The sequence below is a fragment of the Dendrobates tinctorius genome, unplaced genomic scaffold (assembly GCF_039654945.1).
Source record: "Dendrobates tinctorius isolate UK_male_01 unplaced genomic scaffold, ASM3965494v1 ptg000178l, whole genome shotgun sequence".
Classification (NCBI taxonomy): Eukaryota; Metazoa; Chordata; class Amphibia; order Anura; family Dendrobatidae; genus Dendrobates; species Dendrobates tinctorius.
The window spans coordinates 2,625,289-2,895,447 of NW_027361845.1; the positions used below are offsets into that span (position 1 = coordinate 2,625,289).

The 270,159-nt window shown below is 47.5% G+C and overlaps 3 protein-coding genes, 1 long non-coding RNA gene and 1 pseudogene across 11 annotated transcripts; 3 read left to right on the plus strand and 2 right to left on the minus strand.

Annotated features, from left to right (window-relative positions):
• Positions 1-2,870: 2,870 nt before the first annotated feature.
• Positions 2,871-13,182, minus strand: MCM7 (minichromosome maintenance complex component 7). Its single transcript, XM_073551653.1, has 16 exons — positions 13,033-13,182; positions 6,829-6,908; positions 6,578-6,742; positions 6,378-6,502; positions 5,971-6,151; positions 5,754-5,891; positions 5,490-5,639; positions 5,294-5,408; positions 5,075-5,206; positions 4,916-4,999; positions 4,621-4,832; positions 4,329-4,510; positions 4,169-4,252; positions 3,911-4,079; positions 3,392-3,501; positions 2,871-3,304 (listed from the first exon to the last, which is right to left on the minus strand). Exons 1-16 carry the CDS (start codon positions 13,058-13,060, stop codon positions 3,097-3,099), a joined length of 2,163 nt encoding a protein of 720 aa, XP_073407754.1. The 5' UTR covers positions 13,061-13,182; the 3' UTR covers positions 2,871-3,096.
• On the plus strand, positions 12,683-60,990 carry AP4M1 (adaptor related protein complex 4 subunit mu 1). Of its 5 annotated transcripts, XM_073551656.1 has the most exons (17): positions 14,824-14,919; positions 15,452-15,525; positions 17,630-17,702; positions 24,105-24,193; positions 24,316-24,422; positions 24,968-25,064; positions 27,037-27,147; positions 27,276-27,356; positions 27,429-27,491; positions 48,886-48,952; positions 49,023-49,076; positions 49,471-49,577; positions 51,696-51,787; positions 59,822-59,869; positions 60,144-60,194; positions 60,268-60,385; positions 60,501-60,990. In XM_073551656.1, exons 3-17 carry the CDS (start codon positions 17,645-17,647, stop codon positions 60,696-60,698), a joined length of 1,341 nt encoding a protein of 446 aa, XP_073407757.1. In that variant the 5' UTR covers positions 14,824-14,919; positions 15,452-15,525; positions 17,630-17,644; the 3' UTR covers positions 60,699-60,990. The 5 variants fall into 5 exon arrangements, with proteins under 5 accessions (XP_073407756.1, XP_073407755.1, XP_073407759.1 ...); XM_073551655.1 differs by lacking the exons at positions 14,824-14,919; positions 15,452-15,525 and adding an exon at positions 12,683-12,838; XM_073551654.1 differs by lacking the exons at positions 14,824-14,919; positions 15,452-15,525 and adding an exon at positions 13,338-13,527.
• Positions 60,991-61,886: 896 nt separating this feature from the next.
• On the minus strand, positions 61,887-225,427 carry STAG3 (STAG3 cohesin complex component). 4 transcript variants are annotated; one of them, XM_073551650.1, is made up of 33 exons: positions 224,975-225,418; positions 198,177-198,349; positions 197,990-198,101; positions 188,571-188,651; positions 188,381-188,477; positions 169,113-169,189; positions 149,488-149,692; positions 141,540-141,691; positions 140,643-140,716; positions 133,012-133,135; positions 132,840-132,938; positions 132,690-132,769; positions 132,358-132,465; positions 132,064-132,169; positions 131,834-131,939; positions 120,162-120,265; positions 118,323-118,415; positions 118,016-118,105; positions 117,732-117,932; positions 117,406-117,476; positions 114,133-114,220; positions 113,980-114,060; positions 110,340-110,432; positions 99,104-99,272; positions 98,622-98,749; positions 88,643-88,744; positions 82,609-82,757; positions 82,249-82,371; positions 69,188-69,417; positions 66,519-66,654; positions 66,312-66,398; positions 65,865-65,958; positions 61,887-62,105 (listed from the first exon to the last, which is right to left on the minus strand). In XM_073551650.1, exons 1-33 carry the CDS (start codon positions 225,257-225,259, stop codon positions 62,061-62,063), a joined length of 3,963 nt encoding a protein of 1,320 aa, XP_073407751.1. In that variant the 5' UTR covers positions 225,260-225,418; the 3' UTR covers positions 61,887-62,060. The 4 variants fall into 4 exon arrangements, 3 of the variants coding, with proteins under 3 accessions (XP_073407751.1, XP_073407752.1, XP_073407753.1); XM_073551651.1 differs by lacking the exon at positions 224,975-225,418 and adding an exon at positions 224,926-224,956; XM_073551652.1 differs by lacking the exons at positions 132,690-132,769; positions 132,840-132,938; positions 133,012-133,135.
• Positions 201,330-209,543, plus strand: LOC141054336 (uncharacterized). Its single transcript, XR_012221408.1, has 2 exons — positions 201,330-201,490; positions 208,417-209,543. It is a non-coding gene; the product is annotated as an uncharacterized lncRNA (long non-coding RNA).
• Positions 225,428-237,968: 12,541 nt separating the features above from the next.
• LOC141054341 (E3 ubiquitin-protein ligase pellino homolog 2 pseudogene) lies at positions 237,969-238,893 on the plus strand (annotated as a pseudogene).
• The last annotated feature ends 31,266 nt before the right edge of the window (positions 238,894-270,159 follow it).

The following is a 270,159-nucleotide window of genomic DNA, read 5'->3' on the forward strand; positions in this document are numbered from 1 at the left end:
CACAATTCTGACCACTGTTATTTTATTAGATAACTGTGGAACGCTTCAACGTATCCCAACGTAATTATACGCAAATCATGATGAACCAAACTTTACCACAAAATGTCATTGGAAGAAAAAAAGTAAAAAAAAAAAAGTCATAGAAGTGTTCCAGGAGCGACTACCTCATAAATTTACACTGACTGGTCAGACTTCAAACATTTGGCCTGCTCATGAAAGTGAAAATTAGTTCAGTCCCTAAGGGGTTAAGTTGAAACGTGTACATGTTTTGGAGTGGCCGAATCTGTACCCAGACCTTTATCCAATTGAGAATCTGTGATAGATATGAAGATTGCTGTTCACCAGAGAAAACCATCTAAACATGAAGGAGCTGGAGAAGTTGTGCCTTGACTATTGCGCAAAAATCCCAGTGGCAAAACATGGAACTCTCAAGACTTCTCCAAAGTGACTGCAGCTGTAATTGCCACAAAAGGAGGCTCTAACAAGTACTGACTGTAGGAAGGTGAATAGTGTAAGACCGACATTTTCAGGTAATTTTTCCCATTTGTTTACTTCACAAAATTAAAAAAAAAAAAAAAAATGTTCAGTCGTAACCACATTTAAAAAAAAAAAAAGGAAATTCCAGGTTGTGAGGTAGCAAAACAAATATACTGTAAAAATACATATTTCATTACTTGCTGGTAATTAGCTTTTTCCATAGCACATACCAGCAACAAGAACGAAGATCACCCAGCCAGGACGACTAAAAAGGTTTGAAAAGAAGAACCTGACACGGATGACAGAGAGCAACTAATACATTTTACCAAGTGACGGAAACATCAGTTCTTCCAGAATAAAGGAAAGGGGGGGGGGGATGTGAAGCATGGGGTAAATTGGCTCTGGAAAATCAAATTACCGGTAAATCATTAATTTTTCCTCCTAATCCATTACTGGTGCAAAGGGTTGAGGGGGGAAAAAAAATAAAAAAAAAAAAAAAATAAAATACAGGCTGTAAGATTCTTCAAGCCCTTACAAGACAGGTCAGGAGAATGTAGCAGCTTGAAAAAGCTCAAGTGAAGTGTCCACACTCTCAGCAAAGGATGTAGAGAGCTCGGGTAGGATGGGTACTAAAATTTTAAGTTGTCTTGCCCTGTGGATTCAGAGGCTAGAATAGTATGTTCAATCAGATGGGCAATAATCCTACTAGCAGGACAAGCCTTGGAGACCTCCTGAAACTGAACAGCGCTCAGATGGCAGCAGAGCGCTCTGATTTTTCTTTCATGAACCCATACTTTCATTGGCAAGTTTCATCATTGGACTAGTCACTGCGATTTTGCACGGGCTACTCGGACCGCTTGTGATATGCGCAGTGTTATGGAAAACTTCTAATACGCCATTTCCTGGAAAGCTTTGTTTTGTAATAAGGGTTTCTATACAATCCGCAGAGACCCTTACTCAGACCCCCTACCTCTGGAAGGAGCCGTCGCAGGCAGAATCCCAAGCCAGGCCCTCTTTGAGCATAAGGGTAGTTACACCTAGCGATGCACCAGCGATCCGACGCAGTCAGGATCGCTGGTACATCGCTAGGTGGTTGCTAGTGAGCTGCCACACAGGCAGATCTCACCAGCGACATCGCAGGGGACGGGGATCGCTACTTACCTGTCAGACGCGGTGATCCTGCATCCTCCCGCCCGGCTCCACTCGTCGCTGCCACAGGAAGCACCGCAGGAAGTGGCCGACAAGGAATGGTCCAGGAGCTCAGCGGGGGAGCCGGTTGGAGGTATCACATGCAGCAATATCGCTGCAACGTCACAAAATCTGTGACTTTACAGCGATATCGCAGTGTGTAACGAGGGCTTAAGATTATTACTGCCTGCCACCACCTTTGATAAGGCATAAAGACAACATTGACTCCAGGGCTGATAAAAAGGCATCCAAGGATAGAAGAGAGCCTTCAAAACTAGGAGATAAAGATCTCCTGACCAGCCTTGTAGAGGAGAGATCTAGCTTTTGAGAAAAACGCAGAATACAATGTGTGCACATAACTTAACCAAAACCTTTATTTTTTAAGAGGACTTGCATGGACAGAGCCACAATTTTAAGAGTTATTCAAGTCCTCCAGGAAGTAAAGATGGTCATCCAGACCTAACCAAAATCTCCTGATTCTGCTTGGACATTATCTGCAGCAGACAGCGCTCACTGAACCACAAGACAAGAGTTTAGGGAACGTAGGATGGACATTGCTTTGTAGCCTCCTTGATACAACCCTCAGGTCTCAGGATACAAGGAAATTTCCTCTTGACAAGAACAAACACTTCCAGGACCAATACAATTCCCAGAATGGTTCCTAGAATCTGCTGCTGGGCCAGTCTGACTTATGACCACACTCAAAAGGATGGTGAATATTTGAGAACAAAGAGGCATCTTTCCTTTGACTCAGCCACAATTTTTTTTAAATCATCCAAGTTGAGAAGAAACAATATCCGTCACATCAGCTGCAATTTTGGAACCCATTTTTTTACATGAAGAGTGTTAGCACCTGGAACTGAGAATATGAGAGCTGGTTCTTTACAAAGATGGCACCTTCAGATATACGATAATCTGGATGTATAGGTTGGTACACATAGTAGGCATCCTTTCGATCAACATTTGTTTCCCCCAAAGTCAGACGAGTCCATTTTGTATGTGGCAAGTACATAATAGCCTTATGATTAGGCTTAGCGCCGCAGATCTCAATGGAGACTCTCTCCCAGACATGATCTGCCCTAGTGTGGACCGCCGGTTTCCTGTGACAGTCTCAAGGTGCTAGAGCCCTTCCAACACACAAGTCTGCTCCATGTGAGCAGTGAGGCATACACACGCTCTTCCACTACAAAAGCGAAAGATGCCACTTTAGTAAAAAGTCTTTATTGTACTTCCGCCGGAGACTGCAATTCCCATCAGATACAGCCTCCGCGGTGGAGAACAAAAGTGGCAGCTATAGGAGAAGTAATTCTGTAACATACACAGCTCACTCACTCCTGGAAATGTGAGGGTTAAAACATATACAATAATATACCAGTCATGTCATTGACTCGATTGTAAGCGTAATAGCAGTCTGATGTAGGCAGAGTCCAATCACACAAAGGTGATTTTGGTCCGGGCATGGTTGACCAGCCAGACGTTCAGCTCCTCGTACTCCTCTAGAGCCGCCTCGATCTGTGCAGGGGTGAAGCCTTTAGATACGCAGCGCTGCTCGGCCTCAGAGTACTTGACACTTCGTGGTCCCTTCTCAGGAACCATCTCACGAATGGTGGCAAAGATGACGTCAGCGGGTCTCTGGGTCCTGGAGAAAATACAGAGAAACGATTGCCGACCGTATCTATAAACAGGGCTCAGGAGTCTCGGCGGTACGGAGATCGCAGCCTCTTACCTCGCCGTCTGCCCCTTGTCGCCCAGCAAGGAGTCTTTAGACATTTCCATTAACCTCATGGCTTCATTCACGTCCTCCTTCTCGACAACTTGCTCCAGACGTAGGCGAGCCTGGGGGGGTAGGAGTAAGGTGACAACCAGGAAACCAAGATCATCACATTCCATGAACCAAAGCGACATGGAAATAGTGATAGACTACAAGTCTCCTTAAAATGATGGCGTCAGGCAACTTTACATACCGGAGTGCTTCGCCAACACTGTCAGACCGAGACAAGTGCAATGCTCCCAGGATTCACCAGCAGTTGCTCCTGTCTCTGCCTGTCAACATCGGCCTGTCAGGGGGCAGAACGGCGGTGTAGAGCCGTGTCACAGCGAGCGGCGGAAGTGCTGTCCCTACAGTAGATCAGTATGCAGCTACCTGCACGAACAGCACTTTGGAGCTCAGTGGACAGAAGACACTAGAAGGAGGAAAAAAAAAAAAAAGTCCAAACCACAAAATCCCCCGAGGAGACCCCCTTACCAGAGCGGTGGAGAGACGCAGGATGGAGAGCAGGGTCCGGGCAGAGGTGAACGTAGTGTCCTTGTTGGTTCGCGCCTCTTTCCTCATCTCAACGTAAGCTGCGGTCAGGTAATCAGCAAGGGATTCTGGGATTGCGGGCTGTTTGCTTTTGCACATTGTAATATAACGTCTACGGGGGGGGGGGGGGGGGGAGGAAAAAAGTAAGACGAGGATCCCGACAGGAGGGACGAGGCGCGAGGACTTAGGTGAGGGACTAACCTCATCAGCTTCATATCCAGGGCCTGGAACTGAGAGGGTGGCTGCTTGCTGTGCTGATGGACATAAGTGATGTGCTGGGCGAGCCTGGTGGGAAAGGACAGAGGTGAGGGCACAGTGGGGGCATCAGGAGGCACGAGGACGGTAACGGCAATTGTGATACCTGAGATCATTGTCTCGGTCAGGCTTGTCCTGTATGAGCCAGAGCAGATCGAATCTAGACAGCAGGGCGGCCGGCAGCTGGATGTTCTGCTCCACCGTCTTCTTTGGGTTGTATCTTCCGTACGCCGGGTTGGCAGCAGCGAGGATTGAGCAGCGGGCATTCAGGGTGGTCATTATACCTGCCTAGTCAGTAAACACAATGTAATTAACCCTTTCCTGCCACATCCTATAACAGAAGTGTTAATGTCTGGCCATTGCTTCCTGCAGTCATGATTGGCTCATGAGTTTCTTACTTTAGCAATGGAGATTGTTTGCTGCTCCATGACCTCGTGAATAGCGGTTCGATCAGTATCCATCATCTTGTCAAACTCGTCAATACAACAAACCCCCTGATCTGCCAGCACCAGGGCGCCCCCTTCCAGGGTCATCTCTCCGGTCACCGAATCCTTCATGACAGCAGCCGTGAGACCGACCCCTGATGAGCCTCTTCCTGTGGTGTACTGACCTAGGAGACAGGAGGATCGGTCACAGGATATTCCACAGACAGGGAGAACAGACCAGCAACAACCCAGCCAGGGATGCACTCACTGCGAGGGGCCAGGCGGTCAATGTAGGACAAGAGCTGAGACTTGGCCACTCCAGGATCTCCCATTAGGCAGATATTAATATTCCCTGCAAAAGAAGAAAGTCAGTGAAATGCAAGATAACAAGTCAGGACCACCATGAGGACACTAGGCAAGCACAGACCTCTGATCTTCATGCCACGGGGTGAGTGGTCCACACCGCCCACAAGGAGCAGCAACAGGGCCTTCTTCACATCCTCATGCCCATAGATCTCAGGGGCAATGGAGGCAGCAAGTTTCTCATAGAAGTCATCCTCTAGAAATAAGCAGTTCCGGGGTCAACAAACGTTTCGTATGCTCTGCCCCAGTAGTAGCCGCGCACACCAGTAACCTCCCACCTCACCCGTTATCTGCCGCAGCTCCTCCTCGCTCAGCTCCTCCGTTCCCAGCTCATCATCCTCAGTCTTGTTCATTTTCACCATCCGATGAGCCTCCAGGTAGGTCTCCGACAGCAGCCCCTGCAGGGGTGGTAAGCATTAGTTGTGTAGCAAGAACACACACACACACACGGGAGAGCGCTGGGCCACCATCATCCTCACCTGGACTACTTGCCGGAAACCAGTTCTAAGCATAGGCAGAAACACTCCAGTGATACCGACATGGTCGCCAGGCTGGACCAACCGCGTGTTCTCCCCTCGAACGTAGACTGTCATACAGCGAGGGATGTTACCGACGGGGACTTGGTCACTCTAAAATAACAGAACTGATCAGATGGTTGTAATACAGGTGCCTATCAGCATCCGTATCAAGGCTGCAAGTCCTGAACTGGACAACCAACGCCCGGATGCCCTCTCCGCACTCACATGCTCCTGGATCTTCAGCTCCTGGAACTTTATGAACTTGGACCCTCTGGTCTGCAGGTAAAGACGCCCGCCTGAGCGGTTGGTCTGGCATTCCTTACTCGGGCACATTATCAGCGGCATGAAGGTCGGCGACTGGATCTGTAACAGGAGATTAAGATGGTTACATGGAGTAGAAGGAAGAAGGGATGGAGACATCTCCACACAGGTCACCACTTACAGGCTGGTAGGTTTCCGCCCCGCACTGGTCACAGGTGTATGTGGCCACCACCATCATGGGCTTCACCTCCGTCACTCTGGTGACAATTCCTCGCACAGTCACCAATTTTCCAATGGAGTCGGCCTTCACATCGCGGACGACTTGGGCTTTGGAAGTGGAGGGAGCCTTGAAGTACAACTCACTGGAAGAGAAGTCAGAGTAAAGCCAAGACGTTGCCCACATGAATTCTTCAGTAGAGATTGATGATGCAGTCTGTACTAAGAGCTTGTGGCTGAGCATTCCCCGCTCCCCCCAAAAAAAATTAAAACGGAAAGCGTTTCAGCTCCTACGATAGGGAAAAGTAGGAGCGGCTCCTAGATTTAGAACATACGGGGAACCCCAAAGCTTTTCTCCATGTCAGGACTTACAATCTGCGCATGAGATCTGCGGGATACTGATTGTGGGAGTCCCGGATCTCTGTGGGGTCTCTGCCTCTCTGCTCCATCATCAGACGGTGCTCGATGTAGACATCCAGGGAGTCCTTGTTCACCACCTAGAGTAGACAGACCCGGATGAGAGCAGTCCTGCCCACAGAGGCAGTCTGCTACTTGTAAGGGGCAACGCTCACCTCCTTCTCCTTGTACTGGGGCAGCAGCTCCTGCACTGCGTCCGCAAACAGATTGGTGTATCTGCGGGTGTTCTCACAGACGGCATCCACCAGCTCGGGGTCTTCTTCTGCCAGGTCATCGAGGTCAATGTACAGACCCACCTGTTCTCTGTGTGCTATGTTAGCCTGAGGAAGAAAATAGCGTCAACCACGTCAGCAGGCGAGAGACAGGTGAGCTGTATAAAGAGCCGCACACAGTATATGGCGCTCACCAGCTGGGTGCCGTACTTAAAGTGCTTCTTCCCCAACTCATCATCCTTGTAGAATTCCTGTAGGAAAGTCTTGAATTTTTCTGAAAAGAAATCATGACATGATAGTTTACACAGTGACTCCACCAGCAGAATAGTGAGTGCAGCTCTGGAGTATAATACAGAATATAACTCAGGATCAGTAATGTAATGTAACGCCACCCTCACATCAGCCATAGACTCAGTCGCGCCTCTCATGCATTGCAAAGTGCGACAAATCAATAGGCAACCCTGGCACAACAACCTCACCAAAAAACTTCAACAAGCATCCAGAGTTGTGGAGCGGCATTGGAAGAAAACACGCCTGCCTTCAAATCAGCCCTCACCTCTGCTAAACAGACCTATTTCACAAACCTTGTACCTTCATTACCCCACAACCCAAACAACTGTTCAGCACATTCAACTCTCTCCTCCGCCCACCACTGCCACCTCCAACTTCCCTCATCTCTGCCAAGGACTTTGCCACCTACTTCAAGAACAAGATCGACCAAACAAGGCAAACCTTTACAGTTCCACCACCCCAACCACTCCACATACCAGACCTCTGCCCTTCCCTAATAACCTGCCTCTCCAACACCACTGGAGAGCTTACTCATCTCCTTTCCAAATCACGCCTCACCACCTGTGCACTTGACCCCATCCCTTCCCACCTGCTCCCCAACCTCACTAACATGCTCATCCTAGCCCTAACCAATCTCTTCAACCTAGCACTATCTTCTGGTACCTTCCCCTCTGCCTTTAAACATGCCACCATAACACTAATCCTAAAAAAAAAAAAAAACCCTTGACCCAACTGCCATGCCCAGCTATCGCCCCATATCACTGCTCCCGTTTGCTTCCAAACTCCTTGAACAGCATGTCCATGCTCAACTTTGCTCCCACCTCTCTAACTCCCTCCAATCTGGCTTCCTCCCCCACCACTCCACTGAGACTGCCCTGACCAAAATTACTAATGACTTACTCACAGCCAAAACTAACAGAAAGTTCTCCATCCTCCTCCTTCTCGACCTGTCCTCTGCCTTCGACACAGTCGACCACTGCCTACTGCTACAGATTCTTTCCTCCCTTGGCATCAAAGACCTTGCCCTGTCCTGGATTTCCTCATACCTTTCTGACCGCACATTCAGCCTTTCCCACTCCCACCTCATCCCGCCCCCCTTGGCTCTGTCCTGGAACCCCTACTTTTTTCCATCTATACCCTTGGCCAACTCAAAGTCCCATGGCTTCTAGTACCACCTGTATGCAGGTGACACTCAGATCTACCTCTCTGGCCCAGATGTCACCTCTCTGCTGTCCAGAATCCCGGAGTGTCTATCAGCTATATCCTCCTTTTTCACCTCTCGCTTCCTAAAACTCAGTGTAGACAAAACTGAACTTATCTTTCCTCCTTCTCATGTATCTTTCCTACCCGATCTATCTATTATGGTAAACGACAATACGCTCTCCCCCGCACCTGAAATCCACTGCCTCGGAGTAAAGGCCCTTTTACATTTAACGATGCACCAGCGATCCGACCCGGTCAGGATTGCTGGTGCATCGCTAAATGATCGCTAGTGAGCTGCCACACAGGCAGATCTCACAGCGATGCAGCAGCGACGCAGCGCACGATACTCACCTTTCACACTCAGCGATCCTGACGTCCTCCCGCCCGCGTCCAGCGTCGCTCGTCGTCACAGCAGGAAGCTGACGACGAGAAATGGAGCTGCCCAATCTCGCGCGATCAGCGATGGACAGCGGGGGAGCGGGTCGTTGGTAAGTATCACACATAGCGATATCGCTAGCAATATCGCTATAACGTCACAAAACCGGTGACGTTTTAGCGATATTGCTAGCGATATCGCTTAGTGTAAAACCCCTTTAACTCGCGACTCTGCCCTGTCCGTCAAACCACACGTCCAATCTCTTGCCACCTCCAACTCAAAAATATTTCCAGAATCCGTCCCTTCCTCAGCCCTCAATCTACTAAAACTCTTCTACATTCCCTTTATCATCTCGTGCAACATTCTCCTCTGTGGCCTCCTTGCTAACTATCTTCCACCACTCCAGTCTATCCTAAATTCTGCTGCCCGACTAATCCACCTCTCTCCTCCCCTGTCTCTCCCCTCTCCCCTCTGCAAATCCATCCACTGGCTGCCAATTCCCCAACGAATCCAGTTCAAACTACTAACACTGACCTACAAAGCCATCCACAACCTTTCCCCTCCCTATATCTCTGAACTAATCTTCCAATATCTTCCCTCACGTAATCTTCGATCCTCTCAAGACCTCCTTCTCTCCTCCACACTTATTCGTTCCTCACACAACCGCCTCCAAGATTTCTCCTGAATATCCCCTATCCTCTGGAATGCCATGCCTCAACACGTCCGATTATCCACCACCCTCGGATCCTTCAAGCGGAACCTGAAAACCCATCTCTTCAGGAAAGCTTACAGCCTGCAATGGCCATTCTGCTGCCTCATCACCACCAGAGCTGCTGCACCCCCGACCTTCTGTCTCTTCCCCACTATCCCGTAGAATGTAAGTCCGCAAGGATAGGGTCCTCTCCCCTCTGTACCAGTCCGTCATTGTAAATCTGTTTACTGTTAACGATATCTATAACTCTGTATGTAACCCCCCCCTTCTCATGTACAGCACCATGGAATTAATGGCGCTATATAAATAATAATGTATGTACACAGTGACTGCACCAGCAGAATAGTGAGTGCAGCTCTGGAGTATAATACAGGATGTAACTCAGGATCAGTAATGTAATGTATGTACACAGTGACTGCACCAGCAGAATAGTGAGTGCAGCTCTGGGGTATAATACAGGATGTAACTCAGGATCAGTAATGAAATGTATGTACACAGTGACTGCACCAAGAGAATAGTGAGTGCAGCTCTGGAGTATAATACAGGATGCAACTCAGGATCAGTAATGTCATACATGTACACAGTGACTGCACCAGCAGAAGAGTGCAGCTCTGGAGTATAATACAGGATGTACAGCACTTAAAAGATGTTACAAAAAGTAGAATGGTTTAAAAAAAAATAGAAGTGACAAAAGTTTATTTCTATCATTAACAAAACGCAAAGTGAACAAAAGAAAAGTAACTCCCAACAGTGTCTGGTGACCGCCCATCGCCTTCATAAGGCTACGTTCACACGTGGCGTTTTTTTCCGCGTGATTTTGCCGCAAAAAAAAAAAAAACAGCATCCCATGCAATCCTATGGGATTCCGCAATGCTGTGCTAATACTGTGGATTTTCCCGCAGCGGAATCACATCGCGGAAAAATACACAGCATGCTCATTTTGCGGAATCGCGGCAATTCCGCCCACATAGGAATGCCTTGTTCTGCATGTGGCTGTGCTCACCATGCGAAAAGTAAGCAGAACATTTGCGGATGGTACCCACGGTCCGGAGGAGAGGAGATTGTCCTCCGGGTACCATATCCCCGTAAAAAATAGAATTAAAAAAATACATATATGTAAAAAAATAAAAATCTGGTTATATTCACCTTCCGATGTCCCTCGCAGCGTCCCCAGGCTTCAGCAATACACACGGCAGGTCCCGTTCCCAGTGATGCATTGCGATAATGACCTTTGATGACGTCGCTGTCTCGCGATACTGTAACGATCTTGCAAGACCGCGACATCATCAATGGTCATTGCTGGGAACGGGACCTGCCAGAGCATCGCGGAGGCCTGGAGATGCTGTGCGGGGTATTGAAAGGAGAACACGATTTTTTATTATTTATAACATTAGACCTTTTTACTACTGATGCCGCATAGGCAGCCTCAATAGTAAAAAGTTGGTCAGACTCGTCAAACACTATGTTTGACAAGTGAGACCAACCTGTCAATCAGTTCTCCAAGCGATGCTACAGATCGCTTACAAAACACGCTAGCATTCTGCAAGCCAATTACGCTTGCACATCACTAGTTTTTCCACGGGAAAATCGCAGGAATTTAAAATGCGATATTCCCGCGGAATGGAATCCGGAATTCTCACGGTAACTTACGCGGGAGGTCCGCAACGTGTGCACATAGCCTCAGTTGTTCTTGAAATGTGTGTTTTTTTGTTTTTAAAAGGGGCAAGAGGGTAATCTGAAGCGGATATTTTTTTTTTTTTTTTTAATAACGTTCATCACTTTTTCCTGTATCCATAAGTCCAGCTTGAGGCTTTGCTACTTGTCCTATATACAGATCAGGGCAGCAGCACCAGTCACTGTCTGCTATGAACCCCAGGGGGCGGGTGTAATGCAGGCACAGGGGTCATCAGCAGCCCATCAGGCTGGGTTCACACGTAGCGGAACTCTCACGGAAATTACCGCGAGAAAATAGCATTTTAAATTCCCGCGGAAAAACTAGCATTTTACAAGCGTAATTAGCTTGCAGAATGCTAGCGTTTTCCAAGCGATCTGTAGCATCGCTTGGAGAACTGATTGACAGGTTGGTCACACTCGTCAAACATAGTGTTTGACGAGTGTGACCAACTTTTTACTATTGAGGCCGCCTATGCTGCCTCAATAGTAAAAGATAGAATGTAAAAATAATGAAAAAAAATAGTTATTCTCACATTCCGACGTCCCGCCTCTCTCCAAGCTCCCGGTCCCAGTAAGCCTTTGCGACAATTACCGCGATGACGTCCAGCGAATGACCGCGAGACTTTGCGATCCCACGAGAATGGATGTCATCGCTCGCAAAGGACTACTGGGATCGGGAGCGTGGAGAGAGGCGGGAAGGCTGCGTGGGACGCCGAAAGATGAGAACAACAATATTTTTTATTTTAAATTCTATTTTTTACAGGGATATGGTACCCAGAGCCCGGAGGACAGTCTCCTCTCCTCCGGACCGTGGGTACCATCCGCAATTGTTCTGCTTACTTTTCGCATGGTGTGCACAGCCACATGCGGGAAGTAAGCGGAACAATGCATTCCTATGTGTGCGGGATCGCCGCGATTCCGCGAAATTAATGAGCATGCTGCATTTTTCACCGTGAAGCGATTCCGCCGCGGTAAAAACCGCAGCATTAGCACAGCATTGCGGAATCCCATAGGAATGCATGGGATGCTTATTTTTCGCGCTTTCGCGGTTAAAACCGCCACGGAAACGCAGAAAAAACGCCACGTGTGAACTCAGCCTTAGGCTACTTTCACACATCAGTTTTTTGCCGTCAGGCAGGATCCGGCTATTTTTAGAAAAAACGGATCCGGCATAAATTTTGGAGAACTGTAGAAACGGATCCGTTTTTTTTGCTGGATCCGTCTAGCAGGTTATATCTGTTTCCTGGGGGCTGGCCAATTGGATCTGAGCATGCGCAGACTTAAAAAAACCGGATCCGGTGGCTGGATCCGTCTTTTTCTGGATCCGGCGCCCATAGACTTTCATTGTAGCAAAAAGCTGGAAGCTCCGGATCCGGCGCTTCCGGCTTTTTCGCCGGAGACAAAAAAACGTTACCGTAGCCGTTTTTTCCAGACGCCGGAATGAGACAAGTTGCCGGATCCGGCAAAAAACGGATGAAACGCAATGCCATCCGGCACGATCCGGCGCTAATGCAAGTCAATGGGGAAAAACTGGATCCGGCATTGCATTTTGCCGGATCCGGTTTTACAAAAAAAAGCCGGATCGCGCCTGAAGGCAAAAACTGATGTGTGAAAGAGGCCTTAGTCCCCACGATCGCATCTCATGAGGCCAATGGGCTCCCGGACACCATCGCTCCTTGCATTTAAATGGTTAACAGCTGCAGACATCGCTTGTAGGAAGGGGTTAACGACAATCTATAACGCCTACATTAGCGCCCGCACAGCGCTGTGTATGCGGGGAGTGGGGCTCTGGAGCAGACTAAGATCACATGCGGCCGCCAGGTCTCCTCCCTGCAGACCTCTCCCGTCACATGACCGGCGTGACCCGGACACGGAAGCCCCGCGCCCCGGCCGCCCTGATCTCCGCGGCCCGCAGGCCGCCGCCTTTAGGACGAGGATTCCCGGCCTGGTGAGTTACAGGTGCCGCCGCCACACGCTCGGGATCAAGAGGCAGCCCGCGGAGAGGCCGGGGATACCGGCGCGCCCTCTGCTGGTGGAGGACTGGAACAGCAGGCGCCTGTATCAGTCACAGTGCCCTGCGCCAGTCACTCATCCCGATCCCGCTGCCGTCACACGCTTGTCCGCTGCTCCCGGGCTCCTCACCTTTGTCGGCCTGGTAATCCCGCGGCATGGTGTCACTTCTGCTGCTGCGCCGCTCTCCGCTGTTGTGACTGACGCGCTCTCTTTTTCCCGGGCTTTCTTTTCGCGGGCTTTCTCATCTAGTAGTGTTCTAATTGGCTGTAAGATTTCGCGCCGCCCGCTTAGCAACAAAGCCGCTTGTCACGTGACCTAGCGCTAAGCCAATGAACGGCTGAGCTGTAAGCCTTTGACGGACACGACGTCGCCCCGCCTCTCTCAGACGAGTGACAGCGGGCTCAGCCAATAACTTAGCGAGGATGTTTTCCCGCGCTTTTGTGTCTTTTTGTCATGAGGTGACTGTAGGGAGATACAGTTCAGTGTGGCGCCCTGTCACGATTATATCGGCTGCTAGTCAATAATACGATATGAAACAAAATATAACCATTTATTCACTAAAAAAAATTACCTCATAAAAATCGCATCCAAGTGTCTCCGGCTGCATTCTGCCATTGATTTGAGGTAAAATGAATGTTTCTACAGATCGGTGTGTTGATGGCGACGTCGGAGGTGCCGTTTGTTTTTTTTGTTTTTTTTCATATTTTAGTGATTAAGAAAAATTTCACATTTTGTGAAAAAGTTTTAATTTTCCGACCTCAGCACCATTTTTATCTTTCCCTTCTTTTGCTCAGTGAACGGATGGAATTATTTCCACAATTTTTGGGGTTAATCCAACGTTTTGGGCGTTTTTTTATGGCGGCAAGTTAAAAATGGTAATTCTGACATTGTGATTTGTTTTTTTTTTTTTCTTTACCGTACTGTTAAATAGTTATATTTTCATAGATCAGACTTTTTACGAATGTGGCGATAAGAAATATTTATTTTTATATGATATATCTGTAAGGGGGACGAGAGCACAGCGGGTACCTGCGTGCCGGGTCCGGAACTAGAGAGGCTGAATCCCCTGTTCCCCGGGGGAAGCTTTAGTGAGGTGGACCTTCCCCTGTTGCCTGGGGAAAGCCCAAGCGAGGTGGAGCTTCCTGCCGACCGAGGGGGGTGGGCAAATTAAAGAAGAAAGCGCGCGCAGCAGAGCAGTTTGGCGCGAATGGAGGGCAGCGCGCAGTCAGGTGAGTGGCGCACTCCGCTTCCCCTCCCCAGACAGAGCACTGGCGCTGCGCCAGGCCGCATAGGGAGCACCCGTCGCCTGCAGAGGGACCTCTGCAGAACAGAGCAGAGCCGTGCACACCGTGCAGAACAGGACAGGGGCCGCTGTGCTGAGGGGAGCTGTGTGTCCAGCAGCAGCCAGGGAGGAGAATGCTCCATCCAGGGAGCGCCAGCATCCGTCATCTTCCGCCGCCAGCAGCGGTACCCAGAGTGGCAGAGGAATGTGCAGCGTGCCGGTGACCATCAGAGAGAAGCTGAGCGCCAGTGGTTGTCGGCGCTTGAGTCTTGGCACAAACAGGCAGCGCTCATCATGAAGAAGAAAGTGCTGCGTGCACATTAGCGACCAGAGAACAAGGTGCCGTATGCTCCATGCACACGTGCCACATAAGAGTGACCATATACGGAACTGACCCTTGCGCCCTGATGTTGCCAGAGAATATTTACCTGCACCCTGTGTTGTGAGTTCATTTTCCCCTTCACTGCTGAGGCCCGAGGAAGTCCCTCTTCTGGTGAAGAAAGGTAGTGAGCCTGATTGTCAAACACCTGGGGCTGATGATGATGACTGGCTGAGTGGAGTTAATGACTGGATATAAGGCTGCCGACGCCCTTCTGGCCTGCGGGTGATTTCTCTGTGGACTTCTAGGAAACCAGTCTGATTCCTGCTCATCTAAAGCTAAGATTTCTGCTTTGCCTTTTTGCATTAGTGTTTTGTTTTCCTTGCTTTTCTGGATTCTGCCATTCCCTGCTGGGGTGAGCTGAATCTCCTTTTGCCTGTTGCTCTGTCTTCAGAATATTCCTGAGTACTGACATAGCCTTTTTTGAAGCCTAGCGTCTTCAGGGCCTTTTTTACTGTCAGCTTGTTGGCTCTTATTTTCATAGGGTTTTTCACGGATTGCAGACAGCAGCCTTCCTGTCCTTTCCTATCTAAGCTAGCTTGGGTCCCATCTTTGCTCAGTCTATCTTTCTGTCTGTGTTTTGTTCTTTCTTCTTGCTTCACCATCATTATATGTGGGGGGCTGCCTTTTGCTTTGGGGTCTGCTCTGGGGCAGTTTAGATTTCCCTTTCTGTCTTTAGGCTATGTAGTCCTCTGGCTGTGATCGAGGGGCCTAGGGCATCGTAGCAGCCCCCCACGGCTACTGCTAGTTGTGTTGATAGGTTCAGGGGTCTGCAATCCGATAGCTGCCAACTTCTCTGGTTTTCTGGACTTAGCTAGCATTTCTATTTTTGCCTCCTACGGTGACTCAATCATAACAGCCCTGACTTCATTAGTGTCTATTTTCAGAGCCACGTTGGGCTCGTACAGGACTGTGACCCTCACCCTCGCCAGCCACCTCAACCTATGGACTAGGCTTAGCGGTAGGTACCGGAGACCGAATGCTGCCGCCAGAAGACAGGACATTAAGGCCCACAGGACCACGCCAGCGGTTGCCATTGAGTTGTCAGCAGGAGTTACAGTTGGCGGAACTCCTGACACAAGTGCTTCACAAGAACTGCCGTTATCTGGACCCTCATTCTTCTTACAATATCCTCTGCCATCTAATCTGTTGAATCCCCTGCTTAACCCTTTACATTACAGCATCCTTTTCCATTTATACTGTTTAACCCTTTACCTCCCTGCGTGGAGTATTCCCGTTTTTAAACTTCCTAACCCTTGCTCTTGCTCCTGTCCGTCGCTGCATCCCGCGTTCCTGCAATTTCTACACATATATTTTATATATTTTTTTTCTCTAAGTATAATAAATATGGTTCCCAATCAGTATCCTAGTGAATCTGTTTCTCCCTCGCCCAGCAATATATGTCATTTACATTAAATCTTGTTTCCATTCTTGATAGCTATAAGTATAGTCCCCAGTAAGTCCATTTCCCTCTCTGGCAGATGTCATACTTCCCATTCAGTGTCCTAGTAAGTTCCAAATAATACTACAGTATTTCTCTCTCATATTCACCAAATTTCCCAAACAATTAGCAACATCCCTATACTGGGAAATGTGGCACAAATTAACTATTAATACCTTTTATGGTGACCTATATTCCTTATATCAAAGAAGGTCCCACACAATGGCACATAAAAATTAATCTTTATTAACAATGCAATTCAATAATTAAAAGAAGGTGCTAGACCATTAGAGAGACAAAACAGTCATAGAAGCATCACTTTACAGAACATTTCATTATGCAAATACATTCTCATATGTTGAGTATCGCTGGAAGGGATTAACATGATTTTGCTTTCTTTTATGTTCATCAGCTGACTATCCTCAGATATGTCCCGCTATATGGGGGTATCACACCCTCCTAAATTCCCTCAGTTAAATACCCATACTTAGCCCAGCATAACCCAATACCATACAATAAACATAAGTGTGAATATAGTAGCATACCATGAGCTGATGATGCTTCCTGGAACGTCTCTCATGCCCCGACGTGCGTTTCGCCTCCTTGATGAAGCACAGCGAAACGCGCGTCGGGGTATGAGGGACGTTCCAGGAAGCATCATCAGCTCATGGTATGCTACTATATTCACACTTACGTTTATTGTATGGTATTGGGTTATGCTGGGCTAAGTATGGGTATTTAACTGAGGGAATTTAGGAGGGTGTGATACCCCCATATAGCGGGACATATCTGAGGATAGTCAGCTGATGAACATAAAAGAAAGCAAAATCATGTTAATCCCTTCCAGCGATACTCAACATATGAGAATGTATTTGCATAATGAAATATTCTGTAAAGTGATGCTTCTATGACTGTTTTGTCTCTCTAATGGTCTAGCACCTTCTTTTTAATTATTGAATTGCATTGTTAATAAATAAAGATTACTTTTTATGTGCCATTGTGTGGGACCTTCTTTGATATAAGGAATATAGGTCACCACAAAAGGTATTTATAGTATTTCTCTCTCACAGAGAAATAAATCTGGTTCCAGTAAGTCTCCTTCCTCTTCTGGCAGCAATAAATATAATCCCCAGTGAATTCCGGTTAAGCTCCATCTGCCATGGCAATGGATCGGCATCTTGTGATCTTGACTGACGGGTATTTAAAGGGTTAAACATCAGTGATCGGAGCTAGCTCTGGTCACTGTTGTTAAGAGGTAGGTTCTGGCAGTATGAAGCAGACACCACCTGCCCGATATGCCTGAGCACACACTCACACTCAGTGTCATATTGACTGAAAACAAAATATTCTATGGGTTTAAAAATAAAATTCTAAAAATCCAAACTTGGCCTTGACGTGAAGAGAATAAAAAAAAATTACCTCAGAAAAATAATAAAAGGGACTTTATAACCATCGAGCACCAGTATGGGATGCGATGTAATACCCCTGCTTTCCTGCGGGAGTGCCGTAACACGCACTTAACACTTATTGGCAGCATTTTCTTGAAGATGTTTTCCTTGAAAAAGCACATGGTGTCCATCGAGCTTCTCTTGTAATTCTTTTCTTTCTTTTTTTTTATTTTTAGGGTTGATGTGGAATCATGATCTCACAGCTTTTCATTCTTTCCTCCAAAGGCGACCTCCTCATCTACAAGGATTGTATCCTCTGTTCCTCGCAAGTTAAAGGGGTTGTCTTTTTAATGTCAGATAAAAAGGTCCAAACAAGTTATTATCCACCACTGTGTACTGTATATAGGTAGAGACCTGTCATTCAGAAGGATTGTGATGGGGAGACGTCAGACAGGAACCTTCCATGGACTAGTCAGTCAAGACATCTAGTCCCCGGACGGCCCTTTAAAGTATGTTTTCTCTGAGATGTTGCAGTTTAACATAACTAGCAGCAGTCGTGTAGCCAGTGTCGTATTCATGCTGTCCGTGATTCAGGCAGCACAAATCTGATGACTGGGTCCCTTTAAGTAGATCGTCAATTCTACTTCACCTCTAGAAGCTGTAAATATAGCCTCCAGTTATTTAGAAAGTCAGTCTTCATCCCAAATAAGTCTACTTCCCCCTCTGGCAGATGTAAAAGTATAGTTCCCAGGCAGTGTCCTAGCAAATACCAAATAATTCTATTCTCCTTCATTTGTTCTTGGATGGTAGCACTGATTCAAAAAGGTCTTTCTGAGGCCAAGGGGAGCTGCACAGAAAGTCGGAAACTACAACCTTTACTACAGAAAGGTGGCCGATTACAATCCACATTTACAGACCACCACACCTGTGTTTTAGGCAGCCCCCCATATCTAAGAAGCATCATTGTCAGAACCTCCCTGTCCTCTCCAACAGTTACAGGAAACTTTCCCTGCAAACACAAAAAATGTAAAAACTGTCCATTTATAATGACCACGGATGAGATAAAGATCCCCAACTCGCATCAGGACTACAAGATCCCAGGTACTTCCAGCTGCATTACATCTAATGTGGTGTACTTAGTTATATGTGCCAAACTAGCTGAAGAGCCCGGCGTTGCCCGGGCAAAGTAACTAACTGTGGTTAGTTATAACAAATTATAATGGTTATATTGCACATAAAAACATTTCACATCGTATATTCAACACTACAGATTTGCAACACAAATTAACTAAATGATTACCCAAGTATTGATGCACCTCATGCTTCTGCTTTTAAGGGTATGTGCACATGCTGCGGATTACTCTGCGGATTTTTTCGCACAGATTTGGCTAAATCCGCAGGTAAATCCGCAGATCAAATGACATGCGTTTTACCTGCAGATTTGGTGCAGTTTATGTGTGGGTTTTCCCCTGCATTTTTATAACTGCGTTTTCCTATAGTGGAGTAGGTGTAAAAACGTTGCGGAGATGCAAAAAGAATTGACATACTGCGGATTTGAACCCGCAGCTAATCTGCGCGGAAAAATCCGCAGCATGTGCACAGCGTTTTTGAAAATAGGTTGACTTGAATGGAACTCTAAACGTAGGAGATTCTGCTGCAGACCCACAGGGCCAAATCCGCTGCGGATCCGCAGCAGTATCCGCAACGTGTGCACATACCCTTACACGGCCTCCTCCTGCACCTCACCCTACTCCTTTTAGAATCAGCCCCAGGGGATATATAGTATAAGCCACAGGGGAAATATACCGTCCCGCTCTCTCCTTCCGCAGCCCCGCTCTCCACTGGCCATCCTGCTCTCTCCCTCCGCAGTCCCGCTCTCTACTGGCCATCCTGCTCTCCCTCTGCAGCCCCGCTCTCCATCCCGCTTTCTCGTTTCGCAGCCCCTGTCTCCACTGGCTGTCCCGCTCTCTCCCTCAGTAGCCCAGCTCTCCACCTGCGTCCCTCTCTCCTTCCGCAGCCCCGCTCTCCACTCGCCATCCCGCTCTCTCCCTCTGCAGCCCCGCTCTCCATGCGCCATCCCGCTCTCCCTCCACAGCCCCGCTCTCTCCCTCCACAGCCCTGCTTCCTTCCTCCACAGCCCTGCTCTCCACGCGCCATCCCACTCTATCCCTCCGCAGCCCTGCTCTCCATCCGTGTTCCGCTCTCTCCCTCGCATCCCCGCTCTCCACCCGCGTCCCGCACTTTTCCTCTGCAACCCCGCTCTCCAGCTGCCAGTGGGCAGGGCTATGTGAAGTGGGCGGGGCTTGATACATACACACACACTGAGCTATATATATATATATATATATATATATATATATATATATATATATATATATAATGTCCAGCTGGGGGTCTGTATGGAGGGGAGACAGGGCAAAAGCTTAGAACAAGGATGAATTCTTATGACCACACAATAAAAGAAAAAAGAATAGATCTACCTGTGGCCAAACAGTTTTGTCTCCCTGATCACAGCTGTATGAAATTACTTGTATTAAAATGAAACTTCAAATCTCAGAGAGACAGAAAAATTTGGGAGTATAAACTTATGACTACCTTGGACACTCCGTGCAGGAATGAATGTGTGGCATGGATATATGTCTTTCCATATCAACTAAGCAATGTGCTCCCCAGACTATTTGGGGGCGCCACAGCCCAACCAGACCTCAATCACAGAACAGTAAAACTTTCACACTCCTTATCTATGAACTGTTCCAATATTTATGGCCACAACTGTTTTGTCCCACATTGATAGTTCTGCTTCCTGTCACTTGTCTTATCTATTGCATTCTTCCAGTGCCTTTTTGTGCATAAATATGCAACTCTTCAGATTTAGTGTTGTTCTATGCCTGATGAAGGGACCTGAGTAGTCTGGAAATCTTGTAATTTTTTACCATCTTTTCAGTTAGGCTGGAGTCAGACACAACGTATAAAAATACAGACCGTGTTTTACGGTCGTAATACGCAGAAATGTTCTCTGAACAGTGATCCGTATGTCATCTGTTGTCAAGGTGTGGCTGCGTTTTTTGCGCATGTAAGCATCCGTATTGCATCCGTATGCCGAGATTTTCTCGCCGGTTTGCAAAATGGACATATAATGGAACCCAATGACAAGTTAAAACACAAAGGAAAGAATAGATATAGACATATATACACACAGTACATATAGTAAACCATTTCATTTAATTAAGTTTTTTCTATGTCTTGGACTAATAATTAGATTTAGGGTATGTGCGGAAAATTTGTGACATCTAGGTGTTAAATTAAGGGGTTAATTCGTTAAAAAAATGCGTGGGCTCCCGCAGTAATTTTGCAACCAGAGAGGGAAAGCCAGTCAGTGAGGGCAGATATTAATAGCCTAGAGAGGGGCCATTGTTTTTGCCCCCCCCCCCCCCCTGGCTACAAAAATTTGCCCCCAGAAAAGGCGCATCTATAAGATGCACTTAGCCTCTCTATTCCCATTGCCCTGTAGCGGTGGCTAATGGGCTAATGTCACCTTGCTATTGGAAGGTGACTTTAAGCCGTATTAATAATGGAGAGGTGTCAATAGGACACCTATCCATTATTAACCCTAGAATAGTAAAGGGTTAAAAAAAACGCACACAGACATTAATTAAAAATTATTTTAATGAAATAAACACAAGTTTTTGACCAAATTTATTCATCTGCTATTCCAAAAAAAAAAAAGCCATGGATCTGTAAAAAAATAAAAAAGCAACTTACCTCTCCGCTGTGCAGTCAGGTTCCCCGCTGCAATCCATCAGAAGGGTTTAACTGGTTTGCAACGGGACTGGTGCTAATGCGGCCGGTCCGCTGTAAACCACTGCCAGAATGAATTAGTTTATCTCTGCACAGCCTCCCTGGCTAACCAGAGATGAACTAATGAGCGTGGGAAAGATTCTGAGCTTTTTCCCACGCTCATCAGTTCACCTCAGGTCAGCCTCACTGATGTCAGCACATCTGGGACATCATGTATCGCTCCATCCACCAACGTCACGTTGCACCACAGACTGTCCAGGAGTTGGCGTCTGCTTTAGTCTAGGTTTGGGAGGAGATCCCTCAGAAGACCATCCGCCGCCTCATCAGGAGTATGCCCAGGCGTTGTACAGCAGGGAGGTCATACAGGCACTTGGAGGCCACACACAATACTGAGCATCTTTTGCTTGTCATGAGAAATTTCCACTGAAGTTGGATCAGCCTGTAATTTGCTTTTCCACTTTGATTTTGAGTATCATTCCAAATCCAGACCTCCATGGGATACAGGAGGATGAGCTGGGAAAAGCAGATCTGGTCTTCGTAGGCGTGGTGCAAAGTGGCCAGAGTTAGACGTGGACGTAAAAGAATGGATCATACGCCACAGAAATAATGGCCTTTCGGTCTCAACAAAAATGATTATATTCGAAGCCAAGCGGATTGCTGCTGAGAAAGGCATCAATGACTTCACTGGATCATCTTCATGGTGCTTCAGATTTGAGATGTGGCCTTGCTATGCGCACCAAAACTGGAATTGCGCAAAAAATGCCACAAGAATATGAAGCAAAGATTCTGTCTTTCCACAAATTTGTAATTGACAGCAGAAAGAAAAATGGATATGAATTAGGCCAGATTGGGAATATGGATGAAGTCCCTCTAACCTTTGACGTGCCATCCAACAGGACTGTTGATGCAAAGGGTGCCAAAACCGTAACGGTAAAAACTTCAGGACATGAAAAAAACCACTACACAGTTGTGTTGTCCTGCTGTGCCGATGGCACAAAACTGCCACCAATGTTAATTTTTAAAACAAAGAACATGCCCAAAGAAGCTATCCCACGAGGAGTTATGCACGTTCACGAGAAAGGATGAATGCACGAGAACGGAATGAGATTCTGGGTTGATAAAGTGTGGTCCAAACGTCCTGGAGGTTTCAGAAGAAAACATCCCTGTTAGTGCTAGACCAGTTCAGGGCACATATTAGTGAAAACACAAAAAAAAGTGTTTAAAGAAGTGAAGTCCCATCTTGCGGTAATTCCAGGGGGGCTTACTAGCCAGCTGCAACCTCTCGATGTTTCTATAAACAAGCCGTTTAAAGTCTACATGTGAGAAGAGTGGAATCAATGGATGGCTGCTGGCAATCATGACCTGATACCAACTGGACGGATGAAGAGGCCCACCATTACTCAAGTTTGTGAGTGGGTGAAAACATCATGGGAATCAGTAAAGGATGAAACGGTTATATGGTCATTCAAAAAATGTGGAATTAGCAATGCCTTAGATGCCACCGAAGATGGTTTTCTTTGAGGACAGTGAGGAAAGTGATACTAATGACTGTGAGGACTTGAGCTTCCTAGACTGACAGCAGTGATGAGGAGTTCCTGGGATTCTCTGACTAGAAGATTGCAGTGTCTGACGATTAATGTTTCTCCTCACTTGTTAGCCAGAACATGGCTCTTGCTGTTACTTACAGTACATGGGACTGTTCTTACATGTTACCAACAATGTTGCTGTTGAGTCTACTTACTATGTTAAAATAATATTTTGTTATTTACCGGTAATTAAAACTTTTTACACACTATTTGGCAGTGATGAGGAATTCCTGGGATTCCCTGATTAGAAGATTGCGGTGCCTGAAGAATAAAGTTTCTCCTCACTTGTTAGCCAGAACATGGTTCCTGCTGTTACTTACGGTACATGGGACTGTTCTTACGTTACCTACAATGCTGCTGTTGAGTCTACTATATTAAAATAATATTTTATTTAAAGTTTTTTGCACACTATTTGGCTCAAAATATTTTTTTTCTTATATTCCTCTAAAATCTAGGTGCGTCTTATAATCAGGTGTGTCTTATAAAGCGAAAAAATACGGTATTCATTTTGATTTACATTGATAATTGTTGTTTTATTGTTCTAAACACATTCCACTATGCAATGAATAAAAATTTGCAACTGGAATATTGCGTTCAGAGATATCTAGGATGTGGTATTTTTGTGTTCCCTTTATTTTTTTGAGCAGTGTATATACTGTGTGTGTAATACATAAATATATGTATGTGTGTATATATATATATACACACTCTGTCAGAAAGATGCAGAAAGAAATATGGTTCCCAGTAAGTCTCTTTCCTCTTCAGGATTAAATATGATCCCAGTAAATTCCCAGTCAGTCTACTCTCCACGCTGACAGATGTAAATATAGTTCCCTGGCAGTGTTCTAGTAAATCTATTCCTCCCTCACCCAGCAGTATACTGTATATAATTTCCAGTAAGTCTCATTTCCACTCTGGAAGCTATAAATCCTGTCCCCAGTTAGTCTACTTCACCTTCTGGTAGCTGTCAGTATAGTTCCAAGTAATTATGTTTTTGTTTCTCATATAGAAATATAGTGCTTAGTAAGGTAAATTGAAATTTTACTTATATAGTGAGATAAGATAATCTCTTTAAACTTCAATTTCAGTCTCCTTCCCCCTCTGGCAGTTGCAAGTATAGTCCTCAGTCTCCTTAACTCTCTAGCAGCTCTAAGCATAATCCCAAGTAAGTTTTTAGGCTGTGCCAGGTCATGTAAGGGAATATGTGATACTTAGGGATGAGCTAATAGATTCGGATGTTCCAGGCCTAGCAGCCACGTCAGTCGTCCGTGGCTAAGCAGTACAGACGTCTCTATTTTTCTTGTTACTTTCCTTACAGTCATCTCAGATCACGGCCTCTCCACAAATTCTGCTTCTGCTGATGGCCTGTACCTGAAGCTGTCGTCTCTTCCATCAGACCAAGCTCCTGTGGTCATGGTGAGAAGCCTCGATTTCCTTCATCTCATCTGCATCTGGGAGCGATGGGTGAAAAGTAATATGGCCGATATTACTAGAGTTACTGTCCCCGTCACTCACCACCCTATGGCTCTGTCTTCTAGGAACACAAGGGCGGTCACTTCCTGCACACCCGACACCGGGGTCTGTATTTTGTCATCAGCATTCGCCCGGATGATTCTCCGTTCATGTATCTGGATCTTCTGAACCGGTGAGTATAAGTCAAGGATCACACGGCAGTTTCTTGTATATAAAAAAAAAAATCCTCAAGATAATGGAAAATTCTGCAACTTTTTGTTGCGTGAATAAACCTCGGCCTACTGACAGTAAATAAGGATATTCACCTTCATTTTTTTCAAGAGGTTTGCTCACTGTTAGCAATTCTAAACACAAAAAATTACCTTTACTGGCCAGAGGCTGAAAACCCATCCACCTGAGGCAAGAGATGGTGGGGTGGTTCAGCCACAATCAGAGACAACTAGAGATGGGCGGACTGATTAGTGGGACTCATATCAGTAGTCTCTGGATGGAAGTCTCACAAACCTCTCACCTTCCAGGATCCACTCATGGCTTTTGTTTAGCTGGGGTGTGCGCGCGAGGTTATCATTGCGTTGTGCGCGCAACGTCATCATTGCGGCATGGCACGAGGTCATCATTGCAGCATGGCGCGATGTCAACATTGCAGCGTGGTGTGAGGTCATCATTGCGGCATGGTGCTCCCTTTTTTCACTGTCCTCATGAACACATTTGTCCTAGACTGGCCGCCCTGATCTGTGACTACTGCGGAGACCTCAGTGAGGACGTCGTACGGCTCAACTTTGCTTTGATCTATGAGCTGCTGGACGAAGTCCTGGTAGGTGATGACGCAAGGACTAGCTAGCATTATAGTAACTATAACACTTTGCCTTCAAAACAGCTTCACGTCTTCTCGGTACTTGCGCACAGTTTTTGAAGGATCTTGACAGGAGGTTGTTCCAAACATCTTGGAGAATTGGAGAACTGACCCCAGATCTCCTATGGCTGTTGCTTTTGCGGATCCATACACACACACACACACACGTGTATATATACAGTGAAGGAAATAAGTATTTGATCCCTTGCTGATTTTGTAAGTTTGCCCACTGACAAAGACATGAACAGTCTATAATTTATGGGTAGGTTAATTTTAACATTGAGAGATAAAATATCAAAAATAAAGTCCAGAAAATCACATTGTATAAAGTATATAAATTTATTTGCGTTTTGCAGTGAGAAATAAGTATTTGATCCCTCTGGCAAACAAGACTTAATACTTGGTGGCAAAACCCTTGTTGGCAAGCACAGCAGTCAGATGTTTTTTGTAGTTGATGATGAGGTTTGCGCAAATGTCAGGAGGAATTTTGGTCCACTCCTCTTTGCAGATCATCTCTAAATCAGTAAGATTTTGAGACTGTCGCTTGGCAACTCGGAGCTTCAACTCCCTCCATAAGTTTTCTATGGGATTAAGGTCTGGAGACTGGCTAGGCCACTCCATGACCTTAATGTGCTTCTTTTTGAGCCACTCCTTTGTTGCCTTGGCTGCATGTTTTGGGTCATTGTCTTTCTGGAAGACTCAGCCTCACCCCATTTTTAATGTCCTGGTGGAGGGAAGGAGGTTACGGTACATGGCTCCATCCATTCTGCCATTGATGCGGTGAAGTAGTCCTATGCCCTTAACACCCCCAAAACAATGTTTTTACCTCCATGCTTGATAGTGGGGACAGTGTTCTTTAGGTCATAGGCAGCATTTCTCTTCCTTCCAACATGGCGAGTGGCGTTAATACCAAAGACTTCAATTTTTGCCTTATCTGACCACAGCACGTTCTCCCAATCACTCACAGAATCATCCAGGTGTTCACTGGCAAATTTCAGATGGGCCTGCACATGTGCCTGCTTGAGCAGGGGGACCTTGCGGGCACTGCAGGATATGTTTATGGCGTAATGTTACCAATGGTTTTCTTGGTTACTGTGGTCCCAGCTGCCTTGAGATCATTAAAAAGTCACCCCTGTGTAGTTTTCGGCTGATCTCTCACCTTCCTCATACAAGGATCTCTCACGAGGTGAGATTTTCCATGGTGCCCCAGATCGATATCGATTGACAGTAATTTTGTATTACTTCCGTTTTCTTACTATTCCACCAACAGTTGTCGCCTTCTCATCCAGCGTCTAACTTATGGTTTTGTAGCCCATTCCAGCTTTGTGCAGGTCTATGATCTTGTCCCTGACACCCTTAGAAAGCTCTTTGGTCTTGTCCATGTTGTAGAGGATAGAGTCTGACTGATTAATTGAGTCTGTGGACAGGAGTCTTTTATAAAGTTAACGAGTTGATTAGGAGCATCTAACTGGTCTGTAGGAGCCAGAACTCTTAATGGTTGGTAGGGGATCAAATACTTATTTCTCACTGCAAAATGCAAATAAATTTATATAATTTATACAATCTGATTTTCTGGATTTTATTTTTGATATTCTATCTCTCAATGTTAAAATTAACTTGCCCTTAAAATTATAGACTGTTCACGTCTTGGTCAGTGGGCAAACTTACAAAATCAGCAAGGGATCAAATACTTATTTTCTTCACTGTATAGAGGAAAATATGGAATAGCACTGTATAGATGAATTCAGGGTGCAAAGCCGTCCATACAAATATCCATTTTTATAAATAACAGAAGAAAAAAGGAGGCAGCACTCTGTGTGTGTGTGTGTGTGTGTGTGTGTGTGTGTGTATGTGTATATATATATATATATATATATATATATATATATATATATATACTTGTATACATATGCAATACCCTGCTCCTTCACAGGACTATGGATTCATCCAGACGACCTCCACAGACGTGCTGAAGAACTTCATCCAATCAGATCCAGTTGTCACAAAGCCGTTTAGTCTCCTGGACCTGAGCAGTGTGGGGCTGGTGAGAGCCTAATATATGCGATATATGAACTCCAACTTCTGCATGTATAAACATATCACCTCCAGCTATATACCACCATTCTTCACTAACTTGTCTCCCCCACTCGTGTGCTTTTTTTTAATCTGCAGTTTGGAGCGGAGACTCAACAGAACAAGGTCGCACCAAGTTCTGCCGCCAGTCGGCCGGTGTTGTCCGCACGTCATCAACAAGTGAGCGCCGTTTCTCAACTTAATTTATCTGTGCAGAGAAGGGGGCACATATTAATTTTTTCTCTCTTCTAGGGTGATCAGAACGAGATCTTCCTGGATGTCATCGAGCGCATGACCGTGGCCATTGGGGCTAATGTGAGTGACTATATAGTGCCTGATTGTAGGAAAGATGGGTGATAGCCACTATGGCTGCTCCCACTGAAACTGTTGGATGGCTGATATGCGCTGCTAGCAGAAAAATGCTCTTCACGACATAGGTTACATTCATACATTGCAGTCTTGGCAAAAAACTAAGCGGTTTTATGGCAATCCAAAAACTAAAGTGTGTGGAGAGCACCTATGCAGCATCTAATTATTAACACAGGCTTCTCCTCTTCTCTGTTGTCTGCCCAAGGATAAGTACCTGCAATTGAGCCGGTCCGGTCCCCGGATGCCTGACACAACCGGGAGCCCTTGGGAGAAGACAGAAGTGCTTTATTACCACTTCTGTCTTCTCTTTTGCTGGTTACATAGCACACAGTATGAGGTGTGCAGCAAACAGCAACATCAGCACTGCCAACGCTTTGGTAGGTCCTGGCAGTAACATGATTGTTGGGACTTTGCTGGAACAGAATAGTTGCTGGGTCCTAGCAGACTCAGATATGCTTTGGCAGTGACTCCTGGCACAGCGAGGGGCATCTGTTTTCCCCTGTAACTTGGGTCTCTATGAGGGCCCCAGTTACAGTAGAGAAAAAAAAGAGCAATGAAAGGAAAATAAATGTTCTCCAAAAATCTTTTATGATCTCTTGAGGACCAAATTAAGTTAAAAATAAACAGTATAAAAAAATTGAAATAATAATAAAATATAACAAATGTCCACAACAAAAATAAAAAAAGTTTTGTTTTTTTTCTTTTAAATATGAAATGCATAAATACACTTTATTACATACAAAAAATAAAATATAAAAAAAACTTAATTAAACGGGTACTTTGAGGTAAAACCTGAAGAGTAAAAATATATATATTTGTCACAATTATATAAAATTATGAAAATGGCGCTAAAAAAACCCAGTTCACACCTCCTACAAAAAAAAAAGCATAAATAAACCCTTAACGACCACCAATATGCATTAAAACGGCGGCTGATAAAGGACGCTATTCCCTCATTGTCGTTTTAAAACTGCAATCGTTAATAAGGGTATAGCGCCCCCCAGAGTCCGAAAATCTCTGGCGTCTCAGCTGCTGGGGGAAGCTGAGAGATGGGAGAACACGATCAGGGCCGGATTTTCCAGTCCCCGATCACGTGATCGCTGTTATTCAATGAATAACTGCGATCACGTAAAAAAAAATTGTGCCCACTATTAAAATAATTTTTCTCTTTTCTAGCATGATATACATGTCAGAGGAGAGAGAAATGATGTCCCTAAGCCCTCATTCCGGTACCTCAGACATCCCCTGGGCCATCCTGCTCCATCCCCTCCGCGTCCTCTTCCTGAGAAAAAAAATGCTCCCACCAAGATCTGTATGCTGGCACCCCGTAACAGCAGGGAATTTTCCTATTGGTCACTGACTTGATCACTGTGATAGACACTATCATAGTGATCAAAAGCCAATAATTAGTAAGTCCCCTCCCCTTTGTCATCATCTTAGGGCTCTTTCACACGTCCTGCTATTTCCGGTACTGGATAAAATAGTACTGGAGATTATCAGTGTACGTGTGTGTAATACTTGTGGCAACTGTGTGATGTACAGGTGCCGCATCAGTAGCACACATACCAGCGCCTGGGAAGCAGCAGTACTGTTCATGCTGTTCCCCAATGTCGGGTGCTGAAGACAGCTCTCATCATTCTCTCCTGCTTGTGTTGCGATCAGCGCTAGCAGGGAAGAATGTTGAGAGTTGAATTCAACTGATAACAGCGAGAGTATTCATCAGCTGCCGCCTGCAGTATAAATAAATTAGAAAAAGGTTGTGGGTTCCCCTGTATTTTTGATAACCAGCCAGGCAAAACTCACAGCTGGGGGCTGCAACCCTCAGCTGTCAGCTTCAGCAAGGCTGGTTATTAAGAATAGAGTGGTTCCCACACTCTTTATTTTTTAATGAATTAAAATAGACCTGGGCAAAGTGCGAACAAGACAGCCGTGGGGATGGAAACCAGAGGTCCACGGGCCGCACCGTGCCCCCCCGCTCGCTGTCTCCATTTGCGCTGACTGTGTTCGTGGAGGAGAGGCCTATGGGGGGTGTCATGCAGAACATGGGGAGGCTATTGGGGTGTCGTGAAGAACATGGGGAGGCTATGGGAGTGTTGTACAGCACACGGGGAGGCTATGGAGGTGTCGTGCAGAACATGGGGAGGCTATGAGGGTGACATGCATGCACATGAGGAGGCTATGAGAGTGACATGCTGCTCATGGGGAGGCTATGGGGGTGACATGCTGCACATGGGGAGGCTATGAGGGTGACATGCTGCACATGGAGAGGCTATGAGGGTGACATGCTGCACATATAGAGGCTATGGGGTGACATGCTGCGCATGGGGAAGCCATGGGGGTGTCATGCTTGACATGGGGATGCTATGGGGGTGACATGCTACACCTGAGGATGTTGTGAGGGTGACATGCTGCGTATGTGGAGGCTATGGGGGTGACATGCTGCTCATGGGGAGGCTATGGGGGTGACATGCTGCACATGGGGAGGCTATGGGGGTGTCATGCTGCACATGGGGAGGCTATGAGGGTGTTGTGCAGAACATGGGGAGGCTATGAGGGTGACATGCATGCACATGAGGAGGCTATGAGGGTGACATGCTGCGCATGGGGAAGCTATGGGGGTGTCATGCTTGACATGGGGATGCTATGGGGTGACGTGCTACACATGAGGATGCTGTGAGGGTGACCTGCTGCATATGAGAAGGCTGAGGGTGACCTGCTGCTCATGGGGAGGCTATGGGGGTGACATGCTGCACATGGAGAGGCTATGGGGGTGTCATGCTGCACATGGGGAGGCTATGAGGGTGACATGCTGCACATATAGAGGCTATGGGGTGACATGCTGCACATGGGGAAGCTATTGGGGTGTCATGCTTGACATGGGGGTGTCATGCTTGACATGGGGATGCTATGGGGGTGACATGCTACACAGGAGGATGCTGTGAGGGTGACATGCTGCTCATGGGGAGGCTATGGGGGTGACATGCTGCACATGGAGAGACTATGGGGGTGTCATGCTGCACATGGGGAGGCTATGAGGGTGACATGCTGCACATGGAGAGGCTATGGGGGTGTCATGCTGCACATGGAGAGGCTATGAGGGTGACATGCTGCACATATAGAGGCTATGGGGTGACATGAGCACATGGGGAGGATATGGGGGTGTTGTGCTGCACATGGGGAGGCTATGGCAGTGTCATGCAGAATATGGAGAGGCTATGGGGGTGATACGTTGAACATGGGAAGCCTGTGGGGGTGACATGCAGTATATGGGGAGGCTGTGGGGGCCTCATCCAGTATATAGGGAAACTGTGTGGGGCCTCATGCTATATAGAGTGAGGCTGTAGGGGCCTCATGCAGTGTATATAGGTAGACTGTTTGTTGATCATGCAGCATATATAGGGAGGCTGTGTGGGGCTCATGCAGTGTAAATAAGGAGGCTGTGTGGGGCTCATGCAGTGTATATGGGGAGGATGTGTGGGGCTCATGCTGTATAGGGGAGGCTGTGTGGGGCTCGTGCTGTATATATAGGGAGGCTGTGTGGGGCGATGCAGTATATATAGGGATGCTGTGTGAGGTTCATGCAGTGTATATGGGGAGGCTGTGTGGAGCTCATGCAGTGTATATGGGGAGGCTGTGTGAAGCTCATGCAGTGTATATGGGGAGGCTGTATGGGGCTCATGCTGTATATGGGGAGAATGTGTGGGGTTCATGCTGTATATATAGGGAGGCTGTGTGGGGCTCATGCAGTATATATAGGGAGGCTGTGTGAGGTTCATGCAGTGTATATGGGGAGGCTGTGTGGAGCTCATGCAATGTATATGGGGAGAATGTGTGGGGCTCATGCAGTGTATATGGGGAGGCTGTGTGGGGCTCATGCAGTGTATATGGGGAGGCTGTGTGGGGCGAATGCTGTATATGGAGGAGGCTGTGTGGGGCTCATGCTGTATATGGGGGAGGCTGCGTGGGGCTCATGCAGTGTATATGGGGAGGCTGTGTGGGGCTCATGCAGTATATATATGGAGGCTGCGTGGGGCTCATGCAGTGTATATAGGAAGGCTGTGTGGGGCTCATGCAGTGTATATGAGGAGGCTGTGGGGCTCATGCTGCATATGGGGAAGGCTGTGAGAGGCTCATGCAGTATACAGTGGGGAAAAAAAGTATTTAGTCAGTCAGCAATAGTGCAAGTTCCACCACTTAAAAAGATGAGAGGCGTCTGTAATTTACATCATAGGTAGACCTCAACTATGGGAGACAAACTGAGAAAAAAAAATCCAGAAAATCACATTCTGTTTTTTTTTCATTTTATTTGCATATTATGGTGGAAAATAAGTATTTGGTCAGAAACAAAATTTCATCTCAATACTTTGTGATATATCCTTTGTTGGCAATGACAGAGGTCAAACGTTTTCTGTAAGTCTTCACAAGGTTGCCACACACTGTTGTTGGTATGTTGGCCCATGCCTCCATGCAGATCTCCTCTAGAGCAGTGATGTTTTTGGCTTTTCGCTTAGCAAAACGGACTTTCAACTCCCTCCAAAGGTTTTCTATAGGGTTGAGATCTGGAGACTGGCTAGGCCACTCCAGGACCTTGAAATGCTTCTTACGAAGCCACTCCTTCGTTGCCCTGGTGGTGTGCTTTGGATCATTGTCATGTTGAAAGACCCAGCCACGTTTCATCTTCAATGCCCTTGCTGATGGAAGGAGGTTTGCACTCAAAATCTCTCGAAAATGGCCCCATTCATTCATTCATTCATGTACCCGGATCAGTCGTCCTGGCCCCTTTGCAGAGAAACAGCCCCAAAGCATGATGTTTCCACCACCATGCTTTACAGTAGGTATGGTGTTTGATGGATGCAACTCAGTATTCTTTTTCCTCCAAACACGACAAGTTGTGTTTCTACCAAACAGTTCCAGTTTGGTTTCATCAGACCATAGGACATTCTCCCAAAACTCCTCTGGATCATCCAAATGCTCTCTAGCAAACTTCAGACGGGCCCGGACATGTACAGGCTTAAGCAGTGGGACACGTCTGGCACTGCAGGATCTGAGTCCATGGTGGCGTAGTGTGTTACTTATGGTAGGCCTTGTTACATTGGTCCCAGCTCTCTGCAGTTCATTCACTAGGTCCCCCCGCGTGGTTCTGGGATTTTTGCTCACCGTTCTTGTGATCATTCTGACCCCACGGGGTGGGATTTTGCGTGGAGCACCAGATCGAGGGAGATTATCAGTGGTCTTGTATGTCTTCCATTTTCTAATTATTGCTCCCACAGTTGATTTCTTCACTCCAAGCTGGTTGGCTATTGCAGATTCAGTCTTCCCAGCCTGGTGCAGGGCTACAATTTTGTTTCTGGTGTCCTTTGACAGCTCTTTGGTCTTCACCATAGTGGAGTTTGGAGTCAGACTGTTTGAGGGTGTGCACAGGTGTCTTTTTATACTGATAACAAGTTTAAACAGGTGCCATTACTACAGGTAATGAGTGGAGGAAAGAGGAGACTCTTAAAGAAGAAGTTACAGGTCTGTGAGAGCCAGAAATCTTGATTGCTTGTTTCTGACCAAATACTTATTTTCCACCATAATATGCAAATAAAATGAAAAAAAAACAGACAATGTGATTTTCTGGAATTTTTTTTCTCAGTCTGTCTCCCATAGTTGAGGTCTACCTATGATGTAAATTACAGACGCCTCTCATCTTTTTAAGTGGTGGAACTTGCACTATTGCTGACAGACTAAATACTTTTTTTCCCCACTGTATATAGAGAGGCTGTGTGGGGCTCATGCAGTGTATATAGGTAGACTGTGTGGGGCTCATGGAGGGTAAATAAGGAGGCTGTGTGGGGCTCATGCAGTGTATATGGGGGAGGCTATGTGGGGCTCATGCTGTATATATAGGGAGGCTGTGTGGGGCCCATGCTGTATATAGGGGAGACTGTCTGGGGCTCATGCTGTGTATGGGGGAGGTTGTGTGGGGCTCATGCAGTATATGGGGGAGGTTGTGTGGGGCTCATGCTGTGTATGGGGGAGGCTGTGTGGGGCTCATGCAGTATATATAGGGAGGTTGTGTGGGGCTCATGCTGTATATGGGGGAGGCAGAGTGGGGCTCATGCAGTGTATATGGGGAGGCTGTGTGGGGCTCATGCTGTATATATATATGGTGGCTGTGTGGGGCTCATGCAGTATATATATGGAGGCTGCGTGGGGCTCATGCAGTGTATATATAGGCAGACTGTGTGGGGCTCATGCAGTGTATATAGGAAGGCTGTGTGGGGCTCATGCAGTGTATATGAGGAGGCTGTGGGGCTCATGCTGTATATGGGGGAGGCTGTGAGGGGCTCATGCAGTATATATAGGGAGGCTGTGTGGCGCTCATGCAGTGTATATATAGGGAGGCTGTGTGAGGCTCATGCAGTGTATATGGGGAGGATGTGTGGGGCTCATGCTGTATATGGGGGAGGCTGTGTGGGTTCATGCTGTGTATATAGAGGGAGGATGTGTGGGGCCTATGCTGTATATACGGGAGACTGGGGCTCGTGCTGTGTATGGGGGAGGCTGTGTGGGGCAAATGCAGTATATATAGGGAGTGTTACACCGCTCCGCCATACTCACCCGGCCTCCGCTTCCACGCCGCAGTCGCCCTCCGCTCCCACGCCGCAGCCTCTCTCCACCCGACGGCCGCGGCGGTCACCTGAGACAGACCCGCGACCGATGCCTTCCCTGCATGCTATGCGCATGCGCCATAGGCCGCGGCCGCGCCTCCTTCCTGCTTCTTATGCTCCGGCTGTGCCCTGACCCGGAAGCACATTTGGACCAATGGCTGACCAGACGGGGCCATATCAGGCCGCTTCCCCCTGAGGGAGGCGCCTGATCGTTGTGTTTCCTGACACTCTGGCCTCGCTCCATCGTGCACACTCTGCTCCTGCAGTTCCTGTCTCGGCTGCTCCTCACAGCAGCTTCTCAGTCCTGCTACCCGTGTTCCTGTCGTCCTACTCCAGTCCTGCCTTGTGTTCCTGCCGTCCTACTCCAGTCCTGCCTTCACTGTTCCTGCCGTCCTACTCCAGTCCTGCCTTGTGTTCCTGCCGTCCTACTCCAGTCCTGTCTTCAGTGCTCCTGCCGTCCTACTCCAGTCTCAGTCTTACTCCGGTCCATCCTGAGCCGCCCCTCTCGGTACCGGCTACCGTGGTACTCGAACCCCTGGGCCTGCTCCTAACGGTCCCTGTATAGGGGTCGGTTCCACCTGGCAGCTCGCCCGGGGTCCCTCGGTGCCACGGTCCAGAGGGTCCACTCTCGGAGCTCCCGCTCCTGACCACCCACGCTAACAGTACGATCAGGCCATGGACTCCGCCGGTACTACGGCTGCTACCCAGAAAGAGTTGCTATTCCTACGGGAGAATCAGGGGCGCATTATGTCAATCATGAAGTCGATGGACACCCGTTTGTCGGCCTTACAGGTGGCCGATCCTGGAAATGCCACTCAGCTGGCCAGTCTCCAACAGGAGCTGGGCCAGCAGCAAGATACTCAAACCCACATTTTGTCCTACATGGCCTCCTTTGATAGTCGCTTGTCGGCCCTCCAGGCTGCCGCTGCAGTGCCGACTCCTCCCCCTGCGTCTGCTGCTCATCCGACGCCCCGCCTCGCCAAGCCGCCTCGTTTCACCGGGGATCCCAAGCTCTGTAGGGGGTTCTTAAATCAGTGTAGTCTCCACTTTGAATGGCTGCCGCAGCAATATCCCTCGGACCGGGCCAAAGTGGCCTTCATCATGTCCCATCTGGAGGGAGAGGCCCTTTCTTGGGTAAACCCGCTCTGGGAACGTGACGACCCGGTCGTTTCGAGTCTCCCGGTTTTCCTGGATATGTTTCGTAAGGTTTTCGATGAGCCGGGCCGGTTAGCCTCTCTCACTGAGTCACTCTTTAACTTACACCAGGGCTCTCTCACGGTCGGACAGTACGCTATTCGCTTTCGCACTATTTCCTCTGAGCTCGGCTGGAATAACGCAGCTTTGGTGGGGGCATTCTGGCGCGGTCTTTCTAGTAAAATAAAGGATGAACTAGCTGGTCGAGATACCCCGTCCACCTTAGAGGACCTTATCTCGCTGGCTACCCGCATTGACCTGCGCTTCCTGGAGCGCGCTCGGGAGTCAGTGAGAGACAGGCGCTCCTCCAGGTCAGTTCCTCCTTTCACTCAGTCGGCCAGCTCACGTTCAGTCGGATCTTCTTCCTTCTCTTCGGGTGAGTCCATGCAGATAGATCATCTCAGGTTGGCCGAGTTACGTCAGAGAGAGAGACGGGCACAAGGTCTGTGCCTCTATTGCGGTCATTCGTCACACTATATCCGCACCTGTCCTAAGAGACAGGGAAACGACTCCACCTAGGTCAGGTAAGAGAGGCCTTCCTAGGTGATGATGATGATTCCTCTCAACCCCTTACGATTTCTGTGCTTTTGGTTTCAGGAGGGAGGCGTGGTTCCGAGGTGGCCTACGTGGATTCGGGCTCAGCGGGTAACTTCATTCGGCCGGAAGAGGTAGACAAATACCAAATTCCTGTAGTCACTCTATCTAACCCAATTCAGATTGCCACCGTGGATGGCAAACCGCTACAGGTGACCGTCACCTTGGTCACTGAAGAGGTGGAATTGCAAATCGGAGCCTTACATCGAGAGAAGATAGCCTTTTACGTTTTACCTAAGCTCTCTCACGCCATTCTACTCGGTCTTCCATGGTTAAGGACTCATCAGCCTGTTCTCGACTGGTCTTCTGGGGAGATACTCCGCTGGGGGCACCCGTGCCAAGCTCGCTGTCTGACTCCTGTCCGCCTGGCGGCCGCTCCACGGTCACCTCCAGACCTCCCGGGTCTTCCTCCAGCTTACAGCTCCTACGCCGATGTTTTTGATAAGAAGGAAGCAGAGGTCCTCCCTCCACACCGGCCGTTTGACTGCCCAATTGAACTTGTTTCTGGTTCAACCCCCCCAAGGGGCAGAATCTACCCTCTGTCTCCCGTGGAGACCACCGCCATGTCCGAGTACGTCCGAGAGAACCTCGCCAAAGGCTTTATACGGAAATCCTCTTCGCCCGCGGGAGCCGGGTTCTTCTTCGTCAAAAAGAAGGACGGGACTCTACGGCCATGCATTGACTATAGGGGCTTGAATGAGATTACCATCAAGAACAGGTACCCTCTTCCACTCATTCCGGAACTGTTTGACCGTCTCAGAGGGGCTCGGGTCTTTACCAAGCTGGACCTCAGAGGAGCCTACAATCTGGTCCTTATCCGTGCAGGTGACGAGTGGAAGACCGCTTTCAACACTCGAGATGGCCATTACGAGTACCTGGTCATGCCCTTCGGTCTTTGCAATGCTCCTGCAGTCTTTCAAGAGTTCGTCAACGAGATCTTCCGGGATCTCTTGTACTCCTGTGTGGTCGTGTACTTAGACGACATCCTCGTCTTCTCGCCGGACCTCTCGTCCCACAGAAAGAGTGTCCGCCTGGTGCTTCAGCGTCTTCGGGAGAACCGTCTGTATGCAAAGATCGAGAAATGTCTCTTCGAACAGACCTCTCTGCCATTTCTGGGATACATTATCTCCGACGCTGGTCTAAGGATGGATCCCGAGAAGTTGTCTGCCATCCTCAAATGGCCTCGCCCCGTCGGATTAAAGGCGATACAACGATTCCTCGGGTTCGCCAACTATTACCGGCAATTTGTCTCCCACTTCTCCGCGATCACAAGACCCATTTCTGTGCTCACCCGTAAAGGGTCTACTTCCAAGGATTGGTCTCCTGAGGCAGAGGAGGCCTTTCTGTCCCTAAAACGGGCTTTCTCCACGGCTCCGGTCCTGCATCGCCCTGAGAGCGATCGACCTTTTGTACTCGAGGTGGACGCTTCCTCGACTGGTGCCGGGGCGGTGCTGTCCCAGAGAACCGCCTCCGGTCGCCTGCACCCTTGTGGCTTCTTCTCGAAGGCCTTTTCTCCATCCGAGTGTAACTACTCGATCGGTGACCGGGAACTTTTGGCCATCAAGTTGGCCTTGGAGGAATGGCGCCACCTCCTGGAAGGAGCTGTCCATCCTTTTGTCATCTTCTCGGACCACAAGAATCTGGCCTATCTCCAGTCTGCCCAGAGACTAAACCCTCGCCAGGCCAGATGGTCTTTATTTTTTGCCCGATTTGATTTCGAGCTCCGATTCCGTCCCGGCAGCAAGAATTCCAAAGCCGACGCCCTGTCCAGGGTCTTCCAACCACACGAATCCACGGAGGAACCGTCACATATCATTGATCCCACTAGGATCATCACCGTGGCTCCAGTGAACTGGCTTACTCCTCCGCCTGGCAAGACGCTTGTGCCAGAGAATCTCAAGCGAAAGGTTCTTCTATGGGGGCACTCCTCCAAACTGGCCGGCCATGCCGGAACTAAGAAGACCCTTGATCTTATCAAACGTCACTACTGGTGGCCCTCACTTCGCCAAGATGTACTCGATTTTGTGGCTTCTTGTCCATCCTGTGCAAAGAACAAGGTACCACGGAGATCTCCGTCTGGCTTGTTGCTTCCGTTGCCTGTCCCTACGGTTCCTTGGGAGAACATCGCCATGGATTTCATCACCGACCTACCCTGCTCTGCGGGCTGCTCAGTCATTCTGGTGGTGGTGGATCGTTTTTCCAAGATGGCTCACTTCATCCCTCTGCCCGGTCTTCCCTCAGCGCCGGAGCTGGCCGAGATCTTCATTCATCAAGTCTTCAGGCTTCATGGACTACCTCGACGCATTGTGTCTGACCGAGGGGTTCAGTTTACCTCCAAGTTCTGGCGTTCGCTTTGTAAGCTTATGAACGTTTCCCTCGACTTCTCCTCGGCCTACCATCCACAGTCCAACGGACAAGTAGAGCGTACCAACCAGACGCTTACGGGATACTTACGCCACTTCTCTAACGCCCACCAGAACGATTGGGTCAGCTTACTCCCCTGGGCAGAGTTCGCTTATAACAACCATGCTGGTGAGTCTTCGGCCAAGTCTCCGTTTTTCATTGTTTTTGGCAGACATCCTGGTGTCCCTCTTCCGATAACCCCTGCCTCGGAGGTACCCGCGGCCAATGCCTTGTCCTCGGAATTTTCTAAGATTTGGGCTGAGACCAACACATCACTCAAGAGATCCGCTGATCAGATGAAGAACTATGCAGACAAAAAGAGGTTGGATTCTCCTCCGTATCGTGTTGGCGATAAGGTCTGGTCTTTCGTCCGACTAAAACTGCCCTCCTACAAGTTGGGTCCACGCTACATCGGTCCGTTTGAAATTCTGGGACGTATTAACGAAGTTGCCTACAAATTGAGGTTGCCTGCTTCGCTCCGGATCCCGAACACCTTTCACGTCTCTCTCCTGAAGCCTGTGGTGCTGAATCGTTTCCATTCCTCGCTTGATCTTGGTCCTCAGCCGGTGGGTGCCGACAACGTTTTTGAAGTGCAGGACATCCTCGCTGTGAAAAGGGTTAGAGGTAGGACTTTCTTTCTCGTTGATTGGAAGGGCTTTGGTCCTGAGGAGAGATCCTGGGAGCCTCGGGAGAATATTAATGCTCCCCGTATCCTCAAGAGGTTTCTTGTTAATCTCCGGGGGGGGCGGCTTAGGGGAGGGGGTACTGTTACACCGCTCCGCCATACTCACCCGGCCTCCGCTTCCACGCCGCAGTCGCCCTCCGCTCCCACGCCGCAGCCTCTCTCCACCCGACGGCCGCGGCGGTCATCTGAGACAGACCCGCGACCGATGCCTTCCCTGCATGCTATGCGCATGCGCCATAGGCCGCGGCCGCGCCTCCTTCCTGCTTCTTATGCTCCGGCTGTGCCCTGACCCGGAAGCACATTTGGACCAATGGCTGACCAGACGGGGCCATATCAGGCCGCTTCCCCCTGAGGGAGGCGCCTGATCGTTGTGTTTCCTGACACTCTGGCCTCGCTCCATCGTGCACACTCTGCTCCTGCAGTTCCTGTCTCGGCTGCTCCTCACAGCAGCTTCTCAGTCCTGCTACCCGTGTTCCTGTCGTCCTACTCCAGTCCTGCCTTGTGTTCCTGCCGTCCTACTCCAGTCCTGCCTTCACTGTTCCTGCCGTCCTACTCCAGTCCTGCCTTGTGTTCCTGCCGTCCTACTCCAGTCCTGTCTTCAGTGCTCCTGCCGTCCTACTCCAGTCTCAGTCTTACTCCGGTCCATCCTGAGCCGCCCCTCTCGGTACCGGCTACCGTGGTACTCGAACCCCTGGGCCTGCTCCTAACGGTCCCTGTATAGGGGTCGGTTCCACCTGGCAGCTCGCCCGGGGTCCCTCGGTGCCACGGTCCAGAGGGTCCACTCTCGGAGCTCCCGCTCCTGACCACCCACGCTAACAGGGAGGTTGTGTGGGGCTCATGCAGTGTATATATAGGGAGGCTGTGTGAGGTTCATGCAGTGTATATGGGGAGGCTGTGTGGAGCTCATGCAGTGTATATGGGGAGGCTGCGTGGGGCTCATGCAATGTATATGGGAGGCTGTGTGGGGCTCATGCTGTATATGGGGAGGATGTGTGGGGCTCATGCATTGTATATGGGGGAGGCTGTGTGGGGCTCATGCTGTATATGGGGAGGATGTGTGGGGCTCATGCAGTGTATATGGGGAGGCTGCGTGGGGCTCATGCAATGTATATGGTGGAGGCTGTGTGGGGCTCATGCTGTATATGGGGGAGGCTGTGTGGGGCTCATGCAGTGTATATGGGGAGGCTGCGTGGGGCTCATGCAGTATATGGAGGCTGCGTGGGGCTCATGCAGTATATATACATAGACTGTGTGGGGCTCATGCAGTATATATACATAGACTGTGTGGGGCTCATGCAGTATATATAGGGAGGCTGTGTGGGGCTCATGCAGTATATATAGGGAGGCTGTGTGGGGCTCATGCAGTGTATATGAGGAGGCTGTGGGGCTCCTGCTGTATATGGGGGAGGCTGTGAGGGACTCATGCAGTATATATAGGGAGGTTGTGTGAGGCTCATGCAGTGTATATGCGGAGGCTGTGTGGGGCTCATGCAGTGTATATGCGGAGGCTGCGTGGGGCTCATGCAGTATATATAGGGAGGCTGTGTGGGGCTCATGCAGTATATATAGGGAGGCTGTGTGGAGCTCATGCAGTGTATATGGGGAGGTTGTGTGGGGCTCATGCACTGTATATGGGGAGGCTGTGTGAGGCTCATGCTGTATATGGGGAGGCTATGGGGCTCATGGTGTATACGGGGGAGCCTGCTCATGCAGTATTATAGGGAGGCTGTGTGGGTTCATGCTGTATATAGGGGGCTGTGTGGGGCTCATGCTGTATATGGGGAGGCTGCGTGGGGCTCATGCAGTGTCTATGGGGAGGCTGCGTGGGGCTCATGCAGTGTGTGTGTATATATATATATATATATATATATATACTCACTGGCCACTTTATTAGGTACACCATGCTAGTAAGGGGTTGGACCCCCTTTTGCCTTCAGAACTGCCTCAATTCTTCGTGGCAGAGATTCAACAAGGTGCTGGAAGCATTCCTCAGAGATTTTGGACCATATTGACATGATGGCATCACACAGTTGGCGCAGATTTGTCGGCTGCACATCCCTGATGCGAATCTCCCGTTCCACCACATCCCAAAGATGCTCTATTGGATTGAGATCTGGTGACTGAGGAGGCCATTTGAGTACAGTAAACTCATTCTCATGTTCAAGAAACCAATCTGAGATGATTCGAGCTTTATGACATGGCGCATTATCCTGCTGAAAGTAGCCATCAGATGTTGGGTACATTGTGGTCATAAAGGGATGGACATGGTCAGCAACAATACTCAGGTAGGCTGTGGCGTTGCAACGATGCTCAATTGGTACCAAGGGGCCCAAAGAGTGCCCAGAAAAAATTCCCCACACCATGACACCACCACCACCAGCCTGAACCGTTGATACAAGGCAGGATGGATCCATGCTTTCATGTTGTTTACGCCAAATTCTGACCCTACCATCCGAATGTCGCAGCAGAAATCGAGACTCATCAGACCAGGCAACGTTTTTCCAATCTTCTACTGTCCAATTTCGATGAGCTTGTGCAAATTGTAGCCTCAGTTTCCTGTTCTTAGCTGAGAGGAGTGGTACCCAGTGTGGTCTTCTGCTGCTGTAGCCCATCTGCCTCAAAGTTCGACGCACTGTGCGTTCAGAGATGCTCTTCTGCCTACCTTGGTTGTAACGGGTGGCAATTTGAGTCACTGTTGCCTTTCTATCAGCTCGAACCAGTCTGCCCATTCTCCTCTGACCTCTGGCATCAACATGGCATTTCCGGCCACAGAACTGCCGCTCACTGGATTTTTTTTCTTTTTCGGAACATTCTCTGTAAACCCTAGAGATGGTTGTGCGTGAAAATCCCAGTAGATCAGCAGTTTCTGAAATTCTCAGACCAGCCCTTCTGGCACCAACAATCATGCCACGTTCAAAGGCACTCAAATCACCTTTCTTCCCCATACTGATGCTCGGTTTGAACTGCAGGAGATTGTCTTGACCATGTCTACATGCCTAAATGCAGTGAGTTGCCGCCATGTGATTGGCTGATTAGAAATTAAGTCTTAACACACAGTTGGACAGGTGTACCTAATAAAGTGGCCAGTGAGTGTGTATGTATATGTGTGTATGTGTATATATATATATATATATATATATATATATATATATATATATATATATATATATATATATATATAGGTAGACTGTGTGGGGCTCATACAGTGTATATAGGAAGGCTGTGTGGGGCTCATGCAGTGTATATGAGGAGGCTGTGGGGCTCATGCTGTATATGGGGGAGGCTGTGAGGGGCTTATGCAGTATACAGTACAGTTGCCAAAAGTATTGACACCCCTGCAATTCTGTCAGATAATGCTCAGTTTCTTCCTGAAAATGATTGCAATCACAAATTCTTTGGTATTATCTTCATTTAATTTGTTTTAAATGAAAAAACACAAAAGAGAATGAAGCAAAAAGCAAAACATTGATCATTTCACACAAAACTCCAAAAATGGGCCAGGCAAAAGTATTGGCACCCTCAGCCTAATACTTGGTTGCACAACCTTTAGCCAAAATAACTGCGACCAACCGCTTCCGGTAACCATCAATGAGTTTCTTACAATGCTCTGCTGGAATTTTAGACCATTCTTCTTTGGCAAACTGCTCCAGGTCCCTGATATTTGAAGGGTGCCTTCTCCAAACTGCCATTTTTAGATCTCTCCACAGGTGTTCTATGGGATTCAGGTCTGGACTCATTGCTGGCCACCTTAGAAGTCTCCAGTGCTTTCTCTCAAACCATTTTCTAGTGCTTTTTGAAGTGTGTTTTGGGTCATTGTCCTGCTGGAAGACCCATGACCTCTGAGGGAGACCCAGCTTTCTCACACTGGGCCCTACATTATGCTGCAAAATTTGTTGATAGTCTTCTGACTTCATAATGCCATGCACACGGTCAAGCAGTCCAGTGCCAGAGGCAGCAAAGCAACCCCAAAACATCAGGGAACCTCCGCCATGTTTGATTGTAGGGACCGTGTTTTTTTTCTTTGAATGCCTCTTTTTTTCTCCTGTAAACTCTATGTTGATGCCTTTGCCCAAAAAGCTCTACTTTTGTCTCATCTGACCAGAGAACATTCTTCCAAAACGTTTTAGGATTTTTCAGGTAAGTTTTGGCAAATTCCAGCCTGGCTTTTTTATGTCTCGGGGTAAGAAGTGGGGTCTTCCTGGGTCTCCTACCATACAATCTCTTTTCATTCAGACGCTGACGGATAGTACGGGTTGACACTGTTGTACCCTCGGACTGCAGGGCAGCATGAACTTCTTTGGATCTTAGTCGAGGTTCTTTATCCAACATCCGCACAATCTTGCGTTGAAATCTTGTCAATTTTTCTTTTCCGTCCACATCTAGGGAGGTTAGCCAGTGCCATGGGCTTCAAACTTCTTGATGACACTGCGCACGGTAGACACAGGAACATTCAGGTCTTTGGAGATAGACTTGTAGCCTTGAGATTGCTCATGCTTCCTCACAATTTGGTTCCTCAATTCCTCAGACAGTTCTTTGGTCTTCTTTCTTTTCTCCATGCTCGATGTGGTACACACAAGGACACCGGACAGAGGTTGAGTCAACTTTAATCCATGTCAACTGGCTGCAAGTGTGATTTAGTTATTGCCAACACCTGTTAGGTGCCACAGGTAAGTTACAGGTGCTGTTAATTACACAAATTAGAGAAGCATCACATGATTTTTCGAACAGTGCCAATACTTTTGTCCACCCTCTTTTTTATGTTTGGTGTGGAATTATATCCAATTTAGCTTTAGGACAATTCTTTTTGTGTTTTTTAATTTAAGACAAATTAAATGAAGATAATAATACCAAAGAATTTGTGTTTGCAATCATTTTCAGGAAGAAACTGAGTATTATCTGACAGAATTGCAGGGGTGTCAATACTTTTGGCCACAACTGTATATAGGGAGGCTGTGTGGGGCTCATGCAGTATATATAGGGAGGCTGTGTGAGGCTCATGCAGTGTTTATGGGGAGGCTGTGTGGGGCTCATGCAGTGTATATAGGAAGGCTGTGTGGGGCTCATGCAGTGTTTATGAGGAGGCTGTGGGGCTCATGCTGTATGTGGGGGAGGCTGTGAGGGGTTCATGCAGTATATATAGGGAGGCTGTGTGGGGCTCATGCAGTATATATAGGGAGGCTGTGTGGGGCTCATGCAGTATATATAGGGATGCTGTGTGAGGCTCATGCAGTGTATATGGGGAGGCTGTGTGGGGCTCATGCAGTGTATATAGGAAGACTATGTGGGGCTCATGCATTGTATATGGGGAGGCTGTGTGGGTCTCATGCAGTATTATAGGGAGGCTGTGTGGGTTCATGCTGTATATGGGGGAGGCTGTGTGGGGTTCATACTGTATATGGGGGAGGCTGTGTGGGGTTCATACTGTATATGGGGGAGGCTGTGTGGGGCTCATGCAGTATATATAGGGAAGTTGTGTGAGGCTCATGCAGTGTATTTGGGGAGGCTGTGTGGGGCTCATGCAGTGTATATAGGAAGGCTATGTGGGGCTCATGCAGTGTATATGGGGAGGCTGTGTGGGGCTCATGCTGTATTTAGGGAGGCTGTGTGGGGCTCATGCAGTATTATAGGGAGGCTGTGGGGCTCATGCTGAATATAGGGAGGCTGTGTGGGGCTCATGCAGTATATGGGGGAGGCTGTGTGGGGCTAATGCAGTATTATAGGGAGGCTGTGTGAGGCTCATGCAGTATATGGAGAAACTGGGGCTCATGCAGTACATGGGGAGGCTGTGTGAGGCTCATGCAGTATATGGGGAAACAGGCTTATGCAGTACATGAAGAAGCTGTGTGGGACTCATGCAGTTTATATAGGGAGGCTGTGTGGCTTATGCTATATATGGGGGAGACTGTGTGGGGCTCATGCAGTGTATATAGGGAGGCTGTGTGGGGCTCATGCAGTATATATAGGGGAGACTGTGTGGGGCTCATGCAGAATTATAGGTGGGCTGTGTGGGACTGTATATATAGGGAGGCTGTGTGAGGCTCCTGCAGTGTATATGGGGAGTCTGTGGCGCTCATGCAGTGTATATGGGGAGGCTGTGTGGGGCTCATGCAGTGTATATGGGGAGGCTGTGTGGGGCTCATGCAGTGTATATAGGGAGGCTGTGTGAGGCTCATGCAGTGTATATGGGGAGGCTGTGTGGGGCTCATGCTGTGTATATAGGAGGGCTGTGTGGGGCTCATGCAGTGTATATAGGGGAGACTGCGTGGGGCTCATGCTGTATATAGGGGAGGCTGTGTGGAGCTCATGGTGTATATGGGGGAGGCTGTGTGGGGCTCATGCAGTATTATAGGGAGGCTGTGTGGGTTCATGCTGTATATAGGGAGGCTGTGTGGGGCTCATGCAATATTATAGGGAGGCTGTGTGGGGCTCAAGCTTTATATGTGGGAGGCTGTGTGGGGCTCATGCAGTATATATAGGGAGGCTGTGTGGGGCTCATGCAGTGTATATAGGGAGGCTGTGTGGGGCTCATGCAGTATTATAGGGAGGCTGTGGGGCTCTTGCTGTATATGGGGGAGGCTGTGTGAGGCTCATGCAGTATTATAGGGAGGCTGTGTGGGGCTCATGCAGTATTATAGGGAGGCTGTGGGGCTCAAGCTGTATATGGTGAAGGCTGTGTGGGGCTCATGCAGTATATGGGGAGGCTGTGTGGGGCTCATGCAGTATATGGGGAGGCTGTGTGGGGCTCATGCAGTATATGGGGAGGCTGTGTGGGACTCATGCTGTATATGGGGAGGCTGTGTGGGGCTCATGCAGTATATGGGGAGGCTGTGTGGGACTCATGCAGTATATGGGGAGGCTGTGTGGGACTCATGCAGTATATGGGGAGGCTGTGTGGGACTCATGCAGTATATGGGGAGGCTGTGTGGGGCTCATGCAGTATATGGGGAGGCTGTGTGGGGCTCATGCTGAATATAGGGAGGCTGTGTGGGGCTAATGCAGTATTATAGGGAGGCTGTGTGAGGCTCATGCAGTATATGGGGAAACTGGGGCTCATGCAGTACATGGGGAGGCTGTGTGGGGCTCATGCAGTGTATATAGGGAGGCTGTGTGTGGCTTATGCTGTATATGGGGGAGACTGTGTGGGGCTTATGCAGTGTACAGTGGGGCAAAAAAGTATTTAGTCAGTCAGCAATAGTGCAAGTTCCACCACTTAAAAAGATGAGGGGCGTCTGTAATTTACATCATAGGTAGACCTCAACTATGGGAGACAAACTGAGAAAAAAAAATCCAGAAAATCACATTGTCTGTTTTTTTTTTTCATTTTATTTGCATATTATGGTGGAAAATAAGTATTTGGTCAGAAACAAGCAATCAAGATTTCTGGCTCTCACAGACCTGTAACTTCTTCTTTAAGAGTCTCCTCTTTCCTCCACTCATTACCTGTAGTAATGGCACCTGTTTAAACTTGTTATCAGTATAAAAAGACACCTGTGCACACCCTCAAACAGTCTGACTCCAAACTCCACTATGGTGAAGACCAAAGAGCTGTCAAAGGACACCAGAAACAAAATTGTAGCCCTGCACCAGGCTGGGAAGACTGAATCTGCAATAGCCAACCAGCTTGGAGTGAAGAAATCAACTGTGGGAGCAATAATTAGAAAATGGAAGACATACAAGACCACTGATAATCTCCCTCGATCTGGTGCTCCACGCAAAATCCCACCCCGTGGGGTCAGAATAATCACAAGAACGGTGAGCAAAAATCCCAGAACCACGTGGGGGGACCTAGTGAATGAACTGCAGAGAGCTGGGACCAATGTAACAAGGCCTACCATAAGTAACACACTACGCCACCATGGACTCAGATCCTGCAGTGCCAGACGTGTCCCACTGCTTAAGCCTGTACATGTCCGGGCCCGTCTGAAGTTTGCTAGAGAGCATTTGGATGATCCAGAGGAGTTTTGGGAGAATGTCCTATGGTCTGATGAAACCAAACTGGAACTGTTTGGTAGAAACACAACTTGTCGTGTTTGGAGGAAAAAGAATACTGAGTTGCATCCATCAAACACCATACCTACTGTAAAGCATGGTGGTGGAAACATCATGCTTTGGGGCTGTTTCTCTGCAAAGGGGCCAGGACGACTGATCCGGGTACATGAAAGAATGAATGGGGCCATGTATCGTGAGATTTTGAGTGCAAACCTCCTTCCATCAGCAAGGGCATTGAAGATGAAACGTGGCTGGGTCTTTCAACATGAAAATGATCCAAAGCACACCGCCAGGGCAACGAAGGAGTGGCTTTGTAAGAAGCATTTCAAGGTCCTGGAGTGGCCTAGCCAGTCTCCAGATCTCAACCCTATAGAAAACCTTTGGAGGGAGTTGAAAGTCCGTGTTGCCAAGCGAAAAGCCAAAAACATCACTGCTCTAGAGGAGATCTGCATGGAGGAATGGGCCAACATACCAACAACAGTGTGTGGCAACCTTGTGAAGATTTACAGAAAACGTTTGACCTCTGTCATTGCCAACAAAGGATATATCACAAAGTATTGAGATGAAATTTTGTTTCTGACCAAATACTTATTTTCCACCATAATATGCAAATAAAATGAAAAAAAAACAGAATGTGATTTTCTGGATTTTTTTTTCTCAGTTTGTCTCCCATAGTTGAGGTCTACCTATGATGTAAATTACAGACGCCTCTCATCTTTTTAAGTGGTGGAACTTGCACTATTGCTGACTGACTAAATACTTTTTTGCCCCACTGTATATAGGGGAAGGGCTGTACTCGGGTTCATATGATATATAGCGGAATGTCAGCATACTTAATTCTGCTCAACATTAAGTGATACAATTAATATTATCAATAATACAGTATAATTATAATATATCAATATTAGTATTGAGTAGAATTGATTTCAGCCTATTGGTTCAGCCTCCACATGTTGGGTATCACACTGCGCTTGAACGAAGGTGGGTAACAAACTGTGGGTCCACTTCTTAGTGTAACCTCTTGCAAAAATGAAAAAAGTTGGGGCTGAAGGAACATTTTAGAGGTAAAATTTAAATGTATTTTTTTTTTTCATTCCATTTTGCATTAATTCCTGTGAAGCTCCTGAAGGGTTAAAAAAAAATTCCTGACAAAAATTTTGCAGTATTTGAGGGGTGCAGTTTTTAAAATGGTATCACTTTTGGGGAGTTTCCAATATATCGGCCCCTTAAAGTTGGAATCTGAATAGGTCCCTAAAGAAACAGATTTTGTAAATTTGCTGAAAAAATTAGAAGTTGCTGCTAAACTTTTAACCCTTTTAACATCCTGACAATATAAAATGATGCAGATGTAAAGTAGACTTATAGACTGTTTTTTTTAAAGTGTTTCACCAAAATTGTGATTTTTTCCCCCCCCCCCCCCCCCACACACACACGTGAATGCAGGTCAAATCGAATAAATTTTACCCCTATCATGAAGTGCAATATGTCACGAAAAAACAGTCTCAGAATCCGTGTGATCCATTGAAGCGTTCCAGAGTTATAACCACATAAAATTACAGTGGTCAGACTTCTTAAATTCGGCCTGGTCATGAAGGTGAAAATTAGCTCGGTCAATAAGGGGTTTAAAAAAAAGTACCAGGCAAAAAAATGAAAAACATACAAATAAATAAATAAAACCTGAGCTGGTCATTAAGAGGTTGACTGAAGATTATACACCATGTGGTGCCCTGACGACCCATCTGAGAGTCGCTCCGAGCCTAGTCGCCGGTTAGCGGTGTATATAACCCGCCTTTCTTGCCGTAACTTTCTCTTTATTTCTCAGGGGTCTTTGCTAAAAGCCGATGTTCAGGGGGAATTGCGACTAAAAAGCTTTTACCAAAACTGTCCAGGTTAGTAAGCAAAAGCCGTCCGGAGAAGCTCGAGTGGGATGGACGTTACCCCGGTGTTTTTTCTTTTCAGAGCTGAGAATTGGACTTAGTGAAGAGTTCTGTGTCGGGAGCTCAGAGCTGAGAGGTCAGTAATAGGTCTTCTCCCCAACACTTACCTTAATTACCTCCTCGCCCCCATTAACTCCACTGATAAATAACACCCCCCCTTAGGCCGGGATCACACATGCGAGTAACATGGCCGAGTCTTGCATCTTAATACCCTGCACTGCCGCCAGCACTCGGATCGGAGCGTGCGGCCGTATAGCAATACATGCAGCCGCACGCATTAAGATGCGAGACTCGGCCATGTTTCTCGCATGTGTAATCCCGGCCTCAAGTGCATTCCAAAGACATACTGATAGGAAACTTAGATTGTGAGCCCCATTTGGGACAGTGCCAATAATGTCTGTAAAGCGCTGTGGAATTAATGGCGCTATGTAAATCAGTACAATGAATAAATATTTTATTGCCCCCTACAGGTTACGGCTCTGCAGTGCGGGTGGACAGCTGTCAGTTCCACGAGTCGGTAAAACTGGATGAGTTTGAGATCAGCCGGATTTTAAAAGTGCTCCCCCCTCAGGGCGAGGTGAGAAATGCAGAGCGCCATTGTTCAGACTGATTAGTATTAGGGTATATGCGCACGATGCGTATTTGTTGCGGATTTTCTGCGCGGAATTGCACCAGATCTGCAAATGGTTGTTCAAGCAAGGTTATTCAATGGGAATCCAGAATTGTTGTGCACATGCTGCGGAAAATTCCATCCTGATTCGCAGCATTTTATTTCCCGCAGCATGTCATTTCTTTTTGCGGATCTGCAGCGTTTTTCCCCCATTGACTTTCATTGAGGCACTCAAATGCGCAACAAATCCACAGGGGTAAAAATGTTTGTGGATTTCATGCAGATTTGGTGGAAAAAAACGCAGCAGGTTTTTAAAATTCAAATATATCAGGAGGAAGAGCGTGTGGGTGGAGAATCAGAAATGGAAACACATCAACAATGGAGGTAGGACTTGAAAAAGACAAATTTGTTTTTCTTTTACAGTAGTACATCTTTATTGAGCTAACAAATCCGCAGACAAAGCCACATTCAAATCCGCACAAAAAAATGTGCGGAATTTCCACTGCGTTTTCTGCCAAGAGATGCAGAAACCGCACAGAAAATTCCACAGGCAAATCCGCAACGTGCGCACATACCCTTAGTGTAAAAGGGATTTACCATCTTCAATTTTTTTTTAACATATGAACTTACACTTACATCATGTAATGATTCTAAAATCAGCTGTACTCGCCTTTCCCTGCTTCAGCGTTGGCTCTCATCAGTGACATTTATTTATTTTTTTTTTTTAAAGACTATTGTCACACCATGTGATCGCTCTGAGTTTTTGCCGTGATTTTCTAAAACTGTTCAACATAAGCAACAATTTTGCAGCAATTTTGTAAAACTGCGGCAAAAAAAAAGCATGATTGCATTGTGTGAACATGGCCGTAGGTACGTTCACACATTTTATTAAATTTTTTAATATACATTTTAAAAGCGAATTGTGCTCCAAAATCCATATGAAATACCACTCTGAATACTCTTTGACTAAGCTTTCGGTTTATTTTGAGGGGAAATCACAATTGGGAAGCCGTTTTTCCCACATGGAAATAGAAGTAACATGAAGAGAACAGTAATATATTTTTTTGTATAGAATTCACCTTCATAATTTTATAGCTTTGGTCATAGGCTTTCACGGATAATAAAAAAAATAAAGTTATCACCACTGATGACAGATTTATACACCAGCAAAGTTTGAAGGGGTTACATTAATAAGTTTGCTTTGTTCAACAAACTGCATTGGTCTATGGGTTGTAGCTCGGCTATATGGTTGTTTCGGCTCCAGTGTGAATGTAGCTCGGCTCCAGTGTGAATGTAGCTCGGCTCCAGTGTGAATGTAGCTCGGCTCCAGTGTGATCGTAGCTCGGCTCCAGTGTGAATGTAGCTAGGGCGAATATAGCTCGGCTCCGGTGTGCATGTAGCTAGGACGAATGTAGCTCGGCTCCGGTGTGCATGTAGCTAGGACGAATGTAGCTCGGCTCCGGTGTGAATGTAGCTAGGGCGAATATAGCTCGGCTCCGGTGTGCATGTAGCTAGGGCGAATGTAGCTCGGTTCCGGTGTGAATATAGCTAGGGTGAATGTAGCTAGGACGAATGTAGCTCGGCTCCGGTGTGAATGTAGCTAGGGCGAATATAGCTCGGCTCCGGTGTGAATGTAGCTAGGACGAATATAGCTCGGCTCCGGTGTGAATGTAGCTAGGGCGAATATAGCTCGGCTCCAGTGTGAATGTAGCTAGGGCGAATATAGCTCGGCTCCAGTGTGAATGTAGCTAGGGCGAATGTAGCTCGGCTCCGGTGTGAATGTAGCTAGGGCGAATGTAGCTAATCTCCGGTGTGAATGTAGCTAGGGCGAATGTAGCTCGGCTCCGGTGTGAATATAGCTAGGGTGAATGTAGCTCGGATACGGTGTGAATGTAGCTAGGGCGAATGTAGCTTGGCTCTGGTGCAAATGTGGCTCAGCTTCTGTGAGAATGTAGGCTGGCTGCAGTATAAATGTTGCCGGCCTCCAGTACCACTCATCCTGTGGACAGGAGTCACTTTTTTTTGGTTCCTCTAATGCTGAACATCCCCCTAAGCGTTCACAGCCCAACGGTGTTGTCTCTTCAGCTGACAGTGATGCAGTACCAGATATCTGACAGCCTGTGCACCAGCCTGCCCTTCCACCTATTGCCCAGCATGGAGAGAGACCCTGGCAGCAGGTAAGGAAAATATGCCTCCATGACCAAGATTAATTTTTTTTCCCTTTAACTGTTTTCCATTGACATCGTCTTCGCTGATATCGCCGTACGAAGGCTTGCATTTTGCGGCATGAGTTGTACTTTTGAATGACACCATTCACCATTACATTACACCATTACATACTGAAAAAATTTAGTCATCATGATTCTCCAGGTCAGTAATTAAAATGTTCAGATTTTGTAAACAATGGAAAAAAAAATAGGTTTATGTCACCATTTTGTTGGACTCAGATTTGAAAGGAGTGAGGGGTTGGATTGTTGGTGTAGTGAGTTCTAGAATTTAATGATATTAATTTGGGGTAGATACGATGTTTCGATTACTTTTTATTGCACGTTTTGGGAGAGCAAAAGAAGGTAACTTTGGTGTTTAGATCCTTAGTATTTGTTCATGGCATGAATGAATTCTATAGGTTGATGTGTCAACATAGCTTTTATTCTTAATTAAGCCAGACGTATTTTTCAGTAGGTCAGTGGACATAGACCATTGTTCATATGAGCCTGAATGTTGATTCTTGAATTGATGTTTAGTCTTGAGAGACAGGGACACAAAGTAACTGAACATTTGATGTTTGTGAAAATGTTGATTACCCATTGTATCAGTACAGGTAGCTTGTCGACTTGCAAACACTGCCTCACAAACTATGCAGATTGATTGAATACTCAAACAATGAGAGTTGTCCTCATCTCGCCTTCCAAATGACCTGAAGGACAGATCTGGGTATAAAAAGAACTGGTATCCTTCTGCAGAGAGCCTCTACAGAACAGCAGCCAGAGAACCATGGCTCCAAGCGGAGAAATACAGATTTAAGACAATCTACAGGATGCCAGCTTAAGGGACCACAGCCCCAGCTGGAGGAATACAGATCTGATCCATTGACCATCACTGAACCCATGGAGACACACCCACTGACCTTCGAGTCTCCATAGTTGATAGAGAGCAATTTTGCTGATGAGATATATACAACCCCTGGCAAAAATTATGGAATCACCGGCCTTGGAGGATGTTCATTCAGTTGTTTAATTTTGTAGAAAAAAAGCAGATCACAGACATGGCACAAGACTAAAGTCAATTCAAATGGCAACTTTCTCGCTTTAAGAATCACTAAAATTAATCAAGAACAAAAAATGTGGTGGTCAGTAATGGTTAGTTTTTTAAACCAAGCATAGAGAAAAAATTATGGAATCATTAAAAACAAACAAAAAAAACACTCCAACACATCACTAGTATTTTGTTGCACCACCTCTGGCTTTTCTAACAGCTTGCAGTCTCTGAGGCATGGACTTAATGAGTGTCACACAGTACTCTTCATCAATCTGGCTCCAACTTTCTCTGATTGCTGTTGCCAGATCAGCTTTGCAGGTTGGAGCCTTGTCATGGACCAGTTTCTTCCACTTCCACCAAAGATTTACAATTGGATTGAAATCCGGACTATTTGCAGGCCATGACATTGACCTTATGTGTCTTTTTTTCAAGGAATGTTTTCACAGTTTTTGCTCTATGGCAGGATGCATTATCATCTTGAAAAATGATTTCATCATCCCCAAACATCCTTTCAACTGATGGGATAACAAAAGTGTCCAAAATATCAACATAAACTTGTGCATTTATTGAAGATGTAATGACAGCCATCTCCTCAGTGCCTTTACCTGACATGCAGCCCCATATCATCAATGACTGTGGAAATTTGCATGTTCTCTTCAGGCAGTCATCTTTATAAATCTCATTGGAACGGCACCAAACAAAAGTTCCAGCATCATCACCTTGCCCAATGCAGATTCGCGATTCATCACTGAATATGAATTTCATCCACAGTCCACGATTGCCTTTCCTTAGCCCATTGTAACCTTGTTTTTTTCTGTTTAGGTGTTAATGATGGCTTTCATTTAGCTTTTCTGTATGTAAATCCCATTTCCTTTAGGCGGTTTCTTACAGTTCGGTCACAGACGTTGACTCCAGTTTCCTTCCATTCGTTCCTCATTTGTTTTGTTGTGCATTTCCTGTTTTGGAGGCGTTGTGGACAGTGTGATCTCTGGGTAATTATATGTGATTGTATATTGCATGTTTTTTCTTTCATCTGAACAGCACGAGAGTAAAACTTTGGCATTATGGATTAACCCTATACACTCGAATGGGGAGAATTCCCTTACTATTAGCTGACAGTATTTTTCAGCTTTGATATATTGCCAACTTTTTTTTTTTTTGTGAGTGCGCCTATTATCTGGGTATTATGGATTAACTCCATTTAGTCCAATAGGGAGCACTCCATTACTAGCTGTTAGTACTTTTCAGCATTGATATACCGTATATACTCGAGTATAAGTCGATCCAAGTATAAGTCGACCCCCCTAAATTTTCCTCAAAAACCTGGGAAAAATTATTGACTCGAGTATAAGTCTAGGGTGGGAATTGCCGAAGATGCTGGTAAATTTAATGCTGCACAACATACAGTATGCCCCCAAAATGCTGCACAGTGAATGCTGGCCCAAATAATGCTTTACAACATATGCCCCCATAAATGCTGCACATTGAATAGTGGCCCAAATACCGTAATGCTGCCCCCAAAGTGATAGGATTACTGGTAATCCTATCATGCCGCTGCCCCTGCTAGAATTAAAAAAAAAAAAAAAAACTATATACTCACCTATGTTGATGACAGCTGCTCCTGAGCGTCGCCGGCTCTTCAGTGACTCAGGCAGAGGGCGCGTGCTTTCCACGTCATCGCGCCCCCTGCACGTCACTGCCGGAGGACGGGAGAGAGCGGCGCGCAGAGATTTTGAATGCCGCCGCGGCCCTATCATCACCCGCCGCCAGGACGCTGCAGGGGACCGCAGACGAACACCGGGGACCGCGGAGACGACTGGGACCGCGGAAATGACGGGGACCAGGTTGGCACCGTGACCCGAATATAAGTCGAGGGGGGTCTTTTTCAGCCCCAAAAGGGGGCTGAAAAACTCGACTTATACTCGAGTATATACGGTATTGCCATTTTTTTGGCTATTATCTCGGAATTATGGATTAACCCTATTTTATCTAATAAGGATCACTCCTTCATTATTAGCTGCTAGTACTATTCAGCTCTGATACATTTCTATCTTTGTGAGTGCGCCCATTGCACATGTTTTCCTCTCCTGCTGAGTAGTGATTTATCACTTTCACGTATTACCCTTTATTCATTTGAACATAAATTTGCATTTCATCATGATAATGTATCCACTAGTCTGCATGTCTTTTCACTTGTTTTTAATTATGTTTCATTGTGCACATTTGCCTGTTTGGTATATGTATGTCTAATAAAAGCCTTTTTTGATACTGACTCACGCTGTGAGTGCACGTTTTTCTGTACTTCTTTTCTACTTTTGTTTTTGAGACATATTGCTTTAAGTTTCCGGTCTTGACGCTTTGATGTCTTCCTTGGTCCAGCAGTATGTTTGCCTTTAACAACCTTCCCATGTTGTTTGTATTTGGTCCAGATTTTAGAGACAGCTGACTGTGAACAACCAACATCTTTTTCAACATTGCGTGATGATTTACCCTCTTTTAAGAGTTTGATAATCCTCTCCTTTGTTTCAATTGACATTTCTCGTGTTGGAGCCATGATCCATGTCAGTCCACTTGGTGCAACAGCTCTCCAAGGTGTGATCACTCCTTTTTAGATGCAGACTAACGAGCAGATCTAATTTGATGCAGGTGTTAGTTTTGGAAATGAAAATTTACAGGGTGATTCCATAATTTTCCCCTATGCTTGGTTAAAAAATTAATCATTACTAACTACCAGTTTTTGTTCTTGATTTCTTTTAATGTTTCTTAAAGCCAGAAAGTTGCCATTTGAAATGACTTTAGTTTTCTGCCATGTCTGTGATCTGCTTTTTTTTTTCTACAAAATTAAACTGAACATCCTCCAAGGCCGCTGATTCCATAACTTTTGACAGTGGTTGTATATATACACAGCTCTGGCCTAAGAGACCACTGCACAGTTTTATAAAAATCAGTCTCTCTACATGTCTGACAGCCATTCCATTGCAGTGTCAGGTGAATTCCAAACAGACTACACCTCATTCTACTTAATGTGCTTGTGATTAGGTGATCACCTGAACCAAATCTTATTTAACGAAGGAAAGTACAGAAAACCCTGCTGTGGTGTTCACAATCCTCTTACAATAGGACAAGCTGGATGGCAAAACAAGTGCTAGTAATATCCCAAAAGTAATAGGGATGAAAAAATAACTTTTAACCATGCCAAAGGAGTTGAAAAGAAAAGTCTTGAGTGAGGAAAAGAAGGGCTCAATTCTGGCTTTACTAGCAGAGAGATACAGTGAGCATCATGTTGCCTCCATCCTTAAAATTTCTAAGACGGCAGTCCATTACAACAAGGTCAAGCAGCAGACATTGGGGACAACAAAGCTACAGACCGGCAGAGAGCGAAAACTACTCTTCACTGACTGGGATGACTGTCATCTTATTTGAATGTCACTCAGCAACCGCAGGATGACATCAAGTGACCTACAAAAGGAATGGCAAATGGCAGCTGGGGTGAAGTGCACGGCAAGAACAGTTCGTAACAGGCTCTTAGAGGCAGGCCTCAAGTCATGTAAAGCTATAAAAAAGCCTTTTATCAATGAGAAGCAAAAGAGCGCCTGGCTGAAGTTTGCCAAAGACCATAAGGATTGGACCATAGAGGACTGGAGTAAGGTAATTAGATTAAGGTAATCTTCTCTGATGAGTCTAATTTTCAGCTTTGCCCAACACCTGGTCGTCTAATGGTTAGACGGAGACCTGGGAGGCGTACAAGCCAGTGTCTTGCACCTACTGTGAAATTTGGTGGAGGATCGGTGATGATCTAGGGATGCTGCAGCAAGGCTGGAATTGAGCAGGTTAATCTTTGCAAAGGACATATGAATCAAACTGCATACAAGGTTATCCTGGAAAAACAGTTGATTCCTTCTGCTGATGACCTGAGGTTAGCATCCTCAATAATCAGAACCTCCCACTCCCGTCTCCAAGACTTTACACGTGCTGTGCCAATTCTTTGGAATGCACTTCCCAGGTGAATACGATTAGTCCCCAATCCCCACAATTTTAAGCGTTCCCTGAAAACGCATTTATTCAGACTGACCTACCGCCTCAAAACATTAACCTAATCTATCCCTGTGTGGCACAGCCAAAAGTTTTACCATAACCAGGTTCCCCGTATCATGTTCCCACATGCTTTATGCATCCATTAGCCCTATGTGTCTGTACTGTTACACACTTAACATTATGGCTGGTCCATACAATCAGGGCAACTGTTACCACCCACCTTTCGTGTCTACCTCTTTCCTCATAGACTGTAAGCTTGCGAGCAGGGCTCTCATTCCTCTTGGTATGTTATAATCTATGTGATTATTGTTATGCTGTAATGTCTATCGTCTGTACAAATCCCCTCTAAATGTAAAGTTCTGCGGAATATGTCGGCGCTATAGAAATAAAATTTATTATTATATTATTCTGCTCAGGCAATGTTCCCCAACTCTGAGGACTGTTTTTTCCAGCAGGACAATGCACCATGCCACACAGCTAGGTCAATCAATGTGTGGATGAAGGAGCACCACATCAAATCCCTGTCATGGCCAGCCCAATCTCTAGACCTGAGCCCCATTGAAAACCTCTGGAATGTAATCAAGAGGAAGATGGATAGTCACAAGCCATCAAACATAGAAGAACTGCTTACATTTTTGTACCAGGAATGGCATAAGGTCACCCAAAAGCAGTGTGACAGACTGGTGGAAAGCAGCCAAGACGCATGAAAGCTGTGATTAACAATCATGGTTATTCCACAAAATATTGATTTCTGAACTCTTCCCGAGTTAAAACATTAGTATTGTTGATTCTAAATGATTAAGATCTTGTTTTCTTAGCATTATTTGAGGTCTGCAAGCACTGCATTTTTTTGACCATTTCTCATTTTATGAAAATAAATACAAAATTTAGTGCTTGGAAATTCGAAGACATGTTGTCAGTAGTTTAACAAACAATTTACATTTTTACTCAAAAATATAAAGAGAATAATCATACAAACTGAAAATTTTGCAGTGGTCTCTTAAATTTTGCCAGAGCTGTATGTATATGTGTATATATATCTCCACACACAGGTGCATCTCGCAAAATTAGAATATCATCAATAAGTGAATTTATTTCAGTTCTTCAATACAAAAAGTGAATCTCATATTCTATAGAGTCATTACACACAGAGTGATCTATTTCACGTGTTTATTTCTGTTAATGTTGATGGTTATGGCTTACAGCCAATGAAAACCCAAAAGTCATTATCTCAGTAAATTAGAATACTTTATAACACCAGCTTGAAATAATGATTTTAAAATTTGAAATGTTGGCCTACTGAAATGTATGTTCTGTAAACTGTAAAGCACTGTGGAATATGTTGGCGCTATATAAATAAACATTATTATTATTATTCTGTAAATGCACTCAATCCATGGTCGGGGCTCCTTTTCCATCAATTACTGCATCAATGCGGCGTGGCATGGAGGCGATCAGCCTGTGGAACTGCTAAGGGGTTATGAAAGCCCAGGTCGCTTTGATAGCAGCCTTCAGCTCGTCTGCATTGTTGGGTCTGGTGTCTCTCATCTTACTCTTGACAATACTCCATAGATTAATCCTCTATGGGGTTAAGGTCAGGAGAGTTTGCTGCCAATCAAGCACAGTCATACTGATGTTTGTACACCAGGTGTTGGTACTTTTGGCAGTGTGGACAGGTGCCAAGTCCTGCGGGAGAATGACATTTGCATATCCAAAAAGCTTGTCGGCAGATCCAAAAAGCTTGTCGGCAGAGGGAAGCATGAAGTGCTCTAAAATGTCCTAGTAGACAGCTGCGCTGACATTGGTCTTGGTAAAACACAATGGACCTACACCAGCAGATGACATGGCTCCCCAAACCATCACTGATTGTGGAGACTTCATACTAGACCTCCAGCAGCTTGGATTGTGGCCTCTCCACTCTTCCTCCAGACTCTGGGACCTTGATTTCCAAGGTCTAGTGTGAAGTTTCCACAACTAATGATGGTTTCGGGAGCCATGACATCTGCTGGTGCAGGTCCACTATGTTTTATCAAGACCAAAGTCAGCGCAGATGTCTACACACTTTTGGGTTTTCATTGGCTGTAAGCCATAATCATCAACATCAACAAAAATAAACACGTGAAATAGATGACCGTGTATAATGACTCAATATAATGTACGAGTTTCACTTTTTGTATTGAAGAACTGAAATTAATTATCTTTTTGATATTCTAATTTTGTGAGAAGCCCGTGTTTGTGTATATATCAATGTTGACAACCACTTACATGTTGTTGACGATATCACACTTTAATGACTTTATTCCTTTCCTTCTGCTAGTCCCTAGGGTACTTGTGCAATATACTGCATGTATTGCATTACATCGTGAAAATCACAGTCTCCTGTGATACCCAATTGGCAGGTTGTTTTTATGGCAGCAACAGGGACCTTCAGCAGGTTCTGGGCTACATAACAAACCAATGGCACACCGAGAACAAGTTGCATTGGGGGAAAGAAAGGGCACGTCTGAACAAACACCCCACCAAGACTACCCTACTTAAATGCCAATTTCAAAGATGACAGCATGTAAGTGGTTGACAGAAGCAGCTATGTAAGTAGTTGACAGCAGTGATCATTTATATCTCTGAATATACAGCCAACACCTGCTTTGTATGGGCCCTCAACCTCAGCATGTCCCATGTTGGAAAGTGTTTACAGGGGGAAATCTGCTATAATAGCATGAAATCGCGCTGATACATAATCTGTAATCATCCTGGGTGCAGTCTGTGGCATGTAGTGTTGTATAGTCCACTGCCTGTCATCCACGCAGTTCAAACACATACTAATGCATTAAAGCTGCAATAAAAGTGTAACTCCGTGCTTCCGTATCTTTCCTTTTCTATGGCGATTGTCTGCAGTGACTGCTCGCTTTCTCTTACAGCCGCCTGCGGATCTACGTGAAACTGCGCTGTGACTTAAGCCCAAAAAGGTGAGCAGATAAACAAAATAAATCCCATATGGCTTGGATTATTGTGGTGACAGATGTTGGGGATTTTTTTTACCTGCATTTTGGTCAGGTACACAGTACCAGGAATGGATAATATGGAGAAGGTAGGGTGACAAGACTCCTCTTGCAGCGGGTGTAACGTCCGCCATACTTCTCGTCAACCCGATTTCCATGATCCTGCATAATATCTTAATGGATACTGTATATTGATGTGGGAGACTAATGATCTCCCTGTATATTTGTCTCCTCCGCGCAGCCAGGCCATCAATGTTTGTGTCCAGATTCCTGTGCCAAAGGGAACCAGCAGGTGGGTTTATCACATAGCTGATCATGTTGGATATTATCAGACGTGTAACCCTTTTAAACTCTTGGTTTGCCAGTGTCTCCCAGGACCTGAGCAGCCCGGATCAGAGTGTAACTCTGATGCTGAACACTCAGTCACTATCCTGGAATATTCCCCGGATCCGTGGAGGAAGCCAACTGTCTGCACTCTTCAAGGTAAAGCACTGACAAGATCTAAAAAGCTGAACAAAGTAGATCCCCAAGAATCAGAAATGCCCTTTAAGGATTGTCTCTAGCCATCCCAGGATTTCTCACTCTGGTCCTTTCACAGGTGGACGTCTCTGGATGCATCTCCCTTCCCTCCGTCTTGGATCTTCCACCTCTTAACCTTTCCTTTGAGGTCCCGTCCCTCACATGCTCCGGGCTGCAGATCAGATTTCTCAGATTACGCAGTGAACGTCCGGCACCGATTCACACGTGGGTCCGATATCTCACCCAGAGCGACTCGTATAGTGTCCGGCTCGGCTAGCTGCGGTCAGCGGACGTTTATTTATATATATGATGTACAGAAGATGCGATCCCAGGAGACACTGGGGGAAAGACATCAGAGGTCAGAAAGTGGGAGGAGGCGCTCATAGTGACCGTCACATCGCTGCTCAAACTTCATCATATGCACTACAATATTGGATTTTGTTATGAACTGTGACTTCCCCAAAGTTGTTACACTGCTCCACTTCCACGTACATGCAACATGAGCAGCGTCGGTAGCCTTGTCTGGATGACATCTGAGGTGTGTATGGATTAAATATCTACAGAAAATATCAAGTTACATCCTGTATTATGCCCCAGAGCTGCACTCACTATTCTGCTGGTGCAGTCACTGTGTACATACATTACATTACTGATCCTGAGTTACATCCTGTATTATACTCCAGAGCTGCACTCACTATTCTGCTGGTGCAGTCACTGTGTACATACATTACATTACTGATCTTGAGTGACATCCTGTATTATACCCCAGAGCTGCACTCACTATTCTGCTGGTGCAGTCACTGTGTACATACATTACTGATCCTGAGTAACATCCTGTATTATACCCCAGAGCTGCACTCACTATTCTGCTGGTGCAGTTACTGTGTACATACATTACATTACTGATCTTGAGTGACATCCTGTATTATACCCCAGAGCTGCACTCACTATTCTGCTGGTGCAGTCACTGTGTACATACATTACATTACTGATCCTGAGTAACATCCTGTATTATACCCCAGAGCTGCACTCACTATTCTGCTGGTATACAGTGCGTACATACAGAGTTACGTGCTGTCGCTATGGAGCAGACGATTCCCCGTAGTCCTTTGCTTCCTCCCTCGCTGTGTTGGGCACCTGTGAAGCTTTACTTTCTCTGAGTAGGATGAGATACAGGGTGGATGAGGAAGAGGTCAGAGGAGAGATCACAGAATTAGGAACCTCAGGCTGAATGTTTCCGCCCCACTGCTTGGTATATTATGGCCCCTACTATGCTTCATGTAGTAACCCCCATGTAAGAGCTGCTGGCAGACCCATGTAAGGGGGCAGCACAATATTTTTTCATTTAGGTCTGAGTAAGTGTGTATTGTTAGTCAGAACCCTATTCAGATGTTGGCTACACTGCAATATTATGAATATATGGCAGCACGTCCCTCTCTCCCAGTGATGTGACGACACGTCGAGCCTTTCTGCACATGTGTAACTTTAATGAAAGTGCCAGAAGTACAATAAACATATAAAACTTGCACCCCAGCCGAAACTACAAACCGTCATGTGAGAAAACAAAACTTGTGAATACATATAACTGTGCAACATCTGAAGGAATCCCCTAATGAGGACAGCGTCCGGCGGAGGGGGCTCATTCTTCACTGTCTAGAATTGCAGAATCCAGGAGATCCAGCCGCTGCGGGGAAGAGAGCGGATACAGACACTAAGGGTGTGTTCACATTGGTGCAGAAAGTTTTGCAAATGGAACGGCGGAACAGTTTATATTCAGGTAGGTACATACATACAGATAAACCCGAACTCATATATGCAGAGCGCTTCCCCCCGTGGTGCACATCTCTCTGCAGAGAACCCCCCCTAGTGGTGCACATCTCAATTCAGAGAGCTCCCCCTAATGGTGCACATCTCTACACAGAGAGTTCCCCCTAGTGGTGCACATCTATATGCAGTGAACTCCCCCTAGTGGTGCACATCTATATTAGAGAGCTCGAACTAGTGGTGCCCATCTATTTGCAGAGAGCTCTCCCTAGTGGTGCACATCTCTATGCAGAAAACTCCCCCTCCCTAATGGTGCACATCTATATGCTGAGAGCTCCCCCTAGTGGTGTACAGCTCTATGCAGAGAACTCCCCCTAGTGGTGCACATCTCTCTGCAGAGAGCTGCCCTAGTGGTTCACATCTCTCTGCAGAGAGCTCCTCATAGTGGTGCACATCTCTATGCTGAGAGCTCCTCATAGTGGTGCACATCTCTATGCTGAGATCTCCCCAAAGTGGTGCACATCTCTATACAGAGATATCCCCATAGTGGTGCACATCTCTCTGCAGAGAGCTCCCCTAGTGGTGCACATCTATCTGCAGAGCGCTCCCCATAGTGGTGCACATCTCTATGCTGAGATCTCCCCAAAGTGGTGCACATCTCTATACAGAGATCTCCCCATAGTGGTGCACATCTCTCTGCAGAGAGCTCCCCTAGTGGTGCACATCTATCTGCAGAGCGCTCCCCATAGTGGTGCACATCTCTATGCTGAGATCTCCCCAAAGTGGTGCACATCTCTAAACAGAGATCTCCCCATAGTGGTGCACATCTCTCTGCAGAGAGCTCCCCTAGTGGTGCACATCTCTCTGCAGAGCGCTCCCCATAGTGGTGCACATCTCTATGCTGAGAGCTCCCCCTAGTGGTGGACATTTCTATGTACAGAACTCCCTGTAGGGTGCACATCTACACTACCGTTCAAAAGTTTAGGGTCACTTAGACATTTCCTCATTTTTGAAAGAAAAGCAGTTTTTTCCAATGAAGCTAACAAATGATTTAGAAATACACTCCATACATTGTTAATGTGGTAAATGACTATTCTAGCTGATAACATCAGGTTTGTAATGCAATATCTTCATAAGTCTATAGAGGGCCATTTCCAACAACCATCACTCCAGTGTTCTTATGGTACTTTGTGTTTGCTAACGGTGTAAGAAGGCTAATGGATGGTTAGAATACCCTTGAAAACCCTTGTGCAAGTATGTTAGCACAGCTGAAAACAGTTTGGCTGTTTAGAGAAGCTATAAACCTGAGCTTCCTTTCAGCTTGTTGAGAATCTGGAGCATTACATTTGTTGGTTCCATTAAACTCTCAAAATGGCCAGAAAAATAGAACTTTCATGTGAAACTCGACAGTCTATCCTTATTCTTAGAAATGAAGGCTATTCCATGCGAGAAATTGCCAAGAAACTGAAGATTTCCTACAACTGTGTGTACTACTCCCTTCAGAGGAGAGCACAAACAGGCTCTAACCCGAGTAGAAACAGAAGTGGGAGGCCCCGCTGCACAACTGAGCAACAAGACAAGTACATTAGAGTCTGTAGTTTGAGAAATCGACGCCTCACAGGTCGTCAACTGGCAGCTTCATTAAATAGTACACGCAAAATGCCGGTGTCAACGTCTACACAGAAGAGGCGACTCGAGGATGCTGGCCTTCAGGGCAGAGTGGCAATGAAAAAGCCATATCTGAGACTGGCTAATAAAAGGAAACGATTAATATGGGCAAAAGAACACAGACATTGGACAGAGGAAGATTGGAAAAGTGTTCTGGACAGACTAATCCAAGTTTGAGGTGTTTGGGTCACTCAGAAGAAAATTTGTGAGACGCACAACAACTGAAAAGATGCTGGAAGAGTGCCTGACGCCATCTGTCAAGCATGGTGGAGGTAATGTGATGGTCTGGGGTTGCTTTTGTGCTGGTAAATTGGGAGATTTGTAAACAGGACAACGACCCAAAGCACACCTCCAAATTATGCAAGAAATATTTAGGGAAGAAGCCGGCAGCTGGTATTTTATCTGTAATGGAGTGGCCAGCGCAGTCACCAGATCTCAACCCCATTGAGCTGTTGTGGGAGCAGCTTGACCGTATGGTGCAAAAAGTGCCCATCAAGCTATCCAACTTGTGGGAGGGGCTTCAGGAAGTATGGGGTGGAATTTCTCCAGATTACCACAGCAAGTTAACTGCTAGAATGCCAAAGGTCTGCAATGTTGTAATTGCTGCAAATGAGCATTCTTTGACGAAAGCAAAGCTTAAAGGAGAAAATTATTATTTCAAATAAAAATCTTTTTTTTACCTTGTCAATGTCTGGACTAGATTTTAAATTCATTTGGCAACTCATTTGATTAATAAAAGTATGAGTTTTCATGGAAAACACAAAATTGTCTGGGTGACCCCAAACTTTTTACTAGTGGCGTGCATCTATATTGAGAGAGCTCACCCTATTGATGCCCATCTATTTGCAGAGAGTTCTCCCTAGTGGTGCACATCTATATGCAGAGAGCTCCCCCTAGTGGTGCACATCTATATGCAGAGAGCTCCCCCTAGTGGTGCACGTGTAAATGCAGAGAGCTCCCCCTAGTGGTGCAAATCTATATGCAGAGAGCTCCCCCTAGTGGTGCACATCTATATGCAGAGAGCTCCCCCTAATGATGCCCATCTATTTGCAGAGAGCTCCCCCTAGTGGTGCACATCTATATGCAGAGAGCTCCCCCTAGTGGTGCACATCTGTATGCAGAGAGCTCCCCCTTAGTGGTGCACATCTGTATGCAGAGAGCTCCCCCTAGTGGTGCACGTGTAAATGCAGAGAGCTCCCCCTAGTGGTGCACATCTGTATGCAGAGAGCTCCCTCTAGTGGTGCACATCTGTATGCAGAGAGCGCCCCCTTAGTGGTGCACATCTGTATGCAGAGAGCTCCCCCTAGTGGTGCACATCTATATGCAGAGAGCTCCCCCTAGTGGTGCACATCTGTATGTAGAGAGCTCCCTCTAGTGGTGTGCATCTGTATACAGAAAGCTCCCCCCTTAGGCCTCTTTCACACTTCAGTTTTTTGCATCAGTCAAAACCCACCAAAAGGATGGATGGCGGATCCGTTTTAGTACTGATGACAACGGATGCCACATGTCCGTTTTTTTGACGGATCCGACAAATGTAAAATTTTAAAGGAGAGGGAGAGGGAGAGAGAGAATTTTTTTTTTGTCCGGCACCCAGAAAGAATTTAGGGTTAAATGAGTGTCTGGAGGATCCGCCAGAGGAAAAAAACGTTGCAAGCTCCGTTTTCAAATCTTTGAGGATGGTGACGGACAGCAACTTTTGGCGGATCCTCAAAAAAAACGGATGCAACGGACGGCAATCCGTCACAATCCGCCATTAATGGAAGTCAATGGGGAAAAAAACGGATCCTCAAAAAAAAATTGAGGATCCGTTTTTTTCAAAACCTGGCGGATTGTGACTGATTGTAAAAATCTGAAGTGTGAAAGAGGCCTTAGTGGTGCACATCTGTATGCAGAGCTCCCCCTAGTGGTGCACGTGTAAATGCAGAGAGCTCCCCCTAGTGGTGCAAATCTATAATCAGAAAATGCAAAAAAGAAGGTAGTTTTACAGATGGCTGTCCACATGCTCCCTCACCTCTTCTTCTGTGGATGTTGCGCTGGTCTCCCTGTCATCGATTACCATTTCTTCATCATCATCATCTTCCTCCTCCTCCTCCATTAAGCTCAATCTGTAACATGAGCATCCATTGATGAGAACAGATGGGGAATAAATCCAGATGTTATACAACAGCCTGGTACCTCCGGGCAGCCGCTCTCTTCAGTGAGGAGAGCCGAGGAGGCAGCCATGACAACTGCTAATCAGAACTCTAGCCTCACATAAGGCTATGGGAGCGTTCAGACATAGCAGAGATTTTCCCCAGTCTGAGGCGACATCTGCACGTGTTACACAGGGATTTCGCACAGGATAGTCAAAGTTTTTGAAAGAAAAAATCCAGAACAATTCCACCACATGTGAGCACGTCCTAATGGACAAACATACGGCACACACAGTGGTACGTCAAGTAAGAGAAGACGATCTCACCGATGCAGGCTGCTGGGCAAGGTGGATGGAGTTTCTCTTCGAGTCCTCGGAGGTAATGTCAAGGGGCGGCGAACAGTGAAGGGCTGGCTATAACAAGAATACATGCATGACAGCAGACATTGCATTTTATGGTCTTTTTATTTTTTTTATGCTAAATTACAATTTCTAGAATTTGAATTATCAGATGATTGTACTTGAGTTTCTAACCTGGTATCAAAATCAGAATCAGACCCTCCTCTGTCATCCGTGGGGCTTTCTGTGGCCTTCGCTTCACTTCGCAGCATGGTAGAGGACATTAATGGCAACATCCCGTCTTCACCGGCCACGATGCTGCTGGAGTCGTCTGAAATAAAATTCAAGGATGAATCCAAGATGGGAAATCAGCTCAGGAAAAGAGCAGCAGGAAACACAGGAACTCGTATGATGTACTCACATGTCCATATGTACGGCTCACACGTTTCACATTTACCGTCCAAGTACGGATCGCGGTGTCCAGAGTGACTGTCCTGAACAGCCTCACAGCCACTGTGTCACTGATGAGTTCTGGTCTGGACACTGCAATTCATACTTTGACCATGAATGTTGGGGGTGTAAAACCGGCCTTGGCAGCAATCGAAGCCAGCAATGTATGGAGTGGCCTCAGCAGAGATCGTAGCTAGCAACATCTGGAGTGGCCTCAGCAGAGATCGCAGCTAGCAACATATGGCGTGGCCTCAGCAGATATTGCAGCTAGCAACATATAGAGTGGCCTCAGCAGAGATTGGACCTAGCAACATATGGAGTGGCCTCAGCAGAGATTGCAGCTAGCAACATATGGAGTGGCCTCAGCAGAGATCGCAGCTAGCAACATATGGAGTGGCCTCAGCAGAGATCGGACCTAGCAACATATGGCGTGGCCTCAGCAGAGATTGCAGCTAGCAACATATGGAGTGGCCTCAGCAGAGATCGCAGCTAGCAACATATGGCGTAGCCTCAGCAGAGATCGGACCTAGCAACAAATGGTGTGGCCTCAGCAGAGATTGCAGCTAGCAACATATGGAGTGGCCTCAGCAGAGATCGCAGCTAGCAACATGGCGTGGCCTCAGCAGAGATCGCAGCACATATGGAGTGGCCTCAGCAGAGATCGGACCTAGCAACATATGGTGTGGCCTCAGCAGAGATCGCAGCTAGCAACATATGGAGTGGCCACAGCAGCGATCGCAGCTAGCAACATACGGAGTGGCCTCAGCAGAGATCGCAGCTAGCAACATATGGAGTGGCCACAGCAGCGATCGCAGCTAGCAACATACGGAGTGGCCTCAGCAGAGATCGCAGCTAGCAACATATGGAATGGCCTCAAAAGATCAAAGCCAGCAACATCTGGAGTGGCCTCAGCAGAGATCGCAGATAGCAACATATGGCGTGGCCTCAGCAGAGATCGCAGCTAGCAACATATGGAGTGGCCACAGCAGCGATCGCAGCTAGCAACATACGGAGTGGCCTCTGCAGCAATCGGACCTAGCAACATATGGAGTGGCCTCAGCAGAGATCGAAGCTAGCAACATATGGAGTGGCCTCAGCAGAGATCGTAGCTAGCAACATATGGAGTGGCCACAGCAGCGATCACAGCTAGCAACATACGGAGTGGCCTCAGCAGAGATCGCAGTTAGCAACATATGGAGTGGCCTCAGCAGCGATCGGACCTAGCAACATATGAAGTGGCCTCAGCAGAGATCGCAGCTAGCAACATACGGAGTGGCCTCAGCAGCAATCGGACCTAGCAACATATGGAGTGGCCTCAGCAGAGATCAGACCTAGCAACATATGGCGTGGCCTCAGCAGAGATCGAAGCTAGCAACATATGGAGTGGCCACAGCAGAGATCGAAGCTAGCAACATGGAGTGGCCTCAGCAGAGATCGGAGCTAGCAATATATGGAGTGGCCTCAGCAGCAATCTGTGCCAGTATCGTATGGAGTGGCCTCAGCAGAGATCGGAGCTAGCAATATACTGTATGGAGTGGCCTCAGCAGCAATCGGAGCCAGCAACATATGGAATGGCCTCAGTAGGAATCGGAGCCAGCAACGTATGGAGTGGCCTCAGTAGCAATCGGAGCTAGCAATATATGGAGTGGCCTCAGCAGCAATCGAAGCCAGCAACGTATGGAGTGGCCTCAGCAGCAATCGGAGCTAGCAATATATGGAGTGGCCTCAGCAGTGAATTAAGCTAGCAACGTATGGAATGGCCTCAGCAGTGATTGGACCTAGCAACGTATGGAGTGGCCTCATCATCGATCTGACCCAGGAACGTAGGGAGTGATCTCCGCAGCAATTGGAGCCAGCAACATAGGGACTGGCCTCAACAGTGATCGGAGCTAGCAATGTATGGAGTGGCCTCAGTAGCAATTGGAGCCAGCAACGTAGGGAGTGGCCTCAGCCCCGAAGTCAGAGCTGTACACATTTATTTTACTCACTTATATAGAGCCATTAATTCCACAGCGCTTTACAGACATTACTGGCACTGTCCCCAATGGGGCTCACAATCTAAATTCCCTATCAGTATGTCTTTGGAGTGTGGGAGGAAATCGGAGGAAACCCACACAAACACAGGGAGAACATACAAACTCCTTGCAGATGTTGTCCTTGGTGGGATTTGAACCCAGGACTCCAGCGCTGCAAGGCTGCAGTGCCAACTACTGAGCCACCGTGCCGCCCCGCATTCACATGGTATGTGATCAATATCATTTATGTCTGAGGGTGGGCACACAACAAACGAGGGAGTTGCTGCATTTGTTTTTCTCAAGTTGAGGAGCTGAAAAGAGAAAAAGCCAAAAGGGGCCGAGCATCTCAGTCTAAGGCATCATAGGGGGTCTCAGACAAAAAGTGAATGTGGCACTCACCCTTGTTAAACCTCCTTTTCTTACTCAGTGGAGAGACCCTGGGTGAGGGTGCCTGTCTCCGCTCCTTTGCCCCACGTGTGCTCGGTGTGGTAGGTCTGGACTCCGGATCTGTATCCAGTGATCTTTTATACACAATCAGCGGTGCCCAGATGTCGTCACCTTCCTTAGGTGCACCAGGCGCCATCATTGAGGGAACGCACTGCTGACACATCTCCTCCAAGTAATGTAAGCTGGAAAAGATTAGGGAAGAAGGTAAAATACTGCACACTGGACACCTCCGATTAAGAGGGGTGCACACAGTGGGGACCTCCGATCAGAGGGGTGCGCACAGTGGAGACCTCCAATCAGAGGGGTGCGCACAGTGGAGACCTCCAATCAGAGGGGTGCGCACAGTGGGGACCTCCGAGCAGAGGGGTGCGCAGAGTGGAAACCTTCGATCAGAGGGATGCGCACAGTGGGGACCTCTAATCAGAGGGGTGCGCACAGTGAGGACCTCCAATCAGAGGGGTGCGCACAGTAAGGACCTCCAATCAGAGGGGTGGGCACAGTGGAGACCTCCAATCAGAAGGGTGCACACAGTGGGGACCTCTAATCAGAGGGGTGCGCACAGTGAGGACCTCCAATCAGAGGGGTGCGCACAGTAAGGACCTCCAATCAGAGGGGTGCGCACAGTGGGGACCTCCAATCAGAAGGGTGCACACAGTGGGGACCTCTAATCAGAGGGGTGCAGAGTGGGGACCTACGATCAGAGGGGTGCACACAATGGGGACCTCCGATCAGAGGGGTGCACATAGTGGAGACCTCTGATCAGAGGGGTGAGCACATTGGGAGACCTCCGATCAGAGGAGTGCGCACAGTGGAAACCTCCGATCAGAGGGATGCACACAGTGAGGACCTCCAATCAGAGGGGTGCGCAGAGTGGAGACCTCTGATCAGAGGGGTGCGCACAGTGAGGACCTCCGATCAGAGGGGTGTGCACAGTGGAGACCTCCAATCAGAGGGGTGTGCAGTGGAGACCTCCAATCAGAGGGGTGCGCACAGTGAGGACCTCCAATCAGAGGGGTGCGCACAGTGGGGACCTCCGATCAGGAGTGCGCACAGTGGGGACCTCCGATCAGGAGTGCGCACAGTGGAGACCTCTAATCAGAGGGGTGTGCACAGTGGAGACCTCCAATCAGAGGGGTGCGCAGAGTGGAGACCTCTGATCAGAGTGGTGCGCACATTGGAGACCTCCAATCAGAGGGGTGAGCAGAGTGGAGACCTCCACTCAGAGGGGTGCGCACAGTAAGGACCTCCGATCAGAGGGGTGCGCACAGTGAGGACCTCCAATCAGAGGGAGACCTCTGATTGTGAAGTACAGTATTCAGATGTACGGGACATCTTGTTCTCCGGGATCCATTTTTGTGCTTGCGACGCCATTTTGCTGTTTACGAGTTAAATTTTGTAACTTAACTAGATGAAAGTTCACGGTTGTTATGAAACCAGACTGGTCCAGCTTGTACAAGATGAGATATGAGATGAGACCCTAAAAGAATGTGCTATTGTTCTATAGGCTACGTCACGCAGCTAGGGACATATTCCGATTTTCTTGCATGTAAATGTAATACGATTCTATTGGTAGTTGAGAACCTTGCATAATTAAACAAAAGATTATAAAAGATGTGACCAAAATAAAGGGGCTTAGTGATCTGCCTGGATCCTCCCGTACAGAGACCCCCGTCTCCGTGTGGTCATTCCCAGTTGCTAGCAATGCCCTATGAACTAATTTTGAAATCACTGGATCAACCGTGAAGAGTTAATTTAGCCCTCCCTAAATAGCTCCCCCGACAGCTTGGCGCCCAAATTGGGGCCCCCGAATAGGGACCCTCTGCCCCCCGGAGGACAAGACAAAGGGCCCTCGGAGCGGACACGGGTGCTGGAAAATTGGGACTGATCACCCCCCACGACAACCACGGTAAGTTGGCAGTTATACTGTTCAGACTGACCGTTGGTGTGGTTTTCCTGTGCTTGTTGCTGCAAAGAGGATCTGAGGTTTGTCCCCGTGGTGGGGTGATTCATGGGTGGAATCATATAGAGGTGCAGTCCCGTTGGGGGCCCAGTGCTCGAACCGTACCTCATAAGGGACGGACACCCCGGATTGACCAGTGATTGTGGCTCTCTTTATAGTCAAAATATCCTGAATTCCTGATCATTTTAGTAATCAGGCGTGGTCATGTGATCGAAGACTGGGTAGGATACGTAACTCAGGTATATATATATATATATATATATATATATAACCAGAGGTGTCCGGAGGGATAGTCTGAGACGCCCTCCTCCTTTCACTGAGTACCGCAAATATTGGGCTTCCCAGAGGGGGTTGACCCGGTGGAACAAACGGAGATGGCTGCTCCAGTATTGTGCACAATTTAAGTAAGGGTATTTAGCTCTAAAGGAGAGAATTATGTTTCTATGGAAGAAAAAGAAAAGTTTGGAATTGTGTGAAGGATCAGATACTGTTAGTCTTATGATTCAAAGACGAGGAAAGAAATCTGTCAGGAATGCAGGAAAAATATTTTCGATTCTGGGATTTCCTAAGGGCGGGAGGTTGCAGCCTATGCTATGGGATGAAGGAGTTAAAAAAGAATAAAGGAAGGTTGACTGATGATGGATTACTTGAAGGCACTGAGGAATTCTGTGGCTTGGCACATGAATTGTATAATGAAGGTTATGTGGACATTGAACAGCAAGTGAATTCTGATTGTTTCTGTTACTGCTATGTTGAACAAGGAAAATTGTCTAATATTATGACAGGGACGGGATGTATTGTGGTTCAAGCAAGTGACTGTGGTGTGAGGAAGTGATTGATTAAGAAGGAACTAAGATCGAGACTAATGTGTTAGGCAGACGAATAGTTAAAAGTGATGATTTGAAAGAAGAGGTCTCCCTGCTAGATGACAATTGTACAAGGAGACCGAGAGTCGCAGCCCCCACCTTTGCTGACGGCACCTATTATCATCCGCCGCCAGCCTCAATCCCCGTTCACCCGATCCAGAGAAAAAATAAAAAAACGTTTTCAGAAGAATTTAACCCGCTCTGTTCAGCAGAGAGAGAAAAAAAAGCAAGCTAGCAGCCAGCAACTGCTCCAACCCCCACCATTGTGCCCAGTGCGGCTGCAAGTACACAGTCCCTTATCAGTATCCGTGTGCCCTTCAGCACACACAGCAAACTCTCACCCCCCCTCAGACTTCAGCTACTGGGAACCTTGCTCCTCAGCCCCTCCCTGCCAATGCTGGCGCTGTACCAGACTCAGACACTTTCAGAGAAATTGTTATACTCCCGCTGTTTTAATCGGGGTAGATGGCAGACCCAATTAATATACTTTTATAAACCCCATAAAACCATTCACCGAGGTTACTATTCAGTTTGTAATCTCTCCCACATGTCCTGTAAATTTACTAGGGGCAGATTTATTATCACAGTTCCGCTCCAGAATACAATTCCAAGATGATGGTCAGATGGCTCTTACGTTATATAATCAATATGTAGATGAAGACAGTGAGGAAATCTGTATTTTGCATGCCTTTCCCACAGATGCCACAATGGGCCCAAAACAGTCCCAACCAGTTTGCAAAAAATATGAGCGAGTGTCTTTTGCCATTGTTGCCATTGTTAGCCTCCTCAAGCATCTGGCAGCACTGAACTGTCGGGTTTCGGCCTCGGGACTTCGGTTCTGCCTTGGTCAAGTGATATTCTTGGGTCACTGTCTCCTTCAGGGTGCCAGACACCTCGCAGAAGATAGAAAAATAGCTGTCAGCTCCCTTCCTTTCCCAAAAGATTAAACTGAACTCCAGCGTTTTCTTGGATTATGTACTTATTGTTGTCAGTGGATACCGGATGAATCCCGCATAATGCAACCCCTTTACAATGCCTTGAAAGACGGTATAATGAACTATAAGGGAAGATGGCAGTGATGAGGATTACCTCCATTATGACTGTTCCCAACTTCTGACTGAAGAAACAGCTACTCCACCAAATGCCAGTGAGAATCCACTCCCAAATCCCGATCTGGTGTTATACACGGATGGTTCAAGATATGCTGACGAGTTTGGTAGATTCCACACGGGATATGCTGTTACCACAGAGGACACTGTAGTGCACGCAGCTGTGCTCCCGCCCTCACAGTCAACACAAGAAGCAGAACTCCAGGCTCTGTCTACTGCATGTACTTTGGCCAAGAACAGACGGGCTAATATATACACGGACTCACGGTATGCATTTGGTATTGCTCACAATTTTGGGGCTCTATGGGCCAATCGAGGGTTTATTACTACTGCCGGAACCCCAGTGAAAAATGCTGAAGCTGTTAAAACCCTCATGGACTCGATCAAATTACATACTCAGGAGGCCATTATCAAAGTTAAGGCGCACGGTCCTAGGACCAGCCCACAGACTTGTTGGGAACACATTTGCGGATATGCAAGCAAAAGCCGCCGCTCTTTTACCCGTTGAACCAACCATACCAACTATGGTGACCACACGATCTCAGCGTAAACAGTTACAAGAAGCACTGACCCTACAAGAACCTGAGGATCTACAACAGACTGAAGTTTTCTGTCGGACCCCGCGAGACCGCTTAATGACGATGCAGAGAATGTCTCCAAAGGAGGAGGTGAAGCAATGGAAGACTGATGGGGCACGAATGGATAATGGTCTCTGGAAAAAGGACCAACTTGTGTGTCTCCCTAAGCGGATGTACCCTGCTATTGCCACATGGGCCTACACATCGAGGAAAGAATCAGGCCCTCGCACTGGTGCAAAAATTCTACTGGGCCCCGGTTCTCCAGTTGGCCGGAAGCATTCCCTGTTACCAACATGACTGCAAAGACCACAGTGAAGAAACTGGTGATGGAAGTTATATGCAGATATGGGGTTCCAGAAGTGGTTGAAAGTGATCAAGGTCCGGCCTTTTCTTCTCATGTGTACCAAGTTCTGACAATGCTTGGATCCACTGTAGCCCTCCATACTCCGTACCACCCACAATCCAGTGGGAAAGTTGAAAGGTTGAATGGCACACTGAGGGACATTTGACCAAAATGATGCAGGAGACTACGGCTCCATGGCCAGAGCGCCTACCCATTGTACTATACCACATCCGTACTACCCCTATTGCAAAACCTGGCCTGTCCCTATATGAGATATTGTTTGGTGCTAGGCCCCCAGTTGCAAATTTCCAGCCCCAGCAGTTATCAGAAGAAACTGACCGTGCTGTTCAATGTGTTATTTAGCTAAGCAAGATTTTTTTACTAACACCTATGTTCTAGTTTCCTTTTCTTCTCCAGATTCAGCAGAAACCGACACCTGTCATAACCTGAAGCCTGGTGATTTGGTAGTCGTGAAGAGGCATGTCAGGAAGCACGGACAAGAACCCTTGTTGACGGTCCCTATCAAGTCCTCCTCATCACCCAACAAGCCAATAGCAAATAATGGGGGCATAATGTTTTGGTTTTTCGCATTTTCTATATTATTGGTAGAAGTTAAAAGTTAGAAGACATTCAAAGACTCAGATTAATACGATAAACACAATGATCGTCATAAGGACAGTTGGTGGTCAGACACCTTCTCCTTTCTCAATCCAGCCAATTGATTTAAGGGAATTGGGGGCTGGGTAGCTGGGATCTTACAAAGCTTGTTACACATTGCTGCCTGTATCCTTGTTGTATATGTGATACTAAAACTTGTTCTTTGGTGTATTTCTGTATGTATTAGTGTGAAGTACAGTATTCAGATGTACGGGACATCTTGTTCTTTAGACTCCATTTTTGTGCTTGCGACGCCATTTTGTTGTTTGAGTTAAATTTTGTAACTTAACTAGATGAAAGTTCACGGCTGTTATGAAACCAGACTGTTCCAGCTTGTACAAGATATGAGATGAGACCCTAAAAGAATGTGCTATTTTTCTATATTCTACGTCATGCAGCTGGGGACATATTCCGATTTTCTTGCAATACTATTGGCTTAAATGTATTACGATTCTATTGGTAGCTGTATACTTTGCATAATTAAACAGAATGCTATGTAATGTGAGATTCAGTAAAGGGGCTCAGTGATCTGCCTCGATCCTCCCATACAGAGACCCCCGTCTCCGTGTGGTCATTCCCAGTTGCTAGCAACGCTCTGTGAACTAATTTGGAAATCACTGGATCAACCGTGAAGGGTTAATTTAGCCCTACCTCAACAGCTTGGCGCCCAAACGTGGGGCCCCCGAGTAGGGACGCCTCTGCCCCCCGGAGGACAACAAGACAAAGGACCCTCGGAGCGGACACAGGTGCTGGAAAATTGGGACTGATCACCCCCCCACGACAACCACGGTAAGTTGGCAGTTATACTGTTCAGACTGACCGTTGGTGTGGTTTTCCTGTGCTTGTTGCTGCAAAGAGGATCTGAGGTTTGTCCCCGTGGTGGGGTGATTCATGGGTGGAATCATATAGAGGTGTAGTCCCGTTGGGGGCCCAGTGTTCGAACCGTACCTCATAAGGGAAGGACACCCCGGATTGACCAGTGATTGTGACTCTCTTTATAGTCAAAATATCCTGAATTCACTGTTAGTAGTCAGGCGTGGTGAGTGATCGAAGATGGGTAGGATACGTAACTCAGGTATATATATATATATATATATATATATATATATATATATATATATATATATATATAACCAGAGGTGTCCGGAGGGATAGTCTGAGACGCCCTCCTCCTTTCACTGAGTACCGTGAATTTTGGGCAATCCCAGAGGGGGATTATTGACCCAGTGGAACAATCTGTACGGCCGCTCCAGTATTGTGCACAATTGAAGTCAGGATATTTAGCTCTAAATGAGAGAATCCGTGGAAGGAAAAGAAGAATTTTGTGGCTTGGCACATGAATTGTGTGACGAAGGTGTTAGGAAGAACCGAGAAAGTGAATTCTGATTGTTTCTGTTACTGCTATGTTGAAGAAGGAAAAATTGTCTATTATTATGGAAAAGACGGATTGTTTGTGGTTCAAGCAAGTGACTGTGGTGTGAGGAAGTGATTAAAAGAAGGAACTGAGATTAATGATACTAATGTGTCAGGCAGTCGAATAGTTAAAAGAATGATTGAGGTCTCCCTGCTAGATGACAATTGTACAACGAGACCGAGAGCCGCAGCCCCCACCTTTGCTGCCAGCCTCAATCCCCGTTCACCCGATCCAGAGGAAAAAGAAAGTTTTCAGAAGAATTTAACCCATCTGTTCAGCGTACAGAAAAAAAACAAAAAAAAAAACAAAAGCAAACAGCAGCCTCCAGCCCCCACTGCAGCTGCGAGCACACAGTGTGCCCTTCAGCCCACACAGCAAACTCTTGCCCCCCCCCAGACTTCAGCTACTGGTAACCCTGCTCCTCAGCCCCTCCCTGCTAATTATGGCGCTGTGCCAGACTCGAACACATTCAGAGATTGTCATTCTCCTGCTGTTTTGATCGGAGTAGATGGTAGACCCAATTAATATTCTTTCATAATCCCTATTTCTGTGGGACCTTTTCCCAAGGTTACTGTTCAGTTCGTAATCTCTCCCACATGTCCAGTAAATTTACTAGGGGCAGATTTATTATCACAGTTCCGCTCCGGAATACAATTCCAAGATGATGGCCCTGATAAGCCCAGATCCACCCCCAATATTGCCTGAGGATCAATGACTCACCCCATACCTCTCAGAGATACTATCTAAACTCTGGTCAGAAGGGCCAAATGATATAGGGAAAATGCCTGTAGAACCAGTAAAAGTGTTTCTCAAACCTGGTGCCTAATCCTCATACTCTTTTGTCCCAAATACCCCAGGATGCAGCTTGGATTACAGTTATTGATCTTACCAATGCCTTCTTTAGCATTCCGTTACACCCAGACTGCCAGTTTCTATTTGCCTTCATTTATCAGGGACAACAGTTAACATGGACAGTTATGCCACAAGGGGCCCAAAACAGTCCCAACCAGTTTGCAAAAAAATATGAGCCGATGTCTTTTGCCATTTCTGCCATTGTTAGCCTCCTTAAGTATCTAGCAGCACTGAACTGTCAGGTTTCGGCCTCGAAACTTCAGTTCTGCCTTGGTCAAGTGATCTTCTTGGGTCACTGTCTCCTTCTGGGTGCCAGACACCTCGCAGAGGAAAGAAAAATAGCTGTCAGCTCCCTTCCTTTCCCAAAAGATGAAACTGAACTCCAGCGTTTTCTTGGACTATGCACTTATTGTTGTCAGTGGATACCGGATGCATCCCGCATAATGCAACCCCTTTACAACGCCTTGAAAGACGGTATAATGAACTAGAAGGAAATATGGCAGTGATGAGGATTACCTCCAATATGATTGTTCCCAACTTCTGACTGATGAAACAGCTACTCCATCAAATGTCAGTGAGAACCCACTCCCAAATCCTGATCTGGTGTTATACACGGATGGTTCAAGATATGCTGACGAGTTTGGTAGATTCCACACGGGATACGCTGTTACCACAGAGGACACTGTAGTGCACGCAGCTGCGCTCCCGCCCTCACAGTCAGCACAAGAAGCAGAACTCCAGGCTCTGTCTACTGCATGTACTTTGGCCAAGAACAGATGGGCTAATATATACACGGACTCACGGTATGCATTTGGTATTGCTCACGATTCTGGGGCTCTATGGGCCAATCGAGGGTTTATTACTACTGCCGGAACCCCAGTGAAAAATGCTGAAGCTGTTAAAACCCTCATGGACTCGATCAAATTACATACTCAGGTGGCTATTATCAAAGTTAAGGCGCACGGTCCTAGGACCAGTCCACAGACTGTTGGCAACACATTTGCGGATATGCAAGCAAAAGCCGCCGCTCTCTTACCCGTTGAACCAACCATACTAACTGTGGTGACCACACGCTCTTAGAGTAAACAATTACAAGAAGCACTGACCCTACAAGAACCAGATGATCTACAACAGACTGAAGTTCTCTGTCGGACCCCGCGAGACCGCTTAATGACGATGCAGAGAATGTCTCCAAAGGAAGAGGTGAAGCAATGGAAGACTGATGGGGCACGTATGGATAATGGTCTCTGGAAAAAGGACCAACTAGTGTGTCTCCCTAAGCGGATGTACCCTGCTATTGCCATATGGGCACATGGGCCTACACATCGAGGAAAGAATCAGGCCCTCGCACTGGTGCAAAAATTCTACTGGGCCCCGGTTCTCCAGTTGGCCGGAAGCATTCCCTGTTACCAATATGAATGCAAAGACCACAGCGAAGAAACTGGTGATGGAAGTTATATGCAGATATGGGGTTCCAGAAGTTGTTTAAAGTGACCAAGGTCCGGCCTTTTCTTCTCATGTGTACCAAGAAGTTTTGACAATGCTTGGATCCACTGTAGCCCTACATACTCCGTACCACCCACAATCCAGTGGGAAAGTTGAGAGGTTGAATGGCACACTGAAGGGACAATTGACCAAAATGATGCAAAATGGCCAGAGCTCCTACCCATTGTACTATACCATATTCGTACTACCCCTATTGTAAAATATGGCCTGTCCCCATATGAGATATTGTTTGGTGCTAGGCCCCCAGTTGCAAATTTCCAGCCTCAGCAGTTATCAGAAGAAACTGACCGTGCTGTTCAATGTGTTATTCAGCTTAGCAAGATTTTTTTACTAACACCCATGTTCTAGTTTCCTATTCTTTTCCAGATTCAGCAGAAACCGACACCTGTCATAACCTGAAGCCTGGTGATTTGGTAGTTGTGAAAAGGCATGTCAGGAAGCACGGACTAGAACCCTTGTATGACGGTCCCTATGAAGTCCTCCTCATCACCCAACAAGCCAATAGCAAATAAGGGGGCATAATGTTTTGTTTTTTTGCATTTTTCATATTATTATTGGTAACTGCATGGGACAGCCTAAATTCCCCAACGTCCTTGAATAATAAGTTTACACAACATCATGAAAAATTACTGAGAGATTTGTTGGACAATTCCCAGTCTCTGGCAGACTGTTGGATCTGCACGTATTCACCAGTGTCAGCCACAAGCATCCCCTTTTTGGCTATCCCTGTTCCACCCGAGGAGTTATTTGCTTGGACTGACTGTTCTGACACACTCGCTAATAATGCCACACATAATGCTAAATTATGGAATTTAACTGTTGGTATACCTATTGTAGGGGTAAGAGGTACTTGTACTCTGGGTCGCTTGACCCCGGCCACCTTTGTTATTCTGAACAAACAGTTGGATACACAGGCTATACCCAAACATACATTATACAAAAGAGCTGCGGACAATTCACCCCGCAGGGTGCAGATGAGTGTGGCCAATAAAATTGTCAGTTCTATTTTCATTTACCCTATGATTACGCAAATGTGGGATAAATTGGTTAGGGCCACAGACTATCTAGATGATCAAATTTGGGATATATTGGATATACTTAACACTACTGTTGCTGTCCAAAATCAACTTATTATAGTCCCTAATCAACATCCTATAGTGCTGGACTACTTAACAGCAGCACAAGGTGGTATGTGTCAGGTCATTGGACCCGCTTGCTGTCATTATATAGATCCTAACAGTACTATGAAGTTAAAGTTAGAAGATATTCAAAGACTCAGAGATCAATATGATAAAGACTGATCGTACTAAGGACACTTGGTGGTCACACACCTTCTCCTTTCTCAATCCAGCCAATTGATTTAAGGGAATTGGGGGCTGGATAGCTGGGATCTTACAAAGCTTGTTACACATTGCTGCCTGTATCTTTGTTGTATATGTGATACTAAAACTTGTTCTTTGGTGCATTTCTGTATGTATTAGGAAATTCTACACTAAGACAGCTAATGATGATACCAAAGGCGTCATTGTCCCTGCTCTTCTCTACACCGATCTCAAAAGGCTACTTGATGAAGATGTTGAAGCCAAGCGCATGGCTACTTACAAAAGATCCCTACCACTGTCATCAAAAATTGTTATTCGTAAATTGTAGTATACAGGGGGGAAGGGTGCGCCGCGACAGCCATGACTGGTAACACGGCATTAGTCATGTGAAGACCAGTACCCCCTCGAGCTTATGGCTTGGGATAGCACCTCTGATGCTGCATGTGTTATCAAAATTTATCTAGGGGGGAATTGTGAAGTACAGTATTCAGATGTGCGGGACATCTTGTTCTTTAGACGCCATTTTGTTGTTTATGAGTTAAATTTTGTAACTTAACTAGATGAAAGTTCACGGCTGTTATGAAACCAGACTGTTCCAGCTTGTACAAGATATGAGATATGAGATGAGACCCTAAAAGAATGCGCTATTGTTCTATATTCTACGTCACGCAGCTGGGGACATATTCCGATTTTCTTGCAATACTATTGGCTTAAATGTATTACGATTCTATTGGTAGCTGTATACTTTGCATAATTAAACAGAATGCTATGTAATGTGAGATTCAGTAAAGGGGCTCAGTGATCTGCCTGGATCCTCCCGTACAGAGACCCCCGTCTCCGTGTGGTCATTCCCTGTTGCTAGCAACGCCCTGTGAATTAATTTGGAAATCACTGGATCAACCGTGAAGGGTTAATTTAGCCCTACCTCAACATTAGGAAATTCTACACTAAGCCAGCTAATGATGATACCAAAGGCGTTGTTAACCCTGCTCTTCTCTGCACCGATCTCAAAAGGCTACTTGATGAAGATGTTGAAGCCAAGCGCATGGCTGCTTTGAAAATATCCCCACCACCGTTATCAAAAATTGTTATTCGTGAACTGCAGTATACAGGGGGGACGGGTGCGCCGTGACAGCCATGACTGGTAACACGGCATCAGTCATGTGAAGACCAGTACCCCTCAAGCTGTTAGCTTGGGATAGCACCTCTGATGCTGCATAAGTGTTATCAAAATTTATCTAGGGGGGAATTGTGAAGTACAGTATTCAGATGTACGGGGCATCTTGTTCTTTAGACTCCATTTTTGTGCTTGCGACGTCATTTTGCTGTTTCCGAGTTAAATTTTGTAATTTAACTAGATGAAAGTTCACGGTTGTTATGAAACCAGACTGTTCCAGCTTGTACAAGATATGAGATGAGACCCTAAAAGAATGTGCTATTCTATATTCACGCAGCTAGGGACATATTCCGATTTTCCTGCAATACTATTGGCTTAAATGTATTACGATTCTATTGGTAGTTGAGAACCTTGCATAATTAAGCAAAAGATTATAAAAGATGTGACTAAAATAAAGGGGCTTAGTGATCTGCCTGGATCCTCCCGTACAGAGACCCCCGTCTCCGTGTGGTCATTCCCAGTTGCTAGCAACGCCCTATGAACTAATTTGGAAATCACTGGATCAACCGTGAAGGGTTAATTTAGCCCTCCCTAAATAGCTCCCCTGACATGATCAGAGCGGTGCGCACAGTGGAGACCTCCAATCAGAGGGGTGCGCATAGTGGAGACCTCCAATCAGAGGGGTGCACACAGTAAGGACCTACGATCAGAGGGGTGCGCACAGTGAGGACCTCCAATCAGAGGGGTGCGCACAGCGGAGACCTCCAATCAGAAGAGTGCGCACAGTGAGGGCCTCCGATCAGAGGGGTGCGTACAGTGGAGACCTCTGATCAGAGGGGTGCACACAGTGAGGACCTCCAATCAGAGGAGTGCGCACAGTGGAGACCTCTGATCAGAGGGGTGAGCACATTGGGAGACCTCGGATCAGAGGGGTGTGCACAGTGGAGACCTCCAATCAGAGGGATGCACACAGTGAGGACCTCCAATCAGAGGGGTGCGCACAGTGGAGACCTCCAATCAGAGGGGTGCGCAGTGAGGACCTCCGATCAGAGGGGTGCGCACAGTGAGGACCTCCGATCAGAGGGGTGTGCACAGTGGAGACCTCCAGAGGGGTGCGTACAGTGGAGACCTCTGATCAGAGGGGTGTGCACAGTGAGGACCTCCGATCAGAGGGATGCGCACAGTGGAGACCTCTGATCAGAGGGGCGCTGCACGGAGGCTCCACTTCATGTGGTTTCCATGCAAACCTCTTGTGAAGGATGAAATGCTGATGGCGGCGGTGTACTCACAGCACAGCTTTGTCCTGTGCGAGGAGTTTAGGAGAGAATTCACATAACACGTCCAGGAAGAGGAGACTCTGTGGCGACCACTGAGCACCAGGAGCGGCTTGCAGACAAAACTGTATCCCTTCTCTGGAAGAAAAACACAAGTGTAAGAGGTGGGAGAAGCAATGGCTGCCAGTCAGTGACTGTGAGGGGCCTTCAGGTTATGATCTAGGGGAATCAGGGTGTTCCACTTTTTCTAGTGGCGCTTCAACAGATGTGCATAAAAATGTGTCAGTCCTGGGACTATGTACCGCTACGCTGATGTATGTTGTGCCCCTCCTCCATGTATGAGCCCTGATAATATCGGGGGAGCGGGACACTCACTTGTGCAGGAGGACAATGTCCTGGCGGTTTCTAATTTGGTCTGGCCCCAGGAGAAGTGCGAAGCGCCTTGCCAGATCCCGGATTTCCATGAAAGTGGCTGAGAACCGCCGATCAGAAGAGTCGTCCTCCAGGCTGAAGGCGGTGTACGCCTGCGGAGAGGGCGGTGGCGTCATTCATCACATATCGAATGGCTTCGCCATCCGCAGCACTAAGGCGCTGCAGTGTAGACAACGCTCTGTGAGCGTCTCGTCAGTCTGTTTAGCTCACATAGCGTTGTTCACACCTCTGCTACGTACGGCTTTACTGACACTAGAGCGTTTTCAGCGTTTATTGCGTTTCAGCCCAACATTTTGTTAATGATTAAAGTAAATTCATGAACATTTTCTCAGCCACTTTTTATTTTTTTTAGTGTCGATGGCCAAATCTTAAAAGTGTATTTGTCATTTTCATTCCATAAATGAATAATACGCAAAAAATAAACCATTTTATCATTATAAATCAGAAATCTGCTTCTTTCTCCTCCTGGCCTGATCATTCACTCTGAAGTCACAGGTAAACTGCATTCAGTCAGAGGAGGAGGGGCTAGGGGCAGACACAGGGGGATGAGATAGGGAAGGCACATGTACAGGGGGAGGAGCTAGAGGCAGACATAAGGGGAGGAGCTAGGGGCAGGCACAAACATAAGGGGAGGAGCTAGGGGCAGGCATACATAGGGGAGGAGCTAGAGGCAGACACATGCATAGAGGGAGGAGCTAGGGGCAGACACAGGCATAGGGGGAGGAGTTAGTGACAGGCATAGCGGAGGAGCTAGAGGCAGACATGCAGAGGGAGGAGCTAGGGGGAGGGGCTAGAGGCAGACATAGGCATAGGGGAGGAGCTAGAGGCAGACAGGCATAGGGGGAGGAGCTAGAGGCAGACACAGGCATAGGGGGAGGAGCTGGGGCAGACACATGCATAGAGGGAGGAGCTAGGGGCAGACAGGCATAGGGGGAGGAGCTAGGGGCAGGCACATGCATAGGGGGAGGAGCTAGGGGCAGGCAAAAGCATAGTGCCTGGATTCAGACACATACATAGGGGAGGATCTAGAGGCAGATATAGGCATGGGGGAGGGGCTAGAGGCAGACATAGGCATAGGGGGAGGAGCTAGAGGCAGACATAGGCATAGGGGTGAGAAGCTAGGGACAGACACAGGCCCAGGGGGGAGGAGCTAGAGGCAGACATAGGCATAGGGGGAGGAGCTAAAGGTACAGGCCCAGGGGGAGGAGCTAGGGGCAGACAGATGGAGTGGAGCTAGAGGCAAACACAGACATAGGGGGAGGAGCTAGAGGCAGATACAGAGGGGAAGGAGCTAGAGGCAGACACATACATGGGGAGGAATAGAGGCAGATATAGACATAGTGGGAGGAGCTAGGGGCAGACATAGGGGAGGACCTAGAAGCTGATACAGAGGGGGAGGAGCTGGAGGCAAAGACATTCTACTGCAAGTGCTCATGAAACTCAGTTTAAATATTGTAAGAAACAAGGGGGCGTGGTTAACCTTGATGTGAAATATGACACATCAGACCTTGCATCTTTAAGCTCCATATTCCTGACAGGTCACAGCAGCATTATAAATCAAGAAGAGATTAGTTTATTTGCCAACCTTAATAATGAGCGTGCAGAAAATATTAAACATTTTTTGAAATTTTTGCAAAATTCAACATTAACGTTTGACATTTGACACACTGTCAAGGCCCCACGAAGTGCTTAGCTTGGGGGACACAGGCACATTCATTATAGTATTGATATCTGTTATGTTTATGCAGGAAGATGGGGCTGCTGGTTTCAGCGGGCAGAATCCTTTGATTTGATTGTAGGAGGACTGAAAAGAGCGGGAGGTCAAAGATTGATAAGGCCCGTCTTCCATGCACCCCGGAAGCAGCAAGTCAGGAAAGTCGGCTCCTCCCAAAATGTTTCCGTTGCGATATTTGGTATCGTCACTCCGCTAATGCCTTTTAGGAGAATTAAAAATGTAGCAGCAATTTTTATTTTTTTCAAGGAAATTTACAAAATTTATTTTTTGAGGCACCAATCCAGGTTTGAAGTGACTTTGGGGGTCCTATATATGGGAATACCTCCAAAAGTGATACCATTTTAAAAACACCACCCCTCGACATTTTGAAAATTGTTTTAACGTACTTTGTTAACCCTTGAACAGATGTTAAGAAATGAAGGCAAAGTGACATGGCAGGAATGAAAAAGTGTATTTTTACCACCTAAAGGCCGCTATTTGCTTGTGAATTGCCATGGCAAACATCAGGACCACACGATCATGATCTCAGGGTGCTGATGGGGATAAAGACGAAGACCCCACACTCTGTTAACCATTTATATGATATAGTCATTATTGACAGCAGAATCTAAAGGGTTACACAGATATGGACGGTGACAACACTGATTGTGGCTGATGCAGAAAGTTGTCAGCTATAGTGGACAGCCGACAGCTGCTGGATTGTCACCCATGGGGGGATGCTAGTCTCTTACATCTCAGGTTAGTAAAAAGGCGTATTGGTGGTCATTACAGAGTTAAAGGGAACCTGTCAGGAGTAATCTTAATGTGCCACAAAAAACAATCTGAAAATCACTGGGATTTGAGTAACCTACGGACAGTGTCAGGTCGGCGCCGTTATGCTGATTACAATGATATCTGGTGATGAAATCCATCTTGTGCTTGTTGTGCAATCTTTAGTTGTAATTTTCAGTTTTTATTTTACATACTGCGTAGAATTACGGTTTGAAAAAAAAAATTCACATTAATCAGAAAGGCGGCACCATTTTGATTAAGATTTTTTTTTACAATTATATCTCTAAATAGCATGAAAACAGCCATATTATCCACCTTATCATGCTACAGCGCAGGCGCCTCAAAACTACAGGGCTGAGCTGCATGAGATGATGAGGTCACCGCAGTTTAATTCAATTGGTTCACAGCAGATCACCGTGAGAATTTCACACGGCGATCTGCGGTGAAGTCACTGAGCTTGAACTGTTGTGACCACATCACTGGCTTTTCCCATGGTGCTGAGGTCACCACAGTTCAGCCGGGCTGAAAACGCAGACTCAGTAACCGGAGGTAAGCTCAATGATGTCACCGCCGGTCACTGACGCTGCGCTTGCAGCAGCTCATTCATCAGTGATTCTCACCTTTGACGGTCACATCTTGGCACCGTCCAGGTTGAAAATTATTTATCCCACAGACATGGATTAGGGCGTGAGACAGAATGACAGACAGGTATGGTATATTGTTGTTTTTTTATTTTTGGGAAAATGGGGGTGCGTCTTATGGTCGCAATATGCTTACAAATCATGTGGCTGCGACGGTCCCGATTCAGCCTCCCTTCCCAGGCTGGTGCGGCGGTGGCTATGCTCTGTGGTGCATTTCCTGGCGGCCATCTTTCTGGAAACCTACGCATCGCAGCAACAGAGGTACGGGGGCTTCCGGGCTTTGATCAAATGCAGACGGAGCCCCCCATGCAGCACAGAGAGCTGCTGCCGCCCCAGGACAGAGCTCTACCGCCCCAGGACAGAGCCCAAGCCACCCCACAGAGCCCTGCCACCCCATGTAGCCCAGCCACCCAAGAGAGCCCCGCCGCCCCACAGAGCCCAAGCCACCCCACAGAGCCCCGCCACCCCACAGAGCCCAAGCCACCCCACAGAGCCCAAGCCACCCCACAGAGCCCAAGCCACCGCACAGAGCCCAAGCCACCCCACAGAGCCCAAGCCACCCCACAGAGCCCAAGCCACCCCACAGAGCTGAAGCCACCCCACAAGAGCCCACCCAGCCATCCCACAGAGCACCACCACCACCGCACCAGCCTGGGATGGGATTTCCCGGAGGCCACCGCACCTGCCTGGACCACCGAAAGACCCCTGTGCCGATCCCTTCCCTGGTAAGCTGAATTCGGACTGTAAGACGGACCCCCATTTGACACATTATTTTTTTCCCCCTATTTTTCTTCTGAAAATTTGGGGTGCGTCTTATAGTCCGAAAAATACGGTATCTGGTCTTCAATTTGTAGAGGGTCATTTCCATCCGTTTTTGCATTCGGTTCTGGGCAGGATGGTCTCAATTTATTAGATGATGCAGTTTCCCCACTTTCACGGCCAGCTGCTACAGCGTACAGACCTATCTCTGTAACAAGTCAGTGAGCCCCCTGACGCATCTGTCTGTGGAAAACTTTGCTTGTAGGCACTTTTACTACCCGAGGATGATTCAGCACAACAGACCGTCTGGGTATTGGAGCCTCTGATTTCATGGCACGGTTACTAGCAGAATAATGTGCCGCTCTGTCTGCGGTGGATAGGATGGTGATGGTAAGGTGTGATGTCCGTCGTGTACAGTGCGCACTCGCTCAGCCAGCACTGATCACTCTCGGCTCATGTCAGCTTTTCCGACTCATCAGCTCTGACTTTGGTTGGGCAGATGGATTGCTGCAGGTGGCGGATGTCGTACTCCTCTCCATGCGTTTCGCAGGACAGACAGCGTTTTCTCTCTCGTCTCTAGCAGTGATTGTAGAGAGCAGGTAAGTAACAGTGAGATGGGTAATATCCAGGAAGTCTACAGTGCCCACATTCCCTCTGTACACAAGCACGGCTCAGAGGTCCTCATACCACACAGGTAAAACTGCATTTGGTGCATATACCAGTCTAATGTGTCCTGGAACTCTCTCAATTCTCAGTTTTTTTTTTAATGAGCGGTTCCCCTTCATGAGCGTTCTGCCAGCTCTATAGGTGCTGGGACTCTCTCTTCTCATTCTCCAGGATGCATTACACCTGTCATTGCCAAGTGCACTAAAAGCGACCTCTGTGCGATGCCTGTGCATAGTTTCGCAGACAGTAGACCTGTTCCCAATAACTGTTCAGAGATAAAAAGACCCTGCCTCACTTTGCTGTCTAAAGACAGATTATGCTCGACATCAGCCCTAGTGGCCGGGGCTATTACAACATGGCCCACGGACAACTGATTTATCACATTATCCATCTCATAAGATCAAGTTGTCTGATAGCACAGTGACCATTTAACATAACGCCGCCTGAACGTGCACCCAACTATGCGAGAACCACTGGTGCCTCCTCCTCCGGGTAACAGAAGGAATGTGTATGAAGGATCTCAACAGATCTATGGAAAGAATCCCATAACAATGACATTTATCTCGATTTATGCTTGCCGCAGGTGCAAGGGGCAAAACCCGTGATCCCAGCGAAGTGTCACTTACTGGGCTTCTTACTGTAGTTTTCATTAATAAAAATTATGACATTAGCAAACAATTTTTTTTTTATTTTATTTTATTTGGTCACCATTTTCTTAGACCTGTAAGTTTTTTTATTTTTCCCTCGTTTTATGCTTGCTGGCCCTGTAGTTTTCATTGATATATCAATTGCTTTTTTATTGCATTTTTGGGGGGAGAACGGCAGTGATAGAAAAACTGCAAATCTGACATTTCAGTTATTTTACTTTTTGGCGTATGATTTAAATAATTTTATATTTTGGCTTGAATTTTATGGATGTGGCACCACCAAATGCGTGATTATTATATTTTTATTTTTAAAACTGGAAAAAGGGGAAGGAGGGAAATTTAAATTTTTATATATTCTTTTATTTTAACTTTTTTTTTTTTAAACATTTTGATTTTTTTCTGAATCCACTTGGGGGGACTTCAACTTGCGACATTTTGAGTGCTTATAAGATGTGCTACAATAGCACAGTATCGTGGCATACGGTATAAACTGCTGTTTCCTGGAAGCTCCGCCAATCACTGATCTTCAGAGAGTGATGGAGACCTTTATCATGACCTCCAACCACTAGAATACCTCACTGATATCATGCGATTGTAGTGTGGGGCGGCGTTGAGCGTGTGCACCGGCAATGGCCGCTGTCAGTGATTGACAGTGCCAATTAATTAAACAGCAGTGATCAGGGCTAGCTCTGATCACTGCTGGTGATATGTATTACAGTCGGTAAAAGAAAGCTGCTGGTCCTCCTTACCAGCCTTACCTGGGTTAGACACAGCAGTATGGCTCTGGTGCTTTCTTCTTTGCTTATTTTTCGGATTCTGTGCAGGGTTTCTTTTATGATATCACCATAATCTGTATAATACTGGGGGAAAAAATAAGAAATGTCATCATTTACAACAGGAAACATCATAAGGGTTCGGAGAATGAAGAAACGTCGTAGTACCAAGATGGCAAGTTGTGCCTGTTACCCAGCATGACCATAGTGCTGGGATGTGTGATATCTAGGATAAAGGTCCTGTGCGCCAGGGCATTTGTGCTGGGATGTGTCATATCTAGGATAAAGGTTCTGTGCACCTAGGCATTTGTGCTGGGATGTGTGATATCTAGGATAAAGGTCCTGTGCGCCAAGGCATTTGTGCTGGGATGTGTGATATCTAGGATAAAGGTCCTGTGTGCCAGGGCATTTGTGCTGGAATGTGTGATATCTAGGATAGAGGTCCTATGCGCCAGGGTATTTGTGCTGGGATGTGTGATATCTAGGATAAAGGTCCTGTGCGCCAGGGCATTTGTGTTGGGATGTGTGATATCTAGGATAAAGGTCCTGTGCGCCAGGGCATTTGTGCTGGGATGTGTGATATCTAGGATAAAGGTCCTGTGCGCCAGGGCATTTGTGCTGGGATGTGTGATATCTAGAGATGAGCGAGCACGAACATGCTCAGGTGCTCGTTGCTTGAACCGAGCAATTTCTAATAATAGCATGTTCGTTTCGAGTAACGGGTATAATGGAATTGTTTTTTTTTTTTCATGTTTACCACCTAAATGTCGCTGGCTTCTGAACAGGGCGCTGTAGCCGGCAGACTCTAAGGCCATTATTTGCTTGTGAATTGCCATCGCAAACATCACGACCACACGATCAAGATCTCAGGGGGCTGATGAGGTTAAAGAGGAGGCCCCCACACTCTGTTAACCATCTAGATGCTGCAGTCACTATTTACATCAGTATTTAAGGGGTTAAACGGCCATGGTCGATGCCAACACTGATCGTGGCTGATGCAGCAAGTTGTCAGCTATAGTGTACAGCCGACAGCTGCTGGATTGTCACCCGTCGGAGGATGCTAGTCTCTTACATCGCAGGTCAGTTTTTAAGTCGTATTGGTGGTCATTAAGGGGTTATGTAAAACAAAATGTATTTTTTTTTATTAAAAAACAGGAAATTTTAGTTTCATTTATAAAGGAAGCAAGAATTGCCAAATATAAGGGACTCAGATACACCCTGTATTAGACATAGAGGAGGCCTCATACACATCTGGTCACATTGTCATGTATTGGTCTCCTAGACTCATAAGACGGTGCACTATTGAGGGTCATATATCAAAGAGATGTCCTCCTGAACACGGAATAGTCTATGGGCGAGCAATATAATAAGGGGATGTGCACACGTGGAGTAAAGTTTCTGCACCATTTCTGCATCTCTTGGCAGGAAAAATGCAGCTGCAAAAACACGGAATTTTTGTTTGCGTGAAGTGAATGGTGAGAATCGCAGGGCGAAAATGCACAGAGAACTGACATGCAGTAGATAATTTTTCGCACCAAATCTGAAAGTCGAAAAAACTCAAACGGGTGCATGACACTTTAGGTTTCTCATTCACTTTTCTGGCATCAGGTTGTATGACAAATCCGCACCGAAAAAAATGAGACAAAAACGCACCAAATCAGCAAAGTGCGCACACAGCCTAAATTTTGAACAATTTTTTTCAGGCTTCATATAGCAACGAAACGTGTAAAAATCTATGGGTGAGCAATATGATACCGATAATTTTCTGAACAAGTTTCTTGAAGGTTATATACCAATGTACCCAGAAACTCATAATACTGTATTGCTGAGAAATATAACCCAGCCAAATTTTTAAACTTTTTTTAGTGTTATATATCACAAAACGCCAGAACCCGTAATAGTGTATGGGTAAGAAATGTGAACAAACAAGCAAATTTTCAAACATTTTATTTTACTGTTATATACCACCAAAATGTGACCGAAGACATGTCATACTCCATGGATGAGTAATCTAATCCTGAAATATCTTTCTACACTTCTTCTAAGTTTTAAATACCACCATACTGCAAGAATAACCGTGTTAAACTGTATGGATGACACATTGAATCCATAAAAAAAGTGTAGTTGATGTGCTTATACAATTATCAAGGCTTTGCAGAAAGTGCAAAGCCAAACAGAACTTATGAGGAGGGTCATCCATAGACCCCTTAAAGGCAACAACTGATGGGCCTCATTAAAATATTGACTATTAAAACAATTTATGTGTTTCTGTCATCTGGTGGTGTGGAAAAGTGTGGACTAATCCAGATTATTCATCTTTAGTGAGCCTGTCAACGTTCTCTCTACAGGTGAAAGCACCTGTCTTTAGTGTTGTCTGATGGCAACTTTTTCAACATATTTTCTACAATGGCCTTCTGGTATAGCACTATTTGTGCAGTGTGGAGTTCCAGAGTGTGGAGATGTCACACACCGGTTGGTGAGCTGGCATTTGAATGCGCTGCCGCTGCACTGCCAGAGTGGCAGCAGCTATAGATGACTTGCAGAAATGGCTGCTCGCGCGGCGTACCTTCACCAGAAGGTCTGGCAAATCTTGGTATGTTTTTAGAAACTGCTGAACTACCAAGTTGAACACTTCTACCAAGTATGGTACATGTGTGAGCTTGACAAGCTTCATAGCCACCTCCAGGTTACAGCTATTATCACCGACCACCTGTTCACACTGCTCCTGCGTCAGAAGAGGTATACTTTGCCTCCCTGCTAAGCGGAACAGGAACTTGCGTGCCATGGATGGGTGTGTTTCTTGTGCTCCAGCAACAAGCGTAGTCGCACCTCCCCAACGTCCTCGGCATCTGCGTGCACCATCATCAGCACTTCTACTTCCCCGTCCCTTAAAGCACACCTTACACATTTTGTAATTGCTAGGTCTCTTGAAACTAAGTAAATTTTTAATAACAGAAAAAATTGGGTTACCTGCAGCAATCAAAGTGGCATTTGTGAGTATACTCCACCGAAATGTAACAGAAATAACGCAAAAGTGTATGGATGACAATCAAATTCAATCCATAAAATGTTTCAATGCTTTTTCTCAGTTTTGGCGATCACAAAAATGTTCACAGACCACATAACACTTTATGGCTGAGAAATCGAGATCCTCAACATTTTTAAAAGCTTCTTCTCAGTTTTAGAGATAACAAAAATGTACTCCACACTACAGAATAGCGTATGGCTGACAACTGTAGCCCAGGAAAATATTTCAATGATTTTTAGGTGTGTTATAGAAGACTAAAAACGAGCTCAAATCACGTAATACTTGATGGATCAAAATATACAGTTGAAACCAGAAATTTACATATACTCTATATAAAGACACATGTTCTTCTCAATATCTGACATGAAATCAGAATAAACCTTTCCCGTTTTAGGTCAATTAGGATTACCATAGTTATTAATATTTGCTTAATGCCAGAATATTATCATAGAATCCTAGAGTTGGAAGGGACCTCCTGGGCCATAGAGTCCAACCCCCTGCTCAAAGCAGGATTCGCTAAATCATCCCATTCAGATGTCTGTCCAGCCTCTGTTTGAAGACATCCATTGAAGAACTCATCACCTCTCGTGGCAGTCTGTTTCACTCATTGATCAATCTGTCAAAATGTTTTTTCTAATATCTAATCTGTGTCTCCTCCCATTCAGTTTCATCCCATTGCTTCTAGTCTTTCCTTGTGCAAATGAGAATAAAGTTGATCCTTCTACAATGTGACAGCCCTTGAGATATTTGTAGACAGCTATTAAGTCTCCTCTCAGTCTTCTCTTTTGCAAACTAAACATTCCCAAATCCTGCAATCTTTCCTCATAAGACAGGGTTTGCAGACCGATCACCATTCTGGTCGCTCTTTTCTGAACTTGCTCCAGTTTGTTGATGTCTTTTTTAAAATGTGGTGCCCAAAACTGGACACTCTTGAGAGAGAGAGAATGTTTTAAGGCATTTTTATTACTGCAAAGTCAAAAGTTTACATACATTTCATTAGTATTTGGTACCATTGCCTTTAAACTGAATGACTTGAGTCACACGTTTGGGATCTCCTTCCACAAGCTTCTCACAATAGTTGGTCAGAATTTGGTCCTGTTCCTCCTGACAAAACTGGTGTAACTGACCCAGGTTTGTAGGTCGCCTTGCTTGCACCGGCCTTTTCAGCTTTCCCCATAAATTTTCAATAGGATTGAGATCACGGCTTTGTGATGGCCGCTCCAAAACATTGACTTTGTTATCCTGAAGCCACTTTGTTACCATTTTGGCAGTATGCTTTGGGTCATTGTCCATTTGAAAGACCCATTTCTGCCCAAGCTTAGCTTCCTGGCTGATATCTTGCTTCAGTATTGAGAAATAATCATGATGCCATATATTTTGCAAAGTGCACCAGTCTCTCCTGCTGCAAAACAACCCCACAACATGATGCTGCCACCACCATGCTTCACAGTTGGGATGGTGTTCTTAGGCTTCTAAGCTTCTCCCTTTTTCCTCCAAACATAATGATGGTCATTATGCCCAAAAAGTTCAGTTTTAGCTTCCTCAGACCACAGGATGTCTCCAAAAATTAAGGTCTTTGTTCCTGTGTTCATTTTTAAAGATTAATCTGGCTTTTTATGTTTCTTTTGGAGTAATGGCTTCCTCCTGGCAGAGTGGACTTTCAGCAGATGTTGATACAGTACTCGTATCACTGTGGATACTGACACAATCTTACCAGCTCCCGCCATCATTTTCCCAAGGGGTTTTCTTTTGTCCTTGGACTGATTTGCACATGTCAAACAAAAGTGATTTAATATCTGGACACAGAACCGGTCTCATTCCTGAGCGGTATGATGGCTGGACATTCCCATCTTGTTTATACTTGTGTATACTTCTGTATAATTGTTTGTACAGATGAATGAGGCACCTTCATGTATCTTGAAATTGTATCCAAGGATGAGCCAGACTTGTGCAAGTCCACAATTCTCTTCCTGATATCTTGGGATGTTTCTTGAGACTTTCCATTGATGCTAAACAAAGAAGCAGTGTGTTTCAGGTGTGCATTAAAATACATCCACCGGTATGTCTCCAACTCAGACGTTGCCAAAAACCCTATCAGAAGCTTCCAAACACATGACATCATCACATGGGCCGTCCAGAATTGTTTAAATGCATCGTAATCTTAGTGTATGGAAACTTTTGACTTTGCATTAAGTGATAAAAATGCCTTAAAACATTCTCCCTCTCTCTCATTCTGGCATTTGAAAAATATTAATAATTGTGGTAATCGTAAGTGACCTAAAACGGGAAAGGTTTATCCTGATTTCATGTCAGATGTTGAGAAAAAAATGCAGATGTGTCTTTTTATATAGTGGATGGAAACTTCTGGTTTCAATTGTATTGTATTCAATATTTTCATCCCCCACAAAAAAAAAACAAAGCAGAAACGCAGCTACATACAGTTAGGTCCATATATATTTGGACAGAGACAGCATTTTTCTAATTTTGGTTCTAGACATTACCACAATGAATTTTAAACAAAACCATTCAGATGCAGTTGAAGTTCAGACTTTCAGCTTTCATTTGAGGGTATCCACATTAACATTGGATGAAGGGTTTAGGAGTTTCAGCTCCTTAACATGTGCCGCCCTGTTTTTAAAGGGACCAAAAGTAATTGGACAATTGACTCCAAGGCTATTTCATGGACAGGTGTGGGCAATCCCTTCGTTATGTCATTCTCAATTAAGCAGATAAAAGGCCTGGAGTTGATTTGAGGTGTGGTACTTGCATTTGGAAGGTTTTGCTGTGAAGGAAACAGGCGGTCAAAGGAGCTCTCCATGCAGGTGAAACAAGACATCCTTAAGCTGCAAAAACAGAAAAAACCCATCCGAGAAATTGCTACAACATTAGGAGTGGACAAATCTACAGTTTGGTACATCCTGAGAAAGAAAGAAAGCACTGGTGAACTCATCAATGCAAAAAGACCTGGGCGCCCACAGAAGACAACAGTGGTGGATGATCGCAGAATAATCTCCATGGTGAAGAGAAACCCCTTCACAACAGCCAACCAAGTGACCAACACTCTCCAGGAGGTAGGCGTATCAATATCCAAATCTGCCATAAAGAGAAGACTGCATGAAAGTAAATACAGAGGGTTCACTGCACGGTGCAAGCCACTCATAAGCATCAAGAGTCAAAAGGCTAGACTGGACTTTGCTAAAAAACATCTAAAAATGCCAGCACAGTTCTGGAAGAACATTCTTTGGACAGATGAAACCAAGATCAACCTCTACCAGAATGATGGAAAGAGAAAAGTATGGTGAAGGCGTGGTACAGCTCATGATCCAAAGCATACCACATCATCTGTAAAACATGGCGGAGGCAGTGTGATGGCTTGGGCATGCATGGCTGCCAGTGGCACTGGGTCACTAGTGTTTATTGATGATGTGACGTAGGACAGAAGCAGCCGAATGAATTCTGAGGTATTCAGAGCCATACTGTGTGCTCAGATCCAGCCAAATGCAGCCAGACTGATTGGTCGTCGTTTCCTACTACAGATGGACAATGACCCAAAACATAAAGCCAAAGCAACCCAGGAGTTTATTAAAGCCAAGAAGTGGAATATTCTTGAATGGCCAAGTCAGTCACCTGATCTCAACCCAATTGAGCATGCATTTCACTTGTTAAAGACTAAACTTCAGACAGAAAGGCCCACAAACAAACAGCAACTGAAAACCACCGCAGTGAAGGCCTGGCAGAGCATCAAAAAGGAGGAAACACAGCGTCTGGTGATGTCCATGAGTTCAAGACTTCAGGCAGTCATTGCCAACAAAGGGTTTTCAACCAAGTACTAGAAATGAACATTTTATTTACAATTATTTAATCTGTCCAATTACTTTTGGTCCCTTTTAAAAACAGGGCGGCACATGTTAAGGAGCTGAAACTCCTAAACTCTTCATCCAATGTTAATGTGGATCCCCTCAAATGAAAGCTGAAAGTCTGAACTTCAACTGCATCTGAATTGTTTTGTTTAAAATTCATTGTGGTAATGTCTAGAACCAAAATTAGAAAAATGTTGTCTCTGTCCAAATATATATGGACCTAACTGTATTTGAAAACAGACAGCACAGGCCTAATCCCTGTCTACAGACTGGATTCTGTCTCTCTCCCTGCTCCTGCGAGTCTCTCTCCCTCCCTAGGCTAATCATATATTGTATGTGATACAAACGATTAGCCCTTAGAAGGGCTGTTAGTATGATGGCTCAGCTCCAGTATCTACACTACAGGCCTGACTCGTTATACTGTGCACGCACAGGCCGGGCACTCTCTCCCTCCAATACGAAGTGTCACAATGTGTAAGGGTGTCATTGTGCCGAGCCGGTGGCGCCTGTCCTTTTATAACTAGAAAGAACACCGTGAGCACAACTCAAGATGGTGCTAAGGTTAGGTTCCCAAACCGTTTAAAGCAACAAATATGAACCTAGCACTCAACTTAAAGGTATTTGTAAGGCGGTTTATTGTAGTACACGAAAAAAGACGTTTCGGTCAATGTGACCTTCTTCAGTTACGTGTGGTATATAGATTGTGTAGAGCTTAGGCTGGTTTCACATTTGCGTTTTTTTTCGCGGTAATTTAGCGCTAAATAGCGCATGCGTTTTTTTTCCCTATACTTTGCATGGGATGCGCTTATGTGCGCATACACATGCGTTTGTACGCGTTTTACCGCGCATGCGTTTTTTTGCGGTATGCGCTCGGGCGCACAAAATGCAACTTGTTGCATTTTTTGTGCGTCCGATTTGCCTCAAAAAAACGCATGCGCGCGCAATGCGTTTTTTTACAGCAAGACACCCATTATAAGTCTATGGTGAGCATATGTGCGCATTGGCATGCTTATGTATGCGTTTTTTTTGCACATGCGTTTTTTTTTTACCATTAGTTTAGACAATGGAATTTAGGGGTTTGGGTAAAGTTAGGGTTAGTTAAGGGGGTTTAGGGTTAAGGTCAGGGTTAGGGTTAAGTATGGTTTGGTTAAGGGTTAGGGTCAGGGTTAGGGTCAGGGTTAAGTATGGTTTGGTTAAGGGTTAGGGTCAGGGTTAGGGTTAAGGTTAAGTATGGTTTGGTTAAGGGTTAGGGTCAGGGTTAAGTATGGTTTGGTTAAGGGTTAGGGTTAGGGTCAGGGTTAGGGTTAAGGTTAAGTATGGTTTGGTTAAGGGTTAGGGTCAGGGTTAGGGTCAGGGTTAAGGTTAGGGTTAAGTATGGTTTGGTTAAGGGTTAGGGTCAGGGTTAGGGTTAAGTATGGTTTGGTTAAGGGTTAGGGTCAGGGTTAGGGTCAGGGTTAGGGTTAAGTATGGTTTGGTTAAGGGTTAGGGTCAGGGTTAAGGTTAAGTATGGTTTGGTTAAGGGTTAGGGTCAGGGTTAGGGTTAAGTATGGTTTGGTTAAGGGTTAGGGTTAGGGTCAGGGTTAGGGTTAAGGTTAAGTATGGTTTGGTTAAGGGTTAGGGTCAGGGTTAGGGTTAAGTATGGTTTGGTTAAGGGTTAGGGTCAGGGTTAGGGTTAGGGTCAGGGTTAGGGTTAAGGTTAAGTATGGTTTGGTTAAGGGTTAGGGTCAGGGTTAGGGTTAAGTATGGTTTGGTTTAGGGTTAGGGTAAAGTATGGTTTGGTTAAGGGTTAGGGTCAGGGTTAGGGTTAAGTATGGTTTGGTTAAGGGTTAGGGTCAGGGTTAGGGTCAGGGTTAGGGTTAAGGTTAAGTATGGTTTGGTTAAGGGTTAGGGTCAGGGTTAAGTATGGTTTGGTTAAGGGTTAGGGTTAGGGTTAGGGTTAAGGTTAAGTATGGTTTGGTTAAGGGTTAGGGTCAGGGTTAGGGTTAGGGTCAGGGTTAGGGTCAAGTATGGTTTGGTTAAGGGTTAGGGTTAGGGTTAAGGTTAAGTATGGTTTGGTTAAGGGTTAGGGTCAGGGTTAGGGTTAAGTATGGTTTGGTTAAGGGTTAGGGTCAGGGTTAGGGTTAAGTATGGTTTGGTTAAGGGTTAGGGTCAGGGTTAGGGTTAAGTATGGTTTGGTTAAGGGTTAGGGTTAAGTATGGTTTGGTTAAGGGTTAGGGTCAGGGTTAGGGTCAGGGTTAGGGTTAGTAAAGTCATGGTTTGGGTTAGTGTGAGTGGCCACCTAATGTTGGAAAAAAACGCAAATGCGGTAAAAACGCACTAAAAACGCATACAAACGCTTAAAAACGCTGCGTTTTTTTCATGCATGCTCATAATAATGCTTGAAAAAAACGCAGCAGTTGTATGCTTTTGTATGCGTTTTTCAATGCGTTTTTTTGCGGGAAAAACGCGCTGCAAAAAAAAGCAAGTGTGAAACAGGCCTTATAGGCATCTATCAGATGATATCTGATAGATGCCTATAAGCTCTACACAATCTATATACCACACGTAACTGAAGGTCACATTGACCGAAACGTCTTTTTTCGTGTACTACAATAAACCGCCTTACAAATACCTTTAAGTTGAGTGCTAGGTTCATATTTGTTGTCCTTTTATAACTATGATGATGTCACACAGCCAGCCAATCACAGTAATGTTACAACCAAGATGGCTACGTCATCACAGTGACGCCCTGGCAATCCCCGCATACTGACTGGCTGCGTAACAGGCACCAAAGCAGTAGGGCGGGGATTCAAGTTTTACATAGAGCACCGCCCATTACTCGCTGAGTAACGAGCACCGTGACACTCGAGTGATAATCAAGCATGGTCACTCATTCCTAGTAGTTATCACAATCCAAGAGCACCCCACAATGGCAGGCCAGCTCAGGTGCTGGTGCCCTGCTGAAGAAGCTGAGAGGGCTTTCTAGGCCGCCCCGTCACTCTATTTTACCAACCTTTTAGTAAACGAGTCCCACCATGGCTGTGCCCGGTTATTTTACCCCTCTACAATCCTGGTGACCCGAGCCCGGGACTCCAACCTTTATATAGTACTTGAAGACTTCACTGGCAAAGCGCAGCTCCAGGGCGTTGTGCAGGACCATCTTGCAGTATCCGGCCAGGAGCACACGTCTCTTATGGAGCCGATGGATTTTACTCCCGTCATCCTCTAAGGGGAAAGAAAAAACATACATATTTTAATTACTTTGTTCTGTGCGGTGTCGGCACTGTTCACATTTCCTATGTTCAGCAAAGTTCCCACAACGCCGAGGATTGTATAACTCCTGTGCTCAGCACCGGTGCCAGCTGTGCTATACAGCCAGCACGTCAAGAGTTACTACCGTGATCGGAGCCATCTCGGATCGCAGTATCTCAGGTTAGAATTGGTTGCAGGCAGGTGCGTCGTGACGGTGGCCGGGGGTCTACTGAAGCCCCTCGTGTCTGCCATATTTGCGCACCAACATAGCAACGGCAAAGATCTCTGAGAATCATCCATGGGTTATTGCTCCCACGGAACACGCACCGCTGTCCTCATCTTCAGAGTTGGTGAACACGTGATCGACGAGGAAGCCGGCCAGCTCCGCCTGGAGGGGAACCTCTGCAGAATAGGAGAGAGTCTGCAGGTAGGACCGCTCGCCGTGACCAACGCGATCGTTAAAAATCACCAGGAGATCACTGAGTAGTATAAAAGTCTGCAAAGGAAAACAGCAAAAAAAGAAAAAGGATCATGATGAAAAAATAAATCTATTACTGAACAGCTCCTGATACAATCGCTCTTGCGTGTGAAAGATTTGATTTCTTGGCGGAAATCCCGGCAGGTGTCTGCAGCCACCACTAGGCGGAGCTCACTACACAGTGTGACGGTTTCCAATGTGCAGACAGTATGCAGTGGGCTCCCCCTAGTGGAGGCTGCAGGTAACCACAGTTTTAATCTTAGCTTCAAAATAATTTAATTAGTGAGATTTGCTTAAAAAAACCCAAAACAAAACAAAAAAAAAAACCACAAGGTTTATTTCCTTCCCCAATAAAAAATGCTTTACAGTAATAGGATACACACACCCTACAATTTCAGTGTGTGTAGTTAGTTAAATCAGGTACAAGCAGACGTGGGTAGCAATTTTGTAATTAAATTTTCAGCCGTTCATGAGATATTAACACTTTTCTTTTGTTTCCACTTTGTTCCCTTGGAGACCGACCGCTGCTGCAAGACAGCAGAACAGCTTGCAAGCACCGTATTGAAGCTGCAGAGTGTTCTTGCCTCCTATTCCCAGACAGGTTCATCTCGGCGCTTACAAGCTAGAGACAGCAGCGTCGGTCGGTTACCAAGGTAACGAATTGTAAACAAAGTGATAGTATCTCAAGAACTGGAAATGTGAATAAGCAGTGAAGGTGGGAGGAAGCTGGATAAAGCCATGTGATCTACACGGTCATCATAGGTCGATAAGGGAATGTAAGAAGCCGGCTCCATACTGCAACGACCAGTGTCAGCTCAGATCGCTGCTGTTAGCCATTTACATGCTGCTATCAATCTGATGTCATGGAAATCATGGTAGCCAGGGGCCTGCTGAACAGCCTTCGTAATTACCATCTTATATACACACCCTGCTACTAGGAAGCTTGATACAGGTGAAAAAATAGAGCTGGCACCACCTGTTGGCTACACCATCTCCTAAACTCCTAAAATATGAGGCAGCTCCAGCTGGCATCAGAAGCCATAGAGTAACGTACGTAGAACTTGACTAAGGTGTGGATGGCAGCCAAGTGGCTTTTTGACAGCGTGTTCAATGAGTGGCACTGGCGTCCATGAGAGGTGGTGAGTTCTCCCTCAATGGAAGCCTTCACACAGAGGCTGGACAGACATCTGTCTGGGATGATTTAGCGAATCCTGCTTTGAGCAGGGGGTTGGACCAGATGACCCAGGAGGTCCCAACGCTACCATTCTATGATTCCGTGAGCAGACCTGCCAAGGCGTCATGCCTGACCGCCCAGGAGGCCTCGACCACCTTGTTGTAATGAGCGGTTACTCGAAAGAGTGGAGATTTGGCTTTGGTCTTGTAAGGTTTCCACAATAGCTGACCTGATCCAAAGGAGGCTGCTTTGCCTTTGTTTGGGCCATCGGAGATCACATGGAAGGAAAATTGGGGAGATGCTGTGGAGAAGCAAAAAGAGGTTCATGGACAGCAGACAGGACAAGTATCTATAAGGAGGGGCACAATGAGCTTCTCCTTAACCCCTTCATGACCAGAGGTATTTTCGGTTTTGCATATTTGTTTTTTTTTTGCTCCCCTTCATAACTTTTTTACTTTTCCTTCAATATGCCCGTGTGAAGGCTTGTTTTTTGCGGGACGAATTGTACTTTTGAACGACATCATTGGTTTTGTCATGTACTAGAAAACGGGGAAAAAAAAGTGCAGCAAAATTGCCAAAGAAGTGCAATCCTACACTTGTTTTTTTGCTTGGTTCGCTAAATGCTAAAACTGACCAGCCATTACGATTCTCCAGGTCATTACGAGTTCATAGACACCAAACATGTCTAGGTTCTTTTTTTTATCTAAAGCTGGTTTCACACTTGTGTTTTTTTTGCGCAAAAATTTCCCCCTATCTTTTACATGGGTGCGCATACACATGCGTTTGTACGCATTTGTAAGCGCATGCGTTTTTTTGCAGTGTGCGCTCGGGCGCACAAAATGCACTCTGTTGCATTTTTTGAGCGTCCGACTTGCCCCAAAAAAACGCATGCGCATGCAATGTGGGTTTTTTTTCACCCAACCACCCATTAAAGTCTATGGGTGCACGGACGTGCGCATGGTAATGCGCACGTCAGCCCAAAAATTCGCATGCGTTTTTTTAAAAAAAGCGCACAAAACCGCAAAAAAAGCATGATGCGTTTTTTTATGCGCGTTTGCACTGCGCACGGTGCGCAGCGCAAAAAAAAACGCAAGTGTGAAAGTAGCCTAAGTGGTGAAAAAAAATTCCAACCTTTGTTTAACCCCTTCACTACCAAGGGTGGTTTGCACGTTCATGACCGGGCCAACTTTTACAATTCTGACCCCTGTCCCTTTATGAGGTCATAACTCTGGAACGCTTCCATGGATACCGGTGATTCTGACATTGCTTTCTCGTGACATATTGTACTTCATGTTAGTGGTAAAATTTCATTCAGATAACTTGTGTTTATTTGTGAAAAAAAAACAGAAATTTGGCGAAAATTTTGAAAATTTCGCAATTTTCCAACTTTGAATTTTTATGCTCTTAAATCACAGAGATACAGCACACAAAAAACCTAATAAGTAACATTTCCCACATGTTTACTTTACATCAGCACAATTTTGGAACCAAAATTTTTTTTGTTAGGAAGTTATAAGGGTTAAAAGTTGACCAGCGATTTCTCATTTTTGCAACACCATTTTATATTTAGGACCACATCACATTTGAAGCCACTTTGAGGGGTCTATATGATAGAAAATACCCAAAAATGACACCATTCTAAAAACTGCACCCCTCAAGGTGCTCAAAACCACATTCAAGAAGTTTATTAACCCTTCAGATGCTTCACAGGAATTTTTTTAATATTTAAAAAAAAAAAATGAACATTTAACTTTTTTTCACAAAAAAAATACTTCAGGTTCAATTTTTTTTATTTTACCAAGGGTATCAGGAGAAGTTTGACTGCAAAAGTTATTGTGCAGTTTGTCCTGAGTACGCTGATACCTGATATGTGGGGGAGAACCACTGTTTTGGCGCATGGCTGAGCTCAGAAGGGAAGGAGCGCCGTTTGTCTTTTTCAATGCAAAATTAGCTGTAATTCAGATCGGACGCCATGTCACGTTTGGAGAGCCCCTGATGTACCTAAACAGTGGAAACTAGACCCCCCAAGGAACTTATCTAGATGTGTGGTGAGAACTTTGAACCCCCAAGGGCTTCACAGAAGTTTATAACATACAGCCGTACAATTAAAAAATCATTTTTCCACAAAAATGATCTTTTCACCTTCAATTCATATTTTTCCAAGGGTAACAGGACCCTAAAAGTTATTGTGCAATTTGTCCTGAGTACGCTGATACCCCACATGTGGGGGTAAACCACTATTTGAGCGCATGGCAGAGCTAGGAAGGGAAGGAGCGCCATTTGACGTTTTTGGCTGGAATTGAGATTGGACACCATGTCGCGTTTGGAAAGCCCCTGATGTACCTAAACTGCGGAAACCCCCCACAAAATACACCATTTTTGAAACTAGACCCCCCCAAGAAACTTATCTAGATGTGTGGTGAGCACTTTGAACCCCCAAAGGCTTCACAGAAGTTTATAACGCCCGGGTGTGAAAATAAAAAAATCGTATTTTTTCCACAAACATGATCTTTTAGTCACCAATTTTTTATTTTCCTAAGGGCAACAGGAGAAATTGGACCCCAAAAGTTGTTTTGCAATTTGTCCTGAGTAGGCTGATACCCTATATGTGGGGGTAAAACACTGTTTGGGCACATGGCAGAGCTTGGAAGGGAAGGAGCACCATTTGACTTTTTCAACGCAGAATTGGCTGGAATTGAGATCAGACGCCATGTTGCATTTGGAGAGCCCCTGATGTGCCCAAACAGTGGAAACCCCCAATTCTAACTCCAACCCTAACCCCAACACACCTCTAATCTCAGCCCTAACCCTAGCCCTAATGGGAAAATGGAAATAAATACATTTTTTTAATTTTATTATTTTTCCCTAACTAAGGGGGTGATAACGGGGGGTTTGATTTACTATTTATGGCGGTTTTTATTTTTGGCGGCTGTCGCACGCTAAAAGACGCTTTTTATTGTAAAAATAGTTTTTGCATCACCACATATTGAGAGCTATAATTTTTCCATATTTTGACCCACCGAGTCATGTGAGGTATTATTTTTTGCGGGACGAGTTGACGTTTTTATTGGTATCATTTTCGGGCACGTGACATCTTTTGATCGCTTTTTATTCCGATTTTTGGGATGCAGAATGAACAAAAACCAGCGTTTCATGAATTTCTTTTGGGGGGGGTGCGTTTACACCGTTCCGCGTGCGGTAAAATTGATGAAGCGGTTTTATTCTTCGGGTCAGTACGGTTACAGCGATACCTCATTTATGTTGTTTTTTTATGTTTTGTCGGTTTTATGCAATGAAAACAATTTTATATAAAAAATAACTATTTTTGTATCGCTTTATTCTGCGAGCTATAACTTTTTAATTTTTTCTCTGATGATGCTGTCTGGCGGCTCATTTTTTGCGGGACAAGATGACGTTTTCAGCGGTACCATGGATATTTATATGCGTCTTTTTGATCGCGCGTTGTTGCACTTTTTGTTCGGCAGTATGATAATAAATAATTATTTTTTGCTTCGTTTTTTATTTTTATTTTTTAAGGGGTTCGCTAAAGGGGTTAACAAATGGGACAGTTTTATAGGGCGGGTCGTTATGGACGCGGCGATACCAAATATGTGTACTTTTATTGGGTTTTTTTATTTCCAAAATATGAATTTATTAGGGAATATTTTTTTTTTTTATTTCGCGATTTTTTTAAAATTATTTTTACAATTTTTTTTTTAAACTTTATTAGGTTGTCCCAGGGGGGACATCACTGCCCTGTGACAGATCAGCAATCTGTCACAGGCAGTGTGCAGGTTTCCTCCTTGCCTGCGCTTTGCAGGCACTGAGGAAGTCTGCTCCCTGCAGGCCCCGAAGGTCCCCGTCGCCATATTGGATCCGGGGACCTGCAGGGAAAGTGCACATTGCGCTGCTGTGGGGGGCTCAGAGAAGCACGAAGGGAGCCCCCTCCCTGCCGATGCTTCCCTTTAACCCCCGGTACACCGCGATCGTGTTTGATCGCGGTGTGCAAGGGGTTAACGTGTCGGGGGCGGTCCGTGACCGCCCCTGACACATTGTGCCTGGTGTCAGCTGTGATAATCAGCTGATAACCCGGCCGTGATCAGCGGCGCTCACCACGTGGGCGCCGCTGATCGCAATGACGTAATATTCCGTCCATGGGACTTAGGTCCCAGGTCACATGGACGGAATATTACGTCCATTGTAGCAAAGGGGTTAAAAAAAAAAAAGAGAAAAAAAATTGCGACACTATTTTTCGTGATCTTGGGTGAGGGTTTATTTTTTTGCGTGCCGACCTGACATTTTTATGATACCATTTTGGTACAGATACGACCTTTTGATCGCCCGTTATTGCATTTTATTACAATGTCGCAGCGACCAAAAAAAGTAATTCTGGAATTTTGACTATTTCCTGCTACGCCGTTTTGCGATCTGGTTAATCCTTTTGTTTTATTGATAGATTGGGTGATTCTAATGCAGCGATACCAAATATGTGAATGTTTGATTTTTTATTTTATTTTGAATGAGTTGAAAGATGGGTGATTTGAACTTTTATATTGTTTTTATAACTTTTGGCATGCTTCAATAGCCTCCATGGGAGACTAGAAGCTGCCACTACTCTATCGGCTCTGCTACATAGAGGCGATGAGCAGGCCACCTGTATGTAGAACATTTACTGACTTACTATGAGCGCCGACCACTTGGTGGCACTCATAGTAATCCGGCAGTGACAACCATAGGGGTCTCCAAGAGACCTCTGGTTGTCATGCCAACCCACCGGTGACCCGCAATCACGTGACGGGGGTCACTGGTCGGTAGATTTCCGACCCGATGGCCGGAAGCGCGCGTTAAATGTTGCAGTTTGACAGCGGCATTTAACGGGTTAACAGCAGCGGGTGGATCGCAATTCCACCCTTGGCTGTTCCGGGCACATGTCAGCTGTTCAAAACAGCTGACATGCTGGGAAAGATGTCGGCTCACTGCCGGAGCCCACATCAAAGGGTGGGGAGTCCAACGTGGGCGTACTATTATGCCCAACGTCGGAAAGGGGTTAAAGGAAGGTCCTGACCTGTTTATGAAAGGCCAGCATGCACTGAAAGAGAATGGAAGGCGAGGTGGACGCCTGCATCCAGGTAGGACTGAAGAGAGAAATCTTAGGAATAGAAAAAGTCCTGGGATGGAAGTCCCTGTGTTCACACCAGGATACACAGGCCCTCCAGGGACAATGGCTGATTGGTGGTTGTACAGCGGGTGATGTAAGTATTCGTTCGAGCAGGGCCATCTCCTCTTATATCTGTTGAATTATGTGTAATGTCTTTATTTTCTGTACAAGTCCCCTCTGAAATGCAAAGTGCTGCGGAATATGTTCGCGATATAGAAGTAAAAATCGTTATTAATTTTCTAAATGAATCTATTTCTAAAGGTGCTCTTGCCGTGAAATTCTTATCAGAGGTCGTTACCAGCCCATCCAATCCACACAGGCAAAAAAAAAAATCACCATAGCTGTCCATAAATTATGTTTAATAATGAGAAATTATGGAGAAAGTATTGAACACGCTTACTGAAATGTAATACTTCATACAAAAGCCTTTGTTGGTGATGAAGCTTCAAGACGCCTCCTGTATGGAGAAACTAGTCACAGGCATTGCTCAGGAGTGATTTTCACCCATTCTTACTCTTCCTCACAGACATTTTTCTAATCCTTATGGTCCTGTGGGCTCCTTCTATGAACTCTGAGCTTTAGTTCCCTGAATACATTTTCTATTGGATTCAGGTCCAGGGATCGGCTCGGTCATTCTAGTGTGTTTATTTTCTGTCTCTGAAACCAATTGAGAGTGTCCTTGGCTGTGTGTTTGGGATCATTGTCTTACCATAATCTCCACCCTCATTTCATCTTGAATCTTGTGCATGCAGGCCATGGAGGTTGTGTGGTGAGTGTGCATGCAGGCCATGGAGGTTGTGTGGTGAGCATGCATACAGGCCATGGATGTTGTGTGGTGAGCATGCATACAGGCCATGGAGGTTGTGTGGCGAGTGTGCATGCAGGCCATGAAGGTGCAGTGCATTATTTACAGTTTGTTTTTTAAAAAAAAAAAATTGTACCTACTGATTGCAGGTGTATCTGTAGTTCTCCACAGGCGGTCCTTGGCTCTTGGCTATCCCTTCTCTTAATTATTTTCACTCCTGTCTGAAATTTTGCGAGGAAGACCAGGTTGTGTCTGGTTTATGGTGAAATGTTCTTTCCACTTTGAGATTATTTCCCCAACAGCGCTCACTGGAACCTTCAGTAGTTTAGAAATTATTCTGTCAATGCCATCAGTATGTTTTGCAACAATAAGGTTGCAAAGGTGTTGAGACAGCTCACTGGTTTTACACATCATAAGATGTTTCTTGTGTGGCACCTTGGTAATAAGACACCTTTTTATAGGCCATCAGTTGAACCAGCTGATATTATTTGATACTAAGTGACAGGATTGCTAATTACTGGTAGATTTCAGCTGGTGTCAGGACATTCCATGGATTTTTGCACCTTTCTTTTTTCATATGTTCAGTACTTTTTCTCAGTGTCATTTCTCATTTTTACACATAAATTAAGTTATGGTCATCCATGGTTTGATTTCTTTAACTGTGTGGATTGGATGGGTTGTTACAGACATCTGGTGAGAACTTTATGTCAATAGCACCTTTAGAGATATAGTTACTTAGAAAATTGGTAACATGTTCAATATAGGTGTCAATTTTTTGTATGTTCTGCACAATTGAATCGGACAGCGCCTTGGATTCAGAACGTCGGCTACAACAGTAGGCACCTGTAAATGCAGCTGAGGTAGAGTGGAGTGGAATAGGTGACAGTGCGAATGAGCCGTGGATAAGGTCGGAGTACCATACTCGGTGCGGCCCATCTAGAGCTATGAGGATTGCAGGAACGCCTTCTGCTTTGACCTGTCAGTCAAAGGTGAAAGTGGAAGGAAGAGACAGATCAGAATGAACTCTACCCACAGAAAGACCAGAGCATCAACTGCAAAGGCCCTCGAGATCTGGCGATATAAGCTGGGACCTTGTGATTAAGACAAGACGTGAAAAGGTCCATGTTTGGGGTGCCCCAGTAGAGGCAAAATTTGCTGAGACCTCTCTCTCAAATCTAGTATTCCAGCTGAGAAAATCCACTGCCCACTTTTCCATGCCGGGAAAGTGGACTGTGAAGAGCAATGCAGCTGCTATTCCTCCCAAATGTTCAGGTAGGTGACCGTGGTCAAGTTCTCTGTCTGTACTGGAACCTGGAAGTCCTTTAGGAGGGAGGACAAGCGGGAGATAGCTAGAGAGATCGCCCTCAGTTGATCTGGAGGCGAGACTCATCCTGAGACCCGAGAAATGTTTAAACACCACGCCTTAGCCAAAGAGTCTAGCCTCGTTTGTCACCATCTGCCATTGAAGAAGAATGATGGACCTGCTGGAACGCAGTGCCAGAGCTCTTAACCTCCAGAGAAGATCTCTATAGACTCAAACGGGGGAACAAATGTCTTGATCCAAGATGCTTATGATAGGCGATGGAAAACTGTAGTTGCCGGAAGTGAAACTGGGTGAAGGGTATTGCCTCAAAAACTGAGATCATCCTGCCCAGAACCCTCATGAAAAAAGCAGATGAAGAATGAGTACTGTCATGGGAATTTCCAGGAACTGAGATGGCATCAGACAAGACTTCTGAGTGTAGATAATAAAATCGAATCACTCCAAGGTGATTTAGAGGCTGGAAAAGTTTTTCTCCTTGGATCAAGAAATTATCGAGTTAAGGAGCGCTATCTATCACAAAGTAGCAACATCAGTGGAGCAACCCCCTTGGTGAAGAACCTGGGAGCTATCACCAGTCCATACAGCGATGAAGTAGAAATTAAGAAAAACCAACAGTGAAGCTAAGAAAACGTTGGTAGGACTCCACAATGGGAGTGTGAAGATAGGCGTCACGTATGTCTACTTAAGAAATTCTCCCAGCAAGACTGATGAAACAAAGGACAGGAGGGATTCACTGTGAAATCTTTGGACCCGCAACCATTTGTTGGGTCTGTTCAGATCCAGGATGAGTCTGGCCAGTCCGCCCTTTTTGGGTACTGTAACAAGTTGGAGTAGTAAAAACCCACCATGCCATGTCTGAACCGGAAAAACTATTTCTTAATGCTAAAGGTTGTAGATGGCTTAGAAGATATTGTACACACGAGGTCGAGACTTTGGAGGGGATGAAAGAAAGAACCTTTGTGGGCAGGAAGGTGAATTCAATTTTGTAACCTGAGGAAACTACCTCCCTTACCCAAGTGTTGTTAACGTTAGTCATCCAGACTTCTCTGAAGGAGAGAAGACATCTCCCCACTCGAGAGAGAAAGCGAGTCAAGTGGGGCAAAACCTTCATGTAGTGGGATTCATGGAAGTGAAGGGTTTTGCGGCCTTGGGACAGCCGTGCCAGGAAGGTTTACGTTTCAACGAAGACTGCCTGCATCCAGAGGATCAGGCGGACTTCCTGTCACCATCATAGGAAGAGTCAAAAAAACCCCTTGGAAACAGTGCCAGAAAAGTCTTCAAATGAAGTGAGGTCAGGTCTGGGAAGGAGGAGAGCCCGGGAAAAAATGCAGCATGAGGAGTGCTGATTAGAATAATAATTCCCGCTCTTCAATCCCCCTTGAGGGCAAGGAGGAAGGCGTCAGAAGAGGAACTAGACGGCCCAATGGGTGGGAAGATGGCTTCGCCCGTTGGCGCACCCTCTGTGTGGACGATGGCGAGAGAGCAAAGAAAAGGTAGGAGACTAGCAAAGAGGGCCAGGGGAGACCGGAAAACCCCTAGAAAGTGGGGCAAAAAGTTCCATAAAAAAGGGGTCATTGATATAAAGGAATAGAAACTGGAAAGATAATGTCCCAAAGAGAGAACCCCTGGGAATATAGAGGAGGAATAGCACACCCAATCATAAATACCCAAGAGAAAATAGGGGGCCTCGAGAAAGAACAGAGCGTGCGGAGTAAGTGGTGTGTTGGAAGCAAAGTCAGGGAGACCAGAAAGATACTCGCCCATCCGATGTCGCTGGGTCACCCCTTTAGTACTACTGTGGGGACCCCACCGGCAGCCAGGGAGAGTGACCGGTGGTGAATTGTATCTGCAGAGATACTCCACTGTGAAGTGCACGGTGTGTCCTCCTTGAGAAGGTGACTCAACATGGAAAACATCCACATTATCTGGGAAAAAAAAATATAGAAAAAGACTGTACAAAAGACGTGTTCCAGGTCGTGTCTGCCTCCTGCCGACACTAAAAAGTGGCCTTGTCTTACCACTCATTTTACCACGTAATGTACTGAAAAACAGGAAAAAAACTCCAAGCTTGGTGCAGCGTTCATTGTGGGGTAAAATGTCCTGCCGCAATATTTCCCAGGTCAGCAGGATAAAAACTATCGACTTATTGTTTGCAAGCTGAACGGATGATTTTATAGATATATTTTGACAGCTCAGATTTTTTCTGACACGATACCAGATATATTAAGTTTAAAAATAGATTGCCATTTATTTTTAATGGAAGAAAAGGAGGTGAATGTAATGTTATAATTATATATTTTTATTTTTTTTAGTCCCTTACTTATACAATATACTGAAATACCAGGGTAATGACAATGATGTCACTTAAATGCCGCTGTTAGAGATTGACAGCAGCATTTAAACGGTTAGTGTGCAGTAGCGATGGGAGCTGGCGCAGGTCACTGCAGGCACAGGCAGATGGTGGCCATGTAACACAGCTGACATCGGTCAGGTATGGAGCAGGATCCGCTCCTCAGCCGGCTTCACACCCTCCTTCACAAGATACTGACAAAAAGAAAACATAAAAATAAAGACCCGTCCTAATAAAGCGTGAAGGGTGTGGTCTGATGATGGTGGTCCGTTACCTGCTCTCTCACGCTGCAGTGAACATCAGACAGGAGGCTCTGACACAGGGTCACAAACAGGACAAGACTCTTCTGTAAAGCGTCCAGCGAATCCTGATCAGTGAGAGAGCGCATAACAGAGAATGTCCTGCTGTATAACCGCACCACGGGGAACCAGAGAGATACAGGGGAAGGAGGTGGACACAAGACTGGGCTATACAGGGGACTGCACCTTATTAACCTTGGAACTGTGCACCGACATACCCTGTATGTACACGGCAGGAGGAGCGTGCACCAACATATCCTGTATGTACACGGCAGGAGGAGAGTGCACCGACATATCCTGTATGTACACGGCAGGAGGAGAGTGCACCGACATACCCTGTGTGTACACGGCAGGAGGAGAGTGCACCAACATATCCTGTATGTACACGGCAGGAGGAGAGTGCACCAACATATCCTGTATGTACACGGCAGGAGGAGCATGCACCGACATACCCTGTATGTACACGGCAGGAGGAGCATGCACCGACATATCCTGTATGTACACGGCAGGAGGAGAGTGCACCGACATATCCTGTATGTACACGGCAGGAGGAGAGTGCACCGACATACCCTGTGTGTACATGGCAGGAGGAGCGTGCACCGACATATCCTGTATGCACACGGCAGGAGGAGAGTGCACCGACATATCCTGTATGTACAAGGCAGGAGGAGAGTGCACCGACATACCCTGTGTGTACACGGCAGGAGGAGCGTGCACCAACATATCCTGTATGTACACGGCAGGAGGAGAGTGCACCAACATATCCTGTATGTACACGGCAGGAGGAGCGTGCACCGACATATCCTGTATGTACACGGCAGGAGGAGCGTGCACCAACATATCCTGTATGTACACGGCAGGAGGAGAGTGCACCGACATATCCTGTATGTACACGGCAGGAGGAGCGTGCACCAACATACCCTGTGTGTACACGGCAGGAGGAGCGTGCACCAACATATCCTGTATGTACACGGCAGGAGGAGAGTGCACCGACATATCCTGTGTGTACACGGCAGGAGGAGCGTGCACCAACATACCCTGTGTGTACACGGCAGGAGGAGCGTGCACCAACATATCCTGTATGTACACGGCAGGAGGAGAGTGCACCGACATATCCTGTATGTACACGGCAGGAGGAGCGTGCACCAACATATCCTGTATGTACACGGCAGGAGGAGAGTGCACCAACATATCCTGTATGTACACGGCAGGAGGAGCGTGCACCAACATACCCTGTGTGTACACGGCAGGAGGAGCGTGCACCAACATATCCTGTATGTACACGGCAGGAGGAGAGTGCACCGACATATCCTGTATGTACACGGCAGGAGGAGCGTGCACCAACATATCCTGTATGTACACGGCAGGAGGAGCGTGCACCAATATATCCTGTATGTACACGGCAGGAGGAGAGTGCACCGACATATCCTGTATGTACACGGCAGGAGGAGAGTACACCAACATATCCTGTATGTACACGGCAGGAGGAGAGTGCACCAACATATCCTGTATGTACACGACAGGAGGAGAGTACACCAACATATCCTGTATGTACACGGCAGGAGGAGAGTGCACCGACATATCCTGTATGTACACGGCAGGAGGAGAGTGCACCGACATACCCTGTATGCACACGGCAGGAGGAGCGTGCACCGACATATCCTGTATGTACACGGCAGGAGGAGAGTGCACCGACATACCCTGTGTGTACACGGCAGGAGGAGCGTGCACCAACATATCCTGTATGTACACGACAGGAGGAGAGTGCACCGACATATCCTGTATGTACACTGCAGGAGGAGAGTGCACCGACATACCCTGTATGCACACGGCAGGAGGAGAGTGCACCAACATATCCTGTATGTACACGGCAGGAGGAGAGTGCACCGACATACCCTGTGTGTACACGGCAGGAGGAGCGTGCACCGACATATCCTGTATGTACACGGCAGGAGGAGAGTGCACAAACATACCCTGTATGTACACGGCAGGAGGAGAGTGCACCGACATACCCTGTATGTACATGGCAGAAGGAGCATGCACCGACATACCCCGTATGTACACGGCAGAAGGAGCGTGCACCAACATACCCCGCATGTACAAGGCAGAAGGAGCGTGCACCAACATATCCTGTATGTACACGGCAGGAGGAGAGTGCACCAACATACCCTGTATGTACACGGCAGGAGGAGAGTGCACCGACATACCCTGTATGTACACGGCAGGAGAGTGCACCGACATACCCTGTATGTACAAGGCAGAATGAGCGTGCACCAACATATCCTGTATGTACACGGCAGGAGGAGAGTGCACCGACATACCCTGTATGTACACGGCAGGAGGAGAGTGCACCGACATACCCTGTATGTACACGGCAGGAGGAGAGTGCACCGACATACCCTGTATGTACACGGCAGAAGAAGCGTGCACCAACATATCCTGTATGTACACGGCAGAAGGAGCGTGCACCAACATATCCTGTATGTACACGGCAGAAGGAGCATGCACCGACATATCCTGTATGTACACGGCAGAAGGAGCGTGCACCGACATACCCTGTATGTACACGGCAGAAGGAGCATGCACCGACATACGCTGTATGTACACGGCAGAAGGAGCATGCACCGACATACCCTCTATGTACACGGCAGGAGGAGCATGCACCGACATATCCTGTATGTACACGGCAGAAGGAGCATGCACCGACATACCCTCTATGTTCACGGCAGGAGGAGAGTGCACCAACATACCCTGTATGTACACGGCAGGAGGAGCATGCACCGACATACCCTGTATGTACACGGCAGGAGGAGAGTGCACCGACATATCCTGTATGTACACGGCAGGAGGAGCGTGCACCAACATACCCTGTATGTACACGGGAGGAGGAGAGTGCACCGACATATCCTGTATGTACACGGCAGAAGGAGCATGCACCGACATATCCTGTATGTACACGGCAGAGGGAGCATGCACCGACATATCCTGTATGTACACGGCAGAAGGAGCGTGCACCAACATACCCTGTATGTACACGGCAGGAGCATGCACCGACATACCCTGTATGTACACGGCAGGAGGAGCATGCACCGACATACCCTGTATGTACACGGCAGGAGGAGCGCGCACCGACATATCCTGTATGTACACGGCAGGAGGAGCATGCACCGACATATCCTGTATGTACACGGCAGGAGAGTGCACTGACATACCCTCTATGTACACGGCAGGAGGAGCATGCACCAACATACCCTGTATGTACAAGGCAGAAGGAGCGCGCACCGACACACCCTGTATGTACACGGCAGGAGCGTGCACCGACACACCCTGTATTTACACAGCAGGAGAAGCGTGCATTGACATACCCTCTATGTACACGGCAGGAGGAGCGTGCACCGACATACCCTGTACTTACACGGCAGGAGGAGCGTGCACCGACATACCCTGTACTTACACGGCAGGAGGAGAGTGCACGATATACCCTGTATGTACACGGCATACACGGTATTTACACAGGAGAAGCGCGCACTGACATACCCTGTACTTACACGGCAGGAGAGTGCACCGATATACCCTGTATGTACACGGAAGAAGCGTGCACCGACATACCCTTACCTCTGAGGGCTGGACCATGGAGTAATGAGAAAGCTCCCATAACAGGGAGAAGTGACCGCAGACAAGTGCCGGGACCACAATCTGTAGGAGAGAAGATGCTCAGTGCCTGATAATAATGTCCTGTAGATACGGCTCTGACACCAGACGCATCACCTGCTCAGGAACCTCCGATGTGTCTATTGCCTTCTCCAGAATATGACAGCAGGGATCAAACAGCTCCCATCGGGTGAGATCATGAGCGCTGTAGTGAAGGAGGCAATAAAGTTGGCTTTTTCTTACTTACCTGTATAAGCCGTCTTTCATCCGTACACTGGGGGACACCAGCCCTTGGGTTACAGCTGCTGCTGCTACGATTGCACTTCTCACCACCCACTATCCTCCCGCAGAAACCGAAGGTGTGACAGGACAACCCTGTGGCCGCTCTGCACACCTGTAGGGCAGGGACTGTGTTAGGAATAACCCAAGAGGCCATCACCACCAGGATAGACTGGACAAGTCACAAGAATGGACCACTGAGTGGTCAGCATCGTCTACCACTGGGGGTCCAACCGGCTATGGTGACGCTGGATGCCGGCACACTGCACTCTGCAAGAATGAACAGGGAATCAGCCGGCCAGCAACAGGTGGCTGGAGAGCAGTACATACGCAAGGCTCAGGCTATGCCAAGGTTGTAAAGTGATTTTTTTTTATGGGATGGGAAGGAGAGGGGCAAAAAGAGGACCATGCTATATCAACACTAAGGTGGAGGACTACCTTGGCAAAATCTTGAAAGAAGACAATTGTAATGGAAGTGCTGGCCACCGAAGAGGAACACATGGAAGCAGGGTCCATGGAGGGGCTAAAATAGAAGAAACTGTAGCGCCTTAAAGACCAAACTAAGATCTCATGGCCCCGTCGGTAAGAAGGAACAGCGTAAACCACTGCCAAAGAGATGGTGTCTGCAGCTGTCGAGATCGTGGACACATCTTTACCCTGAGGAGGCTCAGACTGAACCCCGAGTCCAAGACATTCTGAGAGGTAGCCAGGAAAGTGAGAACGGACCAACACAACATCTTCCATGTGCTCAGTGAATGATGTCCTTGCCTTGAGCGCAGTCCAGATGTCTTGGCCCGATAACCTCCAGCAAGTAATACGGAGGCTACAACAACCACAACGAAATGAGCCGCTGCGGGAGGCAAGTAGAAGAACGGGCTCTAACGAACTAGTCAGAGGAAAATGCCAGAAGGAGGACGGATATGAGGCTGGAGGCTCGGCACAGGGGCCCTAACACCAACAAACTAGTCAGAGAAAGATACCAGAAGGAGGACGACGGCTATGAGGCTGGAGGCTCGGCACAAGGTCCCTAACACAGACGAACTAGTCAGAGAAAGATACCAGAAGGAGGACAGCTATGAGGCTGGAGGCTCGGCACAGGGGCCCTAACACCAACAAACTAGTTAGAGAAAGATACCAGAAGGAGGACGACGGCTATGAGGCTGGAGGCTCGGCACGAGGTCCCTAACGCAGACGAACTAGTCAGAGAAAGATACCAGAAGGAGGACGGCTATGAGGCTGGAGGCTCGGCACAGGGGCCCTAACACCAACAAACTAGTCAGAGAAAGATACCAGAAGGAGGACGACGGCTATGAGGCTGGAGGCTCGGCACAAGGTCCCTAACACAGACGAACTAGTCAGAGAAAGATACCAGAAGGAGGACGGCTATGAGGCTGGAGGCTCGGCACAGGGGCCCTAACACAGACAAACTAGTCAGAGGAAGATGCCAGAGGAAGGACGGCTATGAGGCTTGGCAAAGGGGCCCTAACACCAACAAACTAGTCAGAGAAAGATACCAGTGGAAGGACGGCTATGAGGCTAGATGCTCGGCACATGGGCCCTAGCACAGACAAACTAGTCAGAGGAAGATGCCAGAGGAAGGACGGCTATGAGGCTGGAGGCTCGGCACAGGGGCCCTAACACAGACAAACTAGTCAGAGGAAGATGCCAGAAGGAGAACGGATAGGAGGCTGGAGGCTCGGCACAGGGGCTCTAACACAGACAAACTAGTCAGAGGAAGATGCCATAAGAAGGACGCCTATGAGGCTGGAGGCTCGGCACAGGGGCCCTAACACAGACGAACTAGTCAGAGGAAGATGCCAGAAGAAGGACGGCTATGAGGCTGGAGGCTCGGCACAGGGGCCCTAACACAGACAAACTAGTCAGAGGAAGATGCTAGAGGAAGGACGGCTATGAGGCTGGAGGCTCGGCACAGGGGCCCTAACACAGACAAACTAGACAGAGGAAGATGCCAGAAGAAGGACGGCTATGAGGCTGGAGGCTCGGCACAGGGGCCCTAACACAGACAAACTAGTCGGAGGAAGATGCCAGAAGAAGGACGGCTGTGAGGCTGGAGGCTCGGCACAGAGGCCATAATACAAACTATTCAGCGAGGAAGATGTCAGAAGGAGGACGGCTATGAGGCTGGAGACTCGGCACAGGTGCACTAACACAGAGAAACACATGGAGAGTGAGGACTTGGCAACTGGAGACCACAGGTGGGCAGATGTAGACAGGACACAGCAAGTCCAAAGGTCAGCAAAGGAACCGCAGACAAAAAACAGCAACATAAAAGCTAACTGCAACCAAGGGGTAAATGAAGGTGGTGAACCGCAGGGGGTGAACTGTGTCGTAAAGCCAGCTGATGGTGGTGCACACCAAACACATCTTAATTCTGTGTCCTAATGGGCCTTACATAGGTCTGGGGCGAGGACATCACTGAGCCACCCTGGGCAACTTGCAAAACCCGACGTGGAGCATGAAAGAGAGCAGTGACACCCAGGACAAGGAAGCATGGACCGAGATAGGGACATAGCAGTTTTGGTTTAGCAAAACGCCTGTCAGGAATCCATATCTTGGGGAGTCCTTTCTCAATTTCTGAATTTGAGAGAATTTGGTGAGGGCACTTATAAAAAGCTACCTCTGGGGACAAAGAGGTTGGGGTCATAGCTCACAAAGGACAGTCTGCTCCTCATCCAAGTCTGCATGTGACTGGGAATGTCTCGTGCCGAGTCTCCATACCTCTAGCAGAGACGTCTGAGGGCTGCAGATCAGCAGAAGACAAGGAAGCAGTAGACGCTGATGGCCACCTTCAGCGGTCAGCCCTGAGCCGATTAACTGGCCTGCAGCCTAGTCAAGATTCGGAGATGGGCTACATTTTTAAAGCCAGTGGAAAATAAAACAGTATGAGTGGAAAAGAATTAAAAAGAACTCCACAAGAATGTTGGTGCCTCAGCCTCCCGTTTATCTCAGTTGCTGTGGGAGGAGTGCAGCGGGTCAGAGGAGCAAACTCTTTCATCACTTAGTGATTGGTAGCAGCTGTAACCCCAGGTCTGAGTCCTTCAGTGACGGTGAGATGATGGCGCTACGCGTATAATGTCCGTGTTGTGTCACCTGTACAGGGCAGAAAGCCTCTTCATGGTGGCTGCAGTATTGTACATGTCATCATCATCTAGATCCATCACCTAGAATAAGGAGAGAACGGCGGAAATTAAAAGCAGGGTGTATGCATATCTTCCAGTGGTCACAAGAGGACCCCCACTAGTCACAGAAGTCCCTTGCCTTGTTTTTAACAACCCCATAGCTACGGTTAGAGCACCGACCTCTGAATATTGGCAGCAGGTTCACCTCTATATTCAGTAGGACCTTCCCACACTTCAGGCGGTGTCCTAGTAAAAGCCTTCCTTTCCCCCATGTGCTCCTCTCCTGTCTCCAGATACCTGCAAAATGTCTGGCAGGTGACTGTGGAAATGAGCGGTGAGTCTGTCCAATAACTGGCTGAGCACAATGTCCGTCCTCTTGGAGAACGCCAGGCCCGGGTCACACAAGATGTACAGCGTCCGAGAGCAGGCCTCCAGCACCTGCGGCTCTGTGTGCTTCTCCAGGATATCTTGCACTTGGGTCAAGAGGAGGTCTAAATTCTGACAAGGAGAAGAAAGGGATGAAGGTGAAGCACTGCAGGACAGGCCTTGGCCTCCGTCTGTGGCCTCTCCGTCCTCCTCACCTTCTCCAGCCTCTCTGTAGAGTAAATCTCTAGTTCTAGGAACTGCACCACGTTTAGCAGAGCTCGCATCTTGTCTTCATCCGCGGAGAACTGGAAGCATAGAGGGAAATGGCATCGAACTGGGTCAGAAGAGACAAGAAAAACACACCGCTTGCCTTAAGAGATTTTGCACTCCTGGTTTGTGGCACACTTTAAGGAAACAAGCGGCAAAAACTGCACACGGTTCCACCAAGAATCGCCACGGACTTCTCTCAGGTTATCTGATAACCTGTATTATAGTTCGCCCTCATCATCTAGACGGCGGTACCTTGGCCAGGAGATAGGGTAATGTTAAGATCATGTGGCGGCTGAGTCGTAGCCTATCCTCGGAGTGCGCCTTCTTATCTTTCGCAGACAGGATCTAAAATGACAAATGGCCGCTGTCATTTCAACAAAACGTTTTGCGGACTATGTTGCCGATATAGACGCGATCAAAAGAGTGACATACTTTAATTATTAAAATTTAGGAAAATAGGAAGTGGAGACGACTCCTTACAAGCTGCTGCTCTTTTATTATGTCTGGATCCGCCTATGACTGCTTTTATCAGTCATGCAAGTGCAACATCCGTCTTTTTTTGCATAGTAAAACAGGCTGCCATTCTCCAGGTTTGTTTCTAATGCATTCTGTTGCCCTACTCCACTTTAGGGTTATGTGCACACAGAGTGAAACACCTACACAAAAACAGCTTAAAAAAAAAAAAAAGCTTGAAAGCCTCTTCCTATTTAATTGTATTGTAAAACCACTTTGCATTTCACATGTTCAGATTTTGGAGCGGTTTTTCTCAGGTTTAGAAAAAAAAAGAAAAAAAAAAAGGATGCATACGTCAGTTGTTTGAAGCAGATGGATGGAAAAATGCTTCAAACTAGGTACCATCCAATCAAAAGGCTGCAAAAAAAAAAAAAAAACAGTTCAGAACAAAAACATGCTAAAAAAACCTCTACAGGAGATGAAAAGCTGCACCAAAAACTGTCCAGAGAAGCAGAGCTTCCTAAAGTGCTATTCACTAAGAACACTTGTCAGTTTTGATTGCTGCATAACAAAGCAACAAAAAAAAACAAAACAAGCTGCTGGAACTGAGGAAGTTAGCTCTGCAATGCAGGAAGGAGGCTGAATTTTCCCTGATCTACCAGCCCTATTTACAGGGAAAATCAGCAGTAAAAATAATGTTATGGGAGGTACAGTATGGAAATTTCCACAGCGTATAGAAGACAAAATTGGAAAATACACTACAAGTCAACACCAAGGTATGTGTTTGGCCCTTACTTTTACTTCATGACAAATGCAGACTATGACCAAAAAAAATGCAAATGGAAATTATGCGCAGTTTTGGTGCATGTGTTATGAACTTTTTGTTATTTTTGGTACTGACCCATTTGTGCAGCAAAAACGCTGAAAAGAATTCACGCTTGATTTAAAAAATGGCGTCAGAAAGAGATGCTACTGCGCAGGCGCCATTTTAATTTTTTTTCCCAACAAAACGCCTACATAACATGGATATATGCATAGTATCCATCGTATCACGCCTGATGAATGTGATTTCTTTTCCAAACAATAGTATATTCAGTATGTAAAATAGGGGGGCGGCTCAGTGAGGGATCAGTGACCTGTCATAAGCCACACTGATGCATATGTAAGCAGAGAATCACAAAAAGCCCCGCCCACAAGCTGTCACAGGCCTGCCCACAGGCTGTCACAGCCCCGCCCACAGGGTGTATACAGCTCCACCCACAGGCCGCATAAAGCTCCGCCCACAGGTCGCCCCGGGGCACGAGCATATCAATAACTCAAAACTGAAAATAAAGATTACACAACAACCACAAGATGGATTTCATCACCAGGTATCATTGTAATCAGTATAATGGCGCCGACCTGACACTGACTGTAGGTTACTGAGCACAATCCTGCTGACAGGTTCCCTTTAAGATTTTGCTTTTACTATATAACATTTGTTTTCTTTCCGCATGAAAAAAAACATCAAATAAACAATGTGTGAACAAGGCCCTACCCGACTTTCTCACAGCTGTGTGACCTGGTTATTATATCAGTCATTGGGAACTTGCTGGCATGTGTCTTCTAAGTACACCCCCTCGGGATTCGCTGACGTACCTTCTTTATAGGTCCTCTGCCTATTGGAGCGGTCCCTTCTGCTGCCTGTCGTATGGAAGATACCAGGATCTTGATAAGTGCGCTCTCCTCCTTGTCATCTAAGCCTAAAATTAGAAGAGAGATACCGTACTTCCCAAGCCGAGGACACTTTTATTCCTTCAATCATTTTTAGACCCCCTGATATTCACCTATCAATCAGATCAATACTGATCTCTCCCCGAAACACAAGCTGCATGTGAGGTCTGTGTGCCGTCACTAGATCTCATGTATCAGCACAGCTTCATCTCTCCCCCTGCAGTCTGATGCTGAGAATGTGACTGGATCCCCTCTCTCTGCAGTCTGATGCTGAGGAGTGTGACTGGATTCCCTCCCCCGCAGAGTCTGATGCTGAGGAGTGTGACTGGATTCCCCTGAACCCCGCAGAGTCTGATGCTGAGGAGTGTGACTGGATTCCCTCCCCCGCAGAGTCTGATGCTGAGGAGTGTGACTGGATTCCCCTGAACCCCGCAGAGTCTGATGCTGAGGAGTGTGACTGGATTTCCCTGAACTCTGCAGAGTCTGATGCGGAGGAGTGTGACTGGATTCCCCTGAACCCCGCAGAGTCTGATGCTGAGGAGTGTGACTGGATTTCCCTGAACTCTGCAGAGTCTGATGCTGAGGAGTGTGACTGGATTCCCTCCCCCGCAGAGTCTGATGCTGAGGAGTGTGACTGGATTCCCTCCCCAGCAGAGTCTGATGCTGAGGAGTGTGACTGGATTCCCCTGAACCCCACAGAGTCTGATGCTGAGGAGTGTGACTGGATTTCCCTGAACTCTGCAGAGTCTGATGCTGAGGAGTGTGACTGGATTCCCTCCCACGCAGAGTCTGATGCTAAGGAGTGTGACTGGATTTTCCTGAACTCTGCAGAGTCTGATGCTGAGGAGTGTGACCGGATTCCCCTGAACTCTGCAGAGTCTGATGCTGAGTGTCAGGAACACCGCACTGCACTTGCTCACTGAGCCAGTGCGCGTGTCCTGAGTAAGACAACCTGTGCTCAGAGATACCTGTGGAGCGGGCAGCAGCAGAGAAGATGCGTGCTTCAGACCCACAGGACCTGAAGCATGTGACTGCTGGGGGCGTGGCCTAAACTCCCGAGAGTTAGGAGCTGCCGGAAAACTCCTAGAATGGTAACTACGGAACAAAGTTACTAATTGGCATAGACAGGGACATAAACCAGATCAGGCCGGGGTCAAAGCACGACAATTACCAAAGGGCAAGACAGAACGGATAGTCAAGACGTAGCCAAGGAGTCAGAAACCAGAGAAGCAGATATACAGTACAAAATCAACAGGCAAACTCACAACGGGGGACAGAACCAGATCAGAACCATATAAGCAAGCTATAAGACAACGAACATGCACACAGGGGTCACAACACTCGGCCAAAGGCAAAAGTATAACTGACAGGGATTGGAGTATCTCAGGGCAATAAAAAGCTCTGCCTGAACCAAAGAGAGGCCACAATAATTAACCCCTGATGTGCAGGTCAAAACCTGTACTGGGATCATGACAGTACCCCCCTCTCAACGAGGGGCCTCTGGACCCCCAGGCTTCCCCGGGTACTTGGCATGGAAAGCCCGAACCAGGCGATCTGCATGTACAGAGTGAGCAGGGACCCATGAGCGATCCTCCGGTCCATATCCCTTCCAGTGTACCAGGTACTGCAAAGAGCGGCGCACCCGCTGAGAGTCCACAATATGTCCAACCTTATATTCCAAGTGACCCTCCACCAACACTGGAGGAACAACAGACTCGGAGTCCTCCTTGACAGACCCCACGGGTTTCAACAGAGATTTATGGAACACATTGGATATCTTTAAGGAGGCGGGGAGACGCAACCTATATGCCACCGGGTTGACTATCTCCACAATCTCGTACGAAACAATGAACTTTGGTCCCAATTTAGCTGACGGTACCTTCAAGTTAATGTTACGTGTGGAAAGCCAAACCTTCTCCCCCACCTGAAACATGTGTCCCGGGGCCCTCTTTTTGTCAGCAAAATATTTGTACCTCCCCTGGGCCCGAGAGATATTAAGCTGGACTTCAGCCCAGAGGTTTTTTAACCGTTGGACGGACCCCTCTGCCCCTGGACAACCGGAATCCACCCGTGAAAACTCCCCAAAATGAGGATTAAACCCATAATTTATTAGGAATGGGGACATGTTGGTGGACTGACTCACCCGGTTGTTAAAAGCGAATTACGCCAACGGTAACGCATCACACCAATCCTCCTGTCTGGCGGAGGTCAGACACCTGAGAATTTGTGCCAGGGATTGATTGGTGCGTTCCGTCTGACTATTACTCTCCGGGTGATATGCAGACGAGAAGGAGAGTGAGATGCCCAATTTCATATAGAATGCCCGCCAAAATTTGGCCACAAACTGCACACCTCTGTCAGACACCACATTCAGGGGTACCCCATGCAATTGGACCACATGCTGCACGAACAACCTTGACAATCTTTCTGCTGAGGGTAGTGCTGCCAAGGGAATGAAATGGGCCTGTTTTGAAAACCTATCCACCACCACCCAGATCACGGTATTGCCCCTGAATGGTGGAAGACCGGTAATAAAATCCATGGAGAGATGAGTCCATGGCCTATCAGGAACCGGTAAAGGTATGAGCTCCCGAGCCGGCCGGTTATGCGAGCTTTTGGAACGGGCACAAACTCCACAAGCAGCAATGAATTTCTTGACATCGGACCCCAGTGAAGGCCATCAAAAAATCTTGGCTACTGCCTCTCTAGTGGCCGTGATACCGGGATGAGCACTCAGCCTAGACTCATGAAACTCCTGCAGAAGTTTAGGCCGCAATAAATCCGGAACAAACAATTTATCCCCTAGTCTGGTCGTCGGAGCTAGGAACTGAGCCCTCAAAATTTCTTGTTCCAACTCTGATGAGACCCCCGCCACTACCCCTGGGGGAAGAATGGAGGACGGTGGCTCGGGGGGAGACACCGGGTCAAAACTTCTGGACAGGGCATCCGCTTTAACATTTTTGGACCCTGGTCGAAAAGTAATGGAGAACTGAAAGCGTGAAAAAAAAAAGTGACCAACGGGCTTGTCTAGGAGTAAGCCTCTTAGCACATTCAAGGTATGCCAAATTTTTGTGATCCGTGACAACAGTGATAGGGTGAGCCGCCCCTTCCAAAAAGTGCCTCCATTCTTCGAATGCCAGCTTGACCGCAAGAAGTTCTCTATTGCCTACATCGTAATTTCTCTCGGCGGATGAGAACTTCTTGGAGAAGAAGGCACATTGTTTGAGATTAGTAAGGGTGGCCGGACCTTGGGACAAAACTGCCCCCACCCCTACTTCAGAAGTATCCACATCCACAATAAATGGTTTGGACGGGTCTGGCTGGACCAACATCGGGGCGGACATGAAACATTTCTTAAGAGCTGAGAAGGACTCCTTAGCGAGTTCCGACCAATTTTTTACATCAGCCCCCTTCTGGGTAAGATCTGTGAGTGGTTTAACCACTTGAGAGAAACCTTTAATGAATCTCCGGTAATACTTTGCAAATCCCAAGAAGCACTGGAGCCCCTTGAGATCATGAGGCTGAACCCAGTCTGCGATCGCCAGCACCTTCTTAGGGTCCATAAGAAACCCCTCACAAGATACAATCAGCCCCAAAAAAAGACAGTTCCTGTACGAAAAACGAACATTTTTCTAATTTAGCAAACAGGTGGTTCTCCCTGAGTCTCTGGAGAACTGTCTATAGATGTTGTAAGTGAGACTGACTGTCCGGGGAATACACTAAAATGTCATCCAAATAAATGACAACCAAACGGCCTATCAGGTCAGAAAACACAACATTGATAAAGTTCCGGAAAATAGCGGGGGCTTTAGTTAACCCGAAGGGCATAACCAGGTTTTCAAAGAGTCCCTTAGATGTGAGGAACGCAGTTTTCCACTCGTCCCCTTCCCGAACCCTTATCAGGTTGTAGGCCCCCCCGGAGATCTAATTTGGAGAACCATTGGGCCCCAGATAACTGGTTACATAGGTCTGGGATGAGGGGAATTGGATAAGTGTTCCTAACCGTTATCTTGTTAAGTTCCCGAAAGTCGAGGCACGGCCGCAAACCACCATCTTTCTTCTTCACAAAGAAGAATCCTGCTGTCACGGGTGACACAGAAGGCCTGATATGCCCTTTGCGGAGACACTCAGCTATGTACTCCTTCATGGCTTGGCGCTCAGGCCCGGACAAATTGAACAATCGAGCCTTACAGTTATGGCCAAAAGTATTGACACCCCTGCAATTCTGTCAGAAAATACTCAGTTTCTTCCTGAAAATGATTGCAAACACAAATTCTTTGGTATTATTATCTTCATTTAATTTGTCTTAAATGAAAAAACACAAAAAGAATTGTCCTAAAGCCAAATTGGATATAATTCCACACCAAACATAAAAAAGAGGGTGGACAAAAGTATTGGCACTGTTCGAAAATTCATGTGATGTTTCTCTAATTTGTGTAATTAACAGCACCTGTAACTTACCTGTGGCACCTAACAGGTGTTGGCAATAACTAAATCACACTTGCAGCCAGTTGACATGGATTAAAGTTGACTCAACCTCTGTCCTGTGTCCTTGTGTGTACCACATTGAGCATGGAGAAAAGAAAGAAGACCAAAGAACTGTCTGAGGACTTGAGGAACCAAATTGTGAGGAAGCATGAGCAATCTCAAGGCTACAAGTCCATCTCCAAAGACCTGAATGTTCCTGTGTCTACCGTGCGCAGTGTCATCAATAAGTTTAAAGCCCATGGCACTGTGGCTAACCTCCCTAGATGTGGACGGAAAAGAAAAATTGACAAGAGATTTCAACGCAAGATTGTGCAGATGTTGGATAAAGAACCTCGACTAACATCCAAACTGGTTCAAGCTGCCCTGCAGTCCGAGGGTACAACAGTGTCAACCCATACTATCCGTCGGCGTCTGAATGAAAAGGGACTGTATGGTAGGAGACCCAGGAAGACCCCACTTCTTACCCCGAGACATAAAAAAGTCAGGCTGGAGTTTGACAAAACTTACCTGAAAAAGCCTAAAATGTTTTGGAAGAATTTTCTCTGGTCAGATGAGACAAAAGTAGAGCTTTTTGGGCAAAGGCATCAACATAGAGTTTACAGGAGAAAAAAAGAGGCATTCAAAGAAAAGAACACAGTCCCTACAGTCAAACATGGCGGAGGTTCCCTGATGTTTTGGGGTTGCTTTGCTCTGGACTGCACTGCACTGGACTGCTTAACCGTGTGCATGGCATTATGAAGTCTGAAGACTACCAAACAAATTTTGCAGCATAATGTAGGGCCCAGTGTGAGAAAGCTGGGTCTCCCTCAGAGGTCATGGGTCTTCCAGCAGGACAATGACCCAAAACACACTTCAAAAAGCACTAGAAAATGGTTTGAGAGAAAGCACTGGAGACTTCTAAGGTGGCCAGCAATGAGTCCAGACCTGAATCCCATAGAACACCTGTGGAGAGATCTAAAAATGGCAGTTTGGAGAAGGCACCCTTCAAATATCAGGGACCTGGAGCAGTTTGCCAAAGAAGAATGGTCTAAAATTCCAGCAGAGCATTGTAAGAAACTCATTGATGGTTACCGGAAGCGGTTGGTCGCAGTTATTTTGGCTAAAGGTTGTGCAACCAAGTATTAGGCTGAGGGGCCAATACTTTTGTCTGGCCCTTATTTGGAGTTTTGTGTGAAATGATAAATGTTTTGCTTTTTCCTTCATTCTCTTTTGTGTTTTTTCATTTAAAACAAATTAAATTAAGATAATAATACCAAAGAATTTGTGTTTGCAATCATTTTCAGAAAGAAACTGAGTATTATCTGACAGAATTGCAGGGGTGTCAACACTTTTGGCCACAACTGTAGGTAACTTGGCTCCGGGTACTAAATCAATGGCCCAATCGTAGGGTCTATGTGGTGGCAGCGCCTCAGCCTCACTTTCGGAAAATACGTCTTCGAAATCCTTCAGGTACTCCGGACTACCTTCCAGACAGACAGGCAACACAGATACGGTTTTAACAGAGTTAACAAAAGGCCCCAGGTTACAACACTTATCTTTACATCCCCATTGAGTGATCTCCCCTGTCACCCAATCAATGGTAGGATTATGGCGTTGTAGCCAAGGCATCCCCAGTACCAGTCCTGCAGGCAAGTTATCTAACACAAGACAAGTTAATTTTTCCACATCAGTGGAACCCACTTTCAGAGAAAAAAGTTCAGACCTGAAACAGATACCGTTCCGGGTAAGAGAGGACGAGTTAATTGCCACAAGTTTAACAGGATCCTGAAGCCTGACTGTCCCTATCTTATTAAAAGTCATAATCCGGGCATCAATCAGGTTAACAGCAGAGCCACAGTCACCAAAGGCGGTAGTCTGAACAGGACCATCACCAAGTTCCAGCTCCACCCGAAGCACAATTTTTGCAAGTGAGGAAAATGGTACCTGAAGGTCTGGGTAGCCTCCTCAACTACGACCCAGACCTAGTCGTTTCCCGCCACCTTAGAGGATGACGGACAGGAGGGGCAGTCCTTCTTCCAATGTCCAGATTCCCCACAATAGAAGCACAACTGCTTCTCCCGGCCGCGTCTTCTTTCCTTCTCATCACAGGTGACAGCGCTCAGCTCCATAGCCACCGGAGGAGTCCGGGTCTCAACTCCACTGGAGAATAATGATGTTTCAAGTTGCATAACACCTCTTGCCCGCAGTCTGCGATCCATGCGAACCGCTTGGGTCATGGCATCCTCCAGGGAGTCAGGTGGAGGATGGAGTGCCAGGGCATCCTTCAGACGTTCACACAGGCCTCTATGGAACAGCCCCCGAAGGGCGGTATCACTCCAAAAAACTTCAGCTGCCCATCGCCTAAATTCAGAACAAAACCACTCGGCCGAGTGCTTCCCCTGACACTCATCACCTTGTCCTCAGCCAAACGCACTCTATCTGGCTCATCGTAAATAAGCCCTAAGGCCTCAAAAAACGCATCCACAGTCATTCTCTCTGGGGCAGAAGAGGAAAGAGAAAATGCCCAGGCTTGTGGGGACCCCCTAAGGAGGGACATAACTACCCCCACCCTGTTTCTCATCCCCAGAGGAGCGGGGTCTCAAGGAGAAAAAGAGCTTACAGCCCTCTTTAAACGCTCTAAATTCATTTTTGTCACCAGCAAACGTATCTGGCAATTTAACCGGGGATTAAGGTGGGACTAAAATGACATCTCTATTCCCCACCTGCTGAAAGCCTGCGGAAAGCACCCCCTGAACCGAGTCCGCAACCTGCCGCTGGGACTGGGCCAGAGCTTGGTGTTGCAAACTTAGCTTCTGCAGCGACTGAGTCAAGCATTTCACCTGCTCAGATAAGGCATGCATTGGGTCCATGCTGCAGAAGTGAGGAGAGAAAAAAAAAAAAGTTCTCGGTCAGTTATAATGTCAGGAACACCGCACTGCACTTGCTCACTGAGCCAGTGCGCATGTCCTGAGTAAGACAACCTGTGCTCAGAGATACCTGTGGAGCGGGCAGCAGCAGAGAAGAGGCGTGCTTCAGACCCACAGGACCTGAAGCACGTGACTGCTGGGGGCGTGGCCTAAACTCCCGAGAGTTAGGAGCTGCAAGAGTACTCCTAGCAGGGTAACTACGGAACAAAGTTACTAATAGGCATAGACAGGGAAATAAACCAGATCAGGCTGGGGTCAAAGCTCGAGATAGCACGACAATTACCAAAGGGCAAGACAGAACGGATAGTCAAGACGTAACCAAGGAGTCAGAAACCAGAGAAGCAGATATACAGTACAGAATCAACAGGCAAACTCACAACGGGGGACAGAACCGGATCAGAACCATATAAGCAAGCTATAAGACAACGAACATGCACACAGGGGTCACAACACTCGGCCAAAGGCAAAAGTATAACTGACAGGGATTGGAGTTTCTCAGGGCTATAAAAAGCTCTGCCTGAACCAAAGAGAGGCCACAATAATTAACCCCAGGTGTGCAGGTCAAAGCCTGCACTGAGCTCAAGACATTAACCCCTGACATGCAGGTCAATACCTGCACTGGGATCATGACACTGAGGAGTGTGACTGGATTCCCCTGAACCCCGCAGAGTCTGATGCTGAGAAGTGTGACTGGATTCCCTCCCCCCGCATAGTCTGATGCTGAGGAGTGTGACTGGATTCCCCTGAACCCCGCAGAGTCTGATGCTGAGGAGTGTGACTGGATTCCCTCCCCCGCAGAGTCTGATGCTGAGGAGTGTGACTGGATTCCCCTGAACCCCGCAGAGTTTGATGCTGAGGAGTGTGACTGGATTCCCCTGAACCCCGCAGAGTCTGATGCTGAGGAGTGTGACTGGATTCCCCTGAACCCCGCAGAGTCTGATGCTGATGAGTGTGACTGGATTCCCCTGAACCCCGCAGAGTCTGATGCTGAGGAGTGTGACTGGATTCCCCTGAACCCCGCAGAGTCTGATGCTGAGGAGTGTGACTGGATTCCCCTGAACCCCGCAGAGTCTGATGCTGAGGAGTGTGACTGGATTCCCCTGAACCCCGCAGAGTCTGATGCTGAGGAGTGTGACTGGATTCCCTCCCCCGCAGAGTCTGATGCTGAGGAGTGTGACTGGATTCCCTCCCCCGCAGAGTCTGATGCTGAGGAGTGTGACTGGATTTCCCTGAACTCTGCAGAGTCTGATGCTGAGGAGTGTGACTGGATTCCCCTGAACCCCGCAGAGTCTGATGCTGAGAAGTGTGACTGGATTCCCTCCCCCGCAGAGTCTGATGCTGAGGAGTGTGACTGGATTCCCCTGAACCCCGCAGAGTCTGATGCTGAGAAGTGTGACTGGATTCCCTCCCCCGCAGAGTCTGATGCTGAGGAGTGTGACTGGATTCCCCTGAACCCCGCAGAGTCTGATGCTGAGGAGTGTGACTAGATCCCCTCCCCCGCAGAGTCTGATGCTGAGGAGTGTGACTGGATTCCTCTGAACCCCAGAGTCTGATGCTGAGGAGTGTGACTGGATTCCCCTGAACTCTGCAGAGTCTGATACTGAGGAGTGTGACTGGATTCCCCTGAACCCAGCAGAGTCTGATGCTGAGGAGTGTGACCGGATCCCCTCTCTTTGCAGAGTCTGATGCTGAGGAGTGTGACTGGATTCCCCTGAACCCTGCAGAGTCTGATGCTGAGGAGTGCGACTGGATTCCCCTGAACCCTGCAGAGTCTGATGCTGAGGAGTGTGACTGGATTCCCCTGAACCCTGCAGAGTCTGATGCTGAGGAGTGTGACTGGATTTCCCTGAACTCTGCAGAGTCTGATGCTGAGGAGTGTGACTGGATTCCCCTGAACCCCGCAGAGTCTGATGCTGAGAAGTGTGACTGGATTCCCTCCCCCGCAGAGTCTGATGCTGAGGAGTGTGACTGGATTCCCCTGAACCCCGCAGAGTCTGATGCTGAGGAGTGTGACTAGATCCCCTCCCCCGCAGAGTCTGATGCTGAGGAGTGTGACTGGATTCCTCTGAACCCCAGAGTCTGATGCTGAGGAGTGTGACTGGATTCCCCTGAACTCTGCAGAGTCTGATACTGAGGAGTGTGACTGGATTCCCCTGAACCCAGCAGAGTCTGATGCTGAGGAGTGTGACCGGATCCCCTCTCTTTGCAGAGTCTGATGCTGAGGAGTGTGACTGGATTCCCCTGAACCCTGCAGAGTCTGATGCTGAGGAGTGTGACCGGATCCCCTCTCTCTGCAGTCTGATGCTGAGGAGTGTGACTGGATCCCCTCTCTTTGCAGAGTCTGATGCTGAGGAGTGTGACTGGATTCCCATAAACCCTGCAGAGTCCGATGCTGAGGAGTGTGATTGGATTCCTATAAACCCCACAGAGTCCGATGCTGAGGAGTGTGACTGGATTCCCCAGAACCCTGCAGAGTCTGATGCTGAGGAGTGTGACTGGATTCCCATAAACCCTGCAGAGATCGATGCCGAGGAGTGTGACTGGATTCCCCTGAACCCTGCAGAGTCTGCTATAGTTTTTGTCCTCTCTCTACACACTGAAGCACAGCCTGCGTGACTGCCAGCCTCTCCCCGTGACCTCCGAGTAACACAGAGCAGATACTACCAAGAGTAATGTTTCCAGATCCCGACATGGCGATTTTCCGTTTTTGCATTTTTTTTATATCTTCTTCCCTTATTTCCAAAGGCCTCATTTTTTGTAATGTTTTTCATCCACATAGCCGTATGAGGGCTTGTGTTTTTGCAGGACCAGTTCTAATTTTGAATGGCACCATCCACTTTACCATGTGATGTACTGAGAAAGCGGAAAAAAATCCAAAGTGCAGAGAAATTGAGAAAAAAAAACGGAATTTTACAATTTTTGTTTCTGCAGTGTTCATTGTCCATTGGCAAAATGACTGCCAGGTCAGTGCAATTACAGAGATAAAAAAAATTAACTTGTGTCGCTCACTTCTGAGACCCATAATGTTTTCATTTTCTGTCAGTGGAGCTGTGTGATAGCTTGTTTTTTCCCCGACAAGCCGACGTATTTATTGATACCTGTAACACTGGTGGGTGTGCACCCACTGCACCACGGGCAGGGCTTAAACAAGAGGGGCGCGACTAATGGACTACCTGGTTTTTGCTAGAGCCTATGGTGGTGAGGGTAGGCTTGGTTGCAGGTAGTCCCCAGGTACCACTCCAAGAAAGTCCCCGAGACCGCAGCAGCTGACTGGAGGGTGGTCAGAGTGTGGTCATAGATAGATAGATAGATAATAGATAGATAGATAGATAGATAGATAGATAAATAGATGGATAAAAGAACAAAAAGCAACATAAAAAATATTTGTGGGGTGCAGAAGCTTCCTAGGCACGTACCAAACCCAGAAAATATATCTCAAAAAATGGAAGCAGCACACCGTTATCGGATCAAATCATGTGCAATTTAATTGCCCATAAGGCGACGTCCACATTCCTGGACCAAAATGTCGCCATATGGGCAATTAAATCGCATGTGATTTGATCCGATAACGGTGTGCCGCTTCCATTTTTTTTTTAGATAGATAGATAGATAAACAGATAGATAGATAGATAGTGTGACAGAGTCACTGGCAAAGTGCTGTAGGGAAGATAAGTTCCATTGAGGTTATTCACTTCAGTGATGTGAAACCCAGAAGTTTGCTCCAGCACACTATGTGATGAGAGGGGTTAATCAGCCATTTTAAGGGCTGGGTTTTTGAGAACAACCACTGTGTGTGGGTGGGAGGTTGTCCATCTTATCTCCACCCCAGGGTGTGTTCTGGGATTTAAATAGTCGGCCTCCAGAGGCATCCAGTGTTCAGTGGGACTGGAGACGCTTACTCCAGAGAACTGTTCGTGCTTGGACTAACCTGAACCGTGTGTTTTTGCTAAACCCTGAACAGGCAGATCCCTGCTACCACAAGGCCTGTGCTTTATGTTACCACTTTGTCTTGTTTTCCGGTTTGTGCCGTGTTTAGTTTGACTTCATTAAGGATTATGCTGCATAGATAATAAACCAGTAAAGATCTTATAGAGACAGTGTTCCCGTGTCTACCTCCGTGCAGAGCTGAGTGAGCCGATCTACCACAATAGATAGATAGATAATAGATAATATAGATAACAATCACCATGCTTCTGTACTTACAGGTTTTCTTCATCAGCAGGAGATCGGTCTGACATTCCCAGTCCCGTAGCTGAGGGGCCGCGCTGTCCCACAGACTGTCCACCAGGTACGCAGCGTGGTCATGAAGCTGGCGACAGGTAAGTATCACGGTTATAGACTCTCTTTTTCTCCGTGTGACATGGCAGCTTGGCCACAGATAAAGTAATGTAAGTAAAAGGCAGAAACCTAACATCGGCCATTGGGGCACTCACCTCACTGGAAATGAAGAACTCAATCAGCAGATGAAAGAAGGCAGTGTGGGCGCTGCGCCGATGGCCGTGCTCGGGGGATGGTTCCTCCGCACTAGTGTCCAATATCCTAATTATGTAAAAGAAGCCAAAACTACAGAATGCAGACTCAATCAGGAGATCAGTGATCCAGCATAACCCCTACAGGGGAGAAGCTGGAGGGCTTGTGAAGTGGTGAGGAGGCTGCAGGACGGCCCCTGGTCATATGTCTCCTCTCCGCAGATCCCTGCCGTCCTGCCTGGATATCGGAGCACTAACCTTTGGTAGAGAAATTCTCCGGCTGCCGCTGCCACTGCTCGGTTGGCTGTGTAGACCAAGGGGTGGACACTCTCACAGTCTTCCTTGCTCAAAATGTTCTCCATATTCCTGCAGAAAAGACAGAAAACCACATTCAATTGTCTCTTCTGCATAATACTTTGGAAAATTGAAAAATCCCTTGTGATATCAGTAGGTAAAGGGGCTGCCCTGACTCGGCACGCTATCACCGATCCCTGGTCCCACAGTCCTCTCCAGCGACACTACGGGGCGACACATGGCTGATTACAACGGGAGCTATGGACCATTATATACTTATTCTTCCCGTGTCTCACTTGCTGATGAGGATGATCAGGTGTATGGCTTCTGCGGAGACCTGAGGCTCTCTGTCCAGGGCCATGGCCACAATCCTGCTCTGTAAGAGGAGACTCCGGTCACACAAGCCCCTGACTCTGAGAATCACACGTTCACACAAGACCCAGTACCTTAAATCTGCTAGTAAAAAGCTCCAACTTTCCAGTCCACTGGGGCACATCGTAGAGTCCGTGGAGGCTCCGCAGACACTGTAACCGCACAGCTCCCTGCTGTAATAACACAGTAAGTACAGCAGTACCATCAGGTCCTCATCACATCCACTCCTTTCCATCAGGCCGTCACCTTGTCATGCAGCATCCATCCCAGGTATTTCAGGTAGCTGTCATTCAGGAAGTTCTGGGGGTAGTTCGTTATCCAAGTGCCTAACTCCTCGATACAGAGGGCCCGGATGTCCGGATGGACATCGCTGTGTATGAACGCAGAAAAAAAGAGAATGTCCTTCTGTCCTTCATGTGACAATTTGTTTTCCAATATGTTCTGCGAAGTCAAAAGCTCTGACTTTCTGAGCTCCAAATGCTCTGCATAGGCAGTAGAATACAGGACCGTAGGTATACGCTCTGCTCTAGGAGGCACCTCGCTAGGCAGAAAATAATGACTGTCTCCTCCTATGTCCCGCCTCACACCAGGAAGCTCAGTTTCCAGTGCCAAAGGGCTGAAACAGTGGCCCACAGGCCGCACTCTGCCCTCCGCCATTATCACCACTATTCGCATCCTTGGGATGCAGACAGTGGTGAATACATTGGTGGAGGACAGGGTCACAGGTCCATCTACCACCAATCAGCATGAGTCAACAGGCACAATGTCCTCATTTCATCACGTCAGGTGTGCACTGCGGATAGTCAGTGCCCCAGTGACAGGGGGGAACTGGAGCAAGGTATTTGTAGTTTTTTTTTTTTTTCATGTGTATGGGATGTTTGTATGTATATGAGAGGATATGTGAGGGCTCATGCGGTATATGGGAGGATATGTGAGGGCTCATGCAGTATATGGGAGGATATGTGAGGGCTCATGCAGTATATGGGAGGATATGTGGGGCTCATGCAATATATGGGAGGATATGTGAGGCTCATGCAGTATATGGGAGGATATGTGGGGCTCATGCAGTATATGGGAGGATATGTGGGGCTCATACGGTATATGGGAGGATATGTGGGGCTCATACGGTATATGGGAGGATATGTGAGGGCTCATGCAGTATATGGGTGGATATGTGAGGGCTCATGCAATATATGGGAGAATATGTGGGGCTCATGCAGTATATGGGAGGATATGTGGGGCTCATACGGTATATGGGAGGATATGTGGGGCTCATACGGTATATGGGAGGATATGTGAGGGCTCATGCAGTATATGGGAGGATATGTGAGGGCTCATGCAGTATATGGGAGGATATGTGAGGGCTCATGCAGTATATGGGAGGATATGTGAGGGCTCATGCAGTATATGGGAGGATATGTGAGGGCTCATGCAGTATATGGGAGGATATGTGGGGCTCATGCAATATATGGGAGGATATGTGGGGCTCATGCAGCATATGGGAGGATATGTGAGGGCTCATGCAGTATATGGGAGGATATGTGAGGGCTCATGCAGTATATGGGAGGATATGTGAGGGCTCATGCAGTATATTGGAGGATTTGTGAGGGTTCATGCAGTATATGGGAGGATATGTGGGGCTCATGCAGTAAATGGGAGGATATGTGAGGGCTCATGCAGTATATGAGAGGATATGTGAGGGCTCATGCAGTATAAGGGAGGATATGCGAGGGCTCATGCAGTATATGGGCGGATATGTGGGGCTCATGCAGTATATGGGAGGATATGTGGGGCTCATGCAATATATGGGAGGATATGTGGGGCTCATGCAGGATATGTGAGGGCTCATGCAGTATATGGGAGGATATGTGAGGGCTCATGCGGTAAATGGGAGGATATGTGGGGCTCATACGGTATATGGGAGGATATGTGGGGCTCATACGGTATATGGGAGGATATGTGGGGCTCATACGATATATGGGAGGATATGTGGGGCTCATACGGTATATGGGAGGATATGTGAGGGCTCATGCGGTATATGGGAGGATATGTGAGGGCTCATGCGGTATATGGGAGGATATGTGAGGGCTCATGCAGTATATGGGAGGATATGTGGGGCTCATGCAGTAAATGGGAGGATATGTGGGGCTCATGCAGTATATGGGAGGATATGTGGGGCTCATACGGTATATGGGAGGATATGTGAGGGCTCATGCAGTATATGGGAGGATATGTGGGGATCATGCAGTATATGGGAGGATATGTGGGGCTCATGCGGTATATGGGAGGATATGTGAGGGCTCATGCGGTATATGGGAGGATATGTGAGGGCTCATGCGGTATATGGGAGGATATGTGGGGCTCATGCAGTATATGGGAGGATATGTGGGGCTCATGCAGTATATGGGAGGATATGTGGGGCTCATGCAGTATATGAGAGGATATGTGAGGGCTCATGCAGTATATGGGAGGATATGTGGGGCTCATGCAGTATATGGGAGGATATGTCAGGGCTCATGCAGTATATGGGAGGATATGTGGGGCTCATGCAGTATATGGGAGGATATGTAGGGCTCATGCAGTATATGAGAGGATATGTGGGGCTCATGCAGTATGTGGGAGGATATGTGGGGCTCATGCAGTATGTTGGAGGATATGTGAGGGCTCATGCAGTATATGGGAGGATATGTGGGGCTCATGCAGTATGTGGGAGGATATGTGGGGCTCATGCAGTATGTGGGAGGATATGTGGGGCTCATGCAGTATATGGGAGGATATTTGGGGCTCATGCAGTATATGGGAGGATATGTGAGGGCTCATGCAGTATATGGGAGTATATGGGGCTCATGCTGTATATAGGGGGCTATCTGGGGGCTCATACTGTATATAGGGGGCTATGTGGGACTTATACTGTATATAGGAGGCTGTGTGAGGGCTCATTCTGTATATAGGGGCCAGGTGAGGGCTTATGCTGCATATGAGAGGCTATGTGGGTTCTCATGCTGTATATAGAGGCTAGGTGGGGCCTCATAATGTGTATATGGAGACTGTGGCGGCTCATACTGTATATGGAAGGCTCATGTATATATGGAGGCTATGTGTGGGCTCATGCTGTATATAGTAGGCAAACCACAAGTAGGACAAAATAACTAGTTATGCAAACATTCACCCTCCTATAATCAGTACTCTGTAGAGCCTCTTATTGAGGCAATTACAGATGCAGGTCGCTTTGGATAAGTCTCTATGAGCTTTCCACATCTTGCCACTGGGATTTTTGCCCATTCCTAAAGGCAAAACTGCTCCAGCTCCTTAAAGTTAGATGTTTCCTCCGGTGAACAGCAGTCTTCAAGTCTGACCACAGATTCTCCCTTGGATTAAGGTCAGGGCTTTGACTCGGCCACTAAAAAACGTTTACACTTTTCTCCTTAAACCACTCGTTATATGCTTTAGCAGTATGCTTTGGGTCATTGTCTTGTTGGAAGGTGAACCTCCGTCCCAGTCTCACATCACTGACAGCCTGAAACAGATTTTGCTCAAGAATATCCCTGTATTTCACACCATCCATCTTCCCCTCGACTTGGAAAATATTCCCTGTGCCTGCTGCCGAAAAATATCCCCACAGCATGATGCTGCCACCACGTTTCACTGTGGGGACGGTGTTCTTGGGGTGATGAGCTGCGTTGGTTTGGTGCCAGACATAGCGTTTACCTTGGTGGCCAGAAAGTTCAATTTTGCTGTCATCTGGCCAGGACACCTTCCTCCACACATTTGGGGAGTCTCCCACATATCTTTTGGCAAACTCCAATTGAATCTTACAAATTTTGTGTGTAAGTAAAGGCTTTCCTTCTGCCCACTGTTTCATAAAGGCCACCTCTAGGGAGGGTACAGCTTATTGTGGTTGTATGGACACTGTTGGGAACTCTGCATCTCCTTCAGGGTTACCTTTCGTCTCTTTGTTGCCGCTCTGATTAATGTCCTCCTTGCCCGAGCTGAGAGTTTTAGTGGGCGGCCCTCTCTTGGCAGGTTTGTTGTGGTACCATGTTCTTTCCATTTGATGATAATGGATTTGATGGTTTTCTGGGAAATCATCAGACATTGGGAGATTTTTTTTTTTTTTATAACCCAGCCCTGACTTGTACTTCTCAACAACTTTGCCCTGACTTGTTTGTAGATCTCCTTGGCCTTCAAGGTGTTGTTTGGAGATCTCCTTGGTCTTCATGGTGTTGCTTGGAGATCTCCTTGGCCTTCATGGTGTTGTTTGGAGATCTCCTTTGCCATCATGGTGTTGATGGAGATCTCCTTGGTCTTCATGGTGTTGATGGAGATCTCCTTGGTCTTCATGGTGTTGTTTGGAGATCTCCTTGGCCTTCATGGTGCTGTTTGGAGATCTCCTTGGCATTCATGGTGTTGTTTGGAGATCTCCATGGTCTTCATGGTGTTGTTTGGAGATAAATACTGAAAAAGATAAATTTCAGCTCACCTCTTGTAAGTTCGTAAGAACTATTGAAAAGCTCTGAGCGCGGACACGTCTCTGCCAGGACGTATAATGTTGCTTGGAGATCTCCTTGGCCTTCATGGTGTTGTTTGGAGATCTCCTTTTGGCCTTCATGGTGTTGTTTGGAGATCTCCGTGGTCTTCATTGTGTTGATGGAGATCTCCTTGGTCTTCATGGTGTTGTTTGGAGGTCTCCTTGGCCTTTATGGTGTTGCTTGGAGATCTCCTTGGCCTTTATGGTGTTGTTTGGAGATCTCCTTGGCCTTCATGGTGTTGTCTGAAGATCTCCTTGGCCTTTATGGTGCTGTTTGCAGATCTCTTTGGTCTTCATGGTGTTGTTTAGTTTGTGGTGCCTCTTAATAATGCTGTTGCAACCTCTGTGGCCTTTTGGAGAAGGTTAAGTGTATATACTCAGAGACATTTGACACTTAGATTGCACACAGGGGGACGTGGGATTTATAAAGGGAATTGCTTGCACCAGAAATTTTGGGGGGGCTTCAAAGCAAAAGGGGTGAATACATATGCCATTTTTTAGTTATTTGAGCCAATTAATTTAATTTATGCCTACATTTTTCTCACTTCACCAACTTAGACTATTTAGTGCTGCTGCATCACACACAAATTGGATTACAAAAAAAATTTAAACACAGGTAGTAATGTAACAAAATAGGTAAAAAACCAAGGGGGTGCATACTTTTGCAAGACACTGTACATATAAATGATACTACTCCAGTAGTGTTGCTCTGCTACATCCAAGTGTTACTACATTAGTACAGCTACATAGCTCTGATTAATCTAAATCTCACTATTACAATATCACTGCTCGGTTCTGCTACATCAAAGTGTCACTACTCTAGCATTTCTGCTCAGCTCTGCTACAGTACAGCTACTTGTTGGGGACTACATCCACCTGCTCCATTTTTGGGTAACCGTTCTGGGCTGGATGGTCTCAGCATTGGAGGTGGTAATCCTCACCCAATTTCTCTCCTACAACAATCCAACGCTTTACTGTTTGGTCTCAGGAGAAATCCCACGTCCGATCAACCTTCTATTACTAAGAGCCATATTTTTGGATCTCTCCAATTCAGTGATCACCTGCTTTCAGGATATGATTATGGTGGCTGGCCTGACCCATCAAGGTAGCACCAGTTCTCTCAGTTATATGGGGAATCGGTTACAATTCCTACAGAATGGAGCTGCACGTTCCACATTCCCGGGCCGAGGACATTGTCCGCCAAGAATCTCTGGATTCTGAAGCGTGGGTTCTCCTCACAGACGTCTTCAGTCAGTTCTGCCGTCCCAACCACAAGGTCTCAACTATCTCAATCGCTAGTTCCCGAAACACTTGTGTACATGCTCTGGTCCCTCTATAGCAGGGGTGGGGAACCTTGGGTCCACAGGCCGTAAACTGTCATTTTCTCTGGATCCTGGGCAGATTCCAGAAAACCATAGTGCTTGGGCCAGCGGCCAGAAAAACACGTGTAATAAACCTTTAGACTGCAGCATCTCACCAAGCTTCACTTCATGGATGCAGTCATTCCTAAAGGCCATCACCTCCATTCACAGGATTTCTAAGCTCTTTGCTCTTTTTTGCAGGGTTACGGTCCTTTCTTCCAAGGGTGGTCTCTGCTTTCCACAGCCATGTGGACATAGTCCTCCCCTCCCTTCGTACATCTCCAGACCATTCCCGGGAGAGTTCTCTCCACCATCTGGACCATTTCCAAATGTGTCAGGTTGGCTATATTGGAAGTCAACAAAGACAAGGGACAAATATCCATCTTTAGGGTTACAGCTTACTCAGTCGGTGCCTCCTGGGAGGTCTTTAGACAGTAAACGTCACATCCTGGTGGAGGTGATGATAAAGCCAACCAGGTGGAGCCAACACTTATTTCTACCAAGTGTTGATCCTCCTAGTGGCAGGGCGTATACCCACAGTCCTGTGTCCCCCAATATATTCAACCAGAAAGGGGTTTTACAGTAAAATCTAATTATTAAAATTCTGCCTTCCTGAAGCCGCCAGGTGTGGGAGCTAGCTGTATTCACATGTCCATCGGCAGCCAGATAGCAGAGCCATCCGGGCGAACAGAAGCCAGGCAATAAAGAAGGCCTTCATTATAGTCATTAGAGATGATGTCGCACCTCATCTCCCTCCCATCAAATTTCATCTCTTCTCTTTCTGTCAGGTTCTTGCAGGCAGCAACGCAAAATGGTCAAACGCCATCAGGACACCAGGTCAGTTAGGTCAAACTTAAGTGACACCACCGGATTATCCAGGATTCCTGCTGAATCTCCACTACTACTACTCTGCTACATCCAAATTTCACCATTCCAAATATCACTGCTAAGCGCTGCTACAGTCAAGCGCCACTACTCCAACACTACTACTCAGATCTGCTACATCCAAGCGCCACTACTCCAGAACTACTACTCAGGTCTGCTGAATCCAAGTGTCGCTCCTCTAGTATTGATACTCAGATCTGCTACATCCAAGCACCACTACTCCAGCACTACTACTCAGATCTGCTACATCCAAGCGCCACTACTCAGATCTGCTACATCCAAGCGCCACTACTCCAGCACTACTACTCAGCTCTGCTACATCCAAGTGTCACTACTCTAGTACTGCTACTCAGATCTGCTGCATCCAAGCACCACTACTCCAGCACTACTACTCAGATTTGCTACATCCAAGCACCACTACTCAGATCTGCTACATCCAAGCACCACTACTCCAGAACTACTACTCAGGTCTGCTGAATCCAAGTGTCGCTCCTCTAGTATTGATACTCAGATCTGCTACATCCAAGCACCACTACTCCAGCACTACTACTCAGATCTGCTACATCCAAGCGCCACTACTCAGATCTGCTACATCCAAGCGCCACTACTCCAGCACTACTACTCAGCTCTGCTACATCCAAGTGTCACTACTCTAGTACTGCTACCCAGATCTGCTGCATCCAAGCACCACTACTCCAGCACTACTACTCAGATTTGCTACATCCAAGCACCACTACTCCAGCACTACTACTCAGATCTGCTACATCCAAGCGCCACTACTCCAGCACTACTACTCAGATCTGCTACATCCAAGCGCCACTACTGAGATCTGCTACATCCAAGCGCCACTACTCCAGCACTACTACTCAGGTCTGCTACATCCAAGCGTCACTACTCTAGTACCTCTCAGCGCTGCTACATCCAAGCATCACTACTCCAGTAGTGCTGCTCCGCTCTGCCATAGTACACCTAGATCTCACTATTCCCAGAGGCCTCGCAGACCCTTTTCACACACATTGGTTGTTATTACCTATGAATTGATCGGCTGGATTGCGGGGAGCGTATGTGACGGTGACTGGAGGACACGTGGACATACTACTCACCGGTAGCGATGCACAAACACGCCTTTGAATATTCCGTTCATCATATTGCCGATATCTTCCAAGCTGGAATACATCTGTGCGGAGCGGGGACAGATAAATGAATATATTCTTACTAATAATAACTAATCGGCATCAGATCATCGTGACATGGCACATAACAGTCTGCCTACGACGGGTGCAGGAGCGGAGCCCGCACCATACACCGACAAATGTCAGCTGTCGGATAAAATGATGAAAAAATATATTAACTAAAGTATTATTTTTTTTTTTTACATTTCTTTATGTACTGGAAAAAAGATTGAGGGTCAATATCCTAATAGTCCTGTGAAGGACTGGCAATGTGTTGGCTAATGGTCTGCCCTATGGTAGCGCCCCCAGCTCCAGCCCCTCCGCTGACATTACCTGGCTCCATGGTGGGACGACATCAATCACAGAGGCACCGGGGAGAAAGGAGTTGGATGTTTTGGGATCTCTAACCTTGAGACCACCAGACATTTCCACACGGACGCCCCACGTCTATATGGGAGCCATACTCTTTCCTACGCTCTAGATCCTGAGGTCGGATTATGGCAGGAAAACACCGATCTGATACAAGTGATGGAGAATCCGACCGCGGAGAGTCATCTGCCACTCAAATAGCACAGGGTCAGGATCTCACGGACGCTCATACTAATCCAGCACAGGACCGGAATCAGGCATCTTCCTGATACATACAAGTAATATACGGTGCGGGCGGACGGGGGATTCATCCCCAAAAGATCGTCGCACATCAGGAACCTCCGGGCCTAGTAATGCCCTTGTGGCAATGGAGTATTAGTCTGACCATCACACGTAGTGATGGAAAGAAATGTACAACTAAACAATGATCGATTGTAGAGTCCGCGCTGTCACACCCACCTCCGCCATCTTCTCCGCCAGCGTCTCCAGCCGCTCTGCTGACCTCTTCTCCGGACTTTTCGCTCGTTCCACATTGAACTGGCGCTGGCTCGTGTCCAGGTGATGACTCAGGTCCCTGGCTACCTGCACCAACGCCGTCATCAGCTTCATGGCTGCACGGCGGGAAGGATCAGTAATGAGAAAATCAATCAACAAGCGGAAAAAGAGGGAAAATGAGAGGATTTTCTCCCTCCATCCGTGATCCATGTAGCTCAAGGAGGGAATTTTAATTTTATAATTTACAGGCCACCGCCCCTATCTAGGAGGGCGGACGGTTTCCCAGTGTGTGATTAGCTGTTTGCTATACAGCCTGCAAGCGCTGCCCGGACGCTGACTGGATCGCTGGATCCAGCAAGCAGGAGGCAGGGGAGCGGTGCGTGTGCTACTACGGACAGAGGAACGGCCCTTTAACCTGTCGCCAGGCTTCAGAGGAGATTGCTAATTACACTACCGTATTGAAGTGTATGTACTAAATAGGCAATAAAAAATCCAAAGTCCCTCTAACGGGACTAAAAACAAAGATATATAGTGGGGGAAATAAGTATTTATTACACTATCAATTTTACAAGTTTTCCCACCAGCAAAGAATGGAGGGGTCTGTAATTTTTATCGTCGGTACACTTCACCTGTGAGAGACAGAATCTAAAAATAAAAACCAGAAAATCACACTGTATGATTTTTACACAATTTGCATTCTATTGCATGAAATAAGTATTTGATCATCAATCAACCAGCAAGAATTCTGCTGTCACAGACCTGTTAGCTTTTCTTTAAGAAGCCTCCTACTCTGCACTAATTGCCTGGATTAATTTCACCTGTTTGACCTCATTACCTGTATAAAAGACACTTGTCCAAGCACTCAAATCACACTCCAACCTCTCCACCATGGCCAAGACCAAAGAGCTGTCTAAGGACACCAGGGACAAAATTGTAGACCTGCAGAAGGTTGGGATGGGCTACAGGACAATAGGCAAGCAGCTTGGTGAGAAGGCAACAATTGGTGCAATTATTAGAAAATGGAATAGAAGATGACTGTCAATCTTCCTCCGTCTGGGGCTCCATGCAAGGTCTTGACTTGTGGGGTATGGATGATTCTGAGAAAGGTCAGGAATCAGCTCAGAACTACACGGGAGGACCTGGGCAATGATTTGAAGAGAGCTGGGACTTCTTGGTATCAACTCCACTCAATGTGCTTGGAGGAGGAATAAGTAAGAGTACAACCCCAAAAACACTGTCCCAACCGTGATGCATGGTGGGGAAACATCATACTTTGGGAGTGCTTTTCTGCAAACGTGAGAGGAGGACTGCACCATATTGAAGGAAGGTTGTATGGGGCCATGTATAGCGCGATTTTGCCCAACAACCTCCTTCCCTCAATAAGAGCATTGAAGATGGGTCGTGGCTGGGTCTTCCAGCATGACAATGACCCGAAACCCACAGCCAGGGAAACTAAGGAGTGGCTCCGTAAGAAGTATTTCAAGGTCCTGGAGTGGCCTAGCCAGACCCCAGACCTGAACCCAATAGGAAATCTTTGGAGGCAGCTGAAACGCAATGTTTCCCAGTGACAGCCAAGAAACCTGAAAGATCTGGAGAAGATCTGTATGGAGGAGGGGGCCAAAATACCTGCTACAGTGTGCGCGAACCTGGCCAAGAACTACAGGAAACGTCTGACCTCTAACTGCAAACAAAGGTTTCTGGACCAAATATTAAGTTCTGTTTTATTATTGTATCAAATACTTATTTCCTGCAATAAAATGCAAATTAATTATGTAAAAATCCTACAATGGGATTATCTGGCAACAAAAGCCCCATAAATGTAACGAGGTGAAATGGAGATGGGGGGGAAAGCAACCCACTCCAACACCATATGCACAAGCTCAATCAAAGCTATGAAATTCAGGAGAAACAACAAGAGCATGCGATCAATTTGCATATAAAATTATCAAAATTTTATTTAGAGAAAGCACTACAGGTAAAATTCTCAAAGTGGCAGAAGTGCTCATCAAATAATGCAGACAGTATTAACCCAAGTGTCCCCAACTCCTCCCACCATGGGGCACTCTCCTTCCATCACGCCGCGTCGATCCAAGAATTTAAATGACTTAGGCCTGTTTCACATTTCCGTTATTTTGACGGGAGGCAAATCCGCCAGAGCGGTTAAAAACGGATCCGCCTCTGTCATGGGCTAAACGGATGCTACAGGATCCGTGTTGTGTACGGATCCGCTGGAGGGGAAATTTAAAGGAACCGCGGCCTGGAAAGGAGAGAGAGAGAGAGATAGGTAGAAGGAGAGAGAGAGAGAGAGAGGGAGGGGGAGAGAGAGAGAGCGCAAATTTTTTTTTCTTTGCACGGCTGTCCCGGAACGCAACTCAGGGGTTAAAAGCTGTGCTCCAGCGAATCTGCCGGGCATGCGCAATATAAATTAGCGGACCGTCGCTCGGAAAAAACGTTGCAGAGTCCGTCTCATCCGCCCAGGAGACGCTAAAAGTTTGACGGATCCGTCAAAAAAATGGGTGAGACGGACGGACGACCGTCGGTCAAGATTCGCCGCTAATGTAAGTCTATGGGGAAAAAAACAGGACTGCCCCTTTTTTGGCGGATCAGTTTTCTTTTTTTTTTCCGAAAATTGGCGGATTTTGACTGACGTCAAAAAATGGAAGTGTGAAAGAGGCCTTATTGGAACGGAGCCATTATGCGCCCACCCCCAAGAACTTCTTTGGTTCCAGCGGTCCGGTGTGCGGGTCCTTCCCATGTGGGCACTGCCTTGCCTGTGCCAATGTCCTGCGCTGCTCCACCTTTAGCTCCTCAGATGGCACAAGGGAATATAAGATCAGATATCCGATTTCATGTAGCACTTCAAATGTTATCTATTACGCCACATGCCCGTGCCCCAGAATATATGTGGGTCTCACCTCTAGGGAGCTGAGGGTGCGAACACGTGAGCCTGTGCGGGACATTGGCGCAGCCAGGACGGTGTCTGATTTGACTGAGCTCAAAAGTATTCCCCGACATTTCCGGGTACATCATAATTGCGATGCGGGGTTGCTGAAAATCAGGGGTATTGATGTACTCCACATGGGCATCAGGGGTGGCGACTACAAAAAAGTCCTCGCACAAATGGAGGTAAAATGGATTGTCCTATTGGACACCATGACACCAAGAGGACTTAATGAGTTCTTAAGTTTCGCCCGATTTTTGTAAGATCTGATGTCCCTGTGTGGGTATCCGTACCAGTTTTCGTAGTTCCATGTTCCTTATATGGTTAGGAGTATATATACTCTACATTGACTCATTCCTTTAGGCATTCCAGGTCTATGGCTTTGTTCCTGTGTCCGCATAACCCTGTATTTCCCACGCTTCCCAGCAGTACTTGTTTTGAATTGTTTTTATTTTTTCACTAACTTTTTAGTTTATTCTTTTCTATATTTAGTCAGTCTACAGTGGTCCTCCATTTGGCCTTGATTCTGCCCCGTTTTGTGGATCCTATATATCGTTTAGTGCAAGCAAGCGTATCCAGCGCTGTATGGAAATCTTCATACAATTATTCAATGGATGCATCGCCATATATTTATCTCTGTACAGGTGTGTGATTTACTATCTGCCTATGTATGCTGCCCCAAGGTGGTTATCTGTTATGAATGAGTCACCGTAGGAGGCAAAAACAGAAATACTAGCTAAGTCCAAAAAACCAGAGAAGTTGGCAGCTATCGGATTGCAGACCCCTGAACCTATCAACAACAACTAGCAGTAGCCGTGGGGGGTTCCTACGGTGCCCTAGACCCCTCGATCACAGCCGGAGAACTAAATATCCTAAAGACAGAAAGGGAAATCTAAACTGCCCGAGAGCAGACCCCAAAGCAATAGGCAGCCCCCAACATATAATGACGGTGAAGCAAGATGAAAAAACACTCACACAGATAGAAAAAATAGGCTGAGCTAACTAAATAGGACAGGATAGAAAAGCTGCTGTCTGCAATCCGCCAAAACCCTATCAAAACAAGAGCCAACAGACTGATAGGGAAAAAAGCCCTGAAGACGCTAGGCTTCAAAAGACTATATCAGTACTCAGGTATTTTCTGAAGACAGAGCAAAAAGGAATTCAGCTCATCCAGCAGGGGATGGCAGAATCCAGAAAAACAAGGCAAAACAAAACCAAAACACAAATGCGAAAAGCCGAGCAGAAAACTTAGCTTTTGAGGAGCAGGAATCAGACTGGTCTCCTAGAATCCCTCTGAGAAATCACCAGCACGGCATCATCCTGCTCAGGTGCTTGGTAATCAGCCTCACTACCTTCCTTCACCAGAAGAGGGAGTTCATCAGACCTCAATGGTGAAGGGGAAAATGAACTCACAACAGTTATCTATATATTGACATATGATTTTCTTCTGTTACCTATATGTGGCGGCAATGTATTAACTATTATGGCGTTTTTCTGGCCCATGATATACCGGTATGCCCTTTATTGTGCTCTGATCTATACTCCTGTTGCAGTCATCCACTTTTCTCTTTTATAACCTTATGGCCATGCGCATCGCTCTGGTATCTGTGGCTCCACACTGCGGCCGGCATCTGTATGCACTGCGCTTGTATCCGGGCATATGCCCGGCGCGTGCGCACTGTGCATGATGCCTGTGCTGCAGTGAAGGACCTGCAGACGCTAGGGCGCATGAGCCAAAGGCGCCATCACCATTGGTGGATTCCGGTCATGTGACCGGGTTCAGGGGCTAATTTAAGTCCTGCATGGACGCTTACAGCGACTTCCTCCTTGACAAAGCAGCCTGGTGCGCAGCGAAACGCGAGTCAAGGGTGACACTGCCGGGCTCTACTTCTCCTCCCCTCCCTGGTAAGCTCCTTTTAGGGTACTTTTAACGGATTTTTTTGACTTGCTATTATGGATTACCCGTACCATTCAGTCACCTGTTTCTGATGGTCCCACTTCTTGGTCTCTGATCCTACTACATAGCCCTCTGGCTTTATTATAGCATTATGATATGGGTAATTGGACGTATGACCATATTGGGGATTTTTGCCGGGATTGTTTCCATCATAGTCGGAGGAGTTGGGGACACTTGGGTTAATACTGTCTGCATTATTTGATGAGCACTTCTGTCACTTTGAGAATTTTACCTGTAGTACTTTCTCTAAATGAAATTTTGATAATTTTATATGCAAATTGATCGCATGCTCTTGTTGTTTCTCCTGAATTTCAATGTGATTTTCTGGATATTTTTTTAGATTTTGTCTCTCACAGGTGAAGAGTACCTGCGATAACAATTACTGACCTCTCCATTCTCTGTAGGTGGGAAAACTATCAAAATCAGCAGAGTATCCGATCCTTATTTTCCCCACAGTACACACACACACACATCAGACAATCATAAATGACCGCACCCTTAGGCTAAGTGCACACGTAGCAGAAATTTTCTGCTGAAAAACAGGACTCCCTTCCCAGAAACCGCACGTTTTTTTCTGCGCGTTTTTACCGCAATTTTTGCATTTTTTTTCCGCGCGGTTTCTAAACACATGGAAAAAGCCAGAAACGCGGAAAAAAACGCGAAATTAATGAGCATGCTGCGTTTACCGCAATGCGGTTTTTTCGCGGTAAAAAAAGCATCAATGTGCACAAAAAGTGCAAAATGCATAGAAATGAATGGGAAGCTTCTTTTTCGCGTTTTTCCCGCGGATTTTTTGGCAAATCCGCGGGAAAAACCGCTGCGTGTGAACACAGCCTTACTCTTCCCAAAATGCAAATAGCAAAATCTGAAAAACAAAATAAAAATGAACATGGACAGTGTTTTTCGCCACTCACCTCCCCAAAACAAAAATATAGAACTCTATCCATTAAAAAAGTAAAGAGTAACAGATAAGAAAAAAAAGTTACCGGGTGATTCTTACCACAAAGTGACCGCCACAACATAAAGAGAAAACAAAGAGCGTTTGTGTTTTTTCACCATTTCACGGTATTTGGATTTTTGTCGCCATTTCTCAGCACATTACGGTAAAATGAATATGACAACTCCTGGAAAAAAACCAAGCGCTCGTACGGCTATGTCACTGGCAAAAAAAGTAATGGCTTGTGTAAGAATGGGAGGAAAAAAAACAAACTAATGTGCAAGGAGTAGTAAGGATAGATAAAGGGATCCCTGCTCCGAAAGATGGCTGCCATAAGGGAAAGGTTCGTCACTTTAAGAAAAGAAAAGCCTTCGGCACAAGTGAAATCCTGCTGGTAATAGTTAGATTTATGGAGACAACCTACAGGAGACAGAATTCATATCACCAACGTTGGCATTCCCTTGTGCTGAATGCTTTTCTTTTCTTAAAGGGCTATTCCCATCTCCAAGATCCTATCACAATATCAAAAATTCAATTAGAAATATAGTATAGTTCTACTGATTCACTAGGTCATTTACCCCATGTGCAGGGCATTGCAGTAGCTTAGGTATCCACGGTTACAGCCACTAACAACTAACTCACTCCTTATGAGTGGTTGTAACCATGGATACCTAAGCTACTGCAATGCCCTGCACATGGGGTAAGTGACATGAAGAATCAGAAGAACTATACTACATTCCTAATGTTATTATTAGTACACCTATTACATACTGGGACAGGATATTGGAGATGAGAATATCCTTTAAGGAGTTTGTATAGAGAATTAAAATTATTTTTAAACTATGAAGTTATAGACATTGGATAAAAAAAATATGAAAAAAAGTGAAGTGACATCTTCCCAATCCCTCACAGCTCCTGCTCTGACATTACCCGGTGGTCCCCCTTGTCCTCTCCTTCCTAGTCTCACCATGACACCATAAATAGGTGCTGGACACTATGTGCGGGGGGGGGGGGGGGGGGGGGGGCTCCAGCAGCCATGTGTAGGGGGGGACTTCATAAACCAGTAAATACACAAGCGTTCGGCCAACAGTAACTGTATAACCATCCTTAGAGGTTATCACCGAGCAGACAGACCATTAATTGCATTTTTCTTTCTTTTTGCAGCTTATGTGAAAGACAGGGAGGCATGGACAGAACTGGTCTACAGAGTATCCGAGGGTCGAACACGACCAAATGGTCAGAATCTAGAGCAGGACAAAGGTTGCCATCCCATCCGTCCCCGTCTTTCTCCCAAATTCACAATCTATGACTGAATAGATCACACATCTGTGTATCGCTGTCAAGTACGGACCATGACACAGGAACTGGCAGCAGTATCCTGAAAGTCACATCCCGAAATATATGTGTAGGAGACCATTGAGTTTGGGTTGGGAGACCTGCAGCCGGTCCATGAATCATGGACAGAAAGCTGAATGTGTGAATGAGGCCGATGTTCCCTATCTCAGGCGCCAATTTCACACAAAGTCAATATATCTTCCTGTGAAAACAGGTTATATCCGCCACCATCCTCCAGTCACAGGACAGATGTGTCGGGGACGTTTCTTCTGCTGATTGTAATCATCATATAAAAGAATCAATAGAAGAACAAAGGGACAAGCAAAGTCAGAAGGAGGAGGTGTCAGCAGCGGAGAGGAGCCAAATCCTGAGGGTCCAGAGGAACAGATGGTGGAGGAGAAAGGAAGAAAGATTTATGGCCGAATCTTCCTGCAGAGGAACCTCGCACATCTTACAGCGACAAGGTTGACTTTTCAGAGCGTGATCAATTTATGAAGGACGAGAAAGATGGGCTGCTGGGGCGATCTGCGGACCACCTCCTGGCCCACTCCTAGGAAGGTGAAAGACGTCTAATACTAAAAAGACGCGATGACAGAACCACGCGCTCACTGCTTTGTTTTCCACATTTCTTACCAAAAATCGGAAGAGATTCAAATAGAAGCAAGTTGAATATTCCCCGGTAGCTTATTACGCTCCCTATTATTGGCGTCTACCGACGATCACAGGACTGTATACAACTCACCGGCAAATGTGCTGGTGTGTCGGAAGGCGCGAACCTGGGAGTCCGACAGACCAGTGACAAAGGAGACGAGTAGGTCCATGAAAATCCCGTCATAGATGACGTTGTGTTGACAGCAGATGATCAAAGCGCCCAGAAATTCTCCAAAATTCACCCGGAACTTCTTCCAAGTCTTTGAGCTGAGTGACAGAGGATAGTCTGCCGAGTCCTGGGGAAATAAACATTATTATGTAATATAATTAAAAATGTATTAATATGGCAAGCTGTTCACATACAGTGGGTGCGGAAAGTATTCGGACCCCTTTACATTTTTCACTCTTTGTTTCATTGCAGCCATTTGGTAAATTCAAAAAAGTTCTTTTTTTTCCTCATTCATGTACACTCTGCACCCCATCTTGACTGCAAAAAACAGAAATGTAGAAATGTTTGCAAATTTATTAAAAAAGAAAAACTGAAATATCACATGGTCATAAGTATTCAGACCCTTTGTTCAGACACTCATATTTAAGTCACATGCTGTCCATTTCCTTGTGATCGTCTTTGAGATGGTTCTACTCCTTCATTGGAGTCCAGCTGTGTTTAATTAAACTGATAGGACTTGATTTCTAAAGGCGCACACCTGTCTATATAAGACCTCACAGCTCACAGTGCATGCCAGACCAAATGAGAATCATGAGGTCAAAGGAACTGGCCAAGGAGCTCAGAGACAGAATTGTGGCAATGCACAGATCTGGCCAAGGTTAGAAAAGAATTTCTGCTGTACTCAAGGTTCCTGAGAGCACAGTGGCCTCCATAATACTTAAATGGAAGAAGTTTGGGACCATCAGAAGTCTTCCTAGACCTGGCTGTCCAGCCAAACTGAGCAATCGTGGGAGAAGAGCCTTGGTGAGAGAGATAAAGAAGAACCTCAAGATCACTGTGGCTGAGCTCCACAGATGCAGTCGGGAGATGGGAGAAAGTTCCACAAAGTCAACTATCACTGCACCCCTCCACCAGTCGGGCCTTTATGGCAGAGTGGCCACGACGGAAGCCTCTCCTCAGTGCCATACACATGAAAGCCCGCATTGAGTTTGCTAAAACATGGATTTTTGTGATAACTCACCGTAAAATCCTTTTCTCTGAGACGCTCATTGGGGGACACAGGTACTGTGGGTGTATGCTACTGCCGCTTGGAGGCTGACACTAAGTGAAAAAAGAGGTTAGCTCCTCCTCCGCCGTTTACACCCTCGCCCCGACTGCGGGCGGAAACCAGTTTGGTGCAAAAGCTGTAGGAGAACAAACAAAAATCAGATAACATCAACCTTAATACAGGTAACAACATGTCTAGAAAATAGCCACCCTAGTTTCATACAGAAAGCATATTAATTAAAAAAACAGAAGCCACTTGACTAATAGGGTGGGAGCTGTGTCCCCCAATGAGCGTCTCGGAGAAAAGGATTTTACGGTGAGTTATCACAAAAATCCATGTTTCTCCTTCGCCTCATTGGGGGACACAGATACTGTGGGACGTCCTAAAGCAGTCCCTGGGTGGGAAGTTGACTCACTGATCCAAGCTACATGCCCCTCTTGTCTAAAGGTGCGCCACTGCTGCTTGGAGAATCCTTCTACCCAGGCTCGCATCCGCCAAAGCCTGAGTATGGACATTGTAATATTTAGTAAACGTGTGCAGGCTGGACCAGGTTGCTGCCTTGCAAACCTGTTCCGCCGAAGCCTGGTGTGGAAGCGCTCAAGAGGCGCCCACTGCCCGAGTAGAGTGTGCTCTGATCCCTGCTGGAATCGAAGCACCTCTGACGCAGTAGGATTCCTGAACAAAACGAATCCATTTGGCTATGGTTGATTTTGAGGCAGCGTGTCCCTTCCTGCGACCCTCAGGGAGCACGAACAGCGGGTCTGACTGACGAAAGAGTGCCGTCCACGACACGTCCCTCCTGAGAGCTTTCACCAGGTCCAACGTATGAAGAGCCTTTTCCACACGGTGCACCGTTGCTGGACAGAAAGAGGGCAAGACAATATCCTCATTAATATGAAACAACCTTTGGTAAAAAAAGGAGGAGCTGGTCTAAGAACCACCTTGTATTTGTAAAAGGTCAGGAACGGGGCTCGGCAAGATAATGTTGCCAGCTCCGACACCCTCCTGATCGATGTTATGGCTACCAGAAACACCACCTTCCAGGAAAGGTATGACAAGGAGACATCCTGCAGCGGCTCAAATGGAGCTTCCTGCAGAACACTTAGGACCAGGTTAAGGTCCCAGGCGTCCATAGGTGCCTTATAGGGAGGTACCAAGTGGGAGACCCCCTGGATGAAAGTCTTAACATGCAAGTTGGTAGCAATCCTGCGCTGAAAGAGGACAGATAAAGCTGATATCTGTCTTCTGAGAGAACTGGGAGCCAAACCTGAGTCTAAACCAGACAGGAGAAAAGCCAAGATATTAGGGATGGAGAATCTCAGTGGCGAACAACCGTTGTCCCGGCACCATGCAAAGAAAACCTTTCAGGTGTGGTGGTAAACTCGTGCCGAGGTAGGCTTTCGGGCGCTAACCATCGTAGCAACCACCTTGCGCCCGAACCCCGCCTGCGTCAGGATCCAGGATTCAACAGCCAAGCCGTCAAACACAGGGCCCCTGAGTTCGGGCGGCAGATCGGCCCTTGAGACAGTAGATCTGGGCTCTCTGGCAGGCGCCATGGCACGTCGACGAGCAGCTGCACTAGATCTGCGTACCACGCCCGACGAGGCCAGTCTGGGGCCAGCAGAATCACTGGCACCCCCTGTGCCTTGATTTTCTTGATGACCCTCGGAAGCAGAGGCAGCGGGGGAAACAGGTATGGGAGGCAAAACTGATTCCATGGCAGAACCAGCGCATCCATGGCGATTGCATGCGGGTCCCGGGACCACGCGACGAACATGGACACCTTGGCGTTCACCCTGGACGCCATCAGATCCACATCCGGAGTTCCCCACCGTTGGCAAATCTGCTGAAAAACCTCTGGGTGAAGTGACCATTCTCTGGACACAAGCCACTGCCGGCTGAGAAAGTCTGCTGCCCAGTTCTCTACCCCTGGGATGTGGACAACCGATATCAGCGAGCGGTTCCTCTTGGCCCAGCGAAGCACGTGCCCTACTTCACGCATGGTTTCCCTGCTGCGGGTGCCCCCCTGGTGATTTATGTAAGCCACCGCCGTTGCGTTGTCCGACTGAATCCGGACGGGGCGGCCTGCTACAAGGTGATGGAATCGATGCAGAGTCAGCCGGATCGCCCGTATCTCCAACAAGTTGATCGGGAGGGCTGCCTCCTGCAGTGACCACCGTCCCTGGGTCGTGTGGTGGCGAAAAACCGCTCCCCAGCCGAAAAGGCTGGTGTCGGTTGTGACCACCAGCCACTGATCTGGGGGGAAGGGTTTCCCCTGAAGTAGGGAGGAACTGCTTGTCCACCACTCTAGTGACTGCCTGACCTGAGAGGACAACCAGCACCGATGATCGAGCGTGAATGGGTTCTTGTCCCAGGCGTGCTGTAGGGGACGAAGATGAAACTGGGCGAACGGGATCGCTTCTATCGCTGCCACCATTTTCCCCAGAATCCTCATGCTGAAACGGATGGTGTGAGGGACTTGTTGGCGCAGTACTCCCACCCCCTGCCGGAGGGCTAGGGCCTTGTCTCAAGGGAGACCTACCAAACCTCGGCAAGTGTCGAAGGTCATCCCTAAAAAGGAAATTCTCTGAGCTGGAACAAGAGATGACTTCTTTACATTGACCAACCACCCTAAGCGGGCAAGAGTATCTAGCGTAATGCTGACACTTTCCTCGCATGCCTGCCTTGAAGGGGCTTTGACCAAGAGGTTGTCTAAGTAGGGGAATACTACTATGCCCCGGGAGTGCAGGATGGCCATGGGGACTGCCATGACCTTTGTGAACACTCTGGGAGCCGTGGCTAGCCCGAAGGGCAGCGCTGCAAACTGAAAATGTAGACCGTTGATGACGAAGCGTAGAAACCTTTGATGTGGAGGGAAAATGAGAATATGCTGGTAGGTGTCCTGGATATCGATAGAGGCCAAATACTCACCCTGCCTCATTGCCGCTCTGAATGAACGGAGAGATTCCATCCGGAAATGTCTGATCCTGATAAATCTGTTCAGGAACTTTAGATCCAAAACGGGCCTGACCGTCCCGTCCTTTTTGGGAACTGCAAACAGGTTGGAATAGAAGCCCTGCGCATTTTCGTTTTCCGGTACTGGAATGATAACTACGTTGTGAGAGAGCGAATCGATGGCCTCTAGTAGAGCCCTTGCCCGGGTATCCACCTTGGGAAGCCGGGAAAGAAAAAATCGTCTTGGGGGGTACCTGACAAATTCTAACTTGTACCCTGTGGACACCAGCTCTCTCACCCAGCATCGTGCGTAAAATTGAGCAAGGCGTGGTGAAACCGGAGCAGGCGGCCGCCTACCCCGCTGGTGCCGCCTGACAAATGCCCCGAGTCATTTGGCTGAAGATCTTTGGGACCTGGATCCTCTCGACCTAGACTGGTTAGCACACATCCTCCCCAATGGGTTGGCTCTATATGAGACCTGCTGGTCCCTATTGTGATTGGGACGTCCTGATGCAGCGGAGTTAGCCGCTGTCGTCCACCCGGGGTTGCGAAAGGTCCGAAATCGCGCCTGCAACTGGTGACAAAACGGCTTTGGCCTTTTGCTGAGGAAGAAAGCCGCTCTTGCCTCCTGTGGAGTCGGAGATGAGCTGATCTAGCCTCTCTCCGAACAGGCGGCCGCACTGGTAAGGTAGCGCTGTCAAGGACTTTTTTGAGGCTGAATCAGCCTGCCATGTCCTTAACCATAGCGCTCTCCTAATGGAGATTGCATTTGCGGCTGCAAGTACTGAGCAGTTGGCCGCATCTAAAGATGCATTAATCAAGTAGTCCGCCGCCATGGCTATCTGATTTGGGATTTCTGATACTTCTGCTGGGAGGCCTAGGTCCTGCAAGGCTCTATTCAAAGTTTCTGACCAAGAAATCATGGCCTTGGCTACCCATGTTGCTGCGAACGAGGGAGAAAGCGCTGATCCTGATGCCTCAAACATTGAGTGAGCCAAATTCTCTATGAGACGATTAATGGGATCCTTAATAGAAGAACCACCAGGCACAGATAGTAAAGTTCTTGTAGCCAAGCGCGACACCGGTGGGTCCACTGTCGGGGATTCCGTCCACTTTTTACGGAGATACGTGGGAAAAGGGTACTTTGCCTCGAGTGCCCTCTGACCTGGGAACCGCCTATCCGGCCGTTCTGTGTTTTTGCACTATGCCCTCAAATTCAGGGTGAGTGCAAAATACTCTATGGGGACGCATGACACGCTTAAATAACACCTTATGGCCCGCAGCCAGAGTGGAATCATCCTCAATTCCCAGAGTCTGGTTGACGGCTTCTATGAGACTGTCAACCGTTTCCTGACCACCTGGCGTATCTAGGTCAAGGGGTACATCCGAGTCGTAGTCCGAGTCTTGTTCGCTATCGACTGCTGGCGACGGGGAGCGAGAAGCAGAGCTCACGGATGCCGAGGCACTGAATGGAACGGGAGACGCCGTGTGGGTTTGTTTCCCCCGGGTCTGCCTGGAATGAGGGCGGCCCCTGCAGGCCGGAGGCTCGTGTGAGGTAGAGGACCCCTCTAAGCCAGGGGAGCCACTGTCCCTGCCCCTATCTGGGGCTCGAAGGGACTCGATTGCTCTCATAAGTGACGCCATAGATTGAGACAGTGATAACGCCCATTCCGGGGGACCTGTTACACTGGGCTCGGTCGCAGGGGAGGGCTCCTGAGCGCGTTCGGACTCGCAGGCTTCGCATACCCGTTTGGTCTTTGCCCGCGGAAAAGCCGACTGACAGGAGATGCATGCAGCGTATAGGAATGTATGTGTCTTAGATCTTCCTGACATGTTGTACCTGTCAAGGCCCCGGGCTGACAAAAAAAACGCCGGGGGAGGGCGCTCTTTGTTCCTGATAGCGTGGCCTGTCCGTGGGGCTGGGGGGCAGCACTTATCCCAGTCCCGTGTCCTCAGCGTGCGAGGCGCCGCTTTAATCTGCACGCCAGTACTGCAGGCTGGTCCCCGGAAGAAAAAGAAGGATCCTGGGGGCGGTCTTTTCTTTGCGGCCTAGTTCCGGCCTAAAGCCGGGGACTAAATTCCCTCCGGCGCCCGCCCAGGCTATGGGGGCCGGGGCCACCGTGACACGATGCCGGGGGCGGGGACTTCCAGCCGAGGCCTAGCGCTGGCTGAAGCCGCAGCCTCGATTCATTCCCCCATCCGCCCGGGGTGGGGCGGATGCCGGACCTCCAGAAACCGAATCCCTGGACGCCGCAGGAGCCCTCCCTGGCCATCATTCCTCAGGTAGAGGGGAGGGGACCCTAAACGATCAGGACGGTGCAGGCACCCTAGCTCCACCTAACCCCCTGCAGGGGTGAGGAGAGGGACCGTCCGCCACCTTGCCCCCCACAGTCCTTAGCATTGGTGGGGCAGCGGGGCCGCGCGGACTACGCTTGTGCCTCTGTGCAGCCCAGGGCTTCAATACCCTGGGGTGGACAGGATTAAGTCCGGTATCATGTCCCACAGTGCGGGAGAGGATACGTGGAGGGACACTCACACGTGCTCGCCCGTTGTTGGTTTGGGGAGATCGGACCCTTTCAATAGGGTCCGTCGCCCCTATCTCGTTTTCATAGTGAAAAAATGGAGCACCCGGTAAAATCCCCGTTGCGGGAGAGGCAACGTGGAGGGACACTCGCACATGCTCGCCCGTTCAATAGGGTCCGTCGCCCCTGTCTTATCTTCATGGGGGGGAAAAAAAAAAAAAAACACAGTCTTGAGACAGACCGAAGTGTGCCTCCAACAGACACTAAGCAAAAAACTGGTTTCCGCCTGCAGTCGGGGCGAGGGTGTATATGGCGGAGGAGGAGCGAACCTCTTTTTTCACTTAGTGTCAGCCTCCAAGCGGCAGTAGCGTACAGGCACAGTATCTGTGTCCCCAATGAGGCAAAGGAGAAAACACATGAAGGACTCACAGACTATGAGAAATAAGATTCTCTGGTCTGATGAGATGAAGATAGAACTTTTTGGTGATAATTCTAAGCGGTATGTGTGGAGAAAACCAGGCACTGCTCATCACCTGCCCAATACAATTCCAACAGTGAAGCATGTTGGTGGCAGCATCATGCTATGGGGGTGTTTTTCAGCTGCAGGGACAGAACTGGTTGCAACTGAAGAAAACATGAATGCGGCCAAGTACAAAGATATCCTGGATGAAAACCTCTTCCAGAGTGCTCTGGACCTCAGAATTGGCCAAAGGTTCACCTTCCAACAAGACAATGACCCTAAGCACACAGCTAAAATAACAAAGGAGTGACTTCAGAACAACTCTGTGACCATTCCTGACTGTCTCAGCCAGAGCCCTGACCTAAACCCAATTGAGCATCTCCGGAGAGACCTGAAAATGGCTGTCCACCAACGTTCACCATCCTTCCTGACGGAACTGTAGAGGATCTCCATGGAAGAATGGCAGACGATCCCCAAATCCAGGGGTGAAAAACTTGTTGCATCATTCCCAAGAAGACTCAAGGCTGTACTAGCCCAAAAGGTGCTTCTGCTCAATACTGAGCAAAGGGTCTGAATACTTATGACCATGTGAGATTTCAGTTTTTATTTTTTAATAAATTTGCAAAAATTTTCACATTTTTCAGTCAAGATGGGGTGCAGAGTGCACATGAATGAGAAAAAAAATGGACTTTTTTGAATTTACCAAATGGCTGCAATGAAACAAAGACTGAAAAATTTAAAGGAGTCTGAATACTTTCTGTACCCGCTGTTCAAGTAGATAATGGGTTTTTTGTAATTCCGATAAAATCCATTTCTTGTTGAATATATTGGGACATATAAAACCGTGGGTAAAGGTCCTATGGCTAGGAGTCATGACGATAGGTAAAATGGGCTGGTGGGCTATCACCCGCTCCTCAGACACCAGGCAGCTCTGGAGGAACCCAAACCTGGAAAAGTTCTATAACAATGAACAACTGGAGGCAACGAGAGCGGACACTGAGATAAGAGAGCAGGAATAGGGAGAGAGCTGTATTCCCCAAAGTATTCCATGAGAAAAGCATTTTATGGTAAGAGGTTTTTGATACTCACTGTAAAATCCATTTCTGGTAGCCTTCACCGGGGAAGGGGGACACAGGAATCCAAGGATGAATGCAGCTGACACTAAGAGCAAAAAGTCAACTCCAACTCTCGAGGCTACATGGCCTACTGGCAACCAAGTTACTCAGTAAGTGAGAAAGCAGTAGGAAGAAAGAAACCACAAAGTAGAATAAATACAAAACACGCGCCCAAAAGAGGCAGAAGAAAATAGGGGATGGGTGATGTTTCCCAAAAATAATGCTAGGAGAAAAGGATGAGTACAAAAATCCTCTTTTCTTAGGTGCTTCATTGAGGACACAGGAAACCATGGGAACTCCTAAAGACTCCACTGCAAGGGTGGAGTGAGCCGTAACCCGGTGTGGGGGCGCTCTGTCGTTTTTCTGATACGATTCCAGAATGGCAGAATGAATCCAGCGAGCAATGGTAGCCTCAGAGGTGTGAGACCTCGCCGATAGCCCTCTGAGATGTCAAAAAGTCTGAACATCTAAGAAAGGCCGTTACTGACAGGTAGTGACGAGCAGTTCCAGCCAGATCAATTTGTGTAAGGATCTCACAGTGGTGTGATGGGGAGAAGCACAGAACAAAGGTAAAACAACCTTCTGATTAAGGTAAAGGAAGTGATTACTATAAGGAATGCCACCTTCCAGGAGAGCAGAAGCAGGGACACGTCCTGCATTGTAAGACATCTTGAACCAGGTTGAGATCTGAAGCATCTAAGGGAGACAGTCACACCTTTAAGAGAGGTCTTAGTTTTCAGCCTGAAAGCCAGGTTTTTCAGAAAAAGATAGACAAGGCAGAAACCTAAGGGAAATGACAGCCAGACCGAACAGAAGACCCAACTGCAAGAAAGAAAAGAGAGCCAGGCTACGTAGTTGGATTCTCAACAATGAAAAAAGACCTTCCAAGTACAAAAGGTACCGTATTTTTCGGACTATAATACAAACTTTTTTCCCAAAAATTTTTTTGGGGAAAATGGGGGTGCGTGTTATAGTCGGAATATACTTACAAATACTGTGGCGGCAGCAGGAGTCGGGCGGTTCTGCGGTGGTCCCAGGCCGACGCTGCCGGGCGATGATCACACTCCTCAGGCTGGTGCAGCAGGTTCGGAGGTGGTGCGGGGAAGGGGGGGGGGGCTCCGCTGGCATTTTGTGAAAGCCCGGAGGACCCGCACATCCATTGCTGCAATGAGGTGGCCTTCGGGAAAATGGCCGCCGGGGGCGGCGCATGCTCAGATTGAGATCTCGGCAACGAGATCTCGTCTCCCGAGATCTCGTTGCCGAGATCTCAATCTGCTGCGATGCGGTGGCCTCTGGGGAAAATGGCTGCCAGGGGAGGCGCATACTCAGATTGAGATGTCGGCAACGAGATCGCGTCTCCCGAGATCATTCTGAGCATACGCAGATCCTCGGCGGCCATTTTCCCGGAGGCCACCGTATCGCAGCAATGGATATGCGGGGCTTCCGGGCTTTCACAAGATTCCGGCGGAGACCCCCACACCACAGAGCAACACCGCCGAACCTGCAGCAACAGCCTGGGATGGTTTTTCCCGGAGGCCACGGCATCACAGCAATGGATATTCAGGGCCTCTGGGCATTCTCAAGATGTCGGCAGAGACCCGAGCACACAGCCGAACCCACAGCACCAGCCTGGGATGGGATTTCCCAGAGGCCACCGCATCATAGCAAAGGATATGCAGGGCCTCCGGGCTTTCACAAGATGCTGGCAGAGACCCGAGCACATCGCCGAACCCGCAGCACCAGCCTGGGATGGGATTTTCCAGAGGCCACCGCACCAGCCTGGGATAGGAGTCTTAACACCGGACCACCAAACATCTCCTGTGACCCCGCTCCACCAGCGCTGCAGATCCCCCCCCGGTAAGCTGAATTTGGACGGTAAGACGGACCCCCATTTGACACATTAATTCTTTCCCCTTATTTTCCTTCTGAAAATTTAAGGTGCGTCATATGGTCTGGTGCATCTTAAAATACGGTAATTAAGTGAAGAGAAGGACTTCCAAGCCTTAATTATGGTCTGAACCAAGGCTTCAACAGTTATGCTGTTAAAGTGAGCAATTCGTGACCCTGGATGTGGAGCTCCACGATGTTGATGAAAAGTAAAGCTTTGTGTTTCTTCCAGTATCTTTGGAAGACCATCCCCCAACCGAGAAAGTTGGCATCCGCCGTCATGACATGCCAATGGATTGGATTGCCAATGTTTTGGAAGAAACACGCCAAGAAAAGTTACACAGGAATTCAGAGGACTATTTGCAGGACAAAGTATATAGATGGAACGACTCATCCAATTCGGGTGTATGGCAAACCAAGTGTGGATCAAGACGTCAAGAAATATTCAGCGCTGGCAGGGACAGTGACACTGACACACAAAACCGAAATAGTTTTTAAGTCAAGCGACACCCGGCGGGAGGGAGCACACGACCACTAGGAGCAAACCAACACAGTCCGCCTATAAGCACAGGGGATCGCATGACCACATGATCACAGGTAAGACCTCAAACTTGGTGGTCAAAATATCATCATACACCCTGTGGCCCACCGAAATGATGGTACTCCAGCGTGGTGTCTCCTTCAGCCCTGCTGGAACAAGTTTCAGGACCTTCAACGGTTTTATCGAAACATCAGGCTGAAGACTCACTTTGGACTTCAGCATGAGTTTCCAGGGAACAGGACCGCTCTCACAGAGAGTACCTCTGTTCCGGACTTGTCTATATCCCAATTGGGTGTTTGGAAACCCAGTACGTTCAACACCCCGCATACATACCACACGACAGAGGCATGCATTGACCTCATACATAGGGACATTCAAGGTATACCGACTGAACACCAAATGGGCTTCCACCCCACACATAACAATCTGTCTTAAAAACAACAAGAATATCATCATTAAACCGGCGGAGAAGGGAAGTGCCATTGTCGTCATGGACCACTCACAGTACATTCATGAACGCTCTCACCAACTATCAAACACATTCACCTATAAAAAAAAATCCCCTAGGATAGAATAACAGAAGTACGAGTCGATGGGCACCTAGGGAAGAGTGACCACAATATAATACAATTCCACTTGTCCTTCAGTAAGGTGCCCTGGAAGGGGGTTACGAAAACGCAGAATTTCAGGAAGTTTGATCAGCTTAGAGAGGACCTTCGCCGAATTGATTGGGACAATGTCCTCAAAAATAGGAGCACAGAAAATAAATGGGAAATATTTAAATCAGTTTTACACACCCTCTGCGAGCTAGCCATACCGTACAGAAATAAAAGGGCTAGGAACAGGAGAACACCAATGTGGCTATATAAGGATGTAAAAAGGGCAATAAATAACAAGAACAAGGCATTTAGGAAGCTAAAATAAGAAGGCAATGAAGAAGCATTAAAAAGTTATAGAGAAAAAAATAAAATGTGTAAAAAACAAATACATTTAGCAAAAGTGGAAACTGAGAGACTCATTGCTAAGGAAAGTAAAACAAACCCCAAACTATTCTTTAATTATATAAACAGTAAAATGTTTAAAATTGATGGTGTCAGCCCTTTAAAGAACAATGAGGGTGAAATCATAGAGAGCGATGTAGCAAAAGCAAATGTTTTAAATACTTTTTTCTCAACAGTGTTCACACAGGAAAAGGATTTGCCAGGGGAAATGCAGAGTGATAATGTAAACTCCCCATTAAGTATTACCTGCCTAACCCAGGAAGAAGTGCAGGACCGCCTTAGTAAGATTAAAATTGACAAATCACCAGGCCCTGATGGCATTCACCCTCGGGTATTAGGGGAGTTAAGTAATGTGATAGACAGGCCTCTATTGCTTAGATTTAAAGACTCCATAGAAACAGGGTCTGTTCCTTTTGATTGGTGGCAAGCAAATGTGGTACCAATATTCAAAAAGGGGTGTAAAAGGGAACCTGGAAACTATAGGCCGGTAAGCTTAACATCGGTTGTGGGTAAAATTTTTGAAGGGTTTCTAAGGGATACCATTATGGAATATATCAATGTTAATAAATGTTTAACTCCATATCAACATGGATTTATGAAGGATCGCTCCTGTCAGACTAACCTGATCAGCTTCTACGAGGATGTAAGCTCTCAAATGGACCCAGGAGAATCATTGAATGTCATTTATCTCGACTTCTATAAAGCATTTGACACTGTCCCACATAAAAGATTGGTAAGTAAGATGGGAAAGCTTGGGCTAGGGGAAAATGTGTGTAGATGGGTAGGTAGCTGGCTTAGTGATAGAAAACAAAGAGGCATCCTCAGATTGGGCCAGGGTTACTAGTGGGGGACCACAGGGTTCTGTATTGGGCCCCCTACTATTTAATATATTTATTAATGATCAAGTGGATGGCTTACACAGTAAAATATCAGTATTTGCAGATGATACAAAACTATGTAAGGTCGTTAACACAAAGGAGGACAGTTTGCAACTACAGACAGATTTGAGTAAATTAGAGAATTGGGCTGAAAAATGGCAAATGAGGTTTAACACAGATAAGTGTAAGGTTATGCACATGGGAAGGAGAAACAGATGCTACAATTACTTACTAAATGGGAAACTGCTGGGGAAATCAGACATGGAAAAAGACTTGGGCATCTTAGTCAATAAGAAGCTAAATTGGAGTGCCTAGTGTCAGGCAGCTGCCACCAAAGCAAATAGGGTCATGGGATGCATCAGAAGAGGTCTGGGGACACGAGATGGAAACAGAATTCTCCCTCTCTACAAATCACTCATCAGACCGCACTTGGAGTATTGTGTGCAATTTTGGACTCTGGTGCTCAAGAAAGACATTACTGAACTTGAAAGGGTTCAAAGGCGGGCTACTAAAATGATAAATGGAGTTGGTTCACTACAATACCCAGAAAGGTTATCAAAATTAGGTCTATTTACTCTAGAAAAGAGAAGACTTAGGGGAGACCTAATATATATGTACAAGTATATCAGAGGGCAATACAGAGATCTCTCCAATGAACTGTTTGTACCAAGGACTGTGACAAGAACAAGGGGGCATTCTCTTTGTTTGGAGGAAAGACAATTTCTGCACCAGCATAGAAGAGGGTTCTTCACGGTAAGAGCAGTGAGGCTCTGGAATTCTCTTCCTGAGGAAGTGGTGATGGCCAACTCACTGAATGAATTTAAGAAAGGAATGGATGCTTTTCTTGTAACAGTATAGAAGGTTACGAATAACAGAATATTATAGGTAGATGGTTGACCCAGCTTAGGGGAAGGAATTTTTTTCCCTATGGAGAAAATTGGCTTCTACTCTGTGGGTTTTTTGCCTTCCCCAGGATCAACAATGCAGAACAGCTGCACTAAAAATAGGCTGAACTAGATGGACATAAAGTCTTCCTTCAGCCTTCAGAACTATGTTACTATGATCCCATTGCCACCATCAGAAAAAAATATAACAACTATCAATAGATAGCTAAGCCTCAATACCATTGACCAGAAAACTACCACTTTTCTCATTAACCCCCATCTAGTCACCCCAGTTTTCTATATCTTCACAAAAATTCACAAATCTTGAACTAACACCCAGGACGACCCACTGAAGCTTCTATGGATTCCATCTTATCACTGATTTCTATTTTCTGGAGAAAATTATCACTCCTCTGGTTACAGAAACTTGCTCTTTTATTCTTATCAGAGGACACTTCCTCCAGACAGTCAGACACATGACAGATTCCACCCGAGAGCCTAGTAGTCACCTTGGACGTCAATATTCTATACATGATAGGGGGTCTCTCGGCAGTCACTGATATATTAAACAACTCCTCCCTCTCCCTGGACTCCAGACAACTTTGTGGAACTCCTGTCTAGTCCTACCGGAGAATTTTTTTCTGCTTGAGGATGACTTCTATCTTCAGACAAGAGGGACCGCGATAGGGTCAAATGTAGGACCTGCTTACACAAAGTGCCATATGAACCACTTTGAGCAAGAATTCATAAACACTAATCATCTGTTCATCAGACATTCCATATGTTGGCTGAGATATATTGATGATACCATCTTTATTTAGAAGGGTCCACCTGATTCTCTCCACACCTTCCTTGATTTTCTGAACTCCATTTGATCAGAGCTGCAATTTACCCTCAGCTTCGACACCACCAAAATGTCATTGTTGGATACACTGGTGCTCAAAGATGTGGATATCCGCTTCACCACAGACCTTTACTCCATACCAACTGACTGCAATGACCTACACTACTCTAGCTGCCATCAAAGGCAACCAAAAATAGCCAATTTCCAATTCCAGTGCATTTATAGGAGAGTCACTGACATGTCTCGATGATATGTCCCAAAAATTTGATTTGCAGAAAGCAAATGCCCTGTACAGCTACTAGCACAAGAGAAAGCTAGACTTCTCAACGCCAATCAGCCATCTTCTCCCACATCCTTTGTACATACCCATCATCCTATGATGCCTAAAGTGTATAGCACCATCAGGAAACATTGGCCCCTCCTTACCAAAGCATATCCAGCTCTAATGTACACAAAAGACCACACAATATTAGGGACGATCTCGTTAAGACTATGTTCACACGTTGTGCTTTTGTCACAGGGATAACCCGAAAGAGAGGGTCCAGAAGATCGCGGCATCTGGATACACACACTCCTGCACTGATTAGAATTGTGCTTCACCACCCTATTAAACAGTGCAGATTACACTTGCTCTGTCACTGCATTGGTTAATCAGTTGAGTTGATCTCTTGGAGCTCTCTATCGTCTCAGCTGTTCAGTGTTGGCCGCTCCCCTCTGGTATATATGCTCACCACTGGTACTTGGGCATTGCCAGTGGTAGCTCTACTTCCTGGTTTGGTGGTGAAGGAGAAAGTTCAGTTTTTGGAGTAGGGGGATGGAGAGCTTTTCTGGAGACTGCTGTGAGTGTTCATCCTTATCTTCTCACATTTGGTTTCCCCTCCCCATACCTCCCGTTTCCCACTCTGTTGTTTTGTGAGTGTATTTGTATGATTGTAGCTTTCTCTTATCCCTGTCTGTTTACCCCTGTCTGTCTGATTAGTTTTATCCTAAACGCTGTGGTCCCTCACCTCCCTAGGTGGGGGAGGTAACAGATAAGGGTTAACCTAGGAGCATATCTAGGTATGAGATCCCTGCATCTCCATTATCCGGGGAAATCCAGGGGACAGGGATAGACTAGTTTGAAGGATTGTGTAGGTGCCCACAGTACTTTGCCACTACATGACACAAAACCTGTTCTCTTGACAGTAAAGAAGCGGCTTAAAATAGCCGGTTTTGCTGTGATTTTCAGGTACATTTGTCTCTTGTGCATTCTGATAGTTTTAGTTCCTGTTGTTCCTGAGTTTTCTGCACGAAAAACGAAGCAACACCAGATACTGGCACTTTTGCACTTACTCATTGCTTTCAGTGGGTGAAATAATGCCCTGGTGCAGTTGCTTGTCCCAGGTGGAGACCACTTTCGCGACCTAGGTGGTGATGAAGGCTGGCCATAGGGCCGAGCCTGTGGCCTCAACAGCATTCTAAGCTAGTGACATTATGTGTCTATCTGTAAGACACTAGAGAGATGCTTCGTTTGAAAGTGGAAGTGTTGTGTTTCTAAATATCCGAGACCCCAAAGTCAACTGAAGGGGAATCGGCCCAGATATTTAGGAGTTTGGAAAATTAAATATGATCTCTATGCGCCTCCACCTCTGGAAATGTCTTTTCACTCTTATGACAGCAATTCACGGAGTTTCTGGTGATTTTTGAAGCATCTGGCTGCTCGCTTGACCCACTTGAAGGACACCATCTGCTCGTAGGAGAGGAGCCTGCTTTCTTGATTTCCAAGGATTACTTCACATCCTAAACTAGACTGTCGACTGTCTCTCTCAGTTTAGACGCCTGGTCCGAACCAGAGCACAGTCTGGGTTTCACAAGAGGGAAAGAGAAAAATGAAGCCCATCCTGGAAGAGGTGGGGAGAACATGAGATCTGGAGGAGGATCTTGGTCTGAGCTACTTGGATCTCCTGTGTGATCTGCCATGTTTGGGCAGATTAGCTGGTGAGTCTGACTCGCCTTGGAAAGTGGTCAGAATAGAAGTCAGTATCAATGGGTGGGAAGTAACAGATAACCATGCAGACCGCCTAGCAATCAGCAAACTGCAGTGCCTTGAGTCTCAAGCGGTGAATCAGATCTAATACTGATATTCAGGGTTTTAGAACTCAACATCGTGAGTATAAAATTGGTTTATTTGCGGATGACCTGTTTTTGACTCTACTCGATCCTGGAAAATCCATCGCTGCATTGACTTTGGAATTGGAGCTCTTTACTAGGGCCTCCTATTTTAAGGTCAACAAAAATAAATCTAATTATCTGACTTTTAATTTGGACAACCTGGAGATTGAAGAGCTTAGAAAGGAGAATGAGTTCACCTGGGAGGAAAAAGGGGTAAAATACCTGGGGATAACTATAACTAGTAATCTACCGAATATTATTAAAACAAACTTGAATGAGATCCTCAGGATTGTCTCTCTCGACACTTCTTTCCATGCTCGACTAGCTCTTTCTTTATTTGGAAGAATATTGACTATTAAAACTATTACTTTGCCGAAGATTCTCTACTTCTTTAGGGCTTTGCCTTTGACTATCCCTCATATATTCATCAATAAGATTCAAAATTTGATTAATTCTTTTATTTGGGGAGGGAAAAAGGCTAGAATCTCGAGAGACTTACTGTATAAAAACAAACGTAACGGAGGCTCAGGTTTGCCAAATATACATGCGTATTATCAGGCGCTCTTAATCAAACAAAGCTGGTTCTGGTTTTGTGACACGATTCGACCTGCCTGGACTGACTTGGAAGATGATGTGGGTAGACATGTATCAGCAAAAGAGCATTTCTTTAATTTTATATTCCATTACCCGAGGCTGATCTCATCCCACCCAATTTTTAAGCCAATCATACTTGCATGGAGAATATTCTTAAAGCCTTCAAAAATGTACAACAATCGGGTCCAATTCGGGAAATTCCCTTTACACCTACTTGTCTCTGTATACAACATTCCTCTGTCGGAGTCTTGGCTTAGTTCAGATATTAAAAGAGTTGGAAGCCTCTATGAGGGAGACGAATTTCTCACCTTTAGTAATGTTACATCTAAATATAACTTGCCATCTTCCGAATTAGTGCCCTTTTTAATCCTAAAGGAGTACATTCAGAAACTTAAAAAAATCAAAAACATTAACCTGGAGATATTGGTATCATTGCTGTGCAATGCTAATAACAAAAATATTTGGAGTTTAAAAAATGTATATAACTTCTTCAATGGTGATGTGGTTAGCTCCAAAAATGCATACATGAGGAGGTGGGAGTCTGAATTGAATGTGGCCATAGAAGACAGGCAATGGGATAGCGCCATCAAATATACCTACCAGTCTAATATTTCAATGACTCTTCACGAATCATATCATAAGATTCTAACCAGGTGTTATTTCACCCCTATTAGACTATCACATATAAACCAGGAGCATTCTCCCCTTTGTTGGAGGAACTGTGGTCAACAAGGAAACCTTTTTCACCTGTTCTGGGGCTGCCCGAAGATTAAAGATCTTTGGAACAGAGTGTCACTGCATATCAATTCCTTTTTCCAAAATTTCAAAATCACTCCCCAAAGAGCTTTGCTGTCTCTAGACTTGGAACTTGTTGACCCGTCAGTTAAATTTGTTATCATACATATCTTTCTAGTAGTAAAGAATACAATTGCTTACTGGAGGAAAAAATCTGACCCACCATTATTTTGTGAAATTTTGGACAGACTTCATCAGCATAGTTCCATAGAAAAGAGATTTGCAACCGTTAATGATGGATTAATCAGATATTCCAACAAATGGAAGGTTTGGAACACTAAATTCTGTAACACTTAATTATACTTGGTGCGGTTTGAATTCGCTAACTTGGCTTCATATATATGTGCATTGTATGGGTTTTGATACATTACTTATGTATATTCATGTACTTCTATGGCATTGTTAAAAGACTTGAGTTCTCTACTTTTTATCCCCTTAATCCTCTTTCCCACCCTTTTCCCTTTCTTTCCCTTCTTTCCCTCCCCTTTTCCCAACCCTTGTTATTTACTAAAATCCAATAAAAATGTTTGATAACAAAGGAGCTATTAGGGACAGTCTTGAACCATCTTCGCTCCATGCCTTGCTTTGATTGGTCAGGACAGTCTGCCTGGTCACCTGAACGCGGCTGCGTTAGGGAAAAAAGTCCTGCCATCCAGACCAAAGAGGATACAGTGTGGCCAGAGAAAATCCAGTGTTCTTGATAAAAGCGTTGGGGAACAAAGGACCGTGTTCCAGAGCAGTATCAATGGGTGGGAAGTAACAGATAACCATGCAGACCGCCTAGCAATCAGCAAACTGCAGTGCCTTGAGTCTCAAGCGGTGACTGACAAACAAAAGGGTGGGCCTTGTAGAAGTTTACAAAGGCATGGACAAATGCTCAGGCAGCAGCCTTGCCGGACTGAGAAACAGAGGCCCGATGAAATGAGCAAATACTTGAAAATGCGCAGATCTGTTCCTGGCCTTGTAGGTCTCCACAATCGCCGATATGATCCACCTGGAAATGGCCATCTTGTGAGGCCAGGAGGCCTTTGTGTGGCTTGTCAGGTGTCACAAAGAAGGAGTTGTAACACTGAAAGGCTCCCGTAGTAAAAAGGTAGGCCCTAATGGCTCTGACCAGGCCCATAGTAAATTCCCAGAATGGACTGGAAATGGGCAAAAAGGAAGGGAGGACAGGGAAACAAAAAATAAAAAATAAGCAGCAGACTCGAAACTGGTCAGATACCGGACTACAGTTCAGCTGCCTTGTGTCTGAGGAGAGGGTATACATCGCCCATATGGAATCCCTTTTTTCAGATACCTGGCGACAGCTGAGCTGCCTTGTGTCTGAGGAGAGGGTATATATCGCCCACCACATGGAATCCCTTTTTTTTTTTATTTCCAGCTGTTAGCCTCCTGGTGGCAGGGGGTATACCCACGGTCCTGTGCACTCCCAACACTATTAATGAGCACAGAACTATGGAGCAGCAGCCATATTATTGTATTAATTATAACTTTCTTGCTATTTTAGTTTTCTTGCAACTGTTCTACAAAAATCGTTCCCAGCCAGATACAGACAAGCGAGCCCCCATTATAGGAATCAGCTTTTTAGCATTAAAGTTGGAGACAGACCGGGCTATAAAGGTGCCAGTCACAAGGCTATTTGTATTGCACCTTGCTGACAGAATATTAGTTACATGCTGCCTATTGGATGAGGTGGCTGCCCAGCCCCTAATTAAGTACACCCCATGACTAATGACACCCTATTCTCCCTCGACATCACAGGGTCTGACGTCCTGCGAAACATGGAGGGAGGTTGCTCTCATGGAGATTTTTTTCCAGTAGATAAATTAAGAATAACTTCATAATAAATAGAGAAATGACTGTAACACTTACTTCATCAAAGTCTTCGGTCATCTTCCTAATGATATCGGCATTTTGCATGGTCGCCATCATCTCCCTGGTCACCACGCCTGGAAAGGACAGCAGTCACTACATTACAATCCAAGCCACTCTTCCATCACTTACAGATCACACCATAGATCCTTTTTTGAAAACCAGCCCTATATTGTTATCACGTCCAATTTGAGGAATACAATTATTAATCATAACAGGATTTTGGTTCTCATCGTTAAATCTCTTTCTCGAGAACTTCATTGGGGGACCGGGAACCATGTATGTTGGCTGATGGCACCAGGAGGCTGACACAAAAGCTGGTTCCTCCATCACCTACTGACACCTAGCCAATCCCACATGCCCATTAGGGCAATAAAGGAAAAAGTGGGAGAAAAATTGGATTTTCTTACTTATCGGAAAATTCCTTTCTTCATGAACACATTGAGGGACACAAGATCGTGGGATCTTCCAGAGAAGTCCGAATGAGTGGAAAAGAACAACAGCTGACCACTAAGTAGACAGCGGTCTGAAGTACTTTGTGTTCCCAGCTGGCATCGGTGGAGGCCGTACAGTGGATCTTGTAGAATATGCTGTAAGTATTTACAGAGGCCAAACTGGCAGCCTTGCAGACCTGAGAAACAGTGGCCTCATGATTGACTTCCCAGGAGGCTCAGTCCGCCCTTATGGAAAGAGCAGTTACCCCAAATGGCAGAGATTTGTCCTTGGCCCTGAAGGCCTCCGCAATAGCTGGCCTGGTCCATCCTGGAAACAGCCATCTTATGAGGCTAAAAAGTCCGTGTGCTGCTTCTCAGATATCACAAAGGGGAAATAGGAACGCAAAAAGACTTCCATAACAAAAAAGTAGGCCATAATGGCTCTAACCAGACCTAGACAGTGGAGAGAACACTCCTGGGGATGTAGGACAATGTCCGCAATGATGCGGAAAGTTGAGACCACCTATGGAAGAAAGGATGGCATGTGGCGTAAGAGAGAGAACAAGAAGGTAGTGCTGTAGGAAAGGTCAGCGAGCTCAGACACCCTGCAAATGGAGGTATCTGCCACTATGACAAAGGGAACCTCGGGAACAGGGGAGAATCCTGAAGCGCAGACAGGATGAGGTAAAGGTCCACAGGTTCCACCGGCTTCCTGTAATGAGGGGCGCAAGGAGCCATCTCCTGAAGGTCTTAAAAGTTTTTGTGAAAGGCAAACAGTATCGAAAGGCCAAAACTTGTCCTTTCAGGAAAGCAAGGCTGAGGCATGTGATATTAGATCATTTTCCTCATTTAAAAAAAAATAAAAAAATCTAATAACAGTCCTCCAATACAAAGGCCTCTAGGGCACACCTAGGGTGGGGAAGAGGAGTTGGATGGTGACCCCACCGATTGTGTGTCGTGGGACATGGCACAGAATGGAGAAGCCCTGGCTCACACACACCACAGTTGCCTTAGAGGAAGGCAGATACTTGAGGGATAACAAGCAATCTGAACGCCTGAAAGGAGCAGTGAAGGACAAGTAGAGATGCATGGATTGGGCCACGTGCAACTTGTGGAGATACTGTTCTTTGTGACAAGCAGGTGAAGGACCATGGGAAAAAGAGAACTACATCCTTGTTTGCGTGAAAGGAGACTACATTGGTAAAAAAAACCCACAAGACAACCTTGCCCTTCTGGAGGACAAGAAAGCAAGAAAGCGACAACAGCTCGGAGACTGTTCGAAAGGATGTGACAGCAACAAGAAAGACAACGTCATTTAATATATGACTAGAAATTTTCTTGAAAGACTCGAAGGAGAGGATGCTGGAGAGCTTCCAGCGCTAGATCCAGATCCCATGGGGTAACGGGGGGATGGTAGGGAGGGACCTAGTGTATGACACCCTGTAGAAACGTATTGACTTCGAGGCCAAGGCTCCACTGGAGAAGAATGGACATGTCTGATAACTGAGCCCACTCTTCTCATAACTTCAGGTAGAAGAAGCTGGTAGGCATCAAACCATCAGAAAAAGGCCTCCCATATGTGATGGTATAAGCAAGACAAGGAGGGCATCCGGGACATGATCATGGTCTGGACTACTTGATCGGCGAGGCCTGAGGTCTTCAAGACTGCAGTGTCAGCCATATGGTTAAATTCAGCTACTGTGAATTCTGGAGGAACAGGGGACCCTAGGAAAGCAAATCTGGCTGATCTGAGAGACAACAGGAGACATCTGCGATGGGATTGACCACCTCTGCATAACAGGACATTGTAAGCCAATCTGGGGCTACCAGGATAACCTCTTCTGCCTTGGAAGGGAGGACAAACTACAACCATGAGTGCACCAGAGTAACGGAGACTAGTGATGGTTCTGGATATGAAGCAAGGAACCTTGTGATGCATTCAGGATACGATCAGATCAGCATCAGGGATACCTTACCATTAACAAATTTGGAATATGTCAAGTGACCAATCTCCTGCGGACTATTAAGCTTGACTGACATAGTTGGTGGACCAGTTGTGTATTCTATACTATGAAATCACCGGGACTTGATGTTCTACCCAGAAGAGAATCTGTGAGTCTACTCTCTCCATGGCGGTGGCAAAAAACATAGCTTGAAAAAGTAGACCCTGAGAAGGGTTCATTCAGAGAGGATTTTGATCAGTTGATGATCCAATTGGGCGGAACTCAGTTTAGTGCAACAGCAGTAGGAGAACACAAAACAAATCAGCCTTAATACAGAATACAATCTGTCTGGAAAAGGCTCACCCTAATCTCAACAAAAAATGATATTATTTAAATAAACAAGAGCCCACTTGGCTAACAGGGTGGGTGCTGTGTCCCCCAATGAGCGTCTCGGAGAAAAGGATTTTACGGTGAGTACTCACAAAAATCCATGTTTCTCCTTCATCTCATTGGGGGACACAGGTACTGTGGGACGTCCTAAAGCAGTCCCTGGGTGGGAGATTGACTCACCGATCCAAGCCACATGCACCTCTTGTCTAAAGGTGCGCCACTGCTGCTTGGAGAACTCTTCTACCCAGGCTCGCATCTGCCGAGGCCTGAGTATGCACATTGTAATGTTTAGAAAATGTGTGCAGGCTGGACCAGGTCGCTGCCTTGCGTACCTGCTCTGCCGAAGCCTGGTACCGAAGCGCCCAAGAGGCGCCTACTGCCAGAGTAGAGTGCGCCCAGATCCCTGCTGGAATCGGAGTGCCTCTAATACGGTAGGCCTCCTGAATAGTTAGACGGATCCATCTGGCTATGGTCGACTTTGAGGCTGCGAGTCCCTTCCTGCGCCCTTCGGGGAGCACGAACAGCGTATCCGTCTGGCGAAAGGGCGCAGTCCGCGACACGTACCTTCTGAGTGCTCTCACTAGGTCTAATGTGTGGAGCGCCTTTTCCACATGATGTACTGGCGCTGGACAAAATGAAGGTAAGACAATATCCTCATTAATGTGAAATGAGGACACGAACTTCGGCAGAAAGGGGGGAGCTGGCCTTAGAACCACTTTATCCTTGAAAAAAATGAGAAACGGAGCTCGGCATGACAGGGCCGTCAACTCCAAGACCCGCCTAATGGAAGTTATGGCTACCAAGAATACCAACTTCCTGGAAAGGTACGACAACGAAATTTCTCGTAATGGCTCAAACGAAGCTTCCTGCAGGACACTCAGGTTAAGGTCCCAGGAGTCTAGGGGCGCTCTATAGGGGGGTACCAAATGTGAGACCCCCTGGATAAAGGTCTTCACCTGCATATTAGTAGCGATCTTTCGCTGGAAGAGGACAGACAAGGCCGATATCTGTATCCTAAGGGAGCTCGGGGCCAACCCTGAGTCTAGGCCTGACTAAAGAAAAGCCAAGATGTTGGGAATAGAAAAAATTAGTGGAGCAACCCCGTGATTTCGACACCAACTAAAGAAGACCTTCCAAGTGTGATGGTAAATCTTTGCCGAGGTAGGCTTCCGGGCGCTAACCATTGTAGCGACCACTTCCCGCCCAAACCCCTCCTGGGTCAGAATCTAAGATTCAATGGCCATGCCGTCAAACACAGGGCCCCTGAGTTCGGGTGGCAGATCGGCCACTGCGACAGCAAGTCTGGTCGTTCTGGCAGACGCCATGGAACGTCTGCAAGGAGCTGCACTAGATCCGCATACCATGACGGTGCCAGTCTGGGGCCAGCAGAATTGCTGGAACCCCCTCTGTTTTGATTTTCTTGATGACCCTCGGAAGTAATGGTAGCGGGGGAAACAAGTATGGAAGGCGAAACTGGTTCCATGGTAGAACCAACGCATCCACTGCGATCACTCGCAGGTCCTGAGACCGAGCGACGAACACGGGCACTTTGGCATTCACCCCGGAGGCCATCAGATCCACATCCAGTGTTCCCCACCATTGGCAAATCTGCTGGAAGACCTCGGGGTGCAGCGCCCATTCCCCGGACACGACACCCTGCCGGCTGAATAAGTCCGCCGCCCAATTTTCCACGCCCGGTATGTGGACTGCTGAAATTACCGAGTGGTTCCTCTCGACCCAGCGAAGTATGTTTTCTACTTCGCGCATGGTTGCCCTGCTGTGGGTTCCCACTTGATGATTTACGCAAGCCACCGCCGTGGCGTTGTCCGATTGAATCCGGACAGGACGTCCTGCTAGAAAGTGCTGGAAATGTTGCAGCGCCAGCCGCACTGCTCGTATCTCCAACAAGTTGATCTGGAGGCTTGCCTCCTGTTGTGACCATTGCCCCTGAACTGTGTGGTGACGAAAAACCGCTCCCCAGCCGAGAAGGCTTGCGTCGGTTGTGACCACCAACCATTGATCTGGGGGGAAAGGCTTCCCCTGAAGAAGGGAGGAACTGCTCGTCCACCACTGTAGTGACTGTCTGACTTGACAGGACAGGACAACCGGCACCAATGATCGAGCGTGAATGGGCTCGTCCCAGACTGTCAAGAGAGCGTGCTGCAGGGGGCGAAGATGAAATTGGGCAAACGGAATCGCTTCCATTGCCGCCACCATCTTCCCTAGCACCCTCATCCCGACCTGAATGGTGTGAGGGACTGGCTACTGCAGTTTCCGGACTCCGTGCCGGAGCGCTAGAGCCTTGTCCTGAGTGAGAATTACCAACCCTCGGGAGGTGTCGAAAATCATCCCTAAGAAAGAAATCTGGGCTGGGACAAGGGATGACTTCTGTTATGATTCAGTCACCGTAGGAGGCAAAAACAGAAACGCTAGCTAAGTCCTGAAAACCAGAGAAGTTGGCAACTATCAGATTGCAGACCCCTGAACCTATCAACACAACTAGAAGTAGCCGTGGGGGGTTCCTACGATGACCTAGACCCCTCGATCACAGCCGGAGAGATACATAGGCCTAAAGAAGGAAAGGGGAAATCTAACTGCCCCAGAGCAGACCCCAAAGCAATAGGCAGCCCCCCACATATAATGACGGTGAAGCAAGATGAAAACACTTACACAGACAGAAAGACAGGCTGAGCAAAGACGGGGCCCAAAAACTACCTAAGGCTGCTGTCTGCAATCTGCCAAAACCCTATCAGAGACAAAAGCCAACAAGCTGATATAAAAATGGCCCTGAAGCAACTAAGCTTCAAAAACTAAATCAGCACTCAGGTACTTTCAGAAGACAGAGCTCATGGAACACTGCACACTCCAGCAGGGAGTGGCAGAATCCAAAAAGCAAGAAAAACAAAAACAAATCTTAGATGCAAAAAGGCAAAACAGAAAACTTAGCTTTAGGAGAGCAGGAATCAGACTGGTGTCCAAGAGTCCACAGAGAAATCACCCGCAGGGCAGAAAGGGCGTAGGCTGCCTTAAATCCAGTCAGTGACTCCACTCAGCCAATCGTCTTCATTAGTCCCAGGTGCCTGATAATCAGGCTCACTACCTTCCTTCACTAGAATAGGGAGTTCACCAGGCCTCAGTGACGGAGGGGAAAATGAACTCACAACAGACTTCTTCCCGTTGACCAACCATCCTAGGCGGGATAGGGTATCCAGTGCGATGCTGACATTCTCTTCGCATGCTCGAAATGAAGGGCCTTTCACCAAGAGGTCGTCTTAAGTACGGCAAGACAACTATGCCCTGAGAGTGTAGAATGGCCATGACGACTGCCATTACCTTTGTGAACACCCTGGGGGAGGTAGCCAGCCCGAAGGGCAGTGCTACAAACTGGAAGTGCCGGCCATCGATGGCAAAACGTAGGAACTTCTGATGTGGAGGAAAAATAGGGACGTGCAGATAGGCATCCTGGATGTCTATCGAGGCCAAGTATTCCCCTTGCTCCATGGCTGCTATAACCGAACGGAGAGATTCCATTCGAAAATGTTTGATCCTGATGAACCTGTTCAGGAGCTTTAGGTCCAGTATCGGCCTGACTGTACCGTCCTTTTGGGGGACCGCGAACAGATTGGAGTAAAAACCCCGAGTCCTCTCGCACTCTGGTACGGGAATAAATGACTCCGTTGCGCTGGAGTACCTTGATGGCTCCCAGCAATGCCTCTGCCCGGGCCTCCACCTTGGGAAGCTGGGAAAGAAAAAAATCGTTTTGGGGGATACTTGACAAATTCTATCTTGTGTAACAACCTTGCTGGCGTCACTGCATGGCCTCCCATCCCCCGCACACCAACTTACTTTCTGCTTCAAGCCATGCTGTGAAATCTGTCTGTTGCCAGCCCTGAGCTCCATGTGCTATGCCTCTTCTTCTCCTGCTTGCTCTCCATGTTTCCTGACTGTGTGTATAGGGGGGCGGCGCCTGAACTCTCTGGTTCTTGTGCAGTCTGGGTGCACCTGGGTAATCTGTCCCTGACCAATCACCTGGAGCCCTTGACTATTTAGTTTCACCACTCCCACTGAAACATTGCCTGTGCAATGTCTAAACTCAGTTAGCCCCTTGCTGCTGAACTAGCCAGGCCCTGTTCTGTGTATCTCCTTCTCTGTAGGAATACTCTGTCTCGCTTTGTACCTTGTCCGCCTGCCAGGAGGCAGAATATCCTGGCCCTTGAGTCTTGTTCCCTGTAACTTGTCCGTGCTCTGTCTCAGAATATCCTGGTCCTTGTATCTTTGCCCCTGTGTCTCTGTCTGAACTCAGTCTTACCTCTGTCTGTCAGTCTCCTTGTTTGTGGTTCTTTCTCTGCTGTGTCTTTCCTTGTGTCCTCCCTGTCTGTGCATCTGCACTCTAGCCGCTCTGTCTGCACAGCTCCTGCTGCCGCTGCAGAACCTCTTGCTACAGCTTCTCTTCACAGACCTTGAGGTTCAGCTTAGCTCCATTCCTGCTGCCACTGCAGAACCTCTTGCTGCAGCTTCTCTCCACAGACCTTGTGGTTCTGCTTTGCTCCAGTCCTGCTGCCACTGCAGAACCTCTTGCTGCAGCTTCTCTCCACAGACCTTGTGGTTCAGCTTTGCTCCATTCCTGCTGCTGCTGCAGAACCCCTTGCTGCAGCTTCTCTCCACAGACCTTGTGGTTCTGCTTTGCTCCAGTCCTGCTGCCGCTGCAGAACCTCTTGCTGCAGCTTCTCTCCACAGACCTTGTGGTTCAGCTTTGCTCCATTCCTGCTGCTGCTGCAGAACCCCTTGCTGCAGCTTCTCTCCACAGACCTTGTGGTTCTGCTTTGCTCCAGTCCTGCTGCCGCTGCAGAACCTCTTGCTGCAGCTTCTCTCCACAGACCTTGTGGTTCAGCTTTGCTCCATTCCTGCTGCTGCTGCAGAACCCCTTGCTGCAGCTTCTCTCCACAGACCTTGTGGTTCTGCTTTGCTCCAGTCCTGCTGCCGCTGCAGAACCTCTTGCTGCAGCTTCTCTCCACAGACCTTGTGGTTCAGCTTTGCTCCACCCCTGCTGCCGCTGCAGAACCTCTTTCTGCAGCTTCTCTCTCCACTCCTGCCTTCACCTGCACCTCCTGTGTGAACAGGCCCAAACCTGTTCCTTCATATTCCACTCCTGCCTGCATCCATACCTGCACCTCCTGTGTGAACAGGTCCAAACCTGTTCCTTCATATTGCACTCCTGCCTGCCGGCATCCATAGCTGACCTCCTGTATGAACAGGTCCAAACCTGTTCCTCCATATTCCACGCCTGCCTGCCTGCATCCATACCTGCACCTGCTGTGTGAACAGGTCCCTACCTGTCCTGTGTCTCAAGCCGTGCCCGCCTGTCCTGTGTCTCAAGCCGTGCCCGCCTGTCCTGTGTCTCAAGCCGTGCCCGCCTGTCCTGTGTCTCAAGCCGTGCCTGCTTGCCCTGTATCTGTCGTACCTTCTTGCCCTGTGTCTCAGTCTGCCTGTCACTCGCACCTGTCCAGGTGTCCTGTTCCCGACTGGGATCAGCAGCCACAGCCAGACACCACCCTGGAGTGGCACCCGACAGCTACCTGCCGCACAAGCCTGACCTCACCATCAGAGGCTCCAGTGAAGACTAAGGTAGCTGCCGTAGTTACGCCCCTTCCAGGGTAGTCTGGTTTGTGGCACAGTGGGGCCACAACCCCCCAGCTCGCGCCATTCAGCCAAGGCACGAGCGTGACATCTTGTACCCGGACGACACCAATTCCGCCACCCATGCGTCACGTTCCACCGCGACCCAGACGTGGCAGAACTGGAGTAGACAGCCGCCCACCCTGTCGTTTTTGGGTAACGGCTGCCCCGAGTCATTTAGCTGAGAGTCTTTGGGATCTGGCTCCCCTCGACCTGGGCTGGTGAGCCCGCATCCTGCCCAGCGGGTTGGCTCTATATGTGACCTGTCGATCCTTGTCTTGGTTGTAGCGAACTGGAGCGGCGGAATTGGCCCCTGCCATCCACCCGGGGTTACGAAATGCCCGAAACCGCGCCTAAGGCTGACGAAACAGCGGCTTGATTTTCTGCTGTGGGAGAAAACTGCTTTTTCCCCCTGTAGCATCAGAGATGAGTTGGTCTAATTTTTCACCAAATAGGCAGCTACCCTGATAAGGCAGGGAAGTTAAGGATTTTTTGGAAATCGAATCGGCCCGCCACATCCTTAACCATAGAGCCCTCCTAATGGCGATCGCATCAGCCGCCGCCAGTGCCGCGCAATTAGCAGCGTCTAAGGAAGCACTGATCAGGTAATCACCTGCCATCGCGATCTGACTCGCTATCTCTGATACCTCCGTCGGCAGGTCCCTATCCTGCAAGACTTTATTTAAAGATTCTGACCATGACATCATGGCCTTGGCTACCCATGTTGCTGCGAATGAGGGAGAGAGCGCTGAATCTGATGCCTCATACACCGAGTGGGCCAAACTCTCTATGGGCTGATCCGTGGGGTCTTTAATGGAAGAAACACTAGGTACCGATAACAAAGATTTCGAAGCCAAGCGTAAAAGTGGCAGATCCACCACCGGGGATTCCGCTCATTTCTTACAGAGCTCCGGTGCAAACGGATACCTTGCTTCCAGCGTTTTCTGGTCCGAAAAGCGACTGTCCTGTCGCTCCCTGTGACGCTGTACTATGTCCTCGAACTCTGGGTGAGTGCCAAATACTCTATGCGGTCGCTTGGCCCTCTTAAAGGATACCTTATGGCCTGAGGCCAGAGAGACGTCATCTTCGATACCCAAAGTCTGATTGACAGCTTCAATGAGACTGTCAACCGTCTCCCGACACCCTGGAGTATCTAGGTCCAGGGGCTCATCTGCGTCATAATCTGAACTCTGCTCGCTCCCGGATAGTGGAGACGGTGAACGAGACGCCGCACTCACGGATGCCAAAGCACCGGATGGGCCTGGAGACGCCGTGTGGGTTCTCTTCCTATGCGCCTGTCTAGAATGACTGCGGCCCCTGCAGGCCGGAGGCTCTTGTGAGGCGGATGATCCCTCCCAGACAGGCGAGCCGCCATCTCTGCCCCTATCTGGAGCCTGAAGGGTCTCGATCACCCTTGCCAGAGAAGCCATAGACCGGGAATGCGATAAGGCCCATTCCGGGGGATCGGGCCCCTGGGCTCTGTCGCAGGGGAGGGCTCCTGGGCGCGTTTGGAGTCACAGGCTTCACATAGTTTTCGGCTCTGAGCTCGTGGAAACCTAACCCCACAAGAAATGCATTCGGCATAAAGGAACTTGTGCGATTTACCTTTTCCGGACATATTGCTGCCAGGCCTAATTCATATGATGGTTGAGGGGAAGGGAGGAGGAAAAAACCACCTTTAATCGCCCGTAGCGCGCCTCCAGGGTCGGGGTCACACTTATCCCGTCCTGCGTCCCCACGTGCTCCTGACACTGCCGCTGCGCTGCCCTGCGTTCCTTTCCTCTGGGTAGGCCGGGACGTTCCTCTCCCGGTTGCGGCCTACTCTGCAATGAAGCCGGGGCCTCAATTTGTTCGGCGTCCGCCCTAGCCCGGGGGGCGGTCCCGGAAATGACATCACACCAGGGGCGGGACTTCCGCCCGCGGCCTAGCATGGTCTAAATTTTGCATGCATGCCCGCCGCGGGGAGGGGGGGGGGGGGGTCGCGCGCAGAAGGGCCATGACGTTTGTGAATAACCAGGGAGTCATGACCAGCTCAAAGGGGAGAGCAATGCATTGTGAACTGGAGAACCTCTGGTGAAGGAGGAAAATGTGGAGTTAGGAATCCTAGATGTCTAATGAAGAGAGAAACTCGCTGGATTACATTGGAGGCTAACAGCGAGTGCAGAGACTCAATCATTAAATGTCAGTCGCACCCACTTGTTGAGATATTTCAGATTCAAGATGGGCATGACATACCTGTCTTCAAAAAAAACAAGTGAAGAAGGTTTCCCAGGAAGGGACCGGAACAATAACTCCCAACTGAAGGAGAAAGCATGAGAAAAATTGGAAGCCAAAAAGGGGGAGCAACGAGGGTTTGATCTGCAGAAACAATGACGAGGAATGGCGGAGAACGTCATCGTGTACATGGATGAGTCGTCCTGCATGACACAGATCTCTTCAACTGTGCATTGGAAGAGAAGACAACCAACCACTGGAATGGAGCTCCCAGGTGGAGACATCCCATCAAGTGGAGTATGACTTGTTCCAGAACTTATCTAAGCAGTCAGGCTGGTTATAGGGGTGCTAGTAAGGCCTAGGCTTGAAGGTTAGCATACTCTTCTTTTGAGGTACAGTTATCTTCCCCTGAAAGTTTGAGGAAAATTGGCGAAAAGAATGAGTTCTGCAGCCTTGGTTAGAGCATATGGGTCTTGACTGAGGAAACAATGTACTCATGCATCCAGTAGTTTAAGAAATCACCAGAATAACCTGGTCCCAAGTAGGAGAGAGCATATGAAAGAAAGGCCGGCAAAGAATTTCTTGTAGGCCGAGTCTGCACTTCGAGCATTAAGCCAAAAGGATTCTGGAGATGGCAGCGATACTGCTGTTTGGCTCAGTGAAGCATCTGTGGCAGCCCGCAGCGAGGCCCGGGCAGAGGTAGATTCAATGCACATGTCGGATCCTTAAGAAATGCTGCATCTGCCAGGGACTGGGTGGTGATCTTGGATAGATGTGACACTGGAGGGTATATTTAGGGGGCAAGTACACTTGGCAAGAAGATCAACCAAAAGAGAATGAACAAGGTCTGGCCCCTTGGGTCTCTGAAATGGAGAGTCTTCATCCTTCCATGCCGATTGGTACGCTTAACATTAGATGTGGTTACATACATCTCCAACAGTGTGTTTGACCCCCTGGAAGGAAATGCTCTCTATCAGAAGAGTCTGCATCCTTCACCCATAAGGTGTCGTTGACTGCAAGATACCGACCATATCTCTTACTTTAAAGCATTGGTCGGTGTCCAGATCAGAGTTAGAATCAAAAATCGTAATTTTCATTTCTTGAGGAATGAAAGAAAATGAGCAAGAAAAGGAACAGGCTCTAAGGGAGGAAAATGAGAAGGAGGGATGTGAAGGAAGGGCTCGGGTTCACTTGCCCGATCTGCCATGCTGAAGGCTGTTTGCGCAGGGTCTGACTCACACTGAAAAGTGGTCAGAGTACCAATAACAGGCAATCACTACCGCCAAGGGCTGAGAGACTACCAAACAAGACAAGGGGGAGCGCATGAGGCTCCTGGGCTGTCTACAGTGGAGGAGGACCGGAAGAGGAAACATGGATTTTTGTGAGTACTCACCGTAAAATCCTTTTCTCCGAGGCGCTCATTGGGGGACACAGAGACTGTGGACACAGAGACTGTGGGGGTATGCTACTGCCATCTGAAGGCTGACACTAGGCATACAAAAAACAAGTTAGCTCCTCCTCCACCGCATACACCCTCGCCCCGATAGCGGGCGGAAACCAGTTTTGTGCAAAAGCAGTAGGAGAACATAACAATAAATTAGCCTTAACGCGGAAAATCATATGTCTGAAGAAGGACCACCCTACATTAAAAAAGGAATTTATAGTAATTAAATAAACAAGAGCCAACTGGCTATCAGGGTGGGTGCTGTGTCCCCCAATGAGCGCCTCGGAGAAAAGGATTTTACGGTGAGTACTCACAAAAATCCATGTTTCTCCTTCGTCTCATTGGGGGACACAGAGACTGTGGGACGTCCTAAAGCAGTCCGTGGGTGGGAGGACCACTCACCGATCCAAGCCGCATGCCCTCCTATTTAAAGGTGTGCCACTGCTGCTTGGAGAATTTTTCTACCCAGGCTCGCATCCGACGAGGCCTGAGTATGCACATTGTAATGCTTACAAAAAGTGTGCAGGCTGGACCAGGTTGCTGCTTTGCATACCTGCTCTGCCGAAGCCTGGTGCCGAAGCGCCCAAGAGGCGCCCACTGCCCGAGTAGAGTGCGCCCCTATCCCTGTTGGAATCGGTACGCCTCTAATACGGTAAGACTCCTGAATAGTTAGGCGAATCCACCTGGCTATGGTCGATCGTGAGGCTGCGAGACCCTTCCTGCGCCCTTCGGGAATCACAAACAACGAGTCTGTCTGCCGAAAAGGTGCTGTCCTTGACACGTACCTCCTGAGAGCTCTTACCAGATCCAAAGAGTGTAGCGCCCTTTCCACTCTGTGTACTGGCGCTGGACAAAACGAAGGCAGAACAATGTCCTCATTAATATGGAAAGAGGACACGACCTTCGGCAGAAAAGGCGGCGGTGGTCTAAGGCTTATCCTTAAAAAACGTCAGAAAAGGAGCTCTGCAAGATAACGCTCCTAACTCCGAGACCCGCCTAATGGAAGTTATGGCTACCAAGAATACTACCTTCCTGGAGAGATATGATAATGAAATTTCCTGTAACGGTTCAAACGGAGCCTCTTGCAGGACACTCAGGACCAGGTTAAGGTCCCAGGCGTCTATGGGTGCTCTATAGGGAGGAACTAAATGAGAGACCCCTTGAATGAACGTCCTGACCTGCATATTGGTAGCGATCTTTCGCTGAAAAAGGACCAACAAGGTCGATATCTGCCTCCTAAGGGAACTCGGCGCCAACCCTGCGTCTAGTCCGGACTGCAGAAAAGCCAGGATGTTGGGGACCGAAAAGGATAATGGCGCCACTCCGTGTTCTCGACACCAATGAAAGAAAACTTTCCAAGTGTTATGATAAATTCTCGCCGAGGCAGGCTTCCGGGCGCTAACCATTGTAGCCACCACTTCACGCCCAAAACCCGCCTGGGTCCGAATCCAACATTCAATGGCCATGCCGTCAAAGCCAGGGCCCCTAAGTTCGGGTGGCAGATCGGCCCCTGAGACAGTAAGTCTGGTCGTTCCGGTAGACGCCAAGGCACGTCTGCGAGGAGCTGCACTAGATCCGCATACCATACTCGCCGGGGCCAGTCTGGGGCCAGCAGAATTGCCGGGACCCCCTCTGTCTTGATCTTTCTGATGACCCTTGGGAGAAGTGGCAGTGGGGGAAACAGGTATGGGAGCCGAAACTGGTTCCACGGTAGGACCAACACCTCCACTGCGATTGCTCGCGGGTCCTGAGACCGAGCGACAAACGTGCCCACCTTGGCGTTCTCCCTGGACGCCATCAGATCCACGTCTGGAGTCCCCCACCGTTGGCAAATCTGCTAGAAGACTTCGGGGTGAAGGGACCATTCCCCGGCCGCGACTCCCTGCCGGCTTAGGAAATCTACTGCCCAATTTTCCACACCTGGTATGTGAACTGCTGAGATTACCGAGTGGTGCCTCTCGGCCCAATGGAGTACATGCTCTATCTCGCGCATGGTTGCCCTGCTGCGCGTGCCTCCCTGGTGATTCACGTACGCCACTGCCGTGGCGTTGTCTGACTGAACCCGGACTGGGCGTCCTGCTAGCAATTGCTGAAAACGCTGCAGTGCCAACCGCACCGCTCGAATCTCCAACAGGTTGATCGGAAGACGAGCCTCCTGAGGCGACCATTGCCCCTGGGCCGTGTGATGGCGGAAGATTGCCCCACAACCGAAAAGACTCGCATCGGTCGTGATCACCAACCATTGATCTGGGGGAAAGGGCTTCCCCTGACGAAGAGAGGAGTCGCGTGTCCACCTTTGAAGTGCCCGTCTTACCTGCACTGATGATCGAGGGAGAACGGACTCCCGTCCCAAGCTGCTAAGAGAGCATGCTGCAGGGGACGGAGATGAAATTGAGCAAACGGAATTGCTTCCATCGCCGCCACCGTCCTTCCTAGAACCCTCATCTCAAACCGGATAGTGTGAGGGCCCGGTTGTTGAAGACTTCGGACTCCCTGCCGGAGCGCCCGAGCCTTGTCCTGAGGGAGAATTACCAACCCTCGGGAAGTGTCGAAAATCATCCCTAGGAATAGAATCCTCTGAGCTGGGGTAAGGGATGACTTCTTCCCGTTGATCAACCATCCTAGGCGAGATAGGGTATCCAGTGTGATCCTGACATTCTCCTCGCATGCCCGAAAGGACGGCCCCTTTACTAAGAGGTCGTCCAAGTACTGCAAAATCACTATGCCCCGAGAATGTAGAACGGCCATGACGACAGCCATCACTTTCGTGAATATCCGGGGGCCGTGGCCAACCCGAAAGGTAGGCCCACAAATTGGAAATGCTGGCCATCGATTGCAAACCGAAGGAACCTTTGATGCGGGGGAAAAATAGGGATGTGCAGGTAGGCATCCTGGACATCGATCGAGACCAAATATTCTCCATGCTCCATGGATGATATGACCGACCGGAGAGATTCCATGCGAAAACGCCTGACCCTGATGAACCTGTTCAGGAGCTTTAAGTCCAGAACCGGCCTTACTGTTCCGTCCTTCTTGGGGACTGCGAACAGATTGGAATAAAATCCTTGGGTTTTTTCGCACTCTGGTACAGGGACAATGACCCCGTTGCGCTGCAGCACCTCGATGGCCCCTAGCAATGCCTCTGCCTGGGATTCCGTTTTGGGAAGCTGGGAAAGAAAAAATCGTCTTGGCGGATCCTTGACAAATTCTATTTTGTACCCGTAACACACTAATTCTGCCACCCATGCGCCGCGTGCCACCGCAACCCAGACGCGGCAGAACTTGCGCAGACGTTCGCCCACTCTGCTGTCCTCGGGTACTAGATGCCTCGAGTCATTTCGCTGAGGGCCTCTGGGACCTGGCCCCCCTTGATCTGGGCGGGCGGCCCCGTATCCTACCCAGCGGGTTGGTTCTATACGTGACCTGACGCTCTTTGTCTTGGCCATAGCGAGCTGGGGCGGAGGTACTGGCCGCTGCCATCCACCCGGGGGTGCGAAATGCTGGAAAGCGCGCCTGAGGTTGACGAAAAGGCGGTCTAATTTTCTGTTGTGGAAGGAAGCTGCTTTTTCCCCCTGTAGCATCTGAAATGAGCTTGTCCAATTTCTCCCCAAATAGCCGATTACCCTGAAAAGGCAGGGAAGTCAAAGACTTCTTAGAAATCGAATCAGCCCGCCATAACCTTAACCACAAGGCTCTCCTAATGGCGATTGCATTTGCTGCCGCTAGTGCTGCGCCATTAGCCGCATCCAAGGATGCATTATTTAAATGGTCACCCGCCATCGCGATCTGACTTGCTATATCAGCCACTTCCGTCGGCAAATCTCTATCCTGTAGGACCTTATTCAAATAATCTGACCATGACATCATGGCTTTGGCTACCCACGTTGCCGCAAAAGAAGGAAAGAGCGCTGATCCCGATGCCTCATACACCGAGCGAGCTAAACCTTCTATGAGTCGATCCATGGGGTCCTTAATGGAAGAACCACTAGGTACTGACAACAAGGGTCTTGAGGCCAAGCGTGACACTGGGGGATCCACTACCGGAGATTCTGCCTATTTCTTACAGAGCTCTGATGCGAACGGATATCTTGTTTCCAGCGTTTTTTGTCCTGAAAAACGTTTGTCTGGACGTTCCCTGTGCCGCTGCACTATGTCCTCGAACTCAGGATGAGTGCTAAACACTCTGTGTGGTCTCCTGGTCTTCTTAAAGGATACCTTATGACCTGCGGCTAGGGAGACATCATCCTCAATACCCAGAGTCTGATTGACTGCTTCAATAAGACTGTCTACCGTCTCCCGGTACCCCGGGGTATCCAGGTCCAAGGATTCTTCCCAGTCATCAACTGAACTCTGCTCGCTCCCAGAAAATGGTGACGGTGAGCGAGATGCCGCACTCACGGATGCTGAGGCACCGGAGGGGCCTGGAGACGCAGTATGGGCTCTTTTCCTGTGCATCTGCCTAGAGAGTGTGTGGCCCCTGCAGGCCGGAGGCTCTTGTGAGGTGGATGACCCCTCCCAAACAGGCGAGCCGTCGTCTCTACCCCTATCCGGGGCCTGAAGGGTCTCAATCGCCTTCGTGAGCGAAACCATGGACCGAGAGAGTGATAACGCCCATTCTGGGGGATCAAGACCCCTGGGCTCTGTCGCAGGGGAGGGCTCCTGGACGCGTTCGGAGTCGCAGGCTTCACATAACTTAATAGTCTGCGCACGTGGGAACATAACCCCACAGGAAACGCATGCGGCATAAAGGAACGTGTGTGTTTTTCCTTTTCCAGACATACTGCTGGCGTAGGCCACACACAAAAAATCCTTTTAAGGTTGGGGGGGGGGGGAGGAGGAAGAGGATAACCCTGTAGTGCCTTAGTGTGGCTCCGGGACGGGGTCGCACTTACCCGCTCCAGCGTGTCTCTCCCCGTGCTTCTGCAGTTCGTCTTCCCCACTCCTGGTAAGCTGCGATTCTTCTCTTATCGCGTCCTACCCTGCCTTGCCGCCGGGGCCTCAATTTTATCCGGCGCCCGCCCTGGAGATGGGGGGCGGCACTGGAAAGGACGTTACGCCCAGGGCGGAGCTTCCGCCCGCGGCCCAGGCCGAAGCCGCGGGCTAAATTTAGAGACGGTCCACCCGCTTAGCGTGTCGGCGGACCGCTACCCCGGCCGTCCAACTCCCCATGCCTGCCCTGGAGATGGGGGGCGGCGCCGGAAATGACATTGCGCCCAGGGCGGAACTTCCGCCCGCGGCCCAGGCCGAAGCCGCGGGCTAAATTAGAGCCAGTCCGCCCGCCTGGTACGCCGGCGGACCGCTACCTCGGCCATGCCGGCTGGCAGCTCCCCCCACTTCTCCCGGACCGCCAGTACCCGAAGAGAGGCGCGAACCGGGTTAGAGGAGCGGAGGGAGGGAGGGCGGAAGAGAAGGAGGGGGGGGGGGGAGGAAGAAATGCCATCTAACAACCCGGGCTATTGTCCCCCCCCCAGCCGAATAGCTGCTCCTCCAGCCCCAGACTTCCGAAAACGCTGCCCAGGGCCCTCCACCCGGGGGTGCGCTCCAGCTCATACCTGAGGTACTCTGTTTAAGACGGTGCAGGAACCCTAGCTCCGATCGCCTTGCAGGGGCGAGGAGAGGGACCGTCTGCCGCCATGCAGCACCGCCGTCATGCGTTGGTGGAGCAATGGGGGCCGCACAGACTAGTCTTGTGCCTCTGTGCAAGCCCATGGTTTCAATACCTAGGGGTGGACAGGGCTAAGTCTGGCATAATGTCCCACGTCGCGGGAAAGGAAACGTGGAGGGACACTCGCACGTGGTCGCCCGTTGCTGGTTTGGGGAAATCGGTTCCTTTCAATAGGATGCGTTGCCCCTCTTATCTTCATAAAACAAAGAAAAATTAGATGTCTGGGGAAAAGTCCCAGATATGTCCCTCGGTGCGAGAAAGGATACGCGGAGGCGATACTCAACGCGTGCTCGCCCGTTGTTGGTTTGGGGAGATCGGACCCTTTCTGTAGGATCCGTCGCCCGTCTCATCTTCATGGTAAACTAGAAAAAAAAACAGCCTGGAGAGATCCAGACTGCGTGTGCCTCCATAAGACACTAAGCAAAAAACTGGTTTCCGCCCGCTGTCGGGGCGAGGGTGTATGCGGCGGAGGAGGAGCTAACTTGTTTTTTGTATGCCTAGTGTCAGCCTCCAGATGGCAGTAGCATACACCCACAGTCTCTGTGTCCACAGTCTCTGTGTCCCCCAATGAGACGAAGGAGAAAAATATATGGTGACATGGAAAGAATAGCCTGGCTGCCTAGACGAAGCCTAGAAGGAGCAAAAATATTTGGAGACAAGTGCCAAAAAAAAAGAAAATGGAGGCAAAATGGACTTGTGTCAGTCCCTGATGAGGGAGAGCATACCAGGTCCTGAATTGATTCAATTAACCAATGTAGAGATAGTTCTGGCTGCTTGGGGAGAACTGGACAGGTCTAAAGGCCCCTTTACATTTAGTAATGCACCAGCGATCCCAACCACGATACGACCCGGTCAGGATCGCTGGTGCATCGCTAAATGGCCGCTAGTGAGCTGCCACACAGGCAGATCTCACTAGCGATGTAGCGACGCAGCAGCGGTCGTTACTTACCTTTCATACGCGGCCATCCTGACGTCCTCCACCAGCGTCCACGCGTCGCTCGTTGGTGCCAGGAAGCGCCCGACGAGAAATGGACCCGGCTGATCTCACGCGATCAGCGACAGACAGCGGGGGAGCCGGTCAGAGGTAAGTATCACACATAGAGATATCGCTAGCAATATTGCTGCTGCGTCACAAAATTGGTGATGCTTTAGCGATCTTGCTAGCGATATCGCTATGTGTAAAACCCCCTTTAGGACAGAAAACCATATGGGGTCTTCTGCTTGGTATCTGGAAGGCGGGAGCAGATCAAGATAAGAGTAGATTGAGGAGAAAGAGCACGATGGAGGCCTGCGCTGTAGTTGGTAGGTCCCATCTGAAAAGGTTGGTGGCGCTCAGTGTTGACTGCAATCAAATCTATGGGCTAAAGTTGCAAAAGAAGCTCGTGACATGTGCACAGATGAGGAAAAAAAACAGGAAATTGCAGGCAAACAGAAGAGGGAGCGGGATGTTCCCTGGAGGGTGCAGAGCATAGGTTTTGGGAGAGCGCAGCCGCCACACTCACCTTTACATCCACAGGCCTGTATGATGAAGTTGAGGAGCCCGAGGAGCGCCGTCTCGCGGTCCGTCTTATAACTATCCAGCCAATCATCCACTAGGATCTGTGCGAGGAGATGGAACAATGTCATCAACCATTTACTCCAGCACCTGCACGACTCCAAGCACCACACAGCTCTAGCTCTCTGCCTCCTCACCTGCTTGGCACTTCTGCCCAGTATGATGGCTTCAAACAGCTCCTCACTGACTCGGTCATGTCTCCGGCCTCGCTTAGTGGCCTAGAAAAAAAACATATTGGATCTGAGTCATCATTTGCCTTCTTTCCTATCTTGTGATATTTGCTTACATTTTTAACTCCTTAAGGACCGGGGTTATTTTCATTTTTGCGTTTTTGTTTTTCGCTCCCTTTCTTCCCAGAGCCGTAACTTTTTTATTTTTCCGTCAATATGGCCATGTGAGGGCTTATTTTTTGCGGGACTACAAAACGGGAAAAAAAAAATCCAGGTGCGGTGAATTTGCAAAACAATCCCACACTTGTTTTTTGCTTGGTTCACTAAATGCTAAAACTGACCCACCATTATGATTCGCCAGGTCATTACGAGTTCATAAACACCAAACATGTCTAGGTTCTTTTTTATCTAAGTGGGGAAAAAAAAATCCAAAGTTTGCTGAAAAAAAAAAACAAAAAAAACCAACACCATTTTCTGAGACCCGTAGCGTCTCCATTTTTCGTGATCTGGGGTCGCGTGAGGGCTTATTTTTTGTGGGCCGAGCTGACATTTTTAATGATACCACTTTTATGCAGACAAGGTCTTTTGATCGCCGATTATTGTGCATTGTCACAGAGATCAAAAAAACGTAATTCTGGGGTTTTGATTTTTTCTCTCGCTACGCCGTTTAGCGATTGGGTTAATGCTTTTTTTTTATTGATAGATCGGGCGATTCTGAACGCGGCGATACCTAATATGTGTATTTTTTTTTATTGTTTTATTTTGAATAGGGCGAAAGGGGGGTGATTTGAACTTTTGTATTTTTTTCATATTTTTTAAAATACTTTTCTTTTAATTTGGTCATACTTCAATAGCCTCCATGGGAGGCTAGAAGCATGTCATACTTGATCGGCTCTGCTACATTGTACCAGTTATGACTTGTATTGTTTAAGATTATTGTACTTGTTTTTATGTATACCCCCCTCACATGTAAAGCGCCATGGAATAAATGGCGCTATAACAATAAATAATAATAATAATAATAATATAGGCGATGAGCAGATCGCCCATATGTAGCAGAATTACTGCATAGCTATGAGCGCCGACCACCGGGTGGAGCTCATAGCAAAGCGGCATCAACAATCATAGAGGTCTCCAAGAGACCTCTGGTTGTTATGCCAATGCATCACTGACCCCCGATCACGTGACGGGGGTCAGCGATGACCTCATTTCCGGCCCGGCGGCTGGAAGCACCGGTTAAACGCTGTTGTCAGCGCAGCGTTTGACAGCGGCGTTTAACGGGTTAATAGGTGAAGGTGGATCGCGATTCCACCTGCGACTATTGCGGGCTCATGTCAGCTGTTCAAAACAGCTGACATGTCCCGGCTTTAATACGGGCTCAGCGCCGGAGCCCTCATCAAAGCAGGGGAGAAGTCCAATGACGGACTGTGTCCGTCATTGGACATTAAGGGGTTAAGACCAAATTCTTCAAAAAGTCGCATGTGGTTAATGAATTTTGCACACAAAAAAAGGCTTTATTTTTCAGTCTTTTGCTCCTTTTTTAAGTAGAAACATGGATTTTTGTGATAACTCAACGTAAAATCCTTTTCTCCGAGACGCTCATTAGGGGACACAGTACAGTGGGTGCATGCTACTGCCGCCAGGAGGCTGACACTAAGTGGATGAAAAAAAGTTAGCTCCTCCTCCGCAGTTTACACCCTCGCCTCGATTGCAGGTGGAATCAGTTCGGTGCAAAAGCAGTAGGAGATCTACAAGACAAAATCAGCCTCAATGCAGGTAACAACCTGTCTAAAGAAGAAAACCCACCTGGTATCATAAATACCTATCAATAAACAAAAAGGAGCCAATTGGTTAACAGGGTGGGTGCTGTGTCCGCCAACGAGCGTTTCGGAGAAAAGGATTTTACGGTGAGTTATCACAAAAATCCATGTTTCTCTTTTGACTCATTGGGGGACACAGGACAGTGGGATGTCCTAAAGCAGTCCCTGGGTGGGGAGTTGACTCAGCGGTCCAAGCTACACTCACCTGTGTAAGGGTGCGCCACTGCTTGGAGAATCATTTTATCCAAGCTTCATGTGCTGAAGCCAGCGTATGGACATTAGTAATGTTTGGAGAATGTGTGCCGGCTGGACCAGGTTGCCACTTGCATACCTGGTCCGACGATGCCTGGTGCCGAAGAGCCCGAGAGGCGCCCACTGCTTGAGTTGAGTGCGCTCTGATCTCTGCTGACACAGCTGCGCCTCTGGTGCGGTAGGATTCCTGAATAATCAGCCGAATCCACCTGGCTATGGTCGCTCTTGAGGCAGCAAGTCCCTTCCTGCGACCCTCAGGGAGCGCGAACAGTGTGTCTGTCTGACGAAAGGATTGCGTCCGTGACATCTACCTCCTGGGAGCCCTCCCCAGGTCTAACGTATGAAGAGCCTTTTCCACCCGGTGTACTGGTGCTGGGAAAAAAGGAGGGCAAGGCAATATCCTCATTAAAACGAAATGAGGAAACAACCTTCTGCAGAAAAAGGGGTAGTTGGCCTAAGAACCACCTTCTCCTTGTGAGATATCAGGAACGGAGCTCGGCAAGATAGAGCTGCCAGCTCCGGGACCTGCTTGATTGATGTTATCACCACAAGGAACACCACCTTCCAGGGAAGGCATGTCGAAGATACCTATTGTAGTGGCTTGAATGTAGCTTCCTGCAGAACGCCTAGGACCAGGTTAAGGTCCCAGTTGTTCCGAGGGGTCCTATAGGGGAGTACCAAGTGTGAGTCCCCCTGGCTGAAGGTCTATACCTGCAGATTGGTAGCGATTCTGCGCTGGAACAGGACGGATAAGGCAGATATAAGGGAACTTGGAGCTAAACCCGAGTCCAAGCCGGACTGGGAAAAAACACCAAAATGTTGGGAATAGAGAATCCCAGTGGAGAACGACCGTGGTCCTGACACCATGAAAAGACAATCCTCCAGGTGTGGTGGACAATATGTACTGAGGCGTGCTTCTGGGCACTAACCATTGTAGTAACCACATTGCGTCCGAACCTGGCAGTCGCCAGGGAATGTCAGCGAGTAGCTGCACCAGGTTTGCGTACTACGCCCGCCGAGGCCAATCTGGGGCCAGTAGCACCACTGGAATCTCCTTCTGCCTTGATCCTCTTGATGATCCTTGGGAATAGCGGCAGCGGGGGAAATAGGTATGGGAGGCAAATTCTGGTTCCATAGCAGAACCAACGCATTCCCGGCGCTTGCCTGCGGGTTAATACTAAAATCAGAGCTTGAGTTTCACTTCTCCATTTCTCTGTAAGGTTTCGTTTCTCCGTTTTTGTAGCTGTAAGATAAATTTTTATAATTGGCATGGGCTGTCATGAAACCAGACTGCTCTCATCAGGTACAAAGATAAGGGGCTCGGGGGAGTGCATTGCTCAGAATATGCCATTATACTACTTTCTACGCTATTTAGGTACAGACATATATGTAGTTTCCGGTTTTCTTGCAATATTATTGGCTTATAAAGTGAAATGATGCTATTGGTACTTGAGAACCTTGCATAATTAAGCAAAAGATTATAAAAGATGTGACTAAAATAAAGGGGCTTAGTGATCTGCCTCGATCCTCCCGTACAGAGACCCCAGTCTCCGTGTGGTCATTTGAGTTGCTAGCAACACTGGAATAATTTGGAAATCACTGGCTCAACCGTGAAGGGTTAATTTAGCCCTCCCAAATTAGCTACCTCAACACCGGGACCGAGGCGACCAACGCGACCACCTTGGCGCCTACCCCGAAGGCCGTCAGGTCGACGTCCGGCGTTACCTAACATCGGCATACTTGCCAGAAAAAACTCGGGGTGTAGTGGCCATTCCCTGGACACAAAAGACCCTGCCGGCTGAGGAAGCCTGCCGTCCAGCTCTCTACGTCCGGAATGTGGACGGCCGAGATCACCGAGTGATTCCTCTCGGCCCAGTGAGGGATGTGCCTCGCTTCGTACATGGCTGCTCTGCTGCGGGTGCTCCCCTGATGATTTATGTTAGCTACGGCCATGGCGTTGTCCGCTTGAATCCGGACGGGGCGGCCTGATAGAGGATGATGAAAATGTTGCGGAGCCAGCCGGGTTGCTTGAATTTCTAACAAGTTGATTGGGATGCGTGCCCCCTGCGGCGACCACCGTCCCTGGGTCATGTGATGGTGAAAAAAGAATGCTCCGTAGTCGAGGAGACCGGCATCGGTTGTGACCACCAACCCATGGTCCAGGGGAAAGGGTTTCCCCTGAAGACGGGAGGAACTGACTGTCTTCCATCCAAGTGCCTGTCTGACCTGCCTGGACAACCGACACTGGTGGTCGAGTGAGAACAGGTTCTTTTCCCATGATGCCAAGAGGGCGTGCTGCAGGGGGTGAGGATGGCGTTGGGCAAATGGAACTGCTCCCATTGCTGCCACCCTCTTCTTTATGACCCTCATGCAAAGATGAAAGGTATGAGGGACTGGCTTGCGAAGTATCTGGATTCCTTGCCAAAGAGCTAGGGCCTTGTCTCTAGGAAGGATTACCAACCCTCGGGAGGTGCCGAAGATCATCCTTAAAAGGGAACTCCTCTGAGTTGGGACCGGGGATGATCTCTCCAGGTTGACCAACCACCCTAAGCGGCCAAGAGTATCTAGCACGATGTTGATGTTTTCCTCGCATGCTCGATATGAGGGGCCCTTGATCAAGAGGTCGTCTAAATAAGGCAAGATGACTATGCCCCGGGAGTGCAGGATGGCCATGACACTAACCCTGACCCCTGTAAACACTCGGGGGGCGGTAGCTAGCCCGAAGCGGAGAGCTGCGAACTGAAAGTATAGGCCGCTGATAGCGAAACGTAGAACTTTCTGATGTATAGGTACGCATCTTGGATGTCAACAGAAGCCAATCCTTTTCCCTGTTCTATGGCAGCTATGACCGAGCGGAGAGACTCCATCCGGGACTGCCTGATCCTGACAAATCTGTTCAGAAGCTTTAGGTCCAGAATGGGCCTGTCAGTGCCGTCCCTTTTGGGGACCGTGAACAGGTCGAAATAGAAACCCTGACCTCTTTCTCCTTCCGGTACGAGGATGACAACGCCGTGTTTCCGGAGCAATCCGATGGCCCTGAACAAAACTTGTGCCCGGGAATCCACCTTGGGAGGACGAGAGAGGAAAAAATCGTCTTGGGGGCTGTTTGACAAAGTCTAACTTGTACACCGAGGATACCAGCTCCCTTACCCATGTGTCGTACACGAAGGAGAGTTAGACATGGCGAGACCAGCGTAGGCGACCGCCTATTCTGCTGGTGTCGCCCGGCACTTGCCTCGAGCCATTAGGCCGAAGATCCTTGGGATCTAGGTCCCCTTGATCTGGGCTTGTTGGGATCGCATTCTCCCCAATGGGTTGGCTCTATATGAGACTTGAAGATCTCTGTCCTGGTTGGGGCAACCTGCAACGGCGGAGTTGGTTGCTGAAGCCCCCCTGGGGTTGCGAAAGGACCGAAACCGTGTCTGAAGCAGGTGACGAAAAAGCTGTTTAACCCTTTATTGAGGGACAAAACTGCTCCTGCCCCATGGGGTCAAAGATAAGCTGGTCCAACCTTTCACCAAATAGGCCAATGCAGCCACGCTCAGCCTAGAATGGCCGGTGGCACCCACATAGGCGGCCGCTCTGATAAGGTAAAGAAGTTAGGGACTTCTTGGAGGTTGAATCTGCACGCCAAGTCCTCAACCACAGAGCCCCTCTAGAGATTGCATTTGCGGCAGCGAGTGCTGCGCAGGTAGCCGTATCCAAAGACGCATTAATCAAGTAGTCTGCAGCCAACGCAATCTGATTAGCAATATCTGCTATCTCCGCAGACAGGTCCATATCCTGCAAGGCTATGTATAATGATTCAGACCCAGAGCACATGGCCTTAACTTTCCAAGTTGCAGCGAACGAGGGAGAAAGTGCTGAACCTGACGCCTCCAATACTTAGGCTACTTTCACATTAGCGTTGTGCGACGGCCGTCGCCCTGCGTCGGGGCGACGTACCGTCGCACGCTGTGAAAGGCGTGCACAACGGGGGCAGCGGATGCAGTTTTTCAGCGCATCCGCTGCCCCGTTGTAATGTCCGGGGAGGAGGGGGCAGAGTTTCGGCCGCGCATGCGCGGTCGAAAATGGCGCAGACGACGCACAAAAAAAGTTACATGTAACATTTTTGTGTGTGTCGCGGCCGCCAAAACACGACGCATCCGTCGCACGACGGATGCAACGTGTGGCAATGCGTCGCTAATGTAAGTCAATGGAGAAAAAACGCATCCTGCGGGCAACTTTGCAGGATGCGTTTTTTCCCCAAAACGACGCATTGCGACGTGCGTCGCACGACGCTAATATGAAAGTAGCCTTAGCGAGCCAAGCTCTCTATGAGACAGTGGGTGGGATCCTTAATAGAGGAACCGTTAGGTATGGACAACAGGGCTTTAGAGACCAAGCGCAACACGGGTGGATCTACCGCCAGGGATTCCACCCACCTCAAACGTCAAGCGCTTTTTGGTCTAAGAAACGCCTATCAGGCCGTTCCCTGTGTCGACTCGCTGTACTATGTCGTCAACTCTGGGTGAGCGGCAATTACTCTATGAGGCTGCTTGACCCGCTTAAATGACACACTGTGCCCTGAGGTCAGGGTGGATTTATTGTCAATCCCCGGGGTCTGGTTGACGGCCTCGATAAGGCTGTTCACTGTTTCCTGGTAACCCAGAATAACTAAGTAAAGGGGCTCGTTCAAGTCGTAATCCGAGTTCTCGTTATCAACTACAGGCGAGGGCAAGCGAGAGGCAGAGCTCACGGATGCCGAGGCACCGGACGGACCGGGAGACGCTGTGTGGGTTCGATTCCCCCGCGTCTGCCTAGTGGGAGAGTGGCCCCCGCAGGCTGGAGGCTCATGTGAGGTGGAGGACCCATCCAAGACAGGCGAGCCACTATCCCTGCCCCTATCTGGGGCTTGAAGGGACTTGATTGCTCTCGTAATGCCGTAGACTGCGACAGAGGCAGAGCCCATTCCGGGCGGTCGCAGGGCAGGGCTCCTGGGCATTTCAGACTCGCAAATTTCACAGATTTTTCATGTGGGAAGTCAGATCGACAGGAGGTGCACGCAGCATACAGAAACGTGTATGTCTTAGCTGCTCTGGGCATGGTGGCCCTGCTAGGTGATATGACTGCAGGGTTCTACTGCTTAGCCTCTGGCAAAAAAACAGAGGGTGGCCTTCCTCCTTAAGGGGTAGCACTTACCCCAGTCCTGTGCCCAGTCCTGGATCCCCTTTAGGTGTCCAGCCTGCCGAACCGCTGCACCCTTTTCCAAAAAGTGCGCCTCGGCGTGTGGGCGGTCCTGAAAGGAGAGAAGGCGCCGCCGGTGACGTCCTATGGGCCGAGCTTCTGCTCAAGGCCTAGCGTCGGACTAAATTTACGGTGCCCGCCCGGACACGCGGACGGGACCACCAAGAAACCGAAGCCTGGTCAGAACATGCGCTGCCGAGTGCTACCGCTGTGGGGGCGCATGCTGACGCCCGACCGCTGCTGCCGCCCAGGGGAATGCCGACCCTCGGGGTTTCAGGAGCACTCCCAGCCCACCTCCTTCAGCGTTTCACCCCTGGAGCTCCAGCTGATCCTCAGGTTGGGGGGGGGGGGAAGGGGGACTGTATCCAAATCAAGGACAGTGCAGGCCCCCTCGATCCATCTTTCCCTCCAAGGGATGAGGAGAGGGACCGTCCGCAGCCTTGAAGCACCGCAGTCTAGCCTTGGTTGTGCAGTGGGGGCCGCACAGACTATTCGTAGTCCTAGGGTTTCGATACCTTAGGGTGGTCAGGGCGAGTCCGGCATCATATCCCGCGTCGCGGGAAAGGATAAGTTGAGGCGACACTAGCACGTGCTCGCCCGTTGTTGGTTTGGGGAAATAGGACCCTTTCAATAGGGTCCGATGCCCCTGTCTCATCTTCATGGAAAAAAATGAAAAAAAAATAAAAAAAAGTCTGAAAAAAAGACCAGACGTGTGTGCCTCCTAGGACACCAAGGCCTGTCTCACATTTCAATTATTTGACGTCAGTCAAAATCCGCCAGGTTGTGAAAAAAACGGATCCGTTTTTTGATGGATCCGCTTTAGCAGGTAGTGACCGAAATTTAAAGGAAAACGAGAGTGGAAAAGAGAGAGAGAGAGAGAGAATTTTCCGCCGCCAGAACGGCATTCGGGGTTAAATTTCGGGCAAGGAAATCCATCCGGGCATGCTCAGTGTAAAAAAGCGGATGCGTTGCCGGATTCCGTCAATTAACGGTTGGCAAGGGATCCGACGCCCATAGGCGACCATGATAATGAATGCCGGATAGTGGCGGATCCGTTGCTATCCGCTGTTTTGACGCAGACAAAAAACGTTTCATTGTCCGTCAATTCAAGACAGCGGACGCCAAAATTATGGCGGATCCGTCAAAAAACGGATCCAACTGATGACCATCCGTCAAAATCCGCCGCTAATGCAAGTCAATGGGAAAAAAACGGATACGTCAAAAAAAATGGCGGATCTGTTTTTTTGGCAAAACGACGGATTTTGACAGACGTCAAAAAACTGAAGTGTGATACAGGCCTAAGCATGAACGGATTCCGCCTGCAATCGAGGCGAGGGTCTATACTACAGAGGAGAAGATAAACTTTTTTTCATCCACTTAGTGTTAGCCTCCTGGAGGTAGTAGCATACACCCACTGTCCTGTGTCCCCCAATGAGGCGAAGGAGAAAGTTGCATTTTCCACAATAAAATGTAATAACGTGTGTAAAATGCCAGAAAATATATAAAATTACTCCGGCATGGGGGTGTGAGGCATAAATGCTAGAAAGCCATAATGGGAAATGTAGCGCAAAGACGTGCAGTCTATTCCTGCCTCCAGTGTGACACTAATCCATGCAGGTACAGTCCTATTCCTCCCTCCAGCGTGAAACTAATCCATGCAGGTACAGTCCTATTTCTCCCTCCAGTGTGACACTAATCCATGCAGGTACAGTCCTATTTCTCCCTCCAGCGTGACACTAATCCATGCAGGTACAGCCCTATTTCTCCTCCAGTGTGACACTAATCCATGCAGGTACAGTCCTATTTCTCCCTCCAGTGTGACACTAATCCATGCAGGTACAGCCCTATTTCTCCTCCAGTGTGACACTAATCCATGCAGGTACAGCCCTATTCCTCCCTCCAGCGTGACACTAATCCATGCAGGTACAGTCCTATTTCTCCCTCCAGCGTGACACTAATCCATGCAGGTACAGCCCTATTCCTCCCTCCAGTGTGACACTAATCCATGCAGGTACAGTCCTATTCCTCCCTCCAGTGTGACACTAATCCATGTAGAGGTCACAATAAGGATACTGGCGTTATACTGACCTGTGTCTGCTTTACGGCGTGTCTCCGAGTCTTCCTCGGTTTTTTCTTTAATGTTTCTTCAAAGTCACTGGTGTCACCGTCAGCAGATAATTCTTGGTGGCTGTCCGCACTCCTACAATGAATGTGTGATCTGGTGTTAGTGCCTGGGAATGTATTGTGATCAGTGACATACTTGCATGCTACTCGCCTGTCAGCCTCCGGCTCATCCTCTGCCCTCGGGGATCCTTCTTCACCACTGGTGGGAGATCTGCTGGTGATTCCTTGCACAGGTGACTGTGAGTCAGGAAGCGAGGAGGATGGAGGAGCAGACGCTTCTGATGAGGAGATGTCGGATACCTGGGACGCCATCTCCGGCAGCAGCTGCAAGGACACAAAAGTCACGCAAGTGCCAGCTCAGGGTGTGGGGTGGCAGCTCGGTGCGTCTACTTGTTATATGGACTTCACTTCCCAGCACGCTGTGTTCCCTCACATCACTATGCCCTGACCAGGAATCAAAACTACTCCATGGCAGGACCAGGGCTGCCCACTACACCTCAAGGAGGAGTACTCAGGAGATGCTCCGAAGCAGCAGATACACACCGAGCCACAGGATCACCAGGGACAGACACCGAGCCACAGGATCACCAGGGACAGACACTGAGCCACAGGATCACCAGGGACAGACACCGAGCCACAGGATCACCAGGGACAGACACCGAGCCACAGGATCACCAGGGACAGACACCGAGCCACAGGATCACCAGGGACAGACACCGAGCCACAGGATCACCAGGGACAGACACCGAGCCACAGGATCACTCAAAACCGACAATAAGCCACTGGATCACCAGGAACAGACACTAAGCTCTAGATCACCAGGGACAGACACCGAGCCACAGGATCACCAGGGACAGAGACTAAGCACTAGATCACCATGGACAGAAACTAATTTAATTATTTTTTTACACAGGGATATGGTCCCCAGAGCCTGGAGGAGAATCTCCTCTCCTCCAGACCGTGGGTACCATCCACACATGATCCGCTTACTTTGCGCATGGTGGGCTTGCGGGGATTTCACCGCACCTCAGCCCGGCTGGGAACGGAGCCCAGTGACCAGATGTGACCTGTATGACCTCACCCCGGTCACTGACGCTGCGTTCCCATTCTCCAGTGGTTCTCAGTCTGGACAGTCACATCTTGGCACCATCCAGGTTGAAAACTAACTATCCCCCAAGCATGGATTATGGTGTGTGACAGAACGACAGACAGGTACGGTATATTAGTTTTTTATTTTACCTTTATTACAGGAGAATGAGGGCTTTGGTGGAGTTAGGCGAAGTTGTAAGTAAGGTTTAATTATGATTATGAGTCTGTGTCATTTTTTCAATTAAAGGACTTTATTCTGGCTGTGTGTTTATTTATAATACAACTATAGGATTAGGCTACTTTCACATTAGCGTTTTTTAGCGCAGTGCTTCGTGCATTCCCGTAGACTGTAATGACTCTGTCGCATTCCGTGCACATGTGGGGTTTTTTACGCCGTTGGACGGACCCAAAAATGCAACAGGTTGCGTCTGGCACGCATAGGCGCACACCTTAAATAAACGCATGTGCACGAAAACGCATACGAACGCGTGCAAACGCAAGAACGTGCGCACGCCATGTTAAAGACAGGTGCGCATGACGCATGTGCGTGGACGCGCACGATTCGCTGCGCTAAAAAAACGCTAATGTGAAACCAGCCGTAGTAAGGTAGAGGTTTCTAATAGACGCTTCTCCATTACTAAGCCGTAGGCTTGATGTCACCGGACAATACAAACGTGACATCAACCCCACAAATATTACCTCACTTGCCATCGCTACAGGGCAAGTGGGAAGAGTCGGGCAAAGTTCCAGAATTGGTGCATGATAGATGTGCCTTTCCTGAGCAGCTATGGGCTATTTTTAGGCTGGGAGGGGGTAATATCCATGGCCCCTTACCAGCCTGAGAATACCAGCCCCAGCTCTCTGCTTTAGCAAGGCTGGTTGTCAAAAATTATTTATTTCAATAAAAAAAAAAAAAAAAAAAAAAAAAGCGGAGGAACCCTCTATTCCTGATAACCAGCCTTGCTGACAGCTGAGGGTTGCAGCCCCCAGCTGTGAGTTGTGCCTGGCTGGTTATAGAAAACACAGGGGAACCCTCACCGCTTTATTCATAGTCCAAATGAAGTCATGCTGATGTTTTATCCTCTCTCTGGAACGTGTCCGTGGTGAATAAAAGTTTGCTTTTCACTACGCTGTTGAGCTGGACATTCTACTTCATTTGGATTCCTCATGCCCTGACACAGTGGGTCCGTGCTCCAGGCATTAACAAGATGCAGAAACGGTGAGCTGGAAAATCTTTCCCATTTATTTATAGTGCAGGCAGTGGCTGATGAATACTCCCACCAGCGGCTCCTGCTCCGTTAGTAGCAGCAGCAGGTGTAGGCTGATGGTAGTAATACTCCCATCAGCCGCTGCCTCTTTTATCATTTAAATGTAACTCTCATCATTCTCCCCTGCTCGCACTGATCGCCGGCAGATCAGGAGAAAATGATGAGAGCAGTGTTCAGCACCCAGCGCTGGGGAACAGCACTGACTGTAGCGCTTCTTCCCTGGTGCCCGTCGGAGCGGCACATGCATGCCATGCGGCATCGCGCTCCTGTGCAGGTGTACTGACCTGCCCTGGTGAAGGCAGAGCAGATTCATGCAGTATGCAGGCGCTGGGCCTCTCTGACCTTTCCCGGCGCCTGCGCACTGCGTAGTTTCAGTAAGCCTGCGCAGGGGAGCCATGAAGAAATAGGAGGGCGGCATTGCAAGAAGATGGGAGGTGCCGGATCCGGATCTGTGACACCCACTGGACCGCCCCTCCGCCGGGTGAGTATAACAAATTTTTCTTTTCTTTCAGGTCGGATCGGGGGCCGCCGCTTATAGCGGCCAAAAGTGCTGACAGGTTCCTTTTAATGAGATGCTCGTGCCCTGAGGTGGCGTTGGTGCATGTGGTGCTCCGAGTAGGCAGTCACACTGCTGACAGGTCACCGACCCCTAGTGTACACAATGAATACCAGCACAGACTCAATAAGGAGACATAACGCCCTTCTGCAGGCAGGTGTCGGCCGTGGCCTCTCCTCTGCAGCACAATCACATGCTTAGTGGGCCAATAACACAAAAGTGAAAATGGCGCCTGCCTGCACAGCTCTTTCCCCAACTGGATAACATCAAGAAACTGTAATGGTAAATGCTAGACTGTATGGGCTCCTTCCAGGTGTGATGTCAGCTCTGGGGGCGTGTGATGTCAGCTCTGGGGGCGTGTCATACCAGGGGGGCGTGTTCTGACTGCAAAGGCAGGAAGAGAAGACGCCATTACACGTGTCTCTGCCGTCTGGTGCAGGGAGACAAGCCTCCATTACATACTGTCTTAGCTGTCTCTATGGTGCTGGCGTCTGTGAGCAGTGTGGAGTTAGGTCAGCCGCGTCGGTGACAGGCAGTAGGGTTTAGTAACAGGTTGGTGTCTTCTTAGATGTTTGGTTGATGGGGCTGATTCTTGGGGCTAACTAGTGGGATTTGGGGGCTTACCTGGGAGCTGTTGGGCTCCCGGAGGGGAGGGGGAATTAATGCACGCTGGTGGGGTCTGGTTGGGTCGGGGGGTTAATGCATGCTTACGGGCTCTATTTGGGTTCGGGGGGGGGGGGGGTTAATGCACGCTTACGGGGTCTGTTTAGGGTCTGGAGGGGTTAATGCTTGTGGGGTCTGCTTGGGCTCCCAGAGGGGTTAATACATGCTTGCAAGGTCTATTTGGGGTCTGGGGGGTTAATGCATGCTTGTGGGGTCTGTTTGGGGCAGGGGGCTTGGGATATATAATGCACACTTGTGGGGTCTGGTTGTACTTTGGGGGGTTCTAATGCACGCTTGTGGGGTCTGGTTGGGGGGTGGGGGGTTAATGTATGCTTGTGCGGTCTGGTTGTACTTTGGGGGGTTCTAATATATGCTTGTGGGGTCTGTTTAGGGCAGGGGGGTGGGGGTTAATACACGCTTACGGTCTGATTGTGCTTCGGGGGGTACTAATGCATGCTTGTGGGGTCTGGTTGGGGAAGGGGGGTGGGGGGTTAATGCATGCTTACGGGTCTGGTGGGGTCCGGGGAGGGTTAATGCATGCTTGTGGGGTCTGGCTGTACTTTTGGGGGGGGTTCTAATGCATGCTTGTGGAGTATGTTTGGGGCAGGGGGTTAATCCACGCTTACGGGTCTGGTGGGGTCCGGGGGGGGGTTAATGCATGCTTCTGGGGTCTGGTTGGGGGTGGTGGGGTTAATGCACGCTTGTGGGGTCTGGTTGTACTTCGGGGGGGTACTAATGCATGCTTCTGGGGTCTGTTTGGGGCAGGGGGTGGGGGTTAATGCACGCTTGTGGGGTCTGTTTGGGCCAGGGGGGTGGGGGTTAATGCACGCTTGTGGGGGTTTGGTTGTACTTGGGGGGGGGGGGGTTCTAATGCATGCTTGTGGGGTCTGGTTGGGGGGTGGGGGGTTAATGCATGCTTGTGGGGTCTGGTTGTACTTTGGGGGGGTTCTAATATATGCTTGTGGGGTCTGTTTGGGGCAGGGGGGTGGGGGTTAATGCACGCTTATGGGTCTGGTGGGGTCCGGGGGGGTTAATGCATGCTTGTGGGGTCTGGTTGTGCTTTGGGGGGTACTAATGCATGCTTGTGGGGTCTGGTTGGGGAAGGGGGGTGGGGGTTAATGCATGCTTACGGGTCTGGTGGGGTCCGGGGAGGGTTAATGCATGCTTGTGGGGTCTGGCTGTACTTTTGGGGGGGGTTCTAATGCATGCTTGTGGAGTATGTTTGGGGCAGGGGGTTAATCCACGCTTACGGGTCTGGTGGGGTCCGGGGGGGGGGTTAATGCATGCTTCTGGGGTCTGGTTGGGGGTGGTGGGGTTAATGCACGCTTGTGGGGTCTGGTTGTACTTCGGGGGGGTACTACTGCATGCTTCTGGGGTCTGTTTGGGGCAGGGGGTGGGGGTTAATGCACGCTTGTGGGGTCTGTTTGGGCCAGGGGGGTGGGGGTTAATGCACGCTTGTGGGGGTCTGGTTGTACTTGGGGGGGGTTACTAATGCATTTTTGTGGGGTCTGGTTGGGGGTGGGGGTTAATGCACGCTTGTGGGGTCTGGTTGTACTTCGGGGGGTACTAATGCATGCATGTGAGGTCTGCTTTGGGCTCCCAGGGGGGTTAATGCACGCTTGCAGGGTCTGTTTTGTCAGGGGGGTGGGGGTTAATGCACGCTTGTGGGGTCTGTTTGGGCCAGGGGGGTGGGGGTTAATGCACGCTTGTGGGGGTCTGGTTGTACTTCGGGGGGTACTAATGCATGCTTGTGGGGTCTGGGTGGGGGGTTAGTGCATGCTTGTGGGGTCTGGTTGTGCTTTGGGGGGTACTAATGCATGCTTGTGGGGTCTGGTTGGGGAAGGGGGGTGGGGGTTAATGCATACTTACGGGTCTGGTGGGGTCCGGGGAGGGTCAATGCATGCTTGTGGGGTCTGGCTGTACTTTTGGGGGGGGTTCTAATGCATGCTTGTGGAGTATGTTTGGGGCAGGGGGTTAATCCACGCTTACGGGTCTGGTGGGGTCCGGGGGGGGGTTAATGCATGCTTCTGGGGTCTGGTTGTACTTCGGGGGGTACTAATGCATGCATGTGAGGTCTGCTTTGGGCTCCCAGGGGGGTTAATGCACGCTTGCAGGGTCTGTTTTGTCAGGGGGGTGGGGGTTAATGCACGCTTGTGGGGGTCTGGTTGTACTTTGGGGGGTACTAATGCATTTTTGTGGGGTCTAGTTGGGGGTGGGGGTTAATGCACGCTTGTGGGGTCTGGTTGTACTTCGGGGGGTACTAATGCATGCATGTGAGGTCTGCTTGGGCTCCCAGGGGTGTTAAGGCTGGCTTGTGGGGTCTGTTTGGGTCGGGGGGTTAATGCACGCTTGTGGGGTCTGGTTGGGTCCTGGGGGGGTTAATGCACGTCTGAGGGGTCTGGTTGGGTCTCCGGGGGGGTGTTAATGCACGCTCCTGGGGTCTGGCTGGGTACAGGGTGTTAGTGCACGTTTGTGGTGTCTGGTAGTCCCGGGAGAGAGGGGTTAATGCACGTTTGTGGTGTCTGGTAGTCCCGGGAGAGAGGGGTTAATGCACGCTTGTGGTGTCTGGTAGTCCCGGGAGAGGGGGGTTAATGCACACTTGTGGTGTCTGGTAGTCCCGGGAGAGGGGGGTTAATGCACGCTTGTGGTGTCTGGTAGTCCCGGGAGAGGGGGGTTGATGCACGCTTGTGGTGTCTGGTAGTCCCGGGAGAGGGGGGTTGATGATGCACGCTTGTGATGTCTGGTAGTCCCGGGAGAGGGGGGTTGATGATGCACGCTTGTGATGTCTGGTAGTCCCGGGAGAGGGGGGTTGATGATGCACGCTTGTGATGTCTGGTAGTCCCGGGAGAGGGGGGTTGATGATGCACGCTTGTGGTGTCTGGTAGTCCCGGGAGAGGGGGGTTGATGATGCACGCTTGTGGTGTCTGGTAGTCCCAGGAGAGGGGGGTTGATGATGCACGCTTGTGGTGTCTGGTAGTCCCGGGAGAGGGGGGTTGATGATGCACGCTTGCGGTGTCTGGTAGTCCCGGGAGAGGGGGGTTAATGATGCACGCTTGTGGTGTCTGGTAGTCCCGGGAGAGGGGGGTTGATGATGCACGCTTGTGGTGTCTGGCAGTCCCGGGAGAGGGGGGTTGATGATGCACGCTTGTGGTGTCTGGCAGTCCCGGGAGAGGGGGGTTGATGATGCACGCTTGTGGTGTCTGGCAGTCCCGGGAGAGGGGGGTTGATGATGCACGCTTGCGGTGTCTGGTAGTCCCGGGAGAGGGGGGTTGATGATGCACGCTTGCGGTGTCTGGTAGTCCCGGGAGAGGGGGGTTGATGATGCACGCTTGTGGTGTCTGGTAGTCCCGGGAGAGGGGGGTTGATGATGCACGCTTGTGGTGTCTGGTAGTCCCGGGAGAGGGGGGTTGATGATGCACGCTTGTGGTGTCTGGCAGTCCCGGGAGAGGGGGGTTGATGATGCACGCTTGTGGTGTCTGGCAGTCCCGGGAGAGGGGGGTTGATGATGCACGCTTGTGGTGTCTGGCAGTCCCGGGAGAGGGGGGTTGATGATGCACGCTTGCGGTGTCTGGCAGTCCCGGGAGAGGGGGGTTGATGATGCACGCTTGTGGTGTCTGGCAGTCCCGGGAGAGGAGGGTTGATGATGCACGCTTGTGGTGTCTGGCAGTCCCGGGAGAGGGGGGTTGATGATGCACGCTTGTGGTGTCTGGCAGTCCCGGGAGAGGAGGGTTGATGCACGCTTGTGGTGTCTGGCAGTCCCGGGAGAGGGGGGTTGATGATGCATGCTTGTGGTGTCTGGCAGTCCCGGGAGAGGGGGGTTGATGATGCACGCTTGGGGTGTCTGGCAGTCCCGGGAGAGGAGGGTTGATGATGCACGCTTGGGGTGTCTGGCAGTCCCGGGAGAGGAGGGTTGATGATGCACGCTTGGGGTGTCTGGCAGTCCCGGGAGAGGGGGGTTAATGATGCACGCTTGTGGTGTCTGGCAGTCCCGGGAGAGGAGGGTTGATGCACGCTTGTGGTGTCTGGCAGTCCCGGGAGAGGAGGGTTGATGATGCACGCTTGTGATGTCTGGCAGTCCCGGGAGAGGGGGGTTGATGATGCACGCTTGTGGTGTCTGGCAGTCCCGGGAGAGGAGGGTTGATGATGCACGCTTGGGGTGTCTGGCAGTCCCGGGAGAGGAGGGTTGATGATGCACGCTTGTGATGTCTGGCAGTCCCGGGAGAGGGGGGTTGATGATGCACGCTTGTGGTGTCTGGCAGTCCCGGGAGAGGGGGGTTGATGATGCACGCTTGGGGTGTCTGGCAGTCCCGGGAGAGGAGGGTTGATGATGCACGCTTGGGGTGTCTGGCAGTCCCGGGAGAGGAGGGTTGATGATGCACGCTTGGGGTGTCTGGCAGTCCCGGGAGAGGAGGGTTGATGATGCACGCTTGGGGTGTCTGGCAGTCCCGGGAGAGGGGGGTTAATGATGCATGCTTGTGGGGTCTGGTTGGGGGTTAATGCACGCTTGTGGGCTCTGGTTGTACTTCGGGGGGGGTACTAATGCATGCTTGTGGGGTCTGCTTGGGCTCCCAGCAGGGTTAATGCACGCTTGCCGTGTTTGGTTGTGTCCCGGGGGGGTTAATGCACGCTTGCCGTGTTTGGTTGGGTCCCGGGGGGGGGGGTTAATGCACGCTTGCCGTGTTTGGTTGGGTCCCGGGGGAGGTTAATGCACACGCAGGGTTGGGTAGTCCTGGGGGGGGGGGGGGTTAATGCACGATTGTGTGTTCTGTTTGGGTCCCGGGGGGGTTAATGCACGTTTGTGAGGTCTGGTTGGGCTCCCGGGGGATTAATGCAAGCTTATGGGTTCTGGTTGGATCTCAGGGGTGGTTAATGTACGCTTGTGGGTTCTGGTAGAGGTTTCCGGCGGGATTAATGCATGCTTGTGGGGTCTGGGTGTGCTCCTTACTGTGGGGGGGATTAGTGCACGTTTTTTGTGGTTTGGTTGGGCTCCAGGGGGGGTTAATGCATGCTTTTGGGGTCTAGTTGGGCCCTGGGGGGGTTAATGCACGTTTGCGGGGTCTGAGTGGACCCTGCATTAACCCACCCCAGAAGCCCACCAGATCCCACAAGCGCGGAGGGTTTAATTCACACTTGTGTGTCTGGTTGGGCTCACGGGGAGGGGGTTAATGCATGCGTTTGTGGTCTGATGGGCTCCTTGGGGGTCTAATGCAGGGCCCAACCAGACCTCTCAAGCGTGCATTAACCCTTCCCCGGGGCCCTTCCAGACCCCACAAGCATGCGTTAATCGACCCCCAGAAGCCCAACCAGACCCCACGAGCGTGCATTATCCCCAGTAGGCCCCCCCGGGGACAAACAGACCCCACAAGCGTGCATTAACTCCTCCTGGTCTGGTTGGGATCTTGGGACGGGGGGATTTAATGCGCAATTGTGGTGTCTTGGGGACTTGATGCTAGGGCAACGGGGCCTGTCTGCATCTGTTGTGACTTGAAAGGGGTGGATTGATTTTGGGGTAGGCGCTCGACTGGTAGGGCTTTTTGTTTGGGGAAGAGGTGCTATCTGGTGGGTGTTTATACTTTCGGGGGATGGACATCCGACGGGGGTTTATGATGGGGAAGCTGTACAACCGATGGGGCTTATGCTGGGAGGGGGTGGACGTCCGATGAGGTTTATGCTGGGGAGGGGTCAGGGGTCGACGTCCGATGAGGTTTTATGCGGGGGGTGAATGTCCAATGATGGTTTTATGCTGGGAATGGCATCCAATAGGGGCTTAAGGGGGGTGGACGTCCGATAGGGGCTTAGGCTTAAGGGGGGTGGACGTCCGCTGAGGGTTTATGCTGGGGGGGTGGACGTCCGATGGGGGTTCATTCTGGGGGGTGGACGTCTGATAGGGTTTTATGCTTGGGGGCGTGTGGACGTCGGATGGGGGCTTATGCTTGGGGGCGTGTGGACGTCGGATGGGGGCTTGGGGGCGTGTGGACGTCGGATGGGGGCTTTGGGGCGTGTGGACGTCGGATGGGGGCTTGGGGGCGTGTGGACGTCCGATGGGGGCTTGGGGGCGTGTGGACGTCCGATGGGGGCTTGGGGGCGTGTGGACGTCCGATGGGGGCTTGGGGGCGTGTGGACGTCCGATGGGGGCTTGTGGACGTCCGATGGGGGCTTGGGGGCGTGTGGACGTCCGATGGGGGCTTGTGGACGTCCGATGGGGGCTTGGGGGCGTGTGGATGTCCGATGGGGGCTTGGGGGCGTGTGGACGTCCGATGGGGGCTTGTGCGCTTGGGGGCGTGTGGACGTCCGATGGGGGCTGGTGCGCTTGGGGGCGTGTGGACGTCCGATGGGGGCTGGTGCGCTTGGGGGCGTCCGATGGGGGCGTGTGGACGTCCGATGGGGGCGTGTGGACGTCCGATGGGGGCGTGTGGACGTCCGATGGGGGCGTGTGGACGTCCGATGGGGGCCTGTGCGCTTGGGGGCGTGTGGACGTCCGATGGGGGCCTGTGGAAGGGGGCATTTGGGCTTTGATGGGTTTATCCTGTGGGGTCCACTGATTAGTGTGAGGTGGAGGTTTATGATTGGACAGGGGGGGGTTACCCTGTGTGGCCCTCTGGTTGGTGTGCGGGGTGGTTAATGCTTCATTGGGGCACACAAAAAGCTATGTTTGTATGCTGCTTATGCTAGGAGGGAACACTACTAACTGGCATGAAGCTAATCCGTTTTCGCTTAGTGTCAGTAGGAGGCAGACATGGGTCCGGACCACCCAGGCTGGTTTCTGCCTTAGGTCTTGATTTTTTTTTTATTAATGATTTCCCTTTTTCTTTCAGATATGGCTTTTAAGGGCGACAGAGTGGAATTATCACTCTGATCTCCCACCTAGAATTGTCACTACCATATCATCTGTGGTCTACGAGGCAGGGCCCTAACACATCAAGAGTGTTTGCGGTTTTCCGGCGGACAGTCCATGCCACTAATCCCCTACCCTCTCGCCCCCCAGAGCCAAATAGAGTAGGGAGGGAAGACAAATCCGTTACCTGCCAGCCGCCAGAAAGTCTGTGTAAAGGTTAGGATTTGAAATCTTCAGGACAGGTATATCCTACCAGGCAGTGAGGGGGCTCCATTAAAAAAATGAAGGTACAAGACAAATATGTCCTAGTTTTCCCCTGAGCAATATGGACATCTCCTGGGGAAACCTTCCTATTCATGCGGCCTCCACGTTTGACAGAGGCTCCTGCGACCCTACTCTTAAAAATCCAGGCTCTCGTCTAGCCTCTGGTGGCCGGGCCACACCACCTGCGCCCTGAACAATCATGCACGCCAACTTTCTAGTGCTTCCTGCCCTCTACCTATCAGGGTAAGAGTACTTTTCTTCTGCAACAGAAGACTAAACTCCTGCTTCCCAAGAGGTGCACAGTCCAATTGTGGTTTCGGAAATGTTCAGTCCAAAACAGCAACCAACAGGACAACTCTCCTACCCGCCAGGAAAAGAAACCTTCCTTCAGGCCCAACCCCCTCCTGGCGTCCATAAACCCATCAGCGCTGGTCTACTACGCCTGGATCTAGCAGACTCCCTTCGGCATGACGGGGCGTTCCCACCTTGGATGTCTCTCAGGGTTGGCTGCCGTCTCCTTCACTATTCAAGGCTGGTATTATGATATCTGGTCCTAGACACTGGAAGCAGGCCCCGGGGGGCCGAGCCACAGATCCATCAGTCCTGCCCGCATACACCAACAGCATATTACAGTTGTACAATACATAAATGCATTGCATGAAACAAGGCAAATTTTTCAATGCAAAAAAATGCACTTTTATAAAATTAAAGGTTTCTATATATGTAAGAATGTTATTTAGCCAATAGTTCTGTAAGTAAAAGTCTGAGATTTCTGTGGGAAATCTTAATTTGTTCCTCTTAAACTGGTTCTGAATGTAAATAAAACATTGCTTTAAGTCTCCATTTTGTAATTTAGCCTTTTATTTCATGCATGGACAAGCCCATGATGCATCTGTGTAACACATGGAAGGTACTGTAATAACTGGGTTAGGCTAGTCTCACACCAACATATCTACACGCAGTGCACGGCGCCCCCTCCGGTCATCTACTATCGCACATCGCTGCATGCCATCTGCGCACCCTATCTTAAGCATAGGGTGCGCAGACTGCGCTAGTAGGATTTTGCGTGCGCTGCGCTCTTTTGACGGTGCGCCGAGCGCCCCAAAATGCAACATGGTGCGCTCGGCGCACCGTCAAAAGGGCGCAGCGCACTCAAAATCCTACTAGCACACAGTCTGCGCACCCTATGCTAAAGGTAGGGTGCGCAGATCGCATGCAGTGATGTGCGATAGTAGGAGATGACCGGAGGAGGCGGGGCTTAGTGGCGCCGTGCACTGCATGTAGATACGCTAGTGTGAAACTAGCCTTAGACAGGTAAACCACTTTTGAGACAGTAAAGATCACTTGTACAAGCTGCATAGATGTAAGCCTGCCTAAAGGGAACATGTCACCAGGATTCCCCATAAAAAAGATACAATCTGGTGTGCATGGAGCGTGTAAGCGCACGTTCACACTGGCCACTGAACGGAAAAAAAACAAACATGATTGAATACCCTGCAGTAAATGGCATAGTGCATGAGAATATAGGGGATTTTGTTCTTTATTAAAAAAAAAAAAAACAGCCAAAGCCATCCCACCACTTCACGGTGACGTAATTGGGACAGTCCTAACTAATATTAAAAACCTTACCGCTTTGTCCTGTGACTTGCTTGTGGATAAGGACTGAGAAGGATTAGGCCCAAATAGTGGACACAGGAATGGGAAACCACATCAATATATAAAGGGTTTTAATATTAGTTATCACTGTCCCAATTAGGGTCACTGTGAAGTGGTAGGATGGCTTATGGCTTCTGCATTTTTTTTTAAATCGAGCGTGTTAACCAAGTACCTTATATTTTCATGCATTATTGCTGTTTACTACAGGGTATTCAAGCATTGTTTATGCCCCCCCCCCCGTATAAAGTACTACCACCATCTGTATGTTGACATATACAGCATTCTAGAATGCTGTGTATATAGTACGACCACTACCTGTATACCCTCTATATACAGCATTTTATAAAGCACGTCCACTATCTGAATGCCCTTATATATACACAACATTCTAGAATGCCAATCTGCATAACTTTGTTTTTTTTTTTTTTCTTATTAGATTTGCCCTTGGGGCAGCCCCATCCAATGGGCTTCGCTAGTCTTAATCCGGTGCCTCCTCCTATCCTTCTTTGAGTCGACGACGCGTCCTAAGTCCATCCACACAGTGTCTTCCATCACGCTCCGGTGCAGACTTCTCTTTGTACTTTGCTTTGTGATCGGCAGGGCAGAGACGTGTTCCTGCACCGAAGCGTCATGGGGGAGGTTGTGTGGATGATGTAGGATGCATCATCCATGGGAAGGAGGACTGTACTGGAAGAAGAACAGTGACAAACATAATACCAGACTGCCCCGTAGGTGAGTATAAGATGTTATTCACATTTGCCTCAGACCACACGTGAGGACGTTTCGAGACCGTGCCTCAGACCACACGTGAGGACGTTTCGAGACCGTGCCTCAGACCACACGTGAGGACGTTTCGAGACCGTGCCTCAGACCACACGTGAGGACGTTTCGAGACCGTGCCTCAGACCACACGTGAGGACGTTTCGAGACCGTGCCTCAGACCACACGGGAGGACGTTTCGAGACCGTGCCTCAGACCACACGTGAGGACGTTTCGAGACCGTGCCTCAGACCACACGGGAGGACGTTTCGAGACCGTGCCTCAGACCACACGGGAGGACGTTTCGAGACCGTGCCTCAGACCACACGGGAGGACGTTTCGAGACCGTGCCTCAGACCACACGTGAGGACGTTTCGAGACCGTGCCTCAGACCACACGTGAGGACGTTTCGAGACCGTGCCTCAGACCACACGTGAGGACGTTTCGAGACCGTGCCTCAGACCACACGTGAGGACGTTTCGAGACCGTGCCTCAGACCACACGTGAGGACGTTTCGAGACCGTGCACGCCAGACATCAGACCACATGTGAGAACATTCCTTCGTTGTGCCTGCCATGCCTCAAAATGGCACAGAAAGCAGAGTAGAAAGTTGGTCATTGTATTTTAACCCCTTCATGACCAAGCCTATTTTGACCTTAATGACCAGGCCATTTTTTGCAATTATGACCAGTGTCCCTTTATGAGGTAATAACTCTGGAATACTTCCAACAGATCCTAGCGATTCTGAGATTATTTTTTCGTGACATATTGGGCTTCATATTAGTGGTAAATTTAGGTTGATAATTTTTGCGTTTATTTGTGATAAAATCAGAAATTTGGCGAAAATTTTGCAAATTTTGAATTTTTATTCTGTTAAACTAGAGACTTATGTGACACAAAATAGTTACAAAATAACATTTCCCACATGTCTACTTTACATCAGCACAATTTTGGAAACAAAGTTTTTTTTTGTTAGGAAGTTAAAAGGGTTAAAAGTTGACCAGTGATTTCTCATTTTTATAACAAAATTTACAAAAAAAAAAAAAAATTTTTTTTAGGGACCACCTCACATTTGAAGTCACTTTGAGGGGTCTATATGGCAGAAAACACCCAAAAGTGACACCATTCTAAAAACTGCACCCCTCAAGCTACTCAAAACTACATTCAGGAAGATTAGTAACCCTTCAGGTGCTTCACAGGAACTAAACCAACGTGGAAGGAAAAAATGGACATTTTAATTTTTCCAACAAAAATTTTCTTTTAGCATCAATTTTTTTTTATTTTCACATGGGCAACAGGATAAAATGGATCTTAAAATGTGTTGGGCAATATCTCTTGAGTACATGGATACCTTTTTGGGTGCACAGCAAGGCTCAGAAGGGAAGGAGCGCCATTTGACTTTTTGAATGGAAAATATGCTGGAATATTTAGCGGTTGCCATGTCGTGTTTGGAGAACCCCTGTGTGCCTAAACATTGGAGCTCCCCCACAACTGACCCCATTTTGGAAACTAGACCCCCCAAGGAACTTATCTAGATGCATAGTGACCACTTTGAACCCCCAGGTGCTTCCAAAATTGATCCTTAAAAAAAAATACTTTTTTAAACAAAAATTTTCCTTTAACCTCAGTTTTTTCATTTTCACATGGGCAACAGGATAAAATGGATCCTAAAATTTGTTGGGCAATTTCTCCTGAGTGCACGGATACCTCATATGTGGTCATAAACCACTGTTTCGGTGCATAGAAGGGAAGGAGCGCCATTTGACTTTTTGAATGGAAAATTAGCTCCAATCGTTATTGGACGCCATGTCACGTTTGGAGAGCCCCTGTGTGCCTAAACAGTGAAAACCCCCCTACAAGTAACACCATTTTGGAAACTAGACCCCTTAAAGAACGTATCTAGATGTCTAGTGAGCACTTTGAAACCCCAAGTGCTTTACAAAAGTTTATAACAGCAGTGAAAATAAAAAATCTTTTTTTCCTCAAAAATGATTTTTTAGCACGCTATTTTTTATTTTCCTAAGGGTAATAGGAGAAATTAGCCCCCCAAAGTTGTTGTGCAATTTGTCCTGAGTACGCTGATACCTCATATGTTGGGGTAAACCACTGTTTGGGCACACGTCGGGGCCTGGAAGGGGGTGAGCACCGTTTGACTTTTGGAACGCAAAATTGGCTGGAATCAATGGTGGCACCATGACGTGTTTGGAGACCCCCTGTGATGTGCCTAAACAGGGGAAACCACTCAATTCTAACTCCAACCCTAATCCCAATACACCCCTAACCACAACCCTAACCCCAACACACCCCTAATCCCAACCCTAACCACAAGCCTAACCCCAACACACCCCTAACCCTAATTCCAACCCTAATTCTAACACTAATTCCATCCAAAACTCTAGTTGCACCCTAACCCTAATTCCAACCCTAACTCTAATTTCAACCCTATTTCCAACCCTAACCCTAATGGAAAAATAAAAATATGTTCTTTATTTCATTATATGTGGCTACCTATTGGGGTGATAAAGGGGGGGGTTATTTACTTTTTATTTTACTTTGTTCGCTGTTAAAGTTTATCACAGTGATCAAAATGAATGAATGAAATCTGCAGCCGCAGATTCAGGTGGGCGCACTGCGCATGCGCCCGTCATTTTCTAAGATGGCGGTGCCCATGATCTGGGACCGCGGGACACCGGGAGCAGCACTCGGAAAGGTACCAGGGGGTGGGAGGGGAGGTGATCGGAAGGCGGGGGGAGCAGATGATGACAGCGGCAGCCGATCGCCGCTGTCATTCAGCGGCGGGGGGCAGATCAACCCCGTTAACCGTGTGGGGGGGTCAGATTGGTGTCTTCAGCCATGTTCGATGCTACTGCAGCATCGGCCATGGCTGCTTTGTAATATTTCATCAAATTTCATTGATGAAATATTACTATCGCTCTGATTGGCTGTTAAAAGTGAAACAGCCAATCAGAGCGATCGTAGCCACGTGGGGGCGAAGCCACCCCCCCGGTGAAGTACAAAGCCCCCTGTATCTGCGGGTCAGGTGACCTTTCATTGACCCCGGGCACCCGACCCGCAGGGGGACTTTAAATCCATGACACAGCATATGCGTCATTGGTCGGATTGGCACCGACTTTCATGACGCATACGCTGCCACTGGTCGGGAAGGGGTTAAGTCATTACTTGTAGGTGGTCATTACTGTATATACAGGAGATCTTCATATAAAGATCTGTGTGGCCCGGTAGTGTACAGTGATGTGAAATACTTTTTGCCCACAACTCCTGGTTTTTTACTCTCTTGCAGAGAGTAACAAACAAATTAAAATATTTGACAGCACAAGTAAACAAAATTCAATTTGTAAATGAAGGTCTTTATTATTTATTGGGAAGAAAATACAGGGCCCTGTGTGAAAGTTATTGCCCCCTACTTTTTTTTTTTTTTTTAACTGTGGTTTGTCACATCTTCGAAAAGCAAAGTTCAGTTTCCGTAGCCCTACCCAGGCCTGATTACTGCCACACCTATCCTCAATCAAAAAATCACTTAAATAGGACCTGCCTGACAAAGTGAAGTAGACAAAAAGATCCTCAAAAAGTAGACATCATGCTGCGATCCGAAGAAATGCATGAACAAATGAGATGGAAAGTAATTCAGATCTATCAGTCTGGAGAAGGTTATAAAGCCATTTCTAAAGCTTTGATATTCCAGCGAACCACCGTGAGACCCATTATCCACAAATGGAGAAAACATGGTACAGTGGTGAAACTTCCCAGGAGTGGTCTGGTCATTAAAGTTAAAAAATACTGGGGGGATGAAAAGGTTATTGAAATTGGCATTTTTTAAAGTTTATTTTATATGAAAAAAATATTTTCTTCAACTGTACAATATAGGAACATAGAGATACATAGTACATAGCAATGCATCTCTGTACTTATATCCTCTGCTTCTGAACTCACAACCTGCAGTACAGCTCACTATTAACAAATGTTCCAATATTTTTTCAGTGTGGGCGGGAGATCACTGACAGAGCTGTTACCTGTGGGCATTATTTTTCATGATTTTAATGTTTTGAATAAAGTTTTTAGTTTATTTCTATTTTTTAATGGTGATGCAGAGTTTTTTATCTCTCTTTATTTATACTCCATTCCGATGTCATCACTGATACAATTGTGCTCAAAAGTTTACATACCGCCGTAGAACTTTTGCTTTCTTGGCCTTTTTTCAGAGAATATGAATGATAACATCAAAACTTTTTGGTGGTCAGAGTGGTCAGCTTTACCATCTGAGAAAATAAAGAACCTTATCCATAACTACCACAAACGACTTCAAGTAGTCAATTGATATTAGAGGGGGCTATACATGGTATTACAAAAAATGTGGTATGTAAACTATGATCAGGGTGATTTGGATGTTTTGGGTTGTCATAATTAAAAAAAGAGAAAACACAGTAGTATGACAATAAATGGCTTCACCTAAACACTAACCATGAGTGGAGAAAACATCAAGACTTTATCATTCATATTCTCTGAAAAAAGGCCAAGAAAGCAATAATTCTGCCAGGCTATGTAAACTTTTGAGCACAACTATACACCTGACAGGCCCATACATTCTGATATCATCACTAAAATATACCTGTCAGGGGCTCATACATTCTGTATCTACAATAATATATTCCTGACAGGAGCCCGTACAGTCTGTATCTACAATGATATATACCTGACAGGAGCCCATACAGTCTGTATCTACAATAATATATACCTGACAGGAGCCCGTACAGTCTATATCTACAGTAATATAGACCTGACAGGAGCCCGTACAGTCTATATCTACAGTAATATATACCTGACAGGAGCCCGTACAGTCTGTATCTACAATAATATATACCTGACAGGAGCCCATACAGTCTATATCTACAATAATATATACCTGACAGGAGCCCGTACAGTCTGTATCTACAATAATATATACCTGACAGGAGCCTGTACAGTCTGTATCTACAATAATATATACCTGACAGGAGCCCATACAGTCTGTATCTACAATAATATATACCTGACAGGAGCCCGTACAGTCTGTATCTACAATAATATATACCTGACAGGAGCCCGTACAGTCTGTATCTACAATAATATATACCTGACAGGAGCCCATACAGTCTGTATCTACAATAATATATACCTGACAGGAGCCCGTACAGTCTGTATCTACAATAATATATACCTGACAGGAGCCCGTACAGTCTATATCTACAGTAATATATACCTGACAGGAGCCCGTACAGTCTGTATCTACAATAATATATACCTGACAGGAGCCCATACAGTCTATATCTACAATAATATATACCTGACAGGAGCCCGTACAGTCTGTATCTACAATAATATATACCTGACAGGAGCCTGTAAAGTCTATATCTACAATAATACATACCTGACAGAAGCCCATACAGTCTATATCTACAATAATATATACCTGACAGGAGCCCATACAGTCTGTATCTACAATAATATATACCTGACAGGAGCCCGTACAGTCTGTATCTAGAATAATATATACCTGACAGGAGCCCGTACAGTCTGTATCTACAATAATATATACCTGACAGGAGCCCGTACAGTCTGTATCTACAATAATATATACCTGACAGGAGCCCATACAGTCTATATCTACAATAATATATACCTGACAGGAGCCCATACAGTCTATATCTACAGTAATATATACCTGACAGGAGCCCGTACAGTCTGTATCTACAATAATATATACCTGACAGGAGCCCGTACAGTCTATATCTACAATAATATATACCTGACAGGAGCCCGTACAGTCTATATCTACAATAATATATACCTGACAGGAGCCCGTACAGTCTATATCTACAATAATATATACCTGACAGGAGCCCGTACAGTCTGTATCTACAATAATATATACCTGACAGGAGCCCGTACAGTCTATATCTACAATAATATATACCTGACAGGAGCCCATACAGTCTGTATCTACAATAATATATACCTGACAGGAGCCCATACAGTCTGTATCTACAATAATATATACCTGACAGGAGCCCGTACAATCTGTATCTACAGTAATATATACCTGACAGGATCCCATACAGTCTGTATCTACAATAATATATACCTGACAGGAGCCCGTACAGTCTGTATCTACAGTAATATATACCTGACAGGAGCCCGTACAGTCTGTATCTACAATAATATATACCTGACAGGAGCCCGTACAGTCTGTATCTACAATAATATTTACCTGACAGGAGCCCGTACAGTCTGTATCTACAATAATATATACCTGACAGGAGCCCATACAGTCTGTATCTACAATAATATATACCTGACAGGAGCCCATACAGTCTGTATCTACAATAATATATACCTGACAGGAGCCCGTACAGTCTGTATCTACAATAATATATACCTGACAGGAGCCCGTACAGTCTGTATCTACAATAATATATACCTGACAGGAGCCCATACAGTCTGTATCTACAATAATATATACCTGACAGGAGCCCGTGCAGTCTATATCTACAATAATATATACCTGACAGGAGCCCATACAGTCTATATCTACAATAATATATACCTGACAGGAGCCCGTACAGTCTGTATCTACAATAATATATACCTGACAGGATCCCATACAGTCTGTATCTACAATAATATATACCTGACAGGAGCCCGTACAGTCTGTATCTACAATAATATATACCTGACAGGAGCCCGTACAGCCTATATCTACAATAATATATACCTGACAGGATCCCGTACAGTCTGTATCTACAATAATATATACCTGACAGGAGCCCGTGCAGTCTATATCTACAATAATATATACCTGACAGGAGCCCATACAGTCTATATCTACAATAATATATACCTGACAGGAGCCCATACAGTCTGTATCTACAATAATATATACCTGACAGGAGCCCGTACAGCCTATATCTACAATAATATATACCTGACAGGAGCCCATACAGTCTATATCTACAATAATATATACCTGACAGGAGCCCGTACAGTCTGTATCTACAATAATATATACCTGACAGGAGCCCATACAGTCTGTATCTACAATAATATATACCTGACAGGAGCCCGTACAGCCTATATCTACAATAATATATACCTGACAGGAGCCCATACAGTCTATATCTACAATAATATATACCTGACAGGAGCCCATACAGTCTGTATCTACAATAATATATACCTGACAGGAGCCATACAGTCTATACCTACAATAATATATACCTGACAGGAGCCCATACAGTCTATATCTACAGTAATATATACCTGACAGGAGCCCGTACAGTCTGTATCTACAATAATATATACCTGACAGGAGCCCGTACAGTCTGTATCTACAATAATATATACCTGACAGGAGCCCGTACTGTATCTACAATAATATATACCTGACAGGAGCCCGTACTGTCTGTATCTACAATAATATATACCTGACAGGAGCCCGTACAGTCTATATCTACAATAATATATACCTGACAGGAGCCCGTACAGTCTATATCTACAATAATATATACCTGACAGGAGCCCGTACAGTCTATATCTACAATAATATATACCTGACAGGAGCCCATACAGTCTATATCTACAATAATATATACCTGACAGGAGCCCGTACTGTCTGTATCTACAATAATATATACCTGACAGGAGCCCATACAGTCTGTATCTACAATAATATATACCTGACAGGAGCCCGTACAGTCTATATCTACAATAATATATACCTGACAGGAGCCCATACAGTCTGTATCTACAATAATATATACCTGACAGGAGCCCGTACAGTCTATATCTACAGTAATATATACCTGACAGGAGCCCGTACAGTCTGTATCTACAATAATATATACCTGACAGGAGCCCATACAGTCTATATCTACAATAATATATACCTGACAGGAGCCCGTACAGTCTGTATCTACAATAATATATACCTGACAGGAGCCTGTAAAGTCTATATCTACAATAATACATACCTGACAGAAGCCCATACAGTCTATATCTACAATAATATATACCTGACAGGAGCCCATACAGTCTGTATCTACAATAATATATACCTGACAGGAGCCCGTACAGTCTGTATCTAGAATAATATATACCTGACAGGAGCCGCTACAGTCTGTATCTACAATAATATATACCTGACAGGAGCCCGTAGAGTCTATATCTACAATAATATATACCTGACAGGAGCCCGTACAGTCTATATCTACAATAATATATACCTGACAGGAGCCCATACAGTCTATATCTACAATAATATATACCTGACAGGAGCCCGTACAGTCTATATCTACAATAATATATACCTGACAGGAGCCCATATAGTCTATATCTACAATAATATATACCTGACAGGAGCCCATACAGTCTGTATCTACAATAATATATACCTGACAGGAGCCATACAGTCTATACCTACAATAATATATACCTGACAGGAGCCCATACAGTCTATATCTACAGTAATATATACCTGACAGGAGCCCGTACAGTCTGTATCTACAATAATATATACCTGACAGGAGCCCGTACAGTCTGTATCTACAATAATATATACCTGACAGGAGCCCGTACTGTATCTACAATAATATATACCTGACAGGAGCCCGTACTGTCTGTATCTACAATAATATATACCTGACAGGAGCCCGTACAGTCTATATCTACAATAATATATACCTGACAGGAGCCCGTACAGTCTATATCTACAATAATATATACCTGACAGGAGCCCATACAGTCTATATCTACAATAATATATACCTGACAGGAGCCCGTACTGTCTGTATCTACAATAATATATACCTGACAGGAGCCCATACAGTCTGTATCTACAATAATATATACCTGACAGGAGCCCGTACAGTCTATATCTACAATAATATATACCTGACAGGAGCCCATACAGTCTGTATCTACAATAATATATACCTGACAGGAGCCCGTACAGTCTATATCTACAGTAATATATACCTGACAGGAGCCCGTACAGTCTGTATCTACAATAATATATACCTGACAGGAGCCCATACAGTCTATATCTACAATAATATATACCTGACAGGAGCCCGTGCAGTCTGTATCTACAATAATATATACCTGACAGGATCCCATACAGTCTGTATCTACAATAATATATACCTGACAGGAGCCCGTACAGTCTGTATCTACAATAATATATACCTGACAGGAGCCCGTACAGCCTATATCTACAATAATATATACCTGACAGGATCCCGTACAGTCTGTATCTACAATAATATATACCTGACAGGAGCCCGTGCAGTCTATATCTACAATAATATATACCTGACAGGAGCCCATACAGTCTATATCTACAATAATATATACCTGACAGGAGCCCATACAGTCTGTATCTACAATAATATATACCTGACAGGAGCCCGTACAGCCTATATCTACAATAATATATACCTGACAGGAGCCCATACAGTCTATATCTACAATAATATATACCTGACAGGAGCCCGTACAGTCTGTATCTACAATAATATATACCTGACAGGAGCCCATACAGTCTGTATCTACAATAATATATACCTGACAGGAGCCCGTACAGCCTATATCTACAATAATATATACCTGACAGGAGCCCATACAGTCTATATCTACAATAATATATACCTGACAGGAGCCCGTACAGTCTGTATCTACAATAATATATACCTGACAGGATCCCATACAGTCTGTATCTACAATAATATATACCTGACAGGAGCCCGTACTGTCTGTATCTACAATAATATATACCTGACAGGAGCCCGTACAGCCTATATCTACAATAATATATACCTGACAGGAGCCCATACAGTCTGTATCTACAATAATATATACCTGACAGGAGCCATACAGTCTATACCTACAATAATATATACCTGACAGGAGCCCATACAGTCTATATCTACAGTAATATATACCTGACAGGAGCCCGTACTGTATCTACAATAATATATACCTGACAGGAGCCCGTACAGTCTATATCTACAATAATATATACCTGACAGGAGCCCGTACAGTCTATATCTACAATAATATATACCTGACAGGAGCCCGTACAGTCTATATCTACAATAATATATACCTGACAGGAGCCCGTACAGTCTGTATCTACAATAATATATACCTGACAGGAGCCCGTACAGTCTGTATCTACAATAATATATACCTGACAGGAGCCCATACAGTCTGTATCTACAATAATATATACCTGACAGGAGCCCGTACAGTCTATATCTACAATAATATATACCTGACAGGAGCCCGTACAGTCTGTATCTACAATAATATATACCTGACATGAGCCCATACAGTCTATATCTACAATAATATATACCTGACAGGAGCCCATACAGTCTATATCTACAATAATATAGACCTGACAGGAGCCCGTACAGTCTGTATCTACAATAATATATACCTGACAGGAGCCTGTACAGTCTATATCTACAATAATATATACCTGACAGGAGCCCATACAGTCTGTATCTACAATAATATATACCTGACAGGAGCCCATACAGTCTATATCTACAATAATATATACCTGACAGGAGCCTGTACAGTCTATATCTACAATAATATATACCTGACAGGAGCCCGTACAGTCTATATCTACAATAATATATACCTGACAGGAGCCCGTACAGTCTGTATCTACAATAATATATACCTGACAGGAGCCCATACAGTCTATATCTACAATAATATATACCTGACAGGAGCCCATACAGTCTATATCTACAATAATATATACCTGACAGGAGCCTGTACAGTCTGTATCTACAATAATATATACCTGACAGAAGCCCATACAGTCTGTATCTACAATAATATATACCTGACAGGAGCCCATACAGTCTATATCTACAATATATACCTGACAGGAGCCTGTACAGTCTATATCTACAATAATATATACCTGACAGGAGCCCGTACAGTCTATATCTACAATAATATATACCTGACAGGAGCCCGTACAGTCTGTATCTACAATAATATATACCTGACAGGAGCCCGTACAGTGTGTATCTACAGTAATATATACCTGACAGGAGCCTGTACAGTCTGTATCTACAATAATATATACCTGACAGGAGCCCGTACAGTCTGTATCTACAATAATATATACCTGACAGGAGCCCGTACAGTCTGTATCTACAATAATATATACCTGACAGGAGCCCATACAGTCTATATCTACAATAATATATACCTGACAGGAGCCCGTACAGTCTGTATCTACAATAATATATACCTGACAGGAGCCCGTACAGTCTGTATCTACAATAATATATACCTGACAGGAGCCTGTACAGTCTGTATCTACAATAATATATACCTGACAGGAGCCCGTACAGTCTGTATCTACAATAATATATACCTGACAGGAGCCCGTACAGTCTGTATCTACAATAATATATACCTGACAGGAGCCCGTACAGTCTGTATCTACAATAATATATACCTGACAGGAGCCTGTACAGTCTATATCTACAATAATATATACCTGACAGGAGCCCGTACAGTCTGTATCTACAATAATATATACCTGACAGGAGCCCATACAGTCTATATCTACAATAATATAGACCTGACAGGAGCCCGTACTGTCTGTATCTACAATAATATATACCTGACAGGAGCCTGTACAGTCTGTATCTACAATAATATATACCTGACAGGAGCCCTTACAGTCTATATCTACAATAATATATACCTGACAGGATCCCATAGTCTGTATCTACAATAATATATACCTGACAGGAGCCCGTACAGTCTGTATCTACAATAATATATACCTGACAGGAGCCTGTACAGTCTATATCTACAATAATATATACCTGACAGAAGCCCATACAGTCTATATCTACAATAATATATACCTGACAGGAGCCCGTACAGCCTATATCTACAATAATATATACCTGACAGGAGCCCGTACAGCCTATATCTACAATAATATATACCTGACAGGAGCCCGTACAGTCTATATCTACAATAATATATACCTGACAGGAGCCTGTACAGTCTATATCTACAATAATATATACCTGACAGGAGCCCGTACAGTCTGTATCTACAATAATATATACCTGACAGGAGCCCATACAGTCTATATCTACAATAATATATACCTGACAGGATCCCGTACAGTCTATATCTACAATAATATATACCTGACAGGAGCCCATACAGTCTATACCTACAATAATATATACCTGACAGGAGCCCATACAGTCTATACCTACAATAATATATACCTGACAGGATCCCGTACAGTCTGTATCTACAATAATATATACCTGACAGGAGCCCGTACAGTCTGTATCTACAATAATATATACCTGACAGGAGCCCATACAGTCTATATCTACAATAATATATACCTGACAGGAGCCTGTACAGTCTATATCTACAATAATATATACCTGACAGGAGCCCGTACAGTCTGTATCTACAATAATATATACCTGACAGGAGCCCAGTCTATATCTACAATAATATATACCTGACAGGATCCCGTACAGTCTATATCTACAATAATATATACCTGACAGGAGCCCGTACAGTCTGTATCTACAATAATATATACCTGACAGGATCCCGTACAGTCTGTATCTACAATAATATATACCTGACAGGAGCCTGTACAGTCTGTATCTACAATAATATATACCTGACAGGAGCCCATACAGTCTGTATCTACAATAATATATACCTGACAGGAGCCTGTACAGTCTGTATCTACAATAATATATACCTGACAGGAGCCCATACAGTCTGTATCTACAATAATATATACCTGACAGGAGCCTGTACAGTCTGTATCTACAATAATATATACCTGACAGGAGCCCGTACAGTCTGTATCTACAATAATATATACCTGACAGGAGCCTGTACAGTCTGTATCTGCAATAATATATACCTGACAGGAGCCCATACAGTCTGTATCTACAATAATATATACCTGACAGGAGCCTGTACAGTCTATATCTACAATAATATATACCTGACAGGAGCCTGTACAGTCTGTATCTACAATAATATATACCTGACAGGAGCCCATACAGTCTGTATCTACAATAATATATACCTGACAGGAGCCTGTACAGTCTGTATCTACAATAATATATACCTGACAGGAGCCCGTACAGTCTAGCATCTTCAGTAGTGAGCCAGCTAGACAGTATGGGCGGCAGTTAGGACCTGGAAGGAGCCTATATATTCGGCTGGCTTTAATAATTTATACCTTGAAGGAGCACATACATTCTAGGGTCATGTATGGGCTGCAGTCAGGGCCAAGCAGCAACCCATAATGTCTGCTGTCTTCAAGAAAATATACCTGGAAGGAGCCCATACAGTCTAGCATCTTCAGTAGTGAGCTGGCTAGACTGTATGGGCTGCAGTTAGGACCTGGAAGGAGCCCATACAGTCTAGGCTCAACCAAACTGTAAAGGCCGCAGAGCACACTGTAAGCAAAGGTCAGGTGACCATACTAGCCAATGGCGACAGAAAACAATGCAAGGTCGTGACCACGTGACCACAGTAACCACAGTAACCAATAGCCTCAGAGACCACACTGTAAGGATAGGCCATGTGACCACATTAGCCAATAGCCGTGAGGACAGTGCTGTGATGGGTCATGTGACCATACAGGCCTTCGGCAGCAGCTCCGTCCCCATAGCAAGAGTCGCATAGCAACGCCACTAACGGGCACAGAGCGGAGATTTACCAGCACGTTCCTCCGTTACTCTATCACCTGCACTGAGAATATGACCTACTATAAGCACGCCCACAGTCTGCAGGCCACTCCTCCAGCAGGGTGTTCGGGTGAGAGAAGCGGAGCGGGCACCTGGCGCCACCTCACCGCCCGGGATCACCCGCAGCTCAGCGCGTCCTCTGCCGAGTGCTGACTGAGCGAGGCGGGACTGCAAGCCACGCCCACCGACCGTCTCACCCGGCAACAGGAGGGGAAGCTCCGCCCCTGAGGCACAGAGATTAACCAATAGGGACAGCCCTGTGTTTTGGCGCCTTTGAGCGTTTCTGTGGTGAAGCTTGGCGGCCATGTTGTGTGAGTCTGTGACGCAGTCGGTGGGACCCTGTCTCTTTCACGGTTTTACAGACAATTCTGAAGTGAACAGTAAACATTAAACTTTAGTAAATACCTGAGGCACAATCTACGCGGCTTTATTGGGGGGAAAAGCTGTGAGGTTTACTGTATGGCCGCCAGCCCACTGTTCCCACCGAGGTGCGCCTCCTCTGATGCCTGAGGTGAGGCCGTGATGGCATCTTTATTATTAGTCCCTCATGTCTCCAGCTTTCCTTATCAGGCCGGAGTCACACTAGCGTTTAAATCGGACGAGTACAATGCGATAAAATATCACATTGCATTCGTCCCATTGTTATTCTATGGTGCTGCTCCCATCATGCGTTTTTTTTTATCAGATCCGTTCCACGGACCAAGACAATCACAGCATGCTACGATTGTCACCGATTTTTGGATCGGACTCGCCAATGCAAGTCTATGGATGCGATTAAAAATCAGACATTGGATGTCAATTTGATGCTTAGATGCGATTAAAATCGATTCATCCCCGGAAAATGAGATGACAGACGGATCCCTGGACAAGAAATCTTTGTGCAATTTCGTACCGTTAAAGTCGGACCGATTTTTTTAATGGTTGTGTGTGACTCCAGCCTCAGCCATTATTTCGGGGGTAAATAGTAGCATGAATATTTTTTTTGTCCTGTCACAGAAAAAGTTGCCAGTTTACTAAGTGTCCGTTCACAGGCATAATGATGCAGAAATATGGCTCATGGTCTAAATTAAAGAGCTATTTATATAGATTAAAAAGAAACCGTGACCGCAGTGCGGGGATGTGAGTGTACCGATGGGACGTGAGCGCTGTGCGGGGACGAGAGCGTACCGATGGGACGTGAGCGCTGTGCGGGGACGAGAGCGTACCGATGGGACGTGAGCGCTGTGCGGGGACGAGAGCGTACCGATGGGACGTGAGCGCTGTGCGGGGACGAGAGCGTACCGATGGGACGTGAGCGCTGTGCGGGGACGAGAGCGTACCGATGGGACGTGAGCACTGGGCAGGGACGAGAGCGTACCGATGGGACGTGAGCGCTGTGCGGGGATGAGAGCGTCTCGATGGGACGTGAGCGCACCGCTGAGATGAGAGCGAACCTCTGGGCCGAGAGCGCACCTCTGGGCCGTGAGCGCACTGCTGAGACGAGAGCGCACCTCTGGGCCATGAGCGCACCGCTGAGACGATAGGGCAACTCTGGGTCGTGAGCCCACCGCTGAGACAAGATGGCACCTCTGGGCTGTGAGCGTACCGCTGAGACGTGAACGCAGTGCGAGGGCGAGAGCGTACCGCTGAGACGTGAGCTCACCTCTGGGCCGTGAGATTACTGCTGAAATGTGAGCGCACCACTGACACGAGAGCGCACCTCTGGGCTGTGAGCTTACTGCTGAGGTGTCAGCCCACCGATGGGACTTGAGCGTACCTCTGGGCCGTGAGCGCACCGATAGGACACGATCGCACTGATGGGACGTGAGCACACCACTGAGACAAGAGCTCCCCTCTGGGCCGTTAACGCGCCGCAGGGACGTGAGCTGACCTCTGGGCCGAGAGCATACCGCTGAGACAGCGCACCGATGGGACATGAGCGCACTGCGAGAACGTACACACAAATTCACATTAAACTGAGGTAATGACAGGTTAATGGGAGCAAGGTTTGTCAGAAAACATACCACTGTATATCTGCATAGTTTTGTGGCGCATTTTTGGGGCATTTATCCCATTTTTAGTGATGTCTTTGCAATTTTTTTAACAGTTATTATATAATTACACTTAGTGTATAGCGCATTCGAAAACGCAGCCCATACCCAGAGCAATAAATGCCACAAAATACTTTGTGTATATTTTTTTACATTCATTTTTTTTTTCTTTTCCTCTGGCCATGTTCTCACAGAACAGAAATGCTGCGTTTTTCTACATGTATCCGAACTCAATACAAAGCTGCTCTGATTTCTGCATTTTTTTGGAGGGTTTTTATGTTTTCTGCATTTTTTTGGTGTTTTCCTCACTTATGCGTTTTCCTCTTTTTTATGTGTTCTCTTTTTTTTATTTATTTTCCTTTTTTATGTGTTATCCTCTTTTTTTTTCGTTCTCCTCTTATGCATTTTCATTTTTTATTTTCCTCTATTTTTATTAATTTCCCTTTTTTTATGTTTTTTCCTCTTTTGTAATAGTTTACCTTTTTTTATGCATTTTACGCTTTGTAAATGGTAAAAAAAATTCCAACTTTTTTATGAAAAATTTTTTTTTTTTTTTTGCTATTTTCTGAGACCCGTAGAGTCCATTTTTTGGGATCTGAGGCTGGATCAGAGCTTTTTTTTTTGCGCCCTGAGCGGACGTTTTTATTGATACAATTTTGGGGTCCATAGGATGTTTTGATCGCCCGTTATTACATTTTACTGCAATATTGCAGCAACCAAACAAATGTAATTCTGGCGTTTGTTTTTTTTCTTCTTCAGATTTACCAATCAGACTAATTTACTTTATATTTTGATAGAGCAGACACTTCTGATGGCAGAAATAACAAATACCGCATGTGTATTTATTATTTTTTAATTTATTTATTTTCCATGGCGTGATTTGAACTTTTTTTCATTTTTTTTTTTTTTCATTTTTTTTCTTCACTTTTGGTCTGATCGCTTGTGGTGTACATAGCAGGGCTTCAGCATTGCGATGTGTAGCAGAAATCATGATCCAGGCTGGCTTTCACTAAAAGGTTAACAATGACAGGCACCGGGGGTCTTCTGCAGACTCCCAGCTGTCATCACAACCCATCAGTGCACCCCAATCATGGGACAGGGGCGCCGATGTGCAGGATTTGTGATGCTCTTCGGGCTGGCGCGTGTTAAATTCCGCTGTCAGAGATTCACAGCAGAATGACAGCGGGATTTAACTAGTTAACATCTATGGGTGGAGCTCCGATCAACCCACGACTGTTAGGCTATGTGCACACGCTGCGGATTCACCCGCGGATTTGTATCTGCGGATCCGCAGGTAAAAATGACCTGAGATTTTACCTGCGGATTGGCCAGCGGTTTTCCCCTGGGGTTTGACACTGCAAGAAGATGGGAGGTGCCGGATCCGGACCTGTGACACCCAACGGACCACCCCGCCGCCGGGTGAGTATAACAAATTTTTCTTTTCTTTCAGGTCGGATCGGGGGCTTATTTACAGCATTATAGAATGTAAGATAAGCCCGGAAAGACGGCGGCCGCAGCTTATAGCGGCCAAAAGTGCTGACAGGTTCCTTTTAATGAGATGCTCGTGCCCTGAGGTGGCGTTGGTGCATGTGGTGCTCCGAGTAGGCAGTCACACTGCTGACAGGTCACCGACCCCTAGTGTACACAGTGAATACCAGCACAGACTCAATAAGGAGACATAACGCCCTTCTGCAGGCAGGTGTCGGCCGTGGCATCTCCTCTGCAGAACAATCACATGCTTAGTGGCCCAATAACACAAAATTGAAAATGGCGCCTGCCTGCACAGCTCTTTCCCCTACCTGGATAACATCAAGAAAATGTAATGGCCGCAGTGAACACTGTAAGCAAAGGTCAGGTGACCATACTAGCCAATGGCTGCAGAAAACAATGCAAGGTCAAGTCATGTGACCACAGTAATCAATAGCTTCAGAGACCACACTGTAAGGTTAGGCCATGTGACCACATTAGCCAATAGCCGTAAGGACAGTGCTGTGATGGGTCATGTGACCATACAGGCCATCGGCAGCAGCTCCGTCCCCATAGCAAGAGTCACATAACAACGCCACTAACGGGCACAGAGCGGAGATTTACCAGCACGTTCCTCCGTTACTCTATCACCTGCGCTGAGAATATGACCTACTATAAGCACGCCCACAGTCTGCAGGCCACTCCTCCAGCAGGGTGTTCGGGTGAGAGAAGCGGAGCGGGCACCTGGCGCCACCTCACCGCCCGGGATCACCCGCAGCTCAGCGCGTCCTCTGCCGAGTGCCGACTGAACGAGGCGGGACTGCAAGCCACGCCCACCGACCGTCTCACCCGGCAACAGGAGGGGAAGCTCCGCCCCTGAGGCACGGGGATTAACCAATAGGGACAGCCCTGTGTTTTGGCGCCTTTGAGCGTTTCTGTGGTGAAGCTTGGTGGCCATGTTGTGTGAGTCTGCGGATTTACCTGCGGATTGGCCAGCGGTTTTCCCCTGGGGTTTGACACCTGGACAATGGAGTACGTGGCAAACCGCAGCGGAATCCGCAGAAAGAATTGACATGTCAATTCTTTCTGCGGATTCAAAACCGCAGCTTTTCCGCAGCATGTGCACAGCAGAATGTAAATCACATAGACTTACATTGTACTGTACACTGTCTGCAGAACTGCTGCAGATCCGCAGCGGATCCGCAGCGTGTGCACACACCCTTATTATGGGGGCACTGTGGATATCGCTGTTATTATGGCGACATAATTAAATCAGCTGTCGTGCAGGGAAAGATACAGGCTCAGCACCGGAGCCTGCATCAAAGTCAGACACGACATGTGGTTTACGTCGTGTCATGAAGGGGTTAACACCGTTGTTAAGCGCCCATTGGATATGAATTTGCATGAAATTACATCAACTTTGCTTGAACTGGTAAAAGAAGCGGATTTTCTTCACAAAAGAAACCCAGTACATAGGCTATATGGGAACATAGCCTTGAAGGGGCTGTCGCCAGTGCTACGAGTGAGCGGTCATGTGATCGACACTGTGGATATCGCTGTTATTATGGGGACACTGTGGATATCACTGTTATTATGGGGGCACTGTGGATATCGCTGTTATTATGGGGGCGCTGTGGAGATCGCTGTTATTATGGGGGCACTGTGGATATCGCTGTTATTATGGGGGCACTGTGGATATCTCTGTTATTATGGGGACACTGTGGATATCGCTGTTATTATGAGGGCACTGTGGATATCGCTGTTATTATGGGGGCACTGTGGATATCTCTTATTATGGGGGGCACTGTGGATATCGCTGTTATTATGGGGGCACTGTGGATATCGCTGTTATTATGGGGACACTGTGGATATCGCTGTTATTATGGGGACACTGTGGATATCGCTGTTATTATGGGGACACTGTGGGTATCGCTGTTATTATGGGGACACTGTGGGTATCGCTGTTATTATGGGGGCACTGTGGGTATCTCTTATTATGGGTACACTGTGGATATCGCTGTTATTATGGGGCACTGTGGATATCGCTGTTATGGGGACACTGGATATCGCTGTTATTATGGGGACACTGGATATCGCTGTTATTATGGGGGCGCTGTGGATATCGCTGTTATTATGGGGGGCACTGTGGATATCGCTGTTATTATGGGGGCACTGTGGATATCGCTGTTATGGGGACACTGGATATCGCTGTTATTATGGGGACACTGTGGATATCACTGTTATTATGGGGGCACTGTGGATATTGCTGTTATTATGGGGGCACTGTGGATATCGCTGTTATTATGGGGGCACTGGTTGGAAATGATCTGTTAGAGTCAGCCGGTGTAAGAGACCATAGTATACCCCGAGTCCTCACTATACCTGGGGGTTAAGCTGCCTGGTCATAGTAAACCCTGAGTCCCTTTTGGACTTGTTGAAGCACCATTGTGTGCGAATCGACCGCTGTCCGTCTCTTGCACCTGCATTCTTCTGCATCCAGTTAGCCTTTTCCCGACGTGTGCCATATATATTCTGCACTTCGGGAGCTGCGTTCTCACAAAGAGGAGTATATGTACGGGCGTGGGTGTCGGCTCTATGTGAGAGTGATAAGATCAAAGGATTCTAAGGTAAAAGCCCTTATCCTACTGGACACCGGTGTAATCTCCGATGTAATGACTGTTCTTCTTACCAGTCCCATCGTATTGTAAGATCAGTCTTCATCATGTGAATAACAGCACAAATACCTTCCCACTACGGGGAATGGCCCATAAAACAGAGGGCTATATTGTAGCCTGGAGAGTATAGTTTGGCCTAGGCTATTTTGCATCCCTGAGTATAATTTGGCCTGCTGTCTCCTGGGTTATACTGTGGTGTTATGAATGAGTCACCGAAAGAGGAAAAAACAAAAATACAAGCTAAGTCCAGAAAACCGGAGAGGTTGGCAGCTATCGGACTGCAGACCCCTGATCCCATTCCCCACAACTAACAGTAGCCGTGGGGGGTTCCCACGGTGCCCTAGACCCCTCGTTCACAGCCGGAGAACTAAATAAGCCCAAAGAAAGAAAGGGGAAATCCAAACTGCCCCAGAGCAGACCCCAAAGCAATAGACAGCCCACAACATGTATTGTCGGTGAAAAGCAGATGAAAACACAGAAAGACAGGCTGAGCAAACGATGGGGCCCAACCAACTAAACAGGAAAGGACAGAAAAGATGCTGGCTGCAATCCGCAAAAAACCCTACCAAAAATGTCCCAACCTTCTGATAGGGAAAAAGGCCCTGAAGTCGCTAGACTTCAAAATCACTACATCAGCACTCAGGTATATTCTGAAAACAGAGCAAAGAGGTAAACTGATCAGAGACAAAAATGGAGCTCAGCCCGTCCCAACAAAGGCAGGCTGAACACAAAACACGAAGAAAACAGACAAAATCTCATGGAAAAATAAGAGAGCAAAAACTTAGCTTTCAGTAGACAGGACTAACTGGCTGCAATAGCTCAGAGCAGAAAAGATCACCAGCACCCCTGTAGGGCGTCGGCTGCCTTATATCCACTCGGTGATTCCCGGTGTCCAATCAGGCTCCACCTGTTCAGATGACAGGTTCTTCTCAACCCAATCAATTTCACTACCTCTCTTCACCAGCAGAGGGAGTTCATCAGACATCAACGGTGAAGGGGAAAATGAACTCACAACAGTACCTCCCCCTTGAGGAGGGGTCACCGAACCCTCATCCACGCCACAGGACGATCAGGATGGGCCCGATGAAAAGCACGAACCAATCTTTCGGCATGAATATCGGATGCAGGGACCCAAGAATTATCCTCCTGGCCATAACCCTTCCATTTAACCAAATACTGGAGTCTCCGTCTAGCCAGGCGAGAATCCAGTATCTTCTCAACCTCATATTCCACATTACCTTCCACCAATACAGGGTCAGGAGGTGCCACCACAGGAACTACTGGCTCAACAAACCTCTTTAACAGAGACTTATGAAACACGTTATGGATCTTAAATGTAACAGGAAGAGCCAATCGAAAAGAGACTGGATTAAGAATCGCCAAAATCTTGTAAGGTCCAATAAATCTAGGTTTAAACTTTGGAGAAGCCACCTTCATAGAGATATTCTTTGATGACAACCAAACCATATCACCCACTTTAAACTGGGGACCAATGGTCCTATGACAGTTGGAAAACTGCTGGGCCTTTTCCTGGGAGAGAGACAACCTATCCACCACTTGGTCCCAGATCTGGTGCATTCTCTCCACCACAGTGTCAACACCTGGGCAGGCAGAAGACTCCACCTGCCATGAAGAGAATCGAGGATGAAACCCAAAGTTACAAAAAAAAGGTGACATCAAAGTGGCAGAACTAGCTCTATTATTTAAAGCAAATTCGGCCAAGGGCAAAAATGAAACCCAATCATCCTGATCAGCAGAAATAAAACATCTCACATACGACTCCAAAGTCTGGTTTGTTCTCTCCGTCTGCCCATTGGTCTGAGGGCGAAACGCAGAGGAGAAGGACAACTGAATTCCCAGCTTGGAACAGAAAGTCCTCCAAAATCTAGAAATAAACTGAACTCCTCTATCAGATACAATGTTCCCAGGAATCCCATGCAAGCGAACCACCTGTTGCAAAAACAAGGGCACCAACTCTGAGGAAGATGGCAACTTAGGGAATGGTATAAGATGGACCATCTTAGAGAATCTATCACAAATCACCCAAATAACAGTCATTCTCTGAGAGACAGGCATATCAGAGATAAAATCCATTGAAATATGGGTCCATGGTCTCCTGGGCACCGGCAAAGGCATCAGCAGCCCACTAGAGCGAGAACAAGGTTTAGACCGGGAGCAAGTCCCACAGGACTGCACAAAACTCCTGACATCACGAGACAAGGCGGGCCACCAAAAAGACCGACTCACCAAATCTCTAGTACCAAAAATACCTGGATGACCAGCCAATGCAGAGCAATGAACTTCAGACATCACTCTCTTCCTCCACTAGTCAGGACCATACAATTTTCCAATGGGACAATGCTCAGGTTTGTCATAGAATCATAGAATCGTAGAGTTGGAAGGGACCTCCTGGGCCATCTGGTCCAACCCCCTGCTCAAAGCAGGATTCGCTAAATCATCCCAGTCAGATGTCTGTCCAGCCTCTGTTTGAAGACTTCCATTGAAGGAGAACTCACCACTTCTCGTGGCAGCTTGTTCCACTCATTGATCACTCTAACTGTCAAAAAGTTTTTTCTAATATCTAAGGCTGGTTTCACATTAGCGCTTTTGTGCGCAGCGCATCGTGCGCACCCGTGCGCATGCGCACTGCGCACCTATACTTAACATGACGTGCGCATGGTCTTGCGCATACTTGCGTTTTCGTGCGCATGCGTTTTTTTGTCTTTTGCGCCAGGCGCGCCAGACGCAACATGTTGCATTTTTGGTTCCGCCCTGTCTCGTCAAAAAAACGCATGCGCACGCTTGCGCACGGAATGCGCAAAAACACCACATTGGAGCCTATGGGAACGCATGCGTGCGCATGGTCTTGCGCACGCTTGCGTTTTTTTGCGCATGCGTTTTTGAGTTAAACACGTCTAGAATGTTCTCTAGACAATGGAAAAAACGTCACACTTAAAAACGCATGCGCATAAAAAACGCCAACGCATGCAAAAAACGCATGTAAAACGCAAACAACGCTGCGTTTTTTTTACACATCAGCGTGCGCATGACGTTAAAAAAACGCGCGTTTGTTTTGCGTTTTTCTTTGCGTTTTTTATGCGCCCGATGCGCTGCGCAAAAAAACGCTAATGTGAAACTAGCCTAATCTGTGTCTCCTCCCATTCAGTTTCATCCCATTGCTTCTAGTCTTTCCTTGTGCAAATGAGAATAAAGTTGATCCTTCTGCAATGTGACAGCCCTTTAGATATTTGTAGACCGCTATTAAGTGTCCTCTCAGTCTTCTCTTTTGCAAACTAAACATTCCCAATTCCTGCAACCGTTTCTCATAAGACAGGGTTTGCAGACCGGTCACCATTCTGGTCTCTCTTTTCTGAACTTGCTCCAGTTTGTTGATGTCTTTTTTAAAATGTGGTGCCCAAAACTGGACACAATATTCCAGATGAGGTCTGACCAAAGAGGAGTAGAGGGAAATAATGACTTCACGTGATCTAGACTGTATGCTTCTGTTAATACATCCTAGAATTGCATTTGCCTTTTTTGCTGCTGCATCACACTGTTGACTCATATTCAGTCTGTGATCTATTAGTATACCCAAGTCTTTTTCACATGTGCTGTTGCTTAGCCCTATTCCTCCCATTCTGTATATGCTTTTTTCATTTTTATTGCCCAGATGTAGTACTTTGCATTTTTCCCTGTTAAAAACCATTGTTAGTTGCTGCCCACTTCTCCAGTTTATTTATATCTTTTTGAATCCTCTCTCTCTCTCTTCTCTAGTATTAGCTATCCTTCCTAGTTTTGCGTCATCAGCAAATTTAATCAGTTTACCCTCAATTCCTTCATCTAAATCTAATATATAAAGCTCAAAGTGTGTATGTGTGTGTGTGTGTGTGTGTGTGTGTGTATGTTTGTTTGTATGTCCGGGATAGGCATCCGCACCGTCGCAGCTACAGCCACAAAATTTGGCACAGTCGCACGTCTGGACCCCGAGAGCGTCCTAAGCTATGTTGTGAGGCGAAATTTTAACCCCGCGCGTTCCAATTCACCAAACAATTTTGCCCCTATCTACATACTGGGGGAAGCAGTGTGTGCGCGCCAAGCCCCGCCCCTCATTATGATGTCACAATGGTTGCCATGGCGACCCTGATGTCATCAAAGGTTGCAAGCCCTGCCGCTGCTCATTATGATGTCATAATGGTTGACTATGGGTTGGAGGATGTGTGATGAGTATATGGGCACCAGACTATGGGATGGAGGATATGTATGACGGGTATATGGGCACGGGACTATGGGATGGAGGATATGAATGATGGGTATATGGGCACTGGACTATGGGATGGAGCATATGTTTGACGGGTATATGGGCACCGGACTATGGGATGGCGGATATGTATATGGGCACGGGACTATGAGATGGCAGATATGTATGATGGGTATATGGGCACGGGACTATGGGATGGAGGATATGTATGATGGGTATATGGGCATGGGACTATGAGATGAAGGATGTGTGATGAGTATATGGCCACTCGACTATGGGATGGCGAATATGTATGATGGGTATATGGGCATGGGACTATGGGATGGAGAATATGTATGATGGGTATATTGGCATGGGACTATGGGGTGGAGGATGTGTGATGGGTATATGGGCACTCGACTATGGGATGGCGAATATGTATGATGGGTATATGGGCACGGGCCTATGGGATCGTGGATATGTAAGATGGGTATATGGGCACGGGACTATGGGATGGAGGAAAATTATAATTTTCTATAACTAACCACAGTTAGTTACTATGCCCGGGCAGCGCCGGGCTCTTCAGCTAGTCTAATATATAAAGCTCAAAATGTGTGTGTGTGTTTGTTTGTATGTCCGGGATAGGCATCCGCACCGTCGCAGCTACAGCCACAAAATTTGGCACAGTCGCACGTCTGGACCCCGAGAGCGTCCTAAGCTATGTTGTGAGGCAAAATTTTAACCCCGCGCGTTCCAATTCACCAAACAATGTTGCCCGTATCTACATACTGGGGGAAAAAGTGTGTGCGCGTCAAGCCCCTCCCCTCATAGTGATGTCACAATGCCCCTATTTGCATACCGGGGAAGCAGTGTGTGCGCCAAGCCCCGCCCCTCCTTATGATGTCACAATGGTTGCCATGGCGACCCTGATGTCATCAAAGGTTGCAAGCCCTGCCGCCGCTCATTATGATGTCATAATGGTTGACTATGGGTTGGAGGATGTGTGATGAGTATATGGGCACCGGACTATGGGATGGAGGATATGTATGATGGGTATATGGGCACGGGACTATGGGATGGAGGATATGTATATGGGAACGGGACTATGGGATGGAGGATATGTATGATGGGTATATGGGCACGGGACTATGGGATGGCGAATATGTATATGGGCACGGGACTATGGGATGGAGGATGTGTGATGGGTATATGGGCACTGGACTATGGGATGGAGGATATGTATGACGGGTATATGGGCACGGGACTATGGGATGGCGGATTTGTATATGGGCACGGGACAATGGGATGGAGGATGTGTGATGGGTATATGGGCACTGGACTATGGGATGGAGCATATGTTTGACGGGTATATGGGCCCGGGACTATGGGATGGCGGATATGTATATGGGCATGGGACTATGGGATGGAGGATGTATATGATGGGTATATGGGCACTGGACTATGGGATGGAGCATATTTTTGACGGGTATATGGGCACGGGACTATGGGATGGCGGATAGGTATATGGGCACTGGACTATGGGATGGAGGATATATATGATGGGTATATGGGCACGGGACTATGAAATGGCGGATATGTATGATGGGTATATGGGCACGGGACTATGGGATGGAGGATATGTATGATGGGTATATGAGCACTGGACTATGGGATGGAGGATATATATGATGGGTATATGGGCACGGGACTATGAAATGGTGGATATGTATGATGGGTATATGGGCACGGGACTATGGGATGGAGGATATGTATGATGGGTATATGGGCATGGGACTATAAGATGAAGGATGTGTGATAGGTATATGGGCACTCGACTATGGGATGGCGAATATGTATGATGGGTATATGGGCATGGGACTATGGGATGGAGGATGTATGATGGGTATATGGGCATGGGACTATGGGATGGAGGATAATTATAATTTTCTATAACTTACCACAGTTAGTTACTATGCCCGGGCAGCGCCGGGCTCTTCAGCTAGTCATTGATAAAGATGTTGAACAATACAGGGCCCAGGACAGAGCCCTGTGGTACCCCACTTGAGACATTCTTCCAACTGGATGTGCAGCCATTTTCGACCACTCTTTGGGTCCGATCACTAAGCCAGTTATGAATCCACCTAACAGTTGCCTTGTCCATTCCATACTTAGTCATTTTTTCAATAAGGATTGTATGAGAGACTTTGTCAAATGCTTTGCTGAAGTCAAGATATACTATATCTACAGCATTTCCTTGATCCACCCAATCAGTGATTCTGTCATAGAAGGAAATTAAGTTAGTCTGACATGACTTATTAGTTCCACATAAGTCAATAAGGGATCCATCCTGAAGTATGTTGGTCTCATTTTCCACCAGTTTTCCTCTCTGCTGAGCTGATCTGGTTTCTCGGAGAGTGTAGACGTCCCCACAGACGGAGATTTCCCGCCACACGCTCGGTCTGGATTCATCGGTGAAGCCCCCTTTCGGATGCATAACCGGCAGCAGCAGCTTGTATCCGAGGAGAGCAGCACCGAGCGCTCCCCCGTCACCTGAAGAGTGGAGTGTCCCGCTACCGGGAATGAGCGGAGAGCGGGCTCGGCCGGGGAGCAGTATCTGCGCCACTGAGGACGGAACGGCGCTGTCTCTATGAAGTCGGCCGAGCGGCTCCCCGGGGGGTTGCGTTAGCGAGTGTGGAGGGGATTGTGGCAGCGCACGGGGGATCCTCCATGTTTTCCCCCAACCAGGAGGAGCACTGCGCCCCCAACAAAGAGCCCATCAAGTACGGGGAGCTGGTGGTGCTGGGGTACAATGGCTGCCTTCCTAATGGAGACCGAGGCAGAAGGAAAAGCAGATTTGCACTCTATAAGCGGCCTAAATCCAACGGCGTCAGAGCTAGCAGCGTCCACGTGATCTCCACTCCACAGGCCTCAAAGGCAATCAGCAGCAGAGGTCAACACAGCATCTCCTACACTCTGTCCAGAAACCAGACCGTGGTTGTGGAGTACACCCATGACAAGGACACGGATATGTTTCAGATTGGAAGATCGACAGAAAGCCCAATTGACTTTGTTGTTACGGACACGATATCTGGTAACCAGAATGACGAGGCTCAGATAACACAAAGCACCATCTCCAGGTTCGCATGTAGGATCGTCTGCGATCGCAACCCACCGTACACCGCCAGAATCTTTGCAGCAGGATTCGACTCCTCTAAAAATATCTTTCTTGGTGAGAAAGCAGCAAAGTGGAAGAATCCGGATGGTCACATGGATGGATTAACCACCAATGGTGTTCTTGTTATGCATCCGAAAGGGGGCTTCACCGATGAATCCAGACCGGGCGTGTGGCGGGAAATCTCCGTCTGTGGGGACGTCTACACTCTCCGAGAAACCAGATCAGCTCAGCAGAGAGGAAAACTGGTGGAAAATGAGACCAACATACTTCAGGATGGATCCCTTATTGACTTATGTGGAGCTACCCTCCTCTGGAGAACGGCAGATGGCTTGTATCATATGCCAACCCAAAAATGACTTATTAGTTACAAGCCCATGCTGACTCTGTTTAATCACTTCATTGTTATCCAGGTACTGACATACATGTTGTTTAATAATTTGTTCAAATATCTTTCCTGGTATAGAAGTCAGACTCACCGGCCTATAGTTGCCTGGGTCCACCTTCTTCCCCTTTTTGAAGATAGGAACAACATTTTCTCTTCTCCAGTCTTCTGGGACTTCTCCTGTTCTCCAAGAATTTTCAAAGATTATGGAGAGGGGTTCAAAAATTTCTTCTGCTATCTCATTCAGTACTCTGGGGTGTAATTGATCTGGACCTGGAGACTTGAATTCATTTAGGTTAGCTAAGTGTTTCCTCACTATCTTTCTGTTTATAGATATCCTGGATTCTTCTATTCCCTTAATAGGACAGTGAAGAACAGTTGATGTTACATTTCCTTTTTGAGAGAAAACAGATGCAAAATAGGAATTTAAAAGTTCGGCCTTCTCAACATAAGGATTAGATCCAAGGTAGCAGTTCCCCTTGTTTTCTCCCCTACCTTTTGGAAGATAAAGTTGTCAGCAAGAGAGGATAAGAATTTCCTTAACCTGTTAGTTTTGCCTGAGAGAGATTCCCAACAAATGTCTGGATAGTTGAAATCTCCCATGACAACTATGTCATATTTTTTGGAGAACTTGGCCATTTGATGCATAAAGAGTTCATCCATATCTTCACCTTGCACAGGCGGCCTGTAGTAAATGCCTACAATGGTGTCCTTTCCATTGTTCTGTCCTTGTTTTCTTACCCAAACAGTTTCCACAGAACTCCCAGTCTCTGAAACTTCAATCTCTGTGCAGATATACGCGTTTCTAACATACAATGCGACACCTCCTCCTCGTTTATCAAGTCTGTTTCTTGCAAATAAGTTGTATCCTTCTAGTCTTGTATTCCAATCATGTGTATCGTCCCACCAAGTTTCAGTGATTCCAATGACATCATATTTCTTCTCCAGCGTTAGTAGTTCCAGTTCTCCTTGTTTGTTGCCCATGCTTTGTGCATTAGTATAGAAACATTTTAGTTTGTGATTGGTTTCTCTTTCTCCAATATTTTTATTAATTAGATTCTTTTGTCTTTGTTCTTCCTTTCCACTTCTAATAGCAGAGTTCTCAATAGCATTTGTCAGGTGTATGGCTATTTCTGGTCTTTTGCTTCCCTTCCCATGTTGTTCTAGTTTGTCCTCCTGAAACTCTTCCAGAGCACGTCTCAAATCGGGCGAGATGGCAGAAAGAACTACCCCCTCACCTAAGATGGTAGCAGGCTTGGTCACAACAGGAGAATCAGCAAAGAAACTCCTAGAGAGGGAGTCTGCCTTGACATTCTTAGTGCCTGGAAGAAAAGAGACCACAAAATCAAAACGTGTGAAAAACAAGGCCCACCTAGCCTGTCTAGGATTCAAGCGTTTGGCCGACTCCAGGTAAATCAAATTCTTGTGGTCAGTAAGGACCACGACTTGATGTCTAGCTCCCTCCAACCAATGTCTCCACTCCTCAAATGCCCATTTCATGGCTAACAGTTCCCGATTCCCCACATCATAGTTACGTTCAGATGGGGAGAACTTTCGGGAAAAGAAAGCACAGGGATTAATTTTAGATGTTACCGGATCTTTTTGGGACAAAACAGCTCCTGTACCAATCTCAGAAGCGTCCACCTCTACCTGAAACGGGAGTGAGACATCAGGTTGCCGCAAAACCGGAGCAAAAGTGAACCTTCGCTTCAGCTCCTGAAAGGAAGAAACAGCCTCCGGAGACCAATTCAGCACATCAGCACCTTTCTTAGTCAAATCAGTCAATGGTTTGTCAATACCATAAAAATTAGCTATAAATTTACGATAAAAATTAGCAAAACCCAAAAACTTCTGGAGGGCCTTCAAAGAAGTGGGCTGAACCCAATCATAAATGGCCTGTACCTTAGCCAGGTCCATTTCAATAGTTGACGGAGACAAAATAAATCCCAAAAATGAAATCCTCTGTACCCCAAAAAGGCATTTCGATCCCTTGACATACAGGGAATTCTCCCTCAAAATCCGGAACACAGTCCGAACATGTTCCACATGAGAGTCCCAATCCTTGGAAAAGATCAAAATATCATCCAGATAGATGATCACAAATTTATCCACAAAGTCTCGGAAAATATCATTCATGAAGCACTGGAAGACAGAAGGGGCATTAGTGAGCCCAAAAGGCATCACCAGGTACTCAAAATGTCCCTCTGGAGTATTAAACGCCGTCTTCCATTCATCCCCATGCTTAATGCGAATAAGATTATACGCCCCCCTGAGGTCAAGCTTGGGAAACCAACAAGCACCTTTAACTCTAGAGAATAGATCAGAAATCAGGGGTAACGGATACTGATATTTAACAGTAATTTTGTTGAGGGAACGATAGTCAATACAAGGCCTTAATGAACCATCCTTCTTGGTCACGAAAAAAAACCCAGCACCTAACGGTGAAGAGGATGGTCTAATATGACCCTTCTCCAACGACTCCTTAATATAGGATCGCATAGCCTCGTGCTTGGGTACAGATAAATTGAAAAGTCGACCCGGAAATTTACACCCAGGGCTCAGCTCAATTGCACAGTCATAACTCCTATGAGGAGGCAAAGACGCAGACTCATTCTCACTAAAAACATCATAAAAATCAGCCAAATAGTCAGGAACATCATGCGACTGGGGAGAGGTGGAGAAAACAGGAGCGTCACTAAGGGCACACCGACAACCCCAACTCACCACAGACACAGATTTCCAATCCAAAACTGGATTATGGATTTGCAACCAGGGAAACCCCAGAACAATGGTATCATGCAGATTATGCAACACCAAAAATCTGCAATTTTCTTGATGGTTTGGGGCGACCCGCATTACCACCTGGGTCCAAAACTGAGGTTTATTCTTCGCCAAAGGAGTAGCATCAATACCCCTCAAAGGGATAGGCATCCGCAGAGGTGTCATAGGAAATTAACAATGTTTAGCAAAATCCAAGTCCATCAGGTTCAGAGCTGCTCCCGAATCCACAAAAGCCTTAGCGGAAAATGTGGACAGGGAGCAGATCAGAGTAATTGCCAGAAGAAACTTAGGTTGAACACCACCCACAGCAAATGTGTGTGCAAAACATTTATCTCGTTTAGGGCAGACAGAAATAATATGAGAGGCATCTGCACAGAAAAAACACAGCTTATTACGCCTTCTGAACTCCTGACGTTGCGCCCTAGACAAAACTCTATCACATTGCAAAGGTTCAGACATTTGTTCAACAGGTGGCAACACCTCTCGTGCAGTTTTGCGTTCACGCAAACGCCGATCAACCTGAATGGCTAATGACTAGAGTTGAGCGACTTTTGGTTTTTTATGGTCGAGTTTCGTTTCGTGAAACCCGACTTTTCCAAAAGTCGGGTCGAGCAAGATCGGCCGATTATAGGGAAAAGTCGGGGTCGTCCAGAAACACGAAACCCAATGTAAGTCAATGGGGAATAAAAGTCGTCAGTGAGAGGAGGACAGGAAACACACCTACAGCGCTCATTTGAATGCCAAAAGCATCAATTCTTCTTACTTAAGCTGGTCAACCTTAATTAACTTCATAATACAAGTTACGCACTGAAAAATGGGGGTTATTTGGCTAAAGTTGTGGGGGGGTAGGGCTGGCTCCAGGTTTTCATGTGCTCTGGGCGAAAGAGCGCCCCTTTAACACATACCACAACTCATCATGCTCCGATACGGCAGCGAAATAGCGGTATAGTACAATGAAAAATACTTCACTTTTTACATCTCATGACGAGGCCCATCTATTTCTCCATACAGAATCATTGGTCCCATATAATGTTTGAAACAGTATATGATGAGCTCCACATAATGCTACAGTATATGTTGGTCCCCATGGATGAAGCTCCACTGTCTTATGGGCCCAAATAATGCTCCAAACATAATGGGCTCCATTTCTAATGCTCTAGTGTATAATGGGCCCTGTAAATGCTGCACCAGTGTCTGATGTCCACCTTTGGAATGTTCCAGTGTATGGTGGGCCCCATCTATCATTCTCCAGAGTATAGTGCTCCCCAAAAATTGCTGTCCCAACATTGAAAACAATCAAATAAGTCTCCTCGCTAGGGAATCCCTGTACTAGTCTGGACTCCTCGTCGTCCCCATCTTCCATCTCACTGCACAGTATTTCAACCTTGCAAGTGCTGTGATCCTGAGCAAGCAGGGGGGGCCCACTCGTTGGCGACGGCACTGGCACAGGGCCCCTGATAGTACGGTGGTGTGTCTGATGGCGGGTGGGCCGAACCTGCACTTTCATCTGCAGCTTCCTCTTTGTCACCGTGTAAGATGGAACTGTATATGGGAAGGGTAACCTGAGTTTCATCAGGGTCAGATTCAGGCCGTGTAGCGTGCGAGGGGAATTTAGTGGTCTGGGTCAATGTACCAGCAGATTCATCGAGCAGTAACTGGGCATCAGTGCACTTGTGTCGCCCCCAGGAGTACGGTCGCCACAGTGGCATTACCTTCCTCCTAGGGAGTGTGATGTCATGCTTGGGAGCAACAAAGGATCTCTCTAGCAGGTTAACTGATTGGGCGGCGTTATTCCCACGAGTCATGACCCTCCAAACAGCGTTCATGAAGGCAAAGTGTTTGTTTTACGTGGGCAGTATGGTTGCAAAGCTGAACCTTAAAGGAATGTCCAGAAGGGCACCACCAGGAGTGGAGCCTACGGCGTAATTTGACTCAACACACGGGCAACCTCAACCATGCCAGCTACAGAACAGATGCACACATTGCAAGCTTAATTCCGTTAACGAACGAGACTCCGTCATGCCCCGCGGTCCGAGTCCGGCTTACTAGAGGGACACGTGAGGCTCTGGCACATGAGATTGGCCAATAACTGGTGTGTCATGCCCTTACATGTCCGTGGCTGCATGTGCGCTACACTGAAAAGGCCAGCGTTTGTCGCTTACAGGTGCAGATAACCCGCTGAACAACGTTAGTGATGGGGATCACTGATTACAATTATTACTCGCGAACGATGATTTCCCAGTAAGTGCAGGTCAACCGCAGTTCCGGAATTAGGCCTAACCGTCATTCCTGAAAAAATGAAAAACTTACGTGTGCAAACCACAGGTGCTGTAGCTTGCTTAACAGCTCGCCAGCCGTTCTCACATCCAGTATGGATTACACGTGATTGCACAAAGGTGAGAAAGGGTACCGTATCCCCGGATAACATGTATGGATAGCGTACACATTCAAAAGATATGTCTATACATCAGGAGGCAGGCTCAGACGGTGTTAGGCCCAGTATGGCTTGCACGTGATTGCACAAAGGTGAGAAAGGGTACCGTATCCCCGGATAACATGTATGGATAGCGTACACATACAAAAGATATGTCTATACATCAGGAGGCAGGCTCAGACGGTGTTAGGCCCAGTATGGCTTGCAAGTGATTGCACAAAGGTGAGAAAGGGTACCGTATCCCCGGATAACATGTATGGATAGCATACACATTCAAAAGATATGTCTATACATCAGGAGGCAGGCTCAGACGGTGTTAGGCCCAGTATGGCTTGCAAGTCATTGCACAAAGGGAGAAAGGGTACCGTATCCCCGGATAACGTATGGATAGCGTACACATTCAAAAGATATGTTTATACATCAGGAGGCAGGCTCAGACGGTGTTAGGCCCAATATGGCTTGCACGTGATTGCACAAAGGTGAGAAAGGATACTGTATCCCCGGATAACATGTATGGATAGCGTACACATTCAAAAGATATGTCTATACATCAGGAGGCAGGCTCAGACGGTGTTAGGCCCAGTATGGCTTGCACGTGATTGCACAAAGGTGAGAAAGGGTACCGTATCCCCGGATAACGTATGGATAGCGTACACATTCAAAAGATATGTCTATACATCAGGAGGCAGGCTCAGACGGTGTCACCACCACCGTCAGAGACACTTGATTGCACTATGAGGGACCCTGTGCCAGTGCCCGCGCCCAAGAGTCGGCCTACCCACCTGTCCAGGGCAACGGCACTCGCACGGTGTCGTGCGCTAGGTGGTGACCCCGGCCATGGGGGGGGAGGCAGCACAGTTAGGGAGTTTTAGAAAGTGGCATATGTTGATGTTGGACATTCAGCTGATGCAAAAGGCGAAATAGGTCAAGTCCCAGGAAGAGGTGGACCAAAGCAAGCCATTTTTCTGTCACCCTATGTGTCATCAGGGGAAGGTGGGACAAAATCCTTGGAAACCCATGCATGGTTCATTTTAATGAAGGTTAGATCATCCACATTTTGGGTTGACAGACGGGTCCTTTTTTCTGTCAGGATTGATCCAGCTGCACTGAAGACTCTTTCCGATAGCACACTTGCAGCTGGGCAAGCGAGCTCCTGTAAGGCATATTGTGCCAATTCAGGCCAGGTGTCCAGTTTAGCGGCCCAATAGTCAAAGGGGAATGACCTGTGTGGTAGAACATCGATATGGGAGGAAAAGTAGTTTGTAACCATAGTTGACAACTGCTGTCTCCTGTCACTTTCCATCGATGCTGTATTACCAGTTGTGTGAGCGGTACTTGAAAAATCAGTCCACAACATTGTCATGAAACCCCTGTCTCCAACGCCACTTCTGCTGTGTGCACCATGAACACCTCTGCCAAGCTGCCCCCGGCCCGTACGGCTCATGTGAGAACCATCACCGCTGCTGTGTGCTGGGAATGCCTCAAGCAACCGATTTACCAGAGTTGCTTGTTTATTAGCCAATATTAGGTCAAGGTTCTCCTGTGGCATGATGTTTTGTAATTTGCCTTTATAGCGTGGATCCAGGATGCTGGCCAACCAGTAGTCTTCATCGTTCATCATTTTGGCAATGCGGGGGTCCCTTTTTAGGATCCGCAAGGCATAATCTGACATGTGGGCCAATGTTCCCGGTGTCAATGATGCACTGCGAGTGCTGGTTGGAGGAGCACTTTCTGGCAAATCCACATCCCTCCAGTCACGCACAAACCTTGTACCAGACCTTGCTACGCCAACATTTTCACTTGCCCCACGAGATGCATCCTCCTCCCCTAAGTAATCATCCCCATCATCATCCTCCTCCTCCTCTTCTTCCTCCAACTCGTCCAGGAGAGGTCCCTGAGCAGACAATGGCTGAATGTCATCAAGGATTCCCTCCACCTCTTCCTCCTCGTCAACATTGGCTGCAGACACCTGCTCCTTAAGGTGCGTCAAAGTTTGCATGAACAGACGCATAAGTGGGATGCTCATGCTTAGGATGGCGTCGTCTGCGCTTACCAGCCGTGTGCATTCCTCAAAACACTGAAGGACTTTACAGAGGTCTTTCAGCTTCGACCACTGCACACCTGTCAACTCCATGTCTGCTCTCAAAGTGCCTGGCCGTGTATCCTCCCACAAATGCATTATGGCCTGCCTCTGCTCGCACAGCCGCTCCACCATGTGCAGGGTGGAGTTCCACCTTGTTGCAATGTCGATAATGAGGCGGTGGTTGGGAAGGTGGAGCAATCGCTGCAGCTTCTGCATATGAACGGAGTGTACAGGCGACCGGCGGATGTGCGCGCACAGTCTTCGCACCTTATGGAGCAGGGCTGTTAACTCCGGATAATTTTTGAGGAAGCACTGCACCACCAGGTTCAAGGTGTGAGCCAAGCAAGGTATGTGGCTGAGTTTTGAAAGGGCTATGGCTGCCACAAAATTACGGCCGTTATCACTAACTACCTTGCCTGCCTCAAGATGTGCACTGCCCAGCCATGACTCAGTTTGTCGCTTCAAGTACTCGGCCAGCACCTCGGCGGTGTGTCTGTCGCCCAAACACATCATCTGCAACACAGCCTGCTGACGCTTTCCACTAGCTGCTCGATAGGGGGACACCTCGTGTGCAACAGTGGCAGCTGCAGATGGAGTGCTCGTACGACTGCGCTCTGTGGACGAGCTTTCGCTTCTGGAGGAGGAGGAGGGTGGAATGCCTACAGCCAACTGTTTCCTATACCGTGGGCTAGGCAGCACTGTCCCACCACCGCTGTCCCCTGTGGACCCTGCATCCACCACATTAACCCAGAGCGCAGTGATGGACACGTAACGGCCCTGGCCATGCCGACTGGACCATGCATCAGTTGTGAGGTGCACCTTTCCACTCACTGACTGCTTGAGTGCATGGACAATGCGGTCTTTCACATGATGGTGGAGGGCTGGGATGGCTTTGCGAGAGAAGAAGTGGCGACTGGGTAGGTCATAGCATGGTACTGCATAGGCCATGAGTTCGCGGAAAGCTGCACTTTCCACCAACCGATAGGGCATCATCTCAAACGAGATTAGTTTGGCAATGTGGGCGTTCAAACCCAGTGTACGCGGATGAGAGACTGAGTACTTTCTTGACATACTCATAGTGTCTGGGAGGGTGAGCTGGACTTGAGAGCTGCATATGGTGGAAGTAGCGGTGGACAGGGCGGACTGAGAGAGGGTTGATGATGGTGATGGAGTTGGTGTTCTTTCTGATGGCCTAGATTCAGTATTTCGTTGATATAACATTGGGATTCCCTGACTGCTGTGGCCTTGCAACGACACCTCAACATTTGCTGCTGTGCTAACCGGTGGGCTTACAGTGGGGGAAACAATGTAGCGTTGCTGACTACCTTCTTTGTGATCAGTTGCACATGTGGCACTTGAGGTTTGGTGTTGTGTCCACGCTTGCAAGTGCATGCTGGTTAAATGTCTAAGCATGCAACTGGTATTCAAATTTTTCAGATTTTTCCCTCGGCTAAAGGTCTTTGCGCACTTCTTACAGATAACCTTGGCCTGATCATGAGGATTTTGTTCAAAAAAGTGCCACACTGCACTCTTCCTACTTTGGCAGACATTTTGCGGCCTAGCACGCTGTGATGTTTTGACCCTCTGGACAAGTTGTCCAGCAACTCTTTTGATTTTTGGAACCTGTCTTTGGAGTGCTCCGGGCCTGCCAGATAACAGCTGTTGCGATGTCGATGTCTGCTGTGGATGCTCCTCATCTGAGCTATTGGAAGCAGCACCCTCTTCCCCCAATGGATGCCAATCTGGGTGAACAACTGGGTCATCCATCACCTCCTCTTCAATGTCATGTGCACCTTCCTCTGTGTCACCGTGTATGTTGGTATAGTGTGCGGGAAGGGGCACCTGAGTCTCATCAGGGTCAGAATCTGGCTCTGTACACTGCGAGGACAATGTAGTGCTCTGAGTGAATGTACCAGCAGAATCATCTATCAGCGGCTGTGCATCAGTGCACTCCATGTCAGATTCATCTTGGCCTGGGTAATTCACCATTTCACTTGATAATCCAGGCATGGTATGTGAAAACAGCTCCATGGAGTAATCAGTAGTATGGCCTGCGTCCTCCTTCAATCTTGGTTGGGGTGAAGGACACAAGGAAAGGTGTGGTTCATGAACATGAGCCTCCAATGGCGACTCAGTGCTTTTACTTTTTACAACTTCAGAAGAGGAGGCGATAGAGCTGGAGGCTGAGTCAGCAATGTAAGACAAAACTTTTTCCTGATGCTCTGGCGTTAAAAGCGGTTTGCCAACTCCTAGAAAACTAAGCCTTCAAAGCCTTATGGAGCCAGACGATGACGCAGGCTCAACACCTCCTGCATTCGGTCCTATTTTGCTTTTGCCACTACCATCAGATCCACCACCAACACCATCATTTCCAGCTGCCAACCCCCGCCCAATTCCACGGCCTCTTCCACCAGCCTTCCTCATTTTTGGTAGAAATGTAGACAAAATCCAACAAACTATATAGTAATGTAAAACAAGGTACAAGGTGTCTATAGGACAGGGGAGATTTAGATTTTCTGCAGACACTTGTGGACACTGGACACTTGGATTGTGTGAGGCCCACTGAATATCAGAGCGCTATGTCACAGGCTCGATGGCACAGGTGTGAAAAAAGTGACTACAGGATAAGGGAGATTTTGAATTTCTGCAGACACTTGTGGACACTGGACACTTGGTTTGTGTGAGGCCCACTGAATATCAGAGCGCTATGTCACAGGCTCGATGGCACAGGTATGAAAAAAGTGACTACAGGATAAGGGAGATTTTGAATTTCTGCAGACACTTGTGGACACTGGACACTTTTGGATTGTGTGAGGCCCACTGAATATCAGAGCGCTATGTCACAGGCTCGATGGCACAGGTGTGAAAAAAGTGACTACAGGATAAGGGAGATTTTGAATTTCTGCAGACACTTGTGGACACTGGACACTTGGATTGTGTGAGGCCCACTGAATATCAGAGCGCTATGTCACAGGCTCGATGCAGCAGGTGTGAAAAAAGTGACTACAGGATAAGGGAGATTTTGAATTTCTGCAGACACTTGTGGACACTGGACACTTTTGGATTGTGTGAGGCCCACTGAATATCAGAGCGCTATGTCACAGGCTCGATGCAGCAGGTGTGAAAAAAGTGACTACAGGATAAGGGAGATTTTGAATTTCTGCAGACACTTGTGGACACTGGACACTTTTGGATTGTGTGAGGCCCACTGAATATCAGAGCGCTATGTCACAGGCTCGATGGCACAGGTGTGAAAAAAGTGAATTGTAGAATTGGGCAGAATAGGAATCTCCCTAGAGTGTAGGTCTGTAAGAACGGAACAAGTCCTCCACTTATCCTTCCACAGTGACACACAGATAGCTTCAATGTGGCTGTGATAACAGCCGTTACTCGGTACTGTGTGAGGAGCGTACACCGCTGTACGGTGTGAATAAATGCACGCTCAGTACCTCAGCAGGACAAAAAAAAAAATTGGGATTGCTTTTAAAAAAGCAGTTTGCAGAGCAGTGGGGAAACAGCAATGCAGCTGTCAGGAAGCCTTAGAAGGCAGCCTAACAACCAACACCGCTGATCCACCACAATATAGCCTCCTCTTGCACTGCACACACAGTGACTGGTGTGTTGCACAGGCAAAATCGCTAGCAGCAGAAGCAGTTTTTTTGTCTTCTTCCCTGCCTAACGCTCTCCCTACAGAATCAGCAACCTCTCCCTATGCTAAGATCGGCAGAAGTAAGATGGCGGTCGGCGTGCACGCCCTTTTATAACCCCTGTGACGCCCACCAAAGCAAGCCAATCACTTGCATGCCCTTCTGAAAGATGGTGGTGACCCCTGCCTATGTCATCACGTTGCCCACAGTGTCCGTGAATCCTGATTGGCTGAAAAAGAGCGCTAAACAAACTTTTGAAAAGCGACTTTGGCGCGCAAGTCGCCGACCTCGTGGCCGACCTCATCCTAGGGTCGGGTTTCGTTTCATGAAACCCGACTTTGCCAAAAGTCGGCGACTTTTGAAATTGTTCGACCCGTTTCGCTCAACTCTACTAATGACATAGAATTGTCAAGACCAGAGGGAACAGGAAATCCCACCATAGTATCTTTTACGGTTTCTGACAAACCCTTCCGAAAGAGAGCTGCCAAGGCACCATCATTCCAGGTAGTAAGGACCGCCCACTTTCGGAATTTTTGACAGTGCAACTCTGCAGAATCCTGACCCTGGCTCAATGCCAAAAGGGCCTTTTCAGCCTGATCAATAGCATTAGGTTCATCGTACAACAGCCCCAAGGCTTGAAAAAATGCGTTCACATTAGTCAGAATAGGATCATCAGGTTTCAAGGAAAACGCCTAATCCTGAGGATCGCCGCGCAGCAAGGAAATGACAATTTTAACCTGCTGTGCGGAGCTCCCTGATGAGTTAGGCTTCAAAGCAAAAAACAATTTACAATTATTCTTAAAGTTCAAAAATTTAGACCGATCCCCAAAAAACACATCAGGAGTAGGGATCTTTGGCTCAGCAACATGTGAATGAGCAAGATAGGCGGAAATTCCCCGCACTTCAGCAGCGAGCTGCTCCACATGATCAGACAATTGCTTCATCTCCATTGAGAAGAAAAAATTCCCCCTACGGCCTCAAAGACATAGAGGAAAAAATATACACACACACAAAAAAAAAAAAAATTCTGACATTTTTTTTTTCTTTCCCTCTTTTTTTTTTTTACAATTCTTTCCTGCTATTGAGTACCCTAGAATCTGTGGTATGGCTGGTGATTCTGTTATGAATGAGTTACCGAAGGAGGAAAAAACAAAAATACAAGCTAAGTCCAGAAAACCGGAGAGGTTGGCAGCTATCGGACTGCAGACCCCTGATCCCATTCACCACAACTAACAGTAGCCGTGGGGGGTTCCTACGGTGCCCTAGACCCCTCGTTCACAGCCGGAGAACTAAATAAGCCCAAAGAAAGAAAGGGGAAATCCAAACTGCCCCAGAGCAGACCCCAAAGCAAGACAGCCCCAAACATGTACTGTCGGTGAAAAGCAGATGAAAACACAAACACAGACAGAAAGACAGGCTGAGCAAACGATGGGGCCCAACCAACTAAACAGGAAAGGACAGAAAAGATGCTGGCTGCAATCCGCAAAAAACCCTACCAAAAATGTCCCAACCATCTGATAGGGAAAAAGGCCCTGAAGTCGCTAGACTTCAAAATCACTATATCAGCACTCGGGTATATTCTGAAAACAGAGCAAAGAGATAAACTGATCAGAGACAAAAATGGAGCTCAGCCCGTCCCAACAAAGGCAGGCTGAACACAAAACACGAAGAAAACAGACACAATCTCATGGAAAAATAAGAGAGCAAAAACTTAGCTTTCAGTAGACAGGACTAACTGGTTGCAAGAGCTCAGAGCAGAAAGGATCACCAGCACCCCTGTAGGGCGTCGGCTGCCTTATATCCACTCAGTGATTCCTGGTGTCCAATCAGGCTCCACCTGTTCAGATGACAGGTTATTCTCAACCCAATCAATTTCACTACCTATCTTCACCAGCAGAGGGAGTTCATCAGACATCAACGGTGAAGGGGAAAATGAACTCACAACACTGTGGCCTGGGACAAACTATACCCGGGATTAATCTGAACAGGGGTTAATTTGTCCTGTTACAAAAGATATCTTCCAGCATCCTGCTATACATCTCATCTGAGTAGTTCCACATCAAATTCCTGTGTATATCATCTGATTCTGGATCACGTGAAGCCTTCTTGTGTACATACCATCTGAGTGGATCTGGGTGAATTCCACCCTCCTCGTGTGGTCTCCTCCTGTAAAGCCTTGTGTAACTGGCCAAATTATCCTCTGTCCAGATTAAACCTGTAATAGCGTGGAAACTGGGGTGCAAAACAAGAGCAATAGGGTCTTAACTGGTAACACGGCGAGGAACCAAATAGGGGTGCCAAGCTGCAACAGGACACAGGTCAGCAGACCAAGAGGATACTTCATCAAAGCAAAAAGTGTCTGTATCTGAGCTGCTGAAGAATCCAGGATAACGACCATTTCTTTGAATGACTAGACAACAATAAGGGTATGTTCCCACTGTCAGTAAACGCTGCCTGCTTGACGCTGCGTACATCCGCAGCATCAAACCTGCAGCGGACAGATGTTACAGCATAGTGGATGGGATTTGAAGAAATGCCCCCGGCATCCCTGCATAAACGGACATGTGGTGTTTCTTTCCAGAATAGGCGATGCAGTAAGTATGGTTAACCCCTTTACCCCCAAGGGTGGTTTGCACGTTAATGACCAGGCCAATTTTTACAATTCTGACCACTGTGCCTTTATGAGATAATAACTCTGGAACGCTTCCATGGATCGTGGTGATTCTGACATTGTTTTCTCGTGACATATTGTACTTCATGTTAGTGGTAACATTTCATTCATATAACTTGCATTTATTTGTGAAAAAATGGAAATATGGCGAAAATTTTGAAAATATCGCAATTTTCCAACTTTGAATTTGTATGCCCTTAAATCACAGATATATGGCACACAAAAAACTTAATAAGTAACATTTCCCACATGTTTACTTTACATCAGCACGATTTTGGAACAAATTTTTTTTTTGTTAGGAAGTTATAAGGGTTAAAAGTTGACCAGCGATTTCTCATTTTTACAACACCATTTTTTTTTAGGGACCACATCACATTAGAAGTCACGTTGAGGGGTCTATATGATAGAAAATACCCAAAAGTGACACCATTCTAAAAACTGCACCCCTCAAGGTGCTCAAAACCACATTCAAGAAGTTTATTAACCCCTTCAGCTGCTTCACAGGAATTTTTTGAATATTTAAAAAAATGAACATTTAACTTTTTTTCACAAAAAAAATTACTTCAAGTCCAATTTTTTTTATTTTACCAAGGGTAACAGAAGAAATTGCACCACAAAATTTAATGTGCAATTTGTCCTGAGTATGTTGATACCTGATATGTGGGGGGGAACCACTGTTTCATCGCATGGCAGAGCTCGAAAGGGAAGGAGTGCTGTTTGACTTTTTCAATGCAAAATGAGCTGAAATTGAGATCGGACGCCATGTCGCGTTTGGAGAGCCCCTGATGTGCCTAAACAGTGAAAACCCCCCACAAATGACACCATTTTGGAAACTAAACCCCCCTAAGGAACTTATCTAGATGTGTGGTAAGAACTTTGAACCCCCAAGGGCTTCACAGAAGTTTATAACATACAGCCATAAAATTAAAAAATCATTTTTTTCCACAAAAATGATCTTTTCACCCCCAATTTTTATTTTCCCAAGGGAAACAGGATCCCAAAAGTTTTTGTGCAATTTGTCCTGAGTACGTTGATACCCCATATGTGGGGGTCAACCACTGTTTGGGCGCACGGCAGAGCTCGGAAGGGAAGGAGCACCGTTTGACTTTTTCAACGCAAAATGGGCTGGAATTGAGATCGGACGCCATGTCGCATTTGGAGAGCCCCTGATGTGCCTAAACAGTGGAAACCCCCCACAAATGACCCCATTTTGGAAACTAGACCCCCCTAGGAACTTATCTATATCTGTGGTGAGCTCTTTGAATCCTCAAGTGCTTCACAGAATATTATAGCGCCTGGGCGTGAAAATAAAAAAATTATATTTTTTCCACAAATATGATCTTTTATTCCCCATTTTTTTTTATTTTCCCAAGGGTAACAGAAGAAATTGGACCCCAAAAGTTGTTGTCCAATTTGTCCTGAGTACGCTGATACCCCATATGTGGGAGAAAACTGCTATATCGGCATACATTGGGGTTCGGAAGGGAAGTAGTGATGTTTTGGAGGGCAAACTTTGATGGAATGGTCTGCAGGTGTCATGTCGTGTTTGAAGAGACCCTGATGTGCCTAAACAGTGTAAACCCCCCACAAGTGACCCTATTTTGGAAACTAGACCCCCAAGGAACTTATCTAGATGTGTGGTGAGCACTTTGATCCCCCAACTGCTTCACAGAAGTTTATAACATAGAGCCATAAAATTAAAAAATCATATTTTTTTCCACAAAAATGATTTTTTTGCCCCAAATTTTTTATTTTCACAAGGGTAACAGGAGAAATTGGACCCCAAAAGTTGGTGTGCAATTTGTCCTCAGTAGGCTGATACCCCATATGTGGGGGTAAACTACTGTTTGGGCGCATGGCAGAGCTTGGAAAGGAAGGAGCACCATTTGACTTTTTCAACGCAGAATTGGCTGGAATTGAGATCAGACGCCAGGTTGCGTTTGGAGAGCACCTGATGTGCCCAAACAGTGGAAACTCCCGAATTATAACTCCAACCCTAACCTCAGCACACCCCTAACCCTAGTCCCAACCCTAGCCCTAACCCTAATGGAAAAATGGAAATAAATCCTTTTTTTTAAATTTTATAATTATTCCCTAACTAGGGGGATTTGATTTACTATTTATGGCGGGTTTTTATGTTTGGCAGCTGTCACACGCTAAAACACACTTTTTTATTGCAAAAAATAGTTTTTGCATCACCACATTTTGAGAGCTATAATTTTTCCGTATTTTGACCCACAGAGTCATGTGAGGTCTTATATTTTGCGGGACAAGTTGACGTTTTTATTGGTACCATTTTCGGGCACGTGACATTTTTTGATCCCTTTTTATTCTGATTTTTGGGACATAGAATGAACAAAAACCAGCAATTCATGAATTTCTTTTTTGGGGGGGGGCATTTACACCGTTCCGCGTGTGGTAAAATTGATAAAGCGGTTTTATTCTTCGGGTCAGTATGATTACAGCGATACCTCACTTATATCTTTTTTTATGCTTTGGCACTTTTATTCAATAAAAGCAATTTTATATAAAAAATAATTATTTTTGCATCGCTTTATTCTGCGAGCTATAACTTTTTTATTTTTTTGTTGATGACGCTGTATTGCAGCTCGTTTTTTGTGGGACAAGATGATGTTTTCAGCGGTACCATGTTTATTTATATCCGACTTTTTGATCGCGTGTTATTGCACGTTTTGTTCGGCGGTATGATGATAAAGCATTGTTTTTTGCCTTGTTTTTTTTTTGAAGGTGTTCACTAAAGGGGTTAACTAGTGGGAAAGTTTTATAGGTCGGGTCGTGACGGACATGGCGATACTAAATGTGTACTTTTATTGTTTTTCTTTTTTTATTTGCAAAAAAAAAGAATTTATTGGGGAATATTTTTTTATCTATTTTCTAATTTTTTAAAAATTATTTTTATATGAGGACTGAGTGTATTTTAATATATGAAGGACTATGAGGAGTGTATTATACTATATGGAGGACTGAGGAGTATATTATACTATATGGAGGACTATAGGGAGTGTATTATACTGTATGGAGGACAATAGGGAGTGTATTATACTATATGGAGGACTATGGGGTGTAAACTGTAGTTGTGTTGCTGATAACATGATACTGTATGGTGATCTATTAGTGATCCATTAGTGATTGTTCTGTCCCCGTCTTTCTTTCTCAGACGGTGGAAAGAGGCCGGGAAAAAAGCGTTGAACGACTTCAGTATTGTCGATCACACTCATTTAGCGGCCTGAACTCAACGTATGTAAATACAACAGAAATGCTTCGATGTGATGTGCAATATGTTAGCATTTGGGGCCTCATTTTAAACTTTGCCTAGGGCCCCACTTTGCCTAAAACCGGCCCTGCATAACGGACATAGGATTTCTTGAAATCCCATCCGCTGCAGGTTGGACATTGCAGATGTACGCAGCATCCAACCTGCAGCGTTTACTGATCGTGGGAAAATACCCCAATATATCTGCAAAACAGGAAATCATTTTTTTTCCTTCCCAGAAGCCAACTTTCAATTCACTTTATTTCAAGTGACAAAAAAAATTGCATGCAATGAAAAAACACATCAAAAACGCATGTAAAAAACGCAGGTGACCTGCCAGTGACCTCAGATGCGGATTTGGAGCAGATTTCACCTGCGTCAAATCCTGAGCAAATACTGAGCCGTTTCTGATCATGGGGATGTAAGAAGGTGAGACAAGACGTAGTCAGCGGTATGCGGTGCCCTTTAAGGCCGGAACTATCGGGGCTGTCACCACTGTTGACGGGGAAGTTGTCCTCTGAGAAAAAACTTTCTGTCGGACAGCAGGGGGCGCGGGGTATAAAAAGGAGACATAAGCGCAGGAACGGGTCAGGCTTGGCGGGAAGGCAACAGGAGACGGTTGACTCCCTGTTATGAATGAGTCACCGAGGAGGAAAAAACAAAAAGCAAGCTAAGCCCAGAAAACCAGAGAGGATGGTAACTAGCGGATTGCAGACCCCTGATCCTATACACACAACTAGCAGTAGCCGTGGAGTTCCTAGACACCTCGTCATGGCCGGAGAACTAAATAAGCCTAAAGAAAGAAAGGGAAAATCTAAACTGCCCCAGAGCAGACCCCAAAGCAATAGACAGCCCCAACATGTATTGTCGGTGAAACAAGATGAAAACACAAACACAGATAGAAAGATAGGCTGAGCAAACCATGGGGCCCTCACTAACTAGAAAGGACAGGAAAGAAAAGCTGCTGTCTGCAATCACGCAAAAACCCTGCCAAAAAATGTCCAACACATCTGATAGAAAAAGGCCCTGAAGTTGCTAGACTTCAATTCCCTATATCAGCACTCAGGTATATTCTGAAGATAGACCAAAAGAAATCAACTGATCAGAGATAAAATGGGGATTCAGCCCAGTCCCAGCCAGGGCTGGCTGAACACAAAAACTAAGTAAACCAGACGAAAACTCATATGAACAATAGCATAGAAAACTTAGCTTTAAGAAGGCAGGAACCAAACTGGAAACCAGAAGCCACAGTCAGGAGAAATCACCAGCAAGAAACTAGGGAGTCGGCTGCCTGAAATACAATCAGAAATTCCTGATATCCAATCACAGTCCTCTTCCTCAGGTGGCCGGTCTCTGCCATTTAGATCAGCTTCATTACCTCCCTTCACCAACAGAGGGAGTCCAGATATAGAACTCACTACTCCTCTGTCAGCACAGCCAGCTCCAAAACCCTCATCAGAAGCCAGAGGCAAACCCGAAAATGAGCTCACAACAGTACCCCCCCTTGAGGAGGGGTCACCGAACCCTCATCCACGCCAGCGGGCCGATCAGGATGGGCCTGATGAAAAGCACGAACCAATCTATCGGCATGAATATCAGAGGCAGAGACCCAAGAATTGTCCTCCTGGCCATAACCCTTCCACTTGACCAAATACTGGAGTCTCTGTCTAGCCAGACGAGAATCCAGTATTTTCTCTACCTCATATTCCACATTACCTTTAACCAATACAGGGTCAGGAGGTGCCGCCATAGGAACTACTGGCTCAACATATCTCTTCAACAGCGACTTATGAAACACGTTATGGATCTTAAACGTAACAGGAAGAGCCAATCGAAAAGAAACCGGATTAAGAATCTCCAAAATCTTGTAAGGTCCAATAAATCTTGGCTTGAACTTTGGAGAAGCCACCTTCATAGAGATATTCTTTGATGACAACCAAACCATATCACCCACTTTAAACCGGGGACCAATGGTCCTATGCCGGTTAGAAAACCGCTGGGCCTTTTCCTGGGAGAGAGACAACTTATCCACTACTTGGTCCCAAATCTGCTGCATTCTCTCTACCACAGTGTCAACACCTCGGCAGGCTGAAGATTCCACTTGCCCTGAAGAAAATCGAGGATGAAACCCAAAGTTACAGAAAAAGGGGGACATCAAGGTGGCAGAACTAGCTCTATTATTTAAAGCGAATTCGGCCAAGGGCAACAATGAAACCCAATCATTCTGATCAGCAGATATAAAACATCTCAAATAGGACTCCAAAGTCTGGTTTGTTCTCTCCGTCTGCCCATTGGTCTGAGGGTGAAACGCAGAGGAGAAGGACAACTGAATTCCCAGCTTGGAACAAAAGGCTTTCCAGAATCTGGAAACAAACTGAACTCCTCTGTCCGATACAATGTTCTCAGGAATCCCATGCAACCGAACCACCTGTTGTAAAAACAAGGGTACCAACTCTGAGGAAGATGGCAACTTTGGGAGTGGTACCAGATGGACCATCTTAGAGAATATATCACAAATCACCCAGATAACAGTCATTCTCTGAGAGACAGGAAGATCAGAAATAAAATCCATTGAAATATGGGTCCATGGCCTCTTAGGCACCAGCAAGGGCATCAACAACCCACTAGAGCGAGAACAGGGTTTAGACCGGGAACAAGTCCCACAGCACTGCACAAAATTCCTGACATCATGAGATAAGGCAGGCCACCAAAAAGACCGACTCACCAAATCTCTGGTACCAAAAATACCTGGATGACCAGCCAATGCAGAGCAATGAACTTCAGACATCACTCTCTTCCTCCACTGGTCAGGAACATACAATTTTCCCATAGGACAATGCTCAGGTTTGTCCTCCTGGAATTCTTCCAGAGCACGTCTTAAATCGGGCGAGATGGCAGAAAGAACTACCCCCTCACCTACGATGGTAGTAGGCTTGGTCACAATAGGAGAATCAGCAAAGAAACTCCTAGAAAGGGCATCAGCCTTAACATTCTTAGTGCCTGGAAGAAAGGAGACCACAAAATCAAAACGCGTAAAAAACAAGGCCCACCTAGCCTGTCTAGGATTCAAGCGTTTGGCCGACTCAAGGTAAATCAAATTCTTGTGGTCAGTGAGGACCACCACTTGATGTCTAGCTCCCTCCAACCAATGTCTCCACTCCTCAAATGCCCATTTCATGGCCAACAATTCCCGGTTCCCCACATCATAGTTGCGTTCAGATGGGGAGAACTTTCGGGAAAAGAAGGCACAGGGATTCATTTTAGACGTCACCGGATCTTTTTGGGACAAAACAGCTCCTGCACCAATCTCTGAAGCGTCTACCTCCACCTGAAAAGGAAGTGAGACATCAGGTTGCCGCAAAACCGGAGCAGAAGTGAACCTCCGCTTCAGCTCCTGAAAGGCCGAAGCAGCCTCTGAAGACCAATTCAGCACATCAGCACCCTTCTTAGTTAAATCATTCAGTGGTTTAGCAATACCAGTAAAATTAGCTTTAAATTTACGATAAAAATTAGCAAAACCCAAAAACTTCTGGAGAGCCTTCAAAGAAGTGGGTTGAACACAATCATAAATGGCCTGTACCTTGTCCGGGTCCATTTCAATAGTTGACGGAGACAAAATAAATCCCAAAAATGAAATTCTCTGTACACCAAAAAGGCACTTCGATCCCTTAACATACAAGGAATTCACTCTCAAAATCCGGAACACAGTCCGAACATGTTCCACATGAGAATCCCAATCCCTGGAAAAGATCAAAATATCATCCAGATAGATGATCAAAAACTTATCCACAAAGTCCCGGAAAATATCATTCATGAAGGATTGGAAGACAGAAGGGGCATTAGTGAGCCCAAAAGGCATCACCAGGTACTCAAAATGTCCCTCCGGAGTATTAAATGCCGTCTTCCATTCATCCCTATGCTTGATGCGAATAAGATTATACACCCCCCTGAGGTCAAGCTTAGTAAACCAGCAAGCACCTTTAACTCTGGAGAATAAATCAGAAATCAGGGGTAACGGATACTGATATTTAAGCATAATTTTGTTGAGGGAACGATAGTCAATACAAGGCCTTAATGAACCATCTTTCTTGGCCACGAAAAAAAACCCAGCACCTAAGGGCGAAGAGGATGGTCTAATATGACCCTTCTCCAACGACTCCTTAATATAAGATCGCATAGCCTCGTGTTCGGGTACAGATAAATTGAAAAGTCGACCCTTGGGAAATTTACACCCAGGTCTCAACTCAATTGCACAGTCATAACTCCTAAGAGGAGGCAAAGACGCAGACTTGCTCTCACTAAATACATCATAAAAATCAGCCAAATAGTCATGAACATCATGCGACTGGGGAGAGGTGGAGAAAACAGGAGTGTCGCCAAGAGCACACCGACAACCCCAACTCACCACAGACACCGATTTCCAATCCAAAACCGGATTATGGATTTGCAACCAGGGAAAACCCAGAACAATGGTATCATGTAAATTATGCAACACCAAAAATCTGCAATTTTCTTGGTGGTCTGGGGCGACCCGCATTATCACCTGGGTCCAAAACTGAGGTTTATTCTTCGCCAAAGGAGTAGCATCAATACCCCTCAAAGGAATAGGCGTCCGCAGAGGTGTCATAGGAAAACCGCAACGTTTAGCAAAATCCAAGTCCATCAGATTCAAGGCCGCTCCTGAATCCACAAAAGCCTTCGCGGAAAATGTGGATAAGGAGCAGATCAGAGTAATTGCCAAAAGAAACTTGGGTTGTACACCACCCACAGCAAATGTGTGTGCAAAACGTTTCTCTCGTTTAGGGCAGACAGAAATAACATGAGAGGCATCTCCACAGTAAAAACACAGCTTATTACGCCTTCTAAACTCCTGACGTTGCAGCCTAGACAAAACTCTATCACATTGCATAGGTTCAGACATTTGTTCAAAAGGTGGCAGCGCCTCCCGTGTAGTCTTGCGTTCACGTAAACGTCGATCAACTTGAATGGCTAATGACATAGAATCGTCAAGACCAGAGGGAACAGGAAATCCCACCCTAGTATCTTTTAAAGTTTCAGACAAACCCTTCCGAAAGAGAGCTGCCAATGCACTATCATTCATGTAGTAAGGACCGCCCACTTTTGGAATTTCTGACATTATAACTGCAGGATCCTGACCCTGGTTCAATGCCAATAGGGCTCTCTCAGCTTGATCAATAGCATTAGGTTCATCATATAACAACCCCAAGGCTTGAAAAAATGCATCCACATTAGTCAAAACAGGATCTTCAGGTGTCAAAGAAAACGCCCAATCCTGGGGATCGCCGCGCAGCAAGGAGATGACAATTTTAACCTGCTGCGCAGAGCTCCCCGATGAGTTAGGCTTCAAGGCAAGAAATAATTTACAATTATTCTTAAAATTCAAAAATTTAGACTGATCCCCAAAAAACACAACTAGAAAGGACAGGAAAGAAAAGCTGCTGTCTGCAATCACGCAAAAAACCCTGCCAAAAAATGTCCTACACATCTGATAGAAAAAGGCCCTGAAGTCGCTAGACTTCAATTCCCTATATCAGCACTCAGGTATATTCTGAAGACAGAGCAAAAGAGATCAACTGATCAGAGACAAAATGGGGATTCAGCCCAGTCCCAGCCAGAAGCCACAGTCAGGAGAAATCACCAGCAAGAAACTAGGGAGTCGGCTGCCTTAAATCCAATCAGAAATTCCTGATATCCAATCACAGTCCTCTTCCTCAGGTGGCCGGTCTCTGCCATTTAGATCAGCTTCATTACCTCCCTTCACCAACAGAGGGAGTCCAGATAGAGAACTCACTACTCCTCTGTCAGCACAGCTAGCTCCAAAACCCTCACCAGAAGCCAGAGGCAAACCCGGAAATGAGCTCACAACACTCCCTCTCCGCTGCTCCTACTGATGACTGCTCTGTTTCCAGACCCCCTTGTGCTGACTTTGAGATTGCTCTTGACACTGTTGAGTTACCGTCTGTACCCGCACCATTGAATACCCCTGCTTCACCCGAGATAACGGAACAACAGCTTAGAGACTACTCCGAAAGACCGTGGATTGTTGCGGCTTGTCCACGTGCTTGTGACCGGTGCCCGGCGCCATTTCTGAGGCATTCATACAAAGGACTGTTTCTTTGTTCCAGCGTACTCAAGACAAAGAGGACTGAATCCTTCGGCACTGTTGGGTGGCAGTGTTACTCGTTTCTTCGTAGCAGAGCCAGAGACTTTGTGCATTGTTTGAGACGTCGCCGCGAGATATTTGGGTCTTCTCCCTGGCAGAACTGCTGTAACCGATAAGTGTCCCGTTTACTTGTATTTTCTTTGCCATTTCCTTTACCTCCCTGCGTGGAGTATTACTGTTATTGATTGTTTAGGAAATTCTTGTTAACTCCCTTCTCTGTCTCCGGTTACTCACTGCATCCAACGAACTGTTTCTCTCCCTTACAGGAACATATTCTAACAGCCGCATGCAGCACAGATGCAGACACTTTTTCCTTTGATGAAGTATCAGATTAAACCTGGGTATAGTACCCGGGGTACAATCAAGTCTAGGCCTCTTTAACCCAGGGTATAATATGGCCTGTTACACCAGCACTGCTCAGCTGAGATACAAGGAAGTACATTGGATGTAGTGTTGAACGGTTAAGGTTCCGGTGAGATCATATGTCAGTGAGTATGAACACACAACGAGCTACGCTGGACGGCAAGCAAGTGGAGCAGGACGTGTATGGGGAGGCCAGGACTGTAGTCATGGCCAGAGTCACTGAAGCATCTGAAGCACCTTCCCTCACAGAAAACTGTATTTCATTTCTCAGCGCACCTGCGTCTCCAGTTTCTGGTCCCCCGGGCACCTCCCAGGCAGTGACTGCCCCTCTTCCAGGCGAGCCTCAGTAATGGTGACACAGCACAGTAACTCCTGCCTATACTTCTTGGGAACTACCAGCTTTCGTTTTATATTGGAGCTCATCCCTGTGTGGTGCTGCTCTGTGATCCGGTAGAGGAGTCCCTGCTTCCATACAAACTGTTCCCCTTCCAGTACCCCTCTCCCCTCCTGTGCCTTCCCACGATATCCCTCCAATGAAGGATCCTCAAGTAACTCCCTCTTAAATTCATCTGGGGTGGCCCAAGAAATGTGTCTGGCTATGGGAATACGTGTAGGGCTGGGAAGTCTTACCTGGGCCTCCTCTGAGTGTGATTCTGCCTCCGCAGCTCGAGCTTGTCTCCAGGTGGTCACAGGATATGTCTCAGCCAGAGGGGCAACCGAGAATGCAGACAACATGGGCCCCAAGTCGTTTCCCAGCAAGAAGTCTGCAGGCAAATCCTCCATCAAGTCGACCTCAATAAGGCCATCCCCGACTCCCCAGTTCAGGTGAATCCTGGCAGTGGGCAGTCTATGTATAGCTCCCCCTGCTACACGGACTGCCACTGTCCGGTCCATCTTCTCTTGGTCCCGGACGAGATGAGGCTTCACAAGGGTCAAAGTTGCCCCGGAATCTCTTAGTCCCTGCATACATTTCCCATTAACCCACACGACCTGTCGATGCTGTTGTCGATTATCTGCCCAGGCTGCCTGCACGGGGTCTACTTCATGCAGCACTTCCTCCATCTCTTCCACCCCTTGGTTAGTCGTAGCCCCCAATGCCTTGGTAGCAGTGTACAATACCCCGGCTGGAGGTAGCTGTTCCCACCTTTGGCCACTGGGTAGGCTGAGTCCGCTTGGGACATTGTCTTTGCTGGTGGCCCAGCTGACGGCAGGTGTGGCATCGCGCCCCAGGGGGGCTGTGGTAGGCCGGGTTTCTAGCTGGTCCCCCTACAATCTTCGGTGGTTTGGGGCCCTCCAGGTCCATGGGCGGGCCCCTAGTAACCATCTTTGATCTGGACAACTGAGGCCTGGCATCATGATGTTCATCGGCCAGACGAGCGGCTTCCTCCAGAGTCGTTGGCCGCCTGTCCCGAAGCCATTCCTGTGTCTCGGGGGTTAGTCCATTAAAGAATCGTTCTAACAAGAAGAGCTGGAGGACGTCCTCCTTAGTGGTTGCTTGGCTCCCTTGCACCCACTGTAGCAGTGACCGCCGTAATTTACATGCCCATTCAGCATGGTTATCGGTTACGCGTTTTATAAGTCCACGGAACTTTTGGCGGTATGCCTCTGGTGTCAGTGCATATCGGGCCAAGATCACTTCTTTTATCCGCTCATAGTCCATACAGTCCTCATCAGGTACCGTGCGATAGGCGTCCGCTGTCCGGCCTGTCAGCTTGCTGGCCAGAATCTGAACCCGTTCCTCCGGCTTTACTTGATGAAGGGCACACTGCCGCTCAAAGTCCTGCAGAAAGCCATCAATGTCTTCCTCTGCCTCCCCCAACTGTCGGAAGGCATTATACTGGATCTTTTTGTGGCTTACTGTTGAAGGTACCTGGTCGAAGGCCAGAGCTCCCCCTGCTCGCTGACTCTCCTCTCTCCGCTCTGCCATCTCCATCTTGGCCAGCTTCACTTTGGTCCGCTCTGCCATCTCCATCTTGGCTAGCTCTATCCTGGTCCGCTCGGCCATCTTTTCCTTCAGATCAGTACGCACATCAGCCATCACCTCTCGTATGATCTCTACTGCAGGGTTCGGGCCATAGAACGCCAGTCTGTTCTTTACCTCCCACTGGAATTCAGTCTCCTCCACGTTCACATTGGGGGGCACTGCACTGTCGTGTTCCATGATGGCTGCTATCAAATCCGCTTTTGTTTTGTTGCTGGCGATCAACCCTCGGGCTTCCACCAGATCTTTTAATGTAGTCCTCTTTAACTTCTGGTAGTTGTTTTCCATTCATTCCTTTCCTCCTGTAGAAGGGGTATCATATCCCGCTGGCTGCCACCAGTGTAACGGGATCTTGCTATCTCGGGTACCTCTTTCAGTATCACCCCGTGTTTCCGGAGGTCCACTCTGCTTTGGCTGGAGTCTGAATGAAGGCCGCTGGCTGGAATTCCTTGGTTACATGGACGCATATAAAAGATCACTGCTTCTCCACGTATTTCCAGTCTGACAACACTTTACTCACAGGACACAGAATATATCACACAGATACAGAGGGCAGGCCAATAGAAAAGCGGCAGGCTAGACATACATTACAATAGCCGCAGGTGGCCGGAGCCTGCCGATGTTTACTGTGGGAATTACAAAGGTGGGGGGAAGGGCGGCTGGGCGCAGCCTGTGGCGGATGCATTAGGGACATGCATCTCCCATGGAACCTATTATACACACATATAACTGCACAACATATTCTGGGTGCTGAGTGGTTCCGTAACACGTAACACCTGCAGTTCTTGGAAGGTTGTTAGCAGTGGTGGGGCATCCAAAATACCCCCCTGCGGTAAATTGTTAGAGCGAGATTAGCTTGCTGTATGTTTTTGTCACGTGGTGCCGGTGGTGGGATAACTAAGATAACCCCCCCACTGTGCCTGTGATAGCCGTGTGCTGGCAGTGCGTCACGTCCCTCCGTCCGCTGACAAACCCGTTTTCGGGGGTGGGATCGTGACGTTTTGGTGGCACCGGCTGCGCCGTTCGTCACAATTTGGTGGCAACGGCGTGCCTCCTGCTTGCGTTCATCACAGGCTCCATATAATCCGCCTAGCTTGCAGTCCTCCAGGCCAGTATGAATAAATATACCAAAAACAGAAAAACAAACAACGCTTTGTCTTCAGCGTTGTTACTTCGCCCACTTACCATGGGGTTTTTTTTTCTTTAAGGGCTACAGTGCCCGCAGGGACGCGGAACAGTCCCAGTTCCAGTAGGGGGGCAACATGCACAACATATTTTCCTGATTTACAAAGTTCAACGGCACGCATCGCGTGTCGCTCCTTTCTTTTCCATTGCCATCTCTGCGGCCACAGAGGATGCAGACTGCTGTACAGCAGTATAAGCGGTGGCGCCAGCAGGCTCCCAGGTGCCGGCTGATGTTTGGGCCTGCAGCGATTCCGGGAAGAGCCCCATGTCGTCTTCGTCATAGTGGGTAACCGCCACCGAGTAGTACCCGCGAGGACAGTCCTCCTTGAAGAAGGAGACCCAATCATCCTTCTTCAGCAACCGCCCAAAGTTGACGGACACCACGTTAATGTACACTTTGGCGTCCCTTCCTTCTCGGATGAAGCCGTAGCCCCGGTCTGTGTCTGTATACAACAACCATCCGAAGGCACGCTGCCCCACCAGAGCGCCCCCACCATGCTGCCGCAGCTCCATCCAGACCTCTCTCTCCCGCTGCTTCTTGTCATGTATTACTCCTACCCAGGCAGACTGCATGGGAGTGGGGAAGGGATCCTCTGTTGCCGGGTGGGAGTGTGTGCCCCCCAAGGCTGTAGCAGAATGAGAGACGGAACCTCCAATGGCTGGGACGCGAAGACTGCCTCTCCCATAGGAACACGGGGGCGGATGACGGCCTCCGGGACAGAACTTTGCTGGGATGACCTTCCCTCAGGGGTCAGGGATGAGGGCACACTCACCCACTCTGATGGGGACGAGGTGGTCATATTATTCCCAGGAATGTTGGCTCCCTCCGGGGATACCCGTGCGTATGACGGACAAATGGAGTGCCGGCTCGCTCTTGACTTGACTTGGTTGACGTGGTTCCTCCCGGGCAGTCGTCAGTTCTGGTTCCCGCTGAACAAACATTAGGGGCTCCGGTTCACCCGATCCTCGGGTCCGACGCTGCACCGCTGGATCCGCAGTTCTGCTTCTGGGAGGGTGGTAGATCCTTCAGCTGGCAACTCCGAAGGTGGGCAGATGGAAACCTCCGCCGACTCCTCACTGGTCACTCTAGGCTGGGCTCTCGCTCTTTCCTGCCACCACCTCCACTTGATGCGGCCCACGCCCTGGCAGCTACGGGTGCAAGAGTGCTGCATCGTGGCCGGTTCAAGTTCACAAGATGGCGTTGCACAGCTTCTTCCGGGGTTTTCTTCTGAGTCACACCCGTTCCCAGGGGGATCCGCCTCCGATAACTCCACCCATTGGTCGTTGGTCAGTGGAAGGGGGCAAGGCTTTCTCTTCTTCATCCGCACCCACCAGGGGCGGACCAGGGCATACTGACAGGCAGGTTTTGGTGCCCGAAGACGACGGCAATGCCCATGAAGAACACGGTTCTTGTTGGTCTTTCCTCCTCCACCATCTCCGGCCAAACTCACCAACGCCATCTTGGTCACAGTAGAGATGTTAGACTTTCTTTTCCAGTAAGCCAAGTCCAATTCAGTAGTCAAGTCCGGTGTTGTCACAAAATCGGTAGTAGGCAAATCCAGTGTTTCATTCTCAAAATCTTCTCCAGATACAGCAACTACTTCCTCTTTCTCCCGGTCATCTTCCAGGGGTACAGCAGTCGCACACACATCATCAGCTCTTCTTTCTATGGATTCTCCACGCTACGAGGTAGTTGCAGCCTGCCAACTATGCCAAATGTAAGGGGAGGCCAGGACTGTAGTCATGGCCAGAGTCACTGAAGCATCTGTGTCCTGACCTTCCCTCACAGAAAACTGTATTCCATTTCTCAGCGTACCTGCGTCTCCAGTTTCAGGTCCCCCCGGGCACTTTCCAGGTGGCGACGGCCCCTCTTCCAGGCGACCCCCAGTAATGGAGACACAGTCCAGGATAACTTGAACATTTCCTTTACTTAGTACTTCACACGTTACATCCACAGTTGGCACATCATGGAATTCACTTGTTTCCTCATCTTTCCCTGCTTTGCTGACACTACTGTGTGGCACACGTCTGGACCGGACCATCTTAGACTGCTTCCCAGATCCTTCCTGGCCTAACCTCGCCATGATGACAATTCCTTCTGCCTGTTTCGCCCCAGACTAGAAATCATCAGCCACTCAGTTTGGTTGCCTCTGGTAAAGCATCCAGCCCATCTGTACCATTCCCATCGAAGCTCCAACTTCCTTCATCTCCTCACTCCAACCGACTCCTGCCCTAAAGGCATCCACCCAGGCTATGAGTCGCCACATCTTCTCCTGTACTGGCCCTCTGCTATGATGCCCAGTGGCCGTGAATAACGTAGGCTGCAGCTATTTAACATTGCGTGACTGCCGAGCCGTCCAGGGCCTATAGCCCATGTGGACACTTTGGGCACCCTGGCCCCTTCTAACTTAACTTCCTAAAATTCCTGTCTTACCACCAGGCAGCCCCTCCTACTTTAACCCCCTATACACTATCTATAACCTAATTAACCGTGCACACTAGTATGCCCCCATCTAGTGGCCCACAAAGAAACTACATTTACCCTTATCTATGCGAACTATAATATTAAGGTGCCCCCCTCTAATGTCCTAATGGTGCACTTCACTTTCCCTAAACTGTACATAAGCCATAGTACACATTATTACATTATATACAGTAGGTCGCCCTTCCAGAGCCGTGGGGTACTCGGTACCGGGCCGGTGTCAGGGGAATGTCTCACAGCAGCGGTGACCCGGTCCGTGGCCCTGGGCGCCCAAGTAATGGGGGAATGTAATGTAGATTAAATGGAATGGAATAGTTTGTGACACCACCTGTGGTGCTCGGCAAGGGAAGTGTTAAGCCGACGCTGCAGACAGATCCTCTGGGACAGATGGTGTGGTGCAGCAGTGATGGTATAGCCCTCCACAGGCAGGGCTGATGTCCCAGGTCAGTGTAGTTGTAATGGTTGTGGAATGGCGCAGGCAGTGTAAAGAATGGTACCCAGATGTAGCGGTGCTGAGCAGGTTGGCGCAGGAATGGTTGGCGCAGGAATGAATGGAGGAGACCGAGGCTTGCAGTTCCAAAGCTTTACTCACAGTCTGCGGTACACAAGGGTGCCTGCCTCCAGGTCGTGTCCTCCGGGTCAGAGACTCAGCCAACCTCCAGGCCAGATGGAAAGCTCCTCTCCAACACTCCGCCAACATGTAGCTTTCCTGAACGACTCCTCTATTGCGCCTTAAAGTGTGAAGATCTCCAGTACCGTGGTACCCTGGAGTTCCTCCTGTCAGATGTTCCCAAGAACTCTACTCGTATGGCAGACAGCTGTAACCTGCTTTGGGGACTCCCTTCTCCTGAGTCCCGGCTCTCTAAATCAGTTGCTGTTGTGCCCCAAGTCTTAGATGGGAGTAGTGCATTTACAGCCTACTACTCCACCGGTGTCTGCTGCAGAACCATAAGTGTCCATACAACCTCGGGGACTGGGCCCGGGCCTTGCGCTGAGAACCTATAGGCAGGGTTCCTCTTCCAACCCACGTCTCCTTTCTGTTCTCTCTACTCCTTCGTTCCGTACGGATCCTTCTCTCTCTTATGGAAGCTTAGGTTGCAGTTCTACGTCTTTCTCCTTTCCCTTTCCCGTGCCAGCTGGCTCAGATCACTGAGGCAGCTGCAGCACTCCTTCCTCCATCCCTCCTTCCAGGGATCCTCACTCCTGTCTGAGTGACTTCTTACCCGCCTGACCTTCTGCCAGACTGAACCCGTAATCCTACACTTTCCCACTCTTTTATATATCTCAACTCTTCTCACCTCCCAGCACATCCAGTGTTCCAAGCAGGGAACCACCAGAGGGGCCCTGCTACTCTCTAAGGCTAGTTTCACACTAGCGTTTATGAGCGCAGCGACGGCCTGCGCACGGCCGCCGCTAAGCCCCGCCCCCTGCCGCGCCTCCACCGGTAGCTCCGCCCACCGGCACATGATGCTGCATGCGCCCTGCGTCCCCTATCTTTATCACTGGGGCGCAGGCCGTGCGCAGTATGCGTTTGGCGGCGCATGCGTCCTTTTGACGGTGCGCCGACCTGCGCCAAACGCAACCTGCTGCAGTTTGGTTGCGTCGGCGCACCGTCAAAAAGGGGCGCCACATACAGTGAAGAACATGACCACACAGTAATGGTAATACCCAAAAGGGGTAGCAGTACCATAACATGAATTAGGTAGTACATAAAACATGTAGCAATATGCAATAAGCAAATAAATAAATAAAGCAATGAACATTATTAAACCAACCCCTTTACAGACGCACCGCAAGCTACAGAACCAGAAGTGTAGGCAAACACAGGGGAACCATTTGGATGGTATACACTGGAGGAGGTTTGATGTGATCTTCAACCACTTACATGGGATACACAGGAGGAGGGTGGAAGTGATCCAGGACCTGTAACCAAGGATCCACACAGGATGAAACAGAAAGTAATCCAGAACCGCTCAGCTTGGCTACACAGGAATAGGTTGGTGATCTGGAATGATTCAGCGGGGATACAGTGGAGGCTTATAAAGTGCACTTAGATCTACCTGAGTTTTCTAAGGATTCAGCCAGTGTTTTGTTCAGTCGCTGTTTGTCTTGGACTTGCAACCACTTTGCTCCATCAGCTGCATCTTCTCTGTGT

Coding starts and splice junctions, on each gene's coding strand:
- STAG3 (XM_073551650.1), bottom strand. CDS start 225,259: ATGGCCGCCAAGCTTCACCACAGAAACGCTCAAAGGCGCCAAAACACA. Junction 188,478..188,570: donor TGGGCAGAAGTGCCAAGCAG/GTGAGGAGGCAG, acceptor CTCCTCGCACAG/ATCCTAGTGGATGATTGGCT. Junction 82,758..88,642: donor TACTGCTGTGTCTAACCCAG/GTAAGGCTGGTA, acceptor CCCTCTCCGCAG/GCGTACACCGCCTTCAGCCT.
- MCM7 (XM_073551653.1), bottom strand. CDS start 13,060: ATGCCGCGGGATTACCAGGCCGACAAAG. Junction 5,640..5,753: donor AGCTGAAGATCCAGGAGCAT/GTGAGTGCGGAG, acceptor CTGTTATTTTAG/AGTGACCAAGTCCCCGTCGG. Junction 4,833..4,915: donor TGACCGCCTGGCCCCTCGCA/GTGAGTGCATCC, acceptor CCTGTCTCCTAG/GTCAGTACACCACAGGAAGA.
- AP4M1 (XM_073551655.1), top strand. CDS start 17,645: ATGATCTCACAGCTTTTCATTCTTTCCTCCAAAGGCGACCTCCTCATC. Junction 27,492..48,885: donor CCGTGGCCATTGGGGCTAAT/GTGAGTGACTAT, acceptor TTTATTTCTCAG/GGGTCTTTGCTAAAAGCCGA. Junction 51,788..59,821: donor GAGAGAGACCCTGGCAGCAG/GTAAGGAAAATA, acceptor TTTCTCTTACAG/CCGCCTGCGGATCTACGTGA.